Source organism: Eptesicus fuscus, chromosome 19 (assembly GCF_027574615.1).
Source record: "Eptesicus fuscus isolate TK198812 chromosome 19, DD_ASM_mEF_20220401, whole genome shotgun sequence".
In the NCBI taxonomy this organism is placed as follows: domain Eukaryota; kingdom Metazoa; phylum Chordata; class Mammalia; order Chiroptera; family Vespertilionidae; genus Eptesicus; species Eptesicus fuscus.
Genome location: NC_072491.1, coordinates 52,184,940 through 52,417,018, shown reverse-complemented (window position 1 = coordinate 52,417,018; position 232,079 = coordinate 52,184,940). Strand labels below are relative to the sequence as shown.

General features: G+C 41.3%; 2 protein-coding genes and 2 long non-coding RNA genes across 9 annotated transcripts; 3 read left to right on the top strand and 1 right to left on the bottom strand.

Moving 5' to 3' along the window:
• Positions 1-36,344: 36,344 nt before the first annotated feature.
• ZC2HC1A (zinc finger C2HC-type containing 1A) lies at positions 36,345-92,560 on the top strand. 2 transcript variants are annotated; one of them, XM_028142061.2, is made up of 10 exons: positions 36,345-36,422; positions 46,326-46,399; positions 48,920-49,036; positions 54,355-54,496; positions 57,210-57,358; positions 64,135-64,234; positions 64,816-64,915; positions 72,039-72,155; positions 75,569-75,676; positions 92,191-92,560. In XM_028142061.2, the coding sequence occupies exons 1-10, from the start codon at positions 36,407-36,409 to the stop codon at positions 92,354-92,356; spliced, it is 1,089 nt and encodes a 362-aa protein (XP_027997862.2). In that variant the 5' UTR covers positions 36,345-36,406; the 3' UTR covers positions 92,357-92,560. The 2 variants fall into 2 exon arrangements, with proteins under 2 accessions (XP_027997862.2, XP_027997863.2); XM_028142062.2 differs by lacking the exon at positions 72,039-72,155.
• A 6,700-nt stretch (positions 92,561-99,260) lies between these two features.
• IL7 (interleukin 7) lies at positions 99,261-150,458 on the bottom strand. 3 transcript variants are annotated; one of them, XM_028142058.2, is made up of 6 exons: positions 149,897-150,458; positions 143,998-144,131; positions 108,610-108,690; positions 107,467-107,598; positions 101,889-101,942; positions 99,261-99,582 (listed from the first exon to the last, which is right to left on the bottom strand). In XM_028142058.2, the coding sequence occupies exons 1-6, from the start codon at positions 149,904-149,906 to the stop codon at positions 99,463-99,465; spliced, it is 531 nt and encodes a 176-aa protein (XP_027997859.1). In that variant the 5' UTR covers positions 149,907-150,458; the 3' UTR covers positions 99,261-99,462. The 3 variants fall into 3 exon arrangements, with proteins under 3 accessions (XP_027997859.1, XP_027997860.1, XP_027997861.1); XM_028142059.2 differs by lacking the exon at positions 108,610-108,690 and having other exon boundaries at positions 149,897-150,457; XM_028142060.2 differs by lacking the exon at positions 107,467-107,598 and having other exon boundaries at positions 149,897-150,456.
• Positions 149,455-166,777, top strand: LOC129147190 (uncharacterized). 3 transcript variants are annotated; one of them, XR_008554517.1, is made up of 4 exons: positions 149,455-149,502; positions 151,531-151,679; positions 160,468-160,673; positions 166,410-166,777. It is a non-coding gene; the product is annotated as an uncharacterized LOC129147190 (long non-coding RNA). The 3 variants fall into 3 exon arrangements; XR_008554516.1 differs by lacking the exon at positions 166,410-166,777 and adding an exon at positions 160,878-161,130; XR_008554518.1 differs by lacking the exons at positions 160,468-160,673; positions 166,410-166,777 and adding an exon at positions 152,184-152,215.
• A 19,767-nt stretch (positions 166,778-186,544) lies between these two features.
• Positions 186,545-187,769, top strand: LOC114230671 (uncharacterized). The gene is made up of 3 exons (XR_008554515.1): positions 186,545-186,637; positions 187,123-187,179; positions 187,300-187,769. It is a non-coding gene; the product is annotated as an uncharacterized LOC114230671 (long non-coding RNA).
• The last annotated feature ends 44,310 nt before the right edge of the window (positions 187,770-232,079 follow it).

Sequence of the window (232,079 nt, the reverse complement as noted above, 5' to 3'; positions counted from 1 at the left end):
ATATTAGAAGTAAAGTTTTGGCATAGAGGAGCAAAGAGAATTTAACTTCTTTTATCTTGCTACTAGGGGCCCGGTGCACAAAATTTGTGCACTGCAAGGGTGGGGGGTGTTCCCCTCAACCCAGCCTGCCACCTCTCACAGCCTGGGAGCCCTCAGGGGATGTCCTACTGACAGCTTAAGCCTGCTCTGCAGGAGGTGACCAGGCTGATCAGGGGAAGGCACCAGCCCCATCACCCCGCTGCTGCAGCAACTGTCGGCCACCGCAGCCACCAAGGTGTTTTCATCAACACAGGCTCCAGTCCCTTCACCAAGAAAAAATGACAACTTTCTTTAGGCATTTTTAAGATGTGTCTTTCATAGGATATGACCTTCCTTTCTTCCTTCCTTTCTTCCTTCCTTCCTTCCTTCTTTCCTTCCTTCCTTCCTCCCTCCCTCCCTCCCTCTCTCTTTCTCTCTCTCTCTTTCTCTCTCTTTCTTTCTTTCTTTCTCTTTCTTTCTTTCTTTCTTTCTTTCTTTCTTTCTTTCTTTCTTTCTTTCTTTCTTTCTTTTTTCTTCTTCTTTCTTTTCCCCACCTGAAGATAAGTTTCCATTGATTTTTAGAGAGTGTGGAAAAAAAAGAGAGAGGGAGAGAGAGAGAGAAACATCAGTGTGAGAGGAATACTTTGATTGGTTGCCTCCTGCATGAGCCCTGACCTGGGCCCCGGCCAGGGAGGAGCCTGTAACCTAGGTACATGCCCTTGGTCAGAATCGAACCCAGACCCTGTGGTCTGCAGGCCGAGGCTCTATCCACTGAGCCAAACCAGCTAGGGCAGGATATGACATTTCTTAGCCCTCCAGCAGCAGACCTTCGTTTTTTCCTCCAGGAGTGAGGTGGAAAAACCCTAGATCACCTTCTTGGATTCTTATTATCCAAGTTACCAAGAACACTGCAAGTGGCAGCATACAGGGAGCTTAGCCAATGAGCAGTCAGAAAAGGTGTTTACGCTTGAACCAGTTTGGCTCAGTGGATAGAGCGCCGGCCTGCAGACTGAAGGGTCCCAGGTTTGATTCCTGTTAAGGGCTTGAGAGCTCATCCCCAGTTGGGAGTGTGCAGGAGGAAGCTGATCGATGTTTCTCTCTCATCGATGTTTCTGATAGTCTATCCCTCTCCCCTCTTCTCTGTAAAAAATCAATAAAATATATATTTTTTTTAAAAATAAAAGAAAAGGTGTTTCCTCTGCAGCCCATGCGCAGAGGACCCCCTGCATTGTGTCCACTGGGCTAGGGGGTGTGGACTTGGGCCGCTTGGTGCGGGCCCACACACAAACGGCTGCGGGGTGGGAACTTCTGCTGTGGCGATGCAGCAGAAGTTCCTGCCCCACCCCACAGCCGCTTGTGCTTGGAGCCCAGGACCCGGGCCGCTTGGCGCCAGCACCTGTAGGCCATCCTGGCTGGGGGCATTCTGAGACCTCAGCGGCTCAGGGCCTATGCATGGGCCTACAGGCTCCAGTGGCCTGGGTCCCGAGGATGTTCCCGGGACCCAGGCCACTCAGCACCCGTGTATGCAAATTAATCCAACATCTTTGTTGGGTTAATTTGCATACCCATTCCTGATTGGCTGGTGGGCATCGCAGAGGTATGGTCAATTTGCATCTTTCTCTTTTATTAGTGTAGATTCTTCTCTTTTCATCATTTATCCCACATGCAGGCAGTAAAGATTGAGCAGAGACTAAAGTGGGATGGACTCTGGAAAAGGCCAGCATCACATAGCACTCAGCCTGAGTCCAGGGGAGGCCTTGAGCCAAATGGGGCAGAAATAACTGTAGATCTTTCTGTTCATCTTACTGAGGTCACAGGATAAACACTACATAGGGCCGTGGGGCAAACTGCAACAGTGGAGCAAGTTTGCATCCCCTCCAGTGTCTCTTCTCTTGTGTATTTGTTTGCATCTGTCTGGTCCAGGACATGGGGATTGGGATCCTGGCCAGCTCTCATTGTTGAGTCAAAAAGAACAAAACTACCTGACTACAACTGGTTAACTGTGGATGCTTCCCACATCTTGTCTAAGATTTAGAACCTCACTTGAGGTTTTAAAATCATATTTTCTTTCTGACCTCAGTAGTTCTGTTAATTATCCTTTACTCTTCACCGACTTTGCACTCTTCCACAAATATACTCAAGTTCCTTTCTTTCTTTCACCACTTATATTTCTCAAAATAGTAACCTATGCTTTCTGTCTTCATGCTTCTCCTCATTTCTTATCTTTCTGCATTTTGACTTCCAATTAAAATTTTCTCATTACGAACGACATCTGCAGTAGCTCCCAGACTCTCAGTAATTGTCACTGATGCCCTGGCCACTGTGGGAATGAAAAAGAGATGATGGTACAGAGGACTCAAGCTTCACCTAAAATAAAATTTAATGATTTTATTGTTTTAATTGATAGCTGCGTGACTGGATATAGCTAAATAATAAAGCCTTCTTAAGGAAGGAATCTATGTGTCCCAAGAAAAAGTGCATTTTCTCCTCCAAGTTCACATCTTCCATCAAATGTGGGTGTGTCCTTTCCCTTTGCCCACATTCTCCCCCTGTTAGGTGGCTACAGACTCAGATCTTGCAGTGCTCATTTCTTCATGGGGCGGTTGCCATGTGTACAGGCTCTATCCTGGATGCGGGCATCTAAATATGGGCCCTGTTCTCTCCTAGTGTTTTTGAGTTCTGTGTTCTCTTAAACTCTGGGATAACTGCCAGTGATACATCACTAGTTCCTCTCAAGAGCAGCCACGTACAAGCAAAAACACTCTGGCCCCAGTCCCACTCCAGTCTCTGAATGAGATCTAAACAAGCATAGCAATCCCAATGGCCCAATATATTAGAGAGATTATATGTTTTTCTAGCCTACCCTATGGTATATAATTCTGTTCACATGGGATCTTTCTTTGAGATGCTTCATTTGCTTTCCTATTCCCCCATCCCCACCCGCCAAATAATTTTATTGTTGTTGTTCCTTTTTGGGGGGCAGTTTCCCACTCTTCTTGACCGGGTCCTCCTTTTCTACCTCCCCACTAACTACTGTGGTTCCCTGGGGTTCCATTCTTATTTCTTTTCTCCAATCCCACTCTTCAGATGACCTCTTCCACTCCAACATCATCAGTCACCATATTTACATAATCAATCCATATCTTCATCTCCAACCCAAAGCTCACTCCTGATCAACTGACTTATTGGATAGATCAACATGGATTTCCCAAAATTATCTTAATATTAAACATTCCAACACTAAATCCAGTATACGATGCCATTCTTCATATGTGTTTCTTCATATGCTATAGGTCTCATATAACGGCAGCACTGCTTTCCCAGCAACCTCAACTCAACATTCTGAGTTTTCTTAACTCTTCTTCCTCCACTTTTTTTTCAGGCCATCAATTCTAAGTCTTAGCTACTTCTTGAAACAGCCCACTTCTTGTTGTCTACACTTCAACCTTTTAAATCATCACTTAGCTAATATAATACAATGGCCTACTCGCCAGGGCCTACCTCATTTGGCTTTCTATTTATCTTGCAACCAGATGTATCTTTCTAATGCATAAGTGATGATTTCACTCCTCTATTTAAAATAATCCTTCAATTTAGCCAGACAAAACTTTTTAATATGTGTCATATTTTATATTTATGTAACTTTGTGCTCTGTTAGCTATTTTCCTGTTCATAAAATCTTCTTCTTCATGCTTGTTGGAAAATTCTCATTGATCCTTTTAGAATATGTTTTACCTTTTTCTTTAGAGCCTTTCTGAATTGTATTCCCACTCCCAAGCCCTACCCTAAGAAGTTAGCTATTCTATAATTCTTGCTCCCCTAACACTTGCTAGATCACAACTATTTGTTTACATGTGTGTTTCTCCAACTAGAATATAAGCTCCTTGTATCTTCATTGTCTATTAATACTCAATACTCAATAAATGTTTGTAAATGAATGCCTGCCCAACTGAAGCTCACGATATAACTACGAGACGGAAATCACACACAAATTAAGAGAAAATGCAATTCAGAGATAAAGTTGATAGTTGAAAATAGTGAAGACTGTATAATATTGCACTATGGAGGCAACTTGATTTCTATCTCCCTTTTATAGTTTATGCCATAGAATCATTATTTTTAAATTTGATTCTCAAATTGTATGCTGCATGTTTACACATACACACAGAAATTTGATATGACTTATATAGATGAGATGTCCAGTAGGATAATGTATAAATAAATGATCCAGTCAATGCAAGCCAAATAAAGGTATTTCTTAGTATTCCGTAGTGCGAATTCCCTTCAGTTTGCTGGACTTGAAAACAGCTAAAAGAAGGAGATTGTATCTTAGTCCCCTGGCCTAATTAACACATTAGCCAGACAAGAAGATTCTGGAGACTTTTGTGGTTATTGAACAAAAGGACAGTGGAGTTACTAAGAATATGCTTTACAGAAATACACTCTAATTTACTTTAATAGCCTAAAGAAATGGGAGTTCTGATAGAATATGATGAACTTCAAATGGCAGGAATCCATGGGGGAAAATAATATGAAGAGATTAAGGAATATATTTTTTCTATACTCAAGAAAGGATACTAACATATATGTATAGAACCTGAAAATCTTTGTCCTAAATATTCTATCTATAGGAAAACACAAAAAATAGTGGCAATGGAAATAACACTGGAAATCTAACAGGACTAAAGAAGCATTATGTGCATTTTGACTCTGAAACTAAGAAATAAGAATGGCCAAGTTCATGATGGAGGTTCTCCCAATAGAATACAAGTTTGCACTTGGGCTTCCGTGATTCACTGTACACATTTCTGAGTAGGACAGCATGACTATTATGACTTTTTACTCAGATGATTCCCAGGCCTTTGTAACACAGAACTATGAAAAGAGATCTAGACACAGGTCATAATGATAAGAGAAAAATATTTTTTATGAAGAATCAGTTTCAGAGTTGTTCTTCATTAAGGACAAACCAAGTAATGGTTCAAGCAGATTTTTAAAAAAATACTTTTGCAAGTGAACTATAGTCACACAATAGAAGGGCAAAAAACTAGAGGGTAAGAAAAAAAGGAACCTGAGGTTTCTAAAAGAAAGTTTGGGAGGGTTGACAAGTAAGATATTTTAATGAAAAAAATAGTCAAAGGTAATTGAGAAGGAGAGAAAAGAGTATTTTTATAGGGTGTGAACAAAATCTTCTTTAACATTCTTAGAGATATATGTATATATGAGACTTCTGAATGTGGCTCCATACAAAGACAGGGCCAGGTGACACCCTCACGTTTATTACAGTGTATTAATTTAATAGTAATGGTAAGGCAAGTACACACATATACAGGATGTCCCCAAAAATGTACACACTTTTTTTCTTTCTTTCTCTTTTTTTAATTTATCTTTATTGATTTCAGAGAAGAAGGGAGAGGGAAAGAGAGATAGAAACATCAATGATGAGAGAGAATCACTGATTGGCTGCCTCCTGCACATCCCCTACTGGGGATAAAGCCCGCAACCCAGGCATGTGCCCTGGGCTGGAATCAAACTTAGGACCATTCAGTCTGCAGGCTGACGCTCTATCCACTGAGCCAAACCAGCTAGGGCTACACACTAGGGCTCAATTGATGTATATTTCTTTTCAGATTTAATCTATTAGAATTAATAATTATTTAAAGTGTATATACATTTTTGGGACACCTTATATATGATAAAGGTCTATGATGAGCAATAACAGATGAACATGGAACATGGCATGCAGATTCTGGGAGGAAATATTGCTCAACAAGAAAGATCATGGAGAAGGATACACTGGAATGATATCTTGAAATATTTATTTCATTGAAGAAACAGAGGTTAGACATTCTGCCTAGAAAAAAATAGCATAACTTGAGGTACACAGGTAGAAAAACATGGGTCATATTTTTCAAATAATGCAAGTTGGCTAGAGCACACTACATGAATAATAAGTCCAAGGAGAGACGATGGAGCAGGTGGAGGTGTAGAAACCTGAGACCCTAAGGAGGACCTGGAAGCCTCGGGAGCTGATGAAGGTCACTGAGGACTCAAGACTGTGCCCAATAACCCAGCCACAGTGGGCAGAGCAGCTCTAAGAGATCACTCATGGTGAAGAGTGTGGGCATCGGGCAAAGCCTGGGCACAAAGACCCTAAGACACACGAGGTCCCTGCCAAGGGGCCTAACAGAAATGAAAGAATTCTGAAAGTGAGAGAGAAGTTTTTGAAGATAGGCTAAGGGCTTTGAGATGAAAGGCCGCACAAGGACTTATTCCAAGGTTAAGACTCCAGGAGCTAAAAAACCCCAATGTCAGAGGGAATGTGAGCAGCAGCGGAGATGCATACAGCTTGTGCACACAGGACCCTCCCTGTCAAAGCAGCTGCTGCTGTCCTTTACCCATGCTTGCTACTGGTGCGCAGTCGCACTCCTCGGTTTTAAAGGCACCACATGTCTCTGCTGACAACATATATATCTTTCATACAGCTCCACAGGAAGGGGGGTTGAAGAATCCTTGATATTTTCTCAGGGTAACAATAACTGTCAGGTTCTGAACACATTTGGATGCTTGATATATATATATATGTAAAATAAAAGGCTAATATGCAAATTGTCCCCTCAACCAGGAGTTCAACCAGCAGGCAGGCCGGCCAACTGCCCATGTCCCCTCCCCCTGGCCAGGCTGGCCGGAGCCCACCTATGCACGAATTCATGCACCGGGGCTCACACACACACACACACACACACACACACACACACACACACTGAGTGGCCAGATTATTATGCGTTCAGAGATCATAATAATCTGGCCACTCAGTGCATTACCTCCATTCCTCACAATTCCTCTGAAATATGAGTATACTTATCCTCTTACAAGTGATCCGGCTCAGAGTGCTCAAGTGCTTGCCCAAGACCTTGCAGTGTGCAGGTTGCAAAGCCAGGACTGAAACCAACATCCACCTTCTCAGATGACAATTCCCATGCTCTTTCAACACGCCAGAGCTGTCCAATCAAACAAGCCAAACATGACACTTTATGGTTTCTAGTAGCCACGTTGATATAAAAAGAAAGTAGTGAAATAACCCAGGGTATATATAAAATATTGCCATTGAATATATAATCAATATAAATGTTACACATTTGAGGGCATCAATTCTTCAAAATCCAGTGTTTATTTTATACAGAGTTCAGACTAGCTACCTTTCAAGTGCTCTGGTTAGCACATTGCACTGGGTTACCAAGTATTCAGCAGAGAAATGACTCACTTTTGGGGGGTGGGGGTACAAAGTGTGCATGTGGGTGTACAGTTCTTTGTCAGTGATTCTCAACTCAGGCTGCCTGTCAGAATCACTGGAAAACTTTCCAAACATACTCTTAAAAACTGGGCCCCATCTCTACAGATGTTCATTTTATTATATAACAAGGCCCAGGCATCAGTATTTTTTAAACTTCATTGAAGTGTAATAAATATTTAAAAAGTGCATGTTAATGTGTAGTTTTATGGATTTTCATAAAATGAATAGACCTGGGTCATCAGCATCCAGATGTAGAATCAGAATATTCCAACCCCTTGAAGCCCCTGCCAGGTTCTCTTCCAGTCACCATCCCTGCCAAGGTGAAGTGGTGGATCCCCATCTGTTCTTACAGAGCAGGCCCTGGAGGTCAGCCCAGAGCTGACACCTAATACGTTAATACCCATTGCAGATTGCTCTTCTGCAGAGTTCTGTTCTCAAGTTTCTTAGGTCAACTTGTAGTCCCAGAAATAATAAACACATGCCAATCCATCTGTCTTCCAGGGGCTCTCTACTCAAGAAAACACAGGTCTTTCAAACCTCCATGTCCCCTGGTCCATGCAGGTATAACCTCCATTCAGCCCTGGACCGCCAAGCCAGCTCCATCTCAGTTCAGCCCTTCTTAGCTGCATGATCCTAGGAATTAGGTCTTCTCCCTCCTTCCCTCAACTATCTACCTATTTTCTCACTTGAGTTTTACCTCCCTCGGTATCAGCAGATCAAATAAGTAACAATTTGCAGTCAGTAACACAGATTCCAACTTCCTGCTGAGCAGGCTTTTATATAAATCCCAGGCTTACAGCTTTTCCTTGGTACTTAATTCCCCAACCGTTTGTTTCCGCCCTTCCCATTACCACTCTGATCCTATAAATTCAATTCAGTGGAAATAGCATTTGTTCTTCCTGTTGGTCATTTACCTTCCTCAGATTTGAGTGATTTAAAATATCCTAAGAAAATTCAAATAGATGTCTTCAACAGATGTCCCCTCATTGATTTGCAGGGGGGTGGAAATCATCAATTTAAACATTTCCTAACTCCAGCCAACCTGATCGACAGAAAAGTGGACCGAATCTTTGAGCCCCATGCTACAATGAATCCTGAGGAATAAAGAACTTCTCTGTGTATTAAATACCCAGCAATATTTAGCCTGCCACTTGTGGAATTGCAATTGCTTCACAGTGTTTTTCCCCTGCTCCCAGAACAATGTCGTATTGTACTTACAGTCTATACAAGACTATTGGAATAAGTCTGACTTTGCAAAGACAGCACCTGCAGTTGGAAGAAGGAAACCATGACCATCAGTGTTCTCCCTTCTTGGTTAAATGTGACAATATCCTAACACAGCTGTCTCCTTGACTCCATCCTACTGGGCTGTCTTGTTCCTCATTTCCACTTGAGCGTCTTCACTTCATTTGTGTCTCTCCACATTCGTCCCCTCCTACATATCACTACTTCCCTCCAGTTGATTGCTTCATGATTCTTTTAACCCTCAAGATACCCACTCAATTGCTTTCCTTTCTCCATCCCCTAACTCCATGTTTCTCCCTCAATCCCTCTGCCTAGGACTTCCTTCACTCTGCTCAGCCACAATCTAACTTTATGTAGGAGGGGGAAAACAAAAAAGGAAAGGAGAGCCATCCCTGAGCTTCTAAGATCAATCTGGAGTTTGCAGGAAGTATGGAAATAACCCCTGGATATTGGCGAGGAAGAGGGGCCTACGGGAAAGTGAAGGGGAAGAATGCATAAAACATACTGGTGGTAAGAGTAATTTCACCTCGATCACCACAGAGTTCCACTAAGTCATGTATCAACTATGGGAGAGGGGGCAGAGGCTGCTCAATGCCACCAATTGTCACCAGCACCAGAAGTCAGAACTGTTGTAAGTTCCCCAAACATCAGAGAGACAACTTGATTTTTCATCTGTCTATTCAGTGAAATTCCAAATGATTGATAATTTTAGGAAACACTTGGTAAACATATTTAGGAGAGACTGATTTTTAAGAGCACAGGCTCAGAACCCAGAGACCCAGACACCTTACTAACTAAAAGTATGATTTTGCCAAATTTTTTTAACCACGTTGGGTTTCAGTTTCTTATCTGAAAGAGGAATGATATATTCTCTTAAGAATGTTGAATAACAGTAGGTAAGAGACTATTACAAGGTTCGGTTAGTTAATACATGGCACTGGGAATAAATATTGGCTAGTAACATTACTGTGGTTGTTGTGTTGTTATGTGAGATGTGTATTTATAGCAGTGATGGGCAACCTTTTGAGCTTGGTGTGTCAAACTTCGCCAAAAAACTGAGCATAACTCAGGTAGTGTGTCACTTTGAGGAAAAAACATTATTTCGCAAATGTTTCATCCTCAGGAGCAGCAATGTTTCATCCTCGGCATGCGGCCGCATGTCATCAGAAATGGCTACGCGTGTCAGTGCTGACACACGTGTCATAGGTTCGCCATCACTGATTTATAGTCTTAGATCACTCAGAGAGCATAGTCATATGGCTCTTAACTCTTGATTAGTGGTGCCTCCCAGTGGCACAGAGGTTTTATCTATTCACTTGTGAACAAATGTGAATGAGTTCCTTCTATTTGCCAGATACTTTGAGGATGCGAACTACACAATGGTTTCACCATAGGGATGATCTTCAAGATGTGAAGCTCACAACGCAGTAAAACCTGGTTTAGCTGAATCCTAGCAAATGATATACTTAGAGCATTTCCTTCAGTCTATTGTACAGAAGCCGAACTTTGAGGAGTGAAATGAGGAAGAGGAGGAGAGAGAGAAAGTACTTTAGGACTGTCTTAGAGTAAATTCAAGTCCGTCTCTAACTTTTTCTTACAACTGTTACCTTTGCATGTCCACGATGCCAGTAGATAGTGGAAGGGGATGTAAGTTCTCATAATGAATATGAAGTCATTAGGTTTGGCCTTGGAAGGACAGGGATGACCACTGGACAGGCTCAGTCATTTGATGACATTGATTTCCTCTGTCATCTCTTTCTTGGCATCTCTGAGCACTGTTTCTTTTTAGTCTTCTGACTCGAGTACAAACAGAATCTCACTCTTGTGTTCCCCTTAGTAAAACTGAGGCCAGGAAGAGTCTGGTAAACACCAAAGTGGCCAAAAGGAGGAAAAAGAGAGAGAGCGAACAGGTTGTTTGGATGACTAAAGGAAGGTTTCTCAGTTTTAATCTAGTTAATGTCTGTCTAGCAGCTCCAGGCCTGCCCATTACTCACGAGATCCTTGAAATGGAGATGAGACACTATCCAGAAAATGCCCCCTTTTCATCCATAGACTTTTCCTCCTATCCTAGTTTCTAGACTAAGAGATTCCTCTTCCACTAGTTAGATGCTTCATGAAAGCCATCTTTAAATAAGTATCAACATCCAGCATACAATATTATTTATATGATTAATATAATACTCACACATTTTTCATACATACTAAAGAAGTGTTTTCTTATTGATATATATCTAGATATATATTTTAAAGTGGTCCTCAAACTCTTATAATCTCAACCAGCATATACAGGGGTTACATGTTTATCAGTCTATTTACTAAGCCAGAAAACCTGGGGGTCGGGGGAGGGATTGTAGGGAGGATAAATGGTGAGGGAAGGAGACTTGACTTGGAAGTGGTGAATATACAATACAGTGTACAGATGATATGTTGTGTAATTGTGCAACTGAAACCTATATAATTTTGTTAACCAGTGTTATGCTAATAAATTCAATAAAAAATAAAATAATTTATAATAATTTTAAAATAAAAAGCATTTTCCTCTTAATACTAAGCAAATTTTATATAATAGATGTCTGGTCAATAATATATTTATTATAATTTTTCCTTGAATAAATGTTTCTGTATTAAATAAAGCACATCTCTCAATCTAATAGGAAAACCAAGTCATTAATAACAATGAATCCAGTGTTTCATATATCTCAAGTGAAAAATAAAAATACACCTTCAGCCCTAGCTGGTTTGACAGTGGATAGAGCATCGGCCTGGGGACCAAAGGGTCCGGGTTCGATTCTGGTCAAGGGCAACTACTTCAGTTGCAGGCTCCTCCCTGTCCCGGGCCCTGGTCGGGGCATGTGCAGGAAGCAAGCAATCGATGTGCTTCTCTCACATTCATGTTTCTCTCTGTCTTTCCCTCTCCCTTCCACTCTCCCTAAAAAATCAATGAAAAAATATCCTTGGGTGAGGATTAATCCCCCCCCCAAAAAAAAAACCCCAACAAAAAACACCTTTATATTTTTCTATGTCTCTAGGCTTTTCTATATTTCTATTTTCTAGCCTTCATTTTTGTAAATATTGATAAATAATAAGCAAATAAGTAAAAGATATCAGCCTCCTGGTGGCCATATGCAGTTCTTTAAAAAAAAAAAAAAAAGATGCCCCGTGTCTCTTCTACCACAGCAAAGAGATTTTGTTTTCGGATTTTGTTTAGAAAGCTGTCACTCTGAAAAGCAGTGGTAGTTGAGCTTGGTACTAGAAGGAAGGAAGTCGGCAGTGGCCGCCGACTGAGAGGCTCCCAAGGATACTGGGACAGCACACTTCCCCCTTTCACTCAACTGGCCTGCAAGTCATAAATACTATACGTGCTCACAATCTCCAGAGAGTCCTCAGGAAAACCAGTTTAATAAAACTAAAATGTTTGCCTGGTGATTCTAATATCTTTATTACAAATATCTTCCTTCAAGCCCCAAAGTCCGAAGGCATAGTAATATTTGCCTTTACTGCCTTTAGCCAAATGGAATACTCTTCATATATATCCTCCTGATGTTAGGTCCCTGTGTCAGTCAGATATGGCCAAAGAAATAGATGCTTCTTTGTTTGGTTAAGTGTCTTTACTTGCCAATGGGAACACAGCCTTTTGGGAAGTATCCATTGACAGGACCAAAGCAGTGCTTACTAAAACTGCATGTTAGGAATGCAGGAAACTGTCAAAAATCATTATTTCAGCTGAGGCCATTTTTAAAACGATTATTGATCAAAATCCAAAACAGATTTTGCTTCAGTAGAAATACAATAAAATATGGTGTATATCATATCACTAATAATCATTTAACTTAAATACTTAAACACTTTATGATACAGAATCATTTTTAAATAGAAAGAACATGTTACAATATACAATCTTAGCAGCTAAGATTAATTTGTAAAAATCTGTAATTTGGAAATTTTTAGATGAATCAACTCAAGGCTAAGTATTTGAGTCACTTTTGATTGCAACATTGGATTTAATTGAAAAGGTAACATGGAAAATATTTATGATTTCTTCCACATATCTCACCATATTCTTTTGATTATAGTTGGTCTGAAGGAGGAAAAGGATTGAATGGCTATTATCTTACCTAATAAAATAGTAATATGCAAATTGACCGCACCTTCGCTACTCCCAAGCCACACCCACCAGCCAAAGCCACGCCCACCAGCCAATCAGGGCGAGCATGCAAATTACCCAACAAAGATGGCGGTTAATTTGCATATGTTGAGGGAGGGAGGAGTGAAGACTGAAGACAACTTAGAAGGAAGAGGGAGGAAAAGCGGAAAGCAAGGTGGCTGCCGGAGGGAAAGCCCAGGCGGGGCGGAGTGGGGCGGGCGGCAGCGGCGCACGGGTGCAGGTGTGATGGCCACAACGGCGGCGCCAGCGGCAGCGCACGTGGCTGCAGCGGCCGTTTGCAGGATTCTTCCTGCAAATGGGCTACTAGTTTTAACATAAGTAGTAAACATAATAGACAAGTTACCTGAACCCAATTCAATGAACATACCTGTATTTCAATTTTTTTTTGTTAAACTGTACCAGAATTTTTTTGCTATTGTTTTGAGACTACAAAAGGATTGAGTTATCACAGGAGAATGCCATCTTAAACAACTGTAGAAGCAATGAGTTCATGAGAAGAAATAATATATTTGACTACCAAGGACAAGCATTCATTTATTCATGACAGCTCTCTAATATGAATTTTAACTTTAAACATTTATTAAAAGAAAATTTTAAACATACAGCAACTTAAAAAATAGTCTAATGAACTCCTTTCTAGTCATTACGCAGCTTCAGCATTATCAATAATTAGGGAATCTTGTGTCATCCACATGCCCACAGTCCCCAACCCAACTGGATTATTATGAGGAAGGCCTCGACATTAGATCATTTTACCTTTAAATATTTCAGTTTGTATCTCTAAAAGTAAAGACTGTTTTATACATTATCACGGCAGCATTATCACAACTAAAGAAAAAGAATAATGTCCTACGCTATGTAATAACAACAAAACAAAACAGGACATATAGAACCAAATAGATTCATGGAACTCAAGGGACCACTCTTACTACTGCCACCAGTCCTCTGACCAACATTTAAACAACTTTTTCCCTAATAACTTTCTAGAGTACACAGTTCTCCTTAGTGACTACCATTGACCATAACCTCTTAACCGTCAATTATGCCTCCATTTTCCACTGGGTTTTTCACTGGGCCACATTTGTGCTCATGGTAGCCAATAGAAATAGAACCCATGAACACTTGAGAGAGCAAACCACCTTGGGAATGTTCAAATTTGTGATGAACTAGTGAAATGGATGAAGAATTTTAATCTAAGATTCATTTTTATAATTGTAACACAAGAGATAGTATTTCTTGACCTACATCCTGTAAGTTTAATATAAGAAATGGTATTTCTTGATTGCTCTCATCTACCACTTCTGCATAGTTGAAGAAATATAACTGGTAACCAACACCATTTCTCACCTACCACACCATACTCACGTCACCCTGAGATCAACCAAACCAGAAACTCCCACGTCTCTGAATCTGATTATCTGCCTTCTGCTAACATGAAAATGGACCCTGGACCGCTGCTGCACCACTGGAATAGTTTCTTCTTCTAAGTGCCAAGGCAACTCTGGCTGACTCCCATGCAGCGATCTGAATTGTCAAGGATTGCTCGTGTCAGCATTCCAGTGGAGAACAGAACAGAAGGGACTTGTTTCCATTCACCCCGAAATCCACAGGCTTGAGCTGACTTGTCTGGTGTTCCTAGCAAACCGCAAGTGGTGCTGGCTGCTGAGAACCAAAATACTTCCTGCTATTCTTAACAGAATGTGAATTTGTCTCTGGCTCTCCTGCAGTTGTCTCTGTCTGTTAAGCAAGACACCACATGGCCCCTTTGTGTCCCAGTTTGCCCATTTTGTGAGGCTATTTGCTTTGGAAATGGAAAGCAGAGTAATTTAAAGAATAACAGATTATTCTTTCCTAATTTTGGTTGAAAATGACCACATTTATTTCATAAATTAAAAAAACAACACACCCTCATGATTGAGAATAAAATCATGTTTAGCAGTGAAGTTGCTGTGACAAATCCACAGAGAAAGGTCCTCTTAGGAAATAAACTCTTATCTGCAATTACCTCAGAAGCTTGACTATCCTGCGGATATGGGATAAAATAATCTTAAAGGTCTGAGGCAGTTACTTTGATTTCAAATGTGGTTGAATGTAGCTGTCCCACTGCTCTGAAATTGTCACAGAATAAACATTTTGCAAGTTTTGTGGGCTATACAATTTGACTAGAGAGAGAGCCATCCACTGGGGGCTGCTAAGCAAATTATGGGGTATGTTCACTTTCTTAGCCCCTAACATTATGCAGATAAAACTAGGCTAATATGAAATATCAAGGACAACTTTAAGAAAATAAGTGTGTTACAAACGAAAGAAGATGAGTATGTTAAAAGTCAGGAAGCAGGGGAGAGGCCGACTCTATCCCTGGTCCTAATAGCAGCCTTGGGTGCTGAATCTAGAAGGCTAAGCTGTATAAAAAATTAGCTCTTTAAAAAAAAAAACCTATCAACAACAAATGGCCTATTGAACATTAAAATTCAGTTCATTTTGTTAGAAATATTATTATACATGCTCCACAGACAGGAATTAAAAAGTTACCCCTCCCCTTGGCATAATAAGCATCAGGTGCATATGAGGAAACAGCCATTACCTTCATTTCTTCTATTCAGTGACCCCACTGTGTCTCTATAACAGACTTGGGCCCCTTAACAAGCAGTCCTCAGAGGACACTTAACCATGACATAATAGAGCAATAATTTTGGCACATAAGACAGTGACATGGAATACAGTTCACAATCTATTTCTTGTTCATGAACAATTCATATTTTGGAATAGATATATCTTGCTTTGCCAATCTACAGCATACTATGAAAAGACACCACACCAAAGCCCTCATCTCTTCCTCCCCTTCCCTCGGCCAGCATGTGCTTAGTCCTCTGTGCATTTGTGCATCCATCCATCCTCCAATCTCTAAGTTCCTCTGAACGCAGAAACTATAATGTCTAATTCTGTATTTTCCCTGCTGGGAAAAAAAATCTCTTAACATAGGCTTGCTATATGTATGTGTATACATGTAACTGTGTAATAGGTATACATATGCATGACATTTTTAATACTGACCTAATTTTATTCAGCAAGACTATAGGAGTAGCCATTGATACAATAGTAACAGTAATTATAACAAGTACACACAAGTTCCAACCTATTATTTTTATTTCATTTTCAAAAACTAAAAATTTATTTTAGTCATGTTTTATATCTTGAACAGAAGCACGAGATGAAAAATGTGTGGAGTTGCTTCTCCCCCAGGAAAAAGCAGATTGGATGGTAAAGATCTGCCTGAGAAAGATGTCCTCTGCAGTGTGAGGGAACGACTCCGAGCAGGAAACCACGGTGGCAGCCTTCCAAGCTCTCACCCCAGAGCCCCAAGCCTGGATTCTGCTCACACAGGTCTAGTCCGCTCTGCCCTCTCTCTGCAGGAGCCCACGGAGAAAGCGTGAGGGACTGGTGACCAGTCTGAAGACAACACACCAGGAGAGGATAATAGGGGGCTTGCTGTGAATAAAACCGTGTCAAGTCTCAGGACTACAGGGAGAAAATGGTGGCCAAATAAAATATACTAATGAACAAAATAGATCCAGTGCCTTAGAGTCATGGAACAGACTGATAAATATCAGAGGGAAGGCAGGTGTGGGGGTGGGGATGGGGGAGAGAGTAATCAGGGAACTTACATGCATGTATGTATAGCCCATGGACACAGACGATACTGTGGTGAAGACTTGGGAGGGGTGGGTGGGAGGTGGAGGGGGTCAATGGGGTAAAACAAAACGAAGGGGACATATGTAATACTTTCAACAATAAAGATAAATTAAAAAAATAAGAAGAAAAATGTGTGAAATTCAAATTTTATTCATGTGTAAAATGACACTAAAAGTTATTTATGCATAAGAAAGAAAGAAAGTAACGTAAAATCAGTAGATCTGATAAATAATTACACTATCAATTCTGACTATATTACTAAAATATAAGCAGATAATTCCTAAATATATTCATTGATAATAAGACAAGTAAAACAAACATATTCTAATATGATAATTGTAGTTTTAGAGCAAGATTATGGCATTTCCAGGAGCAGTTGTTAAATGTTTCATTTTCCAAAAGTAAAATTTAAATTTACTTTTTGAGAAAGTCTTTTTAGGTTCTTATTCTCTATATCTACAGTGATTTACTGACATCTTAGAAGATGATGCAGATTTAAAGTAATCATACAGCCCTGATAACTGTGACCATTGCACATATACATAATTTGCATACATGTTTACGTCTACATGTCACTACAGATACATTTTCTTTTTGTGGTTCTCATTCCAGGGCAGCTCCTCCTGGTTTATTCCTAACAAAACACCACGAGGGGGCGACCAAGCATAATTTCTTTTTTGTGTCTTGCTTTAATTACTAATATTATTTAGATAAAATGAACATTGCATAAATGTTCTACTATAACTTAATTCTTTGCTACTCCTGATGATTTTTCAAATTACTAGAAATATTTGAACAAAATTAAATCCAATACAAATTAGTCACAAAAAGTTTAAGTACTTGTAACTCTCATAGTCTTCAAATTTTGTTTAAAGCTTTTGATTAAGCAGTTATAATCCCCTTAAAATCTGAATAAAGGTCAAATGTGAACTATGAATTGTTTATGCAAACAGAAGTGAGTTTTTTATTCCCTCTGATATGAATTAATAAAAAGTTTTAAAATAAAATAAATAAGAAAATGAGGAATGATAAAGGGAATTGAGGGACTGAGAAATAGTAAAGACAACTTGGAGAAGAGAAACAAAGTAAATTAAAAATGTGCATGTTTCCATTTACACTACACAAAAATGGTTGAAATAGATTCCTGGTAAACATACTCCATTAAGAAATAATACTAGTAAAAAATTGGCACTCAGTAAAAATGTAAAAGTATTTCAACGTGAAAACACAAGACAGTGGAATGGGAAAGTTTTGAATAAAGTATTGCATAACTCATTTAGCTCTATGGGGAGGGAACCCTGTGATTGGCATTTCTGCAATCAATAACTGTTTTTCCTAAATTCATCTAAGTTACCTAGCATCATCCCACACATACACTTAAATCTGGTAAACTAAAATAAGTATTAATCTAGTTATGACTATGTTTTAAGAACTGATATGATTATGTCTTTAGAAAGAAATAATATTCATTTTCTGAAGGAATTTGCAGCTACCAGTTGTATGCTTTTTAACTTATCAAGGCAGATTCCATGCTACCCGATATTAACACAGAATTTATTAAATATAGATTCAGTTTTATAGTAACTGATAGGTTTTAAAAATTGTTAATATATACTTATAAAAAATTATACTTTTTGACAAATGTAAATAACAGTTTTTATTGCCCACAAAAAACTGAATGTTTATTATTATGTAGGGAAAAAATGGCTAGAAGAAAAGGAAATCACTGGAATACACATGAGATAAACTTGTGCAACTTAACATGCCTCACAAGATTGCGTTATATAGTAGAATAAAATTGTGCAAATTATATAGTAGAATAAAATTGTGCAATATCAGAATACTTCCTAATATCTGATAAAGAGACTTTGTGGCTCAGTTTTTTCCTTCTTATTTGGGGAACTGTAACTGCCAGAAAGCCATGGAGTAATGGTCAATCCTCAATTACTGCAGTCATTTTATCCTAGTTTGGGTAAAACTGGCAGATATTTATTCAACAAATATCTCTCGAGCATGTATTAAATGTTGTTGATTAAATGCAGATTTTATTATAATTTTATTTCTGTATTTGTGGTTTTCATAGTAAGATTATATGTATATTTTTAATTTTTTATTATTATTATTATTTTTTTTTTTAGAGAGAGAAAAGGAGAAGGGGAGAGGAACATGGACCAGTTGTTCTCTTCACACATCCCAACCAGGACTGAACCTGCCACCTGGGCTTGTGCACCTAAATGGAAAGCCAACCCGTGATGCTCAACCAACTGAGTCACGGGGCGAGATTGTATCTTAATGGTGTTATTAGAAGCTGCTTCAATATTCCTGGAAGTATATACCTGCATAAAGACAAAATGAAGAAAATACTCATCTGATCCATGGACAGGTCCTGCGAATTCCTTCTTTGAAATATTTATTTTTACCCTTTTTGACTCATGAAGACATCTCACAGGAGGGCACACTGCCTCACTATGTCATCTTTTGCATGCACACTCTTTGGGGGGACGATTAATAATGAGAAGTCATTGTAAATTACAGTGCCATACACATTGCATGTCACTTTTTAATCCAGTAGCATGTCTAAATCAATGTCTCTATGGACTGTATTGTGCCCTCCCCGCAATTCACATGTTCAAGCCCTAACTCTCAGTGTGACTACATTTACATAGGGCCTTTAGGAGGTAATTAAGGTTAAATGAAGTCACAGGGCTGGGGCTCCATTCCATTAAGATTGGCGGCTGTATAAGAAGAGAGGAGGGAGGTCTTTCTCTTTCCACCTTGTAAAAGTGCAGCAAGAAGCCGGCCGTGTGCCAGCCCTGAGGAGGGTCTGCACCAGGAGTGGGCTCTGCTGCCAGCCTGAGCTCAGCCCTCCAGCCTCCAGAACTGGGAGAAAAATTAACTTCTGTGGAATTTTGTTATCGCAGCCCAATATGGCCAAGTGCCAATATGGCACTTTGTTTCACATTTTGCTACTATTTTTCATGGATAATCTATTTAGGGCATCCCATGGGTGGCTAGAGTAATCGGCAAAGGACGATTTGTATACAGTTGACCCTTGAACAACAAGTTTAAACTATATGGGTCCACTTACAGGCACACTTTAAATAATAAATATATAGTTGGTCCTGCCTATCATGGGTTTCACATCTGCAGATTCAACACACCATGGGAATCTGTGTATGGGGAGGGCCAATTTAAGTTATAGGTAGAGTTTCTACTGCCCAAGGGTGGGTACTCCTAATCCCTGCTTTGAACAAGGGTCAACTGTACTTGTGTCCTAGAATATCAAATACAGTTTAACATTGTCAATAGGTTCTGGAAAACTGGGACTTTAAGTGAAACTAGTGACCCGGTGCATGAAATTTGTGCACATTAAAAGGGGATTAATTAGAGAAAATAATTTAATATTGCTGTTTGCCCTTTCTCTATAATAGAAGTGTCAGAGATGAAAGAAAAATAGTAAAATGTATATAAAAACCTTTCTCCTGTCAGAATCTGGGGCTCACCATGGGACCCAGAGTCAAATCCCCAACCACCCACATGCACCTCAAAATCGTGTGAGAGCCAGTCCCAGCTGGCAGCCCCCCATTGGGCTAGATCCAGACCCAGCCAGTCCCACCCTTGTCAAGCCCTGCTGGGCAGGGGGCACAGCCTCAGGTCCCCTGGCCCAGCGCCAGGATGGGGGCATGGCCTGAGGTACCCCAGCCCAGACCGGGGCAGGGGGGCCATGCATTGAGGTCCTCCGTCAAGCCCTGCCGGGTGGGGGACATGGCCTGAGGTCCCCTGTCAAGCCCCGCTGGGTGGGGGGCATGGCCTGAGGTTCCCCGTCAAGCTATGCCAGGTGGGGAGGCACAACCTCAGGTCCCCCGGACCAGCACTACTGGGAGGGGGGTGCAGCCTCAGGTCCCTGGTCAAGACCCGCTGGGCAGGGGCGCAGCCTGAGTTCCCCCGACCCAGCACTGGGGGTGCATCTTGAGGTCCCCCATCAAGCCCCGCTGGGTGGGGGATGGGGCCTGAGGTCCCCTGTCAAGCCCCACGGAGGCAGGGGAGGCATAGCCTCAGGTTCCTGCTGATTGCTCGTTAAGGCTCCTTATGGGAACTTGGCTTCAGCTGTGGGTGCAGCCATTTTTGTGACGAAGTGATGGTTAATTAGCATATTCCCTTTTTATTAGATAGGATGTCATATAACAAAACCGATTTTACCACAGGCTAATTGATATAAACAGGAGTGAAGTTCCTATGGCATATTTCCATCACCTCACCAAACTCCTACATAAAGATCCAAAACACTTCAAATATTCAACATTGAAATAAATGTGTTATACATACACTTACTAATAAGAAAGAATAATAAAAACAAGTAAGATAATTCTTTTCCAACCTGCATATTCCAGTTCAGGTTCACTGGTGGCCAGAGCCTCCCCCAGCAGCTCAGGGCACAAGGTGAGACCCCACCCTGGAAAAGATGGCTTTCCTGCCACCACAGGGCAACTACACGCCCCCACACTCACACATACCCACACTCACACACCCTCACACTCACACCCCCACACTCACCCTCCCCCACACCCACACTCACACATACCCACACTAACACACCCTCACACTCACACCCCCACACTTACACATACCCACACTCACACATCCTCACACTCACACCCCCACACTCACACATACCCACACACACAGATTAGGACAATATAGACACCTGATTTCATCTTGGGACGTGGAGCAACCCATGTAGACGTGAGAAGAACATGCAAGCCCCACACAGATAGGGCCTGGGCTGGGAATTGATTTTGTTTTCCCATCAACATCATAATGAAACAATATTGAATAAAATAATGTTATTCGAGGATCTGCTGTATGATAAAACCACACATTTGGATTACCAAATCTGTCTCCAATAATAGGTCAGCCCATCATCATGCTAGGTTTGGGTCATTTCATGTCCATCCACAATGTCACCCTGCTCACTATCTCTACCGGAAAGTGAGATTATCATTTTAAAAAAGTCTCACCCTGCCCCAAATCATCAAGGCTGAAGATCCTCCATTGTCTATAAAATAAACTTTAATCTGAAAGCCCAACACTGATGATCCCCTGTAACCTGGGCCTAAGTTTTATTTTTCACATGTAATACATGTTCAGTAGACACTTGCATAATTAGTGTTCCATCTTCTCACTGTCCTCAGAATTTGCCATTATCATTCCAGCTTTTTTTTTACCCTAATTTCTCCTGAAATCAACCCCCTACCTAAAATACCTGTCATAATCGTACACATTCTAAAAGAAAAAATACAAAATCCATTTCTTATAAGAAACTTCCCCCATTCCAAACCATGTGGACAGTTTTCCCTATAACTCCCCTGCTTCTTTTGACCTTAACTCTTCATCCCAGCATTCTGTGCATTGTGTGTATGACATGTATCCCTAGTATTTTTTATATCCTATTACCCTATCTAGATCGTAAACCTCTGTACTAGTAGGTCTTCCATTCTCTGTACCCAGCCTTCTCTATAAATCCTTCCCTGGAAACTCAGTCTCCAATAATCTCCCTATTACAAATGTTTAGTACTTATTTCCTATAGCTTTCATTTGCCCCTTAATTATGCTATTTATTTGCTATTTGTCATGTATTATATTCTTCACATGTTGTTCTCAATTCACTAGATTTAAAGTTCCCTGAGGTCACAGGCTTTTATGCTTACAATGTCTAGGGCTAAACTATGTAAGAATTTGCAAATAAAGAGACATAATTACAGCCTGAAGGGTAAAGAGCCAGCAGAAGTCCTGAGTTCTCCTTGGTTTAGCCAACCAACCACATGAGACTATATGGGAAACGGTATGCATGGTAACATATTAATCGTAACCGTATGTGTTAAATAAAACCTCTCTGCCCACTGAAAAGAACTGTGAATACCACACCATTCACTCAGATCTATTCAGTAATTTAGCAAATATTTTTTGAACATCATTGGCTAAGTATTGAACTAAGTTTCTCAAAACCGTCAATGCCCTATGAAAGTGTAGAGAATTCTCAAAAGCATGAATAATTCCAATTCTCTGAATAAATCATGGCTATCCAATGTAGTTGTTATCAACTCAAGCACAGCTGGGCACAGGCTGGAATCGCTTTGGATGGCAGCACGAGGTCATTAGGTGGGCACGACTATGCATCTATAACGTGGGCTTAGGTCACGTTCCCTAGAAGCAGAGACTGCAGAGGGGGCTTCTTGTGAGAGAGATTGTGAGGGATGGCTCCTCTGAGTGAGGGGAGCAGGTGAGGGCAGCAGAGAAGAAAGGTAACATCAGCCCACCTTGAGTCCAAGGCTGGCCTGCTGTGTCCTGGAGTCAGTCACTGGCTATGGGCTCTCCTCCTGATGATGAGGCCTAACTCTCAGGGAGGGATGGCAGCACTGTTGATAAGAAGGGCAGTTCTTTAGGGAGTGAAGTAGCTGTGGGTTATCAGCCAACATTCGCATTAGCCGAGGCTGGATGCACCTTCCAGAAAAGGCAATTTGAGAAGGGCAATAACTGCCCGTTATTGATGCAGTCAACAACATCAATGACTAAATAATAATAACAGGTTCTGCAAAGGTGGTAAGAGCTCTCTGAATTTTCAAAGAAGGACTGACTGACATCCACTATAATCTTTTATAGTATTCAAATTCTTGGAAAACTGGTGTTTCTTGAATTATAGGTAAATTAGGTTCTTAGGAATACTCATATTTTATTATCTGGAATTCCTCTTTCTTATGAAAATACAAGCTTTCTTGTGTTTGAAAAAAGAGCCAGAGGAGACTCCTATTTCTGTTTTGTTGATGGTCTGTTAGCTGCTAAGAAACATAAATGTACATAGGCTTAAGCAACTCTGTTTATTGGAAACGGCAAGCAAACAATTGTTGGATTCATATGATAAGATAGCCAATTTACCAAATTTATAATTTTGGTATACATTCTAAGTAAAAAGGAAGCAACTAGAATATTATACTTTCAATGTAAAACTGCAAACAAGGAACTTTTCTAGAAAGACAGGTCGTAAAAGTGGGCTTTGTATAAACAGTTAAAGGCAGGTAATTCTAAATACACGTGTATCTACAATGAAAATTAGAGCTTTGGTTTTTCACTTTTTCTTGTTTGTTCATAAGGCAAAACCAAATAATCAATTACATTAGTAATTAGCAGGTGTTCATAGGGTGAATTCTCATATAGCTATTTCCATTAAAAGGTAACTGCAGAATGGATAATATTTAATTAATTGTTTTTACGAACAGAGCCATAAAGCTTTAAAATTGTAAAGAAGTGTGAAGATTTTTATTAAGGTGATTTATAACAGGAGAATTTTCTTTCTTTGTCCTTAGTATAATACCCTGACATCACCAACATTATATAATACTTATCTGCAATGCAACATTTTAAAGGAAACTCTCTTAAAGGCCTGGGAAGCCCGGCCGGTGTGGGTCCATGGTTGAGCTTTGACCTATGAACCAGGGGGTCGTGGTTCAATTCCTGGTCATGGCACATGCTTGGTTTGTGGGGTTGGTTGCCTGCCTGATCTCCAGGAGGTTCCCGTGGGGCGGAGGGTACAGGAGGCAGCGGATCAATGATTCTGTCTCATCATTGATGTTTCTATCTCTCCCTCTCCCTTCCTCTCTGGAATCAATAAAAATATATATATTTTTAAAAAAGGCCCCAGGAAGCTTCTATGATTAATAACAAGGAGTAAAGGGGGGGGGGTGTTGGGGGAGGAAAGGATTCTTGATATTTTTCTCTTTTTTTTAATTTAATAAATCTTTGTTGTTCAGATTATTACAATTGTTCCTCATTTTTTCCCCCATAGCTCCCTTCCACACGGTTCCCACCCCACCCTCTGCCCTTACCGCCCCCCCCACACTGTCCTCATCAATAGGTGTACGATTTTTGTGCAGTCTCTTCCCCCACCCCCCACACCCTTTTCCCCCTGAGAATTGTCAGTCCACTCCCTTTCTATGCCCCTGATTCTATTATATTCACCAGTTTATTCTGTTCATCAGGTTTTTTATTCACTTGATTTTTAGAGTCACTTGTTGATAGATATGTATTTGTTGTTCATAATTTTTATCCTTACCTTTTTCTTCTTCTTCCTCTTCTTAAAGAATACCCTTCAGCATCCTACCTAATAAAAGGGTAATCCTATCGAATAAAACAGTAATATGCAAATTAACCATCACTCTGCTACACACAAGCCACGCCCACCAGCCACGCCCACCAGCCAATCAAGAGCAATATGCAAATTAACACAACCAAGATGGCAGTTAACTTGCATATCCAGGCGCAGAACGAAGACTGAACACAGTGGAGAAGGAAGCCAAGCACTGCAGAAGGGAGCAAAGCTGCAGAGAAGTAAGCAAGCGGGGCAGGTGGAGAAAAGAGGGAAGCAGGCGGGGCAGGGGAGAAGGGAGTGAGCGAGGCAGCAGAGAAGGGAGGGAGCAAGGCAGCGGAGACGGGTGGGAGGGAGGGAGGGAGCGAGGCAGCGGAGACAGGTGGGAGTGAGTGAGGCAGCAGAGACGGGTGGGAGCGAGGCAGCGGAGAGGGGAGGGAGCGAGGCAGAGGAGATGGGTGGGAGGGAGCGAGGCAGCGGAGACGGGTGGGAGCGAGGCAGCGGAGACGGGTGGGAGCGAGGCAACGGAGACAGGTGGGAGCGAGGCAGTGGAGATGGGTGGGAGGGAGCGAGGCAGCGGAGAGGGGAGGGAGCGAGGCAGCGGAGATGGGTGGGAGGGAGCGAGGCAGTGGAGAGGGGAGGGAGCGAGGCAGCGGAGACGGGTGGGAGCAAGGCAACGGAGACGGGTGGGAGCGAGGCAGTGGAGATGGGTGGGAGGGAGCGAGGCAGCGGAGAGGGGAGGGAGCGAGGCAGCGGAGATGGGTGGGAGCGAGGCAGTGGAGATGGGTGGGAGGGAGCGAGGCAGCAGAGAGGGGAGGGAGCGAGGCAGAGGAGACTGGAGGGAGCGAGGCAGTGGAGATGGGTGGGAGGGAGCGAGGCAGCAGAGAGGGGAGGGAGCGAGGCAGAGGAGACTGGTGGGAGTGAGGCAGAGGAGATGGGTGGGAGGGAGCGAGGCAGTGGAGAGGGGAGGGAGCGAGGCAGCGGAGATGGGTGGGAGCGAGGCAGCGGAAATGGGTGGGAGTGAGGCAGCGGAGATGGGTGGGAGCTTCGCTCAGGCTGCAGGAAGCCCTATTCTTGCAGTAGAATTCCTGCAATGGGCGGCTACTATGCAAATAACCATCACTCGGCTACGCCCACGATTAGGGCAGCGGGAGGCTGAGGGGCAGGACTCGGGGTGGCCTATCGGCCATTGAGAAGCGCGGGGGGCAGGCCTATCTGGCCATTGAGAGGTGCCGGGGGCTTTTGGCTGGGTGCACGAACAGACACCCAGCTCCCCTGCCATCAAAAGCGGGGAGCTGGGTGTCCGCTCCGGCACCAGGCCAAAAGCGGACCCCCTGCCATTTATTGCAGGGAGCTGGGGGTTTCTTTGGCCTGGGACACCAGCGGACCCCCTGTGATTGATCACCTGGGCAGGGAGCTGGGGGTCTGCTTTCGGCCTGGGCAGGAGGGGACCCCCTGTGATAATTGTAGGGAGCTAGGGGTCTGCTCCTGCCCAAGAGGCTTTCGGTCTGGGCAGGCCTAAGCAGGGGCTGAGCCGGTGATCAGAGGGAGCTAGAGAGGCCTGCCCAGGCCTAAAGCTTCGGCCAGAGGCTTTAGGCCTGGGCAGGGCCCAGCCCTCCATTGGTGTGAACTATAGAGGAAACACCTTGTCTGACTGCACATTGGCTAAGCTTCCTGTATGTCACTGGTAATATTCTTAGTAACTTGGGTAATAAGAATCCAAAAAGGTGATCTAGGGTTTTTCCACCACACTCCTGGAGAAAAAAATGAAGGTCCGCTGCTGGAGGGCTAAGAAATGTCATATGCTGCCCTAGCCGGTTTGACTCAGTGGATAATGCCTGGGCCTGCAGACAGCAGGGTCTGGGTTTGATTCTGATCAAAGGCATGTACCTAGGTTTCAGGCTCCTCCCTGTCCGGGGCCCAGATCAGGGCTCATCCAGGAGGCAACCAATCAAAGTGTTTCTCTCTGTCCCTTTCTATTCCACATTTTCTAAAAATCAATGGAAACAGACCCTCAGGTGAGGATAAAAAATAAATAAAGAAATCCATATCCTATGAAAGACACATCTTGAAAATGCCTAAAGAAAGTTTTCATTTTTTCTTGGTGAAGGGACTGGAGTCCGTGTTGATAAAATCACCTTTGTGGCTGCGGTGACTGACAGTGGCTGCAGCAGTGGGGTGATGGGGCTGGTGCCTTCCCCTGACCAGCCCAGTTGCCTCCCACAAAGGGAGGCCAGACTGCGGCTTAGGTACGCTCCCAGTGGGGCGTGGGCCTAAGCCGTCAGTAGGACATTCCCTGAGGGCTCCCAGTATGTGAAAAGGGACAGGTTGGGCTGAGGAACCCCCAACCCTCAGTGCACAAATTTCATGCAACGGGCCCCTAGTTTCATATAATACTGGTTTGGCGGTGATGAACTCCTTTAGCTTTTACTTATCTGTGAAGCTCTTTATCTGCCCTTCAATCTGAATGATAGCTTTCCTGGGTAGTGTATTCTTGGTTGTAGGTTCTTGCTATTCATCACTTTGAATATTTCTTGCCACTCCCGTCTGGCCTGCATAGTTTCTGTTGAGAAATCAGCTGACAATCTTATGGGTGCTCCCTTGTAGGTAACTAAGTGTTTTTCTCTTGCTGCTTTTAATATTCTCTCTTTGTCTTTTGCTCGTGGCATTTTAATTATGATGTGTCTTGGTGTGGTCCTCTTTGGATTCCTTTTGTTTGGGGTTCTGTGCGCTTCCTGGACTTGTAAGTCTATTTCTTTCACCAGGTGGGGGAAGTTTTCTGTCCTTATTTCTTCAAATAGGTTTTCAATATCTTGCTCTCTCTCTTCTTCTAGCACCCCCATAATTCGGATGTTGGTACACTTGAAGTTGTCCCAGAGGCTTCTTACACTATCTTCAGATTTTTGGATTCTTTTTTCTTTTTGCTTTTCTGGTTGGGTTTTTTTGCTTCTTTGTATTTCAAATCTTTGACTTGATTCTTGCAATCCTCTAGTCTGCTGTTGGATCTCTGTATATTATTCTTTATTTCAGTCAGTGTATGCTTAATTTCTAGTTGGTCCTTTTTCATATCCTCGAAGGTCTCACTAAATTTATCGGCCTTTTCTAGAAAATTCTTGAAAAAGCTTATAACCATGGTTTTGAACACTATATCCAATCATTTGTTTTCCTCCATTTCTTTCATTTGTGACCTGTTTCTTTGCCTCCGCATTTTGGCTGCTTCCCTGAGTTGATAGAGTGGCTTTGTGTGCTAGGGCCCAGTGGCTCAGCCTCCCCAGTTACCTGAGGTGGACACTCTTGGTGCACCCCTTTGTGGGCTGTGTGCACAGTCTTGTAGTTAAGCCTTGATTGTTGTTGGTATCATTGGGAGGAATTTACCTCCAGGCCAATTGGCTGTGAGGATCAGCTGTGTCTATGATGGGAGAACTTCTTTGCTGGAGACACCCTTATGAGGCAAGACTTGCTTCAGTGGGGCTTTGATGCTCACTGAATCTGCCCCCTGAGTGTGTCCCTTATGGATAGGAGGAGTTATAATCTGGATAATCCCACTTTGACCCCTGGGTACACTGGCTCTTGGATCTCCAAGTAGGTGCTAATTTAGCCTCTGCCTGAGGCCACCCAGCAGGAGCTACGGAGAGATCTGCAGATTCCTCTTCTTTGTTTGGGTTTTGGAGGTGCCCAGATGAGGCCCAGCTATGAAGCAATGCAAGCTGCTGTGGGGCCTTGGGCCTTCTTTTGGATGTTCTGGGTCTCTCTGACTCAGCTGCAGTTTGTTAGGTAAGTTTAGAATTCAAAGGACCAGGCCATTCATATGCAAAGGCCTCTGTGCTCAGCTTGGATGGGGCAGAGACTCAAGGCGAAGCAAACAGCAATAGCTTCCCGTCAGGCCTGCCCTAACAGGCCCCTGGGTCTCAGTGTCCCTTGGTAATTGATGCAAGCACCTCTGAGAGAAAGCCGCCCTCGAGTTTTGCCTGCTGCCAGACAATCCAGTTTCTCCCCGAATGAGTCTGGGTCCCCAGAGTCTCGCCTGGAACTGAAGTTCAGAGCAGTCGGGAGTGTTTGTCTCCCTCCCGATTGAGAAAGCCAGCTGCGTACTCAGTTGCCAGCCCTCTCCACGTGCGCGTGCACATTCACACACCTCTGTACCTCTGCCTTCCGCAGCTCCTGTGAGTATCAGTGTGCTTTTCTCTTTCCTTCTAGTTGTAGAATTTCCACTCAGCCAGCCTTCCTGTGGTTCTGGATGATGTCCATTTTGTCTTTTAGCTGTAGTTTTGAAATTGTTGTGTGAGGCAGCAGTTCAGGTGTTTGGGTTTACCTATGCTGCCATCTTGGTTTCTCTCTCTTTTTTTCTGAGTCTCTTCCTCCAGGTGGAAAAAGGAGAAGCTGAATGTACTTAGCTTTCCTCAATAAAGCTAAAAATTCACAACTTTTCAAACAGTCTGGGCATGGGATTCTATCTGAATTTTTAGAGTTACACAATAACAAAAGAAAAATATTTTTATTGTGCTTTTGGGCTTGTATCTAAATTGTCTCTTTTTTCTTAGGATCAGGTTTGTCTATAGTAATATGAAAATGTGTAAGTAAATACCCTCATTATCTGGAGGTGAAGAAAACTTAAATAAAAACTTAAATGCACAATTTAAAAAAAATATATTGATGGACTTAATAGAATTAAAGGATTTCTGTTCAATTAAAGGCATCATAAACAAAGTTATCAAACATTTCACAAACTGGAAAAATGTTTAAATAATCACAATTAGCAAGAGCTAATATCTAGGACATATAAGAAATGTACAAAGCCATAAAAAAAGATGGGAATCTTACTATAAAATATGGATTAAACTAAGCAATTCATTGAAAGCCAAATATGAATGAGCAAGTATATGAAGAGATTCCCAACTCTTGACTTTCAACCGATTGGCAAAAATTAGCGGTAAGCCAGCTATTGGTGAGACAGGAAGATGAGCGCTCTTGCACATTGCTGATGGGAGTAGACACTAGCACAGCCATTGTAGAGAGCGATCTGGGCATGCCTGCTGGAAGTGAATGTGATCCAGTTATCTGTTCCAGGGATGCATCCCAGAGAAACTAGAGTCCAGGTTCATAAGGGGATAGGCACAAAGATGTTCATTGTGGTAGCAGGCTAGAGGCAACTGAGTCCCCATCACTGCAGAAATAGGTAAATAAAATGTGGTGGGTAAAATACTGTCCAGCATTCAGAGACAATACTGTCCAGCATTCAGAGACAATACTGTCCCGCATTCAGAGACAATAAACTAGTTTTACATAGAGTAGAATCAGTGAATCCCTAAATGAATATTTATTTAAGAATACAAACTGAATGAAGGCTGTAGTAAACTGTCATGTATATAAATTAAAAAACAATGCATATATAAAACAGTACTATACATGTTTCAAGGAACCACATATATCCAAAAATATCTGTGAGCTTAGAGCTTAAGTACAATATAATGGTGCTAGTAGTGAAGAGGCTGATAAATAGAATTAAAATGAAGGATGAAAGGAAAAGTAATGAAATGGAAAAAGAAAAGATATGTTTGCATGGACAGTTAATGCATGTGCTATATCCTAGAAAGTATTATTAACTTAACAACCTGCATCTGAGATTGAAAAAATATAAGTTATATAACTATGCTTGTACTTTGTAATTTAAACCAGGAAAAAAATAAACAAAAAAATATATTAATGGTGGTCTTGTTTCTTTACTGACTGTCCCAGAACTTGCCAGGCTTGCATTATTTTTTTAAGGAGACTTAGGCCCTCACTCCATTATCCTCAGGGATCTATACCTATCCAATGACACCCTTCAAGACACAATTTAAGTTCTACATATCTATAAAAACTTTTAAATTGTTCCACTGATGTAAATGTCTTTCTGAAACCAATTACTCAAGTCTTAATAATATATAAATACATTGTTCCCTATTGCTCCTTATTATGTCTTCTCCCTGTGCTTTCACTACTAGTTGTTAACTTCCTAGGGACCAGAGAAACGTATTTGGAGCCTCCTGTGGGAGAAGAACATTGGTATGTACATACCAGTACCTCAGTAAGTATTTGGATTCATAGATTTTCGGTTGAGATTTGGAATTGTAGTGGCAAGGTATGGGGGATGGGATCATACCTGAAGGCCGATAAAATGTCTCCTTTTGCAGCTGGAGATTAGTTTTCAGGAGGACAAGGGTTCCTTCTGGAGAAAGACAGCATCGTCATTATCACACTGTCAGTGGAGTAGCCCTCCAATCAATGAAGGAGATGAACTTTGCTTTAGGTTCCTCTATTTTTTTCTTCTCTTGCTGTTTTCTTCTTCAGAACTATCACTAAAATTTCCCTGAACAATTAAAGAATTTTGTTTTTACTTCAGTCTACAAAATAAAGCTAAGAGCCAACTCAACATGCTTCCTCAATCACTATTAAACAGCTCGTTCTCACCACCTGTAAGGGAAATATGTTTCTTTTATTATTGATGAAAATTATCATCTTGTTACAATTATTAAATGTATGAACTCATTTTTACATACTAAATTGTGATGGGTTATTCCTCTGTAGGCTGTGGAAAGAAGAGACACACTACGTAGGAGAGTTGATAATCTTCCGTTAGATTCTTACTGAGATTCAAAATCTCATTTAGCTGTGTTTCGCAATTTGAATGAGAGCCAAAGGTTGTCTCTGAAAGGGAAATTGATCTTTGTGGAAGAACAACAGGAGGCTGGAGCTTTGAAACCAAAGATATACGTAGCTTGCTTGGCCCTTTGGAAGGTGCAGTAAAGATGTGGACTGGCTCCAGGGAATGGCGATTGAATGGAAAAGAAGGCAAACTGGAAAGAATGATCCTCTCTAATAAAAGAGTAATATGCAAATTAACCATCACTCCGCTACATAAGCCATGCCCACCAGTCAAGCCATGCCCACCAGCCAATCAGGGCTAGTATGCAAATTAACCCCAACCAAGATGGCTACCAGAAGGGAGGCTTGGGTTTCCCCGGCAACAGAGGAAGCCAAGCTTTCCACACACTCTGGCGGGCCCAGGCCTCCACTCAAGGATACAAAGTTTCAATTATAGAAGGTAAACAAATCCAAACAGAAATGGCAGCAGCCATGAATCGAGCAGGAGGCTTGACTCTGCTCCAGGCTACAAAGTTTCAATTGTAGAAGGTATATAAATTCCAGATACCAGGGCCTCTGCTTGGGTCACCAGGGGCATGGCTGGCCTGCAAATCACCACAGGCCCCTTGCCCAGGCCTCTCTATGCCCCAAGGGAACCCCACCCTGATCCAGGACACCCTTTAGGGCAAACCAGCTGGTCCTCACCCGGGCACCAGCCCTCTAGCCTATCTAATAAAAGAGTAATATGCAGATTGACCATCACTCCAACACACAAGATCAAGATAGCTGCCCCTATGTGGTCAAAGATCCTGCCCCCAGGTGGACACAAGATGGCCACCACAAGATGGCCAGCAGGGGAGGGCAGTTGGGAGGGACCCGGCCTGCAAGGGAAGGCAGTTGAGAGGGACCAGGCCTGAAAGGAAGGGCAGTTGGAGGCGATCAACCCTGCAGAGGAGGGCAGTTAGGGGTGACCAGGCTGGCAGAGGAGGGAAGTTGGGGGCAAACAGGCTGGCAGGGGAGCAGTTAGACATCAATCAGGCTAGCATGGGAGTGGTTAGGGGGTGATCAGGCTGGCAGGCAGAAGCAGTTAGGGGAAATCAGGAAGGCAGGCAGGCGAGCAGTTGGGAGCCAGCAGTCCTGGATTGTCAGAGGGATGTCCAGTGAGATCGGGCCTAAATGGGCAGTCGGGCATCCCTTGAGGGGTCTCAGATTGGAGAGGGTGCAAGCTGGGTTGAGGGACAGCCCCCCCGCCCCCGTGCACGAATTTCGTGCACCGGGCCTCTAGTCTATAATAATAAAAGCATGATATGCTAATTAGACTGGACCAAGTTGCGTTGGGTGGGGGCAGAGGCAGAGTCGGCAGAGGAGGCAGGGGCCAAGCCCCTTGCACGAATTTTGTGCATCAGGCCTCTAGTGTAATAAGAAAAGTTTACAATATCTATTTCAGCTACTTGCTAGTCTTGGGATCTGGGTTGAGTCAGTAAACATCTCTGAACCTTTGCTTTCTTTTTTTGTAGAGGAGGTGGGAAGATCTCTAATACATATTCATCTGGGAATGTTATCATCAATTAAAAAGATAACTTGGCAGCTAAAAATATGAACAGGAAAGAACTTAGAAACATAAGAGAAGAAACCGAGCTTCATTCATTTTTGTAACTGGCTAGTAACAAAAGGGCCTAAAACATTATTGGTACTCAACAAATATTTGTTGAATGAATACATCAGAAAAATGGAATGAATCAGAGAAGATGTAAACTCAGAGGAAAACACCAGGACCAGAAAGACTCTCAGACCACGCACGTAGGAGGCCGAGGAAGGAACTCAGGACAGCAGAGAGGATATTCTCCTCTGCACCCAGGGGTCAGGCCAGGGAAAGGTGCCACAGCCAGGGTAGCTGCAGCATAGAAGTGCTGGGAGCCCAATCCTGCAGGGGAAATGGGCAGGCATGGTAGACAATTAAGATTCACAGGAGCAAAGACTACACAAATCCTCCTAGCGTATCTGAACATTTGGCTTTACATTCAAGGCAGCTAGAGGGCAAGATGAGGAAGGAGGTGAGGAATCCCATGAAATTGTCATAAGGTAGAACCAGCGAGATCAGAGTTTAAAGCCAAGCTCCCATTCAGTAGTATAAACAGTGGTGAAAAATGTAATCTCTCTGAGTTATCTAGAAAATGAAGACTTTAATTCTAAAAAAAAAAAAAAATTACAGTAAAATCTTGATGTAACAGACTAATTCAGATAGGGGGTGTCTGTTAAAGACTAAAGACCATTATATAATAAAGTAAGTTTTCCAAATACATATGTTAAAAAATTGACAAATTATCTGTTTTCACTTATGCACACATGTTTGTGTAATTAAATTAAGTATGTATAAAAAGATTAATTTCACAAAGTTTTCTAGATGTATTGCAGTAATTTTATTTATTTTTTAAAAATATATATTTTATTGATTTTTTACAGGGAGGAAGGGAGAGGGATAGAGAGTTAGAAACATCGATGAGAGAGAAACATCAATCAGCTGCCTCCTGCACACCCTCTACTGGGGCTGTGCCTACAACCAAGGTACATGCCCTTGACCAGAATAGAACCTGGGACCCTTGAGTCCTCAGGCTGATGCTCTATCCACTGAACCAAACTGGTTAGGGCTGTATTGCAGTAATTTTAAATTTAGAGTGAATAAGTCTAGTAAATGTGTGCATTCGCCACTCCCTGGGAGTAAACAAATGCACAGAGTGGGGCGTGGCTTAGCACGTGTGAGAACATTGGCCTTCGGGTTAACACTGTTGCAGAAAGTCAGGCCATCGGGCAACAGAACCAATTACCACTCCAGATGCAGTGTGATCATGTACTAACCATTCCCAGAACATTGTTTACAAGCAGTGCACTTGGACTTACATATGTAGACTATGGTTGTAGATATGCAATATTTTCTAAAAGTTGTTCAAAATAACAGTTCATTTATAACAAAATAATAACAAAATAATCTGTTAATTTAATTATAAGAAAATCTTGGTTAAAAGCATTTTAAAAATTAACAGGGTGCTAATTTTCAGATATGAAATATGGACCAGAAATGTTGTCCATTAAATCCAAAGTGTGAAATCGAGGTTCGCTAAATCAAGGGTTTACTGTGCCTATTTGTAGGACTGTTTTTAAGATTAAATAAGTAAATATATGAAAAAGACCTAAAACATGCCTAATGTGATTTTTAAAATTGTTATCATTATTATTGTTTTGTTGTTATTATAGCTTTTATGCCCAATAAGGTGTGAGTCAACCAACTCAAACTCTGTCTTGGACTTCAGTCCAAGAACTTGTAATTTGTAAACTGCCTCTTTATCTTTGGCTTTTCTTCTCTGTATGCTTTTTTTCTTCCTTAGCGCTAAGTTTAAAGTTGCCGCTCCCCCAATTCTAACTTTTTCTTAGCAGCACTGAGGAAAGGGCCTTTCTACACTAAGCCTGGGGAGGGGTGTTAAGTGGCAAGCATGATTGCGGTTTGGCCAGCTAAGGCCAGGATCTCAGATTTCAGAGGAGCAGGAGAACGGAGCAGGACCTGGGGAAGAGCAGGAGTCTGGACAGGCCTGGTTGAAGTTTCCCTTATATGACTGCGTGTAAGAGATGGACCAGACCACCTTCAAATGCACTTAGAGCACCTTCCAGAAAGAGCTGACGTCCCCCTCAAGTGTGTGTTTATACTACTTCCATTTGAATGTACCAGTACAATAGGACTTTTGTTTCCTAAAGGCTGCTTAAGGTACACACCATTTGTAAGTTACACACTTTTCACAGTAAACAGTTAGATGTAATGTCAAAATTTCCAATGGAATAGATTATCAATGTAAGATTTGTTATGAAAATAATATTAAAACATAACTTGACAGTTAACAACAATATGGTTTATCTCTGCCACATCGAATTTTCTAAGAAATGTAGTTCTGGTGAAATGTGTTACTGTTCAGCAAAGGTTTCAGCTAGTTTTGAAGTTCCCTTGTCAACAAGTTAGTTGCACCAAACCAATGCCAACAGGTGTCCCCAGTCGGCGTGCACAGTGTGCGAACTAGAGAAACACAGCCTCCACCGCGGGAAATGCAGTTCTGCGCTTCCCGGGAAACCCACCTTCAGGTGGAAACCCTGGGAAGGGCTCTGCGCCCTGGTCCCCACGGGGTCCACTTTTATGCAAATGAGAATCTATATTTGCAGCTTGATTGGTGTAGGTAGCACTGTCCTGATTGGTCAGAACTGCGCATCCTGATTGGACTTTCCGGAGCCACTCTGAGCGGCCAGTGAAGATGCAAATATGAGAACACTGCTGTGCAGCTAGGGTGGAAGGTGCAGCACCTTGGGAGAGCCCCCTGCAAACTGTCTGCCTGATCTGATTATTCTAACTGGGCCCAGTTAACCACAAGGAGTCCATTTTGGCACGTACAGTCCTTGGGGTCGTCACCTTCATTCCCAGTTGGTTATGACCGACAGCAACAGGCCTCATTCGTCAGGTAGGTCAGTGACCCCTGTAACTTAGCGTGCGTGCTACCCCATTATGGTGCGTCCAGCAGGCTACCTGAGCTCAAGGGTGATCAAGTGGAGGGCCAGGGTGGGCCGAGAGAAGATGCAGGTGAGGGAGCTGTTGTCCAGTGCTCCCGAAATCTCAGTTCTGCGTCCCGGACAGAAAGTGGATTATCTTAGGGAAAGGTGGCTCAGTTCAGAACGCCGTGATAGCGACTAGGGAATGCTCTCCGGTCACCAAAACCCTGCGCCCACTAGGCTGCAAATGGAGAGTGTGCCGCGTGCAGGACGTGCGTCTGGTTAGCTGGTTGGCGAAACGGACCTCAGAGGGGCGGCGGGGAACAGAGCTGCACGGACTGCACGAGGCACGGGCGATGGGGAGCCCAGGCGGTGCCGAGATCGTGTGGACGGGAGGACAAGGGCGGGCAACAAGGCTGGAGTGGAACAAAGGCAGAGCTGGGCGGCGGAAGGCCCTCCTCGGGGTTAGGTTTACGGCCGGATCGCCAGGGCCCCGCCAGCCGGCGGGAAGCAGCGCGGCGGCGGCCGCGGGAGGTGCTCCCAAAGCCCCGCCCTCCACCAAGCCCCGCCCCCCGCGCCAGCCAATGGGGGCCCGGGATGTTAGCGGGTGGGAGGCGCGGCCGCGTTGCTACAGCGAGAGCTGGGGAGCTGGGCGGCGGCGGGCGCTGCCCGAGGAGTGTCCGGAGCCCGAGGCGGCGGCGCGATGGAGGGACTGGAAGGTGAGGGGGTGAGGGGTCGCGGGCCGGGCCGCTGGAGCGGGCCCGGAACAGTTGCGGTGCCTGGACACTGGTACTGGCGAGGCGAGGTCAGGTCTGGAGCGGACCCCGCGGTGCCTCCGCAGGCCTGGGCGGGCGGGCGGGAGCCCGACAGCCCCCGACGCCGTGGGGCTGACGACCTTCAGGCCCCCCCCGTGTCTGGCCTTCAGCCGAGGTTTCCCACCCGGAGCCTGATGTGCCGCTGGCACACGCCTGCGAGCCCCTTCCGACCATTGTCCGGTCTTGCCTGACTCCTGCTGTCCTGTCGGTGACCACAGCCTCCAGCCAGATTTCATTTTCCTTGCAAAGTGGACCCCCCGTGAATGCCCACGGCCTCCCCACCTCCAGCGTTTGCTGGGGCGCTGGGGTGTGTCTGCCTTCTGGAGCTTCCGACCCTTCCCGTGGCCAGCTGTCCTAGGTAACGTTTTCCATCTCTGCAGCATCTTCCGTGGGGAGGATGCCCAGAGCATCTTCCAGGGAAGCGGCACTGGCCAGCTTTAGAGCCGGGACAATAGATTACCAGGAGGAGTTAAGGGCTTATGCACGACGACGCGACTCGCACTGAAGAGCCAACATTGACTCCTTATCGGTGGGCTTATCCTCGTGCTGTAACCATGATTCCAGGGTTTCCTTTGTTTCCATTTCTTTCCCTTTTTTTCTTTACTCATTTTACCCATTTTATCTTCTGTAATATAGCATTTGCCTAAAAACAACAAAGGAGAAAAACACCCAACCAGCATTGGCAACAGCAGTTTCAAGATTCCTTTTCAAATTGTGGTTAATCCTTCTGATGAAGTATAGCCTGGGGAATTGAAAGATTCATAGTAATGACCTGAAGGATGATAAGAATTCTGCTAAATGTCTGTTTGTGGGCAGCTGTAGTATATAACAAATGAAGGTCTTGTTCTTTGCTTATTTAGGTCATTTTAGGCAGATCATTCAACTTTCTATGAAATAAAAATTATAGTGATAATACTTACTTTTAAGACACTTTTGTTTAGAGGACTCCTGGGGCAGATTTTTTTTTTTTTAAATGAACTTTAAAAAGTGGTAGGTAATATTATAGCGTAGTAAGATCTTGGGTTCTGGAATTCTCACAAGGTTATCATAATACACATAAAAGTGCCTAGAACAGTTTCTCTACATTTTTTTATTTTGAATAACATTTATGTTGAATAACATTTGTAATACAGGCAAAGATCTTCATTTGATTTTTCACTTACATATGCTAGGCACCTAAGACAGTGTCTGGCACAAAGGAGGTACTCAATAAATACTTGTTAGATAAGTGACTATCTATGATAGCACTATTTTAGACCCTGAGATGTAGCCCCCCTCTAAAAAAAAGTCAAAACCCTGCTCTTATTGAGCCTACATTTTAGTGAATATATATATTAGAGCTAACATTTTTAAAAAATATTTTTTTATTGATTTCAGAGGGGAAGGGAGAGGGAAGAGAGATGGAAATATCATTGATGAGAGTCATTAATTGGTTGCCTCCTGCACGCTTCCCACTGGTGATGGAGCCGAAACCCAGGCATGTGCCCTGACTGGGAATCAAACATTGACTTCCTGGTTCATAGGTTGATGCTTAATCACTGAGCACACCAGCCGGGCAAACTTTATATTTTAGCAGTGCCAAGACATTACTATTGAAATCTTACTAAGAATGCTTTTAAAATATAATGAAAACCTATTATAATTCTCAATTACATGGATGGAGAAATACATGAATTCTGATGTAATATGTATAGTGTGTTATGGGCTCAGGTTTGATGCAACATATTAAACAGCATTTGCTCTTTATTCTTCATTTGATGTTTTTGTTCTTTTCATAGGACAAAACAATTGAATACTCATTATTTCAAATGGTTTAAACTAATAAGTTGAAATTAGGACAGTGCCTTTTTTTTCTTCTTTTTAAAAAAAATCAGTCCCTTTTAAGTCACACTTTGCAAAGATCAAAACTTTCAGTCTTAAGGTTACCACTCAGTAATTTCATCTATGTCTTCATTTAATAAATATTGATACAATGACAGATAATTTTTTTGCTCTATTGGAAGTTAATGTCTAGCATCTTGGAGTTGTCTAATAAGCATTATATTGCCGTATCCAGCAGAAAATCTTAGGAGTTTGCTTAACATGTCATAGTAATTGAGCAAATATTGCACTGTTGGCATTAGACCAATGTTTCTAGTTGAAATCGGTTACCAGGCTAATCTTGATGGTAAAACCAGAAAATATGTGGACCCCTGAAAAATTTCGTTGTCATACTCTTATAACTTTCTTTGCATGTGCATCTTTATCACTTATATTATTTTTTGTTTTCCTGGACCTTTATGTTTCTGGGAGTGTCAAGAGATGAGCTATTATGAACACTGTATTTCAAAACCGAATACCGATGCTTTCTCATGATTTTTATAAACTATATCTGAGCACTTTTGCATTGTGTGGATAATTAGAGCAAATCCTTTACTTCTTCTTTACCTAAATCTTGTCACCTGTAGGTATATCTAAGGGCAATAGAGGTAGTTCTAGACTTGGGACACTTCTAATCTCTCATAAGCTTTTCATCTGCAAAGTGGACAGATGATGAACCCTAAGCAGATTTTATCCATATACTAGTGGCCCAATGCACGAATGAAGATTCGTGCAAGAATGGGCCTTCGTTCCCCTGGCTGCCGGCACCGCCTTCGCTCTGGCCGGAGCCGCCTTTCTGCCTTCCCATGCTGTCCAGAGGCCTGAAGTGGCTGGGGTGGTGTGGAATGCCTGTGTTGTCACCATGGTGATGACACAAGCGTCCTGCCCCATCCTCGGCCGCTCATTGCCTGTGTATGCAAACTAACCTGCCATCTTTGTTGGGTTAATTTGCATACTCACTCCTGATTGGCTGGTGGGCGTCGCGAAGGTACAGTCAATTAGCATGTTACTCTTTTATTAGGTAGATATAGCATTGTCATTCCTTTCATAACACCTTGATAAGAGGTTGTTAACAACTAGAGGCCCGGTGCACGAATATGTGCACCAGTGGGGTCCCTCAGCCTGGCCTGTAGGATCAGGCTGAAACCGGCTCTCCGACATCCCCCAAGGGGTCCTGGATTGTGAGGGGGCACAGGCCAGGCCAAGGGACCCCACCAGTGCACGATTGGGGCCGGGGAGGGACCGTGGGAGGGCTCCAGGGCATGTCTGGCCCCATCTTGCCTAGTCCCTATCCGGGCCGATTGGGGCTGGCTGGCTGGGGAGGAACGTGGGAAGTTGGCCAGCCAGGGAGGGACTGCAGGAGGGCTCCAGGGCGTGTTTGGCCTGTCTTGCTCAGTCCTGATTGGCCAGACCCAGCAGCAAGTTAACCTCCTGGTCAGAGAGTCTGCCCCATGGTGGTCAGTGCATGTCATATCAAGCAGTTGAGCAGCCTTAGCATATCATTAGCATATTACACTTTGATTGGTTGAATGGTCGACCGGTTGACCGGACACTTAGCACATTAGGCTTTTATTATATAGGATTGTGACAGAGACCAATCAGGCTGCCCCCCTCTTTGGACTGCTGGAGGTAGTAGATCTTGGTGTACTGTCTCGGAAACTTGCTGAGTAGTCTGATTGCTCTTCTCCAGTGAAGCCTAGTGGAAGACAGCCATCCTGTCTCATCAGAGTTCTTTTTTGTTTTGTTTCTCCCTAGTCTAAACACATATTAGTTTACTGACTTATTCTTAGCTTTATTAACATATCTAGCATTCTTTGTTTTTTGGTACTCAGTTGGATGCTAGGTAATAACCAATGTGTTGGAGAGGTCTGTGTTTGGATCCGAGCTTTGTTTCTTTCTAGCTGTATGATTTGTACCAGTTAATCTGAACCTCATTTTCATCAGCTATAAAAAAATGGAGTTATTAAAAGCCAATATGCCTGAAGTATATTAATTATTAAATGACATAATATACACAAAGCATTTAGCGAAGAGCCTACACATAGGCCCCCTCAGCACTTGTTTGTTGGGTGGACAAAACCACAGGAGTGTGTTAGGAGTCGTTCAGTATAGATAAAACAGGGCGCGTGGAAGTGATTGGGGCAATCCCACTAGATAACCATAGCAGGAGGATAGTAGGAGAAGGGACAGGCTAAAAATACATATGTGATGAGAATTTGAACTAAGAAAAAAGTAGCAGGAATTTAAAAAGATAGATTAGAAGACATTTCTGAGCTGGAAAGATGAGATATGACTGCTGGATGTGAGAGGGAACAGGAATCAAAGATAAAGCAGCTTCCTAGCTTGGACTAAGAAGTAGTAGTACTATCTTTAACCAAGAAGGAGGCCAAGTTTGGAAGATGAGGTAATGAGTTTGTGGCTTTCCAAATGTACTTGTGCAATACTTTGGGGATATCTGGTGGAAAAGTCTCATAGGTATTTGGAAGTATCTCTCTGAAGTTTTTAGGTTAGTAGTCATCAGCATAGAAGAGATAGCAAATGGATGCATTCACCCGGGAAAGCTATATTTAACGAGATGAAGAAAGAAACTTGGGCAGAACAGATGGTATAGGTTTGAGCAGGAAGGGAAATTGGAGAGGTTTAAACATTGTCAAGAAAGGGCAGTAGGGGAGAAACTAACATTCGTTATGTGCCAGAAAAAAGCCCGTGACCCCTGATATTCCTCGAGGTCTAAGTACTTACCAGCTCAAAAACTCTGCTTAGCTTCAGATCTGAAAACCTTGGGCTTAAAAGAGACATACATTGAAGCCAAGAGAGAAAGGACATTAAAGACAAGGTGGAAGGGGTCGATCAGCAGTGCCTAATGTTATAGAAAGGTCTAGTAGGATGAGGATTCAAAAGGGGCCTTTGAATTCGACAATTAGATGAATGGTTTTTTAAGGTCTCTTCTCTAATGTCTCTTATTGAAACAGCATTCCCTGATCCTACTCTCTTCCTAAGCACACGTACACATAGCATCATCACTGTCCTCTCTCCCCTTCCTTTGCTCTATTTTTTTAAATATATTTTTATTGATTTCAGAGAGTAAGGGAGAGGCAGAGAGAGATAGAAATATCAATGATGAGAGAGAATCATTGATTGGCTGCCTCCTGCACTCCCCACACTGGGGATTGAGCCCGCAACCCAGGCATGTGCCCTGACCGGGAGGCGAACCTGGGACCCTTCAGTCTGCAGGTCAACACTCTATCCACCAAGCCAAACCAGCTAGTATTTTTTCTACTTTGTAGTTATCCCCACCTGACATTTCATACATTTAATTGTTTTTATTTATGTTTTTCTATTAGAAGAGTAGAAGCTTCATGAAATCTGGGTCTTTCCTCCCCGCTACCCCCCATCACCGTTTGCCAACTGCCTAGAACAGTTCCCACCTCATAGGTGCTCAATAAGTATGTCCTTGTTGAATCAACAAATGAATCTATTTATTTATTTATTTATTTATTACTTTTTATAAAAAATATATTTTTTATTGACTTTAGAGAGGAAGGGAGAGGGAGAGATAGAAACATCAATGATGAGAATTATTGATCAGCTGCCTCCTGCATGCCCCCTACCGGGGATCGAGCCCTCAACCCAGGCATGTGCCCTTGACTGGAATCGAACCCGGGACCCTTCAGTCCACAGGCCGACTCTCTATCCACTGAGCCAAACCAGCTAGGGCAAATGGATCTATTTTAATACAGTGATTAGATCTAATAATGTTTGCCTGCAGTTTAGGTAGGAAGTGAATGAGAGGTAGTAAGGAGGAACTAGTCAGTAAATGTGTTTCCAGAATGTGCTACTCTGGACATTGGTCCTAAATATCTCTGGGAGGAGAGGGGGAAAATGATTTCTGTTGGGGAAATAACAGCATAGTAAATCCTTTTTTTTAAGACTGAGAAAGTTCTGTTCTAAGAAAACCCATTTATTTCATCTAGAATTTTCCAAACATTAGACGATGGAGCAAGGAATATGAGGGTGATTGGTCAAAGTAGTGGAAATAACTAATCAGGTTCAGACTAGGTAGAAAGGGACATGCAGCCCAGTCAGGTTATCAGGAACATGTAAGTTACTCTGAGATGGAGAAAGTGTTTTAGAGAGCAGTAGAAGGTCTGTGATTGGAGGGAGCTGGACCCTTGGTGCTTTTGCTGAAAGTGGAATAGAGGTGAAGGTTATGTGTTGAGTAGGTTGTGTGACTATGAAATCTAGGATGAGCTGAAAAAGGGAAATCCTGTGCGATAGTAAAGATTGTCGAACTGGAAGTAATACAGAGGGTTGTAACAAGAAAGTTGATATACCAGATGCCTTGGCCTCTAAAGGGGAGAGGCTTGTTGAGTTTTAAAGCTGGATTCAGATGGTGAAGAAGCAGACATGCCACACAGACCAGCACTGTTCTTCGTGTCCAGGACTTATTTTCTCTTGAAAATGCTCTCTCCTGGTTTTAAAATTTATACATTTTAGAATTTCATAACTATTTTAGATAACAGCATATTATTTCACATCACTTATATAATATGTAAAGATATCATTTCAAACCTTATTATCATGCATGTTTTGAAGTTGCTAAATAAAGCAACTCATAACAGAATCAGTAATGTGTGTAGGATCAATTTTGTAAGGCGAGGTGGCTTCTTGAGTGTTTTAGAATATTAAAGTACTTTGTATGCTTGGTTCTGGCCATCAGTTTGAGTGCCTTTTTTGTACACTGTTAGCTCTCTGCTATAATAATCATCCCCTGAATGTTATCTCTACTGTATTTTTATAAGCTGCAAAATTTGCTAGCTTTTGCTATTCAGGAGAGACTAGTGGAGTTTGCCTGGAGTAGTATTTTTTAATTTCATTGGTTGTGAAGCATTTTTATATGTAACAACTCAGTCGATCCTCTTTAAATTTTAAGGTAGATTGAACAGATATTATATCCTAATTAAACATACCTTATGAGGTTATTCCCTAAGACCAGCTAATATGAGGAAATTATAAGTTTATATATCTTTATTTTGAGTGAAGTAATTATATTTTTTCTTTTTTGAGATAATTGTTTTAAGTTCTTTTTCTTTAATGCTATGCCTTTTTAAAAAATGTCTTTTAGTGATAATAATTTTCTTTTTCTTTAAAGACAATTTGAACATGTTTGATAATTTGTAAGAATTAATCCCAGGAGTTGAATTTTATTATATTGTAGTTTTCTGGTTGTTGTTAAGTTTTAAGTTTATGAATTTTAAAAAAGGAACATGACTTGGTGTTTAGATATATGAAGACATAAGTCATGTGGACTGTTAGCTTTGTGCGAGCAGTGATGCTGCCATTCCAGCCTGTGTCACTGTACTTGACACGTGCTTGGCAAGTCGGTGCCTGAGTAGGCACATTATTTCCAGATGTTGAATTGATTTTTCTCAATAATTAGTTTTTATAAGATTTTGCTTTGTCATTTATTTAACAAGCAGATACTGAAATGCACTTTGAAGCAAGTAAAATATGTGATACTTTTTAACATTTAGGGTTGATGAATTTTAAAGTAATTACTTAGAACTTAAAGGAATACATGAAAACTATAAATAAGCAAGCTAAAGAGATTATGCAGCATGTGGTATCATTTTGACCCGTCATTGTGAAGACATTTTTATTTTAATATACCTAATGTATTTTATCTGGCAACCTGAAGTAAGTGATCCAGATAAATGGAGTTGCTTTCCCTAAATAACCTGGCTTCTGGAGAAGCACAAATCAGGCAGGTCTTAGCTTTGCTTTTGTGTTGTCCACTGCTTACCTGCCACCGTAGACATTGCCTCTATCTGAGGTGACAAATAGTCACTATCTACTACTAAAATAGGGCAGAGGACTGTTAGGAGAAGAGAGAACAAACCAGTTCCTCTGTCAGTGTTTGATTGTATTCCCACCGATGTCTCTTGATTCTCCTGATTCATTTTCGTGAACCCACTAAATAAGTTATATGAAGAACAAATTACATGAGGTCATAATTGTACTTTATGCATGAGTTTATTTATGTTACTTCTTTGTCTTATATATGACTAGTGGCCTGGTGCACAAATTCGTGAACATTGAAAGGAAATTAATTAGAAGAAATATTTTAAATATCGCTGTTCACCCTTCTCTATAATAGAAGTGTCAACCAAATTCACAACCGACAATGATAGGTCGAAATACACATGTGCAGTAGGCACCAGTGAGAGCTTTATATATATTGCGCATGTGCGAGTCAACTTAGCCTTTTATAGATATATAGATACAGAATAAACTTGCTTAATTAGACCTGCTTTCTGATTTAGCTCAACTTTTTCCAGCCCAAGGAAGTATCACCCCAACTTCTCTTTCAGGTAATTGTCAGCAACACAGCAGTAAATATAAAAATGAAGCAGATTATTACTGTAGATCATGCAGGGAGAACAAAGGGTAAAATATCTAACTGCAGTAGTTTTTGACTATATTCTGTGCAGTGAGAAAACCTGAAGTCATTTCAAGGTCCACCATTTCTTCTTTTCAGTCGGGTCAAGTTTCTGAGCTTCTAAATCTCTGTCTTCCGGAAAATAGGATTCCACCGAGTCTCCTATCTACCTATTCCAGGACTTCTGTGAGGATCAAATGAGATGAGGCACAGGAAAATGCTTCACAGACATTTGGTTACAGTGTAAAATGTTTCCACCTGGCTATAAAGCAAGTAGTGTTCCTGGGCTGAAGAAACTCCAAGGAGGCTAGTTGATAGTGAGAGGAAGCTGGGTGTTGCTACATGACATCATTATCTGGATGGACACTTAGCAAATTAGCCTTTTATACATATAGATAAAAGAATTGTAACAATTAGTGCAATATTCAGCAGAAAATATGATAAAGATATAGGCTTAAGTATAATTTTTAGAAAATTACAGTTATGGAAATAAATTTAGATTTGATATTTTGAAAGATAATAAAAATGACAAATTGACTCAGTTATGTAGAATTCCAAAGAAAGTAGTTTCTGTTATCATTTTCATAACAAAATTTGTTGCATGAAAGTACATGATATATGTATTAATTTTTTTAAATCCTCACCTGAGGATATTTTTTTTATTGACTTTAGAGAGAGAGGAAGGGAGAGAAAGTGAGAAAATTGATGTGAGAGAGAAATATCTATTGGTTGCCTCCCGCATGTGCCCCGACGGGGGATCTAACTGTAACCCAGGTATGTGCCCTGACTGGGAATCAAACCTGCAACCTTTTGTTGTATGGAATGGGACAACACTCTAACCAGCCAGGGCTGTATTCATTTTTGATTGAGTAGAAGTTGCAGCAACTTCTGTCTTCTTAATCAGTTTATGCCCATAAGGTCAGAATATCTCAACTTGTTAGACCACTGAATTCTAATATATGTATAAAATAATGAAAAATTCACATAATATGCTTATTTGCATAGTAACTAGGTGATCTTTTTCTTAAAGCATTATACTTCCTATTTTATAAGGTGTTAAACAGAACAAGTTTCTTTTTATCCTAGATTATCTCAGGAAACCAGATCATTGATCACCAATGTTGTTTCTGAATGCTTTGAAGATTAATACTATATAATATTAACCTTTGAATAAATTTGATTTTTAAAGTTGAGTAAATTACAATGGAGCTACCCTATAAATTAAGAGAATATGATAAATTGATTTGGTTAAAAGTAAATTAGATACTGCCAACATATCAGTTTGGTAATCTTGAAATCAGGACTTGGCATGGCCTTGTTGACCACAGATACACTATTAAGTCTGGTGCTCATTTTAATTGATAATGTTGCTTATTTAAAATGAAACAAGACATTTTTTTTTCACAAGAACTGATAACTTATATATGAAGCTAAAAGAAGACATTAAAACTTGGAAGCTTCACACTTTGAACATCAAATACTATTGAGTAAATTCTTTTCTGTTTTAGAAAATGGGAGTGTTCAAGTTGGAGAATTGTTACCTTGCAAGATTTGTGGAAGAACGTTTTTTCCAGCGGCATTAGTGAGTACCCTGTCCTTGGGGATGTGACAGGTCGGTAGTCGTTCAGTACTTTTGGACATCTCTCCTAGAAACAGCCTCTGTGGAGTGATTGGGTGAGGTACTGGCTAGTGTTCTTTGTTCAAGAGTAGACGTTCCTTCCATGTCTTCTCGTCCCTTCAGGTTTGATTGGTCTTCAGAACTTCTCTATTAAAGTATTGAAATGTTCCTCTCTTTGTGGGGATATTAACAGAAACAAAACAGAAAACTCTTAGAAATGCATAATGTATTTAAAGGTATAGAATGATACAGTATCTGGATTTGCTTTAAAGTACTTTAGGAAAAGAGTTGGGATAAATAGAACAAGATTGCCAAAGGGTTTGTAATTGTTGAAGCAGGGTGATGAGTAAAAGGGGAGTGGTTTTGTACGTTTGAAATAGTCAAAAGAAAATTGTCTTCAATTAAAAGTGTACCTAAAGTACATTACACATTCTTTAGATACTTAGTACATACAAATAAAAGCAATTTTAACTGATTTTAATATAAAGTAGCCATCTAAATAGAGAATAAGAAAAAAATGCCGATGTAGTCTAACCTTACATATTTTATTGTACTTTCAAATATACATCTCCTAATATTTTGATGTAAAGACTTTTCTTTGAATATGGATCTGATTAGAATTCTACGATATAGCATTTTTCATCCTCTTAATATTTCCAATTTGTTTCTTTTAAGCAAAGTGAGGAATTAATGATTCATAAATGTCAGTCTGACTACAGACTCCTCTTACATGACAACTCTTCTTAATTCTTTAAAATTGGCTTTCCCACCCTAGCTGGTTTGGTTCAGTGGATAGAGCTTTGGCCTGTGGACTGAAGGGTCCCAGGTTCGATTCCAGTCAAGGGCACCTGCCTGAGTTGCAGGCTCATTTCCCAGTGGGGGGCATGCAGGAAGCAGCTGATCAATGATTCCCTCTTATCATTTGATGTTTCTGTTGCTCTCTCTCTCTCTCCCCTTTCCTCTCTGAAATCAATTAAAAAAAAAAAATATATATATATATATATATATATATATAAATAAAATTGGCTTTCCCACACTTAATTCAGTGATTTTTAAAAATCAGTTCACTATTTTTCATATTATTTTCAAAGCATTCACTTGAGTTTCCATAGGAAAAAAGTTATTTTTTTGCCCTCATTTATTTATGTAATATATTTAATTAGATGATGTGATCACTGTAATAGCTACAGCTGGTATATACCTCAGTTTTGGGGACAAATACTACATACTTTTGACATAAACAACTGAACATGTGAAAGATGTTTTAAGTCGCCTGCTAGCCATACTTTTTTTTTTTTAATATATATATTTTTATTGATTTCAGAGAGGAAGGGAGAGGGAGAGAGAGATAGAAACATCAATGATGAGAGAGAATAATCGATCGGCTGCCTCCTGCACGCCCCATACCGGAGATCGAGCCCACAACCTGGACATGTGCCCCTGACTGGAATTGAACCTGGGACCCTTCAGTCCGCAGGCCAAGGCTCTATCCACTGAGCCAAACTGGCTAGGGCTAGCCATACTTCTTAATACTTAAAATATTTTATTCTAACTGCTGTAATTACAGTGCTTGTTTGTCAAATGAAAATAAGTATGTACAACAATAGATTACTAATTGTGTGTTGAAAAATGTGAGAGGCTCCAGGACACCGAGCCAACCAGTTTGGAGGTTTCCTCTTGTTTGAATAGTTCAAGCTGTTCAGTTAGTGTTTATCAAAATACAAAAAGGAAAAAAGTTCATTTAATGCACTGATGTCATCAGTCCACATGTTTTATTTCATGGAGGGAGAAGGATTATTTATCCAGTAGGTTAATTGGAAATCAGTTAAGAAAGCTTCTTTTGTAATGCTCTTAAAATGAATAAATATGTGAATAATTGAATGAATGAGTTTGCAATCATGTTAAGAAAAATATCTGTAGGAATGGAGCAGTAGAAGGCTCAAGAAAAATCCTGGGTAAAGAATGGCAGAATACGTGAGTTCCAGAAGGGAAAAAAGGAATAATTGTGGAGGAAGGATGCAGGGACACAAATCTGACCACTTTGTCCTATTATTTCATGTTAGCTTTAGCAATCCGAACTACCTCTATTATAGCAACTTTGTAATCCTAATACAAATGCATTCTCCACATATACTTTTTTTTAGTATTTATTTTTAGGTATTTAATGATGAAAATAACTTTTTCCCCACTCAAATAGCTTTGACTTAGTAACATTATTACCCTTATTCTTAGCAGTGTGAAACTAGGAGAATATTAAATAAGTCAATAAAATGTTGAAAGGGTTTTTATCTATATATTTTATGGTAAGAAAGATAACTAATAGCATGCATTATATATGCTTTATAACAATTTTAGTCAAAGCAAGGTATGTCTTATTTATATATTATTTATTGCTTATTTCATCTTCGGTTTTTAAACTGACAATTTAAAGTCTTCCCTTCTGTAGAAATGAAAATGATACATTGAGTTTCTTTATCTTAACAGAAAAAACATGGACCCATTTGCCAGAAAACTGCCACTAAAAAACGGAAGACTTTTGATTCGAGCAGACAAAGAGCTGAAGGAACTGATATTCCAACAGTAAAACCTCTAAAACCTAGGGTAATTGTGTAATCTTTGAACAGTATGAACCTTGTTGCTATATATATGTATTGAAAAAGTTATCATTATCTGTTATACTAATATATAATAATAAAAGCATAATATGCTAATTATACTGGACAGCCGAACGACCTTCTGGACGTCATTCCAGACGTCCTTCCAGACGAAGCCACCACAGCGGGAGCCGAAGCAGAGGTGGTTAGGGGCGATCAGGCAGGCAGGCGAGCAGTTAGGGGCAATCAGGCAGGCAGGCAGAGTGGTTAGGGGTGATCAGATAGGCGGATAGAGTGGTTAGGGGTGATCAGATAGGCAGACAGAGTGGTTAGGGGTGATCAGATAGGCAGACAGAGTGGTTAGGGATGATCAGGCAGGCAGGTGAGTGGGTAGGGCTGATAAGGCAGGCAGGCAGAGTGGTTAGGGATGATTAGGCAGGCAGGCGAGTGGTTAGGGGCATCAGGCAGGAGGTAAGTGGTTAGGGGTAATCAGATAGGCAGAGAGGCGAGTGGTTAGGAGCCAGCGGTCCCAGATTACGAGAGGGATCCCTGAGGATCGGGCCTAAGCCAGCAGTCGGACATTCCCCGAGGGATCCTGGATTGCAAGAGGGTGCAGGCCGGGCTGAGGGATCCCACCCCCATGCATGAATTTCGTGTACCGGGCCTCTAGTACTGAATAATAACCAAAATTTTGTGTACTGTTCTCAGTTTAGAAATGATCACAAACTTATTTATTTTAGACTTCGGAAAGAGGGAAGCCAAACTACTCTCTCAACTCCAACTATTACAGGGAGGTTTTTCTAGCATTGGAGGATCACTTGCTTGGCTGTATAGGCTGGAAATAATTAAAAGCCCTCCTCACATGTTCCTTTTAAGTCATAGTTAATTACTTCGGCTATGCTTTAATGTGTTAAAGTCTCTCTTACCAGTAGAGCAATCCCTATATACAAAGGTAAAGCTATAATTTATAGACGTCTTAGCATACTAGAGATTGATTATCTTGATTGATAAATTGTCAATATTTGTGATCTTATTATGCTTTCTGGGAAAAACTTATCAGTTGCTCAACCGTCCTCACATAGCCATTGACAACTTCTTTTCTTTCTTGTTATCAAAGCAATGAATCTCCTATGATAATGTCTCTTTAATATCACTGTGATACTTTATATTGCTAAGAATAAGTCACACAAATACTTTGACAAAGTTTTGAAGAGTTATTTCAGTGAAATAGTCAAAATTTGAATACCTCATTGAATAAGTTTTTGAAACAACCTTGCTTTCAGTGGTAATAACTTCTCCCATTGGTGCAAAAAACATTTTGGAATCTCGGAGGGAAGGGGGGGAGGATGGGTGGGTGGGAGATAATCAGCCAAAGACTTTGTATGCAGATATGCATACACCATGGACACAGACAATAAAATAGGCTGGGGAAGATCTGGGGTGGGGGACGGGGCAGGTTGGAGGGGATCACTGGGGGGGAAAAGGGAACATATGTAATACTTTCAACAATAAAGATTTAAAATGAAACAAAACATTTCCCAGTGGGCCAGTTAATCTTACTGATAAAATCATTTGGGTAGTAGAAAAAAATGGAATGTTCATTTTTATATTTTTGTCCATTTATCCAAGGGAATATTGGTGAATTTTGAATAGGGTAAATCATTATTTGAAGTTTTTCTTAGTCACCGTCCAGATATATGATTGTATTTACTTTAATTAGCTTTGAAGATAAACTACTGAAATCTCTGGGAGCAGTATAACATAGTGGGTATAAAAAAGGGCTCAAGAGTCAGCCTGCCTGATTTTAACTCTGGTCTGCTACTTAGCATGTTGTGTTGAGTGAGTTACTTAATCCATACTTCTGCTTATCTGTAAAATGGTAATAGGAGTTGTAGCATCCGTTTCATGGGGTTATTATAGGGATTACATAAATTTATCCATGGTATTCTCTTAATAAGTGTTATCTTTATCCTATGTCTTTCCTATGGGTTTATATACTTAAAAATTTAATCTTCAGAAACAGGCAAGTACAGCCATTGGTGTACATTAAGTAGTTTACATTTTTGCTCCTTAAATGGTGGTCCGTGGAGCTATAATATCAACACCATCTTGGAACTTGTTAGCAATGCAGTTTCAGGTCCCACTCATGCATGCTCATTCAGCACCTGCATTTTAACCCAATCCATGTTTGAGTCACACACGTATTAAAGTTTGAGAAGCAGTATGTTAGGAGATTTTGAACATTGTAGCTTACCTCTCAGCACCTTTATCTGTATCAAGGAAATTCTACAAAATCACAAGCAGAGTGGAGCAAAGCAAATACAAAATCCATTTTTGGCGAAAGTAAAGGCAGGTGTAATCCATAGACCACAAAATGCAAGGGCTGCCCACAGCCACCGAGATCCAGAAAGGAAGCGCAGGAAGTGCTGTGTGGCCGAGGGCCCAGAACCTGGGAACCTGGCATCTTACAGGTGACTCCTTGATGCTGAGGGGTCTTATCCGGAAGTTTATATCCCTTGTTTACTATAGCTGGCAAGAACTGGGATGAGCTGCAGGGGATTGGATAGCCTGGGACTGGAATGCGCCTGGCTGAAATGGACAAAAGTCAGGAGGGAGGAGGTGGCGAGAAGAAGCACAGAGTGTTAAGAGGCCCCACTAGTGGTTCAGAGACTCTCAGAAAGCACTAGAAAAAGAAAATACCCTTTCTGAGGGCGGGCGCCCACTCAGTGCTGTGTCCTGTGTGAGGGAGTGTGGCTGGCAGCGGTAGTAACCCTCTTGACCCATACTGTTTTAGAGAAGCAGAAGGGGGATGTCTAATCGCACTTTGAGGCCTTATTTGCATCTGTATCTGATGCAAACACAGAAGGGAGCTATTGGTATGTGTAGCCTGGAAGGCTACCCTGGGCCTCTCCTCTTATAAATAGCTGTACAGAAGAAAACCTAACTCTTGGGAGTAATCACAAACTATTAGCTCAGCACTGATACAGACACTGTGAAAAAGAGGGCAGAAGACTGACCAGTGGATGAGTGATACTGTGGAGCCCGTCAGAGTTGTGATCAGACATTTCAGTACCAAGTACTCAATACCAGAGTCGCTCATCTCAAACGTGGAAATGTTTGCATATTTAGTTAAGATTTTTGCATATATATTCATGAGAGAAGTGGAACTATAATTATTCTTTTACCAGAGTTTTGCTCTTGTAAGAGTAGTAGGAAAGTTGTTCCTTTGTTTTATATATTTTTTAAAGAGTTTTTAAAGGATTGGATGCTATTTTTTCTTAAATATCTGCAGGAATTCAATAGGGAAGAAATCTGGGCCAGGAGTTTTCTTTGTGTTTTTTTTTTTAAATAATAGATTCATTTAAAAAAATATTTAAATGACTATTGGGATTTTCTGTTTCTTCTGGTATCTGTTTTGTAGTATTTGCTGAGAATATTGTTCATTTCATCTTAATTATCAAATTTATTAACATTAAGTTTTTTATAATGTTTTCTTTCTCTTGTTTGTAAGAACGGGATCATGTACCATTTTCCATTCTTGGTAATTTGTATTCTCTCTATCTCTCTAATTAGTTTTGCCTTATTAGTGTTTTTGAAGAACCATGTTTTGACTTTGTTGATTCAACTTATGCTCTTGATTTAAAAAATAAAGACATAATAGGAATAGTTGAATATTTCAATAATATGACAAAATAAATCTCTGGAGGCAGAAGAGCCAGCATCATGTTTAATGGAAAGATACTTAGAAGTAGTTCCATTAATGTCAGGAACGAGATTCATCTCTAACCAGTATGGTACTAGCTGATAGATAGAAAATAACAAGAAATTAGATGTGTAGGGACTGGAAAACTGCCATTATTAAGAGACAAAAACCCAAAAGAATCAACTGATAAATTACTACCAATATAAGAGAAGTCAGTGAAATAATGAAATATAATATTAGTATACAGAAACTACTAGGTTTTATATTTCAACATGAAGAAAATATCCTTTATAAAAGAGAAACACCAAATATAAAATATTTAGCAATAAACCTTAAGATAACAGAGGTATGAGTTCCACAAAGAGTAATTTAAAATATTACTGAAAGAAAAATGAACACTTCTTCAAATGGAAATATATCTTGTATTCTTGAATAGTTAGACTTAGCATATTAAGATTTTAAGTTCCTTAAGTTGATTCTGAATATAATGTTTCATTTTTACAGTTATAAGTCTTTTTAAAAAAACTAGACAAGCTAATTTTAAAGTTCATATGAAAAAAATATCATGCAAGGATAACCAGAAAAGATAGTAAAAGAAGCAGAATGAAGTAAGCTACCCTACCAGATATTAAAATATCATAAAATATCAATATTTAAAACAGATATTGACACAAGGATAGTCATAATAATGGGACAAAAGAGAAAGTTCAGAATAAGCTCAAATACTGAAGAGAATATGGTAAAAGTATTGTCCCAGTTCAGTGGGAAGAAAAGTCAGTAAAGGATGGTAAGACAGCTATATAGCTATGTTAACAAACAAAAAATAAAGTGAAATCCATTATGTCACACCATCCATCAGGATAAATTCCAAATGAGTAAGAGATTTAAAATTTTAAATGAAAACACGAAAGCTCTGGGTGGAAACATGGAAAATTCCCATTTTACTTTGGGGTGAGATTGGGCCTTGTTAACTGTGACTACAAATCCAGAGATCATAAAGAAAAGTTTTGTAAATTAAACTACATTTACAAAATAATTCTTCACATCAGAAGGCTCTTTGAAAGGGTAAAACGAGGGACATGATTATTAGGGAGGGTTGGGGCTAGTCTCCTTTAGAGAGTTACTGGAAATTGTTAAGAAAAAAAAAAGGCCAATCACCTACTAGGTAAGTTGACCAGGCATATAAACAGTTCACAAAAAGGCAATACTAATGATTCTTAATTATATGAGAAGATGCTCACTCTTACTCATTATAAGAGAGAAGCCAGTGAAAACCATAGAGAGAACTACCTTTCACCTCTAATCATTAAAAACCAAAAAGTGTGATAACGTACTCGGTTGGAGGAACTATGGGAAAACAGGAAAATATACTCTTAGTGGGAACTTAAATACATGTGACACCTAGAGAAGTCAATTTAGTGTCTATTACAATTAAAGTTGCATTTCAGAAATTACATATAACATAGTTGCATGAAGTTCTCTTTTTGTGATTGTAAATTTGGGAAGGAAATCCTTTAAGAACTCCTGGTAAGAGAATATTTAAAGTAATATGGCATTTCCTCAAGTTTTATCTCAGTTTAGTGTAAAATAAATGTTCTAAAATTGACTGTGTTTTCTTATAGCCTGAGCCGCCAAAGAAGCCATCCAATTGGAGAAGAAAACATGAGGAGTTCATTGCCACCATAAGAGCAGCTAAAGGCCTGGACCAGGCCCTTAGAGAGGGGGGCAGGCTCCCTCCGCCGCCTCCGCCTTCCTACGACCCGGGTACACGCCTGTTGCTGGCAGTACTGCGCCGGTGGGGTGACACATGGGTAGAATTTCTATGAGTTTTAGTTGTCATTGAACTTAATCCGCAAGATGGGCCCTGACGAAGCATACATAATCTTTACAAGTTTTGCTACAAAATAATGTTGATAGCAAGCATTTAGGCTTATTCATACACATCGGTGTTGAACATAGAAATGCATTATCTTTTCATCTCAGTACTTCTATTTAAACACTATAATATCATTTTAAAATTATTGTAGCAACTATTAAATTTTAATATTCCAGGAAACATTTTAATCATGTTCACTGTGAACTGAAATGTAGTCATTCAGTAAGATTCACACAGTGATGTTGCTTAGTTCTTTGGAATCTTCTCATCTGGGAAGGAAGAAAATCATAACATTGCTTCAAAAATATACAGTTCGTGTGAGGAAATTACCATATAAACCCATATACCTAACTATGCCCTAAACTCATGCATTACATTTTTTTCATTGAGTGGGTAAAAGTTGCTTATTATTGTTATAAAAAAAAAGGCAGGATGGTGGCTAGCCTGAAGAGGTAGTTATTTTAATGTAACAAGTTAACTGCATGAAAATTGTGTTAGTATTTTAGGTTGGGATTTATTTCTTTGTAAAGAGAAATTTCTTTAGAAAATCTAGATATGATCATTTTTAATGTTTTATTATAGAAAAGAAGTTGGCAAACTATTTCTATAAGGGCCAGATAGTAAATATCTTAGGCTTTGCAGGCAACACTCAGTTCTGTTGCCCCTACTACAAGAAATCAACCACAGACAATATGTAAGTAAATGGGTGTAGCTGTCTTCTAATAAAACTTTATTTATCAAAACAGGCAGCTGGCAGAATGGATTTGGCCTCGGGGCCCTAGTTTGCCAGCCTCTGTTCCAGAGTAATTAACTTTAATGTTAGTTGCATTTCTGGGATGACCTAACTGGGTTTGGGTCTCTTTTAATTCTCCCTAAATTTTCCCCATGAAGTTGAATTTTCTCTGTTTTGGAGGCATTTGTATATCACATCTTATTCAACATAGCTATATTTCTCAGGTTTCTTAAGTAAGAGAGCAAGAATTTTAAAATCTCATAGTCCTGACAAAACAACTTCTTTGTTATTAGAAATTTTAGACTTACTCACTAATTAGCAGGACAAATTTCTGAGCTTCAAATGAGTATAAATTTAAAGGTAAACCCCTATAGAAAAGTAAACTTGTTGAAATAAATTGAGATTTTTTTGACACTGCTAAATTTTTATATTCATGTCTTTTCAGTGTCTCAGTTGAGATCTTTTATAGTACTACAAAATTTAGTTCAGCTTGGGATAATTTGGAGATTTTATTTTAAAATAAATTTTATTTATAGTATACATTGCATTTTAGAATATTTTATCATGGAAGCATTTTCTCTTAAATTTGAATGGATGTTCAACAATGGAATCATGCCATTGGGCTGAATTAATTATGTTGAGGTATATTGCTTTACTTCTTTCATCTGTTGGGACTTCTAAAAGAAAATAAATACAAAGTCGATAAAACTATTTTATGACAGTTTTCCTCTAATTGAAATACAGTATTTTAATAGATGATCCTAAATTTTAAAATGTATTTTGAATGTAATGTGTTATTACTGCTTAATTAGTCTAACATGTAAAAATATGTATATACTAGAGCAGTGATGGCGAACCTATGACACGCGTGTCAGCACTGAGGATGAAACATTTGCTGCTCCTGAGGATGAAACATTTGCGAAATAATGTTTTTTCCTCAAAGTGACACACTGCCCGAGTTATGCTCAGTTTTTTGGCGAAGTTTGACACACCAAGCTCAAAAGGTTGCCCATCACTGTACTAGAGGCCTGGTGCATGAAAATTCACCTCAGCCCGGCCTGCCCCCTCTCATAGTCTGGGAGCCCTCAGGGGCGGGAGGTGACCCAGTGATTAGGGGAAGGCGACGCCCCCATCACACTTCTGCTGGGCGGCCCTGGGCAGCTGAGCAGCTGCCATCTGCCATCCAAGGCTTGCCTGTGCTTCGGGTCGGCCCAGGGTAGCTGGGGGGCTGAGGGGACTGGGTGCCACCATCTTATGGCTGTGGGCACCGCCATCTTTGAGGGCGTGACAGTCAATTAGCATATTACCTCCTTATTGGCTGTGGGTGCTGCATCTTTGTGAGGGTGTGATGATCAATTAGCATATTCCCTCTTTATTAGATAGGATGATGAAACATGGCATTATAGAGGTAAAGAGAAATAACATTTTTCCTCCACTTCATATTTGTATTGAGGATTTATACTTTTTTTTTCCCTTCAAATTTGATTTTAAGCTGGAAGAACATGGGACTTTATCATATACCAGGGGCCTGATGCATGAAATTAGTGCAAGGGCCTTGGCCCCTGCCGCCATGGTGGCCACATCTGCCTTGGCCCCCGCCCGCTGCGGCTTTGTCTGGAAGGAAGGACGTCCAGAAGGACGTCCAGTCTAATTTGCATATTGTGGTTTTATTATTATAGACTAACACTTTTTGCTTAAACATCTTTATACTAAATTTGGATAAGTCAGGTTGAGTGGTTATAAGGAAATGAGAGATTTTGTTTATTAAATGTTATTATTTATGCTTATGTCTTCATATAAATTTATAATTCATTATATCCTACTTAAAGTATTGTGTTATTAATTGCTTTTTTTTTTTTTTGCTTTAGATTATATTCAATGTCCATATTGCCAGAGGAGATTTAATGAAAATGCGGCTGATAGACATATAAATTTTTGTAAAGAACAGGCAGCACGTATTAGTAATAAAAGCAAATTTTCCACTGATGCCAAAGGCAAAGTGACTTCGCGGACACAGGTGAAATGCACTACTTAATCATTTCCACAAACAAATAAAAAAATGACTTTTTCAAGTTAACTGTTTTATGTTTATGCTTTATAGAACATTTAAGTATCATTTTCTCACCTGCTAAAATTTATGTATTACTGTTCAGGGATTTAGTAATAAATTTGAATGGCTAATTGAAAACAAATAATTACAGTTAATCAATTTGAAATGGACTTGAGTTAGTAGAGACTTCTAAATATACAGATTTTGAAGAGGTATTAGGAAATATGTAAGAAAATAAGTTAAAAATTGGTGAAGCAGGTGCAGAGGAAACCAGAGGTGATAGAGGAGTAAGAAAATGCCAGTCAGTTCCTCAATGAAAATCATGTAAGTGTTGCTCTGGCTGGTGTGGGTCAGTTGGTTGGAGCATCATCCTGTGTACTGGAAGGTTGCTTGTTAGAGTCCTGGTCAGGGCACATGCCTAGGTTGTGGGTTCGGTCCCCAGTCAGGGCATGTACAGGAGGCAACGAATCAATGTTTCTCTCTCTCTCCCTCTCCGGCCCCTGTCCTCTCCCCTTCATTCCCCTCTCTCTTCTCTAAAATCAATTATTTTTAAAAAAACATGTAAGAACTGAATGTTTCCATGTTATGTATGAGTAATGTTTCCATGTTATGTATGAGTAATGCTCATGAGGGAATGAATGTAGGGTCAAATCCAAATTGCTAATTTTAGCCTTTATTTCTTCATTTATGCAGTGGTGATTTCCATGAGTATTGTGAGAAGCAGATGGAATAATGTATATGAAAGCATTTAGCACACTATTAATCATAGAACAATTTTGTTATATGAAATTGATTTTTACAGTACTATTGGTTTTCTTTAAGCATATTGGAAGTATGAAAATGTCATACTTCCGAGCAAATTTCATTGTTTTATAAAGCTTTCATTTGTAAATAATTTTTTAGTACTATAAATCTAGCAGGTAATAAATCCATTTCTCTTGTTACTTACAAATAAAATATTGAATTAAAGGACTCCATTACAATTGGGGTCTTCTTGGGAGAATTTTTTCATTGATTTTTTGTTAATATTATTGGAAATAGAACACATCATTATTATTGTCATTGTGGGGAAAGAACAGTGCCTCATTTTGAATGATTTCCCAAAGAGATGTCAAACACATATCTTACATATAAACAGTTAATGACTGTAATACGATTTTTTGTTTTGTTTCAATAATAAAATAATCAGTAGAGCAAAGGAAATACAATAGAATGTGTATATGCCAACAACTTTGTTCCAAATAATTGATAAATGTGAGTAGTTGATTTTCTCACCTTAAATCAGCGTTAATTCCATGTCCAGTTGTGTATGTTCATTTTACTCTAACCCCATATTTTCTTTCTTTTTATAAAAATATATTTTTATTGATTTCAGAGAGGAAGGAAGAGGGAGAAGGAGAGAGAGAAACATCAATGATGAGAGAGAATCACGGATCAGCTGCCTCCTGCATGCCCCCCACTGGGGATCGAGCCCGCAATTCAAACATGTGCCCTGACCAGGAATTGAACCATGACCTCCAGGTTCATAGGTTGACGCTCAACCACTGAGCCATGCTGGCTGGGCCATATTTTCTTGTTTCTATTCATTCAACCAGTTTTTATTGAGCACCCTCTTCGAGTCAGACACTGTAGCAAGTACTGAGTGTATATTAGTAGACTAAATACAGTACTTTTTCTAAAGAGGTTTAGATGCATCCTTATCATATTTATCAGCTATATTTTCATCAGCACACAGTATTATCAGTCTTGAGCATTTTTAGTACTTTGTTGAAAAATTGGTCTAAATAGTACCTTCTGCCATTTTATAAGAAACTAGGGGCCCAGTGCATGAATTCATGCACCTTGAAAGGAACTGCGGGCTGCGAGGCTGTGGTAGGCACAGGGGCTGGTCTCTGCCCATCCTCTGTGCCCCCGCCTGGCTCCTCCCACCACGGCCCCCGGTCCCCTGTTTGCCTGAAGCCCTGCTCCTGTTGTTGCCGCTCCCACACGCTGATGGCGCCAGCCCCACTCGAACCTGCTGATTGCGCGGAGCAATTGGGGCTGGCACCAGCAGTGGGTGTGAGGGGTGGCTACTGCCCCGATCGCTCCGCAGGAGCAGGGGGAGGTGGAGAAGCCCTCAGAGGTGATCAGGGCCGGCAGCCGCTGCTCGCACCCACTGATGGTGCTGAGTAATTGAGCCCGGCGCTGAGTGATTGAGACCGGCGCCAGGCACTGGCAGTGGGTGTGAGCGGCAGCTCCGGTGCTGGCAGCGACTGGTGCCCGCCTTGGTCTGGTGCCCCCGCTCACCTGCTCCACCATCCCATAGCGACCGGTTGTTCTGTTGTTCAGTTGTTCCGGTTGTTCTGCTGTTCGGTCTATTTGCATATTAGCCTTTTATAATATAGGATTAATGTCTTCCACGTTCTTTAAGCTTCTCCATTCAAGAGTATTTGTAAATATAAATATTTTACTAAGGAAATTTACTAGAGTTGCGATCAGCATAAAAAAAAACAGGAAATAGGAGGAGAGAAACCAAGATGGCGGCATAGGTAAGCACCTAAACTGCTGCCTCGCACAACAGTTTCAAAACTACAACTAAAAGACAGAACGGACATCATCCAGAACCACAGGAAAGCTGGCTGAGTGGAAATTCTACAACTAGAAGAAAAGAGAAAAGCTCACGGAGAGTCAGAGGAGCTGCAAAGGGCTGAGGTATGGAGACACGGGCGCAGAGAGGAAGGGTGGCTGAGTGCCTGGCTGGCTTACTCTGGCCCATATAGGACACCTAGCACACAAAGCTACCCTACCAACTCAGGGAAGCAGTGAAAATGCCAAGACAAAGAAACAGATCACAAACGAAAGAAATGGAGGAAAAGAAACAACTGGATATAGAATTCAAAACCACGGTTATAAGGTTTTTCAAGAATTTCCTAGAAAAGGCCGATAAATTTAGTGAGACCCTCGAGGATATGAAAAAGGACCAACTAGAAATTAAACATACACTGACTGAAATAAAAAATATTATACAGAGACCCAACAGCAGACTAGAGGAACGCAAGAATCAAGTCAAAGATTTGAAATACAAAGAAGCAAAAAACACTCAACCAGAAAAGCAAAAAGAAAAAAGAATCCAAAAATTTGAAGATAGTGTAAGAAGCCTCTGGGACAACTTCAAGTGTACCAACATCAGAATTATGGGGGTGCCAGAAGAGAGAGAGCAAGATACTGAAAACATATTTGAAGAAATAATGACTGAAAACTTCCCCACCTGGTGAAAGAAATAGACTTACAAGTCCAGGAATCTCACAGAACCCCAAACAAAAGGAATCCAAAGAGGACCACAGCAAGACACATCATAATTAAAATGCCAAGAGCAAAAGACAAAGAGAGAATATTAAAAGCAGGAAGAGAAAAACAGTTAATTACCTACAAGGGAGCACCCATAAGATTGTCAGCTGATTTCTCAACAGAAACTATGCAGGCCAGACGGGAATGGCAAGAAATATTCAAAGTGATGAATAGCAAGAACGTACAACCAAGATTGCTCTACCCAGCAAAGCTATCATTCAGAATGGAAGGTCAGATAAAGAGCTTCACAGATAAGAAAAACCTAAAGGAGTTCATCACCACCAAACCAGTATTATATGAAATGCTGAAAGGTATTCTTTAAAAAGAGGAAGAAAAAAGTAAAGATAAAAATTATGAACAACAAATACATATCTAGCAACAAGTGAACCTAAAAATCAAGTGAATTAAAAATCTGAGGAACAGAATAAACTGGTGAATATAATAGAATCAGGGGCATAGAAAGGGAGTGGACTGATAATTCTCAGGGGGAAGGGGTATGGAGGGTGCAGGAAGAGACTGGACAAAAATCATACACCTATGGATGAGGATAGTGAGGGGGAAGTAGGGCAGAGCGTGGGGAGGAAATCAGGTGGAGGGGAACTATGGGGGAAAAAGGAGAAACAATTTAATAATCTGAACAATAAAGATTTATTAAATTAAAAAAAAATAAACTTTACCCAGAGGCTTACCAAAAGAACAAAAAACAAACAAAAAAAAAACACCAAAAACCAAACAAACAAACAAACAAAAAAACCCCACAGGAAATAATCAGCACCTAACAAATACTTAGTGAAAGAAATATATATTGACTATAATTGTATTAAAAGAAAATTATTTTGTTCTTCTGAATGAACTTATACGAAATTGTTGCTAGCTAGTCATCCCGACAGCCTTTCCAATGCTGGTAGAATTTCAGCTAGATGCTGTGGGATAGATAAAATGCAGCTCAGGGAGGAAAGAGTCCCATTATCTAGGGCAGGGGGACAGCAACCTACTGAGAAGCAGGTGAATATGCTTTAAACGAGGCATTCAGAGTAGCATGAGGATTCACAAAGGAAACTAACCTGACTAGTTCTTGTTGAAAGTAACAGGAGCTATTAGAGGAGATAGATAAGATTGGGCTACGTTTTAGGGACCTCGGGAAACAATAAAATTGAGCAAAATCGTAGAAGGCCTAATATAGAGAGCAGAAAAGCAAAGCACCATTTGAAAGGCATATTCTGCCTTTTTCAATTTCTAAGCCATTAAGTTAATAATAAATTCTGAAAGGTACATAAAAATTTATAGTGCTCGATATATAGTTTTACCAGGCCCTTCCTGCCTGCGCTCAACCTGAAGGCTTGCCCTCTCACTATGCAATGCACCCCCCTTCGTGTATGCAGCTCATGAGTGGGTCACCAATTCAGTTTCTTAATTCAGTTTTATGGGCCCTCTTTTTAGTAGACATGTCTCTGGTATTTTGACAAATCTTTTTTAGGTCTTGTTTTCCATATTTTAAAATCTTTTCTAATATCTTCATTGGTATTTTAGTGGGAGAGACATATGAACAGATGCCCTTTTTAAATTTTATTTAAAATATTTTTATTGATTTTTTAGAGAGAAGGAGAGGGAGAGAAAGAAACATCTGTGAGAGGGAAACATCAATTGGCTGCCTCCTGCACACCCCTTACTGGGGGATTCAGCCAGCAGCCCAGGCATGTGCCCTGACCTGGAATCCAAACGGCAACCTCCGGGTGCATGGGACGGCACCCAACCCGCTGAGCCACACAGATGCCCTTTTAAACCAGAAACACCTCAGCTCTGCCCAGGTAGCTCAGTTGGTTAGTGTCATCCCGATATGCCAAGGTTGCAGGTTCGATCTCCACTCGGGGCACATCCATGAGTCAACCAGTGAATGCATAAGTAAGTGGAACAACAAATGGATGTTTGTCACTGCTTCCTCTCGCTCTCTAAAAATCAGTTATAAAAACCCAGACAAACCAGAAAGACCTCTCAGGTTTTTAAAGAAACTGTCTAAGTCTTACCTCCAAGGTCTTCTCGTCATTTGTTCTTCTGATAGTTATTGAAGGTTTTCTATTTGCCAAGTGCTTAAGAAATTTTAGTTTCTGGCATAATAGTTCCAAATGTGGATGGTATGGTATTTGAGTGTGTGTGAGAGACCCTTTTATCAAGATTTATTTTAAGGTCACATACTGAATTTCAGAGATATGTTTGACTTTAAAATTTGTGTTTAGCTAGCAACATTTTAGTAGTGCTACTACTGATTATTGGTTATAAAATATGATTTGACTTTTGAAAATCAGGTTTAAAATGCATTTTCAGATAAAGTACTAAGCTGTCTAAATACTGCATTAGGCTAACTCTCAAGTACACATGCAATGCAGTAATCCTATATAATAAAATGCTAATATGCAAATCATCCCCTCGGGAGTTCAACCAATCAGGAGTTTGACCACTCGCTATGATGTGAGCTGACCACCAGGGGACAGTGCAGAATGAAGGAAGGTCCCGGCCAGCCCTGATCGCTGGCCAGGCCTAGGGACCCTACACGTGCACGAATTTCATGCACTGGGCCTCTAGTCACCTTACAGTGAAGCATTGGCTGGCACTGAGGTGGCCTGATTTTTCATTTCCGTTCTGTTGTTCATTTGGGGTGTAACCCTGGGCAAGTGCATTTCTTTATGTCAGGTCAGGTGATTGATAAGATATTTTTGTATTCAGTAAATGAGCAAAATTTGGCTCATAAGAGACAGTGAAATAAAATTAATAGTGATATCTCTTGAGAGAGTGGAGCACAAATAAAAATAACATAAGCTGATGTGCCCTGTTCTTTCTTAACCCACATCCCATCCCTCTGATGTGGTCTGGTGAGGACGGGAAGCCAGACTTGGCTGTCTCTTCACATTGGGGCATCCCGAAGGGAGCTCTTGTAAACCTGTCTGGGCTGATATGTAATCTTAGGCATTTTGATCAGGAAATGTGGCTGGATTAAATATATGAAATATAAAACCACACCCAGGGACATGTTATATCCTGACCTTTAAAAGTCGCTCCACCCAGTGAGAAGCATTGGGTGTCTCTCTAAGTTTTTCTGTTAATATTTGCTTGGTGTTTAGAATCTAACATTGAGGAAATATTTCCCACTAAACCTTTCCCCTATGAACTGGGAAAGTTGCTCTTTGTTTATTTTAGAAATGGAACATCTTAGCCAAACTTTCAGTCCACCAGTTTTGAGAAGGAACATTTTGGGAAACCTCTCTCTGAGGTGACACTTTCTAATCTACACTTTCTCACTTTGGGCAAAAGTAACAAATAAAAGGATTGCTCATTGAAGGGAATGAAATACTAGTTGTGAAACAATAGTTTACAATTGATATTAAAAATGATGATGAAATAATTTATTTTCATTATTTCAGTATAAGCCGCCTGCTCTTAAAAAGTCAAATTCTCCTGGGACCCTGTCATCAGGATCTTCACGATTACCACAGCCAAGTGGAACCAGCAAGACTGTTGTAGGTAAGGAGAGCCATGAAAGAATTAGTTTCCTTTCTTTGTTATTATTTACAGTGTTGGTAGAGAAGGAAATGAAGACAGTGTTCTATTCGGATCACTAAAATAGATTTATAATTAGTTAAGAGATAGGGTAAAAATAAAGTAACTTCCAATAGCTTCTACTTTAGATGTTTTCTAGTCTTTTTTTTTTTTAGCTTCAGTGAATTGTTGTTAATGATATAGCATTTGTTCAGAATAGTCAACCAAGTTCTTTTCTTGATTCTTTGACTATTTTCCCCTCATTTCAACCTATACTTCTCTGAACTTGACAGTTGTCCTTAATAGACAGATGTTTAATGGTTAGAAGACAATATTGACTACTGAAGTGTACTTTTATTTGTATGTAAATTATAAGAAATATGGAAATTAGAAATGAAGGATACTAGATGTTCCCTGGAAATTTCATTTTTTAAAGAAAAACAATTCTTAGTTGATAACGAGTTTAGATTTTATTGCCAGTAATCCATTATTTTTCTTGTCAGATGCTAATTTATGTGATTTTTTTTTTCAGAGTTTCATTAAAACTAATACCTTTTTATTATAAGGTGTCTCTTCAGGTAGAGTGTCTTCAGTTAGCAGCTCATTGGGAAACAAACTTCAGACCTTATCTCCCTCGCATAAAGGGATAGCGGCCCCTCATGTAGGGTAGGTTGACTTTGAACCTAATTCATTAGAGACATATATATGTATAAATAATACTAAGGTTTTATTTTGTTTAGATAATTGGCTTTTTCATTAACCTTAATTTTCTTTCTAAGTTCACTTGTCTGTTAATATTGCTGCTCAGGACAACACTCATTGCTGGTGAGGCTCTAAATTAGTATACTCACATTGGAAGGAAATCTGTCTAACATTTATCAAGAGGTTTAAAGTGTTCCTATTTTTGATTGAATAATTTTACTTGGGGAATCTAGCTAAGGAAATCATTTTAAATATGGAAGATTTTTATAGTAACCACGATTTAGTAAGCATTATGTATCAGGCACTGTGCTAGACATTTTACATACATTTTTATTAAAATCATCCTACTACTGTATCATGAGAGGGTCCGAGAAGGAAAGTAATTTGTTCTAAGCTGCACAGCTGTTAAAAGTTAGAAGCAGGGTACAGATCAGGGTCTCTTTAGCTCTAAACATTAGTCTCTTTTCATGTTTTATTACAATGTATATAAAACCACCTAAATGTGTCTAGCTTTGTTTGAAGAGCAGATGTTGAAAGTTTACAAAGGGATATTATGCAACCATAAACAAATATATAAATCTTAATAAACTGATTCTGCTATAACACGAGTGAAATGTAGGATACAAACTCCATGTTTGCTATGATAGAAAGTAGAAAAATAGATGTAGACAAAAAAAGACCAAATATACTGAAATAGTAAAAATGGGTGATTCTTTTCCTTTTATTTAATAGTAAGTACTTTTTATTTTTCTACAGTTTTATAAACATGGTTTTTAGTAAAGTAGCATAAGTAAGCTTTGCACAATTATGTTACTGTGGAGAAATTATTGATAACACTAGAGATTTTAATAGAAGGCCTGGCAGTCCACTAAACTCACTTTATCTTCCATTTTTATGTCAGAAAATTAAGGATTACCATGCGTTCATTAGAATGCAGGCTGATGTCTATATCTTTAGAAATGCTGATAAGGTTGATATAGGAAATATAGCCCATATTACTTTCAGATATAGGTTATCACTTTAGTTTTTATGTAGGAAATATACTAGTATATTAGGGTAAATATAAAATGAGAATAATTGCCTTTTGTGTCCTAATTTGGATTATGTAGTAAGTGCAAGAACTAAAAGGAATTTAACTTCTTTTGTAGAAAAAGAACAATCAACTAACAACATCTGATTAGTTGAATGTTTTTTTCTTTTTGTTGTGCTTCCAAAAAGAAGAAACAGGCTATCCTTAAGAAGGAAAGAGGTTATCAGTAGAACAGGTGGTTGAAAAGTAAAAGGTTCTCAGCTTCCAGTGATAAAACTGTTTTTTTTTCTTGCTTCTCTACTGATTTTATTTTAATAACTAAAGAATAGACATAGCCATATGTGTTTTAATTTACAAAGCCTTTCTAACCATATCACAAAGAATTACCTTCCATGTTAGTTTATAGTTTTTGTTTCTAGTATTATTTGTAGTTTCATTTGCATGTGATTATGAATTAAAAGCTGGTATTTTCAGGACCTCTCCTATCATGCTGGTAATTTAATCATTTGGCAATAGTGAGTTGCACTGACACCCTGTATTCTTAAATAGGGCGAGTGAAGCTGGCTGATATAATCGAAAGGGGCGCTGACTTTGAATTAGAGAACGAGGCTTCTGGGCCCAACTTTGCCACTAAATAGCTTTATGACTTTGCCTTTGTGCCTATCTCCTTTCTGTCTCACTCGGACCTCACCTGTGACTCGGCTTAGATCATGACAACTGACCTAAGAAAATCTGATCAACATTTACATCATCCCTTGGAGAAAATGTTTTACTGACAAGCAGAGATTGTGAGCACACATTTTATGTTATGTAATGCTTATAATACGATGAAGAGTTAAAACTTCTGGTTCTCTCACATCATATTAAACTGTCAAACATAACTATTCAAATCCCAATTGTCCATTTATATATGATCCTTACATGTTACAGGAGTGCCTTTAGATACTAGGAAGAGAGCGGTAGTGTTTGCTTCTGGCTAATATATTACTATATGAACTGGAACATAACCGTATCACGTATATTTCACAGAACCATTCATGGCCGCTGTTTAGTGGCAGGCTTCATTCCTTTTTTAGAATTATTGAGGAAATGATCTGTGTGTGCCAGATTATAACCTTTGTGATCACAAAGCTCTGTGTGTCTGCATTGCTTGCAGTTATAACTACAAAGTATTGTATAATGCCTGGCATATAGACACACAAATTTTTGACAAGTAAATGAAAAAAGTAACGAATTCATAAATTAGATCCCTCGTTTGTCAACCTGTTGGCACATCACAGAATCATGGTGCCGGTACTGATGGAATAATTACATAAAGTTTGTATGGCAACTATTATTTCCAGTGACACAGGTGATTCAAGACAGAGTTAAAGGTATTAAGACACCTGGCTAGCTGAAATGTTTAAGAAATTAGGCATCTTCTGAGGTTAGTAAAATAGTTTCAGTGACTTGGAATTATTTCAAGCCTATGTATATACACAGAGTTTGCTCTGTTCAGCTTTTTATGGATACCAATGATCTGTAATATTTAGCATATATGGGAATCAAACCACAGACAAATTCTCTGTTTGCTAATTAATTTTGCGACAATCCGTGAGTCAACCAATTTTAACAGTTTTTTTTTAAGCAAAGCATACACCCAAAGGAAATTTTTCCCTAATCTAGAAGATGACTATCTTTAATTTTTAGAAATTTGAGAAGTATTATGAAATGCAGAGCTTCTAAATAAATATTGCCACATTTGAATTCTGTCAGAGTTCATAGTCTTGCCTTGAGAATTGTGTTTTCTTAATGGTTAATTACCAGCTTAAGTAGATGTCTATCTGATAATTTTCAGTAGCTAAAACATCAAATTTCAAAGCTTTACTTCTGTTACTGTGAAAAACAGAAATTTACCCTGAAACAACAGAATGCATGTAAGGAACATTTCTTAATACAAAAATTGAATTTGGATTTTCATACTTTATATTGACAATAGTAAGAAATAAATGTCTAGTTTTTAATAGTAAAAACTAGTTTTTAATAGTAAATGTCTAGTTTAATAGTAAGAACTAGTTTTTAATAGTAAAAGCATTTTGCATTGCCTTCCTGCTCCGGTGGCACAGTGGAGCATTTGTGGCAGAGGCCGTCTAACATGCAGAGCCTAACCTACAGACTGTCCAACCCTTGGCAGGAAAAGTTGGCCACTCCCTATCTTAGAATAAGTAAATGATTGTAGCATTAAGTGTTTATAACTTGAAGGTTAGAATAAGTAAATGATGTAGCATTAGATATTTATAACTTGAAGGTAGGTATTTTTAAGTATTCTTCATTTACACCCAAAGATGGAACTGTTATTTTTTTGAGTCAGTTGGGCTCTCCAGGAACTTTGGCTATAGATTAGGATTCTATATATCGAACACCAAACTGTTTTTTAACTTTTATTAATCCAACACTTTTTGATGGTTGAAGAGAAAGAATAGTGAGGGATTGAAAATATACTTTCATATTGACTCTAAATCTAGATGCCAATTTAAGGACATATCATATGAGATTGAAATCCTATGTTAAGTTACATGATCAGATTGCCAAAATGTTTGCTACGTGGGAGTGCTTCGTTGGCTTCAAAATCCTCCTTTGTTTTCCTTAGCAGCAGCAAGACTGCTTTTACTGCCCAATGGATTTGTTTATTCCTGCCTTAATTTCTTGCAGACCTTGGCTGTAAAATAATTGCCATTACTGAATTGGAGCCTTTAAACGAAAATGGCATTGAAGCACTCTAAAAACATTTAGATTGTTAGTTCCATAATGGGGTACTATCAGATGATTGAAATTATATTCCTCAAACTTTGTAAATAATTAAAAAATACATCATAAAGTAGATTTGTCATTGTATTTTCCCAACATTTATTAATTCTCAAAGTGACCTCAGAAATAGATGATGTATAAACTCAATATGAAAATCAGCAAAGGTACATATTTTTTTTTTTTTTATAACTTGAAACATCTAAGGCTCTTGAGGTCAAGGGAAAACATATAATAGATACAGACTTACTGGTTTCTATACTCATATTATTCACTACCTTAACTGATGGTTTGCAAGACCAGGAAAGACAGAGAAAACTTCCACCAAAGAACAATCAGTTGGATTGTAGTCTTTAAATTACTTTTGATAATATCATCACTTTTGCAAAGATTTTTATTTCTTTTCAAATTCCCTTTATCTTGTTGCCACTTTGACATCTCCAGTGCTACTCCAGTAGAGGCACAGAAATAGGAGGTTTGATAGAAAAGGGAATAGGAGTAAGGAAGTATTTACACCAAAATAAATATGAAAATGGTACATGAGAAATGTCTGTTATATCCTAGATCTGGGTACGTTAGGGAAGGATTTAAGTATTTGAAAGTTCTTTTATAAACTAATATTTAAAAAATTTATTAATTATCCCAATATTGACTTTTATTACATAGTATTTAAAAATATAATTGTAAATAGATTTTATATGTATACTAGAGGCCCGATGCACAAAATTCGTGCAAGAGTAGGCCTTCCTTCCCCCGGCTGCTGGCACCAGCTTCCCTCTGGCACCCGCGACCCGGGCTTCCCTCGCAGCCCTGGCTTCACCTGGAAGGTCATCCAGAAGGACATCCGGTCTAATTAGCATATTACGCTTTTATTATTATAGATATTTATATATAATTATTGTAAATATAAATTACTTATAACGTATTTATATGTATACATATATAGGTAATATTTTGATTATATTATTGAAATTTATAAATTTAATTTTTGTCTGGTTATACCTTGATATAAACATAGAATAAAGTAGCAAATTATAGCAGAATGTAAGTTTACATGATTTTTCGTTTAAGACTAACATTTACTTACATTTAGCCTAAGTAACATTTTAATTGTGTGTGTTTATGTACATACACACATATACATATATATACTTAATGTAATATACATTAAGTATATATACACATATATACTTAATGTGTGTGTATATATATATATATATATATATGTAGATAAATAAGTAGATCAATTGAGTTGAATTTATAACAGGTATATGGCATGATAAATCATCATTGGAACCTGCATTTCCATTAGGCAGTCATCTTATATATGGAAAAGCAGTGATATTATCAAAAGGAATTTAAAGACTTCAATCCAACTGATCGCTCTTAAAATACTGGCAATCATCTTATATATGGAATTTAAAGCAGTGATATTATCAAAAGGAATTTAAAGACTTCAATCCAACTGATCGCTCTTAAAATACTGGCAATCATCTTATATATGGAATATTTCCATTAATTACCTCTAGATTTTTACTATATTTTATACATCTCCTTCCTGAAATTGAACTTGGTTATATCATATGTAAGAGCTGAGTAGTTTTTATAATAGAGGAATCTGACTTAAAAATGCAGTTTAAATTTTTCTACATTTTAATTTTTATAACTTTATTCTGAGAAAGAAAATAAAATCTTTCATTCCTTATTCTAAATTCAGACACTGTTGATAAAATAACAGTTGGAACACTAATGTTTTGATAATTGTTAAACAATTCAAAGAAAATTCTGATTTGTTAGTTTAAATTCCAAATAGGTAACTTTTCCAATCATCTTTCACAAATAAAATAAACCTTCAAAATTAATCTCCAATATTTTAGAAATTTTGTTTAATATATATTTAATGAAGGCATTTAAAAAAAACCTTTAAAATGTTTTAAGTAATGTAAACATCACCACCTGCAGAGTATTAATATCAACTTTTACAACAAAATGCCATGTACAGGATAGTAAAAGAACATAAAAATGGATAAAATATGTCCCTCCTTAGAGACCCTTATAATCTAGAAAAATGAAGAGATTATTTTTTTTTAGACATGAAACTCTATAAGAACAAGCATCAAATCTCTCTTACTTACCATGATATCCCAGAATGTAGCACAGTGCCTGACACATATAGGTGCTCAGGATTTGTACTGTCAGTGAATATATGGAAGAATGAATGAGCAAACAAGCATTCCTTAAAAAGAGTGTACTTTTAAAGTTAATAAGCAGTGAGGTCTTATTCAGTGGGCATTTAAGGTAGTTCTCCTAATTTCATAATTTCCCCTGTTCTCTACTATGATGCATATTGGTTGGTGATAGTACACTATTCCGTTATCTGGTTGATGTAAAACAATGAAATATCTACAAACCAGCAATTCCTCTACTGCCCTCTAGATGGGGACTCTTTGCACTTCTGGCATGGCCACTTTTTTTTTTTTAAATATTATTTATTTAAGAAAGGAAGAGAGAGATAGAAACATCATTGATGAGAAAGAATCATTGATCAGCCACCTCCTACTGGGGATAGAGCTGTGACCTGGTTCATAGGTCGACGCTCAACCACTGAGCCACATTGGCCAGGCCACTTCACGTTTTCACATGTCATTTTTCAGTTGCTACCCCCTGTTTTCACATAGGATCATTTTTACTTTTCTCTGGCTAAATTTCTAAGACCGTCATTCTTTGTTAGAAAGTCACGTTGGCTAAATATATACATATTTATTTGATTTCTTAGTTTATATTTGTAACTTTTAAATGCAGGGGAAATGATAAAATAAAATAGTAAAGAAGGAAAAAAGAGAAAGGTTCTGTGAATTTAGGGAAGGTAAAAAGTGAGGTTATTTGGGAGTGCCATAAGAATAAGCATCAGATCTGGCTTATTTACTAGAATAATAACTTTCAGTTACCGTCTAACTTCACACATTTTACTTGAAACAGTTGTTGTCTTAAGCGTCTTCATTAATTTCATTGCCCTGCTGTGCACAGATGTGGCATTTCTTTGGCTAGTCATCAAAACTGGCAAGGTGGCCTGCATGGTCCGAATTTTTATATCTACTAATGGACATTGTGTGATCTATCTCAAGATGTCACATTAATCCTTACCTGGCACTCAGATAACTAAGAGCTTGGGGGTTGGATTTCTGATGAACCAGAATAATGCCTTTAAAAATTTTATATAAAGAAACAAACATAGCAATCTCCTTATGGGTACACCTTTATATATTTTAATAGTAAAATGGACAAGTTAGGCCCTCCACTTCGAACTGGAAGACATGTGCAAAGGTTGTATGACAGTGACACAAAATCAGACAGTGCCATCAAAAGACATGAGTTATTACCCATTTACAAGTAAGTATTTATAACTCAGTTTGGTTAATCTATTTCAGATATTTCCTTAAAAGCTTTATATACTGAATACTATAAACTTGTACATACCTATACTTAAAAAAATCTTATTTTAATGATTTTTAGGCCACAAAGTGCTAAATATAGGACTTAAAACAGCTTGATTTTTGGTGAACATTTCTATTGTTCTAAAGCTGTTTTTAGAGCATACATTTTATTCCATTAAATTTTAATTTATAGAGGTTGAAAAAGCAGTCACCTTCAATAATTGTTATTTTTTTGTAGGAGTAATATTTTTTAAAAGAAGAATATAGGGAATATTATGCCATGAATATAATATATTACTAGATTATCTTTGAATTAAGTAGATGATGAATTGTTATAAAAAGGCAAAAAAAAATGATTTTATTATTTTCTTTCATTTTTCAAATATATTTTTATTGATTTCAGAGAGGAATGGAGGACGGAGAAATAGAAACATCAGCCATAAGAGAGAATCATTGATCGGCTGCCTCCTGCACGCCCTCTACTGGGGATCGAGCCTGCAATCAGGCATGTGCCCTTGACTGGAATTGAACCCAGGACCCTTCAGTCCACAGACTGATGCTGTATCCACTGAGCCAAACCAGCTAAGGCCCGAAAAAACGATTTTAGAGAAAATTTCATGTAGGGACCTCAGTCTTTTTGTTAGATGGTTGTGAATTCCACATAAAACAGGAAAAGGATGTGAAAGTCACTTTGGAACTCTTCCATGTAAGACTTCAAGGGTTACTAGTTTGGTCTCCAATACAAGTCTAGCCCTCTCATTTTAACACTATGAAATTAGGGCCTAATAAATTAAATTACTTATTAAAGTTGAAAAATATGTTATTAGATAGAGTTCGCTTAGGTAACTTTTAAATCAAAGTCCACTATCATGTATTCTCTTCCCATGTATGAAAAGTAATAAATTTAGATATACAATGAAATAAAGATGGAGGATGTCTTGAAGATATTAGCAGCCAGCAGCCCTGAGTTATTTTTAAGCAGTTAATGATAAACCCTAGATGGAAGAATCTGTGCCCTAAGTCAGTTTTCTTTGTACTACTGCTGTCTGTAGGCGCTGAAGCAGATCTCAAAGAAACACTGACTAGTAGTAAGCTAGATTAAGTGCAATTCCAAAATTAAACCTTCTTTCATAACTGCTGGAACTGTATATAGCGGGCAGATTCGACCATGTGAGGCTGGGCAACTTGTGTCAAGTGCTGATCAAGATAGTTCTTCCCAGAATCTGAGGATGGTTCTTAACAATCAGATTCTGCCTTTTAGAAGATGTTACCAAAAATACGTGATCGGCATTTAATATGGCGGCTATTATTTATAACCTTACTTTTTCTCTAATTTTTTTCTAATTATTTAAACAACTTTAAATCATTGATATGGTGAACTTGTGTGTGTGTGTGTGTGTGTGTGTGTGTGTGTGCTTGTGCGTGTGCTCGCATGGGTGGATTTGTATTACCTGTATATCTCATGCACACATTATATGGAAGTGAAAGAGTTTCTAACAAGACTTGTTTCTAGAGCCAAAGTATAAAAAATGCGTCCTTTCTATTTCTCTTACGACTCTCACTGGAGAAATTGCCATTTATTAGCAATGATTTTTTAGAAATTAAATTCCTAAAAAGGCACAGTAGCAGTTCTGCAACACTCTAGAGGGGCACTCTAATAGCAGAGTAGAATATACCTCATAGATGGACTTGCAGTGACTATTTGAGGGCCATTTGATGTCATTGATGTCATCTATGTACCAAGGTGAAAGGTGATTTTTGTTGAAGTTTAGGAATAATTTAAAGTAACTATTCAAAGCAGATTCTCTCTGAATGACAACATTGCATATTAAACATAAGTTTTGTAATACCTAAATTCAAGTTAATCATGTAATCATTGTGCAAATTATTTAATCTCTCTGTCTATGAATTTCTTCAACTTTAAAATGGGAATAATTGGAGATTTTTGTAAAGATTAAATAAAGTTACATATGTATCTTATATTTAGCATGTAGTGTTCTTTGAGAAATAGTAGGTGTGTTACCTACATTATTTTCATGGTAGTTATTTGAAATTTTAGGAAATTCTCTTCAACTTTACTGTCTAAGTAGACAAGAAAGAATTTTAGCCAAAGTTTAAGGACTTTCTATCTAAAGGAAATTTGAAAAGCATCTGCTTGTTTATATATCACAACATTGCTTATCTCTGAAATGAAAAGATTCTAGTAAATCTCTAAAGTGGGGGCAGGAACTAATACTTTACTGAACATTTAGCCGCTGCTTCAGCAATGCACTTGGCTGTGCCACTTTGGTAAGTTACTTAGCCACTCTTTGCCTCAGTTGTCACATTTGTAAAGTGCAGTTATTAATTCTACCTACAGCATAGATGTATTCTGAGGATTAATTACTTTTATATGTAAGGTATATATAAATAAGCTTATTTATAAGAAGATAATTAGAAATATTGCAATAGAAATATAGTACGCACCATTACATAAATGTGAATTTGTAGTAGCAGCAATAGCCATAGTAATAATAATAGTATTATCAGCAGTAGCATTGCTAAATGCTCATATAAATTGCAGTTTATATCATGTAACATCCAGTAAGATAAGTGAGGATGGTCCCATTTTATAAATTAGGGATCTTGGTCTCCGGGAAGTTGACCACCTTAACAAAGTTGGTTGTAACAGTTGGGATTTGAATACAGATTCATCTGCATCTCAGAGCCTGTCCTTTCACCATTAACTGTCATACAACCACCTAATTTTCCTTGGATTCCTGAAGTCTCAGAAAGGGAGTCAGGGATGGCCTAACCAAAACTTTCTCACTACTGCCAGTGATAGCCCAGACTGTGTAGTTAGTGAAATTAAGTTTTTAAAGGGAAAATTATATTAACCCACTTATTTGAGTTGATATTTCTCACAACAGACTTTCATAAATTAAATATTACTTTTTAAAATAGCTAGCTAATGTTTAAAGTGGGTAGCTAATTATTTTTTATCACATCTCATATGCTTAACGTATTACTTAACAATTATTTGTAGGTATTTAACAAACCACATCTTTATTTTGAGGGAACTGTCAATATTAAACTGTAGATAACTTGAAGATTTTCAGAATGATTAACTTAAACATTTCATGTAAAGCATATATACATATTTTAATTGATTTTCTATATCATCAAGAGAATGTTAGTAAATGCAAAATGCTTTGGTTTATCTTTAGTTTTAACTACTATTGTTTTGCATTTTAAAATAATTATTTTAATTTTAATCTTTTGATTTAACCTGTCTACAGTTTCTCATTATTTTTCTAATCATGCAAATAGCAATTTGAGAAATAAATGATTATTCAATACTTTTTCATTGCCACCTTTTTCCCTTTCTAGCGCTAACACCAAACCTCGAAATTCCACACCACCTAATTTGGCACGAAATCCTGCCTCAGGTGTCCTTACAAGCAAGAGAAAAACATATGGTGAGAGTTACATAGCCAGGTATGTTTAGCTCTGGTATTTTAATAACCAAAATAAAAATGAAATAAGTGTAGTTTTCCAAGGACCATATACAAAAATATGTATCAGGCTTTGATAGAAAATCTGATTTTTCCTTTGCTTTTTATTTAATCTGGCTTTTAATTTGTATGCTAAAGAAATAGTTTGGACATAAATAATATTGACCTATACTTTGTAGTTAGAATTATTGTTGTAAATGCTCAAGAACAGTTTGTTTGGTTTCACTGGATTAATTTGTGTTTTTCATGTCTTCGTCTTTAACTGCAACTTGGTTATTTTTATATCCACAAAGTGAATAATAGACTCTTTAAACCACTGCTGTTGTAATTTTTAGCAGCATTTTAATACATGTAAACTCCTCTGCTGAGGTTGTGATTATTCATGTACTTCCCTTTCTAACCTGTCCCAATTATAGATATTTTCTTTGTCTTAATTATAGATTTTTTTAAATAGACATCCCAACTTATTCCAGAAATTTTTAAGGCAAGGTACATAAAGGTACCCTAAGAGGAAGGTACTTAGCTCTCAGAAAAGTAAGGGACAGAAATATAAAGGAAGTTCTAAGAAATTCTTAACTAGAAAAATAACTTAGTTTGGTTTAGTAGGCCAGAGCCTGTAAAAGAAAGGCAGATTATCTGGTGTGAAATGCTCTTTATCCAGGCTTTCTGGTTCTCACAGGTAAACAAATGTAAGCACACAGTTCTGACTTGCAAGACATACAGAGAAATCCCAAATTGTACAAACTAGCAATCAATCACCAGTGAGGAAAAATTTAATAAGTATACATACCTATTACTTAAAATATTGAAATCATCAAACATTGACTTATAAAATAAGCCTGCTTAAAGTATGTAAAGGAATAAGAGAGGGCATTGGGATCATTAACAGGGACAATATACTGTCACATACTGAACATCTGTGCAAAAGAACTAAATAGAACTCAACATAAGGAAAAAAATTAAAGACTCAAAAGATGGTTTAAATTGTAGATAAGTCACAGCGAAGGAAGAGAGAAGTGAATTAGAGGATAGATTTAAAGACATTATTTTGGGACAAATACAATGCCAAAGAAAACATTTAAAATTTCAATATTTACTAAAAGAGATTGGGATTATAAGATGCTGCAGAGTAGCTGGAGGCTCCATCTACTTGCTCCCAACCCCACACTGGATTTGTGAATAAACTGCAGAGTGTTCAGCTTGAAAATCAGCTGAGTGTGGCTGACCTGAAGTATTGCAGACAGGGAACGTGGAGAAAGGACAGGAGACACAGAGCGGGTGAGTCAACTTGTGCACCTGCATGCCGGGGAAGCCTGAAGAAAAGTGTAGCTTTGGAGCCTCCGGCCCCTGGGAGTGGGGGGTTTCAGCCCCATGTAGGGATTCCCCAATCCAGAGCAACAGAGAAGGGAAGGGGAGCCTGTCTGGCATCAGGCAGTGGCAATCAGTGGGGATTCGGTCTACCTGGGAATTTCAGACCGCACCATCCCAGACAAAGAGTGATTTCTTTGTTACGACACCAGCCTGGGAAGTCCACTCAGATCTGTGTCTGTGGGAGGGGCCATGTGGCCAAGACCTGGGCCAGCAGAGGGGTCTGATTGGTGCACCCAGAAGTGAATGTGAGGAGCCCTGGGTTCTCTGGAAGAACTTTGGGGAGAGCGCCAGAAGAGGGCTGGACAGTGTGGCGTGGGAAAGAGAACTGATCTAGCCCAACTCGAGCTGACAGGCAGTCACCCTCCCCACACCTGCAGAACAGCTGGGTGTTCCCCATCCTGGAAATCTGCCCCTCTGTGGCTATGGCTAGGTCTGATGGCACAGAGGACTCGGACATTTGGCCTGGTAGGAACACGGGTGGAGGCCCCAACCAGTGGGGGCCAGATGTGCTGAAAGATTGGAGTGCCAAGCTGGGTTGATTTTATTCTATTTTATTTTATGCCCTCCTACTTGGTGTGGCGGGGAGGGGGTGCCAGGGAGCCAGGCATAGATGACGTATTGTGACCTTGTCTCTGGGGTGAGTTCAGCCAGTGCAGTCCATGGAAGGAGAGGATGTGTCTGCCCCACCCCTACAGACTGTGGGCACCAACCCCAATGCAAGTCTGTTTAAACCACCCTGGCCAGGTCCAGGATACCCCACAGAGCCCAGTTGTATGGGGGCAGGGAGAGCAGCTGTGAACAGAGACGTTCAAGGTGCGAGACCAGAGGCAGACCCAGCCTCTGGGCTATGGAGCCTCCACCCATGGGACTTCTTGGGGCTCCATCTGCTAGGCTTCAGTCAGATTGCTGAGGGCCAGGAAGGGACAGCGACTGGCATTAACTTGCACCACAGAACCTTCTGGGAGGCCCTGGACTGGAACACCAAGATGCCAGATTTGGACAGCATCAGAGCAAAATCCCACCAGGTCTGTGAATCATAGCAGTACTATTTAATGCATGGAAATAAACACAAATAAACAGCAAAAATGGGGAAACAAAGAAACAGGCCCCAAATGAAAGAACAGTAGGAATCTCCAGGAAAAGAGCTAAATGAAATGGGGGCAAGCAATTTATTAGAAAGAGTTCAAAGTAATGGTTTTAGGAATGCTCAACAACATGGAAAAGGACATAGAAACCATGAGAAACAACCAGCTGGAAATGAAGAATGACATAGCTGAAATAAAAATACACTGGAAAGAATAAACAATAGATTAAAGGACATGGAGGATTAAATCAGTGAATTAGAAGACAAGGTAGAAAAAACAATCAGCAGCAAAAAGAAAAAAATAATTAAAAAGTACAAGGCTAGTTTATGGGAACTTTGAGATAACATGAAACGTAGCACTCGCATCTTAGGGGTAACCAGAGAGAGTAAAGAAAATGAGCAAAGGATAGAGAACCCATTTGAAGAAATAATGACAGAAAACTAGTGGAACCTGGTGAAGGTAAAAGCCACACAGGTTCCAAAGCACACAGCGACCCACAACAAGACACATCATAATTAAAATGGCAAACGTTAAGACAAAGAGAGAAATCTTAAGGGCAGCAAGAGACTATGAGGACCTTGCATAAAGTTGTCAGCTGATTTCTCAACAGAAATATTATAGGTGAGAAAGGAATATCATAAGGTATTCAAAGTAATGAGAAACAAGGATCTGAAACCAAAACTACTCTATCCACAATGGCTATCATTCAAAATTAACCTTTTGCACTTGGATGTCGAGTGTGGCTCGACACGGTTAGCATTAGAATAAAGGAATCGAGAAAAAAGCAAGCGAGTGCAAAGGGTTAAAGGTGAAATAAAGATCTTCCTAACCTCCTCCCTCGCCTCCCCCCAAAACTAAAATTTATTACCACCAAACCAGCATTTCAAGAAATGTTAAAGGGATTGCTAGAAGAAGGAGGAGGGAATAGAGGAGAAGGTCTGGAGGGAAAGGGGGGAGGATAGAGAGAGGAACATGGGCATGAGGAACAAAAATGGCAATAAATAAGTCGCTATCGATAATAACCATAAATATAAATAGGTTAAATACTCCAAAAGACATAGGGTGGCTGAATGGATAAAACATGACCTATAGATAGATACACTGTCTACAAGAGACCCACCTCAGAACAAAAGAGTTACAAAGAATGAAAGTTAAGGGATGAAAAACTTTTTAGCCAAATGGAAAAAAAAAAAAAAAGCTGGGGTAGCAATACTTATATCTAACACTAGAGGCCCAGTGCACGAAATTTGTGCACTAGTACGGTCTCTAGCGGCTGCTGGTGGCTGGCTGGTACTCCCTCCCTTCCCCTGGCCGCCACTTCCAGCTGGGGCCTCCCTCCCTTCCCCTGGCCGGCCCCGCCCCCTGGTCGAACACCTGGACCATCTCCTGGTTGAAGGGACAATTTGCATACTATGTTTTTATTATATAGGACTAGAGGCCCAGTGCACGAAATTCATGTATGGGAGGGAGGGGTGTCCCTCAGCCCAGCCTGAACGTTATCCAATCTGGCACCCTTCAAGGGATGTCCGGTGAGATTGGGCCTAAATGGGCAGTAGGACATCCCTCTCACAATCCAGGATGGCTGGCTCCCAACCGCTCACCTGCCTGCCTTCCTGATTGCTCCTATCCGCTTCTGCCTGCCAGCCTGATCAACACCTAACTGCTCCCTGCCAGCTCGATTGCCCCTAACTGCTCTCCCCTGCCGGCCTGGTCACCCCTAACTGTCCTCCCCTGCAGGCCTGGTCACCCCCAACTGCCCTCCCCTGCTGGCCCAGTCACCCCTTAACTGCTCTCCCTTGCCAGTCTGGTCACCCCTAACTGCCCTCCCCTGCCGACCTGGTCGCCCCCAACTACCCTCCCCTGCAGGCTTGGTTGCCCCTAACTGTCCTTTCCTGGAGTCCTGATCGCCTCCAACTGCCCTACTCTGCTGGCCCGGTCACCTCTAACTTCCCTCCCTTGCCAGCCCAATCCCCCTCAACTGCCCTCCCCTGCAGGCCTGGTCCCCCCCAACTGCACTCCCCTGCAGACCTGGGTCCCCCACAACTGTCCTCCCCAGCAGGCCTGGTCTTCCCCAACTGCCCTCCACTGCTGGCCATCTTGTGGTGGCCATCTGGTGTCCACATGGGGGCGGCCATCTTGTGTGTTGGAGTGATGGTCAATTTGCATATTACCTGTTTATTACATAGGATAATAGACTTTAAAATAAAGGCTATGTTGAGAGACAATGAAGGTCACTATATAATACTAAAGGAAACTACATAATACAATCCAACAACAGGATATAACCCTTATAAATATAGGAGCACCCAATATAGGAGCACCTAAATACATTTAAAAAACCTCTTGAAGGACTCTTAGGAGAGATTGATAGCAATTCAGTCATATTAGGGGACTTTAACACCCCACAGGATAGATCTTCCAGACAAAAAATCAGTAAGGAAACAGCGACTTTAAACTACACATTAGATTAGATGGATTTAATTGATATTTATAGGACATTTCATCCCAAAGCAGCAGAACATTCATTCTTTTCAAGTGCACGTGGAACATTCTCAAAGATAGACCACATGATAGGAGACAAAATAAGTCTCAACAAGTCCAAGAAGATTGAAATCATACCAAGCATCTTCTTGGATCACAATGGCATGAAACTACAAATTACTACAATAAAAACACTCAAAAACATTCAAACACGTGGAAGCTAAATAGCATGGTATTAACAATGAATGGGTTACCAACGAGTTCAAGGAAGAAATAAAAAAGTTCTTGGAAACAAATGAAAATTAACATATAATTCAAAATCTATGGGACACAGGGAAAGTAGTCCTGAGAGGGAAGTTCATAGCATTACAGGACTACCTCAAGAAACAAGAAAAATCTCCCATAAACAATCTTACCCTACAATCTATACTAATAAAAGAGGGTAATATGCTAATTAGACCAGGAGACCTTCCGGACGTCCTTCCGGCCAAAGCTATGGTGGCGGGGTCGAGGCAGAGGTGGTTAGGGGTGATCAGGCCAGGAGGGGAGGGCAGTTGGGGATGAGCAGGCCGGCAGGGGGGATAGGGCCTAAACCGGGAGTCGGACATCCCCTGAGGGGTCCCAGATTGGAGAGGATTCAGGCCGGGCTGAGGGACACCCTCCACCATTCACAAATTTCGTGCACCGGGACACTAGTTAAAAAAATAATTAGAAAAAGAACAAGAAAACCCAGAGTAAGTGGAAGGAAATAATAAATATCAGAGCAGAAATAAATGATATAGAAACTAAAAAAACAACAACCCTACAATAAAATAGATCAATGAAATCAAGTGCTGGTTCGTTGAAAAGGTAAACAAGATTGGTGAATCTTTAGCCAGTCTCATCAAGAAACAATGGGAGAGGACCCAAATAAATCAGAAATGAGAGAGGCAAAGTAACTACTGACATCACAGAAATACAAAGAATTGTAAGAAAATACTATGAACAACTATATGCCAACAAACTGTACAATCTGGACAAATGGTCAAATTCCTAGAAACATACAATCTTCTATAAATCAGGAAGGATCAGAAAACCTAAATAGACAACTAATGAAATTGAAGCAGTAATAATAAAAAAAACTAGCAAACAAAAGTCCTAAACCGGATGGCTTCACAGGCAAGTTTGACCAAGCATTCAAAGAACTAGCACCTATTTCCTCAAACTACTCCAAAAAACTCAAGAGGAAGGAAGACTTCCAAGCTTTTGTTTATGAGGCCAGCATTGTTTTAATTCCCAAACTAGATGAAGACACTACAAAGAAAGAGAATTACCAGGCTAATTTCCCTGATGAACACAGATGCTAAAACCCTTAACAAAATATTAGCAAACAGGATCCAGCAATATATTAAAAAGATCATAAATCATGACCAAGTGGGGTTTATCTTGGGGATGCATGGCTGGTACAATATTCACAAATTGATTAATGTGATAGATCACATAATCAAATGAAGGCTGACAGTCACATGATCATATCAATAGACACAGAAAAAGCATTGGACAAAATCCAGCACCCATTTATGATAAAAACTCTGCAAATTGGGAATTTAGGGATCATAGCTCAACATAATAAAGGCCATATATGATAAACCTAAGCCAACATTATTTTCTTTTTTTTAATGTCTTATACGTTTTTTTTAAATATATCTTTATTGATTTCAGAGAGAAAAGAAGAGGGAGAGAGATAGAAACATCAATGGTAAGAGAGAATCATTGCTTAGCTGCCTCCTACACATACCTTACTGGGGAGTGAGCCACAACCCGGGTATGTGCCCTGACCAGGGAATTGATCCGTGACCTCCTGTTTCATAAGTCAATGCTCAACCACTGAGCACACTCGCTGGGCAACATCATTTTCAATGGACAGAAACTAAAAGCATTTCCCTTAAGATTGGGAAGAAGACAGGAATGTCTGTTTTCATTACTCCTATACAGTATAGTACTGGAATTCCTAGCCACAGCAATCTGACAAGAAGAAAAAATAAAGGCATCCAAATTGGAAAGGAGGAACTATTATTATGTCATTATTCATAGAAATATGATATTGGACATAGAACACTTTAAAGACTCCACCAAAAAACTACTAGGTTTAATAAATGAATTTGGCAAAGCAGCAGGATACAAAATTAACATCCAGAAATTGATGACATTTTTACACATCAATAATGAACTCTCAGAAAGGGAAACTAAACAATTCCATATACCATTGCAACAACAAAAAGATACCTAGGAATAAACTTAACCAAGGAGGTAAAAGACCTGTACTGAAAAAAGAAATAGAGGAAGATACAAACAAGTGGAAGCATATTCTGTGTTCAGGAATAGTAAACATCATTAAAATGTCCATACTACCCAAAGTAGTGTGCGAAGCGGCAGGCGGCCAGGGAGGAGCCTGCGCCGCTCCGCTCATCCCCGCCCTGCTGCGCCTGCTGCTGCCAAATGCTTGGTAAACTTGCTGAGTGGCACTCCCGCTGTAAAAGTCACTGACCACCAGGGGGCAGCTCCTGCATTGAGTGAGTGCCTCCTGGTGGTAAGTGCCCGTCATAGCGACCGGTCAATGGGTTGTTCGGTCGTTCGGTCGCTTTGGCTTTTATATATATAGATGGGACTACGTCAGACTAAAAAGCTTCTGCACAGCCAAAGAAACCATCAACAAAAAGAAAAGGGAACCCACTGTATGAGTGAACATTTTTGCCAGTGATACAGCTGATAAAGTTAATTTTCAAAATCTATAAAAAATTTATACAACTCAACACCAGGAAGGCAAACAACCAATTAAAAAATTCAACGGACTGCCGTGCCAGCATGGCTCAGTGATTGAGCCTTGACCCATGAAACAGGAGGTCACGGTTCAGTTCCCAGTCAGGGCACATGCCTGGATTGCTTGCTCAATCCCCAGTGTGGGTTGTGCAGGAGGCAGCCAATCAATGATTCTCTCTCATCATTGATGTTTCTATTGCCTTCTCCCTCTCCCTTCCTCTCTGAAATCAATAAAAATATATATGTTATTATTTTTTAAATCTTTATTGTTGAAAATATTACATAGGTCTTCCTTTTTCCCATTAACCTATTCCAGCCCACTCCCATCCTCCCCACCAGGCCCTTACCACCTCATTGTCTGTGTCCATGGATTGTGCATATATGCATACAAGTTCATTGGTTGATCTCTTCCCACCCACCCACCCGCCCCTGCCTTACCTCTGAGGTTCAACAGTATGTTCATGCTTCTATGTCTCTGGGCCTATTTTTGATCATCAGTTTGTTTGGTTCATTAGATTCCACATATGAGTGAGATCATGTGATACTTATCTTTCTCTGAATGGCTTATTTTGTTCAGCATAATATTCTGCAGGTCCATCCATGCTGTTGCAAATGGTAAGAGTTTTCTCTTTTATTGCTGCATAGAATTCCACTGTATAGATGTACCACAGTTTTTTTTATCCACTCATCTGCTGATGGGCACTTAGGCTGTTTCCAAATCTTAGCTATTGTAAATTGTGCTGCTATGAACATAGGGTGCATATATCCTTTCTGATTGGTGTTTCAGGTTTTTTAGGATATATTCCTAGAAGTGCGATCACTGGGTCAAATGGGAGTTCCAGTTTTAATTTTTTGAGGAAAGCCTATACTGTTTTCCAGAGTGCTAGGAGAGATATCTGAGATTTTGTTGCCTATGATTTTTTCGAGGACTTTTATGGTTTCATGTCTTACATTTAAGTATTTTTATCCATTTTGAGTTTATTTTTGTGTATGGTGTAAGTTGGTGGTCTAGTTTCATTTTTTTACATGTACCTGTCCAATTCCCCTAACACCATTTATTGAAGACACCGTCTCTGCTCCAATGTTTGCTCTTGCCTTCTTTATCAAATATTAATTGAGCATAGTGGCTTGGTTGATTTCTGGGTTCTATGTTCTGTTCCACTGATCTATATGCCTGTTTTTGTGTCAGTACTAGGCTGTTTTGAGCACAGTAGCTTTGTAGTATAACTTGATATCTGGTATTGTGATTCCTCCATCTTCGTTCTTCTTTCTCAAGATTGCTGTGACTATTCGGGGTCTTTTTTGGTTCCATATAAATTTTTGGAGTGTTTGAGGTATGTGAAATATGCTTTTGGTATTTTAATAGGGATTGCATTGAATCTGTAAATTGCTTTGGGTAATATGGACATTTTAATGATGTTGATTCTATTCACCCATGAACATGGTATATTCTTCCATTTGTTTATATCTGCCTCTATCATTCTGTAGTTTTTGGAGTACAGGTCTTCTCCCTTGTTGGCTAAGTTTATTCCTAAGTATCTTAATTTTTTTTGTTGCAATGGTAAATGGGATTGGTGTTTGTTTTTTTTTTTTATTTTCTCTTTCTGAGAGTTCACTAGTCCTATATAATAAAAGCCTTATATGCAAATCGACCAAACGGTGGAATGACCAATGGAATGATCTGTCACTATGACATGCACTGACCACCAGGGGGCAGGCGTTCAACACAGGAGCTGCCCCAGCCTGCAGGCCCTAGGCCAGCCAAGGCGGGTGCCAGCGTGGTCCCCCGATCATCTCACCAGTCACTCCATAGATCGGTCCTGATCGCCGGCCAGGCCTAGGGACCCTACTCGTGTAAGAATTTCATGCACTGGGCCTCTAGTGGTATATAAAAATGGTATGGATTTTGGGGTATTAATTTTGTATCTTGCTATGTTTCCAAATTTATTTATTAAATCTAGTAGTTTTTTTATGGAGTCTTTAGGGTTTTCTATTTACAGTACCATGTCATCTGTGAATAATGAGAGGTGTACTTCTCCTTTCCAATTTGGATGTCTTTTTCTTCTTTTCTTGTCTGATCGCTATGGCCAGGACTTCCAGTACTATGTTGAACAAGTCTCGTGAAAGAGGGCATCCTTGTCTTGTTTCTGTTCTTAGGGGAAATAGTTTTAGTTTTTGCCCATGCAGTATAATGTTGGCTGTAGGTTTGTCATATATGGTCTTTATTATATTGAAGTATGATCCCTGTATTCCCACTTTGCTGAGACTTTTTTATAAAAAAAGGGTATTGGGATTTTTCAAATGCTTTTTCTGCATCAATTTATATGATCTATGACTTTTGTCTTGTAGTCTGTTTATGTGCTGTATCAAAGTTATTGATTTGCAAATATTGTATCAGCTTTGCATCCCCGGAATATATTCCACTTGGTCATGATGTATAATCTTTTTATTTTATTTTATCTTATTTTATTTCGTTTTTTAAAAATATATTTCTTTATTGATTTCAGAGAGGAAAGGAGAAGGAGAGATAGAAACATCACTGATGAGAGAGAATCATTGATCGTCTGTCTCCTGCATGCCCCCTACTGGGGATTGAGCCCGCAACCCAGGCATGTGCCCTTGGCTGGAATTGAACCTGGGACTCTTCAGTCTGCAGGCTGACGCTCTATCCACTGAGCCAAGCTGGCTGTATGATCTTTTTAATGTATTGCTGGATTTAATTTGTGAACATTTTGTTGAGGATTTTAGTGTCTGTGTTCAGGGATATTGCCCTGTAGTTCTGTTTCTTTGCCATGTCTTTATCTTATTTTGGCATTAGGGTAATGCTGACCTCATAGCAAGAATTTGTAAGTGTTCCTTCCTCTTGAATTTTTTTGAATAGTTTGAGGAGGATAGGTGTTAGTTCTTCTTTGAATATTTGGTAAAACTCCCCTGTGAATCCATCTAGACCAGAGCTTTTGTTTGCTGGGAGGTTTTTGATTACTGCTTCAATTTCATTAGTAATTATTGGCCTATTCAGGTTTTCTGATTCTTCCTGATTGAGTTTTGGAAGGTGGTATTTTTCTAGGAATACGTCCATTTTGTCCAGTTTGTTCCGTTTATTGGAATGAAGTCATTCATAGTATTTTAATATCCTTTGTATTTATGTGGGGTCAGTTGTTCCTTCACCTCTTATATTTCTGATTTTGTTTAGTTGAGTCCTCTTCCTGTATTTTCTGATGAGTTTGGCTAGAGATTAATGAATCTTATTAATCCTTTCCAAGAACCAGTTCTTGGTTTATTAATCTTTTGTATTATTTTTTTGGTGTCTGTGTCATTTATTTCCTTACTGATCTTTATTATTTCCTTCCTTCTACTTATTCTAGCCTTTTCTTGTTCTCTTTCTAATTCTTTAAGTTGTAGTGTTAGATAACTTATTACCAGTTTTTCTTTTAGGTTGGCTGTAGTGCTATAAACTTCCCTCTCATGACTGCTTTCACTGTGTCCCATGGGTTTTAGATTGTTGTGTGTTAATTTTCATTTGTCTCTAGGATGTCTTTTATTTCTTCTTTGATCTCTTTGGCAACCCATTCATTGTTTAATAGCATGCTATTTAGCCTCCATGTGTTCGTTTTTGAGCATTTTTATTGTAGATGATTTCTAATTTCATGCCATTGTGGTCTGAGAAGATGCTTGATATTATTCAGTCTTCTTGAATTTGTAGAGACTTAGCTTGTGTCCTAACATGTGGTATATCTTTGAAATTGTCCCATGTGCACTTGAGAAGAATGTATATTTTGTAGCTTTGTGGTGGAATGTTCTGAAGATATCAATTAGATCCAAGCAGGGGTCCTCAAACTTTTTAAACAAGGGGCCAGTTCACTGTTCCTCAGACCGTTGGAGGGCCGGACTATAGTTTAAAAAAAAACTATGAACAAATTCCTGTGCACACTGCACATATCTTATTTTGAAGTAAAAAAACAAAACGGCAAAAACACCCGTATGTGGCCCGTGGGCTGTAGTTTGAGGACGCCTGAATTAGAGTGTCTTTAAGGATTGCTGTTTCCTTATTGATTTTTATCTAGAAGATTTATCCAGTGATGTCAGTGGGGTATTAAAGTCCTCTACTATGATTGTATTGCTATCAATCTCTCCCTTGATAACCTCCAGAAGTTTTTTTTTAATATATTTAGATGCTCCTATATTGGGTGCATATATGTGTACCAGAGTTATAGCCTCTTATTGTATTGCTCCATTTAGTATTATGAAGTGGCCTTCCTTATCTATTGCTTTGGTCTTCACTTTGAGGTCTGTTTTGTATTGCTACCCCAGCTTTTTTTAATTTTCATTAGCATGTAAATTTTTCATTTTCATTAGCATGGGAATTTTTTTTCCATCCTTTCAGTTTCAGTTTGTGTATGTCCTTTCCTCTAAGGTGTGTGTCTTGTAGACAGCATATATATGGGTCATGTTTTCTTATCAGTTCAGCTACCTTATGTGTTTTGATTGGAGCATTTAATCTATTTACATTTAAGGTTATTATTGACTAGAGGCCCAGTGCATGAAATGCCTGCACTTGTGGGGGGGGGCATCCTGCAGCCCAGCCTGCACCCTCTGGCAGTCCACGACCCCTCAGGGGATGTCTGACTGACAGCTTAGGCCAGCTCCCTAGTGGGCCTAAGCTGTCAGTCGGACCTCCTTAGCACTGCCACAGAGGCGGCAGAGGCTCCTGCCACCACTGCTGTGCTTGCCAGCCATGAACCCAGCATCTGGCTGAGTGGCCCTCCCACTATGGGAGCGCACTGACCACCAGGGGGCAGCTTCTGCATTGAGTGTCTGCCCCCTGGTGGTAAGTGCACGTCATAGTGACTGGCCGTTCTGCCGTTTGGTCAATTTGCATATTAGCCTTTTATTATATAGGATAGGTACTTGTTTGTTGCCATTTTTATTCTTTATGCCTGCGTTTCTTCTCTTTCTATTCTTTTTACAACAGTCACTTTAGCATTCCTTGGATTGCTAGTTTGGTTGTAATAAACTCTTAATCTTTTTTTGTCTGTCTAGCACCTGATTTCACCTTCAATTTTGAATGATAGCCTTGCTGGATAGAGTAGTCTTGGATTCAGTCCCTTGCTTCTCATCACTTTGTATACTTCATTCCATTCCCTTCTGGCCTGATGTGTTTCTGTTGAGAAATTAGTTGATAGTCTAATGGGAGATCCCTTGTAGGTAGCTTTCTGTCCCTCTCATGCAGCCTTTAATATTCTTTCTTTCTCTTTTACATTTGCCAATTTAATTATGGTGTGTCTTGGTGTAGGTCTTTTTGGATTCATCTTGATTGGGACTCTCTGTGTTTCTTGGACTTTTGTGACTTTTTCTTCCCCAAGTCAGGGAAGTTTTCTGTCATTATATCTTTTAACAGCTTTTCTATTCCTTTCTCAGCTTCTTCTCCTTCTGACACCCCTATTATGCGGATATTGTTTCATTTCATGTTGTCCCAAAGCTCCCTTAAACTCTCCTCCTGCAGGAGGCAGCAGATCAATGATTCTCTCTTATCACTGATGTTTTTGTATCTGTGTCTCTCTCTTCCTCTCTGAAATCAATAAACATATATTTTTTTAAAAATTCAAAGGACCGGAATAGACACTTCTCCAATGAGGACATACCATTGGCCAATAGACATGTGAAAAAATGCTCAATGTCACTATTCATCAGAGAGATGTCAATTAAAAGTACACTGTGGTATCACCTTACACCTGCCAGAATGGCTGCCATCAATAAATCAACAAACATCAAGTGCTGGTGAGAATGTGGAGGGAAAGGAACCCTAGTATACTGCTGGTTGGAATGCAGACTGGTGTAGCCTTTGTGGAAAACAGTTTGGACTTTCCTCAAAAAAGTTAAAAATGTAACTACAATTTGACCTATCACTCCCACTTCTGGGAATATATTCTAAGAAACCCCAAAACACCAATCAGAAAGAATACATGCACCCCTATGTTCTTAGCAGCTTTATTTACAACTAGGGGCCCAGTGCACGAATTCGTGCACCTTGAAAGGAACTGTGAGCTTCAAGGCTGCGGTGGGCACAGTGGCGGGTCATGGCCCATCCTCCGCTCCCCTGCCTGGCCCCTCCTGCCACGGCCCCTGGTTCCCTGTCTGCTGGCAGTCCCACTCCCACTGCCGCCGCTCCCACGCGCTGACGGCGCCGGCCCCACTCCCACCCGCTGATGGCATGGAGCAATTGGGGCTGGCGCCAGCAGCGGGTGCGAGCGGGGCCAGCACCATCAGCGGGTGTGAGTGGCAGCTGCTGCCCCGATTGCCCTTCAGGAGCAGCGGGAGATGGAGAAGCCCTCAGGGGTGATAGGGGCCAGCAGCCACCACTTCCACCTGCTGACAGTGCCGAGTGATTGGGGCTGGCGCCAGGCGCCAGCAGAGGGTGCTAGCGGCAGCTCTAGTGCCGGCATGGATGCAAGTAGGGCTGGCACTGGCAGCAGGTGCAAGCGCAGGGCGAGACCGTCGTGCGCAGGAGCAAAGAATTTTCATTAACCACCAGAGGCTTGCCCTGATGACAGCGACCAGTGCCCCGCCTTGGTCTGGCATCCCTGCTCACCTGCTCCACCATCCCACCGCGGCCGACGCCCGCCATGTTCCGTGCGCGCCTCCCTGGTGGTCAGTGCACGTAATAGCGACCAGTTGTTCGGTTGTTCCGCCGTTCGGTCTATTTGCATATTAGGGTTTTATATATATAGATAGCTAAAATCTGTAAACAGCCCAAGTGCCCATCAGCAGATGAGTGGATAAAAAGCTGTGGTACATACACACCATGGAATACTATGCAGCTGTAAAAAAAAAGGATCTCTTACTCTTTGTGACAGCATGGAGCGACCTGGAGAGTATTGTGCTAAGTAAATTAAGTCAATCAGGGACAGATAAGTATCACATGATCCCACTTATTTGTGGAATCAATGAACAAAATAAGTTCAGAGACAAGGATGCATGGAACTGACTGATAGATCTCAGAAGGGAGGGTGGTGAGGGGGCCTGGGAAGAACATATATGTATGTATGCATCGTAAGTGGACACACACAATAGGCCTGGGTGGGGCGGGTACTTGGTAGAGGGGGCTGAAGGGGTACATAGGGAACATCTGTCTGTAATACTGTCAATAGTAAAAAAATCAGAGCTGCACTATGGCCATCACTACCCATTTCAAACCATCCCAAATGGATGCGAGAGTTTTCCAAAAGCAGCAAAACTCCTTGATTCAAGAACATTAATCAACTATGTGTAAGTGCCTACACCACATAAATACAGGGCTTGGGACACAAAACTCTTCAAAAGGCAGTAACAGCAGTGAGTGAGAGAACTAAAATAATTACTTCCTGGGCACTGATCAGATTAAGAAGAAGATATGAAAGCAGGAAATTGTATTTAATGTATAAATTCCTATGAACTGATATTACTAAAACAGAACATTTCACATTGCAAATTTAGAACCCTCTACCCTTATTTAATTGAAGAGAGTAGATAGGATGAGAAAGAAGAGAGGGAAAAGGAGAAAGTAACTTTAGTAAAGATAGCAGGCAGGGATTAACAAAACATAGCATAGGGCAGTGATGGTGAACCTCTGACACGCGTGTCAGTGCCATTTCTGATGACACGCGGCCGCTGAGGCAGCTGCATGCCAAGGATGAAACATTTATGTTATTTAAACTATAAATATCACAAAATGATGTTTTTTCCTCAAAGGGACACACTACCCGAGTTATGCTCAGTTTTTTGGCGAAGTTTGAAACACCAAGCTCAAAGGTTGCCCATCACTGGCATAGGGAATGGAGTCAATAATCTACAATAATAAAAGCATGATACATTAATTAGACCAGGCAGCTGAACGTCCTTCCGGATGTCCTTTTGGACAAAGCTGCGGTAGCTGCAAGGGCCGAGGGCAGGCAGCCACGGCTGGGTGATGAGGGCGGTGCCTTCCCCTGAACGGCCTGGTTGCCTCCCGCAGAGGGAGGCCAGACTGCAGCTTAGGCCTGCTCCTCCTGGAGATGGGGAGCAGGCCTAAGCAGTCGGTAGGATATCCCCTTAGGGTTCCTGGACTGTGAGAGGGGGCAGGCTGGGCTGAGGGCCCCCCATCTTCCCCAGTCCATGAATTTTTGTGCACTGGGCCTCTAGTAGTGTATAATTATCGTATCAGATGGGTAGTAGACTTACTGTGATGATCATCAATGTCTCACCACTATGTTGTCCACATGAAACTAATATATTATTATATGTTAAATGTAACTGAAAAATAAAATAAAAATTTAAGAAGATAGGAAGGAAGGAAATAAAAACTTGGCATTGTGATTATACAGATTTAGAAATGTAAAAGCAAAAAGCAGAAGGAAGGTCAAATTGTGGTTTTATTCTTTTCCATGCATCATTAATTAACAGCTGGGTGCATTCCAAAGACTAGAACCTTTATTGTTAGTGATAAAATTCACAACAAAGAGTATGTTTCTTCAGAGTCATGAGATTGTTTTTCAGAAAGTAGATCAAAATTGGCATAGAGTTCTAAAAACAAACTTATGCTATCTGGCAAATGGGATACCTCAGATACATAATTCAAATAAACAAATCTGTAATTCTAAAAAATAAAATAAAATAAGAGTGTTTTCTTAATCTCAACTGGAAGTGAGATGAAGCAAGTTTTTAGTCATGCTTAATGTTAGCCCTGTTTCCAGGGATTACAGGGGGTTGAAAACAGCTGATGTGAGCTTTTTCTGTACTCCTCCAGGCCAGATGGCGACTATGGATCTTCACTCAACGGTGGAAACGTGAGAGGATTTGAAGGAAGTTCATCTGGGCACTTACCCAAATTCTGCCATGAGTGTGGGACTAAGTACCCTGTGGAATGGGCCAAGTTTTGCTGTGAATGTGGCATTCGACGAATAGTTCTGTGAACAAAACACCCAACGAAAGAGCGAAGTCCAGAGTTTGATGACTTACTGCTTCCAGCCAGAGCACTTCCTCTAGTTACTTTGTGCTAAAACTGATACACTTTTCCAGCAAGTTTTGGAACATAATCTCCTTGCTATATAATGTGTGTGGTGTGTGTGTATATATGTGTACATATACTGTATATAATAAATACCTATTATTCCAAACTGTGCCAGTCAAGAAAATACTTATCTGTTGGAAAATAATTTCAAGTGGAATCATTAACTTAGGTATTCCTCTTCTGTTGTTAAAACACATTAAGTATACTATACAAATCCTCAAACTCTAGTGCTTAGCCCTTCAAGCTTTAGGATGATTATTACTTTGAGCAAAAAATCAGAATAAACATTTTATTATTGGTGCCTATTTTCAGACAGTATCCATGATAGTTGGATGGGATGCTTGGAATTTTGGAATTGAGAATATTTTTAGTTGCAATTAGTTATGTGAGGTCATTTTGCAGTAGTGCTCTTCAACAATTTTATAAATTTTTTAAAAAATAAATAAGTTCTGTGTTACCCTTTACTCAGTGTATGATGATATAATTTAAATATTTGTACTCATGCTCTCAAAATGTAATTATGTAATTTCCTTTTTGGAGACACAAGGCTAAAAATACCAATCTTATTCTAGTTATAACTGAAATTTTTACCTCTGTGTCTGCATCTTCAAATTTCAGTTCTTTCTTTTCCATAACCTAATGTCTAACAAGTAGTTTTATTATTATTTTTATTATTATGTTTTAACCCTCACCTGTTTTTCCATTGATTTTTTAAAAGAGAGAATGAAAGGAGAGGGAAGAGATAGAGAGAAACACTGATGTGAGAGAGACACATCGGTTGTTTGCCTCCTGCACACCCCAACCAGGGCCAGCAGCCTGCATCTAAAGCATGTGCCCTTGACTGAAATTGAACCTGGGACCCTTCAGTCCGCAGGCCGAGGCTCTATCCACTGCACCAAACTGGCTAGGGCTATGGAATAGTTTTAATTTACTACTTCATTTTTGCAAAGTTTGAAAATGTAATAAAAGATGCAAAAATTTTCTTCAAATTCTTTCATGTTTATTTCTGTGCATCTGAATGTAGAAGAAATTAGTGGATTTTAAAACAAACCACCTCACCAAATAAGTAATAATTTTGGTAATAATTATCAGTGGAGGGCATGCAGGTAAAAGAATTTGAATTTTAGTCTCTTGAAGTATAGTTAGATGTAGTTATGAGTAGGTTAAGAGACTATCTAATTTTTCCTACTCACATTTTCTTTTTAGTTTTTCATGTTGAAACACCATTCTCATCACAATAAAAAGCCACTGAAAATGCATTGCTTTAATGCATACCTGACATGTAATTAAGCATTCACAAAAATTTAATTATACTTCTTTCCTTTGGCTAAAATACATCATGTAAACATTGTCACACTCAGTGTAGCATAGTATGTAGTAGTAAATCTCTGCTTGTGTAGCCATATTCAGTGATTCAGTAGTAATTTCTGTTGAATCAAGCCTAACAACTCTGTATTATAAATATATAAGCAAATCTTTTATAGGCAATTCCTAGCTTCTTGTTTTTGATTCTGTTAAACTATAAGGATCAATGTAGAAATTTGTGGCTTATAAATTTCCCTGAAATTTATTTATGCTTATACTTTATAATTTTATTTTTAATTGTTCTTTTTATTCAGGCAGGGGATATAAACTTAATGTAATGGGAATTGTCATTTTACTTACATTAGAGTTTCAACCCTGAATTTTTATTAATTTATTTCTGGTTGTCGTTACTCAGTTATGTTGGTCAAAAGAGTTTCATGAATCATGAAACGTGTTATGACAATACTTAAGTACGTTTTTATATTACTTGCATATATCATTCTCATAATGATTTGTCATGCATTAGTTTGGTTTTTAAGAAATTTTCCTAGATCTATGCATCATTTATTTATTTTCACAAGCATTTGCCAGTGGTAGAATTTAAAAGATTGTAAGCTTAAATTAAAACATAAAAAATTTCTTACACATTATTTTTGAAGTTACTAGCCTGAAAAAGTAAGATGATTATAATTGCTGTTGTCTCCTGTTCCTTTTATGGGATTTATTACAAATAAGTTTTCATTTTTGCACCTATTCAATAAAGACATGAAGCAAAAAAATGGCTAGTTGTTTTTCATTGATGTCTTATCTTTTAGCCAGACATAGGTACAAAGATAGAAACACAAAGAAATATAAAGAAAATCTTTGAAGTCAAAATACAGAGTTTTAAAAATGAGCAGGTTTTTGTGTGCCATCAGCTGTCAAAGAAATTATTACTATTTTATTGAAGTGTTTTTGACCTCAAAGGTAAATACATTTTGTCACAGATTAAGGCATTGAAACATTCTCTTCATAGCCAATAAAATCTAGCAATTGAAAACATTTAGTGAAGTTCAGGTTGAAATACATTATGAGTATTTCTAATTAGGTAACACACAGTTGAATGGCAAAACGTATTCATCTGTGATGAATACTTAATTAGAGTCTAAATCTTAGACCATCATGCTTAAAATTATAACAGGAGTTATCTCCACTGAACACATCAGATTAGACATGTTTAATTTGTACTCAATTTTCCTTAGGCTAGAAGTGAATATTGTTACCATGCGTAACAGGGAATGGAAAAAATAATAGAAGAGGTGAGCAGAACTGATTGCATTGCAGGTGTAGGTATTTTATAGGGTTAAGTGTATTTTCAGTACTGAGATAGAAGATGGGCTGATTTTCCAACCAACTGCAGTATTGGGTAGAGCAGTGGAGAGTCATTAAAACAGTTAATGATAGCCACACTCATTTTTAGCTTCACTTCTTTTTTTCAATTAAATGTTACTGTCGATACTCATTGATTACATACAGCTTTGCTTGGCTGTAAAACTATATGTGGATTGGTTTTTATTTTGCCACTAGGGGGTGCTCTAGGCTAATATTACCAGCAACTCTATTATTTTAAAAGCCTCTCAGGAACATGGGCATGAATTTCTGAGTGGGGATGGGATGTATGGAATTACAGAGATTTATAAGAGAGGTTTTTGGATTTTATAACCCATCTATTGATTTCTTAGAAACCTAGTCTAGCTCATTTTGGGCACCAGCGTGCTTATCATTGATAGAAGTATTTAATATTTACCTTAAATTTTGTTAGCAATTATATATCTCTAATGTATTACTCATGCACATTACCAAAATATTAAAGTACTACTTTAATATTTTATCTTAGTTGTACAGCAGTTATAATCTTTAAAATAAGGCTTTTTTCCCAATCATCTGGTCTAACTTTAACATGTGACAGTGACATCAGTATAAATAGGAGGTAAAATGCTTAGCCTAACATGCACAAAGCTGAAGCTTTATAAACACTTAGAATATGCTTTATATGGTCTTCCTTCTGTGTAGCATTAAGAGAAGTAAGATGTGATTAATTTCTGTCTTAAAGTTGATCATTTATTTGGAGAAGCTGATAGCTAAACATACAACTACAATTTAGGACAAACAAGGATTTATTTTAATAGAACTTTTCTATATTGTATAAGCAGAAGTGTTGAAAATGCAGGTTTCGTGTCACAAGTTAGCAACCGTTCCATCTTCTGTTTTTGTTCCCTGTCCCAGTGCCCGGGAGGAGACCCGAGTGCTGTGAGCGAGCGCTGACTAACCGCCTTTGGAGGGAAAGGCGAGTGGCCGTGGAAAGGATGCGTGTGTGGTGGGTCCACGTGAGCTGCAAAACACAGTTGACTTCCAGTGTCCTGGTGACTCAGAAAAAGTGCCGTTGCGTGAAAGTCACTGATGACTCATCAGTTCCCTCCGTCTCTCCTAACCCTTCACTTTAACTTCCCTTCTCTCTATTTGCCCAAGCACCTCACTTCCCATCCTACTGTGCATTCTCAGCAATGAGGCTGGGGATAGGAGGTTGCCAGTAGTGCTGAGTGTACTCCACAGAGAAGTGCTGATTTTATTCATCAAACCAGCAGTCTGATAAAGAAATTGAAAACTGCCATGGGGCATGAAGATGAAAGACCTTATATGCTGACAGTAGAAATGGATAATACATTTTTTAAAGTTGACTAAATTTATTTTAATATAAAAGCTTTAAAAATATTCATGCTTCATAACCTAGTAATCCTTTATAATAAAACCCTAATATACAAATTGACCGAATGGCGGAATGACCGGTCTCTAAGGTGCACACTGACCATCAGGGGGCAGATGCTCAATGCAGGAGCTGCCCCCGGTGCTCAGTGCGCTCCCACAGGGGGAGCGCCGCTCAGCCAGAAGCCGGGCTCACAGCTGGCATGGGCAACAGCAGTAGTGGGAGCCTCTCCCACCTCCGTGGCAGCGCTAAGGATGTCTGACTGCTGACTTAGGTCCACTCCCCGCAAGCAGGCCTAAGCCATCAGACATCCCCTGAGGGGTCCCAGACTGCGAGAGGGCACAGGCCAGGCTGAGGGATCCCCCCTGAGTGCATGAATTTCATGCACCGGGCCTCTAGTCCTATATAATAAAAGGGTAATATGCAAATTGACCAAACAGCAGAACGACTGGCCACTATGACATGCACTGACCACCAGGGGGAAGATGCTCAACACAGGAGCTGCCTCCTGGTGGTCAGTGCGCTCCCACAGGGGGAGCACCGCTCAGCCAGAAGCTGGCTCACGGCTGGTGAGCGCAGCAGTGGTGGAGGGAGCCTCTCCTGCCTCCGCGGCAGCGCTAAGGATCCGACTAAGTTGTCAGTCGGACATCCCCTGAGGGGTCCTGGACTGTGAAAGGGCACAGGCTGGGCGGAGGGACCCCCCAAGTGCACAAATGTCGTGCACTGGGCCTCTAGTTTTATTTATAAGATGTACTTCTTGAGGGAATAATTGGAAGTGTGGAAAAATATTTACCAGAACCCGTTTAATAGTACTGTCATTGGCCTTGTGTACATTCTTGGTAATAAGGTATTAAAGGTTATATGTTCAGTGAAAGAGACCAAATAGTAGAGCAATATTAAAAATCTTGCCTTAAAAAAAAATCCTGTTGGCTCACTAGTCATTAGGGAAATGCAAATTTAAATCACAATGAGATATCACCTGGTGCCTGTTAGAATGGCCATCATCAAAAAGACAGGAGGTAACCGATGCTGGCGAGGATGTGGAGAAAAGGCACCCCACGTGCACGGTTGGTGGGACTGTAAACCGGTTCAGCCACTATGGAAAACAGTATGGAAGAGCTTAAAAAATTAAAAACAGCACTACCATCTGATCCAGAAATTCCACTTCCAGGAATATATCCAAAGCAATAACTCAAAAAGATAACCGCACCCCCATATTCATAGCAGCATTCACAATAGCCAAGGCGTGGGAAAAATCTAAGTGTCTTTTGGTGGATGAATGGATGAAATTGTGGCATATATATATTACATAATTGAGCCATAAAAATGAGGAAATCCTACCATTTGTGGCAACATGGATGTACTTTGAAAACATTATGTTAAGTGAAATAAGTCAGACAGAGAAAGACAAATATTGTATTAATCTCACATGTGGAACCTAAAAATAAAAGCTCGTATTAAAAGACACCAGACACAGCCCTGGCTGGTTTGGCTCAGTGGATAGAGCATCGGCCTGCGGACTAAAGGGTCCTGTGTTCAATCCCAGTCAAGGGCACATGCTCAGGCTGCGGGCTTGACCCCCAGTAGGGGATGTGCAGGAGGCAGCCCATCAATGATTCTCTCCCATCATTGATGTTTCTCTCTCTCTCTCTCTCCCTTCCTCTCTGAAATCAATAAAAATGTTTTAAAAAGAAAAAGATACCAGACAGAGAGGGTAGGGGGAAGGAGATACTGTAGGCAGGTGGTCAAAAGGTACAAAGGTCCAGTTATAAAATAATTAAATCCCAGGGATGTACAGCATGATGACTATAGCTAACATTGCTATATGCAACATAGGAAAATTGTTAAGAGTAAGTCCTTTAAGTTCTCATCATAAAGAGAAAATAGTTCTTTCTTTTCTTTTTATCATATAAGAATATGGATGTTAGCTGAACTTATCGTGTTAATCATTTCACAAGATATGTAAAGCAAACCATCATGTCGGATACCTTAAACATATACAGTGATGCATGTCAAATATTTCCCAAGAAAACTGGGGGGAAAGTTCTGTTGAGATTAATTGAATCTGACAGTGTTAATACATAGGTCATTTATTATCAAAGGAGAAATGTTATCCAAAGTAAGTAATTTGTTCGTAATACTGTATGAAAATATTTTTATATACAGATATAGTGTCAAAATTAAATATACACACTCCATTAATTAAAAGGCAACATATATTATTCTCTTAAGAATATACTTCCCAAATTGCAAACTCATTTAGACAAGTTTTATTACACGTAAATGACAGTAGAAACTCGGTACTATGGCTTAGCAGCCTTAAAACAGGTGACTTCCTATTTTGTGAAATTATTGTTTGTTTTCATTTTATGACATTTGCTGTGCCATCTACTGGAGGCAATGTGCTACACAGTCATGCCCCTCTTAAGCATCTTAGGCACACCCCTTTACGTTTCTGCTTTAGGATACAGGACTCTTGTTCGCTTGGGCATTATCCACACCTCACTGTCAACTCTGAAATGTTTCCAGCCAGAAGATGCCAATATCCACACGCAATGCAGTATACTGATGCATAGTAGGCCATAAAGAAATAAAGCAAGGCTAATTTTTAATCCTTGTAACCTTTATATACACCACAGATTGTACATGTCTTCTGAATGTTTCTAACAGGTCTAAACAGGATTATTGAAGCTAATACCTTACATGGATCGTCTTACAAAAATCAGCCCCAAATTAACACCAGCTGACGCATGTGCACACACATTGATTGCAGCGTTCAGTTCCCATGGTTTGTGTCCTTCTAGTACCACAGCATGTATTTCTCAATTGCTCTAACCCATTTTTACCAGGTGCATCCAGTAATTTCTGGGAGGCATTCTACCCCGGAAAATTGCATGAGCAGATCAATTCTTGAAGGATGCAACTAAAGTTCACGTCTTTATATTGTCACGCCATACGTTTCAATGTTCTTTAGTGCCACTCAAAATTTTATTCCAGCAAGTTTTTATCTTTTCTAGTAGTATCATCAGGAAACACATTTCATCCTGTTTTTTCTGTCCCTTTGAAGATTTCTTCTCTTCCTACAGAAATATGCAAAAAAGTCTTAAGTTCACATTTTTATAAAAATACATGTTTTCAAATATTCAATCTTTAATTCCCATCATCTTAGGTTCTACTGAAAATTCTGTGTCATGGGAAAGGAGAATCTTGCAACATACTTTAAACCTATGATTTCTAACTCTAGTTGGGATGATACGTAGGAAATTCAAGGTTGTTGTGGTTTAAGATTTAGAATTCATTGAAGAGCGATGCCTGGTGGCTACAACAGTAGGACAAGAATGCTATTGAAGCTTTTGTGAGAAAGATATTTGTAAATTACTCAATTAGGTTTTTTTTAACAGGGGAAAACATTTTTTGCGTGGAAGGAATAGTTAGCACTGAAAACAGGCAGCGGATTTTAACAAAGATGATGTCTAAGGACCTCCCTGAGTGAGCGCGTGCCCTAAGGTCCACCCCAGCCATCGGTCTGCACCTGCCTCATGAGCTAACTCTCATTTGTTGATGAAAATCCTAGTTTCGTGCTTTAAGATACAGCCTATGGAAAGCGGAGAAAGAGGCCCCTCACAGGGAAGCCACGAGCAGGGAGCAGCTTTGCTGATACTCTTACACTCCCGTGAGCCCCTGGCTTTGGGGCTGGGACAGGGCAGGGAACCCTCCTGAGATTCCAACCAGCCATTGGGTGTTTTATAGGTCAGATGTGGTGCTTCACATTATTTCATTGTATCTACTTAACTCGATGAAATTGCTGATTTTGCCTCCTTTCACAGATGAGGAAACAGCCGCAAAGAGGGTAAATAACCCGCCATGGTCACATGTCTAGTAAGTATAATGACTGGGTCTTGAGCTCGGTTGTCCTATTTTTAGTTAAGGCACAGAGTCGGGTCTCTTTTAGGTGTGTTTTGAATAACATTAACACACAGCCTTGAAATAATCCATTAAAAATATTAGACAACAGATATCAAAGATAATTATGGAGGAGAATTTCTCATAGACTGTTTAGTGAGGGTCCCAGGACATATTTAAAGAGTACACGTTTGAGTTTATGTGACCAAGCAGATGGGAAATACATGGATGTGAGAATTTCACGACTTTTCTTCAGAGAGCAAGAGTGAACATTCATTACAAAGACAAAAGTGAAGAACCATTTTATTTCTGTAATCCTGAGGACACAGATGGGCTCTCCCTCCTCTATCTTTCCCAGTTTTTCTTGTCTAGTGTTGTTCTCATGCCCCCCCCCCTTTTTTTTTAAAAAAAAAAAGTAGATTTATTGGGGTGACATTGGTTAATAAGATTATGTAGGTTTCAAGTGTATGTTTCTATGATGCATGATCTGCACATTGCATTCCGTGCCCACCACCCATGTGTTCTTACCCAGAAGCCCTCAGTGTGTTTAAATTGCTCATGTGTTCATTTCAACTCTGCGAGTTCAAGTGGGACTCCTAGGCTTCCTGAGTCCCAGGTAAGCAAGCTAGCCCCCTTCTCTAAAGGGAGCAAGGAATTTTCATGTTCCCATGAATCTATTGCTCAAATGACATTATAACAATAATGGAAATACGAAATGAGAACTCATCACTCCTATGAACTAGGTGCATCCATTTTTACATGTCCTTTCCTAATTAATATTGATATCAATTTAATGTTTAATCAAATTTAATTATCCTGAGTTTTTCATTCATATTTATTTTTATATTGCTAGATAATGTTGTACAATAGTATCTGTTAGTATAAATATTTTATATAAGTAATATAAATATGATCTATAAATGTAGAATATTCACATACATCTATAGTATATATTGTATGCTTTGTACTAATAAAATAGGTTCTCATGTTAAATTTGTATTTCTTTACTAACGAATAAGGATGGCATTTTTTCTTCATATGCTTGTTTTCTAGTTTACTTACTTCTGTATAGTTTATTCATGTTTGGTCTATTACCTAGTGATGTTTCAATTTTGTTGCTTTCTAAAAAATCAATGCTCTGATATTTCCCCTAGCTCCTTTTATTTTAAAATAGTGGTTTGGGTGGTGGGCACCTGGTGCCATATACAGATTTTGTAACATAGAACCCCACACATGAAACTTTTATATTCATATTGACCAATGTCAGCCAAATAAAATAAAAAAGGATATAAAATAAAATAGTGTTTTAAAAGAAAAAACAGTTTAAAGGGATGCAATTTCAAAAAGGTACCTTCTTGCTACATTTATTAACATTATAAAATATTTCAAAACCAACCATAAAAAAGAAAATTCAGAACGAAACATTAAGAAATTAAGTTAAATAAAAGCTGATAAAGAAAGAAAATTATACAATTATTCTCACCAAATTCTTAGTGGGTTGGACCTCACCCAGGGAAGGTTGTTTTTTTTCTTTATCCTTAAAAACAAAGTTACATTTACAACATTGAATATTAATTCTTTATTGCTTCTCCCATTAATGTTGTTGCTAATTTTTGTATGTAACTCTCAGCTCATCTTATATTTTTGAGAGTCTACTTTAAATTATTTGTTGTTAGTACAGCAGATACTTATTTCATTTAGAAGTAGAATACAGGCATACCTCGCTTTATTGTGCTTCACTTTATTGCACTCCTCATAGAATTGTGTGTGTTTTTTACAAATTAAAGGTGTGTGGCAATCCTGCATTGAGCAAGTTTATCAGCACTATTTTTCCAACATTAGTTTGCTTTGTATCTCTCTCACATTTTGGTAATTCTCTCAATATTTCAAGCTTTTCTATTATTATATTTGTTATGATGATCTGTTATCTTTGATGTTACTATTGCAATTGTTTTGGGGCTCCACGAACTGTACCCGTATAAAATGGTGAACGTGACTGATAAATACTGTGTCCTGACCAGCCATTCCTCTGTCTCACTCCCTCTCCTTGGGCCTCCTCATTCCTGAGACACAATTAATAACCCTACAATGGCCTCTAAGAGTTCAAGTGAAAGGAAGAGTTGTATATCTCACTTTAAATCAAAAGACAGAAATGAGTAAGCTTAGGGAGGAAGACATGTCGAAAGCCAAGACAGGTTGAAAGCTAGGCCTCTAGCTCCAAAGTTAGCCAAATTGTGAAAGCAATGGAAATGTCCTTGAAGGAAATTAAAAGTGCTTACTCCAGTGAACTGATAAATGATAAGAAAGCAAAACAGCCTTATTGCTAATATGGAGAAAGTTTTGGCAGCTGGATAGAGGATCAAGCCACAACATTCCCTCAAGCCAGAGCCTAATCCAGAGCAAGGCCCTAACTCTTCAATTACATGAAGGCTGAGGTGAGGAGGCTGCAGAAAGAAAGTCTGAAACTGCAGAGGTTGGTTCATGAGGCTTAAGGAAGGGAGTCCTCTCCATAACATAAAGGTGCAAAGCAAAGCAGTGAATGCTGGTGCAGAAGCTGCAGCAAGCTATCCAGCAGATCCAGCTCAGATAATTAAAGATGTCTACATTAAACAACAGATTTTCAATGTAGGTGAAACACCCTCACTTGGAAGAAGATGCCAACTAGGACTTGCACAGCTAGAGAGGAGGAGCCAATGCTTGGCCTCGGAGCTTCAAAGGCTGACTCTCTTGTTAGGGGCTAATGCAGCTGGTGACTTTAAGTGGAAGCCAGTGCTCAGCTTCCATTCTGAAAATCCCAGGGCCCGTAAGAATTATGTTCAATCTACTCTGCCTGTGCTCTTTAAATGCAACAAAGCCTGATGACAGCACATCGGTTCACAACATGGTTTGCTGAATATTTTAAGCCAATGGTTAGGACTTACTGCTCAGAAAAAAATATTCCTTTTGAAATATTACTGCTCAAGGACATCCAAGAGCTCTGAAGGAACTAGACAACAAGTTTCATGTTGTTTTCATACCTGCTAACATCCATTCTGCAGTCCATGGATCAAGGAGTAATTTCAACTTGCAACTCTTATTATTCAAGAAATACCTGTCAAAAGGCTATAGCTGCATAGATAGTGATTCCTCTGATGGATCTGGGCAAAGTGAATTGAAAACCTGGAAAAGGATTCACCATTCCAGATGCCAGTAAGAACATTCATGACTCATGGGACAAGGTCAAAATATCGACATTAACAGGAATTTGGAAGAAGTTGTTTCTAACCCTCATGGATGACTTTTCGGGCTTCAAGACTTCAGTGGAGGAGCGAACTGCATATGCAGTGGGAATGGCAAGAGAACTAGAATTAGAAGTGGAGCCTGAAGATGCGACTGAATTGCTGCAACTCATGGCAAAGCCTTAATGGCTGAGGAGTTGCTCCACAGGGATAAGTAATGGAATCTACTCCTGGTGGAGATGCTGTGAAGAGTGCTGAAATGACAACAAAGGACTTAGAATATGACATAAACTTAGTTGATAAAGCACCAGCAAAATCTGAGAAGACTGATTCCAATTTTGTAAGAAGCTCTATGTGGGTAAAATGCTATCAAACAACATCACATGGCACAGAGGAATCACTCATGAAAGGAAGAGTCAATTGATGTGACAAACTTCGTTGTCTTATTTTAAGAAATTGCTACAGCCTCTTCACCCTACAGCAACCCCCCTCCCAATCAGTCAGTAGCTATCAACATCAAGACAAGACCCTCCAGCAGCAAAAAGATTACCACTCACAAAGGCTCAGATGATGTTTAGCATTTTTAGCAATAAAGTATTTTTAAATTAAGGCATGTACATCTTTAGGCATAATGTTATTGCACACTTAATAGACTACAGTATAGTGTAAACATAACTTTTATATACACTAGGAAACAAAAAATAATTCAGTGACTCGCTCTTTTGGGGTGGTCTGGAACCAAACCCACAATATCTCCGAGGTATGCCTGTATGAGGGAAAAGGCAGAAGCAAGAGAGATTATCTTCTGAATACCCTGGATCCAGCACTGTCTTAATGGCTGTGAGGTATGAAAAACTAATATATGGAGGTGGGGGGGAGAGAAGGGACATCTGTGATATTTCCAACAATAAAGATAAATTTAAATAAATAAATAAGGTAAAAAACCTAATATAGAAGGGTATAGTAACAGAAACAAAACTAGAATTTTAATCAACATGAAAATAAACTCATCATTAAATTGTGAAATCCTGACCATAAATTTTATTATGCTTTATCTATAGAAGCAAAATGAAATAATCAATAGTACATGCAGACTTGACTCACGAAGAAAAGTCAATGTAGCTGACTGTATTTAATATGTTACCTTATCATTTTAAGAAAAATGCAGACTGTATCAGGTTAGTTTTGTGACATAATTTTATTTAATTTCAAGAATAAATCATTTGTGTTTTCCTTCTTGACAGTTAGTTGATTTTGGAACATGGTGATCCATGCAAAGCTCAGCACATGAGAGAAGGAATTGCAAATACATAGCATACCCATAACCCCCACCCTTCCTAGGGGAAGAGGTGATATCACTAGTTTGTCTGCACTTTTTCAGTTGAGCCTTGACTTGAGGCTAATACACAACATGCTGTTTCCAACAGGCATCACTAAGCAATTGGATGTGTAAGCAATAATGAAGCTATTGGCCATTCTTGCATTAGACAGTAGTTTGATATTACGAATAAGGATTAAGAGCTGGTAGGCTAGACCAGTGGTCGGCAAACTCATCAGTCAACAGAGCCAAATATCAACAGTACGATTGAAATTTCTTTTGAGAGCCAAATTTTTTAAACTTAAATTTCTTCTAACGCCACTTCTTCAAAATAGACTCGCCCAGGCCGTGGTATTTTGTGGAAGAGCCACACTCAAGGGGCCAAAGAGCCGCATGTGGCTCGCGAGCCGCAGTTTGCCGACCACGGGGCTAGACTATTAAGTCTTCATGAATCTTGAGTGTGGCCTTGAAGGATGTGGAAGAACAGGACAGATTAGAATTATAGAAAAGAGACTAACATAAGTAAGGGGACAAAACGGGAAATAAGCTTGGCAAACCCAGGACACCAGGAGAAGACTGGCTGGCATTGTGTACCTAACACATGATAAGGGAACTGGTTCAACTAGGTCCGTGGTCGGCAAACTGCGGCTCGCGAGCCACATGCGGCTCTTTGGCCCCTTGAGTGTGGCTCTTCCACAAAATACCACGACCTGGGCGAGTCTATTTTGAAGAAGTGGCGTTAGAAGAAGTTTAAGTTTAAAAAATTTGGCTCTCAAAAGAAATTTCAATCGTTGTCCTGTTGGTATTTGGCTCTGTTGACTAATGAGTTTGCCGACCGCTGGACTAGGTCATCTTTGTCATCACTACCAGTAGGGCTCAAAAGCAGTCTTACCACTTGAGCTGTGGGCAACTACTGGTATTAAAAAATAACAACCCTTTTTCTATCATAAAAATTTTCTTTTAAAAAAATCATAAGAAACCTTTTTGCTTTGTATGGCAGCTGGTAAAATTCCTGAAGAGGGGGGTAACTGTAATAATAATATAACACTTATTGAAACCTTTTTGATCCTAAGAATTTTACATGAGTTATGCCATTTAATCTTAAATAGCCTATAATGTATACAATATTTTCCCTTCATTTTATAGATTAAGAAACTGTTTCTAGACTCAAGATAGTGTTTTCCAAATTTTTTTGTTTTGTTTGCTTAACAACTGCTAGCAGGCAGTAGGAAAAAATTAGCCCTATACTTATCAAAATTATTGAAGCAAAGAAATAGAAAATTGTTGGTCATATACACTGAGTGGCCAGATTATTATGACCGCCCCATCAGTACTTCATTGGGCCACATTTTGCCTTCAATACTGCGGCGCTTCTTCTTGGCATTGACTCCACGAGATGTTGAGAGGTGATGCGAGGAATCCGACACCATGCCTGAGGAATAGCACTGTCCAGTTCTGTGAGATTTGATGGTTGTGGAACCAGCTGCCTGATGGCTCTTTTAACTTCGTCCCACAAATGCTCAATTGGATTGAGATCTGGTGATTGTGGGGGTCCCCTAAGCAAGGTAAAGTCTCCCTCATGTTCTTGAACCCACTCCTGCACAATACGAGCACCGTGGCATGGCGCATTGTCTTGTTGGAAGAAGCCATCTCCATTGGGACACGCCATCAACATGATAGGATGAACTTGATCAGCAACGATACTTAGGTATGTTGTGCTATTCAGATGTTCTTCCACATGAATTAAAGGGCCCAAATCACGCCAGGAAAACATCCCCCAAACCATAACACTGCCCTCACCAGCTTGAAGGGTTGTACTTATGCATGAGGGGTGCATGCTTTCATGCTGTTTCCATGAAATTCTCACTCTGCCATCTGCATGATGCAACTGGAAACGTGATTCATCGGATCACGTGACTTTTTTCCAATGCTCGACTGTCCAATCCTTGTGTTCCTGTGCGAATTGGAGACGTTTTATCTTGGTAACTGCAGACAGCAAAGGTGTTCAAACAGGCCTTCAGCTTCCATATACCATACAATGCAGTGTACGGCTAATTTGCCTACAAACGTCAGGTGGTCATAATAATCTGGCCACTCAGTGTATATGCCCAGTATAAATGAGAAAGATATTTGTTAAATACATTTTACCTGTTTTATTGGCTATGAGTTTTTATAAATCTATACATATGTGGATTAAAAATATTAATAGGTTTTAGAGATAAAAATTTACCTTTCCCCACCCAACTTATCACACTAGCCTCCTTGAAAGTTGTTAAGGCAATGAAATATGCATTCACTTTTACTCCCCTTTTAAAACTATTGATTTGCCCTAGACGAGAGACAAATAGGTATTTTCAAGTTGAGATTTTCCTCTTCCAGAGTTGAGTAAATGTTTTTCAACTTTAAGTTATAATAAGCACTTAGACTTCTATGATAATGGATCATTAGAGAATGATAATATCTCTAATAAAACTATAAGGGGAGTAGTTTATATTTTTGTTCAAAATAAATAGTCCTCAGCTTACCTTCCTGGTGCAGTTCAACAGTTTTAATGTGCCCTGTGAAACTATTTGTAAGTGGAGCTTGAATTCCTCATGGATATTCATTTTAAGAAATTGCTTCAACTTGCGAGCAGCAGTTTTTAAAAACGTAGCTTCCTATTACAGAAAAAAATCAGAAGGGCTGTGGTTCAAATAAAATATTATGAAATGAAAAGCTTTCTTACGGATCCTAAAGCCAGAACCCGGTTGCTAAGCAATACCCCACCTCCACCCAGCTTTCTTTTCCAGTTAATCACATGACTGACAAGTAACTGGACTGAAACTGTGGCCTAGAAGCTGACAGCCTGAAGGGCCTGGACCTCAGTTTAATGATTAGCTTTTAAAATTCTCTTTCTCTGTAATGTATGTGTGATCTTATCACTTGTGGGTGGACACATAACAAGTTTATTTAATTTGAAGCAAGATAACCAAGGGAGAGGCCTTCTGGGAGCAGCGATAATGAAAGGTATGTGTGGCTTTCTTATTGTTATTATGTTGTACATTTTTAGCTGTGGATGAGTAGCTGGTAATAGGAAAATAAAGAGTCATATTCACCTAAAACAAATAACACTGTAATTATAGAAATTTAAAGAATAAGAATTTATGATTATAGATGATTAGATGCCATAAGGTTAACTCAGCTATTATTTTTTAAAAAGACTGTTGAATAATACCACACTGGTTTTTATGGAAAGAAATCACACAAGTGTTTGTTGAAAGTTTTACACCAACTAGAAGTTGTAGTGGTGTGAAGATTAGCAAATATTAAAAGAAAACAATTTCTAAATGCCTACAACCAAATTATGCCCTAACAAGCGGTTTCCTTCATAAAGATTTCAGAAATAAGAGATGTGTGTCTCTTTGAATTCAGCAGTTCTAGCATTTTATAAGTGAAAAATGAAATGCTAAAGTAAACATATTTATCAAATAAGTGCAGGACTATTTGTAAAATAAGAGTATAAAAGAACACCACAGTATGACTTAATAGATCAGTGGGAATTGCCTGCTTAGAGCTAAAAGAATAAGTTATTAATATAATCAATATAATTATTTAACAGATACAAAAGCATATAAGCTTCTATGAAATCAAGCTCAAATGACACATAAACTCCAAATAATTATCATTACCTTATCATCATCACATGAATGCTTTTTAAAAAAGTTAGGTTCATTATTCAGGCAATTGCTATCATTTTCTCTTATCCTGTCCTGTAATAAATAATATAAAATTAAATTATTAAACTGGGGACTTTTCTAATATGGAGTAATTATAAAAATAACAATGTTATAATACTTGTTAGTTATATGTACATTTTCAGGAAAATACCTTTAGCTTGGCTTAGCTGACTAGGCAAGAATAGTTTCTATAGCTGAAGAATAAACAAGTATATACACAAGGCCCCACAGACATAGAGTTCCCTCCCGACTCCATAGTTTAACCTCAGGAAATCATTGAAAGAATCTGGCTCATTTGGGGAAATAAAAGCACCTATTTTAGAAGTTATACTATAAACAGAAAATATTATAACTTTTGAGATCTTAAAGTTGAAATGCATTTAAGAGGTTATTTGGCCCAATTTCCTGCCACTATCAAACAGTAACAAAGGGAATTTTCATTAGAATGAAGGGAAAACTTTTTGAGAGTGAGAGTAAAGTAGAAAATCATTCTGCAGCATTTTTAACAATCCAACTTGTCTTGGATGTTTGAGGTGGGCATTTGTTAACAAATAATGGAGTTGCATCTGTGTGTATTGTAACTATCCTATATAATGAATAGGTAATATGCAAATTGACCATCACACCCTTGCACAAGATGGCCACCCCTATGTGGGCACAAGTGGCCACCACAAGATGGCCGGCAGGGGAGGGCAGTTGTGGGCAATCAGGCCAGCAAAGGAGGGCAGTTAGGGGCGACCAGGCCTGTAGGGGAGGGCAGTTAGGGGTGACTGGGACGGCAGGGGAGGGCAGTTTGGGGCAATGGGGCTGGCAGGAGAGGGCAGTTGGGGTGACCAGGCTGGCAGGGGAGGGAAGTTGGGGGCGACCGGGCCAACAGGAGAAGGCAGTTGGGTCGATCGGGCCGGCAGGGAAGGGAGGGCAGTTGGGGGGACCAGGCCTGCAGGGGATGGCAGTTAGGGGTGACCGTGCTGGCAGAGGAGGGCAGTTAGGGGCGACCAGGCCTGCAGGGGATGGCAATTGGGGTGATTGGGCCAGCAGGGGAGCAGTTAGGTGTCGATCAGGCTGGCAGGGGAGTGATTAGGGGGTGATCAGGCTGGCAGGCAGAAGTGGTTAGGGGCAATCAGGCAGGCAGGCAGGCGATCAGTTGGGAGCCAACAGTCCCAGATTGTGAGAGGGATGTCCAATTGTGGGATCGGGCCTAAACTGGCAGTCAGACATTCCCTGAGGGGTCCCAGATTGGAGAGGGTGCAGGCTGGGCTGAGGGACACCCCCTCAGTGCACGAATTTCATGCACCAGGCCTCTAGTCCTATATAATAAAACTCTAATATGCAAATCGACCAAATGGCAGAATGACAAGTTGCTATGACTCACACTAACCACCAGGGGGCAGACGCTCAATGTAGTAGCTTCTCCCTGGTGGTCAGTGAGCTCTCACAGGGGGAGCACCACTTAGCCAGAAGCTGGGTTCATGCTGGTGAGCGCAGCGGCGGTGGTGGGAGCCTCTCCTGCCTCTGCTGCAGGTGGGTGGTAAGGAGCAAGGGGTCTTGGATGGCGAGAGCTCTGGACTTGCAAGAGGGATGTCTCATTGCTGGCTTAGGCCCAATCCCCGGGGGCATCGGGCCTAAGCCAGCAGGCGAACATCCTTCGAGGGGTCCCGGACTGTGAGAGGTGCACTGGGCCTCTAGTTGTAACATAGGAGTGGGAAGGCAGAGTGGTGCATTCCCATATTTTCTTCCTAAGGAATGTGATATTCGAAGGTGGGGATGGCTTGAATCAAGAACTTAGTGGCAGGATTAGGAAGAATTTTCCTAAGGACTTAGATTCTCTGATGCACAGGAGTGGATTAGGTCTGTTTGGCAAACTCAGTTAATGTTAACAGCCTCCAGGACTCCAAGCAGACTTAGCCTGTTTGTCGTCACCAAAAAACAGAGTAAGAAGTAGAGTAATTTCAGGATTTAGTCATGGACTTCTAATCTCTGTGTCATAGAAAGTGCATGACCCTTGTCACCTGTGAAAAGCATAAATGGTTTCTGGGTTCATCCTGACCCTAAATGAGCATACTCTGTTTTAGCCTCAGGAGTCAGTGTCTGAGCACGTAATTATTCACTTAACATTGGGCCAATGTGCAAGGCCCTCTACCAAGCCCTCTGGGGAATCAAAGATAAGAAAACAGTCACAGCTTCTTGTGTACTTTGATATAAATGGCGGTGCTGTACGCATTGGACATTTTTACATCACTTTTCCTTATCTTTGGAAAAGTGTTTTTGCAAACAGATTTGTTAGTACCAACCACCCCAGTCATACTGCAGATGCCTCTAGTGCAAATACATATATTCTTTATAACTATCCTCAGGTTGCCCTTATACACATTCCTGAAATGTAGTAGAGAATTAATACTTGTCTATTAAGTCATTTTCTTATTGGCTTCCATTTAGCCCAAAGGAGGAGAATGTCACATATACATTTCTCTTTGATAAAACACGCATTCATATTTTGGCTATACCATTCTTCTAAAAAAAAGAGAACTCAAATGTATAGCTAATACCTGTTATTTTCTAACTTACCAAAAATATTGTATGAAAATGTGTCACAGAATTAGTGCCAATTTCTTGGGGGCATGACAATAAATATTTGAGAAGCCATCCTAAGCCTGTGTATTTGACAAGACTCATTTGGGGCAGGTACAGAAAGGTAATGTTATACCAGTTGATTGGTTTGCCAAGTGTTTGCTCCATCTATACAGATGTTACTATTCACTGGAAAGGCTGACTTCTATAGAAGTCACAAGTATTCCTGGCTAGTTGACTTTAGTGCACTTTATGAGTGAATGAAACGTAAGTGTACAACTGTACAGTTACATTTGCTTTCTGAAACTATTTCCATTGAAGCCCTATAGAAGGATGACACAGACAAAGATTTATAGAATCAAGGATTGGAAAGAAGCTCCTCTACCCATCTTTTGATCTAATAAACGGAAGAATTTCTTTACAAATAATAGTTTTTTATAGGCATCTTGACATATTTGAAGATTTATTCATATATATTATGACTATGAAAAATCACAAGGCAAAGGCCAAGATCACATTGACTCTGAACTTCAATATTTTCCAGTATAAAACATTATTTTAGATCAGCTGTTCCTCAAATACATGTCCTTTCAGTTTTTTGAAGTACTTCTTTCATTTCAGCAGTTTTAGTCTATCTTTGATATTTTCTTATTGTAACAGTCTCTTCTTCAGAAACAATAATGTATACAATGGATTTTGTATATTACTTTTTCTTTTATATATTTGTCTTTGATTTTTAAAACATTTTACTTTGTATCATTTTACTCCATCATGTCTTTCATATGCTTGTTCTAATGGACACTTATTTATGATTTTTATTTTATTCCCCATTCTCCCCCTAAAATTTAGGGAACTCACTTTCTTTTTTTTCTATCTTTCACCTGATATATTATTTTTAGCTTTTTTAATTTTGTTTCTAAGTGTTAAGAGGAAAATTTTTTGACATTTTCTACTGCCTTGATGGACAATTAACCTGTTATCTAAATTCTTCATTTTCCTTATGTATTCATTTGATCATTTATATTTGTTCATTTGTTTTAGTAGTATCAATACATAGCGGTTCCTTTTTTATTTTATGGTTAGTTCTGAACAATAGATTGGATTATTGTTCAGCCACATGAACATATGTATAACTTCTCTTAGTTGATCTCCATTCAACTAACTTGCTGGGTTTGTCAATTCTCTATTCCTTCTGTAACAATTCTTGACTTAAATAATGCCCACAGCACACTAAATACTCTCAACGAATAGTTTAGTTTCTAATATACTCATCTATTTTTACTCTCAAGATTTAAGTCAGATATTTACTAAGTCAATTCCTTAATCCTAAGTCATACTTACTTATATACCACTTAATTAAATACTATACAAACCAAAAACATATTATTATGAAAACAGAGTTGTTTGGAGGACTTCCTGTTTCCAGTCTGGCACATCAGTCCCCTAGGAGTCACCATTTCATTATAACAAGTAAGAAGTTGACAGACTAAAGAATCTGGAACTCTTCTTATATCCCTCAGAAAAGTGAGGCCACAGGGCAAACTGCTGCCCCAAATATTGGAGGGACAGACAGGTGGATACAATAATCTCAATTTATAGGAGCAAAAACCTCCATGGGAAACAGTGCTGGGTTAGAGAAACCTCAACTACAGGTGATGAATTAATTGTTGAAAGCTCAGAGCGGACAAGTCCGAGAGCTAAAGACTCTAAGAAGATCCTATCATCAGGGATGGGGGGCCTTTTTCTGAATTTTACCTGCAGGGTTTTTATGAATTCCTCACAGTGAATATCTGAAAAAAATCGCTTTATGCTCCTGGCAGAGGGAGGAGAGAAAAACCACTCTGAAATATGCCAGAGTATTATTTTTTTCTTCTTTTCCAAATCTTTATTGTTGAAGGTATTACACATGTCCCTTTTTTCACCTCCATTGACCTCTTCTAGCCCGCCCCCTATTGTCTGTGTCCTTGGATTATGCATATATGCATACATGTTTTTTGATTGATCTCTTCCCACCCACTCACCCTTCACTGTCTTCCCTGAGATTCGACAGTCTGTTCCATCTTCTGTATCTCTGGATCCATTTTGTTCATCATTGTATTTGTTTCATTAGATTCCACATATGAGTGGGATCATGTGATACTTGTCTTTCTCTGACAGGCTTATTTCTCTTAGCATAATACTCTCCAGGTCCCTCCATGCTGTCTCAAAGGGTGAAAGATCCTTTTTACTGCTGCACAGTATTCCATGGTAGAAATGTACCACAGCTTTCTTATCCACTCATCTACTGATGGGCACTTGGGCTGTTTCCAGATCTTAGCTATTGTAAATTGTGCTGCTATGAACACAGGGGTGCATTCATTTTTTCTGATTAATGTTTCGGGTTTCTTAGGATATACTCCTAGAAATGGGATCACTGGATCAAATGGCATTTCCATATTTAATTTTTTGAGGAAACTATACTGTTTTCCATAATGGCTGCACCAGTCTGCATTCCCACCAGCAGTGCACTAGGGTTCCCTTTTCTCCACATCCTCACCAGCACTTGCCATTTGTTGATCTGTTGATGGTAGTCATTCTGACAGGTGTGAGGTGATACCTCATTGTCATTTTGATTTGCATCTCTCTGATGATCAGTGACTTTGAGCATTTTTTTCATTTGTCTCTTGACCTTCTGTATGTCCCCTTTGGAGACGTGTCTATTTAGGTCCTTTGCCCAGTTTTTAATTGGATTGTTTGTCTTCTTTTTGTTAAGTTGTATGAGTTCCTTATATATTTTGGATATTAACTCTTTATCAGATGTATCATTGCCAAGTATGTTCTTCCATACAGTGGGATCCCTTTTCATGTTGTTGGTTTCTTTTGCTCTGCACTTTTTATTTTGATGTAGTCCCATTTGTTTATATCCTTCTTAGTTTCCTTTGCCCTAGGAGATGTATCAGCAAACATACTGCTACAAGAGATATCTGAGATTTTGCTGCCTATGGTTTCTTCTAAGATTTTTATGGTATCAAGATTTACATTTTAAGTCTTTTATCCATTTTGAGTTTATTCTTGTGAATGGTGTAAATTGGTGGTCTAGTTTCATTTTTTTGCATGTACATATCCAGTTATCCCAATACCATTTATTAAAGAGACTGTCTTGACTCCATTGTATCCTCTTTCCTCCTTTGTCTAATATTAATTGAGAGTAATGGTTTGGATAAATTTCTGGGGTCTCTGTTCTGTTCCACTGATCTATCTGACTGTTCTTGTGAAAGTACCAGACTGTTTTGATTACGTTGGCTTTGTAGTAAAACCTGATGTCTGTTATTGTGATCCCTCCCACTTTGTTCTTTCTCAAGATTACTGCAGCTATTTTGGGGCTTTTTTGGTTCCATATAAATTTTTGGAGTATTTGTTCTATTCTCTGGAATATGCTGTTGCTTTTTAAAAGGTATTTTATTAGGGGTTGCATTGAATCTATAGATTGCTTTGGGTAGTATGGACATTTTAATTATGTTAATTCTACCAATTCATGAACACGGTATATTCTTCCATTGTTTATATCTTCTTCTATCTCTTTCTTCAACTTCCTGAAGTTTTCTGAGTATAAATCTTTTACTTCAAGTTTATTCCTAAGTATATTAATTTTTTCTTGCAATGATAAATGGGACTGCTTGTTTAGTTTCTCTTTTTGAGAATTCATTATTGGTGCATAAAAATGCCATCAATTTTGGGGTATTAATTTTGTATTCTGCTACATTGCCAAATCCTTTATTAAACCTAATAATTTTTTTGGTGGAGTCTTTAGGGTTTTCTATGTACAGTATCATGTCATTTGAGAATAATCAGAGTTTTACTTCCTCCTTTCTAATTTGGATGCCTTTTTTTTCTTCTTCTTGTATGATCGCTGTGGCTAAGACTTCCAGTGCTGTGTTAAATAAGAGTGGTGAAAGCAGACATACTGTCTTGTTCCTGTTAGGGGAAATCGTTTTAGTTTTTGCCCATTGAGTATGACGTTGGCTGTAGGTTTGTCATATATGGCTTTTATTATGTTGAGATATGATCACTTTATTCCCACTTTGCTGAAAGTTTTTATCAGAAATGGGTGTTGGGCTCAGCCGGCATGGCTCAGTGGTTGAGCTTTGACCTATGAACCAGGAGGTCACAGTTCGATTCCCCATCAGGAGTATATATATAATTTATTTATTCATGCCTGGATTGTGGGTTTGAGCCCCAGTTTGGGGCATGCAAGAGGCATCCAATCAATGATTCTATCATCATTTAAATTTCTATCTCTCTCTCCTCCTCTCCTTTCCTCTCTCTGAAATCAATAAAAAATATATTATAAAAATTGGGTGTTAGATTTTGTTGAATGCTTTTTCTGCATCTATTGATATGATAATGTGATTTTTGTCTTCCAATTTGTTTATGTGATGTTTAATGTTTATTGATTTGCAAATATTGTACTTGTCTTGCATTCCTGGAATCAATTTCACCTGGTCAAGGTGTATGATCTTTTTAGTATATTGCTGGATCCGATTTGCTAATATTTTGTTGAGGATTTTAGCATCTATGTTCATCAGAGATATTGGCCTGTAATTTTCTTTTTAGTGTCTTTATCTGGTTTTGGAATTGGAAAAATGCTGGCCTTATAAAAAGAGGTTGGAAGTGTTCCTACCTCTGGGATTTTTTTTTTTTTTTTGATAGTTTGATTAGGATAGGTATTAGTTCTTCCCTGAATGTTTGGTAAAACTCCCATGTGAATCCATCTGGATCAGGGCTTTTGTTTGCTGGCAGTTTTCTGCTTCAATTTCATCAGTTGTAATTGGCCTATTCAGGTTTTCTGACTCTTCCCGATTCAGTTTTGAAATATTGTATTTTTCTAGGAATTTGTCCATTTTGTCCACATTGTCCAGCTTGTTGGCATCTAGTTGTTAATAGTATTTTCTTACAATCCTTTGCATTTCTGTGGTGTTAGTGGTTACTTCAGCACTTTCGTTTCTGATTTTATTTATTTGGGTCCTCTCTCTCTCTTTCTTGATGAGTCTGGCTAAGGGTTCATCAATCTTGCTTATCTTTTCTAAGAACCAGCTCTTAGTTTCACTGATCTTTTGTGTAGGTGTTTTATATTGAATGATAACCTTGTTGGACATACTAAACTTGGTTTTATATCCTTGCTTTTCATTACCTTGAATACTTCATGCCATTCCCTTCTGGGCTGTAGAGTTTTTGATGAAAAATCAGCTGACAGCTTTATGGGAGCTCCTTTGTAGGTAACACATTGTTTTTCTCTTTCTGCCTTTAAGAGTCTCTCTTGGTCTTTCATTTTTGGCATTTAAATTATGATGTGTCTGGGCATGGGCTTGTTTGGGTTCTTCTTGATTGGGACTCTCTGTGCCTCCTGAACTTGTGTGACTTTTCCCTTCACCATGTTAGGAAAGTTTTCTGCATTATTTCTTCAAACATGTTCTCTATCCCTTTATCAGTTTCTTCACTTTCTGGCATGCCTATTATGCGAACTTTGTTACATTTCATGTTGTCCCACAGCTCCTTTAAGCTGTCCTCCTGTTTCTTCATTGTTTTTTTATTTTTATTTTTGGTTCTCTGATTAAATGTGTTTTTTTTTCTACCTGTCCTCTAATTCACTGATCTGATTCTCAGTTTTCTCAAATCTGCTGTGCATTTCTTTGAATGTGTTCTTTATTAATGCTATGTCATTCTTTATTTCCAAGTTTTTTTTCATAGTTGCTACATCTTTCCTCATGTTGTTGAGCATCCTTGTCATCATTATCCTGAACTTTACGTCTGATAAATTTCTTATCTTTATTTCTTTTATCTCTTCTTCGGGAGAATTCTCTTGTTCTTTCATTTGGGGTTTTTTATTTGTCTTTGCATTTTGGCTGCCTGTTTGGTTTTGTGTCTCTGTATTAGGTAGATATGCTATGACTCCCAATCTCCAGTGCAGGGCAATGTCAAATGCTGTTTGTGACTGGCCCTGAATACCTGTTTGGAGCTATCAGCAATCCACAGCTTGTGGCTCCCTCTGCTGGGGCTGCGGGAACCTTTGAAAAGAACCAAGGTGTGCACCAGTGTCTGCTTTTCTTAGCCTTGGGCCCAGGATGATATCAGGCAAAACTCAATGCCTCCAGATATCTGCCTCTGCCTGCAATCCCATTGCACTCAGTCTGGATTAGCCTCAGGCTATTGGCCACAGGGTGGGGCGAGAGGCCTTCCAACAGGGTTGACCAACTGCCTTCTCCCCAGGCAAAAATCACCTATATAGCAAAGGTCTATAGGAGAAAGATGTAACTACAGCATGAGGGAAAGATTCAGCACAGGAAACCAGAGTGGCTGCCCTCTGGACTCAAATCCCACAGCTCCCAACCCTGGACTCTCCTCATGCAGCTCCAGTCCACTCTGCCTTCCCTCTGCCAGAGCCCAAGGTGAGTGGCTGCACATGAAATTTTGTGCATTGGCCCTTTAAGAAGGTGCCTGCATTTCCAGCCTTCTTTCCCTGGCACACAGCAACCCTGCTGCTTTTCACAGCCAGTTGTTGTTGGGCACCTTTCTCAGTTCTAGTGCTCTGGGCTGGGGAGCCCAGCTTGTAGTTTAGACCCAAGAGTTCTCAGTGGGACCCACCACCCCCACCACACACATAGCTGAGATATTCCTCTGGAATGTCAGCTGCTAACTGTAGGAGCCCAGCCAGCCCTCTTGTGTCTCTGCCCTTCCTACTAGTCTCTCTGCAGTCTCTACTTTACGTTCTTAGTTATCAGAATTCTCTCCAGTTAGTCTTTAGTTGATTTTTCAAGGTGGTTTTTCTGTATTTCAGTTGTATTTCCAGTTTGGTCCTGGGAGAGTGTCAGTGTAGCTTCCACTTACTCTGCTGCCATTTTGGAAACCCTCCTGAGCATTGTTTTCTTAACAAGGTCTGCTCTCAGGAGAAACTATAACCAGAGCCTAACCTACTGGGGTTTTATCACAGCCTAATCTATATTGTGTAAGGAAAATACCCAACTTAGTCCCCTCTAGCCATTCTATCTCATCTATGGGTGGCAAGTAATGAGAAACACTAGGCAAGTTATACCCCAGGGGCACAGACTCATCAAAAGACTAAAACCTACTCAAGGACCATAAAATGCTTCCCCTTTCCCCACACTTCCCACTCCTTTACTAAAGCCTATTTACCACACACCTTTTACCCAGTACATCCTGTTCACATTTCAACAGAAGTTACAAGGCATACTAAAAGGCAAAGAAGTACAATTGGAAGAGACAGAGCATTTATCAGAATTAGAGTTTGATATGGCAGGGATGTTGGAATTATCAGATGCTGTTTTTGAAGTCCTGGCCATCTCATTAAGATTAAGAAAAGAAGGTATACAACTTAAGAAAAAAAAAATAAAACCTCCTGGAACTAATAAAAAACAACAACTATGATTAACAAGTACTTTAATAAGGAAAGTAGAAGTCATAAAAGAAAAATAGAAAATGTGTAAGACTGAAGTGGAAATTCTAAGAAAGAAGCATAAAGAAATTCTACAGATTAAAAAAACTGTAACAGAATAATGGGCTCTTTTTTAGACAAACGTGAATGAGGAAAGAATCTCTGAACTTGAGATATGACAATGGAAACTTCCAAAACTGAAGAGTAAAGAGAAAAAAATACTGGGGAGAAGCAAAAGCGAAGAGCTAAGAGCTATGAACACCTACAAAAGTGTGTAACATATGCACAGTGTAAATATCAGAAGGAGATAAAAAACCCCACAACTGAAGCAATATTTGAAGCAATGATAACTGAAACTTTCCTCCAAATTAATGTCACACATAAAACCACAGAACAAGGAAGCTCAAGGACTATGAAGTAGGATAAATGCCCTAAATCCTTTACCTAGGCATATCATACCCAAAGTTTATAAAATCAGAGATTATGAAACATTCATGGGGAAAAAAAGCTATGGGGTGGGATCTTACTTATAAAGGAGCAAAGAATTATAACCAATTGCTCCTCAGAACACAAGCAAGCAAGAAGAGAGCCAAGTGAAATGTTTAAAGTGTTGATAGAGAAAACCAACAACCTAGAATTCTGTACCCCAAGAAATTATCCTTTAAAAGTTTTCCTAAGATCAGGAACAAGGCAAGAATGTCCCTCTCACCATTGCTTTCAACACTGTTTGGGATGTCCTGGCCGACTCAATAAGAAAAGAGACGGTAATAGAAAGTATACAAATTAGGAAGGATGAAATAAAACTGACTTTTTTTTTTTTTTACTATATGACATGATCAGCTATTTGCACAATCCAAAAGAATAAAAAAAATAAAAACCTCCTGTAACTAATATATTATTTTAATAAGGTTGCAGTATACAAGTTAGTAGAAAAAAAGTTAATTGTTTTCCTACAGACCAGCAATGAACAAGTGGAATTTGAACTTAAAAAGACAACACAGTTTGCAGTAGCACCGCACACACTCCCCCCAAATACTTAGGTATAAATCTAACCAAATATATATAGGATATTTATGAAGAAAACTATAAAACTTGATGAAGATCAAAGGAGAACTAAATAAATGAAGAAATATTCCATGCTCATGGATAAGAAGACAATCTTGTCAAGATTTTAGTTCTCCCAAATCGATCTGGAAATTTATCACAATCTCAATAAAAATCCCACTGAGTTATTTTGTGGATATCAGTAAACTGATTGTAAAATTTACATGGAGAAGCAAAAGGTCCAACCAACATAGTCAACTCGATATTGAAAGAGAAGCTCAAGTCAGAGCGCTGACACTACCCAACTCAAGACTTACTATAAAATTACAATAATTGAGTGTGTGATAATGACAAAAGAATAGACAAATAGAAAATAGAACAGAAGAGAAGCCCAGAAGTAAAAACACACATAAATAGAGTCAACTGATCTTAGACAAAGGAGCAAAGGCAATACAAGGGAGCAAAGACAGTCCCTTCAACAAATGGTGCTGGAACAACTGGACATCCACTTGCAAAAGAAGGAATGTAGGCACACACCTTACACCCATCACAAAAAATAACTTAAAATGGATCACAGTCTTAAATCTAAAACTTAAAACAGTAAGGTTTCTAGAAGGTTACAGGAGAAAACCTAGATGACCTTGGTATGGTGATAGCTTTAAAAATAAAATCCCACAGGCATGATTCATGAAATAAGTAATTGATAATCTGAACTTCATTAAAATGAAAACTTCAAAACACATACATATATACACTGAGTGGCCAGATTATTATGACCACCCCGTCAGTACTTCATTGGGCCACCTTTTGCCTTCAATACTGCGGCGATTCTTCTTGGCATTGACTCCACGAGATGTTGAAAGGTGATGCGAGGAATCCGACACCATGCCTGATGAATAGCACTGTCCAGTTCTGTGAGATTTGATGGTTGTGGAACCAGCTGCCTGATGGCTCTTTTAACTTCATCCCACAAATGCTCAATTGGATTGAGATCTGGTGATTGTGGGGGTCCCCTAAGCAAGGTAAAGTCTCCCTCATGTTCTTGAACCCACTCCTGCACAATACGAGCACCGTGGCATGGCGCATTGTCTTGTTGGAAGAAGCCATCTCCATTGGGATACGCCATCAACATGATAGGATGAACTTGATCAGCAACGATACTTAGGTATGTTGTGCTATTCAGACGTTCTTCCACATGAATTAAAGGGCCCAAATCACGCCAGGAAAACATCCCCCAAACCATAACACTGCCCCCACCAGCTTGAAGGGTTGTACTCATGCATGAGGGGTGCATGCTTTCATGCTGTTTCCATGAAATTCTCACTCTGCCATCTGCATGATGCAAATGGAAACGTGATTCATTGGACCACATGACTTTTTTCCAATGCTCGACTGTCCAATCCTTGTGTTCCTGTGCGAATTGGAGACGTTTTATCTCGGTAACTGCAGACAGCAAAGGTGTTCGAACAGGACTTTGGCTTCCATATCCCATACGATGCAGTGTACGGCTAATTTGCCTACAAACGTCAGGTGGTCATAATAATGTAGCCACTCAGTGTATTTTCCCCTTGGTTATAGTAATTATAGTAGCATATTTATATATATAAGAATGAGATATATGTGTGTGTGTAATATGTATTATAATATACATGTAATTTATATTACATTATTTATATATAGCAACACTATCCATACTATAATATATATCATATCCTATATTATTTATATATTATCAACACACCCATCTCTTTGAAAACAAAGTTTGCAAATTAAAGTCTTTCTTAGGACTTGCTTCCTAACATTGTTCACAAAGACAGGCTGGGAATCAACAGATTAACATGCTACCAATTACTATACCTGTGATTAGCCTTGCAGCCACAACGACTGATTTCTTAAGAATCTAAATGTCTTTGAAAGGCAGCATTCCACCCAGAGGTGACTTAGCTAGCAAGGTAGTACAGCAGATGCTTGTATAACATCGTTTCATCGTTTCATTATAACATTGATGAGATACCGTAGGAACTTAACTCGTTTATATCAATGTGCTTATGATAAAATCAGTTCCCTAGTAGATTGTTTCTCTGCTGTTGCAGAAACCTATCTCTGACATAAGTGAGGGCTTACTGTCAAGATAGGAGTGTGTGTCTCTCTGTGTGTGTACATATATGTATATAACCTTCTTTTACAGTGATGCTTGTATTTCTTTAGAATTGGTTCTCATAATTGAGATTTGCTGAAGAAAATTTTATATTTATTTTAAAAACAATTCACACTTCCACCGGCAAATAAAGGAACCTGTTTTATCTCAGACTTGCCAGCACCAGATGTCATCAACCTTCAAATTTTTACCAATCCCCACAAAGGACAATTTGTGCCTCATTATCGTTTAAATTTGCATTTCCATGACTGCTGGAGGATGAGCATCATTTCCTGTTAATTGACAATTTGCATTTCCTTTATATGAATAGCCTGTTCTTATCCACCTTCTTAGGTTATTTGTCTTTTAATGATCAGTTTGTACCTTTTATATTAGGAATTTTTTATAACTTTTGATTTCAGGTACATTTCTAGTATAATGTATATTTTATACAACTAGTCTTCCTTAATTTCATAGTTTAAAATAATCCATAGTTTAAAATATTCATTATTATTTCCTTTTGTTCATGTTTATTTGTTTTGCAATTTTGGTTGGCATATAAATTTTAGTATATAAAAGAAAATTCTTTTAGAAGTGTTTTCCAAAAATGTATAATTATATTCTCTCTCAATATAAAGAGTAAACATATTTATTGGTCCTTTTGGTATAAAAAGGGGGATTTATCATCAGTTTTACTTTCTCTCAGTCCTTCTGTAACTGAGAGAAAGTAATTTGCTTTGTATATTATTAGTTTTTAGGTGAAACATATTATTGATTTTGTTAGGTCTGATCAAATAATTGAATCGATACCCCCTCCCCTGGTAACTGACCTTTAGGCCATTTCACAATGGACATTCCACTTATTTAGACCACATTCCACTTGCTAAGACCATTATCTCTCCCCTCCAGAATTTCCTGGAATGCAGACCTGCACAGAGGATTCTCCACCCAGAAAAAGCCCACCTAGAGTCCTTTAAAAACCTCTGACTCCCCTTTTTTGGGTGCTGATGCCATTTTGGGGCTCAGCCCATCTGGTATCCAGATGACCTAATCTATATATTATAAAAGCCCAGTGACTGGATCAGTGGAACGACCAGAACGACCGGTGGCTATGACATGCACTGCAGCAGCCAACCAGCCTGATCTAGGCCCGATTGGCAGCGCCCCTGCCAGCCCAGCCCCCGATTGGCCCCCAACACCCTGATCGGGGGTGAGGCTGGCTGGCCAACTGCCCATGGCCCCTCCCCCTCAGTGGCCCGGCCTGATGGGCCACCATTGGGGCGGTCCGTCCGGACCCCACCCATGCATGAATTCGTGCACCGGGCCTCTAGTAAATTCATAATTCTTTACCCCTTTGGCCTCATGTGTTCCTCCTTCAACGACCCTAACAGATTTATTCCTATATTTTCGATAACTATCAAGACATCACTAAATAGTTCACTATTTAATAATAGTCCTTTTTTGTTTGTTTTATTAATCCTCACTGGAGGATATTTTTTCCATTGATTTATTTATCTTTTTTTAGAGAGAGTGGAAGGGAGGGGGGAAGGGAAGAGAGGAGAGAGAGAAACTTCGATGCGAGAGAGCCACATCAATTGATTTCCTCCCAGGAGCACCCCAACCAGGATGGGGAGCCTAATGACTCAGGTGCATGGCCTTGACCAAAATCAAACCTGGGGCCCTTCGGTTTGAGGGCCAATGCTCTAACTACTGAGCCATGGCAACAATAATTTTATCATCTTTTATTTATTAATGTCTTGTTCAGCTGGACTCACCTTAGAGTCACGTTTTCATTAGTGTTTTAGATAAGGAATTTGTATCCTTACTGAGCTCTGTGTCTTTATTTTTCCTGCACATTCAATGAAATTTGCTCAGATCTAAGATTTTGGATTCATACTCTTGTTATCACAAATCTCAGTAGAGACTGGTCTGCTGGAGGTAGAAAATGGTGAAAATTAGGAGAGTAGCCCAGTTTCATTTTCCTTTATTGGAAACCCTTTCTTTCTATTCTTCCAGAAAGGATGCTTGCTTGAAAATTTTCTCTTTGGTATATCCCAGTGTTTGTCTCTTGTTATTATTGTTGAATCATAATCAACAATCTTTATTTTTTTAATAAAAAATATATCTCTCTTCAATTCTGGAATTTTGGCCTCTGTTTCATTTGTTACTTTCCTTTCAGAATCATTTATTATTCATAGGTTACCTCTCTGGACTTTGTTTATGGTTCAATTGCCTTCTCTTAATGGTATATATACACAAATACACAGAATAATAAGTATGTATATGTGTGTGCATGACAGAAATAGGGAGAAAGAGAGAAGAGACGGAGACAGAGAGATAAAGATGGGTAAAAAGATAACATTTGTAGTTGTGTAGTTATATTAAGTCTTTGCTTTCATTTTGGGAGACTTTACATGTATGTCCATAATGGTTACAGCATAAAGTTGCTCTTCTTTATTATTTTTTTTAATCCTCATCAGAGGATATGTTTTTATTGATTTTAGAGAGAGAAGAAGGGTGAGGGAGAGAGAGTGTGAGAGAGAAACATCGATATGAGAGAGAAACATTGATCGGTTGCCTCCCGTATGCACCCCAATTGGGGTTTGAACCCACAACCCAGGTATGTGCCCTGACTGGGAATCAAGCACACAACATTTTGGTGTACAGGATGATGCTCCAACCAACTGTTCCACCTGCCCAGGTCCACTCTTTGTTTATATTTATTTTTATTTAAAAAAAGATTTTTATTGATTTAATAGAAGAAGGGAGAGGGAGAAAGATAGAAACATCAATGATGAGAAAGAAGCATTGATTGGCTGCCTCCTGCAAGTCCCAGACAGATTCTCTGACTGAGAATCAAACTGGGACCTCCTGGTTCATAGGTCAAAGCTCAACCACTGAGCCATGCTGGCCGGGCCACTCTTCGTTTTTGTACACACATTATTACAAGCCAGTGATTTACAACCTTTTCCATCTCATGGCACACAGAAACTAATGACCAAAATTCTGTGGCACACCAAAAAAAAAAAAAAAAAAAAAAAAAGATTTTTTGTTGATCTGACAAAAAAATAGGTATAATTTTGATTGACTTACAAAAATAATAACAGTAATTACCCCATTTAGAAAAATCCTCACCTGAGGATACTATTTTCCATTGCTTTTTTAGAGAGAGAGGAAGAGGATGGTAGGGAGGGAAAGAGGGTGGTGGCGGGGGGGTGGAGGGGAGACAGAGAAACTTCTATGTGAGACCAGACACATCCACTGGTTGTCTCCCACATGTGCCCTGAACGGGGCTGTGGATCAAACCTGCAACCGAAGTTTGTACCCTTGACGAGGGATCTAAACAGTGACCCTTCGGTGCCCAGGCTAGTGCTCTAACCACTGAACTTGCCAACCAGGGCTTACCTACCCTTTTTGCTCCAAAGTGACATTAAAAAAAAAAAATCAAGTACTTATCCTTGAATATAAGGGTTTCTGGTACCAAGAAATAACCAATGAGAGACAACTTTATTATGCAAGATGACCAATAAGATGTAACTCTATTATATGACCATGTATTTATGGTTCAAGAAAGGGCATTCATTCACACTGGATGGCTATAGTTGTGTTGGCTGTTGTCATTATTTATTTGACAATCTAAGGGGGAAAAAATGTCAGTGCCCCTGACTAAATAGTCAGGTATTGAACGTTTTAAAAATTCTTAGCTTCCTGCCTGATGGAAATTAACTCCTTTCAAAGTACCATTTTATTTTTGAAATTCCCCATGGCATTATCTAATGTGTGCTCTTTAATAAAATCAAATTCTTCCAGTTGATCTGCTGAACTTGCTGTCAAAATTTGTCTCTAGAGATGATGACCTTCATGATAGCACCAGTTTCCTGGGTAAAGTGCTTTCCCTGGGCCCTAGGGACAGCCATCCATGTCCCCACTCTGGCTATGGAGAGGGAGCAGAGCCCTTATTAAGTTCCTGTTGTAAAGGGCCGTGTGGTGTTCCTTTCATCTCCCCTCCCCATTAGTTAGCAGTAAGGTGTGCATTTTTATGGAAGCAATTCCACTCCCACTTCTCCATTGAGCTTTGATGGGTCTAATACTTACCGTATTTTCCAGCGTATAAGACGACTTTTTAACCCAGGAAAATCTTCTATATGCCCAGTCGTCTTATATGCCAGAAAATACGGTAGATACTAAGTCAGTGAGGATGAGCCCATCTTCTCTACCTGAACAATTGGCTCAAATAACCAAGGCCTAAAGCAATCAGATCCTTGATGTTCCCCTGGCATAAGGGCTGTCTCTTAGGTAATCCAATCAGAGTGTATCCAGGACCTTGGCTAATTAGTTATAAGCAAGACAATGGTCATTTTTCTGGATTTGAGAGAAGCAAGAAACTCTGGTTGCTACTGGAAAGCCACAGCCTGAAGCCAAGTGACACATGGAGAAATGCAGTGACAGGAATTGTAAGGAAATAGAACTGAAGTCCTAAGCCACAACCAAAAGCACTCAACTGCAGGACTTTTCAGTTATATAAGCCAGTAAGTTCTCTGTAATATTTAAATTCATCTTGTTCCGTTTTCTGTTATTTGTAACTGAGAGTATACTAACTAATATCCCTTCTTGAGGATTTCATAACCACTACCCTGGTCCTGACTGCTCTGAAAACAGCCCCCATTTGGAGAGTGAGGTCCACCCATTTCCTGTGGCTGGCTCCTTCCAGCCTTCACCTGCTCCAAGGAAGTGCGCCTTGAGCATTAAACAGCTCCTCTCCTCACTGAGGTTTTTAGAGCAACTTATTTCCAACTCCAAAGAGAGGACAGAGCTTCTCTTTCTTAAAAAAAAAAAAAAAATCTGTCACATTTCCTATCCCAGGAATGTCCTTTTCCTGGAATGATTGAAAGTGCAAATAGCACTCCACACAGCAACAGTCTCCACCCCCATTACATCCCATAATCCCAGACAAAGCAGGTTCACAAACAGAGTAAGTGGGGAAACGAATAATACACATGGCAAGCATGCAAACAGGTTTGCCCAGTTCCAAAGCCCATGCTTTTTCTACTACACCAAGCTTGCCATCTAAATAATGTGAATTTGATTACAAAATTTTCAATTAACAGAGTTTAATAGAAGGGTTGAGTTGATAAGTTCAAGACAAAAGAAACATGGTAAAATATATTCTTTTCTAAATCTTGAACCCTGTCCACACGACATGATTTGCAATCCCCCTTCTTTGGTTATGCATTGTGTGTTTACTTAGAAACTTTATGGGATGTATGTGCACATTCATACTTTATGCATACAATGGAGTGATGACTGCCTTCCTAGTAAAGATAAAATGCTATAAGGGAAAGATTGCTTTTGACTGTCTTAGGAATAAAATATCACCCGGGCCCCATCTTAAAGGTACTCAAATGTGAGCATGTGAGTATCTGGGGAGACAGGGGAAGAAGAAAACTCCAGAATGAGAGAACACAGAGCAGAGTACAGTGGCACAGAATTCGAGGCTCATTTGGGAAATAGCAAGCAGTCTAGCTGGGTTGCATAGGGAGGGTCAGGGCAATGCAGGGTGGTAATTAGTCTGGAAATGCAGATGGGGAGTAGGCTCTGCTTCCCAAATGCCCAGAGAATGTGTCAGTCATGCGTTCCACAGACAACGAGGGGTAACCTGTGGAAGGTTGCTGGGCAGGGATGTGGCATGATTTCATCTCTGCCTTGTGATGATGAATACATGTTGGGGAAGTGTTCATACTGAATAGGTGACCATGATGCTTATCTCCTTTGCCTGGGGAGTCAAATCAGGGGGCGAGTAGACGTAAATTATGGAGAAATACAATGTGAGGAGGTAGATGTCGAGCAGGTGAGAAATACAGGAGAATCAGAAGGAAGGCGGTTTGTAAGATTTCTGTCTCCCAGGAAATGTACATCTGGTGCAGGGCCAGCTGAGTAAAGGAGCTAACTCCACTTGGAGATACCTAGTTAGGTAAATAGGCTTCTTGATTTTGGAATAGTCACTGTGAGAAAGTGATCAATTAATCAACTCCAAACTTATAATCATGTTCTAAATTCTCCACCAAAAAATCAGGAGAAAGAAACACACGCAAAATTTCATATCGATATTTGTGCATTCAACTCTGCTTGTCCTGTCTCGCAGTTGGATTTCTCTATTACTGAGAATTCATCATCAACGGACAGGCTTTGAGAAGATAGCATGTATTTGTAAAGACTAAGACAGCATATCCTTATTTATTAAACCCTGTGTTCCTGCTGTCCCTTTGTCTCCTGCACCACTTTTCAGGATAACAACGGGGGTGGGGGGTGGGGAGGGGCGGGGCGGTGGTGGTGGGGAGAGTAGGCAAAGTCTCTTGGCATTAGCATTTATTCTTTTGTACAATAAACATATTAATTATGCTCTGACCTTCAAAAAACAGGAGATATTGAATACAGTGATATAATAGCCAAAACATGTTTCCTATTAAATTTTACGCTAAAATTCTAAGGTGACTAAGTAGCACTATTCATTCACAATTGTAAATTAATTAATCAGAGCTCTGTGACTACCAAAGCCAATTTGTTAATTCCCCAGTCCTTCCTATGACCAAGAGTAGCCTAAGTAAAGCAGTTCAAATGAAATTTATTGTCAATTTGCTTCTCATTCAACTTACACTCATAAAATAGCATGTTTTATATTGCGTGTCTTCACTGGACAAACGATAGCAGAAACAAAGTTAAATGCTTTACCAATTGAAATTGATGGCCATCTATTGTAGAGAACATTCCAGGAATAAAACAAAGGACACCAGTCTAGAAATAACATTGGAAATGCCTATCTTATAAAATATGGTATTTCAAAATAATATCATAAAAGTACCCCCAAATGCTTTTTATGCAGAAGAGTTGGAAAGGAAAGCTTTTGAGTGTGAATTTCCACTTGTGAAACTACCTCTGTAGAATTTCTTTGATGAGGCTCAATTAAAAAAAGATCAATCCACAGAAAGCATTAGAAACACCCACAGTGTTACGAATAGAGTGAGTACAGAGGAGGATACCACAGAGGTGATGACTGAATCTTGGCTGCTCAACCCATTCTTTATCTTGTGTGAAGTTCTGTGTGCCTGGAGGCCTTTTTCTGGAGGTGAATATATAATATCTATTCAGGGCAGGCCTTCCCAGCTTCACCAACACACCCTAGATACACAACTTGGTTTTTTATTCACTGTGTTAATCAAGGTGTGGTGATATATGCATGGGGATAAGAAATGATATTCCAGAAATGCATGATCCAGCAATTGGCATATTTTCCTAAATATCAATGTTCGTGTCAAACACAGACCCTAAGAATTAGAATCCTGGTAACACATGGGCCGGTAGTCAGGACAGTGCCACAGATGAAAGAGTCAGCGCATCTTCCTCTGGGCGTGTGGGGATGTTGCTATGAGAGTTCCACAGAAGCTCCCCACAGGGCATCCATTCTCTGTGTGTTCTAAGTAGACTGGAATCCTACATCTGTGCAATGGAGCGAACACTGAAATAGAGGTGTGGGTACGTGTGTCCTAATATTTCCTTTATTGGCATTAAGTAACTTTTCAGCAGGAATGGGCCTCTGGGATTATGTAAGCGAAAATTCTAATTGTCTGAGTAATGAATTTTAAGGTCAGACGGCAGTTAATGGACTGCCCAAAGTCTCCATGCCAAAGCGACGAAGCTGGGATTCGGACCCAAACATTCCCAGACCAGGAGACTTTCCTGTGGCCTGTGCTGAGGGATGTAGCCTCTCCTTGAATCTCCTGTCTGGGAAACGAGTGCAATGAACTCGAGCGGTAGTTTTCACAAGGGCCGGTGAGAGATGGGCAGAAGGTGAGGCAGAGTGGCCAAGGCCAGAGGCCTCCCTGGAGTTTGGGGTAGGATTTATTTGAAAAAATTCACAGATAAAAATTTGAAATCCACAGTTACTGACGATCTACTTCTAAGTTCTACAAATGCAAAATCATCTTATGTACGTTCACATTTTTAAATAATTTCACTCTCATGAATCAAGCAATGTATAGCCACTCAAAAATAATATAGGTTTTGATTTGCTTTTGTTTTTAAGGATGTGAACTGGGAAATTTAGGAGGTATTATTGCAGACATATTATTTCCAACATGAAAAGTATCATAAAAACCATCACTTCTTGAATGCTCACTAAATTGCAGGCATGGTTTCATGAGCTTTGTATATATTAGTTCATTTAATCCTTATACTATCCCCATTTTAGAAATAAGGAAACTAAAGTGTAAAAAGCTTAAGTAATTTATCCATCGTCACAGAGCTAAGCAAGCGGCACACGCAGGTTAAACATTCACGCAGGGTCCGTTGTGTCAAAACCTAAATTAATGTTCATTATAAATTATTCACAAACTAAAACCTATCTGTGGCCTTCACAGTGCGCAGAAACCTCTTATCTCCACAAACTGCACTTCTAACCTCACAGTCCTCAACACCAGTGACGGCCATTGAATTAATAACCACATGAACGATCACTATTCATTGAAGACACCTGACACACACATGTTGCCATTATGTTCTACAAGATCCACAACATCTTGCTTGGTTATCTGGCTGAGATTTACCTTGATATGCACCCGGCAAAGAAGGCAAGTTCTGTAAAACTTACAATATTGCCAAATTTAATGCTGACATAGAGCTGGGCTCAAAACCAACTTAAAAATTACCAATATAGAAATTCTCACAAAGTAGCTATTAAAGGGTGGGGGCCGGAGAAACCCCACTGTCCTCAAAGGGAAATGCCCAGAGTGGAGAGAAACCGGCAGGTCTGAGTGAGCCAGGCCTCGAAGAGGCACCTGAGAGGGAGTCCGAGGGGCCCTCGCTCTTCTCTCGCACAGACTGCAGTCCGGGTCGGCTCCAGCTCTCACCCGCTGTCGCTGTCCCTGCTTAGAAAAGCCTCTTCTTTTTCTCTCCAGCTGCGGGGACTGTGCCCCTCACGGTCGTGTCTCAGCGAGGCCAGGGTGCTGTCTGTTCTTTCTGCTCTTCTGAAGCCTGGGGACACAGGGCGGGTGGCTGGGGTGTGGAGGTGGCACTGTGGCGGGGGAGGGAAGCAGGCACAGTCACAGTCAGTTATGTTGGGGAACAAGGGCTGTGCTCTTAGTTTAACAATTTATTTTTCCCCAAGTCCATTGTGGGGTTTGGCAAACTGCCTTCTTGGGGAGAAGAGTGGTCACTTCGAGGTGACAGTGAAGTGTCCTTGCTTTGAGGCCTGTGATATTCAAGGGGGTCATTTGCCCACATCGCTTGCCTTTTCCCCAGCAGACATTTCCAAGGTAAAGCATTCGTGAGATCTTTTTCACCAGCTGCGTGCATTTTCTATGGCTTCCATAAGAAAGTTCCCCAAACCGGGCTGCTTAAAACAACAGAAACGTTATTCTTCCACAGTTCTGGAGGCCGAGTCTGAAATCGGAATGTGGAGAGGGTTCCATGTGTCTCGCCTGGCTTGTGGAGACACGGCAATCCTCAGTGGCCCTTAGCTTGGGGCTGCGGAACTCCCACCCCTGCCTCTGCCTTCACGTGGCCCTTTTCTCTCCTTCTCTGCTCTTCACGTCCAGACACTTGTTGTTGGGTTAGGACCCACCCAATCCAGGATGTTGTCACCTGAAAAGTCTCAATTACATCTGCAAAGACCTTTCCCCAAGCCAGGGCACATTCACAGCTTCCAGGTGCAGGCGGGTATCACCTGGGGCGCCACCACTCGGCCCAGGACACCGTACTTTATTATTTTGGGAGGCGTGTTGTATTAAGATGCTAGTTAGTCATGTGGGTTCTTGAAAGGTTTTTCTCATTCTTAGCCTGCCACTTTTCAATGACTTTTTTTGGCAAAGAAGTGTCTTTTCCTTAGTCTGCTGTGCTATTTTAAACTGCTTTTTATTATTGATTTTTAGAAAGAGAGGAAGCAAGAAGGAGAGAGAGAAGCATGGATTGGTTGCTTCCTGTATACACCACAACGGGGGAGCGAACTCGAAACTAGGGTGTGCACAGGATGACACCCAACCGACTGACATGGCATGATGCTCTATTTTATACTTTTGCGAGGGTTTAGTTCACTTTCATGTGCTTCCATCTGTCAACTTACCCCAGCAGCACACTTTAACTCATGAATAACAGTGATACATGTCCCATTAGACCCTCTGTGTCGCCATCTAACCTGGTCTGTTAAAGTCCCTTACGAAGGTTAGAATCTACGTTATGTCATTTTTGTTATAATGAGATCACAGTGGTTTGCAGAGCAGGAATGAGCCCCTCAGCAGATTGAGAATACTCAAACTTCATTGTCTTTTCAATTTTTCCAATGAAACAAGTTCTATCCTGACTTGCTAGATCCACAGAAATCTTTCTTTTCAGGCATCTGAATTGTGTGAGAATATAGAGAGTTTAATCAGCACAAACAGAAGGTATTTCCTTCCACTTGCCGCATAGGAAAAACAGGACTATTTCATCCATCCACACCTTTTGGCTTATGCTTTTTCTTTCTGCTCTTGATTTCTGTTGCAGCTACAAGCTATCAACAGAGAAAACCCATGCAACATAGTCGGATGTTTTTGTTGGTCCAGATGTTGTATCAGCTCCAACCATGCACAGGCCTGAGGTACCAAAATTATAATAATTATTTAATTCATATTTATATGCCCAACAAGTCTCCAAGGAGATCTGCAGTGGTGGGGTCCTTAGATCTCTGTCTGGGTCTCTCTCTCTCTCTTCCTTCTCTCTAAAAATAAAAATAAAATAAAATAAAGAATCTAATATCATGGGATCTCAAAAACCCAAACAACAGGTTGGGTTCTTAATGTCATTCTTCCCAGGAAATATCTATGGAAATGTAATTTTTTCATCCCTAGCAACTAATTGTCCATACCACGGGATGTTGGAGTTGGAGAATCTATGTAGTCTTAAACTCATAGATTGGGGAACAATAACTCATAGAAGACTATTGGTCTTCTTTTTAAAAAAAAAAATAGTTACTTACTATTTTACTGGAGACCTGGTGTACAGATTCGTGCACTGGTGGGGTCCCTGGGCCTGGCCTGTGCCCTCTTGCAATGTGGGACCCCTCAGGGGATGTCGGAGAGCCCGTTTTGGCCTAATCCATGCAGGCCAGGCCTAGGGACCCTAGTATGCATATAAGATCTTTGGTTAATCTCTTACTGCCCTTCCCCACTGCCCTCTTCCCTCTGAGATTCATCAATCTGTTCCATGTTTCCATGGCTGTGGTTTCCACTCCTGCATTGAGCATCTGCCCCAAAGTGGTCAGGCATGTCATAAGCTACCTGTTGGCCAGTTGAACGGTCGGCTGGTCGGCCAGTTGTTTAGGCTTTTATATACCAGTTTATAGATTTTCCTTTTTTAAAAATAGACTTGATTTTTAACACACTTTTAGGTTTATAGAAAAAAGAACATCTGTCCATCCACAGTCTCCCCTACTATTAATATCTTGTATTAATGTGTGGTACCTTTGTTATAATTCATGACTCAATATTGTTATATTTTTAATAACTGAGGTTCATTGTTTACATTAGGGTTCACTCTGTGCTGTAAAGTTCTCTGGGTTTTGACAGATGTGTGTCATGTATTCACCCTTACAGTGTCACAGATAATCTCATTGCTCTAAATTTACACTATACACACCCATTTCCTCCTCCCACCCCCTTATCTGACCCCTGGCAACCATTGATCTCTTTAATGGCTCCACAGTTTTGCCATTTCTAAAAGGTCATACAGTGGAATCATGCAGTATAAGCCCTTTAAGATCGGATTCTTCCACACCATATACATTTAGATTCCCTATGTCCTTTGTGGCTAGGTAGCTCATTTCTTTTTATCACCAGTTATAGTCCACTGAATAGAATGGTATAGTGTCTGGGTCATGTCAGTACTCTGGTGCTTTTCAATATTGTGCTGGCTATTGTGGGTCTTTTAACATTCCACATAAACTTTAAAATCAGGTTGTTGATATACATAGAACAACTTGCTGGAATTTTATTGTAATTGCATTGATCAAGTTGCATTGACATCTTTACAATACTGAGTCTATCCTTGAACATGGAGTATTTCTCTATTTATTTAGTTCTTCATTGATTTCTTTCATCATGGTTTTGTAGGTTTTCACATATAGATATTGTACATATTTTTTTATTTATACCTGAGCATTTCTCTTTTTTTGATGCTAATATAAATGCCAATTAGCAAAATAGAAAAGCAATTGTCTTTTGTATATTAATTTTGTATCCTTCAACCTTATTATAATTGTTTATTAGGTTTGGGAGTTCTTTTGTTGATTGTTTTGTATTTTTTATGAAGACAATGATGTCATCTGTAAACAAAAAACATTTTATTTCATTTGTATATATTTTATTTCCTTTTCTTGTAATACTGAATTAGATAGGATTACCCAAATGATGCTGAACAGGAGTGATGACAGGGTATATCATTAAATTGTTCTTAAAATAAAGAGACTTTAAAGTATTAAAGAGTTTTGCCAAAGGAATGAAAGAGAGAGAATGTGTATCAGAGTTGAATTTCGGAAAGACAATTCAAATGCTGGTGAAGATGTATACTGGAGGTAATGAGATCACCCAAGGGCCTATGGAAGGCTGTGGACTACTGAACTAAGATTATAACAGTGGAAGTCAACAGAGTGAATGACTTATACAGGTGTTACAATGATACATTAATCTATAGGATTTGGTGATGAAAAAACAAGGGTGTCAAGGATGATGCTGGGATTTCAGGATTGATTGACAGGACAAATATAAATGCTATTACCTAAACAGAAAATGCAGAAACAGGAACAAGATAAAAGTGATGATAAATAGTTCTTTATTGTGTATGATTATAAATCAGGGCAGAGATTTATAATTGATATTTGAACTAAATGGTTCTAAAGTTCACGTGAGAGGTGAAGACAGAAGTTGAATCTCTGAGGGCCTCTAGAACAGAGATAGAGATAGAGTTAAAGATATTAGAAATTGTAAAAGCCAATAATAACCTATTAGTCATTAGATATTAAATTTAATATATCAGAACAAAGGACAGTCCTTAATAAATGTGAATTATACTGAGTCATTCTTAGAAAGTGTTTGGCCTTCTCTAGCGGTCTTCATATTTTAACCAGCCTCAATTCTGGTGACTCAATTATGGTAAGAGTTCCATAATTCAATTATATGAGTCATGTTTAAGCAAAATAATTTTTTATGAATAAAATCCTATATAATCCTATATAATAAAGAGGTAATATGCAAATTGACCATCTCGCCCTCACACAAGATGGCCACCCCCATGTGGTTATAAGATGGCTGCCCCCATGTGGTCACAAGGTGGCCACCACAAGATGGCCAGCAGGGGAGGGCAGTTGTGGGCAATCAGGCCAGCAGGGGAGGGCAGTTAGGGGTGACCAGGCCAGCAGGGGAAGGCAGTTGGGGGCAATTGGGCCAGCAAGGGAGCAGTTAGGGGCGACCAGGCCAGCATGGGAGGGCAGTTGGGGGCAACCGCACCTGCAGGGGAGGGAGGGCAGTTAGGGGCAACCAGGCCTGAAGGGGAGGGCAGTTGTGGGCGACTGGGCCTGCGGGGGAGGGCAGTGGGGGGCAACCAGGCCTGTGGGGGAGGGCAGTGGGGGGGACCAGGCTGGCAGGGAGGGCCAGTAAGGGGCAACCGGGCTGGCAGGGGAGGGCAGTTGGGGGCAACCAAGCTGGCAGGGGAGGGCAGTTGGGGGCAATCGGGCCGGCAAGGGAGCAGTTAGGGGGTGATCAGCCTGGCAGGCAGAAGCAGTTAGGGGCAATCAGGCAGGCAGGCAGGTGAGCAGTTGGGAGCCAGCAGTCCTGGATTGTGAGAGGGCTGTCCGACTGCCGGTTTAGGCCCTATTGGCAGTCGGACATCCCTGAGGGGGTCCCAGAAGGAGAGGGTGCAGGCTGGGCTGAGGGATACCCCCCCAGAAGTGCACAGATTTTGTGCAGCAGGCCTCTAGTAATGTATAACATCCCAAACTAGTTGCTATCAAATATCAAAAAATTACCTAACATTGGATTCATGACAAGTTTTCAAAGAAACAAATGTTCAAGAAAAAGATTTCCTAACCTATTTGAAACAAATTCCATGTTCTCATTAACATATGAAGTTGATTTACAATTCATATATTATTTATCATATATTATTACAATTCATATTTTTGTTTATATGGAAAAATACCAGGTGCAAGGTGGTGTACTGAGCATTCTGTGGGATACAAAGATGAATCAAACATAAACTGTCCTTGAGACACTTATAGACGAGTATGGAAATATAAGATACAAATTTAGGTAAGTATGCAAGGAGTACAGAGCTAAGAAACTTAAATTTCAAATAAAATTGAGAAAGCAATCCTACTTACAATAGCATCAAAGGCACATAAAATGCTTAAGAATAATTTTAACAAAAGAAATTCAAAGCTTACAGACTGAAAACTACAAAACTTCATTGAAAGAAATTAAAGATCTAAAAAAATGGGAACCATCCTGTATTCATGGATCATAACCATCGTTATGCATTATCAAAAAGACAATACCCCCCAAACTGATCTACAGGTGCAACAAAATCATTAGAATCCCAACTCACTTCTTCTTAGAAATTGACAAGCTGATTCTAAAATCCATATGGAATTGTACGGGACCTGAAATAGCCAAAACAAGTTTGAAAAGGAACAAACTAGAAGAACTCTCACTTCCTGAGTTCAAAATTTACTCCAAATGAATGGCAATAAAAACATATTAGAATAGAATTGAAGAGTCCAGAAATAAACCCATACAGGTATGGTCAAAGGATACCAGTACTATTCAATGGGGTAAAGAAAAGTCTTTTCTTCTCCAAGTATGGCTTATTTGTTGCTTTATAAGATAACTAGAGGCCCGGTGCACGAAATTCATGCATGGGGAGGGTGTTACTCAGCCCAGCCTGCATCCTCTCCAATCTGGGACCCCTTGAGGGATGTCCGACTGCCCGTTTAGGACTGGGATCGGGCCTAAACGGGCAGTTGGACATCCCTCTCACAATCCAGGACTGCTTGCTCCCAAATGTCCTCCCCTGCAGGCCTGGTGCCCCCCAACTGCCCTCCCCTGCAGGCCTGGTTCCCCACAAAAGCCCTCCCCTGTAGGCCTGGTCCCCCCCAATTGCCCTCCCCTGCTGGCCTGGTATCCACCAACTGCCCTCCTCTGCTGGCCTGGTCACCCCTAACTGCCCTCCCTTGCAGGCCTGGTCCCCCACAACAGCTCTCCCCTGCAGGCCTTCCCCCCCCCAACTGCCCTCCTCTGCTGGCCCAGTCACCCCTAACTGACCTCCCTGCTGGCCTGATTGCCCACAACTGCCCTCCCCTACAGGCCTGGTCCCCCGCAACTGCCCTACCCTGCAGGCCTGGTCCCCCCGAACTGCCCTCCCCTGCAGGCTTGGGTCCCCCCCAACTGTCCTCCACTGCAGGCCTGGTCCCCCGCACCAACTGCCCTCCACTGAAGGCCTGGTCCCCCCCAACTGCTCTCCCCTGCAGGCCTGGACACCCCCAATAGTCCTCCCCTTCTGACCTGGTCTCTCCCAATTGCCCTCCTCTGCTGGCCCAGTCACCCCTAACTGCCCTCTTGGCTTGCCTGATAGCCCACAACTGCCCTCCCCTGCAGGCATGGTCCCCCTCAACTGCCCTCCCTTGCAGGCCTGGGTCCCCCCCAACTGCCCTCCCCTGCAGGCCTGGGTCTCCCACAACTGCCCTCCCTTGCTGGCCTAGTCTCCCCCAACTGCCCTCCTCTGCTGGCCTGGTCACCCCTAACTTCCCACAACTGCCCTCCCCTGCAAGCCATCTTGTGGCAGCCATCTTGTGGTGGCCATCTTGTGTTCACATGGAGGCAGCCATCTTTGACCACACGGGGGCGGCCATCTTGTGTCTTGGTGTGATGATCAATTTGCTTATTACTCTTTTATTAGATAGGATTATTTCTGAATAAATTTCACTCCAGTCCTTGATTATATGTTCATTGGAGACCACTTAATAATATTATTGTTATTATTATTTGGAAGAACTTGACATAGAGCATTGCACATAGTAGGGGATTGATGAATATTTATGAAAGGAGGAAAATAATCAAAACAGATCACCAACAAAAGGAAAGAGGAAAGAAAAGAAGGAGAAAAGAAGAAAAGAAAAGGTGACTTTTTTTCCATGTCTCAAAAAATTTGAGCACTATGAGAGATCTCCGGAATAATTCAATTTCCATACTTTATAGGGGACTGAAGAGTCCAAAGAGGTTAGATGAGGTATCCAAGATCACAATGCTTGCTAAGTACAAAGCTAGTAACAAATTAGGTCTTCTGATCCCTCACTCAGGGTTCCTCACGCTGCACTGTGATGCTGGTTCACAGTAAAGCAATTTAACGAGGGAGCCAGTGAAAATATATTTTTCCATGAGGCAGAAGATTGCTTTATTTATCCTCAAAATGAATGTTCAATCATGGATTCTAAAATAAAATGTGTAACTTAAAAATAATAGCTAATTGCTCTGGCCAGGTGGCTCACTAGGTTGAGCATTGTCCTCTGTACCAAAAGGTTGCAGGTTCAATCTCTGGTTGGGAGGCAAATGATCCATGTTTCCCCCTTCCTTCTTCTCTCCTTCTCCCCTCCCCTCCTTCTCCGCTTCTCCCCTCCCCCCCTCTCCTTTCCTCTCCTCTCCTCTCTTCTCCTCTCCCCTCCGCTCACCCCCCCACTTCCTCTCTCTCTTAAATCAGTAAAACATATCCTCGGGTGAGGATTTTTTGAAAAAGCTAATGGAATTTATGGTTCAGTTTTTTCTATTTTGTTACTGTGTTTGAGCTAACCACTGATAAACAAATAAGGAAACCCATATAAGCTAATACCCACATATCTGGCTTTGTAGATCTGATTCAACAGAATTTAGGTATTAGACCAAAATCAGGGGACTATTCTAATTTTTTCCTTTGAGTTCATAAATTATTTTCAAATAAGGAGGGTCATATATGAAGTTATCCAGATCACTAAAATTATCCCACATCACTAAAATTCTTCAAAAACAGGAATCTCTGGAGGTGAGTCCCAGCAACCTGTATCTTGACAAACCTTTCAGTTTACTGTGAAGTACCTAAAATTGTGCCCCCAACTACTCTCCCCTGCAGGCCCAGTCGCCCCCAACTGCCTTCCCTGCTGGCCTGGTTTACACCCGTCAATGATGTTCACCTAAATTAATGAAGTATTTCCTACTGTCTCCTTGCTTTCCATCCTACCCCACAAATTATCTACATGGTTGCCAGAAAAAAGTTGAAAACAAAATATGATGTGTTATTTCATTTTTCATTCATTCATTCATCAATTATTTATTGATAGTTCTAGTCCTTCCTGGTACAGCAGTGAATATAAAGGACAAATATTTCGATTCTCATTATGTATTATACTTAATACATATCAATAAAAGCCAATAGGAGAATGGCATTTACATTGAATGTCTTCCCCCTAAACTCCTCAGTGGCTTCCTGGTGCTTAGACTCCTTTGTATGGTGGACACAGCACTGAGTGGTCTGGGCTTCCTCTGAGGATTTGGTTCTCATCTTGCATCCCATAGTCCAACCACACCAAGCCTATTGGTTTCTTATTTACATTCATTTTCAAGGTGACCCGTCCTCTCCCCAACCTGGTTCTGCTGCTTTTGGTATCACCTACATGCATTTTAAGATTCAAATTCATGTAAGAATAAGTAGATGACCTCAATTGGCCTATGTCTATTAAATAAATAGAATCAGTAATTAATAGCCTTCCAAAGAAGAAAGCACCAGGTCCTGAGGGGTTCGAAACGTAGAGACTAAAAAATATATATAAAAGATCAATGAAACCAAGAGCTGGTTCTTTGAAAAGATAAGCAAGACTGATGAACCTTTAGCTAGACTCATCAAGAAACAAAGGGAGAGGATCAAATAAACAAAATAGAAAATGAAATGGGCGAAGTAACAACGGATCCACGGAAATACAAAGGTTTGTAAGAAAATACTATTAACAACTAGATGCCCACAAACTGGACAATATGAATGAAATGAATAAATTCCTAGAAAAATACAATATTCCAAAACTGAATCAGGGAGAATCACAAAACTTGAATAAGCCAATCACAACTGATGAAACTGAAGTAGTAATAAAAAACCTCCCTGGTTAGATGGCTTCATAGGAGAGTTTTATAACACATATCTTCTCCAAACTATTCCAAAAAATCCAAGAGGAAGGAATATTTCCAAGTTCTTCTTTTTTAAAAAAAATATTTTTATTGACTTCAGAGAGGAATGGAGAGGGATAGAGAGATAGAAACATCAATGGATGATAGAGAATCATTGATTGGCTGCCTCTTTCAGGCCCAACACAGGGGATCAAGCCCACAATCTGGGCATGTGCCCTTACTGGAATCAAACTGTGGCTTCCTGGTTCATAGGTCAATGCTCAACCGCTGAGCCATGTCGGCTGGGCCACTTCCAAGTTCCTTTTATGAGGCCAGCATTATCCCATTTTCCAAAACTAGATGAAGACACTACAAAGAAAGAAAATTATAAGCTAATATCCCTAATGAATATGGATGCTAAAATCATCAACAAAATATTAGCAAATCAGATCCAACAATACATTAAAAAGATCATACACCATGACCAAGGAGGATTTATTCCAAGGATGCAAGGCTGGTACAATACTCACGAAGCAATAAATGTGATACATCACATAAACAAATTGGAAGACAAAAATCACATGATCATATCAATTAATGCAGAAAAAGTATTCGACAAAATCCAACACCCTTTTCTGATACAACTATCAGCAATGTGATCATACTGCAACATAATAAAGGCCATATATGACAAACATACAGCCAACATCATACTCAAAAGGCAAAAATGAAAACCATGTTCCCTAAGAACAGGAATAAGACAGGGATGTCTGCTTTCACCACTCTTATTCAATATAGTACTGGAAGTCCTAGCCAAGTGATCAGATAAGAAGAAGAAATAAAAGGCAGCCAAATTGGAAGGGAGGAAGGAAAACACAAAATTCTCCTTATTCACAGATGACATGGTACTGTAAAGTAGAAAACTCTAAAGACTCCACCAAAAAAACTACTAGATTTAATAAATGTATTTGGCAATGTAACAGGATACAAAATTAACCCTACCAGACCGCTGTACTGATTTTTCGATAATTTCCAAATCTGCCACTATACCACCGTACCTAATTTTCGGTACTTTGCCTAGTACGTGAAAAAAATGCATCACAAACTAAAAATAACCAACCAATCATGGTCAAACCTCATGGTTAGCCATTGCAAATGTCTGCCCCCATGTGTTTGAATTGACTTTGTGTAGTTTGACGTGAAAAAATTCTGAAAATTCACAATGAAACGAGCGGCTGATGAACCAAGCACTTCAACAGGAAAGTGAAGTAGGTCTAGGCTTATCACAGTCCAACAGGTGATCGATACTTTGGTTGATTCAGACTCTGAGGAGTCAGAATTTCATCAAGAATACATTTCCAGTTCAAGTGACACAGACAGTGAGAGCTCGAGTGATGAAGAGAATCTTGAACCTTATAAAAGACTTGGGCGCAGTAGGAAATACAGTCGTTCGTCTCCTGACCTCATGTGCAATGGAAAATCAATCTCAAGTGCTTGTCATGGACCAGTTCTACAACTCTGTAACCCTTGCTAAATATGCACTGTCAGAATTACACACAGGAATTGTGGGAACCCTGCAGCAAAACAGGAAGCAGTTTCCTAAGTCGCTGAAAAGTGTAAAAAAACTTGCTAGGGGTGACAGTCGCTATCTATGTCAAGAAAGTGTAACATGTTTAGTGTGGCAGGATAGAAAGCCCATCACATTTATTTCGAACTACCACGATCCAGCCCAAAATGTGGTAATAAACAGAAGAAATAAATATGGCAGTGTGCAAGAAATACAGATGCCACAGCTGGTGAAGGACAATAATAAATATATGGGTGGCTGTGACAAAAATGACCAGATGACCCGCCTTCACCGGTCTCGTCGTCATTACCGCTGGCCCCGGTGGCTTTTCATAAAATTTTTTATGTGGGCCAGTTATAATTCTTATATCTTGTATGCTTCAAAGCAGCAAGCTGCTTCAAAAAAGCCAGTTTATTTCACCAGATATATTCAGAAACTGTGCCTGCAACTTATTGGTGGGTACAGGACATTAGCCCACCTCCACTCACGAAAGGAACCCTGCCCTCAACGGATGACTCAGGCAATCATTTTCCAGAGATTCCCCCTGGAACATCGTCTAATCATATCTGTGCTGTGTTCATGGGAAAGCACTCCAGGTACAACAAGCAAAATCCTGGAGTGTCTTACAAAGACAATCCACGCAAGAAGGTGAAGAGCAACATCTGGTGCTCACATTGCAAGAAGTACCTCTGTGTGAAACAAGGCTCATCCTGCTGGGTGGGTTGGCACACAGAGGTGGAATATTGGCGCTAGATGAAAGGTAGACCTATTTTCTACAATGTCTCCAAGCTCCATCTTATTCTAACCACTTGTTTGCATGTAACTAACATTTTTCTATATCATGTTGGTTTTTTCTCTTTAATGCTCAGGAGCCCAGATATAGGGGACAGTTAGGTTCAAGGCCTCAGGTCTGGTAGGGTTAACACACAGGTATTGATGACATATTTATATACCAATAATGAATTCTCAGATAGAGAAACTGAAAAACAACCCCATTTACCATTGCAACAAAAAATTAAGATATTTAGGAAGAAATTTAATTAAGAAGATAAAAGACTTATACTTACAAAATACAGGATGTTGAAAGGAAGATAGAGGATCAAGTAGAATATATCATGTTCCCGGATTAGCAGAATCAACGTCATTAAAATGTCCATACTACCCAAAGCTCCACATGGTCTTTCTACATAACCCAGTCATTACTCTCCTGGCTATTTACCCAAATGATTCCAAAACTCACTTTGTACGTCTGTACAAAGCACTGCGCGTGAATGTCTATAAAAGGTTTATTCATAAGAGCCAAAAATTGGGAGCAACCAAGATAAGTCCTGTTAGTGAATGGAAAAACAAACGGAGGTGCATCCATTCAATGGAATTTTATTCGACAATAAAATGGACAAAGCATCAAGCCGCAATAAGCCATGGGGGAACCTTAACTACATATTGCTAATGAAAGAATCCAGCCTAAAACAGCTACACAGGGCATGACTCCAGCTCCATGACATTCCAGAAGGCAAAATTACAGACCACAAACAGCTCCGGGGTTGCCTCAGGTTCAAGAGAAGGGCATGAGGGAGGAACCAGCGGGGCGCAGGGGATGTTCAGGGGCAGTGAAACCATCCCGTAAAACACTGTCGTGGTGGACACATGACATTTTGCATTGGTGAGAACCCAAAGAATGTACAACACAAGGAGCAAAAGCTAATGTCAATTATCAGCTTTAATGAATAATAATGTATCAAGGTTGGTTCAATCAATCGCAACAAGTGTACCACACAAATGCGAGATATAAATAATAGGGAAACTTGTGCAGAGGGCCAGTGGGCATTTGGGAATTCTTTACTTTCTGCTCATCTTTCCTATAAACTTACAACTGTTCTAAAATAAAATCTACTATCAAAAATTGTCCATAGTAAATAAAAAAATTTACTCATATCAAATTATATATACACACATATAAAATACATACTATATATATGTTCACATATTCAGATAAAATAGCTATATATCTCTTTCCATGATACCTTTTCAATGTTATGTTCTGTTATTTCCCCTCTCCTGATACAATGGTTCCACAGAGACTGGCTGTTAATGGGAGGTGAGTAATGCAGACAGTTATGTTAAATTAGTTCATGAGAAATTTGACGGTGAAGGGCGGTAGGGCTGAGGTGGGCAGTTGTGGGCGTGTGAAGTTCTAGGAAATAATTATTTTTAAAGGATGTAATGATTGCCAGCTATGAAAATACATAGCTAGCAGCTCATTGAATTTCACCCTTAGTTATTCCACTTTCAATAATTATAAATGGATACTTGACTATGAAACGGCATAGCGACAGCATCTACCACATTTTCCCAATGAGTTAAAATGTGAGAAAAGCCAAGGAGCACGTACCAGGTCGTTGAGGCTCACCATGATGACATGCTGGTACTCTTCGCCACTTTTACCTTCGATCTCACAATCAGATGACGCGACTGGCAACAGAACGAGGATCAGGGGAGGAATTCCAAAGATATACCTGAAAGAAACTGAAGACAACAGCACGTAAGAACCAGCTGGATGTTATGTCATGTGATCTGATTTGGTGGTGGCGCTTCAGTGAGCCTGGCCACGCATTTCTAATCTTTGTACACATGCATCCCTGGTTTTGGACAGAGTGGGAGGAACTCTGAAACTCAATACTAAGCAACAACCAAAGCAGGGCAGACTTTTAGTGTCTGAGTTTCTGTCGTGTTTTAACTGAGGAATTACTGTTTGGGAAAGTGCAGAGCAGTGGTGGGTGCCGGCACAGTCTCTTTGCTTCTGGAAAACACTCCAGGGTATGAATTCAGTTTACCCAATTTCGACTTATGTTGAACATCCCCACAAGGAAAGGCATCTACAGGTGAACAGGTAAACTAAGGACAGATGAAAAAGTTACACATTTTATGATCTATGGCACGTGACTGTGTATGGAAACCCAATGGTTTCCTGAGGTGGTGTCGCAGGTTGATCCCATGCTACGACTCTGTGATTATATTGTTGCTTTTTAGTGATGGTTTACCCTTCCCAGAACTGTGGCAACATTGACATTATATTTTGAGACTTCTTATCTTTTCAGTAGCTTCTGTTTCTAAGTACCCAGAACCTCTATTCTCTTCAAACACTGATCTGTTTAAGCTTCTTGATATGTTAGGAAAGCCCAATAAATAAGTTCACACCTGTTAACTAATGATTTATGTCTGTTTTTTATAAGCCCTCCTAATTGGGGGCAATTATCTAATAAAAAAGAATCTATAATAATAAAAGCATAATATGTTAATTAGACCGGACGTCCTTCCGGATGACCTTCTGGATGAAGCTGGGGCTGTGAGGGAAGCCCGGGTCCCGTGTGCCAGAGGAAAGCCAGTGCCGGCAGCCACGGGGGAGGAAGGCCTACTCTTGCACGAATTTTGTGCACCAGGCCTCTAGTTATCTAATAAAAAAGAATGAAATTATAAATGAATCATTCGGGGCAGTAGTAATAGACTGAACAGAAAGCCTGTGGCTCCCAGAGACATGAAAACTTGCTTATACAGGGACTTGGTTCTTCATAAGCCTGTCAGAGTATCTTCTCTGCATCTTTCTGGAAACTCTTTGGCTATGTTGACAACATCTTTCCTGTGAATTTCCCAAATGAACTTCCACTGCACTTGTTGAGTGCAAGACATTTCACATGTGTGCCTTCTCTGATTAAGATGACAATGTCCCTAAGAACACAAGGTACTGATGACAAAGACCTAAAGATGGTTAAATATGTCACGAAAGTTTCCAATAACATTGTCGTTCATACTATCATTATCCATCATATAAGAATCGGAAGTACTCCCCAGTAAATTATGTGCTATTAATGACCCATATTTTACACATAGAGGAAGTAGGCTGGGCAGTAGATCTGGGAACAAACATGGATCCTCCATGAATCTCATCCTCTTATGTCACTGACTCTTGACAAGGCAAGATAAACAAAATGGGACATGGATTACATTCATTGCTCTGCCAAGAAATATCTATATAGATGACAAGCAATAATTCACTTGGGAGGTGAATAATAATGATGACACCAGTCACCTTTCACTGAATACCTACCATGTGCCAAGCATTGTTAAGTGTCCTATACATACTAGTTCCAAAGACCAAAAGAGTTTTGCAAGTTCATCTTTTTCTGAAACATAGGCAGTAACTGCCAGGTCTGGATTTTAACCTGACCTTGCTGCCTCACCAGGATTTGATCAGAAATGGCCACAATCTTTTGATAACATGCAAGCACATTGGTCCGAATGCAAACCACTTCCATGTTGTAGTATCCAGCTCTGCAGCCTTCTTCTACTTCTGTTCCTTCATCCTGAAGATTCTTAAGTACGATCAACTAATGATTGACCAGGTCCTAACTTTGTAATCAGACTTACGTGCACAGTAGAGAGATAACCTTTTCTGTATCACCTTACAGATGCCCACGTGGTGCACGCTGGGAGGAGTAGATGATAAAGGAAAGGTTATAGAGCACATAACTTGAAATGACCTTTAAGGGAGATAAATACAATAAAGTATTAAGTACCAGCATGAAAAGAGGCATTTTTACCACTATACATCAATGATATTTCAAAGGAGGTTGTTTTATATTCTATATAGATCATATATTCTATATGGGGTGTCCGCTTCCAAATTCCCATCAGCCTATATATTCATTGAAAGGCATCTCATCAATGCTTTCGAATGACATCTTGGTGGAAAATTCAGTCTTCTTTTGTGTATCACAACTAATTTCAAATTCTAAAACATAATTTGACTTGTCAGTAAAGAGTGTCTTTTGTTGCCATTGTTGTTAAGTAAGTTAGCCCCAGACAGACTAGGACAAAGCAGAGCGCCGAGGGTTTACAGAGTGGAGATGGGGCTTTTTCTTGGTGTGATGTTAAGTTGTTGACTGAATGAATGACAGAATATCTTTTAAACGTCACTCCCCTGATTTGTAAAATGAAAACTTTAGACTAAATGGTCCCTCCATGTCCCTTCCAATTCTCAAGCACCCGAAATTCTCATAATCTACCTGGCCATCGAAATCCAGTAACTCTTTAGATTTGAAATCGCCTCCTGGATAAGGCTGCAAATGCAGCCCAGGCTTTGGACCTACAGCTCTTCATGACTTGCACTTTGGTCTGTAGTTGAACTCTTTTCTCCACACCATGGAGACAGTAACACGAATGTTGCCTAGTTTGGGCTTGCTTTTAACATTGTCCCAGTAGGAAAAGAACTCTTATTTTGTTTTGTTTCAGAATATACATAGATACACCCACACTTCCCCCAACCTTGCCATTTTCATTAGGTTACAGAAAAGATAAACCATAAGGAATAATGCAAGGCGAGCTGGGGCTTGTGGAATTTTCTTTAGATCTCCTGAAGGGATTGAAACTAGAGAATTTGTTTTCAGTGGGGAATCTGGTTAAACCAAAATGATGGCTGTCTAAAAAATTCTTGATGGTTTTTAATGTAAGCCAAATAATACATTCAATCCTCAGCTACTTAAGTTATGGGGTCAAAGTGAACATAAATAAATTAGTTTCCAAAATCCATCCAACTCAATTTTTCATCAGCCTTGAAGACCAATAAGTGTTAATTGACTGTCCATTATAGACATTGCATAGACTTGCTTTCACTGGGAATTTGAGAAAAAAAAATGGTCAAAAGACATTCCGGTTGGACTGGAAGACATGAGTGTATAAGACTTAACTAGTAATCTGGTCAATTGGCACAAGCAAATGGGTGAATAAAGGAAATGTTAATGAAGAGTGGGAAACAGACATATGTTGTATGGAAACCAGCTTTTAAGGTTACAAAAACGAATCTGATGATGCTCACATAAAGAAATCTAATAACTGCTACAAGTATATTCAGACTGGAATGTAAATTCTATCCACAAACCCCATGATAAATACTTAGACATTTCTGAAGTCAACCTATGACATTGCATATCATATTTCACAACCATTTCACGAGGCAAGTATTATATACTAATATGCCAATTATTAATATTTTTGCAGATGAAGAATCTGGAGCCCAAAGAAACTTTTTTGCCCCACATATATATAATGTGTCTGGTAAGAAGCAAGATTCAATGCCAGGTGTGTCAGGTTGAAGAGTCTAGAAACTCAGCTTTTAGCCACCAAGCTACCCTGCTTCCTAGAAAAACTGTTGTGTAGTCAAGGGGAATGTGCACCACCCCGCCTTGCTCTCATGGACTCACTGAGGTACTTCCTGGCCATCCTCTGGACCCCGCATCATCCTCTCATCTCAGGAAGAAGACACTGCCTACATGCTGTTAGTACGCCAGGGTATGTGTCAGAGGTGAAACCAGGAAAAAAAAAATCTCACATGTGAATAAGACATCTAAGTTAGTCCTACAAAACAGCCTTTTCCATGTTTGTTTAGGACGTTTCAACATTGATGTGGTGCTTGTTCAGGCTTTCTAATCGTTCTCAGGTTGCTGTTTTTCTTACTATTCCTTTTTTTTTTTTTTTTTGGTCCTCAGATAGCACAGCTGAGGACCACATAATAGGTCCTCAATAACTTCAACTCCCCAAAGAAGTAGCAAAGAAAAAGGATAAAGAGTAACCCTATTCTTAAGCTTCTAGTGAAATCTATTGAAAAAATATGCAGAAAGCCACTTATAGTCATTATTCAAAGTTTAGAGTTCTAGCATTGCTTGCTGATAATTTATGGTACATGAGCCTTATAGACACGTTTCGGGAAATAAAGGCTCCTTGTTATGATGGACACCCTGGCTTCCTTTTCTTGTTTTAGCTTTCACTTCAGGTCACAGGTGATGCAAGGAGTAGATAGAACCAGGAGGGATCCAGACAGAGAAACTGCAGGAGACCCATGGGCAGTGTAAGGAAAACAGGGATAGACCTAAATTAAAAAAAAAACACAAAAAACTTAAATAGTTCTTTTAAAAAAAATTGATTTGAAAGAGAGGCATTGGTTGCCTCCTGAACACACCTTGACCAAATATCAAACCCACAACCTGTGTACGTGCCCTCAACCGGAATCGCACCCCGACCCTTCGATGCTCTGGACGATGCTCCAACAACTGAGCCAGCCGGCCAGGGCGGTACAGGGCAGTGTATAACCTAACTTCTATTTCTCCACGAACTTCCGGAGGACGCCCATCATAAATCTCCTCCACAATTGTCTTCTACACTGTGACCCCTGCCCTTTACTTTGTTACTGATCTGGGAATTCTGGGCTATGTCAGTTCTTGATTCTTTAATTCCTATGAGAGGAGAAAGAGCTCCTTTGATCCCTTGGTGGAGCCAGGAAAGTGCACAAACCGGGCATCGAACGGACCAGCCAGCTGCTCCCTGTGTCCGCACCCTCCCCCACCCGGCTCCTTTCGCTGGAGAAAGGATTCCAGTTTCCCTCGGCAGACCCACTTCCCCCTCATCTCTGCCCCATTTCTCCTTCCAGTAAACTTTGGGGTTCTTTACACTGGCCGCAGGACTGTCAACGGAGCCCGGCTCACCCCCTCTGCCCTGGTCCATTGGAAGTCCGCATTTGGCACAAATAAAATAGATTCGATCTCAGCAAGAGTCTATAATTTAGAATTATGCCGATTTAATCCTGTCGCTACCAAGGAGCCCCCAAATAGCAAGAAATAGAAACCCAAAACTGGCCGCTCCCGGGGGCGGCAGGAGGACTTGGTTCCCGGCAAAAGGCGCAAGGTACAGCCCCAGTCGGAAACTCCCAGCCTCGACGAGGGAGGAAAACGGGGCTTTCCAGAGACCTGTCCCCCAGGGTTTAAAAGCGCGCCCCGTGGGAACCGCGCTTTCACTTCTCCCGGGAGCTGGGAGCCGCAGGAGCTCAGCGCTCCCCGACGCCGGCGCCGTGAGTAGCCGTCGGGCGCGCCCCGAGCGCGGGCAGGGTAGCTGGGCGAAGGGCCCGAGGGCAGCGTGGCTGGGGACTGACCTGGGACCGACGTAGCCCCAGCTCCCTCAGAGACCCGCGGCCGGCTTCCCCGCTGGACGGCGCGGAGGCTGCGCCGGGTCCGGGACGGCTCTCGCCGCCAGCCGAGCGCGGCTGCCCCAGGTGCCCGTGGCTTTGGGCCAGGGACGCCGGCGCGGCTGCCGCTGCCTGTGGGCGAGCCAGTGCTCCCGGCAGGTCCAAAGTGCAAGGCCCAGCTGTTCCCGGACGCGCCTGGGCGCGGGGCCCGGCAGCGCGCCCCAAGCCCCCAGCGTGCGTGCTGGGCGCGCGAACTTGTGCGCGGGAGCGGAGCGCTTACCATGGAACATGGTCTGCGGGAGGCGGCGTGGTCATGATGACCGCAGCTGCAGCTCGAGCGGGCTCTCGCAGGCCATGGTCACTGCCAGGACCCCGGGGTGCGCGGCGGTGCCGGGAGTCGGACCGGGTGGCCGTCTCTGCGGCTGGTTCCTCTGTCCCACGCCGCGCCCGCTGCTTCATCCATCCCAGGGGGCGCGGCACACGCCACGGCTGCTCTGGGCTCTGCCTTTCCTAGAACTTCCGTAGGATTCGCCGCAGTGTACTTTCAGTTTCTACTTCGCGCTGGGTCTGCAGGTTCGAGCTTTGGGTTCCTCACCCGGCGCCTCCAGCGCCCCCCTCCCCGGGGCACCTGCGTCCTCCCCTGGCGCGTCCTGTGCACCTGGACCACGGCCAGAGGAGGGCGCCGCAGGAGGACCGAGGGGGCCTTCGGGCGCAGAGCGGTTCCAGGGGAGACACTTTGCAGATGACCTCTAACCGCCTTGGCAGAGTCAGGCCACTGCGATCGAGGCCGCTGGGAGCGCAAAGCATAGGTTGCCGCCGTGTCCACGGAAGCGACACAGGTGTAGGGCGACAGCTGGGCCCGTGCGAGCTGAAGCCGCGGAGAGGGCGTTGGAGCTCCTGACGTGGGTGTGGACAATGCCAACGTCTTGTGAAATTTATATGCTGATGTTTGGTGATTAGAGAAATGATTGCTGTTCCGTTTACTCAGAGCCCCAAGGAATTGTGCAGAAAAGACAACAGTATGCCACGTTCATGAAAAAAAGGAACTGAGGAGGATTGAGAGGGTCCTGCCCTCGGTCCCTGGAATCCCTCTCAGCAGCCCCTTTCCGCTGTCTTTGTGCATGCACCTGCCCAGGGGATACCTCACGGAAAACAATCCCGTGGGTCCACCCAGGCTGGGAAGCGGTATCTTTGTGGACGTGGAAATCAGAGCCCACATTAGGCGGAGGAAGTGGAGTCTATCATAGTTAAATAACCGCGACTTTCACGTTTAGCTGAGTTGGCTAAGAAAACACTTTTTCCCTTTGGACCGTTTGTTACTGAGGAGTTCTTCCCCCACCCCCAGGCCTGAACTAGTTAGGTCTGTATGTTCTGCTTTAGTTTGGTTTCTGATATTTTGCAGAATCTCTGCTTAAGTGAAGGTGGGTAGTGTAATGGTTATAATAACTCTGACAATAACGGCTGTTACGTGTCCGTCACTGGCTCTGTACCAGTATGAGGCACATGTGGTCTCAGGCAGCATTTCCTATGAGGCGGTGTTCTCACCTGCCCCTCACAGATGTGGGCATTTGAGTAACTTGGCAGAGCTCACTTTGCTAGTTGGTAACAGAACTTGGACACAGGCCTGCCCCATTCCGGCTCCGGAGGGTGGGAGTGGACCTCGGTGTTAGAAGTTCTTAGAAAGAACTTAGAAACTGATGCCAGGAGGGTGATAGGGCCATGCGTCCCATGGGCGTGCCTGCCCTGGCGTGCGGACCTCAGGAGGCTGTGAGTTCTGAGCAGGAGTTCCCCTGGGGCCAGGAGCATTCCAGTCTGTAAGGTGTGCTGCAAAAGAGCAGAGGGAGAGAGAGCAACAATGAAAGAGCGTGAGAAGAGTTGTTCAAGCCTGAAACTTGGATCCCTCATTCCTTTTAGTGTCACGTCCGACATCCAATCCAGAGGCAAGTCCAGTCAGCTCTGCTTCTGGAACAAGTCTGAATCCAGCCTGTGTGCTCCAGGATTGCCCATGGGCACACCCTCAACACCCTGCGGTCCAGGATGGTCCCTCCCCTCACAGCGGCAGGGTACCTGATTTACACTCGCCACCCTCTGGGACTGTCCTCTGGCCCTTTGCGTTGTCCCAGGCCTAAGGTGACCTGAGCTTTGCTGCCCCCTCTGACCATGGCTCCAGCCACACTGGCCTGTTTCTCCCCTCTCCCAGCCAAGCTCCCTCCCCCTGGGAACAGCATCTAGCATTCAGAGCGTTCAGACAGCACTGCCCAGGGACAGAGTGAGAGAGAAGCATGGAGTGAAAAAATGTGAATGAGAACATGGGTGAAAGAGAAAGGATGTGAGGGCAGATTGGCAGGAGGAGGCCAATGAGAACAGGAGAGGGAATGGGCGGGCAAAGCTGAGTGTTGCCATGTGACTGGAACCTAGAGCGAGGTGCGCAGTGGAGACCGAATCCTAAATGGGAATTCTGTGTCAAAGCACACTATGATGGTTATTTATTTACTTAAAATCCCTGACAGTGGCATTGAGGCACAGAAATTGCATCAGCCTGCACTTTTTTTTGTTTTACTTTTCAGGGACAAATAAAAGATCATCTATCAATAACTTCCTCAGGAGGAAATCCATCTTCCTTTTTTTTTTTTTTTTTTTGCACAATCACCACAAAACCCGGAAAAATAAGGGCTTGTCATTAGTGAACTTTGGGGAAGCATGAGGTGAAATTATTCAGAGCTACAGGAGAGATGTAAATTCCTCACTGTCTTCGAACATATTCATAAAGGATTTGGGATTTTTGTTGTTGCATGAGAGTGGGCACATTCTCACCACATCAAGTTATTGTGCATGAGAGGTGCTAGAGTCTATCTATAATAATAAAAGGGTAATATGCTAATTAGACCAAACAAAGCCACAGCAAGCGGGGGTTGAGCCCCTTGCACGAATTTCGTGCATCGGGCCTCTATGTATTAATTGATAAAACTGGGTTCTTGTGTAGAAGTAGGAAAGGATGGAACCAAGAAACCCAAGATCGCTGATCTGTTTTTTCTTACCTTTCCTTCAATTCCCCATCTATTAGAGAATTAATACCATTTGTAAAAAATTCCAAAAGGACATCTTAAATGAATAGTTGATATTTTGATAAACTGAACATTATTTTTTCATAAGACAAGGATAAAATGTCTTGTGAAATTTTATATGCTGATGTTTTGTGATTAGAGAAATGATTGCTATTCCGTTTTCTCATAGCCCCAACAGTACGCCAAGTTAATGAATTATTATAACATAAATACTAAGAAGGAAGACAACATTCTCAGAATGATTAGTACAATGTAATAGAAAAAAATTTAAATAAGATATGAAAGTCAATTAAGATAGTTGTTGAAGGTTAATCAATGTCTTTTTAAATGTTCTACAGTCTTCAATCAAAATAGTCAATTATTGGCAACCTGAAAATATTTTCTTAATTAATTATCTGAACTATTTTTACCCACCTCTGACTGTTCTTGATAGTCTGAGATCTGAATGCTAGCTGTTGTTCTGTCTATGGATATTTTCTGAAGTTTCTATGACTTAATTTTCCAGGCAAACTATTTAACATATTCAAACACACACACACACACACACACACACACACACACACACACACACACACAACGTTTTTATGGGCATGTGTTCTATGTAGTGGCATAGAGGCCCATGTGGTGCTTAGAAGGGCTCCCTGCTTGTTTCAATGCTCTGCTGTCTTGAAATTCTTAATTATTTTTGGACAAGGGCTCTCTCATTTTCACTTTGCACTGGGTCCCGCAAGTTCTGTAACTATGTGCATACATACACATGTTAAGCTACACATTGTAGATAACAATGCATATCTTCAAGGTGGCTTCAGTCTGGTGAGGAGATCAGAAGTTAGAAGTGTAATTTCAAAGATAAAAGAATGTTATAAGAAGGAAAGGACAAGATGTACTTCAAATCAGGGACTTAAGGCTATCTAGACAGACTCACTTGAAAACTTAGTGAAACTAGGGTCCAGAAAGGCTTCATTTACTAGTATTTGGTTAGTGGGAAAATGGCCATAATGAATAACCTTGCATTTAAATCAGATTTATTTGTTTTCAAGCCTGACCATGAGGATGAATTTTAAATTTTATCAAATGACCACTGAGCATGTTTACATGGTTGTGTTCTTTCCTTGTTGCATTTCTAAATAGAACACAAATTTATCATAATACTAAATTCAGGTTGCTAATATTTAACACAGAATTTTGCAATTATATTAATAATTGGTATATGTTTGTTTCTTATATTATATTTAACTGAGTTTGGACTATTTTTGTCAGATTCTCTTAGCTTTATAAAGGGATTTGAGAATTCCCTTGTTGTTTTTTTTTAAAGAAACTATAACTGTTTAAGCATTTTATAAACTATTTCTGGGTAGTTGATTAGAGTTCAACAATAAAACATGCCTCATTTAATAGGAGGAAGCCCAGGGATAGGAGGAGAATGTCAGTTTCAAACATTGTAAGAGTGAAAGTAAAAAGGATTCCTTTGAAGGCTGAATCAAAATGGCCACATCAAAATATCGGGAACCCTGCTAGAAATGTGCATGTCAGCATACTGATGGTTGTTTGAGACATAGAAGTGAATGAAATGACCTAGCCTGCAACTAAGAAGAGGGAAGAGACAGAGAGCTGATGCTGGGAGGAACCGTGAGGCATGCACACTAAAGGTCGATGGAGCAAAGTGTGCCCACCAACAAAGTGACAAACCGTGGGTAGCGAAGTGGGAGAGGCAGAAGTTGGTGTCCCAGAAAGCAAGGGAGGATAGGGTTTCAAATGAGAGGAAGTAGTCAGTATTTCCAAATGCTACAAAGAGATGGAAAAAGACCGAGACTGGAAAGTGTGCCTGCTGACTATGGTGGAGGGGAGATTGTCTATGGTCCTATGAGAACAGTTTGAGAAGAGAAGTGTAGACAGGAGCAATATTCCAGGTTGTGAGGTGTAACCGAAGATGCAAATAAAGTGAGAGACAACTCTTTAAAGACGTCTGTTGAAGATAAAAGGGGGTGGTAATGGTTTCAAAGGCATGCACAGCATAATGGAGGTCTCCTTTTTCATGTCTGAGAGTACTAGAGCATATTTATGTATTAACTAGTGGGCTGGTGCACGATTTGTGCACATTGAAAGGAAATTAATGAGAAGAAAGATTCATGCAGCAATGACATTACTGCAAAAAATTACATGTCAAAATAGTATATTAATATCCTATATAGTAAAAGGCTAATATGCAAATCAACTGAACCGCGGGACAACTGGTAGCTATGACGCGCAATGACCACCAGGGGGCAGATGCTTAACGCAGGAGCTGTCCCCTGGTGGTCAGTGCGCTCCCACAGGCGGAGCGCCGCTCAGCTAGAAGCTGGGCTCAACGCTGGCGAGCGCAGCAGCGGTGGCAGGAGCCTCCCCCACCTCCGCGGCAGTGCTATGTAGTTTGCATTAACCAATCCTTTTGTACACCAATGGATATGTGGTTTGCCTTCAGAAACATCTTTTATATATTAAATTTTGGAGGCTTTTAACCACTGCCTTTATAGGTGTCTAGTTAGAGACGATTATGCCTGTGACAGTTTTCTTCATGCAAATTGTTTGAAGAAAGTAAAAAAAATAAAAAATAAAAATATTGCCCTTTATTGCCTTCAAATGCCTGGACAGATTCCCTTAATACCATCCACTTACTATGTGGACATGTTCTGTTGTTGTTATAAGCTCTTGGAGAACAATGGCAGTGTCTTATGCAACCTGGAGTTCTCTGAAGTCAACAAAATCCCATTCCAGATACAGAGCCTCCCCAAGTGTGACTCGTGGAAAAGGGAGGAATCAGAAAACAGGTCTTGACTTGTTTTCAAAGAGAACCGGTTCTTGGGGCAAACCTGTGATAACATCCAGGAATGTTATAATAATACCAACTACTGCTTTACCTGGGTATGCCTAAGGGTCTGGGGAGCGTGTCAAAATTCTCCTACTGAACAGGTTTAAACCTTTTCTAATATGGACGGCGGTGTGACCTACTAAAATATTTAAAATATTTTCGTTACTATGTTAGGTAATTAACCAAATCAGCCTCTCCTCCAGGCAGCCAGGTTTGTCCCACATGTTGTCATTGCCTTGGACCAGTGGTCGGCAAACTGCGGCTCGCGAGCCACGTGCGTCTCTTTGGCCCCTTGAGTGTGGCTCTTCCACAAAATATCTGTGCGATTGAAACTTTGTGGCCCATGCGCAGAAGTAGGGTTTTGGCTCTCAAAAGAAATTTCAGTCGTTGTACTGTTGATATTTGGCTCTGTTGACTAATGAGTTTGCCGACCACTGCCTTGGACTGTGGTTGGAGGCCCAGAGCATTCATTAACTCGTATTATGACATGGGATGATTAAGTGTATTGTCACAGTAACGAAGTCAACAAGCAGTTTTCTAAAAGGATTTTGTACTTCCCTGAGCTCCTAGGGTATCAGTCATTGCTCTGTGCCAATCCTGTGTCAATTAACCCGCATCCTACAAGCCTGAAACTACCATTAATGTGCTTGCCTAAAATGTTAAAATGTTAGTGGCAGTGACAAATACACCTCAATGAGAAGACCAAAAAAATGGAAGTTTTCAAGAGATTTAAACATTGAGATATCAACTTTGGTGTATCGATGATTTCTTCAAACAATGGAATGAAGCAAAATGTTTTGTAAGCGGCATGCCCTGTGAAATGGCAGCTAGATACTTCGATTTCCTTGTTTCTTTTACTATGTTGGCAATTTTCCCTAATGTGTAACTAACAAGTTTTCTAATCATGTTTTCTTTTTCATCTCCTGGCACACATAAACTAATCACGAAAATTCTGTGGCACACTGAAAAGTATATTTTTTGCTGATCTGTCCAAAATAGTGGGTATGATTTTGATTCTTTCACATTGATAACTGTTATTGTGTTGGCTGTTGTCATTTTTTAAATTTGCCAATCGAAGAGAAAAGAGGGCAGTGCCCTTGACTAAATAGTCAGGTATTACATGTTTTAAAAATTCTTGTGGCCACTAGTTTAATGTCACTGGTCCTAGGTAAGACATTGTTTTGACCAGTGAAATGTAATATTTTCTATTTCTTATCATTTCCCTCCTTCAGAGTGAGATTCTGTATTATTTCCATTTTCTGATACCTCTGAACTTTCAGGTTTTAAAAATTAGGCTCCTTTGATTCTAATTTCAAAATAACCCACTTCATAACTTTTTATTTTAAAATATGAAATCATAGTTGCTTACCAAATACAAAGAAATATATACACAAATATGTATATACTAGAGGCCTGTTGCACGAAGAGATTCATGCAATAGGCCTTCCTACCCTTGGCTTCCAGCACCGGTTTTCCTCTGGCACCCAGGACCCAGACCTTTGCTCCGGCCGGAGTCTGCCATCTTCGTCTTCGCTGCAGACTCGGGAGTCTGCAGTCTTCATCTTCACTGTGGCGAGTGCCGCTCCTGTAGATCCCTTCGTTCCCCCTGCCCCCCCCCCCCACTCTCCCTCTCATAGCAGGCGTCCTGCCCCGCCTGGCCACTCCATACCTGGAGCAGCTGGACAGCCGCCATCTTCTCCTTCTAATTTGCATATTCCCTCCTGATTGGCTGGTGGGCATAGCGGAATGATGGTTAATTTGCATGTTTCTCTTTTTATTAGTGTAGATATAGAGTCCCAGAAAATGCATACACACACTTTGAGTAATTATAAAAGCTCTGAGACCAGAGGTTTTTTCAGGCACTTTCGATCAATAGCCAGATTTAAATAAAACAAAAACTATCAAAACAAAACAGCAAAAGTGAGGGCTTTTAGGGCTTACAAGGATCACTATTGAAAGGAAAGAGAAACCTCAGGAGGTTGAATCTAGAAAAGTGCTAGGAGATCCAGAAAAGATCATATTCATACTTTTCTGCAGTTGCTTTGTGCTCATCTGGATTTAGACTACTCTTTTCTTTATGACTTTAGTTTTTTCTAGGTCTTTTGATGCCTTTAATAAAGATTTGTTTCATTGACTTGAATTTGATTTAATACAATTCCTTCTTTTTTACCTCTGACTACATCTTCCTTGAGTATTAAACTGTAAAAGGAAATAAATGAGCCTCGTGGCGAACCTGATTTTGCCAGTAGACCTCTTTGGCAGTTCCTACTGATAGTTTTCCATTGTGGGGGTGAAATGAGTTCAACACACCATATCAGTAAATGAAAGGAGCTGGACGTTTGCTTTCCCATGATAGTAAGTACCGGCTCAGTGTGTGTTTCTGAAACGTACTGTTGCCAAGGCAATGAGATTTTTCACCCTGAAAGAGCAAAACACCCAACAAAACTTCTTGTAGCTGTTTGTTCTGGTGATGCCTTTTCTATTACTAGAAATAAAGGCCAAATAGCAAGGACACACACGGGAATAAGTTCACTCTTTCATTGGCCTATAGGGCCTTCTGACAGCTTTCACCTGCTTACTACTGAATGTGTACTCTATACACTCGAAGATACAAAGGGCATCTTATAAGGATTGCTTCTGCCATCCTGAAGTTCATTAATTTTGCTTCCTGGTAATAGTCAAGTTCGGTACATAAATGTGTTCAAGTCTCTCCCAACCCTAAATAACCCTTCTTTTAATTTTGCTTATAGTTATCAAGTCACACTAAGTGCACACTATGTGTACATTGGGATATGCCAGTGTACACAACAAATAATGTTTGCTCAACTGAGTTTACATTCTAGTGGAGGCAACAAATAATATAAAATAAAAATTCTATAAAAAGTAGACATTTCTGAGGTCTATGGAAAAAAGTTAGGGTCAGGGTAGGGGATTTGTGGATGTAAAGGAAAGTGATGGGGTGTGAAAGAGTTTTGGGATTTTGAATGTGCTTCAGTGGGAAGGTGACATTTGAACCAAGACGGAAATGAGGTGACTGAATGAGTCACATGGATGTCTAAGAAGCATCTTCTGGAAAGTGGAAAGCCAGCCTGGATACAGGGACGTCTGCTTTTAGTCACTCTCCTTTCTCTTTGCTTTCTCCTTGGCCTGCCTCATTCTGAGTAGTTTACACTTTCAGTGTCCACACCTAGCTATTCTTCACCCCACAACACCTTGCTGCTGTCTACCATGGCCATCATCAGTGAACTAGTTGATGCTGCTGCTTCTTAAATTGCCTTTCAAAATAATCAAAGCAGATCATGTAAAGTATAAGCATGTAACAAATGGAGACGAGCAAATTTTTAAAAATTAAAACACCATCTAACCATTGCACTTGTGACAATTAATATACTGTAAATATATATCTTTAACCAAAATGAGACCACACTATATTTATTGTTCTGCAGTATGCTTTGTTTTCAGTCATCTATCTCTACCTTTATATTTCAATAAATTCTTACCAAATAACCAGATATTCAAATTTCCAAAATTGACCCCAAAGCATTCATTACATTGGATCTCTGGTTTCTTTTAGTAGATTTTTGTATTAGAGATGGCATCCTGGGCACTAGAAGTACCCATTGTTTCTAGGCCATTTTCATGGTGACAGCTGGAGAATTTGTGACTTTGTGTTGATCTTTCTAATTACATTTTAATAGTTTAGGTTTACTCAGTTAATTTTTAAATTTAGAATGGTATCACTTTTCTGTTTCACTGAAAATATTGACTGACTCCTGAGATCATTAGCTGAATTATTTATTTTTTACCAGTAGACACAAAGTAGCTGCAAAATTTCAATACAATTAGTATATTAAATGACATCACTTCCAAGAAATTTAAGCCATCATTATAGTTCTCCTGTTCCCTGAATGCCCCCTCAAGGATGTATAAAACACCAAAATGTTGTATTCCAGAGCCACTTAAAGTGTATCTTTTCTATTTTGGTTATTTTATCAATTTAATACATGATGTATTCCATTGTTTAATCATCAGCTGGTAACTAGGATTTGTATTAACTGGGGTACCTCAACCTTCAGAAATTATAGATAGAGACAGACTTCACCATTTAGACACATTGAACAACAAAATTCACTATTATGATTTCATCATGCGTATCTGATTTTGAAAGAATATTTGGCTGTTTTAAAAATGTACTATAAGGGACAACTCCTATGAGGACAATCTTGTGCTACAAACCTCATGTAATTTGGATAGAAAAACACTATAAAAATGAAACAAGACTTTATTTTTAAAAATGGTCTTATTTGGTTGATATTAAAGATTGGTTTAAAATCAACCAAATACATGTTATATTTTTATTTGTTATTTTTTTTATTGATTTCAGAAAAGAAGGGAGAGGAAGAGAGATAGAAACATCAATGATGAGAGAGAATCATAGATCCGCTGCCTCTGCACACCCCCTACTGGGGATCAAGCCCACAACTGCAATCCAGGCATGTGCACTGACTGGGATTCGAACTGTGACCTCCTGGTTCGTAGGTCAATGTTCAACCACTGAGCCACACTGGTGGGGCTCCAATATTATTTTTAAAAATCCAGCTACACAGATAAGCCTACTGCAGAAGTGCTGGGTGGAAACGTCTACCTCTTTCCTCTTGGAGCCTTTTCTCATTGCCCCAGTTGGTAAATATTTTCCCCATTCAAGAACAGTGACCTTTTGTAATTTTTGATATTGCTGCATTATGTACAAATGGCCCGTAATTTTCCTCACAAGTTCTCACCTGATGGCCGCTTGGTGTGGTGCAGTCTTGTAGAAATACTTCGGGAGCATTCCACCACCCAGCGTCCTGGACATCTCAGGACACCTCTCACTCTTTCTTGGACTTCCCCCTCTCCTACATTTCCACTGACATCGTTCTCCTGAAATCTTCCTTCTAGTGCTCTGGACAGCCTTCCTCTGCCGGCTGTTGTAACATCTCTCTGCTGCACTCCCTTCCTGCGTCACCTCATCCACTCAGATGGTCTTCACCACTGGCTTCGCTCATTGCCCACATTTTATACTTCCAGCCTCATCCTCCACAGCCCTAAATTCTAGCCCTGTCTTCCAACAAGCTATGGTGCATCTCTACCTGAGCTTCTCAAAGGTATCTCAAACTTATCATGTACAAATGCATGCTTATTTTCTACCTTATTCTTCCCATCCTATGCCCTTTCAGAAGATATACTTTAGTTGTACATTTTGTCCCCCAAGCTAGAAACCCAGGAATGACAAAATTAATCACTAAATTCTATTGATACCATTCGCTTGATACTAAGTGTTGTCTGTCTACCATTGCTACTATCTTTAGGTGTTCTTTCTCTCTCTTCTCAACTACACAGTCTCCTTAAAAGACGTTTTTGAAAAAATTGATTATTTAGCTGAAACCGGTTTGGCTCAGTGGATGGAGCCTCGGTCTGCGGACTGAAAGGTCCCAGGTTCGATTCCGGTCAAGGGCATGTACGTTGGTTGCGGGCACATCCCCGGTGGGGGGTGTGCAGGAGGCAGCTGGTTGATGTTTCTCTCTCATCGATGTTTCTGGCTCTCTATCCCTCTCCCTTCCTCTCTGTAAAAAATCAATAAAATATATATATTTTTAAAAATTGATTATTTACTCTCTGCTTAAAGTTTTTCAACGGCTTTCTGTTTCCTTAAGAAAAGTGTCTACGCACCCTCTGCATGAAACACTAAGTTTCCATCATTTAGCCCCATCCTCCTGCCATCCAATTACGTAGATGCCCCACCCAGCATCTTGAACCCAAACCATTCAGACCTTCAGGCTAGCCTACCTCTGCCCTGCTGTCCTTTCAGCCTGGAGTGCCCTTGTCCACTCTGTTCTTCAGAGTAAGCCCAGGTTTTATTTCCTGAGGGATGTTCCTATCTAAGGTCACTTGTGTGGACTAGATTCTTCTTTTATTGAGGGCTTCTCAGCCATCATGTAATTGTTGTGATGATTTTCTCCCTAAATGTGAGGACCTTGAAGGCACAGACTTCTCTGTATTTATGGGATCTTTGAGCCCAGTACAGCGGCTATCTTGCTTAGGTGTTTGACAGAAGTTTGTTGCGTGGATGGATGGCCACCTCTGCTGTCGCACGTGGTACACTATTAGACTGTCACAGTCTCCTGATGAGACTGGTTGTGGCTCTATTCTCACTGTTTCCCACAGCCACCGGACATCACAAGCTCCTGGGAAACGTATAGCCAGTACCATCCCTTACACGCAACATAGGTAGATGCACACAGTCATGCTGGTATGTTTAATCATCAGCTGGTAACTAGGATTTGTATTAACTGGGGTACCTCAATCTTCAGAAATTATAGTTAGAGACAGACTTCACCATTTAGACACATTGAACAACAAAATTCACTATTATGATTTCATCATGCGTATCTGATTTCAAAAGAATATTTGGCTGTGTTAAAAATGTACTATAAGGGACAACTCCTATGAGGACAATCTTGTGCCATCAAACCTCATGTAATTTGGATAGAAAAACACTATAAAAATGAAACAAGACCTTATTTTTAAAAAATGGTCTTATTTGGTTGATATTAAAGATTGATTTAAAATCAACCAAATACATGTATTAGTGTATATTCTATAACTAAGAAATAGATATAAGGAAATAGCAAGGTGAAGGGAAAGAGAATTGGAGTTTAATATAAAATAGCCCCTTAGGTCAAACATTTCTTATTTAAACATTTACACTTACACACACTTTATTAAATTGAAATATAATTTTAGTTGTAAGATCTGCTTTATTACTTTATCTTCCTCCTATTCCTTCCAAAAAACAAACTATCTAAAATTGATGAAACTGGATCTAAAAATTATTCCAGAATCAGTTGTTTTTATTTGCAACATTTGGTTTATGGGAATGACATGGTTATAGCAATATTTAGGATGACTAATAATGGTTTCTAGGCAGCATTGTAAATAGAATTTTTTAAGTAGCATGTGTCTTGTCAGATGGAGGGTAATATTTCATAAACGGAGTCCACAAAATACATTTTATAAACCATGGAAGGTTTGGTTTTGCTGTTGGTTTTGAGGTTTATTTGTATTTTGGAATGATGAATTTTAAAAATGTTTTATCTTAATAGGATGGGTAATAATTTGATAAATTTATGCTACAGTCATTGAGGAAAAGATATTTGCATTGATTTGACATTAATTGGGTTAAACTCCTTCATATTGTTCTGTGCATATTAAATGCTTTCAAAGTATGACATGCCACTTATATTTCATTGTATTTTAGTAATGCTGATAGGGTGAGGGTAATCACAAGAAGAAACTCTTCTCTAATATTACAGTTTATATTAATAGACACATTGAATAATATCAGTACCTATATAATGTTACACATCTTAATTACCAATACGAGGTATTATGTATGTTTTAATTCTGGAGATTTTATTTCCTAATGTTTATTTTTCCCTTCAAAGTGAATACCTTATTTTGTACACTTGTTTTATATTCATGCTATCATTCTTACTAGTATACCTCAACATAATAAAAGCCTCATATGACATACCTAAAGCCAACATCATACTCAATGGGCAAAAACTAAAACCATTTTCCTTAAGAACAGGAACAAGACAGGGATGCCTACTTTCACCAATCCTGTTTGACATAGTACTGGAAGTGCTAGCCATAGTGATCAGACAAGAAGAAGAAATAAAAGACATCCAAATTGGAAAAGAGGAAGTAAAACTATCATTATTTGCAGATGACATGATATTGTACATAGAAAACCCTAAAGACTCCATCAAAAAACAACTAGATTTAATAAATAAATCTGGCAACATAGCAGTATACAAAATTAACACCCAGAAATCTATGGCATTTTTATACACCAATACTGAACTCAGAGAGGGAAACTAAAAAGAAATCCCATTTACCATTGCAACAAAAAAAATTAAAAAACCTAGGAATTAAACTTAACCAAGGAAGTAAAAGACCTATACTCAGAAAACTACAGGACATTGAAAAAAGGTGTAAACAAATGGAAGAATTACCATGTTCATGGATTGGTAGAATCATTAAAATGTCCATACTACTCAAAGCAATCTATAAATTCAAAATGCAATCCCTATTAAAATACCAATTGCATATTTCACAGACCTAGAAAAAACTCTCCAAAAATTTATATGGAGTAAAAAAAAAAAGACCCTGGATAACTGCAGCAATCTTGAGAAAGAACAAGTTGGAGGGATCACAATACCAGATATCAAGTTATTCTACAAAGCCACTGTAATCAAAACAGGCATATAGATCAATGGAACAGAACAGAGAACCCAGAAATCAACCCAAGCCATTATGCTCAATTAATATTTACAAAGGAGGCAAAAGCATACAATGGAGTCAAACAGTCTCTTCAATAAATGGTGTTGGGGAAATTGGACAGATACATGCAAAAAAATGAAACTACATCACCAACTTACACCATACACAAAAATGAAATAAAATGAATAAAAGACTTAAATGTAAGATATGAAACCATAAAATTCTTAGAAGAAACCATAGGCAGCAAAATCTCAGATATCTTTTGTAGCAATAATTTTACCAATACATCTCCTAAGACAATGGAAACTAAGGAGGAAATAAACAAATGGGACTACATCAAAATAAAAAGCTTCTGCACTGCAAAATAAACCATCAACAAAATGAAAAGAGTCACTGCATGGGAACATATTGGCCAATGATACATCTGATAAAGTATTTATCTCCAAAATTTATAAGGAACTCATACAAATTAACAAAAGGAAGATAAACAATCCAATTAAAAAATGGGCAAAGGACCTAAATAGACACTTCTCCAAAGTGGACATACCGAAGGCCAAGAGACATATGAAAAAAGGCTCAAAGTCTCTAATCATCTGAGAGATGCAAATCAAAACAACAATGAGGTACAACCTCACACCTGTCAGAATGGCTACCATCAACAAATCAACAAACGACAAGTGCTGGTGAGGATGTGGAGAAAAAGGAACCCTCGTGCACTGCTGGTGGGAATGCAGACTGGTGCAGCCACTGTGGAAAACAGTATGGGGTTTCCTCAAAAAACTAAAAATGGATCTCCTATTTGACCCAGTGATCCCACTTCTAGGAATATATCCTAAGAAATCAGAAACACCAATCAGAAAGAATATATACACCCCTATATTCATAGCAGCACAATTTACAGTAGCTAAGATCTGGAAATAGCCCAAGTGCCCATCAGCAGATGAGTGGATTAAAAACCTGTGGTACATCTACGCAATGGAATACTATGCAGCTTTAAAAAAGAAAGAACTCTTACTCTTTTCAACAGCATGGATAGACCTGGAGAGCATTATGCCAAGCAAAATAAGCCAGTCAGAGAAAGATAAGTATCACATGATCTCACTCATTTGTGGAGTATAACGAACAACATAAACTGATGAACAAAAGTAGATCCAGGGACATAGAAGCATGGAACAGACCGTCCAACCTCAGAGGGAAGGCAGGGGAGGGTGGGCGTGTGGGAAGAGATCAACCAATGAACTTGTATGTATATCAGCATAACCAATGGACACAGATAATAGGGAAGTGAAGTCTTGGGACAGGGGGTCTGGGATGGCTGGGAGAGGTCAATGGGGGAAAAGGGCGACATATGTAATACTTTCAACAATAAATAATTTTTTTAAAGTGTTTTGGAAACCCTTCATAAACCAGGGTGCAGAGCATTTAGTATATTATTTAATAAATTTTTGTGTTTTAATTATGGGTTTGATTTTCAAAAACAGTGAAAAAGCAGTGTAGAAACAATAGAAATATGAAATTCTCTAAAAATTGATTATTGATAAATTCTGATAAGGTCACAAGTTCAACAGGCTGTAGGGGCCAGGTAGGAAATGTAAGGTGAGGGCAGCAGCCCGCTGGGGAGCGCAGTGGCCGGCCGGAGTGCTGGCCTTGTCTGAAGGGCTCCAGAAGGCAAGGTGTGCAGGGCCTGGTTTTCTGATCTTGCAGGGGAGGCTGAAATGTGTGTATTTACCGGACCTTCCCAATTTTTAAATGTTGGCTCAGTTCTTTAGAACACTTGATTTGCAATCTCTGCTTAAAATAGTACCTCTTCATAGTGCTTATACTCTACATAAGCTCTTCTAAAAGTTTTCACAAATTCAGCTTTCTTTTCATAAACTAAACAGTTTTCCACTCTAATTTATCCAGAGCATTATAACAAAGACTGAGAGCAGAGAAGAAATTTATCATATGGTCTTTTTTGTTTTGTTTGTTTTGTTTTTGTTAATCCTCTCCTAAGGATATTTTATCCATTGATTTTAAGAAAGTGGGAAGGAGAGAGAGAAATATCGATGTGAGAGAGACACATCGATTGGTTCCCTCCCACATGTGTCCCACCTGGGGCGGGGGATCAAACTGCAACCCAGGTATGTGCCCTTGGCCTGGAATGAAACCCGGGACCTTTTGGTATGCAGGCCGGTGCTCTAACCACTGAGCACACAGACCAGGCCAGACTTTCCTGTTTTGTAATTTCTATTTTATTATTGCCTGCAATAGTGCTTTCCTTGATGTCTCAGGCCACAGTTATTTGCCTTGATTGCTGTTTACAGCAGCCAGGGTAAGTTTTCCAAATGCACACTGGATCACAGCACTCTTCTGCTTAAAAATCACCAGTGGTCCCCATTCTCTTCCGAGTGCACTCTTCATCAGCTGGCTGCTCCCTACCTCCGGCGGTATTTCTTACCAGCCTTTCTCTCCAGCTGTATATTTTGCAAGATTCCCAGCATGGCATGCAGCTTCATGTATCTCTTGCTTTTCTCACACTGCTCTTCTAACAAGACATGTCTTGATCAACACAGGTTTTCTTCCTTTCTCCGTAACCCTTTGAGAGGCTGGCGGAGAGCAATACTAGAATTGGAAAGGCGTATGACTGGTTCCATCGAGGAAACTGTCAGGAGCATCATGTGTTGCTTCTGGGCCCCGGCGGAGAAAACATGACGTGGGCTCTCTTCCCTCTTCTCTTACTTCGTTGGCGGAGAAGGGCACCGGGTCCCCAGGGAGCAGCTTCCTCAGGCGAGAGCCCTAAGGGACTGTGTGCACCAGCACGCTCCAGCCTGTGACAAACTGGTCACACGAATGAGAAATCAATTTTCTTGTGCTAAGTTACTGAGGTCTGGGGAGTAATAAAAAGCCACAGAAAAACGGAGGCTATCATAAAAATATTGTTGCACCACTGGTTTTAATTTCCATGTTTATTACTAGTGAGTTTGAACGTTCGTCTATTCATTGAACATTTATATGTTATTGGTGATCTTTAGTTCCTTGGTAAAATCCTTTTTCAGCCCCTGGTCTACTTTTCTGCTAGTCTATTCATATTGATTTATAGAATGTCTTTATATATTAGGCTATTACATTAACCCTTCTCTGTCATTTGGACAGATTTTTCTGTTTTTTAAGTGCCTTCTGATGTTATGATGTATTTTCATGTTCAAAAGTTTAAAAATAATAGAGAGCTATAAATCTTTTAAGTTGTTTTTCCCCATTTTAGAATGAGAAAGGCCTTCTGAAATTGGATAGAGTCATTTTTCTCTACTTTTATTTATTTATTTCTATGGAGCTATGATTGACATATAACATTGTATTGATTTTAGGTGTAAAACATAATGAACTGATATGTGTACATATTGCAAAAGGATCACCGTAGTAAGTCTAGTTACCATGTGTCACCACACACAGTTGCACAAGCAACTTTCTCTTGTGATGAGGACTTTTAAGATCCACTCTCTCAGCAGCTCTCCAATAGGCAACCCGGTGTAATTTCCTGCAGTCAGCGTGCTGTAATGTGCGTGACATCCCCAGGACTTATTTATCTTATAACTGGGCGTTTGTACCTTTTACCACCTACACCTATTTCTCTAGTGTTATTCGTTTTTATTTTCTGAAAACATGACATTCTTAACTCTTTTGTGACTTACGTTGGTGCGTGCTGTCAGGTAGGGATATAGCCTTGTAATGAATCTTAAAACTTACTTGATTCTTTTTTCTAAACTAAAAACACAATTTTGGCGGTGTGCTCGCTCCTTAAGCAACATCCGCATGGCATGAGCGTCCATTCAGTGCGCCCCGATGGCTTGGCCATGCTGCGCTTTGTGGAGGTCGGTGCAGTCCAGGGATGCAGGGCGCACGGAGGGCCAGGCAGGAAGCAGCGCGGGTCCCAGTCGCGGGGGAAATGCCTGACTCAGAGATGCGAGCAGCCGGGGACTGGGCCGGGAAGCAGCTTCCTTCCTCAGTAGCTCTTGGCTGGCGTTGATTTCTTCACTTAGTCACGCAGTCTTTTACATGGTAGTAAAGTACAGGCTAATGGGAAACACACTGGGTTTTGTTGTTTGCTTTGTGCAGTGAAGTGAAACAATCCAGTGAGTTACAGTCATGGAGACTCAGCATGCTTGGAGATAAACACCGCACAGATAGTGGAACACTGACTCATCGCATTTTTCAGTTCCATGTCGTGTGTGCGAAGATTTATAGGCGGATGCAATCACAGTTCTCTCGCCAAGGACATGTAGATGCTCCTCCCTACGTAGGCACGATGGGGAGCATGGGATCTACAAGAGCCTACAAAACTGAGGTTCTACAAATTAGCAACAGGAGTGTGTCTGAGTGGTGGTGGAGGATAAGGGTTGTGTGTGAGGTGAGAAAGAGAGAGAGAGAGAGAGAGAGAGAGAGAGAGAGAGAGAATCAGACGTAGCCTGCTCAGAGGCAGCTTATTTGCCAGGTCTTAGTCGTTCACCCTGTCTTAGCCCAATTCACCTTGCAAAGAATTCTGGTGCCTCCTGGCTATAATGGCTTTGGGATAAAAAGAAGACGTGCCTTCCGAGTGCCGCGGACACAAAGCAGGCCCTCACAGCCACGGTGCCGGTTTGCTGCCTTTGTAGGAACGTCAGGCCCTACAGTGTCCGCTTAAAATACTGCCGTCCATTAGGAATCTCCCGAAAGTTTGAACTCTGCGTAGAATTGGTCTGATTTTAGAGAGGACTGAAAAAACATTGGCGTTTGTTTTATCAGTGACTGTTTTTTGAAACACCTTGTATTTTAAATCTGGAAGGGGTGGGGGGAAACCCTCATGCGGTGACATTTTTGTGCTGTAGAAACAGGTCTTCCCAATATCAGCATGGTCACATGGCTGAATTTCTCAAGGCACACATCCGTTTTTTAATCCTCTGGTCTCATTTCTCCAATTGGACATCTTTGAAGACAAGTTTTGCATACTTCACAAATCAGAAAACCTTACCATCCTTTATCTCAAATTGCTAAAAATTTAGTTGCCGGATGTCCACCGATAGTCAGCAGTCTAAATACTCCCAGTGCTGCGAATTCCGGGGTGCGATTTATCCTGGGGCCTGCAGTGCACCCCGATGCAGGCCTCTGCACCAGAGGTCACAGGACAGACCGAGTGGCAGCCTCAGTGGCAGCACACTGAGCTCCCATTGCATTCAGCAAATTGACAATATTCTGTGACAGCAAAGGGAAGGTGTGGGGTCAGTGGACAGTCTGAGGATAGGAGGCAATCGGAGGAATCAGGGCACCTGGATCCTGGGATATATCAAGCCGAGCTTGGGGGTCAACAAAGATTCCGCTATTTGGAAATACCTTGTTGGTTTTTCTCAGCTTTAAATTCGGTATTTGTTTCTTTAGAAACCCATTTCGTTAACTGTCAGAGTAGAAAGACCTATAGAATCAACATTACGTAATTGAATATGTAAACAGTAAGGCAGATGCTAAGCAATGTGACATGGGATTGTTTCTGATATTGATGACGAAGTTCTCTGAAGCACACTATTCCCGCTGCCTGCTCTGTGTCGGCAGTGAGCCACTCTGGAGAGTCGTTCATTCACTCACTCACTCAGTTATTCATGAACTAGTGGCCCCATGCACGGATTCGTGCACATTGAAAGGAAAATAATTAGAAGAAATATTTTAATACTGCTATTTGCCCTTTCTCCCTCAGCGCCTGGGAGCCGGGCAGCAGCCCCACTCCCCCCCTCCCCCTCCCCGCCCGCGACCTCCCTTCCCCTTGCCACCACTGCTGGTCACTCTCTGCAGGGCGATCAGGCCCCTCCCCCCCCCCCCCCCCCCCCCCCCCCCCGCTCACACCCGCCTTGGCCTGGAGCTGCCCGCTCATCTGCTCCACCATCCCACTGCTCTCGTGTGTGTGAGTGTGTGTGAGGGGGTACCCATAGGGGCCAGCAGTGCCTCCTCTGCTGCCCACTGCCAGTGCGCATCACCCATGCCCGCAATAGTTCGTGCCGCCCCCTGGTGGTCAGCACATGTCATAGCGAGCAGCAGAACTCCCGGTCGAAGGACCGCCCAAGGGGACAATCTGCATATTAGGCTTTTATTATATAGGATTTGCTATGTGCCAGGTGTAGTCTGAACACTGGAGCTAAAGCAGTGAACACAACAGCAAATGTCCCTGCCCTTAGAGAGCTTCCACTCCGTTAAGGGGAGAGGGACATAAAACACACTAACTCATCACGTTGTATGTTGTGTAAGAAGGTCATATGTACTATGAATAAAAATAAAGCCAAGTAAGGGAGTTGGGAAATACCCGGAAGGTTAGGGGTGCAACCAGGGCAGGTCTAATTGATGAGGTGAGGTCTGAGCAGAGTGAGCCTGTAAATATTGGGGGGAGAAATGTGAGAACATGTTTGTGTAGCGTAGAGATCAGATTCTAGAATTAATTTGGAGACAGAGTCGTCAGGATTTGTTAAAAGACTGAGGCAGACTGTGAGGCAGCCAGTGCAAAGGGCCTGAGATAAAGGGCCTCTTGTCTTCCGAGCACCACGCCCTCTGGCAGAAGCAGAAGGATTAAGGCAGGGGTGGGGTCCAAGGCGGCAGGAAGTCCCAGAGGCTGTGGCGGGGCCAGATGTGAAGGGTTTTGGAGGCAACTTGGAGAATTTGGCTTTTGCTTAAAGTGCGAATCTATTTATTTTATATGCAGGGTTTTATATGCACATGCATTTTATATGTAGGCTTTTAAGCAGAAGAGTACTATGATGTGATATATATATATTGATTTCAAAGAGGAAGGGAGAGGGAGTGAGATAGAAACATCAATGATGAGAGAGAAACATCAATCAGCTGCCTCCTGAACACCTCCTACTGGGGATGTGCCTGCAACCAAGGTACGTGCCCTTGACTGGAATCGAACCTGGGACCCTTCAGTCCACAGGCCAACGCTCTATCCACTGAGCCAAACCAGCCAGGGCAATGACTCATATTTTTTAAATGATCACTCTGGCTGCCTGTTGAACACAGAGACTGGAGTGGGTTAAGAGTGGAAGCAGGAAATCCAGTTTAGAAGGTGTTGCAATAGTCAGGTGCCAGTCCAGGGTGGTAGGGAGGGTGTGAGGGAGCAGGTAGATCCTATACAATCTGAGCACCAAGTCATCGGAATCTGTGCGCAGGTGGAATGTAGGGTGTGAAGGCAAGTGAGGAGCCACGGTAAGTCAAGGCTTTTCATCTGAGCACATGAGGGATGGCAGCGCTGAGATGGGGAAAGGGAACAGCATTTGGGAGAGAAGGAAGGCTGTTTGGGTATATCCATCGAAATTGTGTCACCTCCCATATATGAACATGTAATCAGGGGAGAACTGTGAGCTGCAGGGGTACATGTGGGTGTTGTTGTGAGAGGGTGATAGTGAGGCCGTGGATGAGGACAGAATCACCGGGCAGTGGAGGCGGTTAGAGGGGACATTAAAGGTCTGGGAGATGAGGAAGGTGGGAAGAAAACAGGGCAGCAGCAACCAGTGAGGGGAGGGAAGTCAGGAGCACGTCTTGAAGCCAAGTACAGAATCATTGCCAACGCATATAAGCATTACCAATGGACACAAACCCTGGGGGGTGAGGGCATGTGCTGGGGGGAGGGAGTGGTCGGGGTGAGGTCAATGGGGGAAAAGGGAGACATATGTAATACTTTAACCAATAAAGAACGAAGGGAAAAAAAAAGGATCATTGCCAATGCTTCCAGTTGCTCAACTAAAATGAAAGTTGAGAATTGATCAGTGGTGTCGTGAGCAAGGGAGCATCCCTGCAAGGAGTCACTCACAGACGTTTGTGTCTGTCCACAGTGTCGGGGAGAACTCCCCATAAGCCAACAGAGCCCCACGCAGGTTACAACCATGGGGAGCTTATGCGAGGGAGCAGCAGAGAGAGCCTGGGGCGCACAGTCCCTCCAGGTCCGTCATAGTGGCTCCTCTCTGGCGAGGGCAGCGTTGGTCTCCAGCCTGGCCGTTCCGGCCGGGCTCCGAGCATGACTCCTGGTACAGCCACGCTCGAGCGCCGGGTGGTCGGAGCTCTGCGTTCTCACAGCTCCGGGGTGGGCTCCCACTCATATGGGTGTCTGGATGGAGCCCTTATCCAAGTGTCCAGACTTGTGCTTTGGGGCATTCTGGGTACCTCCAAGGGTGTTCCCGTTACACCCCATTACCCCAGCCTTGACACAGCACTTGGCATACCTGTCCCGGCTGACAGGGACGGCATACTGGGTTGCCCAAGGTGTCCCAAAAGTCTGCTCTGCTGCTGCCCTGGGCAGCGACCTAGTAACGTGGGGTCATGGGGGGCCTGACCTGAGCACGGTCAGTGCAGAGGCAGGAGAAGGAAGGGCTCAGGGGCCGCGTGTACAGGGAGCAGAATCGTAGAGAAATGAGGTCAGAGAGTTGAATGTGTGTTGTTTTCAATTTAATAAGAAAAAATATGGAAGTCCTGGAAGCTAGTGGAAGTGATCTTGTATGGAGTGGGAAGCGATGATGGAGGGAAAGGAGAGAGCTGAGGAGCCGTCCTTGAATGGGCTGGGCTGCACCAACCCCGTGCCCGGCAAGGAGGCGGCAGTGCATCTACAGAAACAGGAGGGCAGAGACAGGAAGATAGTGACGGTGGGCAAATAGGATGGTGGGAGCCGGTGAGGGGGTCGTCTGCCGGCTTCAGTCTTTTCAGCAAAGCAGGGAAGTGCAGCCACAGTTGAGAGTGATGTTAGGGGAGGCGTTTGCAGGCACGAGGGAGAGAATCAGTCCTTGGAGAGTGGATTGGATCGTCATGATGCGCAGGTCTGAGGGGTGAGTGAGGTATCCTAACCAGCACAGCACAGGCCCGTTCCATTCTCGAACCCCTACCCTTGGCCTCTCTCCTCTTCTGCATCTGATTCCTGAGGAGCAGACCCATCGTCCCTCTCCCTTTTTGTCTTAAAAGCACTGCCTACACTTCGGTGATTTGCCCACTGTCCCAGGTGTTCATTGTTCGCACGTGGTCACTTATTTCACTGATACGTTAATATTTGATGTTGGCCCTGGTGGCTGTGCGTCGTTAAAACTGAGATTTAAGACTAGATGCAGAAGAAAGATCTCTTGGTTTCTGAATCAAGTTTGTGGATAGGAATCAGGAAAACATGATTATACATTAGAGTAACCACTTTGTTAATAAAACAGTATCTGGCACCTGCCTTGGTGTTAGGGTTAGGGATGCTCATGACGGGCAAGGAGGACGTGTTTTTGGGAGTGGCTATGCCAAGTTAATCCGTTTTTGTTCTTAGATGAGTAGGAAGGAGAGCAGGAGACAGAGGAGCCACTGGAAAGTGGGACAGCTTCCAATTTTTTGTTTTATTGATTTGGCAGAAAATAACTATCTCATGCCTGTGGCAGAGGGGTCAGAATCAGATGAGAAAAGATACACGCACGGACTTTTGATGCCAGACCAGCCTGACTACCTCAAGCTCCACTGATAAGTTTGACTAGGTCAAAGTCATAGTGTGAGTTGGAAGAAGTGTCTTACCAACACTCCCAAATCTACGCTAAATTAAACATCAATACCTAAGACATTTTTATGAATATGAACAGTGAAGCGGAGAAGAGAAAGTCCTGGTTTTTACTTTTTACTTTTTTAAAATATATTTTTATTTATTTCAGAGAGGAATGGAGAGGGAGAGAGAGATAGAAACATCAATGATGAGAGAGAACCATTGATAGGCTGCGTCCTGCATGCCCTCTACTGGGGACTGAGCCCACAACCCAGGCATATGCCCTTGACCGGAATAGAACCTGGGACCCTTCAGTTCACAGGCCGACACTCCATCCACTGAGCCAAACGGGCTAGGGCCTGGTTTTTACTTTTTATGTTTTTCAAATTATAGAATTTTTATTGTTTTCAAATGCTATACAAAAGAAAAATAAGCAGTGTGCTTTTCTTGATTAACAAATCCATAAATAGTGATTATAAGTTAAATATGCTCTTTTCTCTATTTCAGTAGTTTGAGTTACCAAGATAATAATCCAGTGAGTTCTCTCTTCCATTGATTACTTTGGCCTCATAAGCATAAGAATTATTTTTAAAAACATATATATTTTTATTGATTTCAGAGAGGAAAGGAAAGGGAGAGAGAGATTGAGATAGGAGCATCAATAATGAGAAGGAATCATTGATTAGCTGCCTCCTGCACGCCCCCTACTGGGGATCAAACCTGCCCTTGACTGAAATCGAACCCAGGACCTGTCAGTCCGAGGTTGTCGCTCTATCCACTGAGCCAAATCGGTTAGGGCTAAGCATAAGAATTCTTGCTTTCCCCCGACAAACTCCATAAACCAAAGATATTCCTTTGTAAGAAGGAGACAGTTTCAGGGGTGATTTTCTTCTTTCACTCTACTTGAATCTTCGGCTTTTGCTCTCAAGTTGCTGTATTCTTAAAATGTCAAACGCAAAACACAACAGAGGGAGCTGTGCGTTCATAACATGGAATCCTCACAAAGACCACTCTGAGTAGTATTTCCAAATCCATCTCTATTTTTCTAAATTCACCCTCCCCCTACTTTTGACTACTTCGTTTAAGAGGCCACTTACTATGCAGTAAATTAAATCATTTTAGATTAAGTGTAGTGATTCTCTGATTTCTCCTTTCACAGCCATCGCCTAAACCCCCTCACACCCAGCCCATTTCTACCCCCATTTCTATCCCTTCTCTGCATAAGCTAAAGAGACTTGAGGATATTTCACTTAACTAAAAAAATTGCCATCTTACTCCATTTGCCTTGTTGAAAAGATAGTAATGGCAAGATGCTCATGAAACAACATGATGAAAAAGTATTGTGATAAAAAACTTAAAGATGACATAGTTAGTAGAAAAATATAACTTAACAGTTCTATTGAGTAACCACAATATTTCTATAAAAAATTTCTAGAGGTTCATTCCTCTGGGACAATGCTTCAACTACCTTTGCCTTAAATCCTCTATAAGGAAATAATTTATAATGTGTTAGCATTAAGCAATGATTTAAAGCAGAGACACCCATTAATGATTTAATACAACAAGCTGTTTGTGGACCATTGGTCTTGTAATATATTGAGTCCTGGCTTTTAATCCTGGTTTTGCCATTGACTAGAAACCTTAAACTCAATTGTGAGGCCCTAAGTACCCTATTTGAAAACGAGGGCTTCAGTTAGACGGCTTCTAGACTCTTCTAGTAATAAAAAATAGTAAATAAAATAAGCTATGAATAAAATACCTGTATGAATTGAATCTTTATAGATACACTTATTAAATATAATGGTGAAACATTGATGTATTATATTTTTCAGTTTTTAAAGGAAATAGATTTTTAGGTATTGATAATAAGATTGATGCGTGTTTGATTTAAGCAGTATAGAAAACTAAGAAAGAAGCGGAAAGAAGCACGGGTAAGCCCACCTCTCAGTGTTGACATTCGATGTGTAAGGCTATTGAATAATAGTTGCTATGGTGAGCGGAGAATATTTGCTTTTCTTCTTATTAGTTATTTACTGATATAGGGAAGCCACATTTTAAAACATAAATGTTGTCTCTAGATGCCTTTGCAGAACTTTCTTATTTCAAGTTATTTTTAGTCAATGTTTTTGTTTTCTTCACATAGGAAACTTTTATCTGCAAATTAAAATTATTTAACAATATTGAGCACTTATTTTTTGAAAACCCCTTTCAATTATTTATACTTCACATCCTTAGAAAATATTTTAAAACAATTTCTTTGTCATTTCTAGAATAACATTAATATCAATGTTGACAGAATAAAATATTTGCCTGTCTGTATTTGTGTAGCGTAGAGATCAGATTTTTAATCATATTAAAAATATTAAGAAGTTAAGAAATTGGAGAATAGATGTTTGATGACTTTTTGGCACTTATGATGATTAGAGTATTTCTTTTCTGTATCTTTTTTTTTTTAAGAGAAATTTTATTAACAAGGCTTCTAGCATTAAATCATTCTTACATCCTGGGAAGGAATTTTGGTTGGTCATATAGTAGTAGAATTTCAATACAACCGTGGGTTACAATGTTAACATTTTAACAATTTTTGTTGTTAAATTTACACTGAGATGAGCCTATGGTTTTATTGCATTAGCTGTGTGGGTCAGGTTTGTTTCAGGGTCACACTGACTTCATATAAAGTCCAGGGAAGCCTTCCTTCTCTGTGTGTTCACAGAAGTAACCCTTCCGAGAAATCTGAAGGAATTCTGCTATAAAGCATTCTTCGGTGTTACGTAGCAGCATTGCCAGGGCTTTCATGTTATCATTGATTTCTTTTGAGACAATTCCAAAAAAAAAATAAGTCTTTAATATAGCTTTTCAAACTTATAATCATAGGGTTGAATACATAAATTTAACTTCTCTAGGAACTTGAAAAGAAAGAGAATTATCTGTAGATAATAGTTTATATTATTTCATATATTTCTAATTACCTTGACACTATAGTTACTCTTTAAATTTCCTTCTCTTTTCTAGAGTGAATAATTTTGCAGAGAATATGCTTAATCTATGTTTTACATGCTGTGCTTTCTGCCATATTTTAAAAGTCTTTTACTCTAAAATAAAACACAAATTAAGGAAATAAAAGAGAATGTAGAGATCAATGAATTGTTATAAAGTGAATAATCTTATTTTAAACAACTGTATTGACGTATGATTGACATGTAAAAAGTTGCACATAATTAATGTTACAACTCAATGAGTTTGCAGATATGAGTACACCCATGAAACCATCACCAACATCTAGGCCATAAACATACACCTACCAATGTTTCCCCTTACTCCCTTTATTATTATTATTATTATTATTATTATCATCATTATTATTATTATTAGTTTACTTGGTGAGAGAAACACTGAAGACACCACTGCTCTTGGACCAGCTTAGAGAAACACTTAACATAAGATCTACCCTCTTAAAAAGTTTTAAGCATATAATACAGGATTATTAGCTACAGACACTATGCTAGACATCTCAAGAACTTACCTATCTATATACAGTATATAAAAGCCTAAGTGACCATCCAACCATCTGCCTGATAGCTATGACGCACAATGACCACCAGGGGGCAGACGCTCCGACCAGTAGAGGAGGGAGCCCGATGCCTCATGGAATTGGCTGTGGGTTAGGTTGCTGCTGGGGCACTGTTGGCCCCGAATCTGCTTCACCCGCATCCTTGACCCAGAGAGTAGGGATGAAGGAGCCCAATTCCGGGGTGTGTCACCCGAGAACCAACCTCTCACAATCCAGGACCCCTTAGGGGATGTTGAAGGGCCGGTTTTGGCCCAATCCCCACAGGTCAGGCCAAGGGACCCCCACGGCTGCATGAATCCATGCACTGGGCCTTTAGTTTTACATAACTGAAATAAAATGAATAACTTTATTCATTCTAGGTCAGTAAATAGAACTTTAACAGCCATCTCAGAAGCCCCTCCACTTTCCATCTTTTGCTGTTGTTGTTGTCTTGGTTGAATTTTATTTTTTATTGAGATATAACTGACATATTGTATTAGTTCCAGGTGAACAACATAATGATTAATATTTGTATATACTGAAAAATGATCACCACAGTAAATTAATATCCATCACTTCACATAGTTACAACTTTTCTCTTGTGATGAGAACTTTTAAGATCTACTCTCTTAGCAACTTTACAATATACAATATAGCATTATTATCTATAGTCTGTACATCACATCCACAATACGTGTTTAACTTATTTCCCCATCTTAATCACAGCTCTTCTCCCTCCAGAAGTACCCACTCTCCTGACTTTTATAAGAATCACTTTCTTGCTTTTCTTTATGATTTTTATCTAAAAACGGTAAATTGCTTTTAAGTGTCTTTTAATCTAACATTCTCTCCCTTTTCCTTTTTTCCGTTATAATAAATATGTTGAAGAACCCAGGGAATTGGACCTATAGAGTTTTTCACAGTTCGCTATATTTCTGTGTCTTCCGCATTTCCTGCAAAATGCCAACTGGAACCACGTGCTTGATTAGACTCTGGTCCGAGACCCTTGCCAAGGTTGTAATTGTGATACATTTTTTCACTAGGAAGCACATAATGTCTGCTTTTCACATTTTTAAAAAAGTTATCACCCACTGATGTTCAACACTTAGATCCATTAAATCATCAGGGATTCTAAAATGCCAATATTCACGTTCTCTCATTTCGTTTTCATTCAATAGCTGGAATAATTTACAAGGAGATGTTTTCCCCCCTGATCATTTGGTTAATCAGTGGTACAGTCAATAAGAGAGTAAAGATAAATGCTTGATCCATTTCTTTTAATCTAGCAATGAAAAATGTGGTAAGAACACAACAGAGATCTACCTCCTTCACAGGTTTCTGAGTCTTGTTATCGACAGGCACAATGCCACACACAGACCCTAGAAAACGCCGGCCACCAGGACAGAAACTGTATGATTCTGCTAGTTTTTAAACAACCCTTTTGCTTTTATTCTTCTTTGAATAAAGATTGCAGGACTACTGTTGTTCCAGAATAGCATCGCTAGATTAACCTCTTCAGCTCACCTGACTCTGCTTGGAATTCATCTTTCAGGTTTAAACATAAATTCAGCCATGCTACACCTGAGGCAGGTAGGTAAACATGTGGCCTTGGCGAGCTTTCTTTCTGTATGCTGTGCTCTTTGTATGTGAGGGGAGGTGAACCTGCGTTCTGTGTGTTGTGTGCTCTCCTGTGTGGGGGACTTGGGAGGGTGGGGGATGAGGGAGGAATTCTGTTTGTGTCCTCATTGAGGGTTTGAAGAAGCACCTCTTCTTTTTGGGATTGGTCCCCTACTTTAGCGAGCCAGGGGTTCTGTACGGAATGTTTGTGTCACCCCAAATTCATACGTTGAACTCCCATATGGTATTTGGAGGTGGCCTTGGGGTAGTGATTAGGTTTAGAAGCAGATGAGAGACGTGGACCCTCATGATGGGATCAATGCCCTTCTAAGAAGAGGAAGAGAAAGCATCTGCCCCAAGGAGAGGCCCTGTGAGCACAGCGGGAGGTGGCCAGCAGGAGGCACCCCGCCCCCTCATGCCCCGCCTCCCCTCCCCCCCCCCCCCCCCCCCCCCGCCCCACTGCAAGCCAGGAGGAGAGCCACCATGACATCCCTTTTCTGACCTTGGACTTCCCGGCTCCAGACTATGAGAAAACAAGTGTCTGTTTAAGCCACTCAGTCTCTGGCATTTTGTTCTAACAGCCCAAGAAGATTAAGACAGAGGTGAGAAGTCAGGCTCTCAGGGGAGGGAGGCACATTCTTTGTTCTGTTTCCCCCTCTTTCTTACACAATCCCCTTTGCTCTGTGGACATTCCTCACCCTTGCCTCTAGAGGCCTAGATCATAAGACTCCCTGCCCCATGGTCTCCTTGGAAAAGATGTGTCACTTTTAAGAAGATTGACACCATTAAACAATAACAAAGCTAGCCCTGGGCGGGGCAGCCAGGGCAGAAGTGTTTCTTCAGGCCTCCTGGCCCCGCCCACTCTCCCTTTGCTCAGTATTGGGGAGAATTGCCAGGATTGGCTTTAGTTGCTTCTCTAAAAACTGCACATTTTCGGGAAGGGAAGTTGCCCAGCAATCTTTGATGTTTTTTCTTCACACCGATTCAAATTTATTGTATTTGGTAGGAATTCCTGCCAGAGATTTGAACTATATTTGGCAGTATTTACTAGATTCGGTTGATAAACATTTTCTTTCTTATTTTTATTTCTTTTTTATTATATCTGTCAGTTTCCAAGAGGAGACTTTATAAGGGGTTTTCATAAGACAGTGCCCATTGTCTTCTTTCAAATAAAAGCGAGAGAGTTTATTTGAACCACAAGACAGCAGTTCTCTCAGCAGTTCTCCAAGTGTGTTCCTCAGAACCCAATTCTACATTGTATTATAGGAGAAAAGGTTTTGCAAAGTCAAATAAATGTTCATAACACAAGTGAAACAAAATTAAACACGATTCTTTACTGAAGGGCTTTTCAGCACCTTGGATATGCAAAAGGCCATTGTATGGCATTTCCCAGAATTTATTTAAATTCAGCATCTTTTATTTCCTATAAAGCATTACAAATGAAAATAAATTTGTAGACTAGACTGTGTGAAATACTGGTATAATAGCACCGTTTTTTAATTGTAGGTGGAAAAGTGAGGAATAAAGGAAAAGTCTTTAGAATTCGAGTCTTGCAAATGTAATCATGAAAACATGCCTTCATCCCCCACCCCCCTTCCTTCCTTCCCTCCTTTCAGGCCAAAAATGCTGAAAAGCCCCTTCCTCACTGCAGGGAGGCAATGTGCCCACAGCCACTTCCCAGGAGCACTGTGAGGACGGAATGAAGCCGTAGGTGTAGAGCACTGTAAAAAACCCCATGCCAACAGTGTTCTTCTTTACTTCACTTTTTAATTGCAGTTTACATTCAATATTATATTATATTGGTTTCAGGTGTACAGATTAGTGGTCAGACAATCGTATACTTTACAAAGTATTTCCCCTGATATTTCAAGCACCCACCTGGCACCACCCAGAGTTATTACAATATTATCCTATATAATAAAAGGCTAATTTGCAAATTGACCAACCAGCAGAATGATCGGTCACTATGATGTGCACTGACCACCAGGGGGCAGATGCTTAATGCAAGAGCTGCCTCCTGGTGGTCAGTGCACTCCCATAGGTGAGCCAGAGCACAGCGGCGGTGGCAAAGCCTTTCCCGCCTCTGCGACAATGTGGGCCTAAACCGGCAGTCGGACATCCTCTGAGGGCTCCCAGACTGTGAGAGGGCACAGGTCAGGCTGCGGGACGCCCACCCTGAGTGCAAAAATTTTATGCACCGGGCCTCTAGTTGACCATATTATCCATGCTGTACTTTACATCCCCATGACTATCAGTGACTACCAATTTGTACTTCTCAATCCCTTCACCTTTTTCATCCAGTCCACCGAACCCTCTCCCATCTGGCAACCATCTGTCTGTTCTCTGTGTCTATGAGTCTGTTTCTGTTTTGTTTATTTATTTTGTTGTTTGCTTTCCACATTTAAGTGAAATCATATGGTGTTTGACGTTTTCTGTCTGACTTATTTCACTGAGCATAACACCCTCCAGGTCCATCCCTGTTGTTGCAAATAGTAAGATTTCATTCTTTTTTTATGGCTGAGTAATATTCTATTGTATGTAGGTACCACAGCTTTTTTATCCACTCGTCTACTGATGGGCACTTGGGATGCTTCCATAATATTCCGTTGAACACACCTGGTGTGTTCAGATTCCTTGTGAAATATTATGTTGTGAGTTCCTAATATTTGCAAGTTTGTGATATTATATACTTTTCTTTTTAAAGACGTAACATGCCATGCTCCAGGTTGTACTTATAACAACACCTCTGTCACTCATTTGATTTCTAACATGATTTCTTAAGTGGGAGAGAAAGGGGACAGTTCTAGCTAACCTTTTGGAATTGGCCCAGGGACGGATGGTCTCTGTCTGGCTGTGCGCATGTGAGGGCAGCATGAAGGTTGGGAATGGACGCAGAGGACTCCGTGCCTGGGAGGGGCGGGCAGTCACCATTTTGGTGAAGTAAGAGTGCATGAGGCCGAAACTTGATGTTGCCGAGACTTAATCCCATGCACTGAGGACCGGCCTTGCAGACGATGAGTCACTTGGTAATGACTGAGTTTAGAAGCTCTTGGCAGAAACCTGACTCGGGAGAAAGTCCAAAGCTTGTGCAGATATCTCTGTGAACAGCATGGGACGAAGGCACTGGTTTGGCTGCTACAATTTCACTGTGAGTGAAGTATGAACATTTGAAGGAGAATTTTTATTTGCATAAGATGATGTTAACAGAAGTCATCACATCACTGGGCCACCTTAGGTTTTCCTTTTCAGGGCTAAAGAATTTCATGTAGGGGAAGAGTTCCACGCTGGCTGGATGTGATAGTCAGTGCAGGTGGACCCCGCCTGGCTGAGAACAGATGTGATGCACAGGTCCAGTGAGGAGCAGCTCCGCACTGCAGCAAACGGGCACACTTTCTGCTCAGTTGCAATGCGCGGACCCTATGGTTCAGGGCGGACTTGTTCTGCCCTCATGCTAACCTGGGGCATCTAGCAACAAGGATGAGCGCCTTGTGCCTGCGTGTCGCTGCTCCGGTCCATTCAGGGGTGACATGGCACAGCTCTTTGGGGCAGATGTCTTTGGGACATGCCCTCTTGTAGACAGCACCAGAAACCCAAAGCCACCGAGACTTTCCTGTGCTGTTTCTCCACACCGAAGCACCCCTTATTTATCTTGATTGGCAAATATTCTTTTAGATACAGGAAATACCCTCCCCCCCCCCAAAAAAAAATGACGGGGTTTTGTTATTCAGGCTTCCTTTTGGAAAGCATGTCACTAGCAAAGCACCTGGGACCTGCACCTGCCCAGTGCTCCTGATTGCGCGGCTCCCCTGGCTGTTTGGTGTCTCACATGCCACAGGTGCTATAGAAGTCAGTGCACCTTGCTTCTAGAAACAACCTCCGTCATGGTGTTTAGCCCCTGGGGAAGACCCCAGCTCCTATTCTGTACATAGTGTATCTGACATTGGTACTGTATTAATATACAGCGTGCATGGGTTTTAGAGTTTACGGACTGTGTTTCTCACACGTGCTCTTGATGTGTTCATGGTAGTGTTTAGAGTTATACACTTGGATGCGGATCTTCAATGCAGGTCAGGTTGGAAGGCCCAGAAGGAGCCATGGCTGGGTTGGGGGTCAGTGACCTTGCTGTCGAGGCTGGCTCAGTGGAGGGCAGGAGATGTGAAGGGTCTATCTCATTCCTATCTATGGGTGTGCATGCTGAGCTATGCAATCCTCCGGGTGGGGCAAGACGGGTGTGATTCATCTCTGGTTGGAAAGTTGGAGCCCAGGAGGTTGGCACGTGTCTTCCCTAGAGAGCCAAGCCTTTGGGGCAGATCCCTCATCACAAGGGACAGGCACACACAGGAAGGGCCTGGCAAGCATTACCTGTAGTCCTAAGACTCAAACATGACCTAGAGTTCAGGAAAGGCTTCACTTCCTAGAGGGCAGCCAAGAAAATTCGGCAGAGGAGCGGGGCAGACCAGGAGTGGGAGCAGCATTTTAGGAGACTAGCAGGGCTCTCGCTAGGAGAGCCCTGGCAAATGTCTCCGGCCCCACTGAGCACCCAGTCTGGAGCCCAGCTGTTGCAGTGGGGCCCTCAGAAGAGTGTTCTGAAGGTGAGACCTGGTCCAATCCAGGGGCAGGGTCAGTACAAGTGTACATTAGTCCCTCCCCAGAGGATTTCAGGGCGAAGAAAAACACTGCTTATTCTGCTTACACTCAGGATGGACCAAGAGACGCAGTTGCGTGTGGGAACCACTGTCCGGCTCACCTGAGGGCCGGAACCATGGCAGCCGAGGTGATGAGTGCAGAAGAGCAGCTGGTTCTCCCTATCGCTCCTTGAATTTGCTTATCTTGTCACCCCTGCTCTTTATCGTGCTTTCAGTGAGGGAGGGGCATGGTGATGGGTCCTCCACAACATTGGGCAAAGAAGACTCGGAGGGTGGGAAGAAAGCCAAGGAGCGGTAACCAAGAGGGAAGGAGATGTCCTTTGACTAGCTTGGGCTGGCAACTTGATGAATGACCTGGGTACTTCTAAATATATCAGTATTTGGGTCTGACCTCAGAATATTATTATCAAGGTCACTGTGTGTGAGACCCAGATATTGTTGCTTTTCATTTTAAAGCTCCTCTGGTGATTGTAATATGTCGCCAGGATTAAAGTCTAGTGACTACCCATATGCCATTACAAAGGTGTGTAAGAATTATAAACTGGGCACAAGAACGTGGAATGGATACACACACACACACACACACACACACACACACACACACACACACATACTAGAGGCCCGGTGCACAAATTCATATACACGGGTGGGGTCCCTCTGCCTGGCTGGTGATCAGGGCCTATCGGGCTGTCTCACCCAGTCCTGATTGGGCCGATGGGGGCCAGCTGGCCAGGGAGGGACCACGGGAGGGCTCCAGGGTGTATCCAGTCCTCTCGCCCAGTTCCAATTGACCAGATCCCGGAAGCAAGCTAACTTACTGGTCGGAGCATCTGCTCCCTGGTGGTCAGTGTGCATCATAGCAACTGGTTGAACAGTTGACTGAAGACCTATCGGTCGGACATATAGCATATTATGCTTTTATTATATAGGATATCCTATATAATAAAATAGTAATATGCAAATTGACTGTACCTCCACTACACCCACAAGCCATGCCCACCAGCCAATCAGGAGCGAGTATGCAAATTAACCCAACCAAGATGGCTGTGGCCATGGAGAGAGCAGGAGGCTTGGGTTTCCCCAGCAATGGAGGAAGCCAAACTTTCCACCTGCCCTGGCCTGCCTTGGCCTCCACTTAAGGCTACAAAGTTTCAATTATAGAAGATAAATAAATCCCAACAAAAATGTGTGTGAGACCCAGGGACACAAGATGGCTGCCCCCATGTGGTCAAAGATGACTGCCCCATGTGGACACAAGATGACCGTTACAAGATGGCCAGCAGGGAAGGGCAGTTGGGAGGGACCAGGTCTGCAAGGGAGGGCAGTTGTGGGCAATCAGGCCAGCAGGGGAGGGGAGTTGGAAGGGACCAAGCCTGCAAGGGAGGGCAGTTGGGGGCAATCAAGCCTGCAGGGGAGGGCAATTAGGGGTGACCAGGCTGGCAGAGGAGGGAAGTTGGGGGTGACGGGCCTGCAGGGAAGGGCAGTTGGGGGGGACCCAGGCCTGCAGGAGAGAGCAGTTGGGGGGGACCAGACCTGCAGGGGAGGGCAGTTATGAGTGACCAGGCCTGCAGGGGAGGGCAGTTAGGGGCAAACAGACTGGAAGGGGAGCAGTTAGGCATTAATCAGGCTGGCAGGGTAGTGGTTAGGGGGTGATCAGGCTGGCAGGCAGAAGCGGTTAGGGGCAATCATGAAGGCAGGCAGGCGAGCAGTTGGGAGCCAGCAGTCCTGGATTGTGAGAGAGATGTCCAACTGCCTGTTTAGGCCCAATCCTACTTGGATCGGGCCTAAACAGGCAGTTGGACATCCTTCTAGGGCTCCCAGATTGGAGAGGGTGCAGGCTGAGCTGAGGGACACCCCCCATGCACGAATTTCATGCACTGGGCCTCTAGTCCTATCTAATAAAAGAGTAATATGCAAATTGACTGTACCTCCACTACACCCACAAGCCACGTCCACCAGCCAATCAGGAGCAAGTATGCAAATTAACCCAACCAATTTGGCTGTGGCCACGGAGCAAGCAGGAGGCTTGGGTTTCCCCAGCAAAGGAGGAAGCTAAGCTTCCTGCACACCTTGGCCGGCCCAGGCCTCCGCTGAAGTCTACAAAGTTTCAATTATAGAAGATAAATAAATCCCAACAAAAATGGCTGTGGCCACAGAGCAAGCAGGAGGTTTGGGTTTCCCTGGTGATGGAGGAAGCCAAGTTCCTGGCCTGCCCTGGCCTCTGCTGAAGGCTACAAAGTTTCAATTATAGAAGATAAATAAATCCCAGATACCAGGGCCTCCGCTTGGGTCACCGGGGGGGGGGGGGGGAGTTGTGGCCAGCCTGCAAACCATAACAGACCCCTCACTCAGGGCGCCCCACGCCCCAAGGGAACCCCCACCCTGATCCAGGATTCCCTCAGGGCAAACCAGCCAGCCCCCACCCGTGCACCAGGCCTCTATCCTATCTAATCTAATAAAAGAGTAATATGCAAATTGACCATCACTCCAACACACAAGATGGCTGCCCCCATGTGGTCAAAGATGGCTGCCCCCATGTGGACACAAGATGGCTGCCACAAGATGGCCAGCAGGGGAGGGCAGTTGGGAGTGATCAGGCCAGCAGGGGAGGGCAGTTGGGAGGGACCAGGCCTGCAAGGGAGGGCAGTTAGGGGCAAACAGACTGGAAGGGGAGCAGTTAGGCATCAATCAGGCTGGCAGGGAGTGGTTAGGGGGTGATCAGGCTGGCAGGCAGAAGCTGTTAGGGGCCATCAGGAAGGCAGGCAGGCAAGCAGTTGGGATTGTGAGAGGGATGTCCAACTGCCTAGGCCCGATCCAGGTAGGGGAGTTGGATATCCCTCGAGGGGTCCCAGATTGGAGAGGGTGCAGGCTGGGCTGAGGGACACCCTCCTCCCCCACCATGCACGAATTTCGTGCACCAGGCCTCTAATATATATATATATATATATATATATATATATATATATATATATATGGAGAAATTTTCATATAGCTTCATATATGTGGGTGGGTGTAGAAATCCTCTCTTTAGTTATTCACTTAGTTACTACATTTACAAGAATTTTACTGTGAAGCTCTTCCTAAAGTATTCTCTGGAGTGTTCTAAAATTCTCCCAGCCTAATCTTCTTCCCTTCCCACCCCCCCAACCCCGCCCGCATTCTCTTTTTCCTTTTTTTAGATTCAGTAAAAAAAATATGTAAAATATAAACTTAATATGAACAATAAAATATTTTGCTTCTCTGAAAAAGCAAAATATTTTACTTAATATGTAAAATATGAACACTCCTCGCTCCTTCTCCCCCTCCTCTTCTTCTTCATTTCCAATGTTAGTGGTATATGAAACATTGCCCAAACCCAGTTGATCTGAGGAAAGCTGTTTTTCTCCACGGAAACATTGCTCTACTAGTGTCCTGTGGCAACATGCTTGGGAAGGTGACTGTGGGAACAGACTGAGGGAGAGAATAAACACAGCCATTAGGAGGGTGAGTCCTCGCTGCCCGTGGCTGTCCCTAAAGTTTGCCAACTTTCCATGTCTGGGTGGTTCCCAATCTCAATGTTGCTCTTACATTTATGAACAGCTCTTAAGATTTTTCTCATACTGTTCAGTTAAGAGCTCGGGAGAGCCCTTGGGGGAAGGAGGAATCGAGGCAATATGACCTGGGTGAGACAATATGACCTGGATGTTCCTTCTGCCCCTTTTGCTGTGATTGCCCTAGAAACAGCCGGGGCTACGTACAGATGAACATGTAAACAGATAGACCTATGTAAATATAGACGGCCTCAGGAGTGGGGGCAGCTTGGGTGTCCTCACAGGAGAGTGTCTGATGATTTCTGAGATTGCTCAAATTCTTAAGTCCGATCTTGGAATCCTGAAAACATGATTTTATTTTTCCACATTTGAAACCATTTCTCTCTGAATGTTTTTTTTTTAGTTTTTAAAGTGTGGATAATAAAACTTTTCACTCAGGTCCAGAGGAGATGGATGTGACTTACTTTCTTGATGGGGCCCCTCAGGACACCATGTGTAAGAAGAAGCACAGAGAATTTGTGAAGGCTGGAATGATTGGGAGGAGGTAGGCGTCTTCCCCTGTTGGGAAGATTTTCCAGGAAAAGAATCCCTGTCTCACTCCCTCTCCACTTCCAGAACACCCTCCTGCCACCATGATTAGTGCTATTATGACATGAGCCGAGAAGATGTAACTGGTGAGGAACTCTGACCGTGGCAGGAACATCTGATTCTCCCTGAGCTTCAGCAGGACATTGTTAGCTCCACCATGACCCACGCAGTGAGGGTCCTCACTCCACTCTGGGCAGGAAACTGATAACGTCGTCCTCCATCATTGGTCGGGGGAAAGGAGAGAGGGGCTGAGGATGAGCCAACAGACAAGTCCTGTTCCCTGATGAGAATTAGGAAGGAATGAGGGAGAAATAATCCTTCTACCCAGTAGACTTTCAAGTTATTTCTTCTCTGGAAAAGCAACTATAGTTTTGTGCTGGGTGAATACACCCAAAACAATGGACAGAAATAATAAAGTTATTGAGAGACCATACTGGTAACAACAATGGAAGTTGTGGATGCTACATTTCTTGATATTTAAGCACTTGATATTTTGTGCTTTTAAAAACACGTGTAATTTGCTTTGCCTTCTCTGCTTGCTTTTGACAAGATTGTTTTAGTCTGTGACTATGGCCATCAAGGCAAGCCAGGGTTGAGTAGAATCTTCCTCTTTCTCCTCCTCCTCCCCTTCCTCCTCCTTCATCCTTACCAATACCCTGATGAGTGTCATATCTGAAAAATAAAGAAAAAAATCTCGTATTCTCCAGAAAATTATTCTATGCAGATTTGTTTTGCATTCCTTTTTTGCTTGTTTAGCATTAACATACAAGTGATATTTTATTCAACCACCAGAGGGAGTCCCCTAATCTATGGATTCTAAATGCCAACAAGAATTTAAAAAAAAAAAAAAAAAGAATAAAATAAATAAGTCACAACCTTTATATGTTTTATGGCCGAAAAAAAAAAAATGCATTCAGCGGTGCATCATGGTAAGTGGCTCACACATCAGGTCTTTTGTACATCAAGTGCTTAAAATCTTGTGATGCCGCATCATTTTAATGAACGGTTATTAAATAATACACTATGGCTTTGTGTTTTTCCCCTGGGAGAAACAAGTGTTCCAAATATTTTCCCCACTCATGTCCTGTGGGTGTGGAAGGGGAAAGGAAATTATCCAGCGGCTTCCTGCAGGCAGAGCGGCCCCACAGCCGCCTTTTCTCCAGTGTGGGGGCGTCCTGGGTCTCCCAGAAAAAAGCCTTTCCAATGTCAGAATCTTATAAGCAAGCCTCTGAGTGACATGTCCCTGTGGACGGCCAGGTGTCTTCTGTGAGGGACTTCTTGGGGGTGGAGGGCAGCTCCTGGGAGCTCTCAGCGCTTCTCTGTTGCCTTTAAAGCTCCTCCACGTTTTCTCGCACAGTCCCCAGTCCACCCCGCTTTGCGCTGTGGAAACTGTGTTCACGGGGTCAGGCAGGTCACCGGAGGCCACGGAGCCGATGAGTGAGCCCTGGAGTGGGGCCAGGATGCTCCATGGCTTCGAAAGGCTGCAGGCTGCCTGTTTCTCCCATAACACTGACTTAGCGATGGGTATTTTAATTCCCATTTCTGAGTGCAAGTCAGTGGTGTTTCGCCACCTTAAGTAGAATGTTGTCTCAGTGGGAAAGTAGAGCATAGACGCTGAATAGTGATGGAACCTACTCACTCGCAGGCAGCATTGATACAGCCCCCCCCCCCCCCCCCTTCATCTCCTTCATTCTCTACGGTCTGCAGGCTGCTTACAGATATAGACATCAATGTACCACAGCTTTCAATAAAGACACTGCTGTATAGTAGCATTTTGGACCAAAAAAAATAATCTAGTTGATGCTAGCATAACTCTGCATTTTAATCAGGTCTGTATCTCTCTGTGAATATTTAAAATGTATTTGTCAATAAAGTAGAGCATTAAATATAGAAAGTCTTCACGTTGACACTTTTTTTTTTCTCACCAGCACAGCCACTCTCTAACCAACGTGTTTGATAGATGGGTTGATTGTGGTTCTAGGAGCTCGCCGAGATCCCTTCTCTCCAAACCGAGAGGCCTGAGCCCCACTCAGGTCTCCCAGACACAAGCAACAAGCCCCGTGCCCACCGGCACTTCCTGGGCCAGCCTCTGCCGCAGGTGCACAGGAAGCACGTCACAGGGCCCTGCGACAGCCTCGCTCCCACAGGAGCCGGCCCTCCCGAGGGCTCTCCTCCTCCCCTGACCTCCACTGGCCCTGCCCCGGCTCCCCAAAAAGCCCCGGGGCCCATCTGGCACTGAGGGGCTGGGTCCTCCCACCCACATCCTGTGACTTTCACTAACACGTACATGTGACTCCTGCCTCCTCCACACACCCCAAGGGACAGGCACCCAGTGACAACGTGCTCAAAGAGACAAATCCCCAGGGACAAGCAGGGAGCCATGAAAATGTAAAAAAAGAAAAGAAACGAATACATTTTAAAATGCGTTTTCTGGTGCTACCTTTAGAAAGGCCTCGCAGGAGATGGAGTTAATTTCACTTACTGCAGAGCGAACAGCTCTTTGTCCCTGCTGGAGGTGTGTGAACTTCAGGGTTACAGTGAGAGCGATTTACATTTTTTCTGCAGAAAATTACTTCTGGATTGTGTGCTCTTTCTTACCCTTTAATTTAAAATTTAATAATTCTCTGACTATTTCCCTCAAGTGTTATAATCCCCCAGATGAATCATACGTTCTTAGGAAATTTCCTTCCCAAAGAGGAAGCTGTGAACATTCATTTTGCCTTCCCTTGCCAGCCGCTGATTTTCATATTTTACTGTACTTCCTAAAATCCTGAGCAAAGGTGCACAAAGCGCTGCTCTTTTCAATGAGATGAGCACCACACAAAATCTAAAAATCTCAAATCTGTGGAAGGCTCCACAAAAAAGTATCAGTCCCGGTGGCTGCTCCATGCAGAATGGCCTTACTGTTCAGTGTGATGCAAAGACAGGCCTGCGCCAGGATCTGAGCTTCTGCTTCACCATGTACTGAGTTATCATGGACATGTTAGAATTTCCCTGTGCCTCGGTTTACTCATCTGTGAAATGGGGATAATAATAGTACTTATTTTGTTGTAAAAATTAAATGTTTTTATTTGTAAATTATGTGTATTTATTAAAAACAAAAGAGTGTTTGACAGTGGTATTTGTTTAAATAAAATAAGCACACACATTTTTTTCACACCGATACTATGGTCTGGTCAACAATTTCAAATTAATGACTGGGTCTGTTTTTCCCTCTCTATCCAGAATGCTTGTGTTAGAAGTTTATTTGACTTTCCAAAAGGATTATTCAGAGAGAATTTCTGAAAAATGTTGTCTCCTCTGGGTTTTATAGCTGTTTCTCAGCTTAAACAGGACACAGATTGCCAATATATTAATAATGCATTTTGAGTCCTTGGAAAAGTAGAAATACTGTTGAGGTTTACCCAGATGCCAGCAAAACAAATGGAGACTCGTGCGTTTCTCTCCTCTTTGTGCCACTCAGTGGCGGAGGAATAACCATGCATGGCTTCCTTTGGGAGGGCAGTTAGAAAAAATGGAAAGCACCTCTGAGTACAGTTGACTTATTTACATGCAAAAAGGAGGTAAAATTATGTGCTGTGGAGTAGGCACCATCATCATTTGAATGAGCAGATTTTTGTACCAGATGACTGGGAATAAAACCACCCTGCACACATTCCTCATGTGCGGTCGGTCACTGAGGTCTGGCAGAGTGATTTGGAAGGAAAGGAGCAGGCTCTGTTGAAATGGACCGACAATAACCAAGAGATGCTGGGAGAGCAGAGGGCTGAGAACGACTGGGTAGGAAGAGCTTATGTCAGGGCCGTCAGTCTGGCACCAGGCAGTGGACATCATCCTATCGCAAGACTGGAGTTTAGGGCCAGCACTCCCAAACCTAGAGGCCTGGCACCAGGCAGAACAGACACCTGCTTGAAGAGATACAGCCTTGCTAGGGCAGAACTCAAGTACCGAAGCTGGGCTACAGGACAAGAGCCTGATTTTAGTGAGAACAAGATTAAAAAATTTCCCATGCTTAGAGAAAAGGCAAGCTTTAAAACCTAGGTTAAGGTTAGACCTACAGGCGACAGCCTTACTGTGCAATGTAATTAACAGGGTCTCACCCGTATCGTACAGTGGCTGCATTTGTGAGGGTCATATCCCCCCCAGAGGCAGATGGCATAGAAAACCAGAGTGCCACCGAGCAAACGCCAAAGCAGGTCCATTACTGTGCCATGGGATATGCCATCTGCTTTCATGCCAAAGAGTTTTTGTTTTTATGCTGGTGGAGCCAAGGTTAAGAGGCACGCACCTCTTAAGGACAGCAAATGCCAGATTCGGATGCACGTGTGAATTTGGAAGGAGGGGAACTACAATGATTTTTGTCATCTATATCAAGAGGTGGATGATGGGGACAAAGTAAACTTGTGGCCTGTGAGGGCCATGACACTTGAATTGCTTTTCTCTTGTTTTGAACATAGTTTTGGGCTCCACCAGGAGAATTAGAGGCCGTAGCGTTTGCTCCTGGATGCACGGTTCAAACAGAAGGTTCAAACAGATGACCCAGGGTCACCGTGCCTTCTCTCTAGTCTGGGCAGCTAGGCGGGTGGCATGCTGTGTCCTGGAGGCTGGTTTCTTCTGTAGGAGACAACAGGGAGGGATTGGTGGGGAAGCAGAGGCCCTACCGGGCTCTCATAGCCTCACTGTTTCCACAAGGACAAGTGCATCTCGACCCGGTGTATCTTCTTAAATGATCAATATAGTAAAACACCTCAGGATATGAAACGTGTCCCTCCTTTGTGAAATGCCTGGAGGGAAAATGGAGGAAGAGTTTTCTCCAGGGAAAATGTTGCCACTAAAAAACCCTGTGCTCAGCCAGATGACTGGTCATATGCTCAAGTTCTTTTCTCATATGCAAATTCTTAGGAAATACACTGCCCACACTCACTTCTGAAAAAAAAGAAAAAAGTTTCACCAGTTGAACAAGAAATTAGAGATCACAAAAGTGAGGAAGCTATGGTACAAAATGACAGCAGTAAGCACTGAGATTACTTGAGCATTGTTTAATTCAAAACCATTTTTAAAGAGAATATCTAGAGTGTGTATTAGTACCCTGTTTGAGCTACGAATCTGAATGATCTTTGATTAGAACAAGATGGTGGGGTGTTTAGTGGCAGGAAGAGAGGAAATGAAGCAAGCTACATTTCTCATCTCTCATAGGAGGAAGTCAATGGTAATACTTTGGCATTGATATAGAAAAATTTAAATGCACATATTACAGTATGTTTTTTAAATGTTTATTTTCAAGTAATCAGTAGAAACTAAATCACTGCAGAAATTAAACAAATAAAATATAGAGAAAGACTAGTAAAAGGAATCAGCACAATAAGCCAGTCAGAGAAAGACAAGTATCACATGATCTCACTCATATGTGGAATGTAACGAACAAAATAAACTGATTAACAAAATAGATCCAGAGACATAGAAGCATGGAACAGACTGACGAATCTCAAAGGGAAGGGGAGAAGGGGGCAGGAATAGATTAACCAAAGAACTTATATGCATATATGCATAACCAATGAACACAGACAATAGTGCCAGGAAGACGTAGGTGTGTGTGTGGGAGGGTGAAGGGTGGAGGGGTCAATGGAGAAAAAAGAGGACATATGTAATACTTTCAACAATAAAGATAAATTTTAAGAAAGGGATCAGCATAAAATAAAGTGAGCATAAGACCAAGAGCATATGACTATCCTATCTAATAAAAGAGCAATATGCAAATTAACCATTGCTCCACTACACCCACAAGCCACGCCCACAAATCCAATCAGGAGCGATTATGCAAATTAACCCAACCAAGATGGCTGTAGCCACTGAGCGAGCAGGAGGGAGGCTTGGGTTTCCCCAGCGATAGAGGAAGCCAAGCTTGCTGCACACCCTGGCCAGCCTAGGCCTCTGCTTAAGGCTACAAAGTTTCAATTATAGAAGGTGAATAAACCCCACCAGAAATGGCTGCCGCCACAGAGCGAGCAGAAGGCTTGGTTCTGCTCCAGGCTATAAAGTTTCAATTGTAGAAGATAAATATATTCCAGATACCAGGGCCTCCGCTTGGGTCGCCGGGGAGGCATGGCCAGCCTGCAAACCACCACAGGCCCCTCACCCAGGCTGCCCCACGCCCCAAGGGAATCCCCACCCTGATCCAGGACACTCTTCAGGGCAAACCAGTTGGCCCCCACCCATGCACCAGGCCTCTATCCTACCTAATAATAGGCAAATATGCAAATTGACCATACCTCCGACACACCCGCAAGCCACACCCACCATCCAATCAGAGCGAGCATGCAAATTAACCCAAACCAAGATGGCTACAGCCACAGAGAGCAAGGTTTCCTAGGTAACAGAGGAAGCCAAGCTTTCCGCCTGCCCTTGCCAGGCCTAAGCCTCCACTCAAGCTACAAAGTTTCAATTATAGAAGGTAAACAAATTCAAACAAATGGCGGCAGAATGGAGCTTGAGAGAGCAGGCCAGGGTTGCCGCCGGCAACAGGGAAAGCAAAGCTTTCCGCACACCCTGGCCGGGCTCACCCGCTTAAGGAAACAAAGTTTCAATTTTAACCCCAACAGAAATGGCTGCCGGCCGCAGAGGGAGCCCCAGGCTTGGCTCCGCTCCAGGCTATGAAGTTTCAATTGTAGAAGGAAAATAAATTCTAGATACCAGGGCCTCTGCTTGGGTTGCCAGGGAGCGTGGCCGGCCTGCAAACCACCACGCCCCAAGGGAAACCCCACCTGATCCGGGACACCCTTCAGGGCAAACCAGCTGGCCCCCACCCCTGTACCAGGCCTCTATCCTATCTAATAAAAGAGTAATATGCAGATTGACCATCACTCCAACACACAATATAGCTGCCCCCATGTGGTCAAAGATTCTGCCCCCATGAGGACACAAAGATGGCCACCACAAGATGGCCAGCAGGAGAGGGCAGTTGGGAGGCACCCAGCCTGCAAGGGAGGGCAGTTGAAGGTGATCAACCCTGCAGGAGAAGGCAGTTAGGGGTGACCAGGCCGGCAGAGGAGGGAAGTTGGGGGCAAACAGGCTGGCAGCAGAGTGGTTAGAGGGTGATCAGGTTGGCAGGCAGAAGCGGTTAGGGGCAATCAGGAAGGCAGGCAGGCAAGCAGTTGGGAGCCAGCAGTCCTGGATTGTGAGAGGGATGTCCGACTGCCCGTTTAGGCCCGATCCCACTGGGATCGGGCCTAAACGGGCAGTCGGACATCCCTTGAGGGGTCCCATATTGGAGAGGGTACAGGCTGGGCTGAGGGACAACCCCCCTCCATGCACGAATTTCGTGCACCAGGCCTTTAGTCCTATCTAATAAAAGAGTAATATGCAGATTGACCATCACTCCAGCACACAAGATCAAGATAGCTGCCTCCATGTGGTCAAAGATCCTGCCCCCATGTGGACACAAGATGGCCACCACAAGATGGCCAGCTGGGGAGGGCACTTGGGAGGGACCAGGCCTGCAAAGGAGGGCAGTTGGGGGCTAACAGGCTGGCAGGGGAGCAGTTAGATATCAATCAGGCTGGCAGGGGAGTGGTTAGGGGGTGATCAGGCTGGCAGGCAGAAGCAGTTAGGGGCAATCAGGAAGGCAGGCAGGTGAGCAGTTGGGAGCCAGCAGTCCTGGATTGTGAGAGGGATCCCAGATTGTGAGAGGGATCCCAGATTGGACACCTCCCCCACGCCCCCGTGCACGAATTTCGTGCACCGGGCCTCTAGTATCATATATAACCAGACATTTTAAAATGGTTAAACTCACTATTTGACCTTTTTATCTTTAACAAAGATATCTATAAGCTAAACATTTCAGATTAAAATGTGGCCACTCCAAAATATCTAAGTAAACATCATAGACAAAAGATTATCCAAAATAATATGGCAAAAATAATCAATAAAAGGAAAGATGGGCAAGCAACAACTAAATAAGGGAGCAGGACCATGACTATACACTGAAACATAATTCCAAAACAAAATAGAAGAAAAATAAAATTCACTATTCATGCTGAATTGATAATAGAACCAAGAGTATGGTATTGACATATACAGAGCAGAAACTTCTAAAGACAGGGGAAGTCAAGCAGTGCAACAGTGTTGGGACATGTTATTTCCACATTCAATTTTTGACAAATAATTAGATATAAAATTCGTGGGGCCATAGAACACTCTAAATAATAGATATAATTATTAGAATGATAATTGACATTTTTTTCTTTTAAAAATATTTCATCCTTTTTGTTTCCCTTAAAACATTTATCAAATTGATGATATACTAGACCATACTAGAAATCCCAATAAATCCCCCAATTGGGGAAACTTACAGTCATATTTTAGAATAACCCTTCAATAAATCTCATAATTATGTAGACATAAATAAAATTAACAGTAGATTTCTTAACAATGGAAGCCAGAAGAAAGTGGAAGGGTATTTTCAAAGTGCTCAAAAAAAAAAAAAAATCTGGAATTTTTTTTCTCTTTCTAGAATGAGAGTGAAATAATTTAGAACAAATAAATACTGAATTTATGTCCAACAGATACTCACTAAAGGAACTTTAGAAAGAAGGAATGTTATCCTAGAAAGAGTATGAGATGCAATATTAAATGATGAACAAGATATCCATGGGCTAAACATTTCAGTCAACATAAAAATATTAAATGTATAAAATAACAATGTCTACATTTCCGAACAAATAAACCAGACAGATACAAAATGTGGCACAATGACAGTGTTAAAGATTGGATGGAGTTGGCCAGACTCAGTGTTACAACGTGCTTTGTTGTTTGAAAAAAAGACTACGTAGAGAAAACTTCAACTTTTAAGTTCAGTATCAAAAAGTTTTAAATAGCCATTGGAAAAAAAAATAGGCGGCGGTATACAATCGCAAGAATAAAGAAGAGAAATAAAATAAATTTAAAAAATAATAACCTGAAAGAAGCATAACAGGAAAGAGAGATCATAAAAGTAGAACACATAGCAACCACAAAGTAAGACGGTAGAAGGAGTTCCAAATAAGGCAATGATCACAGTAAATAGAAATGAATTGTTCTCACCAGTGAAAATAAATATGTAGACTATACTTAAAAAAATCAGCTATATGCAATTTAGACCCAACAACTTGAGAATACATAAAAATAGCCAAAAGAGCCCAAACCGGTTTGGCTCAGTGGATAGAGTGTCAGTTTGCAGATTGAAGGGTCCCAGTTAGATTCTGGTCAAGGGTATGTACCTTGGTTGTGGGCACATCCCTGGTAGGGGGTGTGCAGGAGGCAGCTGCTCGATGTTTCTCATCGATGTTTCTAGCTCTCTATCCCTCTCCCTTCCTCTCTGTAAAAAATCAATAAAATATATTAAAAAAATAGCCAAAAGAAAAGCTACCCAGAAGATATTAACCAAAAGAAACTGTTATTATTATACTAGTGGCCCGGTGTACAAAATTCATGCACAGAGGGGGGGGTGTTCCCTCAGCCCAGCCTGCACCCTCTCAAATTGGGGACCCCTGGAGGGATGTCAGACTGCCAGTTTAGGCCTGATCCCTGCCTGCCTGATCACCCCTAACTGCCTCTCTCTGCCTGCCTGATTGCCCCTAACTGCCCTCCCCTGCCAGCCTGATCTTGCCCCCAACTGCCCTCCCCTTGCTGGCCTGGTTGCCCCAACTGCCCTCACCTGCCGGCCTGATCTTGCCCCCAACTGCCCTCCCCTGCCAGCCTGATCTTGTCCCTAACTGCCCTCCCTTGCTGGCCTGGTTGCCCCCAACTGCCCTCCTCTGCTGGCCAATTTGGTTCTGATTGGTCAGTTTCTATGCCAGTCAGTGTCAAAAGCTCTGCCTCCTAGGCAGCCATTGGTTACTTACACTTCACCCAGATTTGGTTCTGATTGGTCGGTTTCTATGCCAGTCAGCATCTCTGGGCCTATCAATGGGGCCTGATCAGAAAGGCGGGGTTGATCAGCAGCTCTGGTGGATGCCTGGAGAGAAATGGAGGCGTGGCTGCTGGCCAGACTGGGAGAGAAAGAGAGAGGAAAGTCCTGATCAAAGGCTGCCACAGAGGCAAAGGATCAGTCCCTGCTTCTCTCTTCAGGCCTCTCTCTGGCCCTGATTTGCAGCCCCCTTAGCAGTCAGTTTTGGGGCACCATGCCAGCAGTGGAAGCAGTCAGCGCTGGGTTGTCACAGCAACCCAGCTGACTGACTTCTGGTTGGTGGAGCCTCCATGGTTACCGGATGTTAGGACCCAGGGTTTTTATATATTAGGATTAATATCAGCAAATTATATTTTCAAGACAAAAAAGTTACAGTTAAAAAGAGCCACACCTGAGGATTCAGTACTCCTCAGGTGACCAGCATCACTGGCCAGCTCCCTATACCATTGGCCATTCATATGCCTTTGCCAACTTTATCTTCTGTTATCAGTTTTCTCTTATTAATTGTAGAATGTGTCATATTTCAGTTATGAATCATTTGTAGTTCAATGCCTTGCACATATATTGTCCCAGCATGTTTGTCTTCTCAGAGGTTTGTGCTGTTTATAGGGATTGGTTCAGTTTTCTCTTTGAGCAAACCGTGAATGCATTGCTGAGACCCTTGCCAAAAGGAACCAAAAATCATGGGATCCAAATTAGCCAGGGCATTTGGCGACATTGTGATGAACAGCCTCATCGCCCACGGTTGGTGGTGCTGAAGTGTGCAGGGAAGCAAGTGTTTGGAAAGCTCAAGTGGCTGCTGGGTCTCCCTGTGATGGCTCCAACGGTGACTACAAACCGGAGTGCACCGGTGGGTCCCGGTGCAATGAAGCCTTTCAGAAAGATGACACCTCAGATCTCAAGCCACAACTCAGTTCACATTCGGAAAACCAGAGAACTTCTGTGGTGAAGCTAAACGTTACCTCTCAATTCCCGAGTTCTATGATAATCTCTCTGAACAATCAGAAACAAAATTTAATTGTATGGGTCACTGAAGGTAAATTTACAGCCTCATCAAGTCTCTTATATGAAAGTCAGAGCATTGATTAGAAAGGAGTGGACCCTGATATCTGGAATCCTTTCTGAAGACGACTCTGTTATAATCTGTGAGTAATCAGACCAAAGAGAAGGAAACATCTGCACAGATGGGTTAAGTAACATGCTCCAGGTCTTACAGGTAGGTCCTCTGTCTGTTCTGTTAAGGAGGTCATCTTTATCATAATGCCAGAGTCACCGATCAATGAGAAGAGATGGACTTAAACACAGCAAGAAAAATGAATATGTTTTTTCATTTGGAACAGAGGGGGGATTACCAATGAGTATGATGATTGTGTGTCTCTATTGATAAAAAATGGCTGACTAGCAAGGAGTGAACATTCTGGCAGGAAACAGAACAAGACAGAATGCAGACACATAATTCACAAACCAGACAACGAGAGAGAAGCTTCGGAATAAAAAGAAGCATCGACATTTGTGCGGATGGCAAAGTGCGATCCGGGTGGCCACAGGCCCTGTCAGAAGGCTCTGAGCGCATTTCATCTGTGGGCACTAAAGAGCAACACAAAATGAGAAAGCATTTTGGCTTCAGAAAAGTGATGGAATTGCTTCCAGTAAGAAAGATTAAGAGTGGAATTTTAAAATAGGGGAAATAGAGCTTCAGCTTCTCTGAGTTCATACTTAATAAAATCTGGACAGAGGAGGGTGAAGGGTGGTAGGAGAGGATAAAGGGGGATAAATGGTGATGGATGGAGACTTGATTTGGGGTGGTGAACACACAATACAATATACAGATGATATGTTGTAGAATTATACCCCTGAAACCTATATAATTGTATTAACTAATGTCACCTCAATAAATTCAATCACCTTGGTGGTAAACCTGAGGCTAATGCCAACAATTTAGAGATGTCAGATTATGTGCAAGTGGTTGTACTCTGGATACGAACGTTTACTCTTTTTTTTTTTTTTAAATATTTTTATTGATTTCAGAGAGGAAGGGAGAGTGAGAGTGAGATAGAAACATCAATAATGAGAGAGAATCATTGATTGTCTGCCTCCTGCACACCCACCCCCTCTGGGAATCAAGCACACAACCTGGGCATGTGCCCTTGACTGGAATCGAACCTGGGACCCTTCAGTCCACATCTCATGCTCTATCCACTGAGCAAAACCGGCTAGGGCCTAACGTTCTCTCTTTAATACAAATTGGAAATGCTTCAATTAGGAGACGCGTTTATAATCATTATTCTACTTTTATGTTATTTAATTTAGCTCAATTCAAAACATGTATTGCATTAGGAAATACAAAATTGAAAGAGATACTGCCCCTGTGTTGAAGAACTTATAAATTATCAAGACAAACTAATATAGAAGAATATCCAATATGGCGATAATTTGTGTCCCATCTTTCCTGAGGAGGACACACTAAAAATACAGATCCCTGGTCTCCGCCTTGAAGATTCAGGTTCTTAGATGTAGAGGCTCCTTTAATTATTTAGTAAATATTCCGGGTGATTCTTATGATCAGGGTGATTGGGGAGACTCTAGGGCCCTCTTTCCTCAATTTGTCTGCAGAGTGGAATCACTGAGGACACTTCAAAAATTACCAACTCTTCTGTCCCACCCAAGACTGTGATTTGATTAATTGTACTACGTTGTGCCCTGGGGCTTGGATATTTAAAGATTCTCCCGGTGATTCTAACGGACAAAAGAGTTGGGGAAATACTTCACTTTGTTACCGGGATGTGGCACACAAGGAAGGCGACACAAAGCCAATGCCATCCAAGGACTTCCCAGCTCGGATGCATCAAAAACCTACCCGGTGATGACCCTTTGTGTAGAGGACCTCTTAGTCATTAAAATAAACCCACTAGGCTAATACCATTATTATCTGTATTTCATAGACTGAAATGTGGTTAAAGTTTAGAGAACTTGCTCAAGCTCAGAGAGTTTAACAGTGACTGAGCAGGTATTTAAAACTAGTTGCCTGAATCTGGAGCCTAAGCCTTTGTCACTTTGTCAGACTGACTTTCAGATGCAGCTTGAAAGATGGAGCTGCAGACACTGGGACAGATACTGGGACAGAAAGTATCCAAGGACAAAGAAGGCACCAATGTCCACACGGAAGTCTGGTAAGTCAGGTTGGAAAGTTTGGCTCCAAGTAATGCAAGGCCTTGAAGTCACTGATGCTTGAGTAAGCATCAGATGATTAATGGGTTCATTTGTTCATTATTCATTCATTCACTCATTCAACATACTGTTATTTAGGGGGGATGTCAACTCACCTGTTTATAGAAGGGAACATGAAGGGCTAACATTTTAGCATTTTCTAGCACAGTAGTCCTGCAAAGCTATGAGTATAAGCAGAACCATGACAGACAACTGCTTTGTCAAGTCTGTCAGTATCTCTGTTAGATATTTGGTTCAATTATCTGGCAGAGAGGAATAATGAGAAAACATATGAGCTTTTTCTATAATGTTGGATATAAATTATTTTTAAATGGCACTAGTGAACTCAGTCAATACTATATTGACTTATTATTTTCAAAGCATTGAGAAAAGTTAGGTCACTTTAAGGATGTATGTTAAATCCATAGCTTGTTTTCAAGTTAATTAAAAAATTAAATTGAGCTTATCACTTCAACCTGAAAAGCACAGTGAATGTAGTAATAATAGAAACGTCCTCAGCCCAGGCCATATGTGTCCATTACTTGGAATCCGTAATGGATCTCAACGTATGGACCAGTAAAACTGCATTTTATCCACCTGAGCCTTTGCAAACTCATAGTATAAGCCACCTTCCAAGATCAAGTCTCACTATTAATTTCAAAGGAGTTGCCACAAAGCAACAAAAATCTCTCAGGCAACTTCCATACTGTCAAGGGTAACAGACCCAATAATTGCATCTCTATCCAGCATGGAGATGAGACAGCTTCTGATCTAGTATTACACCAGTAAAAGCACTTCATGGGTCAGGAGGAGCAGTTAAATCAGATCAAGTACAGGACCTGCAAGAGCGTGTATGTACACATACTTGCTTTATGAGGCTGAAATCCAATTTGTGGCATTCACAGAGTCACCATAAGAGGCTCCGGGCTAAAGTTAATGTGGAATGACATTTCTATCTTAAAAATGTTTATATATACATAAGTATTTTTATATTTTGTTAATTCTCATCTGAGGATATTTTTTTTCCTATTGAATTTTAGAGAGAGTGGAAGGGAGGGAGGGTGGGAAAGAAAGAGAGAGAGAAAGAGAGAGAGAGAGAAACATAGATGTGAGAGATACACATCAATTGGTTGCCTCCCACATTTGCCCCTACAGAGGCTAGGGATCTAACCTGCAACCCAGACACATGCATGCCCTTGACCGGGAATAGAACCCGTGACCCTTCATTGCTCGGTCTGATACTCTAACTACTGAGCAACACCTGCCAGGGCAAAAGTGTTTTTAATATATTTTGATACAAAGTAATGTAATAGAATCCTTCCAAGTTCCTTAAATGATAAAAAGACTCTCATTAATCCTTTTAATTGTATTAATCAGATTATTCAACTCTTACTTGGTAAAATGGAAAGGTTTTAAGAAATACAGGGAAAAGCTATCATTATAGAGCTGAGGAAAATAATCAAACTTTAAAGCAAATGGAACTATAAACTTAAGTTGAATGAAGATGTCCTATTTCTCCCCACCTTTTTAATGTGAACATAATAATGCTTAAAATGACTCCATTATACATTTTTCATTATCTAATTTAGTGTATTAGACTGCTAGAAATAAAATAGATGCAATGTTGTCTACTTTTTCATAACAGAAAAAGGTATTTCAGTCAGACTGCTTGGCATTCTTTAGAGAACTCTCTAACACAAGGTCTTGACTTATCCTGGAAATATCACAACCAAACTGGAGGTAGTTGAGGCAGTGGGGCTTCGCTGAAGATGAAGAAACTGGCATGCCGAAAGTTTAAGTGGCTTTTTTGAAAGCACACAGTAATCTAAGTGGCCTGATGCTTCAAAAAATTTTTTTTGGGGGGGAGTGGAGGAATGATGAATTTATGTAACCTACAGAAAGAGACTATTTTTAAAAGATAACTGTGTTCCTTTGTACGGGCTGCCATAACAGAGTACCACTAACTGGGTGGCTGAAACAATAGAAATGAATTGCCTCACTGAAGGCCAAAAGTCCAAAACCAAGGTGTTGGCAGGATGGTGCGTGCCTTCTGATCCCTGTAAAAGAAGGATCTGTTTCAGGTCTCTCTCTTTGCCTTGTAGACAGCCATGTGCACGTTCACATAGCGTTCTCCATGTCTTCATGTCTTCTTCCCTCTGAGCATATCTGTGCCCAAATTTCCTCTTTTAATAAAAACAGCCGTCATGTTGGATTAGGGTCTATACGAATGACCTCATTGTAACTTGACCTCTCTAAAAACCCTATCTCCACATAAGTTTATATTCTGAGGTCCTTGGAGTTAAAATTGCAATGTACAGCTGTTGGTGGGACACAGTTTAACCCATGACAATGACTTTGACCTCATATCCAAGAACATGACATGGCTGGTCTCCTAACTGCTATTAAGACAAGTGCTGGGATTGAGAGCCCACCTTTCTTTTAGGAGACCTGCTTTGCTATAGAGGTCAGCCCTCAGCAGTCACTTTGGAGCCTTATGAACCTTGACCTTCGTTAATTGTTCCACAGTGGGCACGTTACTCAGCTAAGTTACTCAGATTCTCCTGGGAATTTCGAATTGGTAGACCAAGAGCAGCTCTCTGTCTGGTTGGGTTGCTGGACTAGATATACATGAACTCAGCAGCTCTGGGCAGCTCCTTCATGTCTGGCCTTCGCCCGACCCAATAAATTCTCCTCTCTCTTTTTCTCTCTCGTTATTTGTGTGTATGTCTTCTGAAAAAGTTTAACATCTTTTCTCTTCCTGGCAACAACAACAAAAAACTTAGTTAAGAGAAGCACAGCTTGACAGATTTCTGGTTATGAAACACTAGAGGCCTGTTGCACAAAGATTCATGCAATCAGCCTTCCTTCCCCTGGCTGCCGGCACCGGTTTTCCTCGGGCACCTGGGACCCAGACTGCAGCAGAGCCAAGTCTTCAGCCTTCAGCAGACCCTTCAGTCTTCATTCCATGCCTGCATATGCAAATTAACCCATCATTTTGTTAGGTTAATTTGCATACTCACTCCTGATTGGCTGGTGGGTGTTGCAGAGGCATGGTCAATTTGTATCTTTCTCTTTTATTAGTGTAGATTATTTTTAATACACATTTCTCTTTGAATCCAAATATATAGAAAAAATAGGCAGAGCTCATTCTCATGAACTCTGATCCACCAGAGTCCCCCCAGATCCACCCCACAGCCATTCTGCCACTGAGGGATCTCTCTGCAGCCGAGTCTTTTTATCAATTGTGGCTTAAAAACCATGGCAGTGCAGCGCCCCCTCATTCCTAGGTGTTTTTATTTTATTTTGGGTATGCTTAAAATATATTGATTTCATTAAAAAGTAACTTAGTTTAAGAAAATTATTTTCTATCCCTAAAAAGAAGCCAGGGAGAGCCAATACGTTTTCAAATAAATAAGAACACGATATGAGGTGAGCTGTGCTTAGTAATCCAAGAGCAACATTTCCTGCAAGGTCCTTGGGAGACAAGGGGCTTTATATTTATGACTGTATCTCTTGTTTATTCAAATTTCCAGTGCCTATTTGTCATTTTCAGTAACACAGAGTTTGATAAATAAAGGAAAGTAGATTCTAATGGCAAATAATTGGTCACTATTATAAAAGTGGTAGTGTGAATGCTATTATTAATTCAGCAAGATGTGTTAATAATTATTAGTATATTTCTCTTATTTTTGTGATGATCCTGAATTGCTCCATGGTCCTTCTTTTTAGACTTAAAAAAAATCATGGGCAGAAACCAGAAAGCCTAAACTGCCTTTAATTTTTTTTTTTTTTTAGTTTATTTGAGTGACATTGGTTAATAAAATTATATAGGTTTCAGATGTACAATTCTATATACATCATCTGTATATTGTATTGTGTGTTCATCACCTCAAGCAAGTCTCCTTCCATCACCATTTATTATCCCCTTACTTTCCTCTACCTTCCCCCAACCCCCTTCTCTCTGGTAAAACTGCCTTTTATGATCTAAATAAACTTACTGGTCCTTAGACTCTTTGTCTGTAAAATAAAAAATCTAAGCTATAATATTTTATATTCTACTGACTTTTCAGAGCAGATGCTGTAAGTCACCTTCTGGTTAGTGATGCCACACTGCACAGCTCCAGAGCTGCTCACCACGCAGAGGATAGGACAGCCCAGACCTGATGAGTCAATATTTTAATCAATTCTATCTTGTTCCCATTGCAATTAATTAGTAATATGGCCAGATCTCAGGCACATAAATCACTCACAAATTCCTTTGACACTTCAATAAAGATATGAAGCTTTCTCAATGGATCTTTTCATAGCATTTCCGTTTTGAAAATGAATTTGGCAGGAATCAAACTTTTATAAAGCATGTCATATGAGGAAGAGAATGTTATAATAATACTCCATTATCGAGGCTGGGAAATATTTGCTTCCCTCCCCTCTGATGGTGAACAATAAAGAACAAACAGAACTAAGTGAAACATGCTTTCTTCAGATCATTTTTGAGTGGAAACCGACCAATCAGAATCAAATAAGTTAAATCTTATTTTAAGCACCATCTTTCCTTGGTCAGTCTATAGCAGTCACCAGGTCCTTTTAATCTTATGACTCTAGTTTAATTCTCCTTAGAGAATGTATCACAATTCTATGCTGTTATGCTATTCATGCATTTATTATCTAAAAGAAGGTTCATGTTTATGGGGACATTCCCACCTTGCTCATCATTGTGTCCTCAATGTTGAGAATCCTGCCTGCCACCTAAAGTGCAGTTGATATTTGTTAAATATGTAAAAATCATCTCCTGTCTGTCTCAAAAGAGTAGTGGAGTGGAGTGATTAATGATGAGTTCAGGAGCCAACACTTCCAAATCTGAGGAGGATCAGCTACAGTGTTCGCAGGGCCCAATACAAAATTAAAATGCAGGAAACTTTGTTCAAAATTGATTAAGAATTTTGAGACAGGGAGAGTAGAGCATCAAATATTCTATATATGATGTCCTTCAAAGCAACTACATAGGTCACATGCCCAGGAAGCTGACCCGAGTGACCTTGGGCAAGCTGCTTAACCTTTCTGTACCTTTTTACTCAGATCTATTCTATTTCCTCAGAAGGTTATTGGGACAATTAAATGAACATAATGTATGTAAAACTCTTAGAACAGTATTTGGGCATAATAAGTACTATATAAGTGTTAGTTCTTGCTATAATAAATATATTACCAATATTATATAAGATTGCTATCTTTATTATTTTTCATTGTATTCCAAGAATATCTACTAAATAGCAAAGACTTAAATTATGTTGAATAAGAAGAGGAAAAGTGAAAAATCTATGTTGTCAAATTGAGACCATGTACATGTATAAGAGGTAAACACGAAGCTTCAAAGAGCTTTTACTTAAAAAAAAAAAAAAAAGAGTTACTTACATTGATTGACTTGTTAGTAGATATCAATGTAATCTATATAAATGTTTTAACCCATCACATTGTAAAACCAGATAAGGAATTTATGAAGGACTAGGGGCCCGATGCACGAAATTCGTGCACTGGGGGTTCGGGGGTCCCTCAGGCCAACCTGCCCCCTCTCACATACTGGGAGCCCTCAGGGGATGTCCTACTGACGACTTAGGCCCGCGCCCCACAGGGAGTGTACCTAAGCCGCAGTCTGGCCTCCCTTTATGGGAGGCAACCGGGCTGTTCAGGGGAAGGCACCGGCCCCATCACCCCACTGCTGCAGCCACTGTCAGTCACCACAGCCACCAAGGTGTTTCCATCAACATGGACTCCAGTCCCTTCACCAAGAAAAAATTACAACTTTCTTTAGGCATTTTCAAGATGTGTCTTTCATAGGATATGGATTTCTTTCTTTATTTTTTATCCTCACCTGAGGGTATGTTTCCATTGACTTTTAGAGAATGTGGAAGAGAAAGGGAAAGACAGAGAGAAACACTTTGATTGGTTGCCTCTTTCATGAGCCCTGATCTGGGCCCTGGCCAGGAGGAGCCTGCAACCTAGGTACATGCCTTTGATCAGAATCAAACCCAGACCCTGCTGTCTGCAGCTGAGGCATTATCCACTGAGTCAAACCGGCTAGGGCAGGATATGACATTTCTTAGTCTTCCAGCAGTGGACCTTCATTTTTTTCTCCAGAAGTGTGGTGGAAAAACCCTAGATCACCTTTTTGGATTCTTATTACCCAAGTTACTAAGAATATTACCAGTGGCATACAGGAAGCTTAGACAATGTGCAGTCAGAAAAGGTGTTTCCTCTATAGTTCACACCAATGGAGGGCTGGGCCCTGCCCAGGCCTAAAGCCTCTGGCCGAAGCTTTAGGCCTGGGCAGGCCTCTCCAGCTCCCTCTGATCACCGGCTCAGCTCCTGCCCAGGCCTGCCCAGACTGAAAGCCTCTTGGGTAGGAGCGGACCCCCAGCTCCCTACAATCAATCGCAGGGGGTCCCCTCCTTCCCAGGCCGAAAGTAGACTCCCAGCTCTCTGCCCAGGTGATCAATCACAGGGGGTCTGCTGGTGTACCAGGCCGAAAAAACCCCCAGCTCCCTGCAATCGATGGCAGGGCGTCCGCTCATGCACCAGGCCAAAAGCCTCTGGCGGAGGCTTTTGGCCTGGTGCCGGAGTGGACACCCAGCTCCCCGCTTTTGATAGCAGGGGGTCCACTTGTGCACCAGAAGGCTTTTGGAGCTGGGTGTCCGCTCGTGCACCAGGAGGCTCTTGGCCTGGAGACGGAGTGGACACCCAGCTCCCGGCTTTCGATGGCAGGGGAGCTGGGAGTCTGCTTTCGATGGCTGGAGATATACTTGCCATGCCCACCATCCAATCAGAGCGAGGAGCTGGGTGTCCGCCACGCCCACCATCCATCAAAGCCGGGAACTGGGTGTCCGCTCTGGCTCCAGGCCAAAAGCCTCGAGCAGATCAGAACCTAATCTGGGTGAACTGTGAAGGCAGAAACTAAAGTGGGGGCTGAGGAGGGGTTTTAAGGGCAACAGCTGTTTGGTGTAAGGTGTAAGAAAGCAGTTCAATTTTTTAATGACCGGTTTTGCTCCCAGGAACTTGCACTGGAATTATCCACACCTTTATCAATGTGCTTTTAATTTGTCAGACTCTTGTTCTTTGCCAGCTGATGAGCTGGAAATTACATTCATCATTCACTCCACATTTCTCTGATTTCTGCTGAATTAGACATTCTTCATATGTTCATGAATATACTGTTATCTTGTTCTGTAAATTCCCTGTTCATATCATTTGCTAATTTTTTTGTTTGGTTATTTATAATTTTACTATCCTAATATATAAAAACCCAGGGTCCAAAATGACTGAAGGCTCGACTGAACACTGGAAGTGAGTCCTGCAGTCAGTGCTGGGTTGCCATGGTGACCCAGCACTGACTGCTGCACTGCAGGCACGGCAACCCAGCTCTGACCGCCAAGTTGGCTGCGGATCAGGCCCGGAAAGAGGCCTGGAGAGAGAGAGGCAGGGTCTAATCCACAGCCTCCGTGGCAGCTATTGATCAGCCCTTGCCTCTCTCTTTCTCTCCAGGTTTCACCAGCAGCCATGCCTCTCTTTCTCTCCAGGCCTCCGTGGAGGCTGCTGATCAGCCCTGCCTCTCTGCTCAGTCCCAGAGATAGGACCAGAGACACTGACTGGCATAGAAACTGACCAATCAGAATGAAATCTGGGTGAACTGTGAGGAGCCAATGGCTGCATAGGAGGTGGAGCTTTTGACACTGACTGGCATAGAAACCACTAATCAGAACCAAATCTGGGTGAACTGTGAGGAGCCAATGGCTGCCTAGGAGGTGGAGCTTTTGACACTGACTGGCATAGAAACTGACTGATCAGAACCTAATCTGGGTGAACTGTGAAGGCAGAAACTAAAGTGGGGGCTGAGGAGGGGTTTTAAGGGCAACAGCTGTTTGGTGTAAGGTGTAAGAAAGCAGTTCAATTTTTTAATGACCGGTTTGGCAGTATACTGCATATGGCTGACTATCAGTCCAGATATAGGGATTATGTATTTTTGTCTGCCAAGAGCATCTCCTCCTGCTGAAAATGGCTCCCCCCCCCCAATTTAAGCAATCCTATCCTACATAATCTAGCTATACTAATAAAAGGGTAATATGCTAATTAGACTGATCGACTGGCCATCTTCCAGACCTCTGACTTCCTTCTGGACAAAGCCATGGTGGTGGGGGTTGAGGCAGAGGCAGTTAGGGGCTATCAGACAGGCTAGCAGATGAGCAGTTAGGAGCCAGCAGTTCCAGATTGTGAGAGGGATGTCTGACTGCCGGTTTAGGCCCGATCCCCATAGCAGTCAGACATCCCCCAGAGGGTCCCCAATTGGAGAGGATGCAGGCTGGGCTGAGGGACACCTCCCAAACCCCCGCACAAATTTCGTGCACCAGGCCACTAGTTAATTTATAAGAGCTCTAGCTCTTTCTCCCTCACTCTTCTTTTCTTTTCTTCTGGATATTCATTCTTAATTGATTAGGTGTATTGCAAATAATGTACCTGAGTAGTTTGCTTCTCTTATTTGTTAGGTAGCTTAAACAATAAAGGAAATTAATTTCCTTGTGCTGCACGATTTCCAGAGTGGTTTTCTAAGGAATGGTCAATTCAGTGGCTCAAATCATCAGAATCCAGGTGCTGTCCGCACACACCATTGGTTTCCCTAAACCAGTGGTTGCCAAATTCATTAGTCAACAGAGCCAAATATCAATAGTACAACGATTGAAATTTTTTTTGAGAGCCAAAGTTTTTAAACTTGAACTTCTTCTAACACCACTTCTTCAAAATAGACTCGCCCAGGCCGTGGTATTTTGTGGAAGAGCCATACTCAAGGGGCCAAAGAGCTGCATGTGGCTCATGAGCCGCAGTTTGCCAACCAAGGCCCTAAACCCATTAGAAGCGAAGAGAATGGTGAACATTAGCAACTGACTTTGGCCTTTTAGAATTTACTCCTGAGCTTGGAATGGTGACCGTTCTTTGAGGTAAAGTGTGTGACACCATCAGAGTTATATCAGCACACAAGATGTGAGTGGATGTCTGCTTTGCAGGAAATGCAAAGTACATGCTACGCCTATGTCATCAGTTTACGCAGGGGTCCTCAAACGTTTTAAACAGGGGGCCATTTCACTGTCCCTCAGACAGTTGGAGGGCCGGACTATAGTTTTAAAAAAAATATGAACAAATTCCTATGCACACTGCACATATCTTATTTTAAGTAAAAAAACAACCACGGCAAAAACACCCGCATGTGTCCCGAGGGCCGTAGTTTGAGGACGCCCGGACAGCTATTGCAGATGGGATCTTGGTCAACTGCACTTTTAAGCATTTATCACTGATTTATTCTGATACTAGGGACTATTTTATTTTATTTTTTACAACCTTGCTGAATTCCCTCACTGACTCAAATAGCGTAATAGTAATTTGCTTGGAATTTTTTGAACACTGACATGTTTTAAGGACAATTTTGTATTTTCCTTTTAATTCTTTATTCACTTATTTCTTTTCCTTCTTTTATTGTGTAGGCTACGATATCTTCTACAATGTAGAATAATGGCAGAGATAGCATCTTTGTTTTGTTTCTAATTTTAATAGTAATTACATTTTTTTTCTAAATAAACTCATGTACTAGTGTGTGGACAAAGTGTGTGGACATTTCTAAGGGGCATATATAAGCTTCGTATATATCAGATGTTTAACAGCTGTGCAGAGCAGAAATATGCTATAATGAGGGGCCTTGGGATCCTCATTGGAAGAAGTTTCCAAGTTGCTTGCCAGCTTCTTGGTAAGTATATTGTAACAACAATTCCATTTTATCTCAAAAATAGGATGCTGGGTTACACTCAAAGCTTCAGATATTCCCTTGGTCCCTTGATAACAGTAAACAGGGATACATTTCTCACCAAGTTCATTCGTTTATTTTCTTCATTCAACAAACTTTTTTTTTTTTAAATTACTAACTCTGGGCCAAATGTAGAGTTTGCCCCTTTCTTTCAGTTTCCATATTCTATGTCAGATATTAATATGTACAAATATTAACAGTAAGTGCTACAGGGTGTTACATACAAAGTGCCAGGAAGGGAATGCTGAAAAACTCAGCTACAGGTAAAACGGAAGGAAACCAGGCTGTGACGCTGTGGGGGTTCCGTTCGTGAGAGGAGCCCGGAATCGGAGCAGCGGGTCCGTGATCACAGGTTTGGGCGGCGGGAAAACGGCTCAGGGTCTTCAGTGAGGCTGCAGCGGTGGGATCCCATCCGGGCCCTGAGGGTCTAAGCCCAGCAGCTATTCTTCTGTCTCCTCTGCTGTCGGGTTACTGTGGTTGCTTTGCTACATTCAGGTTTCCAAGTTGGTGGATGCTTCTGAGACAGTGTGTGGGGGTGTTAGGAGACAGAAAAGAAAACGGATACTGTTCTGTTCTCCTCTTCCTTCCTGTGGTTCCCAGAAGCTGGGGTTCTGTGACAAGTTGTTTTTATTCACCCGGAGCCCCAATGCTCACTGAGAGAGTGTGTCTGGCTGCGTAACTGGCGAACCCCCCTTACTCTCCTTCTCTAGCCTAAAACATTAAATCCGGTTTGAAATGTTTTATTCTGTCTACCAAGCTCAGCTTCGGACCCCGATGAAGTGCGCTGCACCAGCGATATTCTCTCATGTAACGATGGGTCCCATTCACAACTACCCACAACCGGGGGAAGAGTCAGGCGACACCTTGTACTTGTCATTGAAAACCAGCAAGGGCTGCTTTCTGCAGGTTTGCCATCTTGGGTATCCAAGACCATCTGGACCAAAAGAGCAAGCGCGACACACATCACGTAAAGGGCACACACAGACTGCACCCCAGAAACTGTCATTAAAAGGCTTTTAACGAGTCGGACACAATCGGTGCCATTCAAAGATTGTCACCGCCCTGTTACTTCATCAAGAATGCTATCACAATCCGAGGATGCCAATAAACTAGGATGAAATTAGTCTTGTCCAAGGGAAAATGAATGCGCAGTGTTTCTGCACTCGGTACAGCTTTCTTACAGGAACGTGGTGTGTAAATCAAAATTCCATTTAGCTGTGGAGAGACTCGCTAGAGAGTAATGATCTCACCTTCCTCCAGTTTCCCTCGCTCTTAATTTTTTTTCTCCTGTTTAACCCCCACACCCGAGACGCTGAATGTGCTCATCTAGAAGCTCACTGCATACATAGGTGGGGGGACATAAAGACCTCTGCCCCGGTGGAAGCTCCGAAAAACACCTGTAGGGTCATTTTACAAATGGAATCACGCAGAAGCAATGCCTCCTGCTGGGTAATAGCACAGAACCTTTAAATCACAGAAATTAGAGGCAGGAGACCCGTCGGGTCACTCCCGAAGCAGCTTTATGTACTTAGTGTGAAATGACACAGCAGCCAAGCATTCCTAGCTGCCCCCGGGAAGACTGACGCTCAGTAATGATCCTGCTGAGAAAATGCCGCTGGGAGCCGGCCAGCTTTTCTCTTGCCTAATTTCACATTGTTCTGCTTGGCTACAGCCTTTGAAAGTGCAACCACACTTTCTGTTGCCCTTCTGGCTTTAAAACCTACAACCTTGGAACGCGGCATTATCATTTTCTTTCCTTGTAGTTATTTGAGCCAAGCTGTGCAAATTTCCTCTTAAAATACTGCCTCATACATTAAAGTCCATTGCTTTTCTAAAACACACACACACACACACACACACACACACACACTCATACACACACACACTGAATTCACTCTATTTCAGGACCTATCCTATATTATAAAAGGCTAATATGCAAATTGAACGAATGGCGGAACGATGGGTTGCTATGATGCACACTGACCACCAGGGGACAGACGCTCAATGAAGGAGCTGGCCCTTGGTTGTCAGTGCATTCCCACAATGGGAGAGCCTCTCAGCCAGAAGTGGGGCTCACAGCTGGTGAGCTCAGTGGTGGTGGTGGGAGCCTCTTCCACCTTTGAGGCAGCACTAAGGATGTCCGACATCCCCCAAGGGCTCCTGAACTGCAAGAGGGCACAGGCCAGTCCCCACCCCCCCACCCACCCTCACCCCCTGCCACCGAGTGCATGAATTTCGTGCACCAGGCCTCTAGTGTTTCTTATAATTTCTTTCTCTCTCTCTGTGTGTGTGTGTGTGTGTGTGTGTGTTTATAGAATTAAGGAATTTTGTCAATTCTTATTGAAGAAAATGAAGATGGTGCTCAAGTCAGTCCCTAGACCTCACAATTTCACCCAGATTTGGAGAAATTTGCTGCCAGCTCCCAGCACCATGATTTTGATTTCTCCAAGCCATCATAGAATGTAGTGTCCCACCAGTCTTCCTGGGTTATCAGGCTGTCCAAATATATGTCTGAATAACACTGTCATTGAATACCCCCTCTTTCTGGGCAAAACCTACAGAGAGCTATGTGATCCCTGAATAACTTACTTCATCTACAGGTATTTTGAAAACGCCAGGTAATCATGATCTCCTGTGAGATCAAACTGCACATTTTGCAGTTATAAAGCTCTCATGTCTCCTACTTTGGAAATGGAAAGATAATCTCTACTCAAGATGTGTGGAATGGGGGGAAAGTCTCAATTGAACCTTAAAGACCTGACATCATTCCGTCCTTCAAGGTACCCAGGCTCTTGTCATTATTTCTGCTTCTCCCACCACCCACACCACCGGGGTGGCCTCAGATGGTGCACAGCTCACTGTTTAACATCGGACTCCACCTGGACGTGTAGTTTCCCCCAAAATGCCCCAGGGCAAGGCTATGATGGCTCATACATTAAAGTCCATTGCTTTTCTAAAACAAGACAGTAGTGACGGGTTGGGGCAGCCTAGGGACATCCATAGGGAGAATCTGTCATGTAGATTATAACTTGAATTCTTGGAATTGTGGGTTTCATTCCATGCTCGTTTTTGACCTGTCTCTATAACTGCAAAACGAGCTCAAAATGGTCCCGTCCTGTTTGAGGAGATACTGAGTTGATTTTCAGAGACCACAGACCAAAACTGCGAGTCATGCAGCCCGGACATGCGCAGAAGAGATGCGACTTCAGCTGCACCCGAACCAAAGTCTCACCTCTGCCTCCACGGAACCAAAGTACCAAACAGAACCGGAACTTGAACACCAGAACCTTTTCAGAAGTGAAGGGTCCGCTTCCAGGAAGATCCAGTGCTGACGCCCTTTCCCATAAATGGCTCAGCTCCAAGGTCCCCCATCAGCACCTCCGCACACCTGCTCCCCCTAAACTCTTATAAACCCCTAACCTAGTGCAGCGAGCAAGAAGGATTTGAGGCACCATCAAGTCCCCCATCTTCCCGGTTGCCAACTTCTCTATCAATAAATGTGTCTTTACTCCAAACTCTGACTTTTCTTTGAGCACACCAGCTGAGAGATCTCCTGTTTCACCCAGGTGTCCAAAGGGTAGGCATTCTGATGACTCCAACTTAAGACATCGAACTGACAGGAGTGATGCTGCGAACAGTTGCTTACCCTGCCCTGGGAGACTTGAATGAGGTGGGATCTGGACGCTGTTGCCCACGCATGGCGGTTAAATAGTGACCTTAAGCTTTTGTGACTTCTTCTCGGAGAGGATCAGAATATTTTGGTGCCAATTAAAAAAAAAAAACACAAAACAAAAAGCCCAACAAACTTGTCTCAGTTCACTTGTCTCAGTTCTCATTTCTTCACAAGAAGAGAGGGAGCAGGGGTTGCTGGAGCAGGGAAGGGAGAGACGATCAGGGAGAAATGGCTGGTGGGTCTGGAGAGAGAAGGAGAGAGATAATTGTGTTGAGTGCTTACCACGCAAGCACATACTTGATGCACATTATCTCATTTACTCATTACTGCAAAGGTCTGTCTGACTCCCTGGCTCATAGCCTTCCGTACACACATCTTTTCAAAGATATGAGATTAATGAGACAATAATGTTGGTAAAGTGTTTCAATTTCCTTTGAGAAAAAAAGCCATAAAATTTTATTGTTATTGTTACTCTTATTATTGATGCTCAGTGAGTGCTTTAGGGATGCCCCTGATGTAACTAATATTACTTTCATTTATTTCATTCAGTGAAATAAAGTCTAAAGACAAGAACGAGCATATTGGTTTGGCTTTAGATTTAGCCAGTTACCTAGTTCAATTGCAAATTTTTGCAGATCAACAAACTCAGGGACTAAATTTACAGCCAAGGTCACAGCACTGTAATCCAGGGGGTCCGCCCTCGAATGCTGGGTTCTCCCAAAGAGCAGGGAAAGGGTGGATGAAGAGGGAAGGCCTGCCACATGGAGCCTTCTCAGTCTATAATTGTTAAGAAAAGAATGGACCCGTAATTCCTCTACTTGTTTGTGGAAGGCAAAATGGAATCAGTTCAGATAATTTGCTTCTCCAAGGGCAGACATTTTTTTTCTCTTTTCAATGAAAGAGAGTTAATTGTGTTAATTATGAAACACAAAATTATGTGAAGGACAGAAAGCCATTGTAAAGGGACACGGAGTTATGCACATGTTCAAGCACAAACAAGAACCCTGGCATGACTTATTTTAATTTTTCCATTTTTACACGTCTCTATATTGGGAAATAATTCTGCTTCCTTTCCAAAACTGCTTTTATGCTCAATAATCAGCAGCTGGAACTTTGATTTGAGAACAGAAGAATGAGAATTTGGCCTGCATTTTTAATGTGGCCATTATGTTTAATTTTCATTTGCCTAAGTTGGACTTTATTACATTCAGATTTTCTTCAATGTGCTCTACATTTTTTATTTATTTAGTAGAATTCTGCCCATGTCCTGACTGGACCTTAAGCAGAAAAGAATGTCCATATGATCAGTTTCGTGTTTGTAGGGAAGAAAACTGAGTCCCTGAGAAATCAAGTGTCTCAGCCAAAGCCCCTCAATCAGTCAGCCGTGCCGGGGTTTAATCCAGGTCCCCTTCCAGCAGCATCCCCCACAGCATTGACTTTAAACTTGGATAGAGAACCCTTCGCATTTATTTTACCTTGAGTTTCTCTAATCTTTTTCTTAAATGAACAGAGCAAAAAGGAGAGAGAAGTTCTCTGCTGGCTGTCACCAGGACAGGGAAGGTGGAAAGCACCCGGCGGCCTTGGCTGTTCTTTGTGGCCCTGTGTGGGCTCCTCTGTGGAAGAGCAGATCGAAGCCCAGGCATAGCATTGAGGCTGCTGACCGTGACTATTAGGTGGCCTGACTTACGTCTGGGGGTAAAAACTCATTGATTAATGCAAAATGTGCAAGAGCAAATTATTTCTTCATTGTAATCCCTAAGGCATTTTTCTACCCCCTCCCTCCAAAGTTCTTATTTTTCTTTCTCAAGTTTGCTCCAGAAAGTATCAATACTAAGAACTGGAAGAAAAGAAGGAGGAGAGATACAAGAAGTGGCCAGGAGGAAGGGAAATGGCAAATGGCTTCACACATGTATGGAACCCCTGTTGGTATCTCGGTCTACAAATAAATTCATTGTCTTGGACGCACAGCGCCTACCTGTTATTTTTTGCTAGTCTCACTTCCTCACTAGGAAAAAAAAAAAAAATTGTCCCCATCATCACCTCCTCTCCACACTCCTTTCCACCTTCCCAGGAACCTTGTTGTGTGTTTCTTAAACCAATCAATTTTCTATAATGAAATGAACAGGAAATGAAATGTTTTTGTTTTAGAGTTGAATAACTTGTATTTACCTAGGGAGCATTTTAGTTTTTCTAGCTAAAGCTCTAATACAGTATTGAATAAAGAGTAGAGGTGGAAATATCTGTTGAGTAGATTGATTAGATTTGGTGGTAACTAGTCATTTTCTGGGTATCTATGACTGGTCAAGCTTTGTGGAAGGGGGAGACCAACAGTCCATGTGATTAAAGAATTTACTGTAATCTAATGGAACAGAAATACAGGTAAATAAATAGTAAAAGCTGATCAATGTCATTAAGAGATAAGAACAAAGCTTGGTAGAATCACTGAAGGGAGCATGAAGCTTCCCTGGGGGAGGCAGGCGAGGCTTGCAGAGGTGTGAGCACTCAGGTTGACCCTGAAAGGATAACTGAGACTCTGGGAGCAGAGGTGGGAAAAGCTTTCAGGCTGAGGAAGGACTGGATGCTACAGGAACTTGGCGTGTTTGTTGAACTTTTAGAAGCTCAGTGGCAGGATCACTGAGGAAAGTGTCAGGAGACAGTATAAGGTAGGAACAGAGTTTGAAAAATCTTGTACATCATACTGGAGAGTGTAGGTTTTATTCTGTAGGCAGCAGGTAACAAATAGAGGCTTTCAACCTGGGGAAAAAAAAAATCAACCAAGATAGTTTTTTTTTTTTCTTTTGAATGAAAGAAGGCTAGAGATGATACACATCATGACCTTGACAGAGAACCTAGTTGGGAGATGTGATGAGGACCCGCAGCGGCAGCAGAGATGGGGACAGAGGCTCTGGAAGAATGCGCATAGATTGATAACCAGGGGGGAGTAGACAGTAGGACTGAGGTTCCCATTCAATTAATTTGAGAACACAGATGCAGGTAAGGTTTTCATTTATTCAATACACCTTTCACTGACCATCTTCCACATTCTGGGAGCTGCTTAGGATGACTGAGAAATAGTTCCTATTATCAAGAATCTCAGTGTTCCGTGGGGAGGATATAGGATTAAATAGTAAGTATGTTGTGGTAAATGCAATGATGACTAATGATGGCCAAATTTTAGAGTGATTACTATGTGTTAGACACTTGTCTTAGTCCCCTTGGGCTACTATAACAGAGTAACACAGACCAGGAGCTCAAACACCAGAAATTTATTTCACACAGTTCTGGAGGCTGGGAGGTCCAAGATCAGGGTACTGGCAGATCCCATGTCTAGTGAGGATGGTGGGGAACATAAAAATACATTTTTGGAAGGGGGCTAGCAATCTGACTCTGTACCTAGTTAATCAGTATCCCTAATGCACATTCTTGTTAGCCTATAACAAGTCATTGCCCCTTCCTTAATTTATCTGGTCTTGTAATACCTGTTTACCTAAACATTCACATTTTACAGAGGCCATAAACCATGAACCATACACAACCCCTAGAGGGGGTTATCAGTGCTGGCACCAGGCCAGCCTTTAGGTGTGGTCTCATGGCCCCCATCCCAACACACGGGGTTTTTTGCAAAGCCCGCGAAAGGTTCAGAAGTCTGATCCATATTTGGGGGACAAAGAAACCAAAGGCTATAAAGAGAAAGCTTCCTCCATATTGGTTTGCTCAGGACTTGGAAACAGGCTCCCCTGAGTCACGGTACAAGTACATCTGGAAATAAATGTTTTTTTCCTGTATCTCTGGGTACTCCTGTGCACTTTTCAGTCGCCTGGTAAATTCTGTAACAAGGACATGCTTCCTGGTTTGCAGACGGCAGTCTTCTCGTTGTATCCTCACACGGTGGAGTGGAGAGCAGATAGAGAGAAAGTGAACCTCTTTTGTAATGTTGTTTTTTTAAGGCCACTAATCCCATTCATAAGGGCTCCACCATCGTGATCTCCCAAAGGCCCACCCTAATACAATCACACCGAGGGGTTAGGATTCCAACCTATGAATTTAGGAGGACACAAACATTCAATTCATGGAAACACTTTTCTAAATATTTTACATGAATAACCTGTTTATATTTTTATAACAATCTTAAGAAGAGGGTGCTATTATAATCCCCACTTTACATGTGAGAAAGTGAAACACAGACAGGCTAGGCAGCTGTCCAGAGTCACGGGACCAGTAGTGAAGAGAGTGACATTTTAACAGGTATGTGGCCCCAGTCCATGCTGTTGACACTAGACACACTTCCTCTCTAAGGGAGATGTATGCAGGCATTCTGCATGTGGAGGCAGGAGTGTTACAAATTTTGTTCTGGATGCTAATTTGGAGTAGCACAATATTAAAGTTTATTTTCCCAGGAGATTATTAGAAATTCTGATTTAGAGGCTGGAAAAATAGGTGAGAACTAAAAACATAATTATAATTTGTATGTAAGGAAAGCAATGGGAGTCTATCTCCAAGGGAGATTATTTGGCCCAAGATTAGATGATCCTAGTCTGGGATCCCTAACACACAGTGAGTTTACAAAGGGCAATCCAAGAAATGAAAGAGCAGGAATGTCACAGGGTTACTAGGCAGGGGAGAGAGTGGGATACAGATATCAAGACAGAGTTTCTAGAAAGAGGGAGAGAGGGTGAACAGTTGTCTGATCACCTGGCATTAACAGACTGTCAATTTCTTTGGTCTGTAAACTACCTTCTACAACCAGAAATCATCAATCACTCTTAGAATGACCTTTTATTTTCAACCTTTTACAACGTAACTATCTTCGCACAATAAAAATTGTCCTCAAAAAGCCAACAATAATCACCCAATGGATAAATTCCATCACCTATTTTCAGTCCTACCTAACTTCTCTGAGCATTTGTAATGGATAATTTTTCATTGAATAAAGAAGCTTCTAGAACAAAGAAAGTTATAGTCTGTTAATGCCAGGTCATCAGACAGCATTTGGGAAATATTTTTTTTTTTGGGGGGGGGGTGGAGCGTGGGGGGCGGGGGGAGACAGAACAGACCATTGCAGCTACCATTCTTACAAGGGGACAAGTTAGCCCACAGATTTGGGATGGTAAATCACAGTGTCTATTAGTTTTACTTCTCCTCCATCATATAGCAACTTAGTAATGTACCCACAATACATTTTTACTCATTAATGTATTCATTTATTCAATGAGCAGAGTTAAGCACTTGTTAGTGCTCTGCATGCACACTGTATGTACGTGCAGGTATTGGTATGTGTTCAGGGGATGGAAGAGGAAATGGTGTTGGGAGGGAAGGCTGACATGGGAAGCCTGCCAGGCGTAGGGATCGGCATTACAAAGCCAGAGAGAGCAAAAGGACACACACAGCCTGTTCTTTAAACTGTGTCAGTGCAGCGGGGCTAGGGAGTTGGGGGGACATAACGTTATTTCTTGCAGAAGCCAAAATCAAGACTCGATGATAGGGACTAGTTTGAATCAAGTTTTATTTCAGAAACTTTTAAAAACTATGTATGTCCTACATTTTAATATTAGTACTAGTGATACTGACATGTCATATGCTTCTCTTCCTGAAAACATGCCTCATCATCACATCGAAGCAGAATTTTTGGACTGGAACATGCGGTGTTCCTCTGGGCAGGATGTCCTGGATTCTTTGACTGCCGGAATCAAAGAAAGAATCCACGGACAGGAGGTGGTATAGCAAAGGTGGAAATTTATTGAAGAATAAGTACAGACTCCCACGTGGGGAAAGGGAAAGATTCTCACAGCACAGACTCCCACATGCGGAAGGGGAAAGAGTCTCACAGAAAGGATTCCCTTGTAGGGAGGGGGGAGAGTCCCACTGAGTGCCCTTTCCCTGTGGCTTATAAAGGCTGCAGATCCTGGTGCCTTGATATCCCCTCTGATTGGTCACATGCAACATGTGAGGTTCTTTCCCCACCCCTTCCTTATTGTTTTCCTATTCCCCTAGGGCTTTCTTCTCCTCATTCTGGATGAAGGGCTTCCTTCTCTTTGTTTTTTAAATATAGACCTTTTGCTGTTCCCAGCTCCCTCATTCTATGGAAATGTACCCATTGCAGCTTTTCAGCTTCCCCTATTCTATGGAAATGTACCTTCTGCTGCTCAGTGGCCCTGTGCTTCTTCCATGGTCCTCTTTATTTCTAAAATTTCCTAAACCTATCTTTTTCACCCCCAAAATTTCCTGTTTCAATATTTATGAATGTGGGATGAATATGCTATACAAAAAATCATTTTATTAGCAAGTATTTGTGTGCTCAAACTGCTATTTCCATATTTTATATCTTTTATTCTTAACGGTGACAGTTGCGCAGGGTGCATAAAGATGGCTTGTCTCGCCTGCGGAGCTCTGACGGAGCTGGCTGGAGGGAGAGCCGATTTCTCCTGGATGTGACGGCCTGGGCCACCTGGGAAGCCAGCACTGCGGAGCCAGCACTGGAGGAGGGCGAAGGCAGTGAACACAGCGCTCAGCCGCCGCAGCAATCCTCTGTCAGGGAGGAGAATGGAAAAAACACAGGGACAAGGGAAGAGGAGGGGGAGGAAGCTCCAGGAAGGCCTGTGTGAATAAGCAGGGGAGCTTCTTTTGTTTTTGCTTTTCTTATTGTGGCAGGTGGTACGTGAAGAGTGACTTTGTCCTCGATTAAAGCTCACACCAGGCAGCATGCGTGCTCTGTTTTCCTGTGACACCCCTTGCGCCCTGAAGAGGGAAAACAGGGCTGTGCGTTTCGCTGTAGGACCGTCAGCAGGAGCCAGCAGAAAGCACAGGGAATGGTCAGCTTCCAGGTCAGATGTCGGTGGGGGTGGGGGAGGCGCTGAGATGCAAGAAGGACCCCGAGAATTATGGAGGAGGAAGGAAACCAACTTGCATTTGATGGGGGTCATTCTAGAAGCTGCGGACCCAGCTCCCCACCCCATTGAAGACGGGGAGGAAGGTGTCTGGAGGTGTACCCCTAGCTTCATGAGAGCCCCCCGGTCAGGGCACGTGCCCCTGGTTTTCCCCGTGAGGACCACGCACTCCTCCAGAGCCCAGGGCGCCCTTTCTTCTGTTGTCTACTGGTGACATCCGCTTCCTTACCTTCTGTCAAATATGAACAATGCCCGCCTCTATGAGGCTTTCCATCCAGCTTTAAGCAAAATCAGTCACCCGCCTGCGATCGTCCCCCCGCCCTCCAGTTCCCTGTTTCTCTGAAGTTGTTCGCCTTGGGTTCCCCAGAGACGATGGGGCCTCGGGGCTGAACATGAGCTCGCTCCCCGCTCCGGCCGCGAGGGCAGCGCGCGCTCTGGGTCAGTCCCCAACGCCCCGAGGCGCCCAAGGCCTGGCCTGCACCCTTCAGGTTTAATCCCAACCCGACGCCCGCTCTCCAGGGGGGGACACTTGGTTAACTTCGGGGAGGCCCCGCTTTCCAGGGGGAGGACACTGGGTTAACTTCTTAACTTCGGGGAGGCTCCGCGGGGTCTGGAGCCGCGCCTGCCACCCGCAGCGCCCGGGGAACTCTTTGTTGACCGAGGGAATCAATGAATCAACAAACAAACAGCTTTTGGACAAAGGAGGACCTGACGCAGGTGAAGATAAAGGATTCGAAGACTGTTCGCCGAAGGCACGTCGTGGTTGAAAGCATGTCTGCTGAGGCTTTTAACGATCCATGGGCCCAGCCTCCATCCGGCTGGGCTGGGCCTGGGGAGAGGCGGCGGCAGAGACCTGCCTCTGCGCCAAGAACAGCGAAGACAGCGCCCCCACCACCGCCGTCAGCAGAAGGGGGGCTTCGGCGCTGCCAAGGTCCCCGAGGGAATTGCACTCGTTCCTGCAGGAATTCAAATGCCAGGAGGGAGCGGGCAGGTGCTTGATGCCCGGAGCCTGCTGACCGCGACCTGCAGGGAAGCAGGCATTGCTCTCCCTCGCAGCAAAAAGCACTTAACTGTCTGTTTGACGCATACAATAAGGACGTGGAAAGACTTACTTAATGTCTGAATATTTCACTCACTTATGTCCCTCAAATTCTAGGACTTACAGGTGGGTGGATAGCAACTTTGCTTAAAAGTAGTGTCCTTACAAGGTGAAATCTAGCTCACATTATTAGAGGCATTTGACATTTTCAAAGTTGAATGTTTTGAGAAGGTATTCAAACGTATAATAAACGAGAGCTTGGCATGCTCTCCCCAAGCCTCTTATATAAACGTATAAGAACAGATGGAAATCTCAGTTGATTATCAATAAAGTGGACCTTGGTAAAAAGCTGTAGTAATCAAGAGATATCAGCTGCTTAGGTACCGAAAATGCCAAAAATTTTGAGCGGGGGCCAGTTTTGCATCCTTCTGCAAGCTCATCTGCACCTTGAGTAGCGCGGAGGCAGGCGGGGGAGGGATGTGGGGGTTATTGACAGCCCAGTTCCAGACTTGCAGCTGCATGACTTCAGAGCAGGGCTCCGCCACAGCATCTTGGGCAAGTTACTTCCCGTCCCTGTGCCTCAGTTTACTCATTTGTGTAAAGGTGACAGTAGAACCACAGGTTTCCTGTAATGGTTCAATAAATTAGGATGCAAAGCACTTAGAATAGTGCCTTTCACAGGAAACCAGCTAATATGTTGAGTTGTTGTTTGTGATGGGGGGAATCAAGATGGAAATCTCAGGACAGTCCAAATTTCAGTGTCTGCTTTTACCAGTCCTGGTTTGTTGAAGTATTATGAAGTGGGATAATTCTACAGATGAGCCACCATGACAGACAGCGGGCACGCAGAAATGAACAGGAAATGGGCCTCGTCCTCGAATGACAAGCCGTACAGACTCAACGACCTGCAATAACCCATCACTCAGGGCAGATGGGTTTGCGGGTGTTTATGAAACCTCCATGAAATTGTATCTGCTGAAGTGAAAATAGCATCCCATTAATTTTGATGGTATTCTAATCTCTCTCCTCTCAGATGCACAGCAGTCAGGACAAGGAAAGAGCCTGCACTTAGTAACAGCCATCAGCCTTGTCCCTCTTTAAGTCACATCTCCAGCATGAGGGGACCTTAGCCAGGGTTCTGAAAAAGGATTGTGAACAAAAGAAGCCACCTGCTAACCTGACAAGCTCAGGGGAGGCCTGTGTGGCAGTCTTGCAAACTCAGAGACCTAAAATAACCACAAAAGATGGTCTGAAAATTAAATATTTAACTACAAACAGGTTATGGTGGGCAGTCATGTCCTAGGCCAATATTTTCCCTGACAACGATCAACTTAGATCTTTCCTGAGCCCATTTGCCTTTTTGCCTCTAAGATAACATATCTGTGAGATGTCTGTGAGATGTCTGGGTAACTTGTAACTTCCTTCTTTTGCTGGAGCCCCTGGGGCACAACCTAATGTGGTGGGCGCCAGGACAGATGCCTCAAATTCCTTCATTATCGTGTTAATTGTTCCTGTACCCACCTAGGTATGTGTCCATCATTTTACTTTTTATCCAATCCCAGGGGTTTCCCACCGTTTGACTTTATCCCACCTCCTTAATCCGTCACCAATGAATTTCATGTAGCCCACCTATGTCCCTCCTTTGATAGCAATGTATAAATACAGATGTAACCCACCATTTCCTCGGAGCATTATCTCAATTCATTGAGGTTCTGCTTCTCGGCATATGTCGACAGTTTGGCTCAAATAAACTCACTAAAATTCTTTACAGGTTTCAATGGTTTTTTTTTTTTTCGTTAACAGGACTTGGAAAGTCTCTATGAAACAGCCCTATCCTGAAATCAGCAGTTTTGTCATTTCAGGGCAAAATGTCCTTTTTTCTGCAAACTTCTAGCAAAGCAGGTTAGTAAGCAGATCGTGCGTTCTATGCCGTGCCACCGATCTTGCACGGTACCGGGTAAACATGGAAGGACTGGTGTGTGTCATGCATTCCCATTTGGGCGTTCTATAATTCCGTGTTTTATGTTGGTAAGAAGAGCTCGGCCTGGTAATAACACCACTGGTTGTCTCAATAGTGTTGAGTCAGCTGCTTCTGGGTGGCGGCTCTGAGAACCTGTCTAGTGGCTTTCTCTTACTTGAGAGTCCACAAATTGGCATCTTGCTGCCTTAAGTCCAAGGCCTAGCGTTTCAGTGGTGTGGCGTGTTCTGTGACGGGCCAGATCTTGAGAACATTTGGAAGTTGGGCCTGCATTGCTGGCCAGGAACTTGTTTCTCACAAATCAAACCAGCTTCCTTGCCCATATCATAATTCAGATACCATATGTTAAATCTGCTTTTGCCTAAATGTTATTTTCTACTCTCCAAAACATCAAAATGGGATTGTTTTGATACTCTATGACATTGTGATTTTATGCATCGTGCATTCCTGTGAATTTTAAATTTAGTTCCTTTGTAGAATAAGGATATAAGCAACATTGAAGCAAAATAAGGCTAAAGACATGCTCAATTCTCCTTTACCCTCAAAAATAGCATAATCACACCGCAGGTCTCCGTGAATAACCTCTCAGCAGAACAGCGAGAGGCCGTGCATTTCATGGTCAGCTACCGCTGAGAATGTGCTAAAAGCCTTTTCTCGGACTGGCTGTCATTTCTACAACGTGCAGACATGCCATGCTTCAGAAAGGCACTTTCATTTGGATAATAGCGGAGAGCTTGTCACATGCTAAGTCACTGGAACTATTTCCCACTCAGTTCGTCAGGGAGGAAAATGGCATGCTCTCCCCAAGCCTCTTCCAGTTTCTTCCCGTGCCCACCATCAAAGCACGCTGTTTGTATCACACAAAGGAAGCTGTGAGTGGTTCAGGTCTCCTGTGATAACTTATTTTGTGCTGTTTTAGTCCCATCATTAGAGGCTTCTTCTTCCTTAATAGTGGCTTCTTACTAGATTTATCATTCTGTTTCCCTCCTGAGAAAGCATGAAATGACTGCATTAATATTTATTTTGCAAAGGAAAATAAGATATGAGGAAGAGACTATGCCAGCATTACATGCGGATAATGTGCAGAATCCTAGGTGTGTGTCATCAGCTCCTGCATAGGTTTGATATTTCTCGTCTTATAAGTTCTGGGGAACACTGGCTTAAAAAATTAGATACCTCCTCTTTCTTCCTGAAGATAAAGATTAAACAAGGACCCCGGAAATCCTTGTAGCAATGAGCACATCAAACACCTAGATCTTGGTTCCTAATATCATTCTTCAGTACAAGGAACATAGCTCACTAAGAAATGACTGATTCTAGGGTTTGGGCAGGCGATAAGATGAGTTTATTGATAGAACTCCCAATGACCAAAGTTGAAATTATTTAAACAAAATAATGTTAGATTATAACACAGAGTATAAAATAAATTTCCTCAAGTCCATGTATGATTCAAAGAATAATAAATAAAGGAGAATAGGCAAGGCTCTTGGGCAGAAAGATTCCAAATAATTTACACAGGTACTCCACCCTTGGTAAAGTGGGATATGATGCTCCATTCCTGAAATGTGGATTTGGTATAGTGAGTGTTGAGAGGGGAAAGGTGGGAAGCATAACTGTATAATATCGAAACATGACAAACACTACTGCAGCCACATGGTCAAGGTTAATATCAACAGCGATGGGTCATGTTGATAGTATGTATCCAATATATGATGTGATAATGATAATACTTCACCTTCGTGTTCCTCCCCTACGCCCACTACCCCAGTCCTACCCTGAGAAATACATCAGACTAATCCCAATTGAAGGTCATTCTACAAGCTACCTGATTGGTACTTCTCAAAATTCATGGTCATCAAAGACAAGGAAAGTATGAGGAGCTATTAGGTCCCACAGGAGACTAAGGAGACATGGCAACTAAATGTGACGGGATATCCTGGAAAAGGAAAAGATATTAGGCAAAACTAAGAAAATCTAAATAAAGTGTGACCTTTAGTTGATAATTCTATATTAACATGAGCTCATTAATTGTGACAAATGTACCACACTAATGTTAGATATAAATTTTAGGAAAAACTGGGTCCCAAATCTTTATACACAAATTTAAAATCCAAAATATCTAGAAAATATATATTTTTAAGATTTACAGCAATTTTATTTGGTGCCAAATCATTACCTGTTTTTGTCTTCTTTTATCCCATTCTAGTGTAAATGTTTATATAGTTTAATTTGTATATATTATTGTCTGATTTCAGTATCCTGCTCTAAAAACATTTCTAATGGGGTTACAAAATATATGGTCTATGTATCATATTGCCTTTCTAGAATCCAAAACATTTGGGATTCCAAAATTCATTCTTTCCTCAAGGGTTTTGGTCCATAACGGTGGACCTCTTGGGGTGTATCCCATTGGGTTTTATGAGAATTATGGGATTCACATGACAAGCTTCACTCAGTCATAGTCACCTAAAATACATCCAATAATAATTTATAATTATTATCATAATTACAGTTCCCTGAGTCAAACAATATTCTCTCTGCACCCTGAAATCCTAGGGATCTCAGCTCTTGGAATGGCTTGGAGGAGATCTGGTTCTCCAAACCAAGACACTTACGTTTTCAATGAGGACCCCTGCCCACTATGTACACCTTGATCACTGAGAGACATTGGCCTGCCCCTTGCATTTCCATTTTTGCTTTATTGGTGGGATCTGTTCAAGAATGTGACCGATGGCTTGCACTGAGCAGAGCTGAGAGATGTCCTAACGCTGTGGGTTAATTTCTGTCTCACAGACTGTTTTTCCACAGACTTCAGTGTGCTCTGACGCATCCTAAATCTGCGTTAAAATGTATGTCATCGTGCTTTCTCTGCTCCTGTTTGTAAGTGATGGAATTGTGCTCTCACATCTCTCCTTTCCCACAAGAGCTACGGGGGAACAGAAAGCGGCATGAATCCATCTGTGGATCATCACCTGTCCTGGTGGCGATCCAGGTGGCACCAGATTTATTTTCCTTGAGAGGTAACCAAACACGGGGAGGACATGCACACTGCTGTCACCCTCTGGAACCTGACTCAGCTGCTTCCTTTTCTTCCTGTTTGGAAGCCTGTGGCAGGAGGGCCTGATCGTGACCCAGCACCCACAGTTATTGTTCAGGTGCCAAGAGCGAGCTGACCAGGAATAGTTTCCACTTGTTTTTGACTAAACATGGCAGCCCTGGCGTGTGATTCTTCCTGCTCCCAAAACAAAATTCCTTTATTATGACTCTCCTTTCTTTTTTCCTTTGTGTCCATTGCTTTTTCACTATTTCAGCAGATCTTGCTATCTCGCCCTTGTTAGTAAGCCACATTTTGACTTTAGGGTTTCTTCCATTCGGGACTAGCCATTGCTGTGGGATAGAAACCCACACGCAGGAAGAAGCCCAGATGTTCTCTTTTGAGACACGAAGTCCTCAGAGGCACCAGTGTTGTTGCTGACCTTGTTTCTTAAAACCACTTCATTAGAGAAGGTCTGATTTCCATATGGGAACCTCTGTGCTTCAGACCATTGTAAAACAATTGCAAAAAGTTTTTTATTGAGATATAATTGACACATTGCATTAGTTCCAGGTGTACAACATAATGATTTGATATTTGTATATATTGCAAAATGTTCACCAAAATAAGTCTAGCTATCATGTTTTACTATATGATTTCAAAAATTAAATTTTTCATGTGATGAGAACTTTTAAGACGTACTCTCTTAGCAACTTTCAAATCCAAGACAGTATAGTTATGTGTAGTCACCACACTGTACATCACATCCTGTGCCTTATTTTAAAACTGAAAGTTTGTACTTTTTAACCCATTTCGCTCACCCTCACCCTCCACCTCTGGTGACCATGAATACAATCTCTGCTTCTATGAGCTTGATTTTTGCTTGTTTGTTTGTTTGCTTCGCTTTCTGATTGTATTGGCTGCAGATGTGCATTATAGTGATACAGAGGTTATTCGCCCCAGAGACCCATATCATGGCCACGCCTGTGATGTTTTCAGTTGTGTGTAGCTGCAGGTCTTAGCTGTGTGTAGCTGCAGGTCTCAGCTGTGTGTAGCTGTAGGTCTCAGCTGTGTGTAGCTGCAGGTCTCAGCTGTGTGTAGCTGCAGGTCTTAGCTGTGTGTAGCTGCAGGTCTCAGCTGTGTGTAGCTGTAGGTCTCAGCTGTGTGTAGCTGCAGGTCTCAGCTGTGTGTAGCTGCAGGTCTCAGCTGTGTGTAGCTGCAGGTCTTAGCTGTGTGTAGCTGCAGAGATGGTTTCAGCTGTGTGTAGCTGCAGGTTTCATCTGTGTGTAGCTGTAGGTCTTAGCTGTGTGTAGCTGCAGAGATGGTTTCAGCTGTGTGTAGCTGCAGGTTTCATCTGTGTGTAGCTGCAGGTCTCAGCTGTGTGTAGCTGTAGGTCTCAGCTGTGTGTAGCTGCAGGTCTCAGTTGTGTGTAGCTGCAGGTCTTAGCTGTGTGTAGCTGCAGGTCTCAGCTGTGTGTAGCTGTAGGTCTTAGCTGTGTGTAGCTGCAGAGATGGTTTCAGCTGTGTGTAGCTGCAGGTTTCAGCTGTGTGTAGCTGTAGGTCTTAGATGTGTGTAGCTGTAGGTCTTAGCTGTGTGTAGCTGCAGGTCTCAGCTCTGTGTAGCTGCAGGTCTCAGCTCTGTGTAGCTGTAGGTCTTAGCTGTGTGTAGCTGCAGGATGGTTTCAGCTGTGTGTAGCTGTAGGTCTTACCTGTGTGTAGCTGCAGGATGGTTTCAGCTGTGTGTAGCTGTAGGTCTCAGGTGTGTGTAGCTGCAGGTCTCAGCTGTGTGTAGCTGTAGATCTCAGGTGTGTGTAGCTGCAGGTCTCAGCTGTGTGTACCTGCAGGTCACAGCTGTGTGTAACTGCAGGTTTCAGCTATGTGTAGCTGCAGGTCTTAGCTGTGTGTAGCTGTAGGTCTCAGTTGTGTGTAGCTGCAGGTCTCAGCTGTGTATAGCTGTAGGTCTCAGCTGTGTGTAACTGCAGGTTTCAGCTGTGTGTAGCTGTAGGTCTTAGCTGTGTGTAACTGCAGGTCTTAGCTGTGTATAGCTGCAGGTTTTAGCTGTGTGTAGCTGTGGGGATGGTTTCAGCTGTGTGTAGCTGCAGGTTTTAGCTGTGTGTAGCTGTGGGGATGGTTTTAGCTGTGTGTAGCTGCAGGTCTTAGCTGTGTGTAGCTGTGGGGATGGTTTTAGCTGTGTGTAGCTGCAGGTTTTAGCTGTGTGTAGCTGTGGGGATGGTTTTAGCTGTGTGTAGCTGCAGGTATTAGCTGTGTGTAGCTGTGGGGATGGTTTTAGCTGTGTGTAGCTGCAGATCTCAGCTACTTGCTATTTAAACAGAGGAAGGGGCAAGTACAAGTACTGATGGCAGGTCAATGCCCTGAACTATCCCCAAATCCACACCTTATGAGCCCCGCTCCATTTGATAGCTAGGAGCCTTTGTAGAACTTGAACCTAAGGCTTTGACCTTCCTATGTTATTTATATTTGGTATGAATGTGGGAATCTGAATGTAAGCTTTAAAGGGTATGAAGAAAACATAGGAGGACACAGCAGAGGCAGGGAGAGGTGCCATTAGCAGGAGTGAGGGACAAAATACCGATTGCTCTATTAAGACCTCATGTGACTCTAATCTCCTCTTGAAATGACATCTGCTACCCAGAAAACGTTGCCCCTCCACATTTCCAGTGTGTGGGCCATCCTGCAAGTTCTGTTTCTAGAAGCACAGATGATCTCCTTTGAAGAAAAAAAAAGGACCATTACACTTGAAAAGCATTCAAAACCATCCCAGTAATTACACTGGAGTCTAAGCTTCCATGTGTGGCTTTTAACTGTCTTCAGTGTGGGCACAGCTGGATCTGCTTCAGTGAGCTGATCGGATTCCTTATTTTCCTTCTGCCGTCTTTGGGTGCACAGAGGATCTTAGTCCTTTCTCCCTCCCCCTGCCTTTAATCATCTCTGCAAATAAGATGACAGGTGACAGGAGGATTTCTCTAAAAGAGAGTTGTCACAACTACAATCACATCAATAATAAAATTTAAAAGCTAGTCAATTGTCCAGGTAATTCATGTCAAAGTGAACCTTAACCTTTGAGATGATTAGGATAATGGCCATTCACTCTTCATTTTCCAAGAATTGATAAACTTTTTCACATAGTATAAAACTTTAATGCTCTTTATTTAAATGTAACTAGAGGCCCAGTGCACGAAATTCCTGCATGGGGTTGGGGGAAGGGTGTGTGTCCCTTAGCCCAGCCTGCACCCTCTCCAATCTGGGACCCCTTTAGGGATGTCCGACTGCCCTGCTGGGATCGGGCCTAAATGGGCAGTCGGACAACGCTCTCACAATCCAGGACTGCTGACTCCCAACTGCTCGCCTGCCTGCCTTCCTGATTGCCCCTAACCGCTTCTGCCTGTCAGCCTGATCACCCCCTAACCACTCCCCTGCCAGCCTGATTGATGCCTAACTGCTCCCCTGCCAGCCCGATTGCCCTTAACTGCCCATCCCTGAATGCCTGGGTCCATGCCAACTGCCCTTCCATGCAGGCCCAGTCACCCCCAACTTCCCTCCTCTGCTGGCCTGGTCACCCCTAACTGCTCTCCCCTGCAGGCTTGATCGCCCCCAACTGCCCTCCCTTGCAGGCCTGGTCCTTCCCCTGCTGGCCATCGTGTGGTGGCCATCTTGTGTCCACATGTGGGCAGGATCTTTGACCACATGGGGGTAGCCATCTTGTGTGTTGGAGTGATGATCAATTTGCATATTACTCTTTTATTAGATAGGATAGAGGCCTGGTGCATGGGTGGGAGCTGGCTGGTTTGCCCTGGGGGTTCTCTTGGGGCATGGGGTGGCCTGGGCAAGGGGCCTGTGGTGGTTTGCAGGCCGGCCATTCCCCCCAGTGACCCAAATGGAGGCCCTGGTATCTGGGATTTATTTATCTTCTACAATTGAAACTTTGTAGCCTGGAGCAGAGCCAAGCCTTCTGCTCGCTCTGTGGCTGCAGCCATTTCTGTTGGGTTTTATTTACCTTCTATAATTGAAACTTTGTAGCCTTGAGTGGAGGCTAGGGCAGGCCAGGGTAGGCGGAAAGCTTGGCTTGCTCCATCGCCGGGGAAACCCAAGCCTCCTGTTCACTCTGTGGCTGCAGCCATCTTGGTTGGGTTAATTTGCATAGTTGCTCCTGATTGGCTGGTGGGCATGGCTTGTGGGTATAGTGGAGGCATGGTCAATTTGCATATTACTATTTTATTAGGATATTTCCATTAAAAAAACTTAGTTCTGGATTTAAAAATAATACACAGGAAGCTATATAATCAATTAAATTTAGTGATTAAAAAACTTTGAAATGTTGCTGTGATAGACAGATTGCTTGGTAGGAAGAAAAAAATTGGCTGATGTAAGAGAGAGGTCCTGTGAGCATCTTTTTGGAAGTCGCGCATCTGTTCAATTGATTTCTTTTCTTATATTTAGACCTACCAAAGAGTAACTTTTTTTAAAGGGAGCATTCTAAAGAGCTCTTAAAGATCCACATATCTGCCTATTTGTTCCAGGAACATTATTTCAAAAGCTGAATGCGTTATAATATAATTGCAAAACAAAACTGCACACCAGTTTTTAGAAATTCTGTTAATTTTTAGACAGGATTCAGAATGGTCTACAAAAAGCAATGTTCAGTTTTAATTACTGTGAAAAGTGGGGAGCCAAGATTAGCCCCCTTTGCTGCCACCTATTGTTCTACCAAAGAAATGACTCCCTTGTAAGACTTCCTTTTTGCATACATTACTCATCAAAATGGTTATTACCAAAATTAAGATCAGATTATATTCATGACTCTTTTTCTTCAGGGATTCTTTTTGTCTCTAACAGTTGGGGAGCAGGTCTTTGAGTGCTCATGCATGAGATTTAGACTTTCCTCCTGGCACCTGCTGCAGACGTTTGAGAAGGTTGAATAGACAAATACATAGGAGGCTCCTGATTCCTAAACAAGCTCCCATTACCCCAAAGGGCTTGGAAGCTCATCTTGGTCAAATAAAAGCATTTAGCTTAATGACAGCACTCTTAGCCCAGAAGTCAAATTCCAAGTCAAGATCCCCCCACCACATGGTGGCTGTGTGCTGGGCAGACCGTTAAAACCTGGAAATATAGACATGACTGTATCATGGTCCCAGCCTTTGGACTTGTCAGAATTTAAAAGAGAAGACAAATGTCATTGAGAGAAGGA

Bases quoted from the DNA above. Each gene is read 5' to 3' on its own strand.
- IL7 (XM_028142058.2), bottom strand. The intron at 108,691-143,997 runs GTACGTGCTCCT...TATTTATTACAG, and splicing joins TGGTGAGCCTCAACGACCTG to GACAGGATAAGAGAAAATGA. The intron at 99,583-101,888 runs GTGAGAATAATT...ATATTTCTGTAG, and splicing joins TCCAACCCACTAAGAATTTG to GAAGAGAAGAAATCTTCAAA.
- ZC2HC1A (XM_028142061.2), top strand. The intron at 64,916-72,038 runs GTAGGTTGACTT...ATATTTTAATAG, and splicing joins ATAGCGGCCCCTCATGTAGG to TAAAATGGACAAGTTAGGCC. The intron at 72,156-75,568 runs GTAAGTATTTAT...TTCCCTTTCTAG, and splicing joins GAGTTATTACCCATTTACAA to CGCTAACACCAAACCTCGAA.